At 41.0% G+C, this 288,358-nt stretch overlaps 1 protein-coding gene across 6 annotated transcripts; it reads right to left on the bottom strand.

Annotated features, from left to right (window-relative positions):
* Positions 1-125,430: 125,430 nt before the first annotated feature.
* On the bottom strand, positions 125,431-254,226 carry Elavl4 (ELAV like RNA binding protein 4). Of its 6 annotated transcripts, none has more exons than XM_040756968.1 (7): positions 254,154-254,226; positions 172,063-172,303; positions 147,760-147,863; positions 134,642-134,795; positions 132,878-133,103; positions 131,245-131,283; positions 125,431-128,384 (listed from the first exon to the last, which is right to left on the bottom strand). In XM_040756968.1, the coding sequence occupies exons 1-7, from the start codon at positions 254,169-254,171 to the stop codon at positions 128,015-128,017; spliced, it is 1,152 nt and encodes a 383-aa protein (XP_040612902.1). In that variant the 5' UTR covers positions 254,172-254,226; the 3' UTR covers positions 125,431-128,014. The 6 variants fall into 6 exon arrangements, with proteins under 6 accessions (XP_040612902.1, XP_021084043.1, XP_021084045.1 ...); XM_021228384.2 differs by lacking the exon at positions 254,154-254,226 and adding an exon at positions 208,641-208,913; XM_021228386.2 differs by lacking the exon at positions 254,154-254,226 and adding an exon at positions 208,641-208,912 and having other exon boundaries at positions 125,431-128,342.
* Between the last annotated feature and the right edge of the window lie 34,132 nt (positions 254,227-288,358).

Here is a 288,358-nt window from a genome sequence, read left to right as displayed (position 1 = left end):
TCAGAAAATCTTCATAAATTCTAATTATGTCTGGTCTCCTGTGTTCATCTTCAGTCTGTTTCCTGAAAAAAAGCTACTTCCATTTACTCCTTTCTGAGGCATTCTAACACTGGCCCCAATTGTAAGACCTAGTGAGAAGTACAGAATAAGTGTGAGAGAATTCTCTCTTCTTAATAAAAAGCTATGTTCATTTATTTATTCTCCCCCCTTGCCTGTGTGTGTGTGCACTCAAGTGTGCCATAGTGCATATGTGGAGGTCAGAGGACTGGAGCTAACTGTGTATCTCTTTCCACCATGTGGGTCCTGGAGATTGAACTCAGGTCACTGGACTTGGCCACAATCACCTTTGCCTGCTGAGCCATCTCTGATGCCTCTTTTCTTCCTTTTAACTTTCTAGGGTTACAGCTGAGGGAAAGGTAGACACAATGTCTACATTTCAAATAAGATGACCAGGACTCAGGGTGGCCACCTTCCTAAAGAGTGACCGAGGGACTCATGGTTTTAAGGACCTATTCCACTCTGACCTCTTCCTCTTAGAACAAGAGGATGGAGGGGAAAAGCTGTTTCCTCACATCTGCTCTCTTGGAAGATGGGGATCTCCAAGGTCAGGAAGACAGGTAGTTTTTCTTCATTTGCTGCTTGACTTGGTTCTGGTGTGTCAGGGGATGAGCATGGGGGAGAGATGGGGCATCTTTACTGACCTCTCATGGGGTCCTGATAGGATACACCCTCAGCTGCTGCCACTAAGAGCACCACCTGTGCCTATTCACTATGTTCCCTTTTAAAAGGGCCCTGCCCACCTTCCTCCTCCTGTCTCTGACTCTCCCTCTGTCTGTCTCTCTGTCTGTCTCTCTGTCTGTCTCTCTGTCTGTCTCTCTCTCTGTCTCTCTCTCTGTCTCTCTCTCTCTGTCTCTCTCTCCTGCTGCTCCTGTCTCTGGAGGCTGGTCTCACTCCTCCCCTTTCCCCATTTTATGGTCCCCTTCCCTAAAAAATAAAGCCCATCTGCTTGAATCCTGTTACATGGTGTCTTTCTCTCTTGCACTGTTTTTCTTAAATTACAACAGCAGGGACATCACTCTAAACCCTAGTCAGACTGGAATGTGATGTGATGGGAATCAGGAGGTCAGGTTTATGAGACTGTGTAAGGCATGCTGTCTGGGGATAGTTGCTGGGGAGAGACCTTATTGGCAGAACTCTGCACCTGTGAGAAGGGCATAGGCAACAGACCATGTCATCAGCTAGGGCACAGTTATGAGGGGATTATCTGGCAGTAGAGGCTGTCACTTTAGGCATCTTCCAATATCTCACTATGCCAATTCCAGAGCAGCAAAGGAAAAAGAGGAGGGGAGGGGAGGCAACTCTGCTTCCTTGAACTAGATTGAGAATGGTAGGGGCAGGGATCAGGGAATAACAGGTGGCATAGAAATAGCTTTGAATAAGAATAAAAAGTGCAAGTAAATCACATTGAATCCCAAAGACCCCAGATGAGGGTTTTCTAATAACTGACAGTGACTGGGAAGTTGTGGTCTCAGACTGAGTTTGTCTAGGCAGCCTGGTACCCAGCAGGAAAAGGCGGGTTCAACAGAGCACAGTTGGTAGCAGTTATTGGAAAAATAAAACTATTCCAGGTTTATAACCCAGTGAGCTGAAACTCCGTATTAAATCAGCTTTACACTCATCCATTTAGCTACTGTTTGCTGAGCTTCTAGTCTTTGCCAGACAATGCTCTTGGCACAGGCAATTCCAAGGAGTTTACCCTGGTGGGAGACAGACAAGTTAAAAAAAGTAACTACTGAGTGTGACAACTGCTATGAGCTAGGATGCCCAATGGGGCATAGAGGCAAGAGGGACCTAGTTATGTTGTGCCTGCCAGGGGAAAGCTTCTAAAGACTTCTGGGTCTTGAAGGAGTAGGGGTTGCTAGGCAGCTGCATTAGGGAGAGCTGTCCATGTATAAAGGCGCTAAGCATGAGAGATGGAGTGCACTAGAGAAGTGAGCAGTTTCAGCAGTGAATAAGGAGTTCTTATTTTCACATTGCCACCTTTGCCCAGATGGACTGTAAATTCCTCCAAAGAAAGGCAACGTGCTTTGCAGCATCTCAGTATGGCTAGTGTTAGGTGTGCAAATGGTTTTCACAGATGCTTATCTGGCTGAAGTAGCATGATTCTTGGTGCTTGGAAAATCCTGCAGAGGGTGTTAGGTAGATGGGTCTGTAAGGGGCTTGGTCAAATCAGTCTTTGGCCTTCAACTTTAGCTTCCTCCACATATGTAAGAAAGGTGACCAGATGACCTGTAGAATTACCCTGAAAACAATTTGAATTTACAGTTTGTGAAGCAAAAGCAATAGCTTCAGATTCGGGAGACTGGGTCCCTGGTATTAGCTCTGCCATCTATTAAGTATGTGACACACCCTCTCACTCCAGGCCTCAGTTTCCCTATCTGTAACATGCAGGAGCAACACACTTATCTCCAGTGTCTTGTGGCTCCAGCCGCCTAGCTCTCCACAGTGAGTTCATGACACTAGGCCTTGTCACAGCCGAGTCTCTTTGCGTGGTGAAGCTTTACCTTCCTCAATACTCTTCAGACACATTTCTCAACTCTATGGGGTGGGGGAGGGAGATTAGGGCCAAGAGAGGGCTTTTGAGAGAGGCCATGAATATTTATAACAGACGCTCCCACCAGAGGACACATTAAGTCTTGCAGCATAACAAAACTGAATTACCATGAAATAAACTTTCTTAATTAAACCAATTAAATTTCTTCCCAGTATGTAATTTAGAAACTCTGATAAACCCTGGTTGAAAAGGTTTGTTTTAGCCTTAAGCTGGCTGAGAAAGCAAGAACATCTGGTTGTTGGAGGAAAGGCCTGTTCAGGCTCCAGGCCAGGGGGGAACCTTACTATGGAGCTATCCATGGTCCTGAAATCGCCTTTGCCTTCCGGCCTCAATAAAGGCCTGCCACCATGCTTAGAAGATGTGCTATTTGAGGACAGAGTATTTGACTCTAGGCACTGCGCACTTTTCTACTTCCTCCAGCTAACTTCAGCCACTCAGAAATTAACACTATATTTTCCCCACCCTCAAAAATTCGCTTGTTCAATTCTATTAACCTATGATTGTCAGGATTTTGTATGTAGACACTGGGGTCACAGGGCAAGCAAGGCAGTTTCTTTCCTCAAAGGGTTTCTGAACTTCTGGAAGATGAGACATGGAAGTGAATGGGTACACTGAAGTGTCATGGTGATACTGATGGAGCCTATGCAGGGCCCAGAGCACTTGACAAGGAGAAGGTGTCATCTACAGAGCAGAGTGTCTTAAATTCAAAAGAGTTCCTTGACTGACTGTTGCAGGGCATTCCCTTTAATTCCAGCACCCAGAAGTCAGAGGCAGGTAAATCTCTTTAAGACTGAGGCCAGCCTGGTCTACAGTGCAAGTTCCAGGCCACCCAGGGCTACACAATGAGAACCTGTCTGAAAAAAATTCTTTTACATTAATTTACATTAATCTGTATATGGATGGACAACTTCAAGAGTATACTTGCTCCTTATACTCTGTGGGTCCTGGGGGTCAACCTTAGGTCATCAGGCTTAGTGCAAAGTGACTTTACCCACTGAGCCATTTCACCCACTTGGAATTTTTTTACCCAGGGTGTTTAATCTGGAACACTGGAAAAAAGCAGAAACAAAATCTGGATCTTGGGTTGAGTTCTGTCCTAGTTTTCTTTGTTTTCCTTTGATAAAACACCTTGACCAAAAACAGCTAGGGAAGGAAAGGATTTATTTGTCTGGCTCTTCTCAATTGTAGTCCAACACTGAGGGAAGGCAGGGCAGGAATTTAGGCAGGAGCAGAGGCAGGAGCCATGAGGGAGTGCTGCTTGATGGCTTGCTCCCCATGATTTGCATGATTTGCTTTCTTATACACACCAGAACCTCTTGCCCAGAAGTGGAACCACTCACAGTGGGCCGGGTACTCCAGTATCAATTATTAATCAAGAAAATGCCTTTGTAAGCTTGTCCACAGGATGAGTTGATGGAGCCAATTTCTCAATTCATGTTCTCCCTTCTCAGGTCTCTAGTTTTGTGTTTGTTGACAAACTTAGCAAAATATAGCCATTACAGGTTCTACTTCCATTTTGCCTTCTGTGGCTGGGTGGCATTGGGCTTGTTGTTCCCACTTCTAGCATTGCCAGTTACCTTCTTTAAAATGGAGAAGTATTTTGGAGATGATCAGAGAAAACATTGATGAGAAAATGTCTTGTAAGCTAAAATGAGGCTGTGTATATTAAGTGTCATTATTCCTTCTATGTAGAGTTACTTTCCTGAGACAGTCTCTCTCTCTCTCTCTCTCTCTCTCTCTCTCTCTCTCTCTCTCTCTCTCTGATACTAAGGTTGAATTTAGAGGTCTTGCATGTTAGACAAGTGTTCTACCACTGAGCTATACCCAACTGTCCTTTTACTTTCAGCTTTGGGACAGGATCTAGTTAAATTTCCCAGGCTGCCCTTGAACTCATTATCTATCCCAGGCAGGTCTTAGACTTACCATCATGTCTCAGCTTCCTGAGCAACTGGAATTACTGGCCTATGTATCCAACCCTGGCTCCTTGCTATCTTTTCTTGGAATTGAGCAATACTTTTATACATCATACAGAAACTGTATGAAATAAAGGAATAACTATACTAGTAACATGGTAGATAGAAACAAAAACTGCAGTTGTATTCTTGGATAGGGATCAGTGAGTGGAAGTCAAGATTGGCATTATTATCATAAACTTAAGTTTGTATCTTGAATCAATTTGCAAAGTGTAGTCTCAACAGCTATCCCATACAAGTCTCTCAATATCTCTGTAAGATGGTGCTGTGTCTATCCATAGATGGCTAACCTCATATCAACGTTGAAGAAACAGACCCAAAGGAAGGCTTATTTCAGAAACTGAATCTCAACCACTGGGTTTCCCCTCTTTCCAGATAACCCTCAGTTGCCTAGTGTAGGGAACTCTGGCTTCCTGAAGGCTGGTTTAGAAGACTGACTGAAGTCAGATCCTCTTGGTCTTTGCCCTTGATTGAGGGGTATTTCTGGCCTTCTACCCCACTCAGTATTTATCCCTGGTAGCACTTGATAAAGTCTCTCCTGGAGATGGTGTGCTGATCTCCTTGCCTGGGATGCCCCTAAACATCCACAGCTAATCTACATGCACCATTTTCTTTGCTCAAAGGGTTTTAGACAGGCAGCTGGCAGTTTTCATGCTCCATCTATTCAGTTTGTCTCAGCCCAGCCATGATTTCACCTGAGGAGCATCAACCCCATAAATCCAGGAATAGACTGGCCATTATTGTCCTCTTCTCTGCTGATGTCCCTCCTTTGCCAAAATCTTCTTGGAGTTGGGAGCCAGTCCTCCCTGTGTTCCCCACAAAGACTCCAAAGAAGAGAGGGAAGGGTTTGGGACATGATTATATTGTCTTTTTAAATTTATTTGACTTTATTTGTGTGTTGGTGTATCAGATCCCCTGGAACTGGAGTTACGGACAGTTATGAGCTGCCATGTGGGTGCTGGGAATTGAACTCAGGTCCTCTAGAAGAACAGCCAGTTCTCTTAACTGCTGAGCCATCGCTCCAGCTCCTAGATTGTCTTTTTAAGAATGTTTAGTACACAGAACTTTCTCCATGTGGCAGGTGTAGAAGTTTGGAGAGTGACAACATGGGGCTTATAGAAAGCACAGAATCTAAATACAATGAGTCCAGGAAGTGAGTCTTCCTTCAATGAGGGTCAGAGTGTGATGTACACAGGTCAAATTAAGAGAGGGAAGGCATCTTCAGGATTAGAGTTGTCCAGGCACAGTAAATGTGCATGGCTTCTTTGCCTGGAGCAGTCACTGGCAGATGGCTTTCCTTCAAGAGAAGTGCAAGCCACCCTTTTAAAGGATGTTCCCTGATCCCTGTGCTAGGCTGTGCATAATCTTCTCTGTCCCACCTGTGATCACACTGTGTGGTTATTGTCTGTGTAAGTGACTATATTCTCTGTTAGATGTGAGATTCCCAAATGCCGGCTCTGGTTCATCTTTTTATCTAGCTCTCAGCACTGACCTTGGCATACAGAACGTTTAGCATTGTGGTTAGAGGTATGGGTTCTGGAGCCAGACTGCCTGTGCTTGAATCTCAACCCTACCACCCACTAGTCTGAAGACAAGCTAGCCACTTAACCTCTCTGGGCTTTAATTTCTTCATTTATAAAGCAATAATAGTAAATATCTCAAAGATTTGTTACATGGGTTAAATGTAAGGTGTTTTGAGCAGGGCTTGGTACAGAGTATGTGTCATGTAAAGGTTTTATGTTTTTTTGTCTTCCTTTAAATTGACACATAGTAATTATACTGGATATATGGATATAACATGGGATGATCAAATTAGGTTAATTAGCATATCCTCACACCAAACATTCATTATTTCTTTGTGGTGGAAACATTAAAAATTCTCTCTTCTAGTTATTTCAAAACATGGTAAATTATTGTTAACTATAGTCACCCTACTGTGCTCAGGGGTGCATGTTATTATTAGAGTCATAATTCAATATATGGGTCTTCGTTTTATTTAAAGCAGGTCCACCTGCACATGAAGCAATGATTCCATACCCCATTACCCATAGCCTAGCAAAGGGAATGAGTTACAAGGGGCTGGAGGAGGGCAGCACAGACTAAGGAAGACTGCATAAGGGCAGTAGCTGTTCTGTGAAATTGGTCCCTTAGTGACATCTCTGAGTTCTGTAACATGAGATGGCATTAAGATGACTCCTTTTTCTCTAGTCTTCATCTGCTCTTTTGACACCCATCACCCGGACTTAGTACATGCCAGGAGACACTGCTGTTCTATGTATGGCAGCAGAAGAACCTGTAGAAGCCTGATTACAACTGGCCTTGGCTAGTGTGTGCTGATGCTTGTATGAGGAGGGAGGTTGCAGGGCATCTAGTTGAGAAGGGTGAGCGGAAAGTTCCAGAATGTTTTCTATAGGGAAGGGTATGGGTAGGATTATACTAGTACATCTGTCTATGGAGCACATGTTGGTGATTGGAGGTGCTTTAGAATAAAATTCACTCTCCATCAGGTGAAGGAGTGAAGGGTCTTTGAGTAGGGCAGTTTGGACTCTGCCACTTATGGGATGTGTGACCTTTTAGAAACCCATTCATCATTTTAAGCCTCAATTTTCCCTTGTGGAAAATGAAGAGGTTAAAATCAATATTCTTAAATAACAGCAAAAAAACCAAAACCAAAACCAAAACCAAAACACAGGAAACCTGAACTGACCCAACTGTAACCATAAAAACCAACACTCTAAGACTAAAGCAGATTGTTATGCTGTACTGCAGAGATTTTCATTAATTGTTCCCCCAAAAGGGGCCCAGAAACCTATGCTTTTAACACATGGGAAGGCAACTAGGCTGCGTGTTCTGTATTCACATGAAGACCACTTCTTCCCATCTATAATGTATTGTGAGCCTATCATTTTCTAAAGGTTAAGATACAAGTCTGACCAAATTGTGTCCCACTGAAACGCTTCAAGTGACCTCCTAGTTGTGAAGGAAATTTCCTGCTTTGTTAGCTTAGCTTTGACGCTGGCTCCCAGTTCTGTCTTTGGGCTCATTTCTTGTGTCTGTGTCCTCTCCCACTCCAACCACATAGGAACCCTTTGTAGCATGCACCTGTCCCTCCTCCACACTTCTGCTCAAGCTGTTCTCCATTTCTGTGCTCTCCCCCACTCTTTTTTTAAAGGCCTTGCTCAGCTCAGCTGCAAGAATTCTGTTCCCCGAGCTGCAGAAGCACTGATGCCCTGGTCACTCCATGATCAACAACAGACCTCCTTGAGTGGTTTTGTTTCTTAGCTTTATTCTGTTCTCTCACTAGACTTAAAGACTTCCATGCTCTCAGTCAGTAGGACATCATGGGATTCAATAAGTACCTGAAGATAACTCTATCTCAATGGTACTGTTTCTGTTAGGTGATGAGTTGGGTAGTCCATCTGGGAGTGAATCTGTTTATTATGTGTTTTCTAGCTGGAATAGCCAATCACAGAATAAAAGAATGTCATGGACAAGCAACATTATTTTCACCTATAAACTCATCTTCTGATATTATTATCTATTATGAGAGAAAGAATACAATATTTTTCACTTTTTAAGATGGAAACGATTCATAACAATTATTTCACTTTAGGGAAAGCATATTTGTGTTTAGTAGACAGCACAGTAGAGAGCTATCTATGGGAGATGAGTCTGTTAAGTGCTTCTGGGCTCTGAAAGCCCCATTGAGAAATCTTTACCCCTCCTCTTCTGCCTCTCTCAACCTAGACCACATGGCTGTCATTAATTCTGCATGCTAACAGCATTGTCATCTAAATAAATAATTATGATTTTCAATTAAGGAACCTAGGGCCTCTGGGACCCAAGCTGACCCAGACACTTAGAGGTTCTATGCTTCCAAGAGGACACAGAGGCAGCTGCAACTTTGCCTATAGCTAAGCCAGCCAGACTCCTTACAGATTAGAGATTTTCCTGAACCTAAAGTTGTGAGTCCTAATTGCCCACAAGCCTCACTGGCAATCACTGGAAGAACAGCTCTGGCCTGGGGGACATGGTCAGGTGGCTTAGTCTGTGATTCACCCATTGATTGCTAAATCAGGGATTCTCAAACTTGAATGTGACTAGAAAGTGCCCAGAGATCTTGCCAAGTGCAGATCTGGTCCCCTAACTGTGGGGGCTAGATTCTGTATGCTAGTGACAATACTCTAAGGATCAAAGAATGACCATAAACTTTCTCCTCTGAGCTCAGCTCTATAATCTTCAAGATGAAGATGCTAGACCTTGTTAGTGATCATTGCAGACCTGCTCAGTTCTGATTTTCTGTGAGTCCATAAGAAGTGACAAACATAGAACCTGTATCAATTTGTTTTACAGCAGTATGGGTCATAAACAGTAAAAATATAGAAACAGCCTGAATGCTCAATGAAATTATGAAAAGATACACACTGAGGAAGTCTTCTACAGTGGAAAAATACTCCTCAGTGAAAAGGAGTGAGACACTCATAGATTCGACAGCATGGCTAAGTGTCAAATGTGGCTTGCCAAGGGAAGAAGATTCAGAGGACTCCAGAATGTGTCAGCCTATGTATATGAAATTCCAGAAGGGGGAAGACATGAGGACAGATAGCAGGACAGTGATCCCTAGGTGTGGAGTTCCTTGAAAGTGATGAGAAGAAAGCTTTTAGAGCAATGGAAATGTTCTTTCTCACTGTTGTAGTGGTTGTTATGTGAATATATTCACTTGTAAAACTCACTGAGTTACACAGTTAGAATATGTGAATTTTATGGCATTCACATTGTCTTAACCAACATGAAGATGTAGCTGCTGCTTGTTGACAGCCAGCCATTTTATAGAGGTTACTAAAGTTCTTTGTCTAGCCCTGTGAAGGAGGACCATGAAGACTAGAGGACAACTGATAACTTTTAAAGAAGACTTGGGATACAAGAGAATGTCTGATGGGTACAAGATCTGGGCCACCTCAGGATGGCCACACTGGCTTCATTTCCTTAACTCTTGCAGACTAGTGACCTCTAGAAGGTGTCTCAGAGTCACACATGTCTCTTGGCTTCTTTGCTGGGGAACTTTTGTCTTAAGAGGTGCTGTCATTTCTCTGTGGAGCATGGAATCTACCATGGTTAGAAGCATTAGACTGTCCCTAATGCCAGCCTGGTATCCCCTTCAGTAGGCTGGGGCAGCGAGACAGTAAATTATTCATTTGCTCATTTTTCCATAGCATTTTTAGTGTAAAAAGATGAGTTTTTTTTCTGTGAGCACACAGATTGGTGGGGAGTAGTGGTCCCCATGGGGCAAGTGGACTTCATATTGGGAAATTAAGGCACCAGAGCTTGCTGGTCCTCTACAATGTTCCCAGGGAGACCAGGGTTAACATCTCCTCCAGTTTGCAGGTGGAGGACCTGAGGTTCGTAGGGTTAAGGCAACTTCTCTGAGGTCACATGCTTATGAGTGTTGAAGGCCAGGCTTGAGGTTCACAGACCCATCTCCCTTTTCCCATAAGCCAAGAGCCTTGCCCTTGAACAGTTTATGAGGACATGCCAGCTGCTCACAGGCACAAACAAACACCTAAACTCACATTTGTGTGCTGTCCATGGGGTAGCCCAGAGAACAGAGGCAGGGGCAGAAGCAGTCACAGACATCTTCCTGGGCAAGACACATGTGTATTGTTAGTCATAGTGGTTGGGTACTGCTGAGGTAGACAGAGGTTGGGTAATTATTTTCATTTCTTCACCTGTCTTTTACCCTGACTCCTTAGTGAGAGTGAAGAGTTGGGAGGGGCCAGGCTGGGATGTGGCTAGGATGGCCAGGAAAACCCTCTTTCCTACTGGTTGTGTCCTGTTTGAGCAAGAGCCTTAGAAGTAAGTCTGTAGGACAGGCGTCCCTGGGGCCTTTGAAATGACTTGTTCCTCATCATAGCCAAGAGTGGCATGTCTCCCTCCACAGCCATGGCAGGTATATTTTTGCTGTCCTCTGGTTCCAGATGTAGTCTTAGAGCTGCTCGGTCTCACTTAGTGGCCCTTTCAACCCTGACATCATTCTCAACCTGAACCGACTGCCCCTCTGGGCACCCAGGAGGCTCGCTGGCTCTGGCATCTGGTGCAGGATTAATAATTGAGGCATTCTCCTGAGCCTTGGACCCACTGGGGGACCAGTGCTCCTGAAGCCTACTATTATTACTGCACTCTGATCAATTAGTGGGGAGAGAAATGAGGTCAGAGAGAGCAGGCGTGGGCTTGGCTTTGTTTCCTGGAAATGGCTGCACTGGGTTGGGGTTGGGCTGGGGGGTGGGTGAAGAGGAGGAAGAGTCATTCTCAGGGCTTCTGGCCATGGGCAGCAGACAGGAGAGTGGCACACCGTGTCTCAGGGCTTGCCACTGGGAGGGCTTGGCCTCACAGTTGCCAAGAGATAAAAACAGCATTTGGAAAACGTTTGTGCTCCAGGCTGCAAAGGGCACTGAGATAGGACCATTAGCCACTTAATGTCCTGGATAATGACCCTCGGCTTCCTAGAATGTCAGCTGGAAACTCAGACTCTACCAATGGTGTGGAAACAGGCCAGCATCCTTGGCCGCACGCTCAAAGCCCTCCCCATCTAGCCAGCCGACCTTGCCCGCTTCATCTCTGGCCTTCATTGCACGTTGCTCCATGCTTCAGCTTCCTGAATGCATCCAGAACTCTCTTGTTTTTCTTCCTCTGCTCAAGATGTTGCCCACACCTGTCTTGCTCTGCCCCATCTTTGCGGGAGCATGTGTACCACTCTTTGCGCACCATATCCTGTGTCAGCTTTCTTGTGACACTCTCTCTTACAGCCCTTGTCAGAAGTCATCTGTTGCCTCTGGGTCAGGGTGCCAATGACAGTGTGCCTTCTATGTTCCTTCCCTGACCAGGACTACCAGAATGACAGAACAGCTTGGTTTTCCCTCTGGATGCCTGGCCTTGAATAAACTTGGCTTGTTCAGCAGAGCACAGCTTGCTCTTAGGCGCTCAGAGGAGGGTCCAGGGGCTGTTTTTAAATCTAGTACCTGCCTGCATATGCTTGTGACTCTGTACACCTCTCAAGTATGCCAACCTCCATCTACACCTTTGCAGCTACTGTTCTCCCTTTGCCTAGATGCCCTTCTCTGATTTTGTTTGGCAAGATCTGGTTTCAAGACAGGCATGTATAGTCTTTCTATATTTTTTTCACATTTTTCTTTGGTGGCACAAGTCACACTGCTGTGAAGAAGGTAGTCTTTTTGCCTTCAAGGACTTACAACCTGGCAGGCAAATGGTTGAATCTCAGACTCTAGCATTAGAGATATTTAAATGGTAGGTAAAGTAAGCGAGCAATTAAAGGTTTGCTTTTTCCAAAACCTGGGCCGCTGCTGTGTGGTGCATCTACAGGGGACAGTGCCGCCGTTGTGCCCTTGGTGTGAGGCTCCGTGCAGGCTTGCATAGTGCACAAGCTTTGTAATCATGGGTGGCATCTTCGACCCTGTGATTCAATGGAAGTTCTGTTTATAAGAGGTGATTGTGCCACTTCAGATGTTCAGTCACATAAGGCATGCGTGCTCATGGAAGTATTTCATACAAATGACATTTTACCATGCACAAGTTCTTGCATCCTGTTTCTCCCTCCATCCCTTCTATCCTTCCTCCATTCTTCTTGCCTTCCTTCCTTCTTCCCTTTCTCCCTCTCTATTTGCCTTCTTTCTATGCTCTCCCTTTTTCTACTTCATTTCTTTCTATCCACGCCCTTCACATTTTGTCATGCTAGGAATCAGAGCCAGGCTTTTGTGAATATGTATGTTTTCTTAAACATCTTGGAAAACAGGGGTGTGAAGATGGTTCAGTTGCTAAAATTCCTGCCATGCACACATGATAACCTGAGTTAAGATTCTTAGTATACATGTAAGAAGTCATGTGTGATAGTGCATGTTTATAATCCCTGCATCAGGGGCAGTGGATGGTGACAGAGGAGGAGACAGGCAGATCCCAGAGCTTATTTGTTGGACAATTTATCTGGATAAAGAACTAGGAACAGTGGTTCCCTAGGACCTAATAGGGTGATGATGGTAGGAGCTGGTGGTGTAGTCTTGGAATCCTTGTGGTCTGAATCATAAGGTTTTTGTCCTGATGACAAGAAAGAATGCAATTGTTCAGAGAAAGGGTTGAAAATGCTCATTCAAGAGGCCAGAGGTAACAACTGACTTCTAGAACAGAACAGTCATCTAACAAGCCTTTTCCTGTCCCAAATAATGGCACGAAGTATTCTTATAATTATGAAAGTTGGGCCTATAGTTTAGGCTTGTTTCTAACAAGCTCTTACAGCTTAAATTAACCCATTTCTATTAATCTACATCCTGTCACATGTCTCATGGCTGTTACCTCTCCTCCTGCATATCCTGCTTACTCTGCATCTCCTGGCATGTCCTGTGCACCTACATTCTCTGCCTCTTCCTTTCTCTCCCAGGAAATCCCGCCTATAACTCCTGCCTGGCTATTGGCATTCAGCTTTTTATTACACCAAACACAGCAAATACATCTTCATATAGTGCACAGATATCCCACAACGGGACAGTCTGCATAATTTCTCAGAGTGACAAGACCTATGGGAAAGCAGGGAAGAGAGAAAAAAGGGGAAGGGAGGTGAGAAGGGAGAAAGAGAATGAGAAGAAACCGACCAGGAATGGAGGAGAAAGAGAGGATGTTCACAGAGTCCTGTGCCTGTGCCAGGAACACAGCTGCCACCCGTTTAAGACTGAGGAATCCAGGAGCGTGTGTAGTTCTGTCCTAACTTTACACAGGAAGAAACTGAGACTCAGGAAGGGGGGCAGTATGTGGGAGTAGGAGACTCCCATGATCGGGAGGAGAGGAGGGTGGGACAGCAGACTTCCACAGTTCTCCTCGAGGGTCTGCCTCCAGTGAGCTGAAATCCATCACTAGGCCCCACCTGTTAAAGTGCTCACTCTCTTCCCAGAGCAGAGACGGTGATGGAACTTCTAACACATGGCCTCTGGGTGACCTTCCACATCCAAACAGTAGAAGAGGCTAAATGAGGGCTAATTGACTCCCAAGCCTCGCTTTCTTCCACACTTACGGGACTGTGTGTAGGTAATGAGAGGGCTAAGTATAGGAAGAGGGCTTCAGAGAGGCATCAGGGCTGGAGCAGGCTCAGAAAATCCATAGTGCCTGCCAAGCTCAGCCACTCACGCCTGAGCAGCCGGCTGATTTTTCATAAAATAAAAGAAGTCCCTGAATTGAGAAATATGTGTGTCTCCTAGATTGGATTGTGCAGTGAACAGTAGCCAGAGCAAGCGGCAATCCATCACGGCCTGGGTTGGCGGGTGCTGCCAGCCAGAGCCCTGGTAGAATTGTCGTGAAGGTGACCTTGGAAGGGAAACTAGGGTCCAATCTCCAGTTGCCTCCTGGGAGTCCGTGAGGGGTGAGGGGTGAGGGGGGTACTCCCTTCTCCCATCTTGGGGATCCCCCTCCTCAGTGTTTTACATTCTGCAACACTATGGCAGCAGCTGGCCAAGTCTCAAGATTGGAGATGGAACTTGGCCTGGAAAGATGAGGTAGAACAGAGACTCCCCTAAATCTTCCAGTAAGGCTCAAAACACTACCCCTCCTGTGATCCCTGAGTCACCCATCATCTTTTGCTGCCTGAGGGTTCAGAGATGGCACAGATGGGAGGACATGGGTTTGGGGATGAGTCCCCTGCCCACAGAGCCATTGGCTTCAAGAGTTTGACTCTGTAGTTAAACTTGATTTCAGATCTCATTATATAAGCACACTATGAACCCCCATCTTACAGACAAAAATCTGTAAAAGGCAGAGTAAGTGAGGTCCACAGGTTAAGTAATGTGCAGCAGGTGGTGTGCTTATAAAGGGCTGTCGTGGGGGAGTCATCTGTGAGAGGCAGCAGCTAGTGAGTGTGGACGATAGGCCTGAACGTTTCCTAAAGTTTTAACTGATTAAATCTTCCCATAGATCCTAGAAGGATTTTATTCACAGATAACAAAACCTAGACAAAGAGAGGCTAACTAACTGGACAAGGTCACCCAGCTGTGGAGCTATCAGCGGAGTCCCTCAGCCTGGCTGTGGAGTCTGTGTTGACCAGCATGAGGGTCAGGCTCAGAGCCCAATACTCCACGAGGAAGAGCTGCATACATGGCTGCCACTGTCCTCAGGCCAAGGCCCAGGCAGCCAAAGCAGCCTATGCAAGGTCATCCCTCAGCGACTAGAGTGGCCATCTGAATAACATCCAACTGTCTGACTCCAAGGACAGTTAAGAGATGGGCTCGAACCATTCTTCCATTTTCCCCTGGGAAATAAAAAAGACATTTTTAAGGGATGAAAGGGCAGATGGTCAGCATGTCATTTTGGGGTGGTTTGTGTACATTCAGAGATGGCAAGCGCTGAGGTAGTGGCCAGGCCTTCTAGTTTGCTGAATGTGACAAGGAATCCTGGAGGCTCTGTGAGTCTCCTCCACATTTACAGACCCAGGAACCTACCTGGAAACTTGAGCTTGTGACCAAGTACACAACTAATACTTTACACTCAGAATGGTTTTTCAACAGGCCTGACCATCTTCAGGTCTCATTTTCTTAAAATGGTGACAGTTGCCTTCTGTCGTGTGTGTGTGTGTGTGTGTGTGTGTGTGTGTGTGTGTGTGTATGTGTGTGTGTGTACTTGAGCCTGGCACACACACTACACAATGCTCTTGTTACTGTGGCAGCTGAGGGCTCTATTAGCTGATTGGTTACCACAGAGCTGAAGACAGGCAGGGAGCAGAGGTGCCCCCTCAGATGGAGTACAGGATCTTCTTTCTCTGAAAGATGAGGAAACAGGCTCAAGGGCAGACCTTACCTTCCTAGGATCACACAGCCAACATGGTGACAGAACTCCGGGGCTTTGAGTCTTCCTGTTGGGCTTCTGACACCATGCTTTGCAACTCTCCTATGATGGGAAACAGTCTTCAACAGGCCTGATTTCTGAATGATGGTTCTGGGTCCTCCAGAGCCTCTTGAAAAATGGAAATGTAGTTGACCCTTTCTTAGGGAGCTGGAGTTGTTTTCCTGGCCTCATTCAAGGTCTGGGCTTACAATGGAGGAATCAGAGATAGGTCTGGGGTGAGGCTCTGTTGTGAGTGCCTGGTCAGCAGTCTTCCTCTGTTTGTAGCTCCCAGGCCTGGTTGAATGCATGAAGATCAAACTCCACATCTGTCAAGGTCTTCTTGGCTCTCGGGTGCCTCTGCAGCTCTCCCCATCTAGAAAGGAACTGTTCCTGTCAGCCAGACCTGGCCTAACATGCTTCTGTTCTTCCAGGAGACACTGGCCACTCACAAGCCCAGCTTTCCTAGTCTGTCTCACTCTCCATCCTGGCCATCCTTTTTCTCACTAACTGAGGCCATGCATCAGTCTTTGCTTCCCATCCCTGCCTCACATCTGGTCCTCACTAACCGTCTTTCCTGTGTTCTTGACAAATCCTACCACAGTGCTTGTTCACTGAAAAAACCCACCCCCCTCTGCTAATTGAATAAAACTGTAGTCTCCTTGGCTGGGCATGCGATTCTCAGCCTTCCTGGCCCAAGACCTGCCTGCCCTTTCTCTATCAATCATGTCTCAGGTTCCTGTACCATTCTGATGTACCAGGCTTTTGCTCTTGAAACTCCAAGCCCTAAGCAAAGTACCTTCGTGGTCCCAGACCCACCCATGCTGATCCTTCTTTACTGGACTTCGGAATACTCTACATGGAGCTATTTTATAGAACTTGCCTCATTGGATGACCACTGCCCCCTCTCCTCTCTGCTTTGACCCTCAGCTCCTCACTGAGCAGTGGAACCCTGGAGGAGAAGGACTTGGCCTTCCTGCACTCACATTTCCCGGTCTAACAACTGAACTCTGTTGGTTTTCAAAATCTTGAAACGTTTTTACACCATTTGGCAAACAACTGTCTTCTTCTCTCCCCTAGATCAGCATCTTCCTGTGGGCCAACTGAGGTGGCACTAACGGTGAGAACACTGGGGCCACCTCAGGGTTAGTGGTTTGGTCAAGGTAATCTTCTAAGTTTTTTCCCCCACAGGAAGTGGTTTCTGCTTCTCTCATATACCTGATAAATGCCTCAGGTCCCTCCCCGGTCTTTACACCAAGCTCACGAACTGTCTCAATGGCTTTAGAGGCCTGAGCAGAAACCGAAACCTTCCCCAAACATTCCCAAATCTGAGAGTGAGCTAAGTGGCAATCTGTGCCAAGGGTCTCACTCAGGAACAGGTACCAAGGCTTTATATTTCATGCCATAGATGGGGAAGGCTCTGCCTAGATGGAGAAACAAACATGTGACAGCTCAAGGTGATAGAGATGGGCATTTTGGTACAACTAAAGAGGCCCAGAGCAAGGCTCCACTTTGGATAGTGGGACTGAATCCTGAAATGCTGTACAGATGAGGTCCACCTGGTCCCAGGGTCACCCTCGCAGACCACTCCATCCTGGAAGGTGATGTGGAGTTATTGCTGTGTCTCATGGCTTGTCCTTTTAAACTGCAGTGTGAGTAACAACACTAATAATAAAAACTCTGACCATATTTAACATGCTAAAGCATGCTACATACATACAGGTGACACCATCAGGCCTAATGATGATCCTATGAGGTAGACACAGTCAACATACCTATTTTATAGAGGGAAAAATAGTTTGGGTTATTTCTATAACTTGCTCAAAGTCAGAGATAGTTGGTAAAAATATAAGGTCACCATGAGTGTAACTACATTAATACAACGCCTCATACTGGCTCCAAATATTACAGTTGGAGTATTGACTTCTAGGATTAGTAGAGGCAGTGGGGCCTCTGAAGTCCAGAGCATGTGGGCACCAGAGCATGTGTACCATGTCGTTGGTTGTTCCACAGTTTCAGGGATAACACACCTCCTGACAAGCTCTTGAGGGCCCAGGCATTACATAAATCTGTTAGGTCCACAGCAAACATTGCAGACATGAGAAACTTTATGCTATGTCCTCAAACACTGGTAAGGTCCCTCCTACAGTGGCTCCTAGGAGCTTAGCTCTGACCAAGTGTCCCTGAGGCCGCAAGGTCCATTGTTCCCTAAGCCCTCATTGTCTTTTCCTGTGTCTATGTCCTCATAGTACCTTCCTCTTCTCTCTGAGGAGGCTGCATGGAGGGGTTCATGCTTATGTTGGATTGTCAGGGAGTGTAGAGAAGCCTTCCGTGTAGAGACACTCATTTTATATAGAGGGCATGGCCAGCACAGGCAGACAGGTGTGGAGCAGCACTGTGCATCTGAGTATATGAAGTGCTAAGTGCAGTGATGAGGTTGGGAAGGTAGGTTAGGGTCTGTGCCCATAGCCCTTAATCATCAACAAAGAGGAAATACACACACACACACTACCACCACCACCACCACCACCACCACCACCACCACCACCACCACCACCACCACCACCACCACCATCACCACCAGCAGAGGCAACAACACACAGGCATCGCACAGACATTTCACTGGTATTCTAGAGATACAAAGGAGGACAGAGGGAAGCTGTAATCACCTTCCTATGATAATGACCTCAGCTAAGGTGGTAACAGAATAAGACAGGCAAGACAGTTTTTATAGCATGGTTCTCAACCTTCCTAATGCTGTTCTGGTGACCCCCCAACCATAATTTTTTTTGCTATTTCATAACTATAATTTTGCTACTATTATGAATCATAATGTGAATATCTGATATGCAGGATATCTGATATGTAAGCACTATGAAAGGGTTGTTTGACTCTCAATGGGGTTGAGACCCACAGGTTGAGAGCTGCTGCTTTAGAAGACTTGGGCCTATTGATTTTGGAGTGAGAAAAAGGTGTAGCACAAATTATAAAAACCAGACACAGATATTGGGGTTCAAGCTGAATATCAGGGAAGCAAAGCAGTCAACCACTAGAGAGAGAGAGATCTTACCTCTACCGAGGCAGGGAGCCAAAAGGGGGATCTTGTCCTTGGCATCACTGTGGAATGAACACATTGCACTCCTGTCTCTACCCGTCTTATATTCCTCTCTAGCACTGGGATTAAAAGTGTGCACCATCACCGCCAGCTTCTGTGGCTAAGTAGTGTGGCTGCTGGCATGAAAGGTGTGTGCCACCGCTGCCTGGCCTCTATGATTGACAGGTATTGCACTCTGATCTTCAGGAAAAGTTTGTTAAATCATAAACAAACTATCACCACAGAAAGGAGTAGTTGAGGCTAACCCCCTCAGGTTCCTGGATTGGATGACTAGTAAATGAGACCTCAAGAGAAGGGATACATTTGAATTCGGACTCAGGTGGAACCTGGATGAAAATATTCTCTTTTTGTGTCCTATACAAATGAACTGAGAGTGGGCTCAGTTCTAGAGATAAAGATCTCAGCATCTTCGGAAGAAGAAAAACACCTGAAGCCAGGCAGAGGATGAAATCCTCCAGGGAGATTGTCTTAGTGATACGGGGAAGACCAGTGGCAGGACTCAGTGGTTTGGAATAGTGCTGCAGAGATGGTATTAAATCGTGGTGCGTAATTCACTCATTCAACAAGCTGAGTCCTTTCTGTGTGTCACGCACTGCTCTGAATGCTGGGAATGGAGCAGAGAATGAGGCAGAAAGAGCCTTGGTCCATGGAGGTGCGGTGAGAGTGGAGGGCCCAGTAAGAAACATCCCACATGTAGTGTGGGAGATGGTGATGGGGTGTAGGGAGGCTGGCTCATCGAGCAAAGTGGGAGGGAGCGCCAGGTGGAGTTGTGGCACGAATGATAGCGGTCTTATTGGAAAGATGATACCTGGGCAAAGATTTGAAGGAGGCCAGTGAGGTGGGTGTCTGGGGGAGAATTTCTAGGAATGTGACGTGGAGCACAAAGGTCCTGAACGGGAGTGCCTGGCATTTGGGAGGAGTTTCTAGGAAGCCATGTAGCAATTATAAAAACACATGTATTGAAGTGACAGGACGGTTACATAGTATTTAGTATCTATCCTGTGCTGTACTGCAATGAGTTTTATAGGGTGACTTTCGTAAGCCCCTTACATTCTAACGCCTCAGTGTCTTTCTCAATAAAGTGGCAACAGAGGAAGACTTTACTTTGGCTCACAGCTTGAGGGTGCAATCCACCATGGCAGGAAGACACAGTGATGGAAATGTCAGGCAGCTGGGAGCAGAGAGGCGAGTGGTACCATTCATGTGTTCATGTGTTCATGTGTTCATGTGTTCCCCGCTTGCCCTTTGCATTCCGTCAGAGCCCATCCCCTACGGTGGTGGCACTGCCTGCCTCCCAGACCGGTCTTCCATCCTCAGGTAAAATCTCTCTGGAAATGTCCTCACAGACATAACCACGGGTGTGTCTTACTCCTTGATTTTCTAAATCCCATCAAGCTGGCAATGAAGACTGACCATAGAACCGTCATCATCGCCATTATTCTTATCCCTGTTATTTTATCACCATCATCTCAAGGCTGCATGGCCATCCTGGGAGTTCTGAGGACAATCACTGTGCGGGGTTCTTCCCTGCAGCTTGGGGATAGCCCAAGGCAAGAGTGTGGGCTCAATAATGGGAGGATTTGCAGAGAGGAAATGTAAAACTACACGCAGCATGCAGAGAGCACCAGGCCTTCACTTGCCAACCTTCCCCCAGACCCCCAGAGCCGGCCCCAGCTGTGAGCACGCATGGAGCCTCTGGGCCTGACAATCTATTAGTTATTAGGGTAATAAATAAACAAGTTGCTTGTCAGCACAGGGACTGGCATGAATGCCGTGGAAGATAAATGCTGCCTCTGAAATAGACAAATATTTACCATCCTCCAGACGAAGTTGTCAGCCCTGCTAAAGGCCTCCAGGGCTTAGAATTAAAGTGAACGTTAAGATAAAAACTAAAAAAAAATTCCAACACAACTTTAATGGAAATACATCAGTGTTATTCTTCATAACAAAGAATGCGAAGTTCCCTGCCCTTGAGCACCCACTGTGGGCTAAGACTTTCCTGAAACTTTATTACAGCCCTTTGGGATAGGGGTTATGAATGCCAGTCTGCATATCAGGAGACTAAGACCTGAAGAAGGTCACTTGTAGATATGGGGTTTGACTGAATTCCTTGCCTAGGCTGTCCTGGCTTGGAGCTTCCTGTAGCTAGGATGTCTGGAACTTCAGCTTAGTGGTAGAAACAGAAGGAAGAAAGACGGCCTTTCTTCTTGGCAGGACCCTGAAGACATGTTTGTTTTGGGGAATAAACAAATGGGGGCACTGGTGTGGCACTGAGTGAGGTGCCTCTAGGAGACTGAAATGTCAGTAGCTTAGGCAAGGTCAGAGAGTATCTTTTTTTGTTTGTTTGTTTTTGAGACACGGTTTCTCTGTATTGTTTTGGAGGCTGTCCTGGAACTCGCTTTGTAGACCAGGCTGGCCTCAAACTCACAGAGATCCACCTGCCTCTGCCTCCCGAGTGCTGGGATTAAAGGCATGCGCCACCAATGCACTTCAGAGAGTATCTTGTCTAGATGGAGACCAAGGTCTGACCAGACTCTGATAGTTCAGCTTGCTCTTTGTATGTGTGAGTTAGGAAGTTAAGCCTCAGAAGAAAGGTAGAATACTTCCATGTTGTTCAGGTGAAGTGCATGATATACCTCCAAGGCAGATGGTTCTATCTTGGTGCTGTCAGTGGTTGCTTACGTGACCATGGGCAAGCCACTTAGTTCTTTGTGCTTCTGTCTATGAAAACTGAGTATCAAGGAAACAAAATACAGTAATTATTATTGTCACTATTCAGTTATTTGTGTATCTGTCATTCATTCATTCAGCAAAGGGTCCAAGTGTCTAAAGTGGACACTTTCAGGGCCCATTTACATTCATCTGCCTTTACCACACCATAGCTCAAGAAGTAGACCAGAAGGACCAGAGTGTTAACACTACTCCATCCTGCCCACCCCTTCCCAGACTGACTCTCAGTGTGGCCCTAGGCCCTAGTGGAGAGAAGTCCCAGGTTCTTCTTCTATTAAGTGGGATACCTGCAGTAGGAGTTCCATACTGACCTTCAACATTAGGTTTTAGTTACTGATGGTGGCAACTTGATCTAAAATGCTAGTTTATTGGTGCCTTCCTCTCCCCATGTCTTCCTTGTCTTCTAGTATTAACTAGGTTCATTTTTCATATTGTTACCCATACTTGAAGCTTTGTTTTGGAATCTGATTCTGGAGAAGACAAAATTCCACTCATGTGATCAGTTCCTATGTGTATCAGATCCCACGTGTGGACTGACTGGTCAGATGAGCTGGGAATGAGGAGCTGAGAGAGGATTTCTGGCCAGGGAAACAGTATCTGTCAATCACAAAGATGTGAACAAACTGTGTATGGCCAAGAGTAGGAGATCAAGAAGGGTAGGGCTGGGGTCTACTGCCCCTTAATTCAGATCTAAGCTTGGCTACAATGGACAGGCTTAGGAAATCTTCCTCTGGTAACCATGAGGAAGGCTCTACCTTGAGAACTACCCAAACTTAAATCTCAAAAAAAGCTGAGATGTCTATCTGAATATTTTCACCCCCCCAATATTTACCAACTGGAGGATGTTTTAATTGAACTTAATCAGAAAATACTAGTTGTTGCTGATGAGTCCCTATGTAGTTCCTGAGATTGGAAAAGTTCCTGAACATTCTTTGGAACCAGTACAGGTAAGAGGCTCAGCTCTGAGCAAGAAATGACCTCTGCTTCCTGCCAAGGACCAGAGGGGGCCAATCTGACCATTTCCTTTCCTAATCAAAACTTTCTTACGTGTCATCTTCTTTCTGTGAAGTGTCCCTTATATACCCACACCACACATATCACATATACATATACACATGAATACATGCATGCACATGTGGTCACAGCATAGACATGCCATATATTCATGCACACACAAATGCATGCATACATACATGTTTACACAACACACTGCATTTACATGCACACATGAATGCATGTACACATATGTTTTCTGTTTACACACACAGAGACACCTTTATTTTGTTGTGGTTCTACAGCTCTTTTGGATACTCAGACTCTTTAATTAATTAGTTCAGCAGATGAACATTTACCACCACATCCCCTTGTACTAAACAGGATTCTATGAAAGACTCTGAGGATTCAAAACTGCTTCAACCATATAGGCTGGTGCCCTGGAGAATCTCTCATTCTGGACAAGGAGGAAAAGCAACCACAGTTATGAGGTAGGGAAGATGTTACAACAGAGTCTTCAGGAGAAATCAACTGAATCTAGGGGTTAGGCTCTGGAAGGCATCTCAGAGGCAGTGACTCTAGATAGGGTTGTGAAGGAAGCAGAAGTGTTAGATACTGTTCTTCCTTGAGTAGGTGTGTGCCTTCTTAAGAGTTTCTGCCCAACTTGTAGCTGTACTCCCTAGCCCAGACCCCTCCACAGTTAGAGTCAGACTTCATTCCCTCCCTCAATCACAATTTGATCTTCATCACATGCAAGGGAGAAACAGGAGCTGAGAGGGAGAAGCTGAGAGTGTTGGTTTGGGATCCACACCACCAATTCCCCCTTGTGCTTTTGAATTCCCATGTTGGACTTCTCCCAGACTTGAGAACCCTGGGCTTCTTTAGTTTCTCCAACACGATCTTTGTATTTTGACTCTACCTTAGATTGAGCTCCTGTCTCAGGCCACTATCCTGGGTGGAAACAGGCTTAACTCTTTCTAGCTTGAAACTTTTGTAGAAGCCTTGGTCTCAGGTTCCCTTTACTATTTCTCCAAAGATTCTTTGAATACCACTGTAGAAAGCCCCACTATAGGAAGAGTCTTGCTACTCCAGATTGCCAAGATAGACATATATGTTTGACACCCAACAGGCTTTAAGACTAGAACTGGAATGTATAGAGTTTCTATCAGTGAGGTGGTGCTTAGAATCTGCACCTACTATTCTGCCCTCTGCCCTCAGGTAAGCCACTAATCTCCCTGAGATTCAGTCTACTTTTGTGTAAGAAGGAGACAAATAACCCATCTCACAACCATGTAAACAACCACATAGAAGTCTAAGCTTGGTGCTTCTCAGTAAGACAGGAGAAGAAGGCTTCACTCAAATAGCTCTCTACTTCTGGCCTGGGACCCTTCATACAGCTATAGAATGTTGCCTTGTTCTGTTTTGTTACCTTTTCCCTATATAGCAGTAGGTTGATAAACCCCAAAGTCATTAACTGATTTATTTTATACTCAGAATGTGAGTTGTCTCAGAGAGGTGGAGAGCTGGTGTCATACAGGCAGGCATATTTGGAAGTGGGTCCTTGGACCCAGATTAAGCTGGAGTTCTAGGCTTGGATTGCTGGAGTCTTGAGGATGCTGGGACATCCTGATGGAATGTTGGAAAGCTGCTGAATATCTCAATTAACCAGCCTGGCTCCTGTCTCAGCTTCTCTACATTAGCATTCACAATTAGCCGTAATTTATGAACTAGATTTTACTTACTTTTGCATTTTCCATGTAAAGTCTTAGTAAGGGTAATTACTTATGAAGGGAAAATATTTCCATGGGGAAATGTTTAATTGATATTGAAAGTATTAACATGATATGCCCATGGCATAGGTTAGAATCAGTTCCCAGAAGTGAGTTATTTTAATGCTAACTTTGATGGGTTACATGTATAGAGGTGGGACAAAACTATTACCTAGCTGTTACCCTACAACTCAGTATTTATTTATCATCTAAAGTGTTTGGTCCCTCCTCCATAGCCACACTAGTTCTAGTCCTCCTTCTCACATGCTTTCATAGTGAGGCAGATTCTTGTCCCTACCCTTGCTGTGCCATTATTTATGTTGAAGATGAGGGCAAAGAAGTAAGGAGAAAGCATCTGAGAGTTCCTTTGTAGATCCTCCACCAAGTCTCTGGATTCTTGGACAAGTGACTGAACAGTGGCATTCAAATCTATCTTTCCTTTAGCCCCACTCACAGAGCCTCATATCTCATTTATCGCATACATTGCCTAGGGTTCTGTCAAATGAGGTTGCTTCCCATACCAGCAACGGGCTCCACACCCTCCTCTTCCTTCCATCAGGAATGTTCTGCCTTTCATCACCATGAAAATCATGTGCAGGCTTGTGAGATCGCTCAGCAGGTAAGGGTTCTTGTCACCAAGTCTGATGGCCTGAGCCTAATCTCTGGGACCCACATGGTAGAAGAAAAGATCCAATTCCCATAAATTGTCTTTTGACCTTCATGTGAAGACTATGGCATGTGCATGTATACACATACACACGTAAATAAATAAATGTAATTAAAAATTTAAAAAGTGATGATGATGTGATTAGAGAAATGGCTCAGCAATTAGGAACACTTGCTGCTCTGACAGAGAATTGGAGTTTGGTGCCAAGCATCCACATTGAGTGGTTCATGGATGCCTATCTCACAGTTGCAGGGGATATGACACCCTTTTCTGGCCTCTGTCAGCACCTGAACTTATGTGCACGTACCCACACATACACATAGACACATACTGATGTAATTAAAAATTCATCATTCAAGACCTGGATGACAAAACTTTTCTCTATAAAGCTTTCTTCCTAGTTGTCAGGGAACCTCCTAGTGTCTTTTTTATGGAGTGGGGTGGCTTTTAACCACATGCTGCTTGGCATTGGAATTCTATCAGATGTGCCTTGTTTTTATTGCTAGATTATATGAAATTTGGTGGCAGAGCCTTTATAACCACACAAACCCACACTCTAGAAGCAGACCTGGTATTCTTACTTGGAAGTCCTAAGTGCAATGGCTGTGTGCAAACCTGGATGGATTCTGGACACTCATATAGCTGGTAAAATAGTACTTCTGAATGTATATGTGAGGTTATTTAGCATTTGGATGGACAGACTGAATAAAGAAGACATTCCCTCAATGATGTGGGTGAGCATCATGGCGTCTATTAAAGTCACAGGAAAACAAAAATGGAGAGCAAGGGAAAACCTTTGAGTAGGAAATTCCTCTCTGGCCCAATGACACCAGACCTCCATCCAGAGACATTCAGGCTCTGAATTACAATCATCGACTTTCCTGGATCTCATTTCCAGACTGCATACCACGGGACTTCTTGGTTTCCATAAGCACATGAGCTTGTGAGGAGGGGAGCCTTCCACTACAGTAGTGCATGGCCTGCATCCTCCACACCTTTCTCCTTCTCTCTCTGTATCCTTCTGATTCAGCTTTGAAGAGTCCCAACTATTATGTCCCTTTGGATGAAAGAACTTCTGCTACTCTGGATTTCAAGTGCAGATAATGCCCCACACTTTGTGTCATGCAGGAAGCTGAATAAATTATGAAGATCTCTCATTTTGGAAGTAGATTTGGTCTTCTTGGTGAACAATCTGGGGATTTAATGGAATTCAGCAGCAGATCTTCCTTAAGGGTTTAGCCATGGAGTCCAACGATGAATCAAGGCATGAAACTGACTTCTCATTCCTGGGATTTGGAGCTAGGTGGGGCTCTGAGATAATTCCCAGTTAGCCTTGTCATCCTTTGACACCGATTCTCCCAATCTTTTTTCATTATCCTGAATCTAGTCATTTTAGTCAGTATCTAGGTATCAGATATTAGCCCTGTCTTCCAGGGAAAGACAGGCATGGAGACAAGCAGTGACAAATGATGGCAATCTGTGGTAGAGGGTAATTCAGGGGTTCTGAGCACTCATTTCCTGATTCTTGCTCTCTCTAGACCAGTGGTTCTCATCCTCTGGGTCATGACCCCTTTGGTAGTTGAAAAATCCTTTCACAGGGTCACAGATCAGATATTCTGCATATCTGATATTTACATTACGATTTATAACAGTAGCAAAATTACAGTTATGAAGTAGCAATGAAAATAATTTTATGGTTGGGGACTCACCACAACATGAAGAGCTGTATTAAAGGGTCATAGCATTAGAAAGGTTGAGAATTGCTGCTCTAGACCATGCCTAACATTAACTTGCTGCAACATCTTAGGTTACATTTCTTCTCTGGCTTTAGATTTTTCTCTTTAACAAGATAGCTGGGATCAATGGTCCCCTAGGTCTCATCCCATAATACTTAATTTTGATAATTCTGTGCTCATGCTGCTGGGCATGGTACTATACCATACCAAACATCATATTCTCCATGTTTCCCAAGAGGGTGGAGACTTTCACCACAGGACACAATACCTGATTCTGAGATGCCCATTAGGCCTTCTCTTAGTGATTCAGAAAGTGTTGGATATGGCCAGACTTGCTATGGGCACAACACCTGCCTTCCTTCCTAATGACAGTGGAGGCTGCTTCCTGTGGGCACTGTGCTGGGACATGGAATTGCAATGATAAGCAAGACCAGACACAGTTCCTAGCCTCATGGATTTGGATGGCAGGTATTAATAAAACAGTCACATAAAGAAGCATGTAATTACATCCTGAGATAAGTGTTTGAGAGTAAGAAACATGGTCCTGGGAGAGTAGGTATAATGAGGGTTGAAAAATGGGTTAAGCTGCATGAGATCATCACAGAGAGTTATTGTATCAGATTGAGGAGTACAGAAGCTATTTGGGAGTGGGCTGAGGAGCAAGGTGGAAGTAAAGATGTAGAGGTGGTGCTAAAAAGACTGGGAGGAACCTCTAAGGCCTTTTATAATAGGTACTTTGAGAAAGGTTACAAATGGCTCCATGGACATTTGTAATCCTCAGAACAATTTGTGTCATAGGACAGTCAGGAGACAAATGGCGAGCCAGAGAGATGCTGTGTCTTGAATTAGCAGAACCAGAATGGACACTGAAGCTTCCAGATTCCCCGCCACACTCCAGCCCTCAAAGGCTAACTTTTTACGATGAGAAGGCCTGTGTGAGAGAGGATTGCTTTTAGCATGTTCAAGATCTCCTTAGCCATTCTTTCTGCGTTTTAAGATTCAGGACCATGGTCAGCACCCACACAGCCTTCCCTGAATGCTTATGGAAACCAGAGCCTTGGGTGATGACATCAGCAAGGCTCTTACAAGTTAGTTTTTATAAATATCAAACAACAGAACATCTACTACGGAATATCAAAGGCCCGGGGAAAAAGAACTGGAAGCTGTCACTCAGGACCCTACCCCCCCACAGTCTTGGAAAAGACATGGGTACAGAATATGAGATGTGGGCATAGGGGCATAGGGGTAGAATGAGGCTGAGCAATGTTTTCTGAGACCAAACCTGGGATGAATTTGGGAAGAGCATATGGTAGCGAGGAACCACTGAAAGTTTTAAGCAGGGATGTGTCAAGGTCATGTGAGCATGTTAGAAGGAGTCCCCATGTGAGAATGGGGAGAGGGTGTGAAAGAGGAGACAGGGAGTGACTCAGGAGATGGAGTAAAGCAGCGTCCCTCCCGAGCACATCTGAAATAAGAGCCTGGCTTTCATCTTGTTTGCAGGAGTAGATGGACGTATTCTGGGTTTATGTTTCCTTTCTATACAGGCACCATTCATATGCTGTCCAGCTGAAGAAGGCATCATGAGGGAATGACACTGCTGGAGAATGGGAGGGAAAGGAAATGCAGAAAGGAAGGAGGAGGAGAATTTGATTTGTTGACAGTCACTAGGCATCGCACCACTCTAAGTGCTTTCCATGGTGTCTCATTTAATTCTCCCAGCAACATGGGAAGTGATCACGTCTCTAGCTTTCATAAAGAAACGGAGAATCAGAGAGGCTAATTAAGCCTAGTCTGCTGAGATGTAAATGCTCTCTCCCCATTTTTCTATCCTGTGTGTGTTGTTCTTGTGGAGAACACAATTTTGAGACCCCGCAGGTGGATGGGCTGAACGATGGTTTCAGGGTACCTATCTCTTTAGCCTCTTGTTCACATAGGAGGGGATAATTACATAAGCATTATTTTCTTAGCTGACATGGAATCTATTAGTGGCTGGTCCCTGTTGGCATGGGTGGGTTTTACTTATTCCTTACTTACTACTTCCTGGTTTCCCTGCCTGCATTCCTGTGTTTGAGGATAAGAAGATAATCGATTTCATAATGGTGCCAGTCACCTGCTTGACATCCCAAGGTGTCCCTTGGCCTCCAACTTTTGGAGACTGTACCATTCTTTCTTGACCCCCCCCTTGGTGGCGGCTGTGGCAGTGTCTGCCGCAGAGCCTGAGGAAGCTTTATGGAGATGGTCACACTCCAGTACCCAGCCTACTTGTTGGAACTTTCCAGAAATATTGCACTGCAGACATTTTCCACGCCGTTATGCTAATGGAATCAGGAAAAATCAATTGTCCTTAAGGAACAGGGGAATGAGACGTGCTGTAAATGCCACGGGATGAGTGATTGGTTGATTGCTTGCCAGCGATCGGAGCGCGCTTCATCCCTACATTATACTGATGAATTTTTATGGCATGTCTCCTTTCTTGCTGGCTCCCTCCCCCCACAGCCACCCCCCTAAGCTGGGGGAGAAGGTTTATGGCTTGCAGCTTCTCAGTTGATTGAATGCAGCTGGCATTGTTGCAGCAGAGGACAAATAGGTACATTTGCTTCACAGGCTGAGAAAAGTGGGCTTGGAGAAATTGCACCACCATGTCCCTCTGCAACAAAGGCGCCCTTAAAAATGCAGATTTTTATTTATTTTTGTGAAACGACTTTACTCTCCTGCTTGGCTATCTCTAATCTTCCTCTCAGAGGAAAGGGCAAAGGATAAAAAAGGTTGAGAGAAAGAAATGTATGACTTGCGATTCTGTGGAGATCTGATTTTTCATTCTTACCACAAAGGAAGCTAACGAAGACATTTCATTAGTATTCATCTTAGGCCGGTGCGATTTTCTTCTCTTTGCTAACACAAAACAAATAAACAGTCAAGCTATGTCTGGGAAACTGCCGACAAGACGGCTTGGAGCAGAGGTCAACTCTGCTTTGGAAATGGCGGTATACTGTATTCAGTAAGGCATCTAGAAAATGAATCCAGTACAAATCAGGGCCGTGTGGGGCAAGGAGGAGGTTAGGCTTGGGTGGAGACGGGTCCCTCCAGTTGGTGTCCATCTTGGTCGTGAAAGTTTATCGACTGGAGAAGACTGCCAGGCTGTGACTGATGTCTCAGAGGGGATGATATTGGTGTCCCATTGCTCGTGCAGCGTTGGAAACATTTCAGGGCATCAGGGAGTTCCTTCTATTGTTTGTTGTTTCATGTTTCTTCTTCAAGGGCAGCTAAACCTTTCTGAAGGTTGGGAAATCCTATTGGCTGAACACATGGTAGTGGGGCTGAAGAGAGATTTGGGGACATAGATGTTATCTCCATTCATTAAAGGAACACTTTGAACAGAGGAGCAGGCTTAGTGTATTGGGTTCTAGAGAGCTAATGCAGGATTGGTGGGTGAAAGTGAGAATGAGGCAGAAAATCCCCCAGATTTGAGATAAAATTTCAGGGTAAGCATGTGCTTAACATGTTGTCAATAGATGTCTGAGCCTTGGCATCTGTGTAGAAAGGGAAGTGCATTAAAATAAAATGCAACCCAGTATTCCCCTAATGCAGTAATGTAACACAGCTTGCAGTTCTGCGGGTGGATATCAGCTTGCCCTTTGCAGACAAGGAGGGTCAGAGAGGTAATAACTCACAGAACTCTGAGAAACTGGACTCTGATCTCTTCCTCCCCCGCTCCCCTCTCCTTTGCTTTCCCCTCTACCCCCTCCTCTGCCTCCTCCTCTTCTCCTCTCCTCTGCTTCCACCTCCCCTCTCCTCTGCCTCCACCTCCCCTGCCTCCACCTCTCCCCCTCTCCTCCTTTGTGTAGGGCCTCCTTTTTTGGTGACTTTTCAGGACTTCAGAAAGAAGATGTCAGATAAATGAAGAGAAAATTCTTCATTACAGGATAAATTTATCTAGCTCTCCTCAAACACTAAGTTATTTGATATGGTTTCAGATTTCTTCCAGTCGCACACTCCTGGAGTACAGTGTCCCCTCTATGCTCCACGTGCTTCATTCTCAAGTATCAGCAATTCCCGACCTGGGTATCTATGTGTCCTTCGATGCTTCCCCATCCTGTCAGGTGTTATTGTTCTTGCAAGGAACATTGCCTACCTTTTTTTATTCAGCAAACTTTCTCCAGGATGCTACTATCTCTAGGAGAACTCCAGAGACCACACACAGATTCTGTATTCTTTCTGCCTTCATCTTACGTCACTATGCATTTATTTCTAGGTACAATTAATACAAAGAGCAGTGGGTATCACAGCATCAGGCTGACCTGAGTTCAAATCTTGGCACTGGTGTAAACTACCTAAACTCTCTGATCCTCACTTTCTTCTTTGATCAGTAGTGATAGTAACAACACCAAGTCAAGTAGTATGGTTGTAGAGGGAGGAGGATCAGGAGTTCAAGGTCAGTTTAACTATACAGTGAGTTCAAACTACACAGTGAGTTCAAGGCCAACTGGAGCCTGTGCCAGGAAACAAGCCAAACCATGGCAGCCCCCACTCCTGTCACTCATAAAACAAATAGCACCACAAAAGGCTGTTTGGAGGATTCAGTGAGACATGTTTGCCAAGTGCTTCACTTATACCAGGTATTTGGGTGACCTTAAGTAACTAAAATGAATGAACAAGGCCACTTTTTGGTTGCTTAGAGGTCTCAAGGATGACTGAGGATGTCTATTTCACAGTTCTCTGGCTCCTCACTAGGTCTCCCTTTCATGCCCCAAGTATGATAATTAATACCCAACTATGTCTGGTAGAGGCAGACCTAGGATAGAACCAAGGTGGCTGAGGCCTTAGTCCAGGGATTTTTTTTGTCACTGTCCTCCCAGTCATGACTGAGAGTCTTCTCTAGGAGAATGTTCCCTGTGTACCCACATGGGTCAGGGTCTTCTGAGGAGGGGTCTGTGAAGTGCTACAACTGCTACAACTAGAGGGTTGTAGGCTCACTGGCTGGAGATCTGTTGACCATTTCCACCCTCATCTGCTTGTGTGACCTCAAGATATCTCATCCATCAAGCGGTGCTAATGCCTGATGTATTTCTGTATTGGGCTTTGGTCAGGGAGAGAGGAAAAGGGGGTTGCTTTGTCAACTTCCTGCATGGAAGGAACTGAAGAGATTGCCACCCATTAATAATAATGGTGTTATTGCCTCTCACAACGAAGAGTCTCCACGGCAGGGTCCTGGGACCAGGCTGCTAAAGGACATGGCTCTGCCCTTGAAAGCCACTCTCCGGGTCTGGCATTTCCTGTGGGTAATTTGAAACTAGGGCTCAGAGAACTGAACTCCAGTTAATGGTTTTCAATAAAGAATTAAGTGCTGCTCATCAGGCTGGCGCTGGGACAGGCTTCCGGGAAGGGAAGAGAGTTCTGGGGGTGGGGGAAGTGGCATGCATTTAGGGATATGCTTGCATTTTCCAGTCAGTTAGACAGCCTGATGGAAGAGGAATAAGATCAGGGCGCATCAGCCAGAGGGCGGAGGGTGGGGTACAAGAGAGATCGGGCCCCTTCTCTCTGCAAAGGTTGCTGGGAGGGACTAATGGCCATTAGAGCTACATCAGCTCTTTCTCCAAAACCCGTGGGGTATCTGGCTAGCACCCTTCACACTACAGCAGCCCCGGGAAGGAGTGAGGAGCCTGCTTCTGATAGTGTTGTCTCCTGCATCAGACATCACATCAGAACAATACAGCTCATGTTGCCAGATTCTGCAGAAAGTAACTGCTCAGTGTTTTATCCACAAATCCAAAGGGTTCTAATTGCTTTTGTCACCTGTTTTTCATAAGAGGAAATGGGGGAACAGTGAAGTTTAGAAACTTTCCCAAGGGCACACAGCAGATCTGGGTTTGAAATCCAGGCAGTGTGACATCAAGGGTGTGCTGAAAAAGCTCCTCGAGTTGCCTCCTGTCGGATGTCTCCTGAAATCAGCTGTGTAGCGTCCTACTCCCTCCACCTCACAAGAGAGCGGGAGTCTGGGGCACAGGTGGAAGAGGGGCCTTACACTGAGGTCAAGGGGATGGTGAGAGGGGAGAGAGAGAGGAGAGGGAGAGAGAGCAAGAGGAGAGAGAAGAGAGGAGAGAGAACAAGAGGAGAGAGGATATATATATACATATACATATACATATACATATACGTACATACACACACACATATATGGAGAGAGAGAGAGAAAGAAAGAGAGGGAGGGAGGGATGAGGGATGGAGAGAGAAGCAGCCTTGGGGAGTGAAGGAGAAAGAAGGAGAAAGTTTGAATGTTTCTTGGCAGTAGGTTAAAAGATTTGGAAATATCTATGCTGTGTGCCCTCATCGCTCCATATCTGGAGGGTTAGAGACGTCTATACCATGTGATCTCATGGATCCATACCTGGAGGTTTAGAGATGTCTATATCATGTGCCCTCATGGTTCCATATCTGGGATCCTTCTCTGTGTCTGCAAAAGAACACAATTCTAAGTAAAAGACCAGCTATCCTCTCAAATGATCAGAAGCAATTTAAACACCTAACCATAGGTAAAGGTAAGTCCAGTGGTGACGCTTGACAGCATGCAACCATGAAAAATGTCCCCACAGGTGACACAGTAGCCTGGAAAATCAAATTGTGTGAGTAATACAGTCTCAAAGAACTCTAAACTTTAGGAAATGCACAAAAATCACAGTTGCTGTGTTAGGATGATGAAGTTGTAGATATTTTTCCTTTACTTTTCTAATAGGCAGCAATGTATTGTTTCAATTATAAATGGATGAACTTGATCCTGGATATTATGGGATGGCCTAAGGGAGTTCCACTATCTCCATGAGGCTTGGTTTCCTGATCACAACATACAGATGAGCCTCCTTTATCAGGGCGGCAATGTTGATGGATACTACATATAAAGAACTTAGCACGAGGCCTGTGCATAGAAGGTGACTGAGTGATGGCCGTGACTCCCTTCGTGTTTATTCCACTTGAATTTTGACCTACTGGGTTTTTGCAGTAAGAGTGAGGTAGCTGGGTGCAAATCTGTAATATTGAGTTCAGGGATTTCAGAGTCAAGGGTAGACATTGCCTTTCCATCATGACACCATCTGAAAGAATGAAGGCCAGACCCTCCAGTGAGTATCAACTAGCTGTCTAGCCTCAAGACAAGCCCTGAGATATGCTTCCCCCACTTGGTGTCTTTAGGAAACACCCCACCAAGCTGACTTACTGGACATTTTCTTCCCAGAACTTTGGTGGGACGTTGATGCCACCAGGGGGGTCCACAGATCATCCATTCCCTCATCTGTTTATTCTTTTGCTTGCTCACTGAGCCCTAATGACAGGTGCCTGCAGTAGATTCTTACTGGTGTTGACTGCTTACTAGGTGTGGTGAGGTCTGTATAATGGGCTCTCTTGTCCCTGGTTCTCTTCAAATCTGCTCTGAAGATGGTGCTCGTTGAAGAGAATACAGTCACTGTCAAAAAGCAAAACGCAGACAAGTGACCCCTCCAATATCCAGTTGTTCCCCTGGCCCTGACAGCCCTGTGTCTTTGGCCTCTCTGTGCAACCTTCTGCTTCAGTGCCACTTTCTTGGCCAGAGCTGTCTCTGTAAGACAGAGCTAACCTCAAGACAGCCTCCCTGACTCCTAGCCCAGCAATGCCCATCTCTTGTGGTGGGATTGCCCACTGTGCACCCAAGCACACATTTGGTTCTTGCTCCTCTGGTTGTGTGCTCCTCCTGCATCCTAGGATGCTCTCTTTACCCAGCCAACTCTGACCTCTCTTCCAAAACCTATCTCACATTTCTGCTCATTTTCAGCTTCCTGGCCTCTGCTTTCATCTGCTACAGACCTGCAGTATTTCCCCAGTCTGTTTGACTCCCTCTGAGGTCCAAGCGTCCCTCAAGGGCACAGACAGCTTCCTTCCGTTTTTGTTGCTTGGCTCAGGCAGTTCAGTGACTGTTTGTTGAATGAATTATGTATGACAGTGTGATCTCACGGCCTCCATCAGGAAGGGACAACAGGGCCCTTTGACCTCTTGGGAGTGGGAAGTGTTCTCAGCTAAAATTCTCCGGGCAGACACTTTTCAGCATTAAGACAGCTGCTCGTTCTCTAACGGCTCCAACTCTGCTTACCTCCCCCACTGGTATAAGAACATTTGGCCATAAACCTGGCTGGCTGTTGGATTGCAGCCACCACCTCAAAGGGAGCTCACCCTGACAAAGCCTTGACCTAGACACTTGGCCCACAGGGAGCCTGGTGGCCTGGCCCCGCTGTCTCGCAGATGCATGCCACTTCCCAGCTATTGCTTTCCTGTATGACTCCTTCCTCCTGACAGCCTCCACTTGCTAGCAGTCCTTCGTCTAAGGGTTTTGCACCGATTCTTCTACGTGCATAGGGTCACCTTTCTTCTGGCCCAGAGGCCTTCCTCAGATGCCACCCAACACTCTGGCACCTCTACCTCTGGGCTTCCACAGTGTACTGTCATTCATTTTCCTAGCTGGCTGATACAGGAACTCAGATGAGTCTCGTTGCCATCTTTACCAGCTGCATCACAATACACACCCACAGGGTAAGTTGTGTGGAAGTTCTTCCCCAGAGTTCCACAGGCCTAGTGTGGATAGAGCCTGAGGTGATGATCACAGCACAGGAGAAGACATGTCTGACTCTTTTCCTTACAAAGTAAACCGAACACACTCTAAGAACCCTTTTCACTGACACGGCTGTTGGTGAGAGAAAGGGGCTTAAGGACCGACTTTGCTGTAGACAAACCCTGACTGCTCTCCTCACCTGTCTGCACTTGTTGCCTCACTTCTAAAACAGTGATTACAAGCCTTCTTAGCCTACTTATCAGAGGACGTAGTAGCTCTGAAATGTTTTGTAAGCTTCAGTCTCTCCAAGGGCGAAAACTTTGCAGTGCCCACTAGGGGGAGCGGCAGAGCAGGCTAGGACCTCCTTGTCAAAGGCGGTGTAAAGGAAGCAGCAGCTCTGGATCAGATCCTAGGCTTGCCCAGAAAGAGGGATACAGGGTAAAGGATGTAGGTAATGAGGTCTCAGGCTCACCTCACCTCGGTGATGGTTTTCAGAGTGAAATGACATTTGGGGCTATCTCTGAGAAGTAAACAATCAGAAAAAAACCAGCTTGTTGGCCCAGTGGCAGCACTGTCTTTCTTTGTTTATCTGCTTGGAGTGGGATATGTGGAGAGAGTGGAAGTGTAGATCTTCGGACTCTTTCCTTTGTGCACTGCTTTCCGTTTCGCTTAGGAGCCTGGATTCCAGCACTCCAAGGCCATTGACTAGTGTCGGGCTTGTAGGATGCCATATTGATGGGACAAGCCTGTCTGTGCATATATATCTCCCTCCATGGATGCTTGTAACCTGCGGAATTGGCCTCACAGTTGATTAGCGTCCTCTTTGCTGGGGTGGGCAGGACCAGACAGGGAGGCCAGCTGGAGGAGCACTCTGTAACCCAATTTGCTGTGCCGAGAAGCCAGTCTGTCTGGCAGAAGCTAATTGGAAGCTGCTTCCTCTAAGCCTGGACCCAGGAGGGCTCTAGGCCTGGCTGGGCGGGGCCCCTTTCACTAGTCCAACATCACTTAGTGCTTTGTGGGAGCCTCTCCCAGCGGGAAAGCACTTAGCTCTGGTAATTGGCCAGGCAGGCTCATCATTAATTCATGACAAATTGTATTTCAGAGAGAGAGAGAGAGAGAGAGAGAGAGAGAGAGAGAGAGAGAGAGAGAGAGAGAGAGAGAGAGAGGAATAAATGGGTTTTTGAAGGCAGGGATCAGTTGTTTCTGGTGTTGGTTGAAGAAGCTTGACATAGGATGGAGGAGATCAGAGATTCACTTCATCTTTTGTTGACTGGAGTAGGATGCCTAGGAGGTCTTAGATTCCTAGTTCATGACAGGAGATAATAACTAACGGCCTATCTACCTCAGAGGATGGCTTTGCAGGTCAAATCCAGATATGAGGCACAAATGTTCATTTTACCAGGCTCAAGGGGACAGGGAGCCATGTACATTTAATATAATTTTTGATATGGGTATATTTCAGTCTATCATCACTTGGACCAACAGTGGTTTTGTTTTTCAGATTGAAACTTGCACTTTGCGATGCTGGGCAAGTGCTCAGACACTGATCCTGTGTGAGCTCTGGGCATTTGTAGCTCTCTCCCTGCCCCTGTGCACTCAGTGCTGGACAGAAAGCCTCCACAAGTCACCAGAATGTTCACAGCAATGGTTCTTTTTCCCAGTCCTTTGTTTTGTGAAATCTGCTGAACTCTCAGTTGTGATTTCTGCATGCAGGGAATTCCCAGTCCAGGTTCTCTCCCCTATGCTGGGAACTAACACCTTTAAGGTGCATATTAGGGCAATTCCAGGGTCCACTGTGCTTGCCCACTGTGTCTTCGACATTGCTGCTCTTTTGTTGTCCAGGCTCACTGTCTTTAAAACCATATTTTTAGGAAAGGCAATGCCTATTCTTGTTACCATCTTGATATAAGTGGAAATTCTGAGGGAGACAGTTAATGGGGGCTGTTTATGGTTTCTTTATATCCCAAACAATTGGTGTGGGATTTCTTAGGGCAGATCATAGAAGAGTTTGATAAGTAGAGTGGAGGACAGCAATCAAGAAGCCAAGTCCTTGAACGGGTGGCACACACCTTTAATCCCAGCACTTGGGGGGCAGAGGCAGGCGGATCTCTGTGAGTTCGAGGCCAGCTGGGTCTATAGAGCAAGTTCCAGGACAGCCTCCAAAACAATACATAGAAGCTCTGTCTCAAAACAACAACAACAACAAACAAACAAAAAAGAAGCCAAGTCCTTGATCTGTTACTCATCATCATCTTTAGGACAGATCCCCAAATCCCCATCACATTATTCAAGAGCCTTCCTAGTTCTTGCACCCCAGAAGGGATCCTCGGAGAAGAGGATGCTTAGCATGAAAGGGGTGAACATGGAAAGAAACCACAGCATTGCCTAGAATCTGGTTAATCTGAGGGGAATAGGGCTTTGAGTTTATTATTTAATTTAAAAATTAGCTTAGTTGCAACCACTCACTGAATCATGATACAAGCCTGAACCCTGTTCCCAGAACACATTCCAATGCCGAGCCCTTACTGTGGCTGTGATGCTGGGGTGCACAGGTTCTCATGAAAAGGATGGTGCTCAGTATAGGAAATGTTTTAAGAAGATTTATAACCAGCAAGCTCTCCTTTAAAAACTGGGATATCCACAGCTAAGCACTGAGCCAAATTCCTGGAACCCAGTTGCAGAGAGGGAGGAGTGATGAGCAAAGGGGTCAAGACCAGGCTGGGGAAACCCACAGAAACAGCTGACCTGAACAAGGGGGAGCTCATGGATCCCAAACTGACAGCTCAGAAACCAGCATAGGACAGAACCAGGCCCCCTGAACGTAGGTGTCAGTTAGGAGACCAGGGCAGTCTATGGGGCCTCTGGTAGTGGAACAGTATTTATCTCTAGTGTACGAATGAACATTGTGAGCACATTCCCCATAGAGGAATACTCTCTCAGTCTAGACCCATGGGGTAGGGCCTAGGCCCTGCCCCAAATGATGTGACAGACTTTGATGATCCCCCATGGAAGGTCTCACCCATGAGGGTTGGTGGGGGAATGGGAGGATGGAAGGGAGAGGGAACTGTAATTGATATATAAAATAAGATTGTTTCTAATTTAAGTGAATAAACAAATAAAAATAAGTAAAACAATAAAAAACAAAACTGGAGTATCAATGATTCTTATGAGATTGAATAGTATAGGTGAATACATCACTTTCATGAATGCTTATAATATTTTATGAACTCAGTCTACCTTGGCTCTGACATTTCCAGATTCCTAAGAATTTATAGTGAATTAGAATATGGAAGGAATAAGAACTATTCATGAGAAATTATTCTTGTCCAGTATCCTAAAGTATAATGTAATCATAATGTGCTTATTCCATATGGCTGTTTATATATAGTAATTTGGCAATTTATCTAAGCCTTCAAAAACCATTTATTATCTTCCTGTCATATACAGACTGTGGATAGATCAGTGGATGGAAACAATCCTTGCCATGTGGACCCAACAAATTCTAGTGTTTGAGGAGACAATGCGTAATAAATATAACAAATATTTACAAAATGCATTGGTACACATTTCACAGTGCCACCTATGAATATTTACGAAATGCGTTGGTACACATTTCACAGTGCCACCTATGAAAGTCATTGCTACAGAGTCCAACACATAGTGATTATCTAAGAACTCAGAAAGTCAACAAAGTCACGTTGAGGAACCCTTGGATGATGATAAATTCTTCCAGATAACTGAGATGGTATTTTGCATAGGAAGGCCAGGTTGGAAGTTGGAACTGAGGGGAATTCTAGGGAAATGGCTACCTTTCTTTCCAGACAGGCTACCCAGCCAGCATCTGCGGTGTGTTTTGTGTTTAAGAAGTTGTATCAGCACCACGGACAGCTCCATCTGAAGCGCCCTCTCTGGAGCAAAGGAGGGCCCCAGCTGCTGACTGGCTGATTTGCTTGGCCAATCTAATCCCGGACCAGATGACTAAACCTCTAAATCCCGTATGGTTGCTACCTGAGTCTGACTCTCAGGACTTCAAGTCCATACACCCCATCTTACATGGTTTGCTATTGGAGTGGTTGTCAGAGTCTTGTAACAATGACACCTTGGGGATTCTTTTCTGAAGACCCGGGTTTAAAAACCTACTTCTACAATTAACTAGCTGTGTGGCTTTATACAGGTTGATTTGTTTCTCATCTGTCAAGCAAAGAAAATGACTCTTATTATTTCATAGTGGTGTTGTGAGGACTAAGGGGGATGGAGCTTAGACAGAGTGGGAAATTGTGCAGTGCTTGGAACCTGGAAGGTGCCTTGCAACACTGTTAAGGGGTTGGTGAGATATTGAGCAATTTTCATGGCTGTTCTAGAGAAGTCTTCAGCACAGATAAGGGGGTGAGGTGTTCCTCGCTGGGTGGACAGCAGAAGCAAAGGCAGGGAGGATGAAAGTGGACAGCATGCGAGGAAACGGAGAGGAGTTTAATGAGACTGAAGCTGTTCCGCTGCCTTTTGATCTCAGGTCTTCTGAACCTCTATTTTCAGCACAGAGCACTCCGTTGAACCTCTAGATTTCATTCCCCGGCAGTCTATTGTGATTCTCAGTTGAAAGTTCTACCTGCACTTCTAACCTGACTTTCCAAAACAGCATTTGTCACTTTGCACCAATGTACTCTCTTCACAGAGCATGTCAAGAAGGCAGAAGTCTGTCCAATGACTTAAATTGGTGAAAGTTTTCCCAAAGAACATGGTGACCTTATTCTTCTTTCCAACTAAGAGCAGGAAATAAGAATGGCTAAACCTGAAGCATGAGATAATTGGGTTGGAGAAGGGAAGACTTCACATATCCTAAGTGGCAAGGAGCTTAGAAGGCTCAAAGGAGGTCAGTCAGTGCTGGAATATATTCATCACTATTTTCCACTATTATAATAATTGAACTGTTAGTGTTTTTTTCACAACAGTTTATGCTTGTATAGAACTTCACAGCTTGTGAAAGGTCTAATTTCATCCTCATCATCACCCAAAGAAGTTATCAAGAAAAGGATGATTAATTCATCCCCTCACACCCTCATTTTATACATTGAGAGACGGAAGCAGCCAGCCACAGAAGTGATGTCATTGGCAAAAAATCAAATAGTGTATCCAGGAACAAAGCTATGACCCTCAGCCCTCTCCAAGACACAAGACCCTACCTTTTTTTCTAGTACAGCACTCTAGTGATGAATGGAGACAATGGTGGCAGCTGTGGCATCAGTTGAATCTAAGACTAAGGATCTGTAGAACCCTTCTTCATGATTTTAGTTGTCTCAAGAAGAAAGAAAATGAAGACCTGCCTTGAAACAGTACAGGAGTTTTGGTGGAATGTTCCAGTGCTTTAGGAGGGCAGAAGGGGCCTGATGCCATCTCAGCTCCAATCAAGACAACTCAGATACTGTTTCTCACATGGCCTAGAACTTGGCAATTTACAAAGCAAATTTGTTCCTCATCTCTTTTGATAGATTACCGCTGTCTTGGGAAGGGAAGGATGGCCACTGTTATCATGCATTTTCCAGCTGAGGAGAGGTAACATGGGGAAGAGGAGGCTTTGAGAGCTCCAGGGTTGGTCTGGGGCTACTGGTCTGTTTCTGAACTGGCTGCTCCACCTAAACTCTCTCTTGCTTTTTCTGCCGCATCGCAGCTGCCTGTGCGTCTGGCCAGACCCGAAAAACAAATCTTGTAATTGAGTTGGAATGTGGGTGCTGGACCCAGGAGACAATGTTTCCTGCTTTTCAATCTGTTCTTAATTTATTAAAGTGATGAAATAAGGAAGAGGCCCAGAAGGGGTGGATGTTTTCCATCAGTGAGTCAGGGGAACGCGCAGAGGCGGAAGGTCAGGAGAAAGCTGCTGTTGCTTGGCAGCTTCACCTGCCTTGGCAGAGCCCACACAGACGTGGGGGATGGTGCATCTTTTTAGTGTTACTCCTATGGGAAAAATAAGCTGAGCAGGAACAGGCCGTCCGGGGACTCTCCGCCACCCTGTAACATTGCCTCAGATAGCCTAACTACCTTCCTTTTGTCTGACAAATGCCCAGGACCCTGGAGTGAGACTCAATGAGTTAGAGGGACCTGCCTCAGCTTGAGGGCATCAAAGAATGGTTCTTCAGGGAGGTGGGTATGAGAATTGGAATGTGAAGAGAAATTACCCGAAGAAGGGGAGGTGAGGAGGATAAAGTGCTTTTCAGGTGGAGGAAAAAGCAGGTGAAAGATCTAGAAAGAGAGATCTGGCTGGCACTAGGCAGGTGGAGACATGGGGTTGGTAGTAGCTTGAATGGCCTTCTAGGATAGGTGAGGAAGTGAGGATTCTTCTGAAGAAGGTGTTGTGTTATTAGCTCAATTTCTTTACTATGTAGAAGGTGGACTGCATGGGAAATAGCAGCCAAGACAAGGAACCTTGGAAACACTGGACTGTTGTGAGGACTGAGAGGGTGTAAGGGATTGAGGTAGAGGGACAGGGAGGTAGAGAGGTGGGACAGCTCCCTGACAGGTGTTGGGCTCCCTGGTATGTGATATTTGGATGTGAGTGTCAGGGAACAGGTGACTTGGTCCAGTGGCAACTGCTGAAGTTTTTCTGAGTGCAGGGGATTTAAGACTACATTCTGTAATTGCCATTTTTACCCAGACTGCATCATGTTTCTATTAATCAGAGCTTTCTGAAGAAGCAGCACAAAATAGGAAATATTTCTGTTTATATTCTGTACACACACACACACTAACATACATATATGCACACACACATACATATACACACATGCATACACATACATATACATACACACAAATACACACACACATACACACATACACACAAATACATACACATACACATACACACACACACAATTGGCTTAGGCAATTATAGACTTTCCTTTGCCAGCTGGAACCCCAAGAAAGTCAGGGTCACATTCCAATTTATTTCCAAAGACCTGAGAACCATGGGTCCCTTCATGGCTATCTGCAACTGCTTGTGACCCATGGGCCACAGATTGGACACACCCACCTGCTTACATTCTAGAGAATACTTTTCATGGTCTGTTTGATTTGAGGACACCGTAGTTTGCACCATGTGTATAGATTCTTATATTAATTTCTTGAATATTTCCTATGAATGATTCTGAGCTTTGGGCCTCCTGCTTCATCAGCACTGCGTCCCTATCAGTCCTCAGTGTCCCTCTGTCCCAGAAATATATTTCAGGGTAATCATGGCTCAGAGATATGATTAACACACTTGCCAACACTCTGGGATTTTGAGCCTGGTCTCCTGGTGCACATCTAGTGCCTACATTTGCCAGCTGAGCTCTTCAGCTCTGTGATGCTGACAATGAGAACAGGCCCAGATCTGTTCTGAAGGTGAATGGGCAGTAAATGGGAAAACTGCACTTAACTCCCTGCACTGTTCCTAGACCTGAAAATACTGAACTAGTTCACAGGTTCTATGAATGGCTGGTTTTGGAGAGAGGCATGGAAAGGTGGGATCAGAAATGATTGTCTTCAAACAATGGTCTGGGTGCGTAAGAAAGTCTCTGTCCCATACCTCAAGCTGATCATGGTGTTTTAATGACTCGAAATCATGAATATTAAACCAAGGGAAAGTTGACAGTATTTAAATGAGCATCATTAAGAGACACATAAATTAACAGGGTTTTTAGTTCTTGTGGAACTGCCGTTTCAATGTTAATTAAACAACCGTAGTGCTCGGGCGCTTTTGCAGCAAACTGTCCCCAAAGTGTGCTGCAGAATATCATTATGGGTGGCTGCCTTGCTGTTTAATTATTTCCAAGTTGATTTTTTCCCATTGCTGCAGTAGTTTTATGCTTGTCTTGCATTTAGGAAAGATGATGGGGTTGAACTTCTGAGGCAGCTGCCAGGGTGATCTCTTGTAGCCTTATCATGAAGACCTGAGCTGAACAATGTTGTGCCTACGTGCCAACCCTCTGTGACAGAAACCTCAGATGACCCCCTGGGTCTCCTGATGGACTACCCCTTGCAGAGATACTAGGAGGTACCTGGTTACTTGCAGATAATCCCATTATTAGGAAATTGGGGGCTCTGAGTTTGGATGGAATCTGCAATGTGAAGGGAAAGTCAAAGAATGATAGAGGAGGGGGAGGAGGAAGGAAGGATACCACAACTAAAGAGTCTCAGTGACCCCCTTCAAAGGATACCATGACTACATCAGGTAGTATGTGTAGAGAAGCTAGGAGCCCTAAAATCTGCCCTAGGTTTCATTTGTGTTAGCTAGAGATCTTGAGACATTCTCATCTCTCCCTGGTGTCAGTGCCTTCAATTATAAAGAATGAATTAAAACTTTTGACAATGCAACATGACCTGATCATACTTGGGAACCATGCAATCTAATTACACACACACACACACACACACACACACACACACACACACACACACACACACTTATTCAAGAAACTATACAGTTTTGTGTTGGACTGCATTAATAGCTATCTTTGACAGTATGCAGTCTGTAGGATTATACTATATGGTCTCTCTCCCTCCCTCACCTCCCTCCCTCACTCTGTCTCCCTCTTTGAGTCAGGATTTCTCTGTGTAACAGCCCTGGCTGTCCTGGAACCCAACTTGTAGACCAGATTGGCCTCCAACTCACAGAGATTAATCTGCCTCTGCCTCTGCCTCTCAGCACTGGGATTAAAGGCATGTACTATCACATAATTCTATGGAGGAGGCCAAGAAGAATGTTCAGGGTGGTAGTAACTAAGAGGAGACTTCAAGAGGAGAAGGAATTTATCTATCAGATCATTGTAGCACAGGAAAAAGTTTATGCAGATACATCACAGAGGTGCAAAACACATCATGTAAGAACCACAGAACTCACAACTAAAGAGTCTCAGTGACCCCCTTCAAAACCATCAGTAATAAATAAAGATAAAACTAATACCTAGAGTGGTAAGTAGAGTTAAGTGAGTCCTTGTTCTCTGTGAGTTTTGCTAAACTCTTCATGCTAATTATTTTAATTCTCACAACAACCTTGAGAATACTGTTCCTAACCCTAAGCAATCACCCGAGGCTACACAGCTTTTAAGTGCTAGTGGTTGGTCGAAGAAGCTACATATTTGATCTTTGCAGCCCACTATGGACCTAATGCTACATCCTTCTCTAGCAGACTGTTCTATTAGTTTTGAAATCCATTTAACTCAGCCAAACCAAGTTCTCACAGGATTAATGGGGACAATCTATATCCCAAGGATGTGGCCATTCAGCTACTACACAGTACATTTTCTTTTCTTCACAAATTAAGCTTGATCAAGGGTTTTCTCAATCATTTCGTTTTTGCTTTTCATTATTGCCTGCCTATTTTTCTATCAATTCTCCTATTCTTATGAAAATTTAATACCACAAATATGCTATGTATCTGCTTATATACTGCATGAAATGTGCACCTACATACATAAAATGTGTATCTGTGTATATATATGAACTCTCTGTGTAGACCAGGCTGGCCTCAAACTCACAGAGATTTGTCTGCCTCTGTCTCCCAAGTGCTGGGATTAAAGACATGTACCACTATTGCCCAGATATATAGGTGTTTTATACATTTAAGTACAATGTTCACACACAAACCAATCTTTACCCTTTAGGAGAAATATTGCCACCTTTGAGAATGGTTACAGAGTCCTCATGACTTATTATTACATGCTATTCTTTCATATGACATGTATAGAGATTTATATTATAGTTTGACTATATAGTCCAAATGGACTTATAAAGTTGACAGATGCCTTTTCCTGATCAAACATAAGACAAAAATCATCTTTAACTAACTTGTGCACATTGCACATTCCATACTTGAGTCAGTGCAGATATATATGCTACTTTTGAAAGTTTATATGTTTTCAGAGCAAGTGGATCAGACACCAAAGAAAACAGGTAACCCAGGTGATCCAGTCTCTCAGAGTACTTCTACTGCAGTTTCTTCAGAGTTCTGTATCCAGAATAGCTTCAAGGCTGTTGGCTGAAATGGTCTAGTCTCACAAACTACTCCAGCCAGGACTTCAGAAAAATGTTGCACTTTCCCATTGCAAAGACTGGACAACAAATAATACATCGAACTCTCCCAGGACTTGACCATTATCCCAACATTCCCAGGGTCTCCCAAAGATGCCAGTGCCCCCAGACAATAGGAAGCAGTTTAGAGAACATGATTCCCTTTCATCAGGTTTCTACATGACTCTGAAATGCCCTCTCCTTCCAGTCATTTCTTTCAGTATTTTCCCCCTCCACCCTCCAAACCTAATCCCTCAAGTTCCCATCTCCATCCACTCCTAGTTTACTCATATCTCTTCTATACATAGTAGAGCAGGTATCCTTGTGATGGGGCATCATTTGGGTATATGCCCAGGAGTGGTATTGTTAGGTCTTGAGGTATATCATTACTGATTATTTGAGAAATGACCATATTTATTTCCAAAGTGGCTGTGCAAGTTTTCACTCCCATCAGCAGTAGGGGGTGTTCCCCTTACTCCACATCCTCTCCAGTTTAAGATGTCATTTGCATTTTTGATCTTAGCCACTCTGAAAGGTGTAAGATGGAGTCTCAGAGTCATTTTGATTTGCATTTCCCTGATGGTTAAGGATGTTGAACATTTCTTTAAGTGTTTTTCTGCCATTTGAGATTCTTCTGTTGAGAATTTTCTGTTTAGATCTGTACCTCATTTTAAAAAAATGGGTTATTTGGGTTTTTTGATATCTAGTTTCTTGAGTTTTTATATGTATTTTTGAGTTCAGCCCTCTGTCAGATGTGGGGTTGGTGATGATTTTTTCCCTTTCTGTAGGCTACCATTTTGTCCTATTGACAGTGTGCTTTGCCTTATAGAAGCTTTTCAGTTTCACGAGGTACCATTTATTAATTGTCAATCTTAGAGTCTGTGTCACTGGTGTTCTATTAATAAGTAGTTTCCTGTACCAGTGCATTCAAGGCTATTCCCCAATTTCTCTTCTATCAAGTTCAGTGTAACTCAGTTACTTCTGAGTCTTTGATTTGATTCCATTGGTTCACATGTCTGTTTTTATGCCAATACCAGGCTATTTTTGTTATCATAGCTCTGTAGTAGAGCTTGAGATCAGGGATGGTGGTACCTCCAGCAGGTTTTTTTTTAATTGTACAGGATTGCTTTAGCTATCTTGTTTTTGTTTTTGGTTTCATATGAAATTGAGTATTGTTCTTTCGAGGTCTGTAAAGAATTATGTTGCAATTTTGATGGAGATTGCATTGAATCTGTAGATTGTTTTTGGTAAAATGGCCATTTTTACTATGTTGGTCCTTCCCATGAGCATGGGAAGATCTTTCCAGCTTCTACTATCTTCTCCAATTTTTTTCTTCAAAGACTTGAAGTTTTAATCATCCAAGTCTTTGACTTTCTTGGTTAGAGTTTATATTGTTTGTGACTACTATGAAGGGTGTTGTTTACCTGATTTCTTTCTCAGCCCTTTTGTTTCATTTGTGTATGGGGGTTGCTGATTTTTTTTTTTTTAGTTAATCTGTATCTATCCACTTCAATGACGTATTTATCAGCTGTAGGAGTTCCCTGGCATAATTTTTGGGGTCACTTATGTATACTATCTTGTCATTTGCAAATAGTTGACTTACTTATTTTCCAATTTGTATCCCCTTGATCTCCTTTTGTTGTCTTATTGCTCTAGCTAAAACTTCAAGTACTATATTGTATAGGTATGAAGAGAGTGAACAGCTTTGTCTTGTTTTTGCTTTCAGTGGAATTACTTTGTTTTTCTCCACTTAATTTGATGTTGACTGTCAGCTTGCAGTATATTGCTTGTATTATATTTAGATATGTTCCTTGTATCCTTGATCTCTCCAAGACTTTTATCATGAAGGGGTGTGAGATTTTTTAAAGGCTTTTACAGAATCTACTGAGATGATCATGTGATTATTTCTTTCAGTTTGTGCTATGTGGTGGATTACATTGACAGAATTTTGTATGTTGAACCATCTCTGCATCTCTGGAATGAAGACCACTTGATCATGATGGATGATCTTTCTAGTGTGTTCTTGGATTCAATTTGCCAGTATTTTATTGAGCATTTTTGCATAAATGTTCATGAGGGAAATTGGTTTGTAATTCTCTTTCATTGTTGAGTCTTTGTGTGTCTGGGGTATCAGGGTAACTGTGGCCTAATAAAACAAATTTGGCAATGTTCCTTCTGTTTCTATCTTGTGGAATAATATGAAGAGTACTGGTATTAGCTCTTCTTTGAAGTATTCTGTACTGAAACCTTCTTGCCTGGCGCTTTTTTTTTTTTTTTTTGGTTGGAAGACTTAATGACTGCTTCTATTTCCTTAGGATTTATATGTCTGTTTAAATTGTTTATCTGCTCTTGATTTAATTTTGGTATGTGGTATCTATCAAGAAATTTGTCAACTGAGTGTTGGTGGTTCATGCCTTTAATTCCAGCACTTGGGTGACAGAGGCAGGCAGATCTCTATAAATTCAAGGCCAGCCTGGTCCACAGAGTGAGTTCCAGGACAACCTCCAAAGCAATACAGAGAAACCCTGTCTTGAAAAAAAAAGAAATTTGTCCATTTCTTTTAGATTTTCCAATTTTGTTGAGTATGGTTTTTTGAAGTATGACCTAATGATTGTCTTGATTTCCTCAGTGCCTGTTATTATGTCCCTCTTTTTGTTTCTGATTTTGTTAATTTGGATATTCTCTCTCTGTCTTTTAGTTAGTGTTGTCTTATTTTGTCGATTTTCTCAAAGAACTAACTCTTTGTTTCATTGATTCTTTGCATTGTTCTTTGTTTCTATTTTATTGATTTCAGCCATCAGTTTGATTATCTCCTGCTTTATACTCCTCTTAGGTATGTTTGCTTTTTTCCCCCAGAGCTTTCAGGTGTGTAGGATATTTCTCCAGATTCATATATATATATATATATATATATATATAAAATTTAAATTAGAAACAATCTTATTTTACATATCTCTCCCTCCCATCTTCCCATACTCACCAATGACCCCCCCCCGTCCCAACACCCATTCACTTCCCAGGGAGGGTGAGGCCTTCCATGAGGGATCATTAAAATCTGTCAAGTCATTTGGGGCAGGAACTAGGTACTCCCCTGTGTATCTAGGCTAAGAGAGTATCCCTCCTTGGGAAATGGGCTCCTGAAGTCCGTTCATGCACTAGGGATACATCCTGGTTCCACTGCCGCAAGCCCCATAGACTGCCCAGTGTTCCTAACTGACACCCACATTCAGGGGGCCTGGTTTGGTCCTATGCTGGTTCCCCAGCTGTCATACTGGGGTTCATGAGTTCCCACTTGCTCAGGCCAGGTGTTTCTGTGGGTTTTCCAAGAGTGGTCTTGACCCCTTTGTTCGTTACTCCTCCCTCTCTGAAACTGGATTCCAGGAGTTTGGGTCAGTGCTTGACTGTGGATCTCTGCTTCTGCTTCCATCAGCTACTTAATGAAAGTTCTAGGATGACATTTAAGGTAGTCATCATTCTCATTATAGGGGATCATTGCCAAACTCTCTTTACGAGGTTACCATTACCTTGCTACCCAAACCACACAAAAACACAACTAAGATAGAGAACTACAGACCAATCTCCCTCATGAACATTGTTGCAAAAATACTCAATAAAATATGTCAGGGACCTCCAGCCATCAACCAGGTATGGCTGCCTCACGTACTCATAAGAACAGACCCTCATAGAAAATATGTGACTCAGGACCACCCTGCTACCTGCCAAATTCCAGAAACAGACCTGTGGCTTATCTAGGGCGTAGGCTTAAACAATAGAAGGTGGATTGTGAAAGATAAAGTTAGAGTCTGCAGTTAGGTTACCAGAGGACGCAGGATGATCTTCTGCTCTGCCAGGTTCAGCACATCCCCCATTCCTTCCCCTCCTTCCTTCCTCTATATAAATCCCTTTGGGATGAATAAAGTTGTCGCCTTGATCAGACTCTTGTCTTGGCATCCGTCCTTGTATCCCCTGCCCCCCATCTTTTTCCTAGGTATCCACCAGACCCACGATGAGTGTCCTTCAGATTGGGACAAAAATACTGGCAAATCAAATCCAAGAACACATCAGAAAAATCATCTACCTTGATCAAGTAGGCTTCATCTCAGAGATGCAGGGATGGTTCAACATATGAAAATCCATCAATGTAATCCACCATATAAACAATCTGAAAAAGAAAATCACATGATCATCTCACTAGATGCTGAAAAATTATTTGAAAAAATTCAACACCCCTTCATGATAAAGGTCTTGGAGAGATCAGGGATAACAGGAACATACCTAAGCATAATAAAGGCAATATAAAGCAAACCAACAGTCAACATCAATATAAATGGAGAGAAACTCAATGTGATTCCTCTAAAATCAGGAACAAGACAAGGTTGTCCACTCTTTCCATATATCTTCATTATACTTGAAGTTCTTACTAGAGCAATAAGACAATAAAAGGAGATCAAGGGATACAAATTGGAAAGGAAGACGTCAAACTTTCACTATTTGCAGATGATATGATAGCTTGCATAAGTGACTTGAAAAACTCTACCAGGGAACACCTACAGCTGATAAACACCTTCAGCAAAGTGACAGGATACAAGATTAACTAAAAAAATTAGTAACCCTATTATATATAGACAATAAAGGGACTGAGAAAGATATTAGAGAAACATCACCCTTTACAAACAGCCACAAACAACATAAAATATCTTAGGGTAACTCTAACCAAACAGATGAAAGACCTGTATGACAAGAACTTTGAGTCATTAAAGAAAGAAATTAAAGAAGATACCAGAAAATGGAAAGATCTCCCAAGCTCTTGGATAGGTAGGATCAACATAGTAAAAATGGCAATCTTACCAAAAGCAATCTTCAGATTCAATGCAATTTGCATCAAAATCCCAGCACAATTCTTCACAGACCTTGAAAGGATAATTCTCAACTTTATAAGGAAAAACAAAAGACTCAGGATAGCCAAAACAACCCTGTTCAACAAAGAAACTTCATGAGGCATCACCATCCCTGACTTCAAGCTCTACTATAGAGCTATAGTAAGGAAAACAGCCTGCTATTGGTAGAAAAATCGACAGGTAGACCAATGGAATCAAATTGAAGACCCTTATATTAACCCACAGACTATGAACACCTGATCTTTGACAAAGAAGCTAAAAGTATACAATTGAAAAAAGAAAGCATCTTCAACAAATGGTGCTGGCATAACTGGATGCAGACATGTAGAAGACTGCAGATATATCCACACCCATCACCATGCACAAAACTTAAGTCCAGATTCTTTATGTAGGCACTTAGTGCTATAAATTAACTCTTCACACTGCTTCCATTGTTTCACATAATTTTGGGTATGTTGTGCATTCATTTTCATTGAATTTTCAGAAGTCTTCGATTTCGTTTTTTATTTTTTGACTCATGGTAATTGAGCTGAGATTTGTTCAGTTTCTAGGACTTTGTAGGCTTTCTGTAGTTGTGTTGTTCAATTCCAACTTTAATCCATGGTGATCTGATAAGATACAGGAGGGTATCCATTTTTTTTCTGTATTTGTTAAGACTTGATTTGTGATGGAGTATGTGGTCAATTTTAGAGCAGGTTCCATGAGAATCCGAGAAGAAGGTACATCCTTTGGTGTTTAGGTGAAACATTCTATAGATATTTTAGGTCCATTTGGGTCATAAAAACTGCTAGTTCCTTTATTTTTATGTTTAGGTTCTGTCTGGATGACCTGTTCTTTGGTGAAAGTGGGGTGCTGAAGTTTTCCACTATTAATGCGTGGGATTCTACATGCAATTTAAGTGTTAGTAAGGTTTCTTTCACAAATGTGGGTGCCCTTTTTATAATTCTTTACTCTAAGGTAATACCTGTCTTTGATGTTAAAATTTATTTCTTGCATGCAGCAGAAGAATAGATCCTGTTTTATATCCATTCTATTAGCCATGTCTTTTTACTGGTGAATTGAGTCCATTGATATTGGGAGATATTAATGACCAATTCTTGTTAATTCCTAGTGTTTTTCTTGGGGGGCAGTGGTAGTGGTGTGTGTATGTATGTGTTTCTCTTTGGGTTTTGCTGGTGTGGGATTATCTATTGCACGTGTGTAGCTACCGTGTAGCTACATTTCTTGGGTTGGAGTTTTCCTTCTAGTACCTTCTTTAGGGCTGGGTTTATGGATAGATATCAATTAATTTTTTTGGCATGAGATATCTTGTTTTCTCCATCTATGGTGATTGAAAGTTTTGCTGAGTATAGTAGTCTGGGTTGGAATCCCTGGTTTCTTAGAGTCTTCAAGATATCTGTCCAGGCTCTTCTGGCTTTTGGAGTTTTCATTAAGAAGTTGGTTGTAATTCTGATAGGTCTGCTTTTATGTTACTTGGCCCTTCTCCTTGGCAGTGTTTAATATTCTTTCTTTATTCTATATGTTTAGAAAAAAGGGAACTTTTTTTTCTGGCCCAATCTATTCGGTGTTCTATATGACTCTTGTACCTTTATAGGTATGTCCTTCTTTAGGTAGGGAAAATTTTCTTCTATGATTTTGTTGAATTTATTTTCTGGGCCTTTGAGCAGGGATTCTTATCCTTCTTCTATCTCTATTATTCCTAGGTTTGGCCTTTGAATAATGCCCCTGATTTCCTGGATGTTTTGTGTTAGGGATTTTTTAGATTTAACATTTTCTTTGACCAATTAATCTATTTCCTCTAATGTATCTTCAATGTCTGAGATTCTGTCCTTTATCTCTTGCATTCTGTTGGTGATGTTTGCATCTGTAGTTCCTAATCACTCAGATTTTCCATTTCCTGAATTCCCTCAGTTTATGTCTTCTTTATTGCTTCTATTTTAATTTTTGAAAACTTTTATTTTTTTTCTGTCAAATGTTTGTTTTTCTTGGTTTTATTGACATACTTTATGAGATTTATAGGACAGGAGGGCCACTCACTGGTTGTGGGTGGTGTGGTCTGGATGTCAGCGGTAGAAGTCCGTTGGGGCTAGGGGCAGGCTCCAGCAGCAGCAGCAGGGCCAGGGATCAACTAGGGTGGTGTTGGCCTGGAGAAGGTTCTTCAAGGACAGAGTCTAGGGAGGGATGCAGTGCCAATGGCGGGTAGGTTACTCACCCACTCTGACTTCATATGTGATATTCCTAAGTCTAAATCGAGAGACTCTGAAAGCTTCCTTCCTTGTTCTGGTACCACAGAGATTACAGCCCAGGATAGCCTGTTAGATGATAAAAGATGTATGACTCAGCTGATCCCTGTTACCCCTTGTTGAGAGCCAGCCTACACGCGAAAGGTAAGCTTCCTAAATGACCCACAGAAAACACACAGATGAATGAATGAGCCTAGCCAAGACCAGCTGGAGGGCCACCCACCTGAGAACAGCTCAGATTATCTACCTACAGAATCCTGAGGTACATAAACGGTTGTGTGAAGCCCCTGAGTTTTGGATGAGTTGTTGCACACAGAAATAGAAGGCTAGTAGAGATGTTCAAGGGGGATATTCAGAACTAATTAGAAGGTATTTCATGATATAGCTTGCCAATAGAACACAATTAAAATAACCAAACAAAGCTCACCAGGAACTGTTGGGTAATGTAGGGGCAACATTCTTCAAGAACCTCACTGAGTAGGCGTTTCCATAGTGGGTAGCTAGCCAAGGGACAGATTGCTTAGGCTTCATGCAGCTTAATGACAGTGGCTGTGCCATGGGAGTAACAGTTGTGAAAGTTCAGAAGTTTCCCCAACTTTTAAGGTAGTGTCCCCCATAGCTCTCCCTATAGGCTTTGCTCAATGAATCCTCTCATCTCAATGCCAAAGAGGGCTCCCACTAATTTCAGAAAAATGAAACAACCCTCTCTCTCCATAATATGGTTTCAGTAGAGTTTCCTATTTGCCTTTGTGTAAAACCATTTCATACATGCTTTACCACGGAGACCAACCCTGGTGGGCCAAACACACTGCTTGTTGATGCTCTGTGTTTTCATGTGTCCTCTGTCCACATGGACCCATTTAATGTCTGCCAAGATCCTTTAGCTTCTTGGGAAACATCCTCCATTAGATGATAACACTGGAGCCTTCTCTAAGCTCTTGGACCTCAACCATGGTATTTGCCACACTGTTGCAACCACCCATCCCCAAGCTTGCCTCCTCTCCAATGCCCATTTGTAGGTCAATTCCAACATGCATTTTACAATAAAGCAGTGTCTCAAAAGGCAGAAAGAATTTCAAGCAGGCAATGTGCCATCCTTTAAGGGGAAGGTGGAGATCTTGAAAGAATGTGCAGGGATACTCAGTGCTCAGTGACTCAGAGAAAGACATAGGAGACTTGCAGTGAACAGTGTTGGTGCTCCACGTGAGCCTACCCCAAATATCTATGTAGGGTTAGGAGCACTATGGCTTTCCCTCTGTGGACTGCCCATAGGGTAATGAATACTAGAACTAGTTCACTACTATAGACAGCCAAAGTGTCTAGCTACTTTCCACTGGAAACCAGTGGTAGAAGGCAGAGTGAAATCCCCACTCCTAGCCTAGAAGTCGTCAAGTAGGAAGAGTTCCTCTTTAGGGCCAGGTTTAGACTCACTTTCTGTGAGGCTTTCGCTGAGGTTGCATCCTGTTGAGTGTCTTTCACTTCCTATCCTATTTTCCCTACTTCCTCACTGGTTTCCTTTAAATTTTCCCTAAAAACCTCCTTACATCTGTGTTTCTGTCTTAAGGTCTTTTCTGAAGAAGCCAACCTTAGACACATACATAGAAAAGTACAATTATACAGAAATGGGGTGCAAGTTGCTCTCTTGCCCTAAAACAGTGATTAAAAAACACATACTCTCCCTTTCCCATGTTCTCAAGGTGTCAAACAGATGTCCATTCTATCTTGTAGGATTGCTGTGAGGATAGATTAATATGAAGAAGAGTGGCTGACCTTATTATTCCTCTTTCATCCATGAGAACTTTGTTACCACCCCCCCCATTGCTTTAAAATCTCCATAATACAGAAAAGGCAGCAGTCTGTCCCATTTAATCTGAAAAAATGAAAGTTGTTTGCCTGAGGTCACATAGTACCTTTGATTTCCTTGTCCTCATTATCTGATTTTTTTTTTTTGCTTTGCTGCTTCTTTGTGGCCTAAACATTTGTGTCATAAGATATAGATGAGTAGTGTAAGGAAGGACTCCTGCCTTGTAACACAGTGCCTGATCAAGAGCCAAGATGTCTGCGAGTTAGTGTTGGCCAGGCAATTATTGGATAGTTGCTTAGTTAGGGTTTCTTTTGCTGTGAAGAGACACCATGACCATGGCAACTCTTATAAAGGAAAGCATTTAACTGAGGTGGTGGCTTACAGTTTAGCCCATTATCATCATGGCGGGGGAGTATGGTGGCTGGGAGTGTGGTGGCATGCAAGCAGACATGCTGCTGGAGAATTTTACATGAAGTCAACTGTCTCATTGTGTGTGGCTTAAGCATATATGAGACCTCAAAGCCCACCTTCACAGTGACACGCTTCCTTCAACAAGACCACACCTACTCCAACCCTTTGGGGGCCATTTTCTTTCAAACCAGCGTATTACACTCCCTGTCCCTCCAAACTTGTAACAGTATCATAATGAAAAACACATTTAGTCCAACTTCTAATGTCCCCATTGTCTATCACAGTGTCAACAATGTTTAAAGTTCAAAATCCAAAGTATTTTCTGAGTTTCATGCAGCCTCTTAACTGTAATCCCCTATAAAATTAAAATCAACAAGCAGATCACATACTTCCAACATACAATGGCACAGGATATACATTACTATGTCAAAACGTAGGGAAAGGAGCATAGTGAGGAAACACTGGACCAAAGCAAAACTGAAAACCAGATGGGCAAACTCCAAACTGCATCTCCATGTCTGACGTTAAACTGCTCTTCAGATCTTCAACTCCTTTCAGGTTTGTATACTGCAACACACTTCTTTCTCTTGGGCCGATTCCACTCCCTGTTAGCACCTTTCCTTGGCAAGTATTCCACAATTTTGGCATCTAACATCTTGGAGTCTTCAAGGCAATCCAGGCTTCAACTTCATAGCTTTACACAATGACCTCTCTGGGCCTCCATTCAGGGATACCCCTGACACATGCCTGGCCTCAGAGGCTTTCCTTAGTCATGGATGCAAATTTCATAGCCCCTTTCATCCTTCTTTCTTCTAGAACCATGTGGCCAAAGTTGCCAAGTTCTGCTGCTTACTGGGGATGGAACATTGCTGCCTCCTTCAATTACATCTTCACCAACTTTGTGTTTTCAATGGCTTCCTTCACTGCCTAAATTTGACTATCTTGAAACTAGGTTTGTAGACCAGGCTGGCCTTGAACTCAGAGATCTTTCCATTACATTTTTACCAGCTTTCTGTTTTTGATCATTTCCTTCACTGTCTAAGCTTGGTTGTTCTAGAACTACTCTGTAGACCAGGCTGGCCTCAAACTCAGAGATCCACTAGCCTCTGCCTTCTGAGTGCTGGGATTAAAGGTGTGCACCACCACACCCAACTCTTTTCTTTAATTCCTTTTTACAAATTGGAAACTTAACTGGGCAGGATCTTGCTCTGAGGTCACCACTTCCTTTATTCCATTTCTTAGTCTGTTTATCTCCTTGAACACATACTTTAGCTCCATTCCACTTCCTGGTACTCTTTTCTCCTCAATATTTTTCCTTGTTCAACTTTCTCCTTTTTATAATATATCTTCATTAGCATTAATGCTATTAACCATATAACAGAGTCTATATTAGGCTCTTTTGAGATTTTTCCCCTGCCAAAGTAATTAACCCAGAACTCTTCAATTTAGCCTAGGGCAAACTTTCCAGACAATGGCAAAAAGCAACCACATTCTTTACCAGAATATCATAAAAAAGATTTCTAGGCAACATACTAAAATTCTTCTCTGAAACTTCTTGAGTTAGCCTCCCACAGTTCAAATCAATTTTAGCACCACTGTCTTCTGGGCTCCTACTAGTATGGACCATTAAACATAGCTTAAAGCATTCTGCTGCTTTCCTAACCCAAACTCCCAAAGCCCATATTATTCTGAACAAAAACATGGCCCAGCCTATCACAGTAATACACCAGTCCCTGGTATGAACTTGTCTTAGGGTTTCTGTTGCTGCCACAAAACACCATGATCACAAAGCAAGTTGGGGAGGAGAGAGTTTATTCAGTTTCACTTCCACATTGCTGTTCACTGCTGAAGGGATTCAGGACAGGAGCTCAAACAGAGCAGGATCCTGGAGGCAGGAGCTGATGCAGAAGCCATGAAGGGGTGCTTATTATTGGCTTGCTTCCCATGGCTTTCTCAGCCTGATATCTTATATAGCCCAGAACCACCATCCCAGGGATGGCATGATCCACCATTGTCTGAGACCTCCCCACATTGATCACTAAATGAGAAAGTGCCTTACAGCTGGATCTCATTGAGGCATTTCCTCAACTGAGGCTCCTTCCCCTTTGATGACTCTAGTTTGTGTTAAGTTGATAGACAAAAGCAGCCAGAACAACAGTGGATATGAAATAAGGGTACATACTGAGGTTGAAATAATGTCTGTTTTTCAGGTCCTTGATGTCCAGAGGAACAGGAAGGGTGTTCCTCAAAACAAATATTTTATCTGTTACAGTGTTGGGGGATACTTAGAGAACCCTGAAAGGGTTTGAACTCATATGCTCAAAATGATACTAAAAAGGGCATTGAAACGAAGCTTCCCATGTCCTTCTGAACACAGTTCTAGCGTGATCATCTCTGGACAGTGTTCCCTAACTCCACCTACTAAGACCAGACTCTTCTGTGTTCTGTTCCCTCCATTACAACTTTCAGTGATTAGTAGGCTATTTCAGTCTACCCTTTTCTTGACTATGGGATCCTTGAACAGAGACTAAGTCTAAGTCATTTCTGGATTCTGATGCCACAATAATAATCTGAGTGAGGATCCTGACCATAGTTTAGCTCTCCAATTGTCACAGGCTACCTCTGGGCTACAGGTCTCACCTGAGTCTCAATCTTTGCCAGAGGCTGAAAAACAGTCAAGCTAGTCTGAACCTTGATTTTGGTGACAATTAAAATTTTGAATTTGTTCCCAGGTTGAACTCTCATCCCAATCATGATAAAGCCATGAACCTTGACCTACAGTAAGTCCTAACTACAGCTATAGACTAGACCAGGATTAATCCAATATGCCTATGAATTCACAGGAGCCTCAGTTCAGAAAACCATCTTGCTATTTAAATACCCCTGTGCACATATTTTAAATTCTCATTGGTTCACCTTTTACTGCTTTCATGTCTTCATTGGAAAGTGAGCATTCCCAGGGTATAATGATCTGTCACTGGGTGGAGTCTCTACAGATTACCAAGCAGAGTTTGTCTGCTAAGTGACCATGCTCTGATGAAGAGTTTATCGTGTTTGTCCTGGGTAGGCATTGAAGTTGACTGATCTGATCATAGCTGAATTCAACTTTCTCTACCATGACCATACCAGGACCATTTGAGAAAAGATTAGAGACTTTTTACACACCACAGAATTCTGGGCATGGTAATTGACTCTTCCTTAACCAGAAGTAGGAGAAGAGTCAGGAACTTGAGGATAAAGAAAATGGGAAGGAGGACTTTGCTTTCCCAGGCAGAAAATTAATTTAATTATAAAATCAGATTCTGTTACCAGAATTGTTTATATCTGTGTTTTAAGGAACTTGCCATCTTCTGAATCTAATAGATGGAGCAGTCAGAGCCTGACTGCTACAACAGTTTTTAATTTATTTGGAAATTAGTCCAAATGATGAAGAAATGCTTTTCAATGAGACATGGAGGTAATACATCTGGCACATCTTCTTTTGAACAATGACAACACAGTTCTTAACATTGAATAAAGAAACACATCTGTCAGAAACAAGTTGTGGACGTCTGGTTTGCAAGGGTGCTTTTAAAGGAAGTTTTTGATGTCTAACAAAACCACATACTTTAACACTCAGGCATCTGCCATTCATATCTTCAAGACAAACCTGGATGTCAGGCAGGCAGCCTCACCTTATACTTCAGAGAGAGGAGAATCAGGCTCAGGAGTCTTTCCCAGGGTACAAGGCTGAGCTAGCATCTTCTGGCCCCAATGCTGCCTCTCTGAGTTTGATAAATGAAAGGGCTTCTGTATTGTGGGATAATCTTTTGTACATTGTGAAGATGTTCTCTGCTAAAGTTCCTTCTGACTGCTTTAATAAAGAGCTGAATGGTTAATAGCTAGGCAGAGAGGATAAGTGGGACTCTTCTGGGCAGAGATAGGAACTCTGGGAAGGAATCAAAAAGGTGGAGATTTTCCAGCAAGTTGCAGAACAAGTTGGATGTACAGTATGGAGGAAAGGTTAATGAGTCACATGGCAGAATGTAGATTAATATAAATGGGTTAATTTAAATTATAAGAGCTAGTTGGGAATAAGCCTAAGTGAGGGCCAAGCTTTCATACTTAATAAGAACTCTCCATGTCATCATTTGGGAGCTGGTAGTTCAAAGAAAGACCAGCTACAGCTTCTGCCCTTGTAAGAAATGGGTAACAGCCTGGCATCCTGTGGGTTTTTGGTCAATCAGTATGAAGTATTAACAATGACTTGTGTCTTAGTTACTTACCTGTTACAGTGATAAAATACCTGACAAAAAGCAAGTTGAGGGAGAAAGGGTTTATTTTAGCTTATTATTTGAAGGCACAGGCATTGTAAGCATGGAAGCAGAAGCATGAGGTGGCCAGTCACATTGCAAACACAACCAAGAAGCAGAAAGAGATGAATGGCAATGTACCACTTACCTTTTCCTTGTCACCCCATTTGAATGGGTCTTCCCACCTCAGTTAAACTCTTCTGTAAATGTTCTCACAGACATGCCCAGAGATGACTTCCTCAGTTGGCTCTAAATCTAGTCAGGTTGAAGACTGGCCATAACAACTGGCGATATAGACCAAATCCATGTATAATAGGCTCATGGCTCCCTGTCTGCCCCTTTTACTACCATTATTAACACACTGGGTGACTTTGTGCATTCTGCTTTTCCTCTCTCCAAGTCTTAGCTTCTTCTTCAGTAAGTGGGATTGGTATCTATGTGATTGGTATGAAAACTAAAGTTATTGTTAGTACAGTAATGAGTAGTCATTAGTGGTTGTGAAGTGTGGAACATTGGTCAAAGTCAAGGGACTGTCATGGCACCTTTGATGGTACTTGGTGTACCATAAATACCTTAGCTGTGCCCTCTGTGTCTATCTTCAGGGTGAGACATGGAACTGGGGATGCAGGAAACACGGTGTAACATCCTTTACTGGGTTGTCATATTATGAGAGATAGCTTTGTAAAGTTGAAAAGTCTTTGGCTCCCCATTAAAGATGGGGGATTCACTTCTCATGTCCCTTGCTTCTTCTTTCATTGAAAACTCTACTGTCTTGGGGATTGTTTAATGTTAAAAACCAGACTTATTGAAACTGATTTTTTAAAGAGAGACAATGACTTGTTCTAGTCTCCTGAGCTTAATCAACACCCCTGCCCCTCAGCCTCTGGAGGAGTTGGGAAAATGGGCTGAAGTATATCTTTAAATGTTTTCCCACAGTTGTGAATGAATTCCAGACTTCAGAAAACAAACTGCTAAGGGCTTCAGGGAGTAGTAGTTTGAAAAAAAAAGATACAGAGGTATTGGGAATGAGGGAGAGAAGGCAGGGACAGGCTAGGATAGACTAAGGAAATCAGTTTGTTCTGAAGAGTTGTGAACCACTCAAGAGTCTGAAGAAGACTGGCACCTACTGAGTTTAAAAATATTTTTATTGAAAATAGAATTTTTTTTCACATAATGTATCCTGATTATGGGTTCCTCTCCTTCTGTTACTTCCAGTTTCTCTCTACCTCCTATCCCATCCATATCCACTCCTTTTATGTCTCTCATTAGAAAACAAGCAGGCTTCTAGGTATAATAAAATAAAATGGGATAAAACAAAAACCCACACATCAGAACTGGACAAAATAAACAGAGGAAAAGAGCCCAATATAAGACACAAGAAATGGAGACCTACTCGTTCACACATTCAGGAATCCCATAAGACTGGAAACCATAATAATATACACAAAGAACCTGGTGCAGACCCTTGCTGTTCCTACGTGTGTTACCTCAGTCTCTGAATTCACAGGAGCTTTGATGATGTTTATTTAGAGGGCCTTGTTTTCTTGGTCCTCTGTCTCCTCTAGTTCTTACACAAGTCTGGCTCCTCTTCCATACGGTTTCCTGATACCTGAGGGGAAGGATTTGATGGAGACATCCCATAGGGTTCAGCATTCCAAGGTCTCTCTCTGCATAATGTCTGGCTATGGGTCACTGTTTTTTTTCCCATGTGCTGAAGGAGGAAGCTTCTCTCATGATGCTTGAACAAGTCACTGATCTATGAGTATAGCAGAATGTTGTTAGGAGTCATTTTATTGCTACTTGCTTTTCTTTTAAAGACCAGTAGTATTTGATTTTTCTCCTAGGTCCCTGTAGTCTCAGGTTTTTGTTACCAAAGCAGTTTCGGGTATGTGTTCCATCTCACGGAGTGGGCCATTAAGTCAAATCAGGTATTGGTTGGTTACTCCCACAAGCTTTGCACCACTATTGCACTAACTTACCTTACAGATAGGACACCATTGTAGATCAAAGTGCTTGTGGCTAGGTTGGTGTTTATGTTTCTTCATTGGTAACACACATTGTAACTTCCTGCTACACCCCTATGCCAGAACATAGGGGTGAAGGCTCTATGTAGTCATCAACTCTTTATCTCCATGTTCAGTTGCCTTATGTAGCTGTTACCTTCAGCAACAGGGCCTTGCTATCAGTTTGTAGAAAGCAACCTATTCTTGGAAACAGCCTGGGATGTGTTGGTGATTTCCATGGGACCCCTTCGGCTGACAACTCAATTAGATATAAGCAAATCCTAGTACTGGAAGCTTCATTTGACAAGAGATGTTCATTTGGGTCTCTGTCTCATCTATTATTTCCTTATTTCATTTATATTACCTTCATATGTATATGTATTTATCAAGTTTCTACTGTACTAGGTTTCCATATTACCCCTCTGGTGACCCTTAATTTCAGCTATCTCTCTCCATATTCCCTATCTTGTCCCCCTCTCCTCACCCATCCTCACTTGATCCTACCTTTCCAGCCACCACTCCATGTGCTCTATTTCCTTTTCCTAACAAGATTCATTTGTTCCCCCTAGTCCCTTATTCTTTACCTACCCACCCTCTGTGGTTCTATAGATTGTAGTTTGGTTATCATGGAATTCACAGCTAACATACACATATAAGAAAATACATACCAATTTGTCTTTCTGGGTTCGGGCTACATCACTCAGGATGATATTTTTCTAGTCCCATCCATTTGCCTGCAATTTTCATTTTAAAAATGGCTGAGTAAATATTGTGTAATTAAAGACTTTCTAGAATTGATTTCAGCCCTGAATTTGATATTTCTGGCTGTCTACTCCTTTTGGGTATCATTTCTTCTTTTTGTTTTAGAACTTTCAGGTGTGCTGTTAAATTACTAGTATGAGATTTCTCCAATTTTTTTAATGTAGGTATTTAGTGTTTTGAACTTGCTTCTTAGAACTAACTTCATGTGTCTCATAAGTTTGGGTGTGTTGTGTATTCATTTTCATTCAATTCTAGAAAGTTTGTAATTGCTTCCTTAATTTCTGTCTTGATCCATTTTTTCATCCAGTAGTGAGTTGTATAGTTCCCATTAATTTATAAGATTTCTGTTGTTGATATCCAACTTTAATTCATGGTGGTCAGATACGATGCAGGGTGTTATTTCAATTGTTTTGTATCTGTTGAAACTTTCTTTGTGCCTGAGAATGTGGTCAATTTTGGAGAAAATTCCATGATGAACTGAGAAGAAGATATATTCTTTTGTGTTTGGGTGAAATGTTCTATGCCTTCTGTAGGGCTGGATTTGTAAATAAATATTGCTTAAATATGGTTTTATTATGGAATGTCTTATTTTCCCCATCTATTGTAATTTAAATTTTTTCTTGGTATGCCAGTCTGGGTTGCAGAACATTTGTCTATGCAAGTCTGGCTTTTAGTCTCCATTGAGAAGTCAGGTATTATTATATAGGTCTAACTTTATATGATAACTTGATCTTTTCCTCTTGAAACTCTTAGTATTCTCTCTTCTGTATGTTGAGTGTTTTGTTTATTATGTGCTGAGGGGACTTTCTTTTCTGGTCCATTTCATTTGGTGTTCTGTGTGCTTCTTGTACCTTAATAGGCCTATCTTTCTTTAAGTTAGGGAAATTTTCTTCTGTGATGTTGTTGAAAGCGTTCTTTGTGCCTTTGGACTGGGTTTCTTCTCCTTCTATTCCTATTATTCTTAGGTGTGGTCTTTTCATAGTGTCCCAGATTTCCCGGATATCTTGTGTAAGGATTTTCTTTAATTTAGCATTTTCTTTGGTGGATGTATTCATCTCTTCTATCATGTCTTCAATGTCTGAGATTCTCTCTTCTATCTCTTGTACTTTATTGGTGAGTCTTGCCTCTAAGGATTCTGCTTGAGTTCTTAAATTTTTCATTTCTAGATTTCCCTGAGTTTGGGTTTTCTTTATTCATTTTATTTCCACTTTCAGGTTTTGAAGTGTTTTATTCATTTCCTTCCACTATTTGTTTGTATTTTCGTAGATTTCCTTGCAGAATTTATTCATTTCCTCTTTAAGAACCTCTACCATATTTATAAAGGCCACTTTAAAGTACTTTTCTTATGCATCTGCTATGTTGCAATACTCGGGCTTACTGTGGTAGGATAATTGGGCTCTAGTGGAGACACAGTGTTCTAGGTGTTATTGATTTTGTTTTCATGCTGGTCTCTAGGCATCTGGGTTTGGGAAGATTGTAATTGTAGTGGCTGATATCTGGTCTTGTCTTTGTTGGGTGGATGCTTTTTTCCCTTTTGTTTCTGTTGCCTGATGTGGTTCTTAGGAGAGTGTGTTAGCTCTATGTTGCCTGGTAGTAAATTCTTCTGAGATCCTGATACGTATGGACACTGGGGGTTCCAAATAAAATGTATCTCTAGATATTGGGAGCTGAGACTTAGGAATGAAGATGGGTTCTTGGGGAATGAGGGGGTCCACAGGAGGGAGGACTGCAGGGTGTTCTATCAGGATCTCCCCTCGGAATGGGGGCAGAGGATGAGAGGCCACAGCAGGCATTCTGCTACAGAGCAGGGAGTGAGACTAGAAGGGGGTTGGACTTGGAGGAATGGAGGGAGAGGCGAAGATTTGCACTTAATGTCCCTGCTTTGCTGGATGAAGTGGGCTACAGGCTGTCAGCAAATGCTTGCTGGAGTTGGGGGCCTGGGGTAAAGCAATGGGCGAGTGGGGGAAGTTTGAAAGGAGAGTTTGTGTGATCCACTGGGGAAGGGAGGCGCAGCAGGTAGTCTGCTGCAGAGCTGGGAGTAAGATTTGCTTTGCAGGAGCTGAGGAAGAGGTAAAGCTCTGCAGTCAGCTTATCTTCTTCCCTGGCTGAAGTGGCCTATGGGCTCCCAGGGAGTCCTTACTGATTTACTAGGAGGAGGCCTGTTACTTCTGTCAGCCATTCAGTTCCATGAGGCAGACATCATCCATGCCCATTTTACAGATTGAAAGACTGAAATTCAAAAAGGCAGAAGTAACTTCTTGTCATCACACCACTGGCGCTGGTGAGAACCAGGACCCGAGGCCACTCAGTTCCAACCCCTTTTGTTTTTGAAGTACAACTTGCTGCCTTCCAGAGCAAACTGGTGTTTGCTCACGTGGGCAACGGTGAGATCAAGTTGCTCTCTGTGTAGAAAGGGAAAGCAGGACGGACACCCCCCTTCCCAATTCCCTCTGCTCAGCCTGGCAGAAGACTTGAGGGCTTTAACCCTAAATGTGCACAGCAGAGCCTGCCTTTGCTCATCTCTTCACTGCTACTCCTCCTGGCCTCCCTTCTCCTAGCCCAGGACTCAGACTTTATACTCCTCCAAGTCATCCAAGGACAGCCCTCTTCAGTGACTGGGACGGTCCTGAGTGATTTGCATGCACAGCTCACCGTTGATCAACAGAGGAACTGGGCTGAGGGACCCTAGAGCTTTTGGCAATCTTGTTCTCAGGCTTTGTGCCAGGTTTAGCACACAGTAAGTGCTCAGTGCACAGTAGTAGTTCTTTTCTTTTCCTGTAAAAGGCAATGTACCCCCTGGGAGGTGGGGGTGGGAGGGATGGGGATGGTGGGTCTGAATTTTAAAGCCTGAAGATGCGTCTACCCTCTGCTCACTGTGCAGGCTGCTCTGTCCCTGTCCAGATTTTGACCTTTTCTGGAGCAAAAGAGCTTGGGTGCTACTTGGGCTGATGAGGCTGTGGTCCAAGGATCTGGCCCTACAGAATGAAGGTGACCCTGCTTCAGCACTGACAGCCTCTCTTTGAAGATACGGCCTGGCTGCTTTGCATGCGGGATGAGGGCTCCTTTGGTCAATTGCTTTCACTAATGTCAAGCCCCCGCGGCGCCGACGTTGGTTGCGTAGCAACTGGCCGAGCAGCACTGCAGAGGTGGCCATGCATAAAAGATGACACATGATGGAGGGGCTCCGGGTGAGGATTTGCAAATTTAGATACAGTCGCAGCAGGAATATGAACTGGGCACTCGACAAGCGTGGGGGTGGGTGGCTTTCTTTCGTCTCCTCCCATCTCATTCAGAAAGGCAGCTTCTCACTATATTGATAGAAGTCTAGGGAAATTAGCAGAGAGGGGGGAAGGGAGATGTGAGAGAGCAGCCCTTCCCCCAACCCAGAGGCTGAATGGGGCAAAGGAAAGAAACAAGTTTGAAGAGCAATGCAAACATATGCAACGAGGCCTCAAGGTACCCCAAAATGCCTCTGAGGCAGCCTGGCTCGCCCATGGATTCCTGTACCTCAGTGGAAGGCTGATGAAAGCAGCTGGTCTGAACACCTCCATTCTCATAGCAGGTCCTTCTGTGTTATTTCTGACAGTTCAGGGAGTTGAGATGCACTGGATCTGGGGCTCCCAGTCATGCACTCAAGTCCTAGAACTTACTACTTGGTGACTTCAAATCACATTCAGTTCAAGCCTTCCAGTTTTAACTGAGCGGCTACTATGAGCAGGGTGTGGACCTAGGGGGCTAGGGGACACGCTAAAATACAAAGTCCTTGAGGGTTGTTGATGTGGTGGACTAATCAGGTGTCAACATAGTGAGGCTCTCCTCATATGCAGAGCCCAGAGGTAGCTGACTAGAGGGCTGCGACTACTGTTTGATTTGAAAGGTATTGTTGGGACAGGCGAGGAAACCAAGGGATGGAGAGGCAGATCCCAGAGCAAAGAAACTGCACAGGCAGAGGCACTAGGGTGAGAACTTACCTGAGCTGTCAGCGGGAGGTTAAGAAGCTGAAAGGCATTTGCCAGGTTCAAGGAGGTGCCTGGCAATCTCCAGAGGTCCTCATGGGCATATGACTTATCTTCCTACTCGCACCCCTCCTCACCTTACCAAGAGGCCACAGAGTAGTGAACCATCATGGTACCACTCCTCGCCGAAGTGCCTGGAGGTCTCTCTCCATCCCCAAGTTCTATTCTCGAGGAGAGAGGCAGCCCTAGAGAAAGCAGGGACTATCAGAGGACCCCATTGACCTGGGTAGGGAGAGCGAAGAGGGAATGGCGGTGACCAGAGCAGCGAGGGTTCTGAGGTCCTGATGTGACCGCAGCATGGTGATCTCAGGGGCAGGCCCCTTCAGGAAGAGCTGATCAGGGAAAAACTCCAGGTCCAGTGTCGCCTCCAACAGTAAACTCCAGAGAGACACCGAGTTTTCATCTGTTTGAAAACAACAGGCATGGTGTATATGGATAGATCCCTGCCCATTGTCAGCCGAGTGAATTATTTCTCACTTGCTCACACTCTTGACACCCATTATTTTATTTGCTGCTCCCCAAGACTCGAATGTGGCGAGGAAAGCTCAGAATGGAGCTGCTTGTCCAAGTCACCCCGTGTCAGATCTTGGGCTGCATTCTGACTAGGGCTCTTGCTCTCTGCCCAGTCTACTCTTGAGAAGTAAATTGAGGGTCACTAGGATAGTGGCAACAGGCAGAGTAACTAATGCCAGAGTTTTCCCAGAAAGGAGGCTTTGGAGTGCAGTGTAAGTGCGCCAGGGGGAAAGGGTGTAATAAAAACTTTGCCATTCTTCATGGAATAGGATCAAATCCTAAGAACTCTGAAGCAGGCAAGGCAACTTGTCAGGGACAAGGGCTCGACACACCCAGTCATCAGTCTCAGTGTGGGGACACCAGACCTTGAGCAGAGACCTACTTCCCCTTCAGCCTGGGAGTAGGCAGCTGTAAGACAATGTTTACTAAAAACATGTTTACTAAAAACAATACAATGCCCGGGGCAATAAGTTCCTGGAAACCACCCTGACCTCGACCTTGTCCAAAGACACGCCCAGATCAGTTTTTGGTGTCAGAGCAGAACCAGCCAGGGTAGAGGAGAGAGCAGAAGCTTCTCTGGAGGGAGCCTTTCTTAGGAAGTTTTCTTGAACCTTTTTGGGGCCTGCTTAAAGTTTTCTTTACATCGTTGAACGAGTCTCTGTGTTGTCAATCCCCGACACCCTCTGCACGTTCTCGGACACAGGCCGCGCAGCTGACGCGACATCTCAGGAACTGTGTAGGCGTTCCCATCTGAGCTCTGCCATCCGTTTGTTAGATGAATCTTGGGTGAATCATTTTGTCTTCACTTCTCCGTCTTTTTTCTGTAAAATAAAGACACCAATAGTGTCAGCCTTACGGAGTTTTGGGTAGGGTACAATAAATTAATTGTTGTGGAGCTGCTGGATAGTTAGATACTCATACAAGTTTAACTCTTACTAAAAATACAACAGTAATTATTACAGGGGTAGGAGAGGTGGACACAGTTCAGGAGTGGGGGCATGAAAGGAGGAGGGACTTCCCAAAGTCTGATAATGTGAGCTGAACCTCGAAAGATGCAGGCATTAACTAGGCCTGTTCTAGATGGCAGGAGTAGCAGGCACCACCCCCAGGAGGGTATGACACTTTATGAGTGAGGAAACTGAAGTTCAGGAAGGATAACTTCTCTGTCAACAACTGTGCTGTTAGCACTCTCCCCAAGCAAGGCTGAACTCCCAAAACAAAGTCTGAGGGGAGAGAAGAGCTCTGTGAGTCTCGGGGTGCAGGACTGCAGATGAACATGGTCTCATGTCCTCCTGGGTAGGGCAAAGCAGGAGAAAGGTGGGCCTAATAGGTGGGCCACCAAGAGAGGAAGTGGGGTACCACTTGAGACTTGAGTGCCCACCCAGAGATAATGGGAGTGGTTGTTGTGCCCAAATTCTGAACCCCCAAATCACCAAGAGGCCCATTTCAATGCAAAATCAAAGAGTCTCGGGTCCTTTATCCATTTACCACAGCAGATGGCTGGAGAAAGACCCTGAGAAACCTCGAGGAAGGGATCTTAAAGGTCAGCGTAAGGGGTGTGTCTAGGGGTATGAAACAGTCTCAGGATTGGTGTGCTTCCAGGTTTGGATGACCCACCCTGTGTTGATTGGCCCTCCCAGGGTGGTGGAGCACTTGTCTGTAAAGCACACCCAGAGCCGTAAAGCACAGCCTCGCCAGCTAACTTCTGATTGATTCCTTGCCACGAGGAGGGCATCTGACCTCCTAGTGACCAGGACATGAGCAGCAAGGTCATGCAAGCACATGTTAGCCTGTCATGGATACTAAAATGGGGGGGTGGGGTGGAGGCTGGTGTTCTCTCTCACCTTCTGGCAGCCGAGGGGCGGGCTCACTGAGCTGCTGAGCAGATGAGTCGAACTCTGGCCTCGGAAGAGGATGTGCCCACTGCACTATTTCTAGAAGCACACCTGGCCTGTTTTAGGTCTGAGTCGATGCTCTACAGAGGCAGATGCCTTCACACACCCCAGGGTGGGGACTGTGCATCTCCAGTCACCTGGATGAAGGGCTGTCCCAGTGAGGCCTTGATTGACATATGAGCCCAACAGTGTTGGTGCTGGAATCTGAACATAGACTTTCTCCTAAGGTGGATTGGTACTGCTTTGGTAGGCATGGATCAGAGACTAAAGGGCCTCTGGTAGCTTCTTGGGACCAATTGTTATGGTCTAAGGAAATAACAAAGGCCCGAGGGGGAGGGGTCTAACTCTGTTCTGCCTCCTCCTGGATGTCTGAGCTTGACTGACATAAACTTCCCTTGCTTTCCTTATTGGTAAAATAGGGATACTAATGGCCCAACCTCAGGATTGCTCAGGAGATTAAATGAGGTTGTGTGTGAAATACTCAGCAAATGAATGGCCTTATGCAAGAAAATGCTCAGCCAACCTAACTACAGAGTGGGGTCTCAAATTCAATTCCCCCTCCCACTCAGAGTCCCAGGAAGACTGTTTCCTGCTGTTTACCTGACCTGTCCTCTGTGCCTCCCCTCTCCTTCTTCCTTTTAGTCAGAGGTGAAACACAGCTTCTAGTTCTGCCTGGGACAAAATGCTGTCTATTTTTAAAAAGCCCAAGTGTGTTCCTTCATCTTCGTCTTGGAATTCCCTCTGGAAAATTCTCTCTGTATTAGTCAGGTGGGGCAAGAATCATTCACTAGGAAGAGACTTCATCTTCCAATTTCCAATTCCTGCCTCCACTAATCCTTACCATAATGTCCACACAGTGTTCCCCTTCAAGCCTCGGTTAGGGTTGCAGCTCACTATGCCCACAGGCCAGCCAGGCACAGGCTATGGAGGGGAAAACTGCTGGAGAGGGCCCTTTGCAATGTCACCTGCTTGTATTTGCAGAGGCAGCTGGTTCCAGAAGCCCCCTGGCCTGATGCACACACACTGCACAGCAGAGAACTGGCTCCCCCACCTCCTAGCCACCTGAGCCCAATGGCAGGAACCTGACTTGTGCCTGGAATAGTTAACAGAGAAAGCAGCAGTCCCAGGGGCTAGTGTTGCATTTCTCTATTAAAAAAAGAAAAGCAAGACCCAAGAAAACCATTTCCTTCTCTCCTGGAGACTCTTCCTGGCATCATTATTCACATGCCTTCTGCACTCTTCCCATAGACTCAGTTTAGATCAGATGCAGCACCGGGATCCCTATAGGAGTGGCTTGAAGGGCTCAACCATAAAGGGCCACCACTGGCCCTGTTCAGGCCCAGAGGAACTAGCCTGCAGCTACTCAGGGCTCTGTATAGGTGCTGCTCTGGCCAAGTGCCTACAGTTTTGGACCACTCTGACTTACCTAAGGACAGAATAACCAGCACGTGGTTTTAGGTAAGATGGTCTGAGGTCTCCTGTGGCAAGTTACTAAAATAAAATAAAATAAAATGAAATCTCCATGCTTGAGTCTCCTCTCCCTTAAACAAGAATAACAATAGACAACAAGAAGCTATGTGAGTTAAATGAGATGATTTTTTAAGGTTCCCAGAACAGTTTCTGATGCATCGCACATGCAATGTAAATGTTGGTTAAATAAATAAAATGCAAAGGTCATAGCATTAAACAGAACTGACTCACAGAGTGGGAAAGTGGTTCCCTTTGGATTTCTCTTATCCAGTTATATCAAAAGGGGCCTTCACTTTAGTGCTGCACTGACTGGTATATCTTGACTTCCTTCTGACTCTTGCTTTTTTCTAAAATGGGGCCAAGCTCAGATACTGAGCCATTGGGGGGGTGAATCACTCTAGAATCGAATACTTCTGTCTCTTTTGCTTTATTGGGGATGGGATGGGAATTGAACCCACATCCTGAAATATTCTAGGTGAGCACTTTCCCACTGGGGTAACACTCGACTCTTTGTTTTGTTTACTGTGTAATTAAACAAAAACAAAAACAGGGCCATACTATATAGCCCACCACGCTAGCCTTAAACAGATTGATTCTCCTGTCTCAGCCTTTAGAGTAATAAGATCATAGGCCTGACGCCTGCATCTAGCTTTCATTGTAATTAAATCGCATGTATTTTCTCTTCCTTATATGATAGTATGCATGATTCCAAGTATGATAGTAATGTATCAGTCTTCCAAGATATGAAACGAATAAATTTAAAAATAAATACGATAAATAATGGTACAGATGATTTACAGACATGACAAAAAGCATGATACTAGTAAGTGGATACACAAAGTCAGACGTAGAAGTGGAAATCTGTGTGTGTGTGTGTGTGTGTGTGTGTGTGCGCGCGCGCACGCGTGCGCGCATGTTTAGTGTATGTAAATGACCCCTATAGAGAAGACCTCTTCTGAAGGCCTGGAACTTTGGTTTTCATATCTGTTTTGGCAAGAGTCTATCCTTGTCTGTGTTTTACACAGGTCCAGCCTGGCTGAAGTCACCTTCACAGTACCAGTACATGTGGCCCAGCTCTCTAGACACACCCCTGGCTGGTGCCTCTTAAGACTGTCATTGCTGAGGTCTCTCTCTCCTTACACACTCTCTCCCTCTTTTAATCTTCCTGCCTGGCAGAGTGGCTGTAAATTACCACATTAATTTCTAAATCAAGCCAACTTCCATAGTAACGGAGCCGCTTCCATCTAGACCTGAAAAGATTCATTACAAAGTTGATTTGCTAAGTGCCCTCAACTTATTCCTTCAAAAGAACAGCTGCATTTACCCAATTCTGATAGCTCTCCAGGGGCAGGCACTGCAGGGAGCTGAGTTCTTGATGTTGGAGCTGCCAGAGTGAGTCCTCGAGCAGGTAGTGTGGGCAAGTAGAGGGGTTCAGAAGCAGAGGAATGTAGGTTTCAAGTGGACATCAGAAATCTGTGAGCATCCATGAGAGGGGTGCCTGCCTGCTTGAGGACTCTTGGGTACCGATCGGCTTTGCTCTCTTTCTGGAGGGACTTGCTAACTCTTGTTAGAGCTGTAACTGGGGAATACTTTCAGAATAACTTTCAGGATCCCAGATGCTAAGTTATAATTCTGGAGGCAAAAAGTAAGGGATACAGGATTCCCCAATTTCTTAATTTCAAGGGAAAGAGTAATAATTCAGGGAGCATATTTCATGGCTCAAAGCAGAAAAAAAAAGAATTTATTTTTGAGCCAAGTAATTTCCAATGTAAATGGTCACTAACAGGGTACTGTGTAGAATCCTCCATATTTTCATGTATAAAATGGGGGAAGTAGAATTTCTCGGGAAGTGACTGGAAGGCCTGGATGGGATAATATGTAGAGGGAACGTACTTGGCATGGAGTAAATTCTTTGAGTCAGTTTTGGTTATGGTATGGAAGGTGAGGGTGGTGGTGCTGATGATGGTGAAGGTGAAGACTCCGTGTTGACATTTCTGGTCTAAGTGCTAGTTTGCCATTCATCCTTCCTTCTCCTTTAGCACAATTCAGCAAAATGCAAAAGATTCCCTGCCCAAGTGACTATGGATTCTACCACCTCCTCTGGTCCTGGAAATACTATTGTAACCTTTAATTTGGGAGCTCAGATTATGTCCCTGTCTTACTCAAAGTAGTAAAAACAGCTGATGCAATTTCTTGTCCTTCCCTTCTCCACCCCCTCCGAGAGATGGTGGTTAAGGTTGAAGTGCTCAGGAGTTAAGAGTTCTGGAGGAGGCTGACTCATTGTTTACTAGTGATACAACATTGGGCAAAAGAATGGAGTTCTCCTAGCCTATATTATTCATCTGTTGTTTTTCTGTTTTGTTTTGTTTTTTAAATCAGCTGTGCTATGTTTCTTCTCACCCTATGAAGCACCATGGAGGTTAAAAATGTGATTGCGTTTACAAACTGGTTAGGCCAGGACCCTCCTTACCCAGATGTTAGCCTAGGTAATTTCCTGAGTCTTGCGTGTGATTCAGACTTTGTCCTGCAGGCACTCACTCATAGGTGAGAGAGAAGGCATTTGAAGGAGAAATACCACTCAAGGTACCAACACGCTTGGTGAGGGTACTCCGCCTGTGAAGGCTTGGCAGCTTTGGATTCATGACATTGCAGGATGGCCAGGAGCAAAGATACTTATATGTCTTCCAAACACACTCTGATGCTGAGACTCCGAGACCAAGGTTCCCACAGAAATCGAGTAGTTAGAAATCAATGGCCGTGCCAGCACTGCTGTGAATAAGGTTGTAACAACGTCCTTTTGCCTCTTTATAAACAGCATTTGAGAAGATGCTGTGTTCACTGTTTCACATAGCTTATATGACTTAGCTTAACTATGAGAAAGGCAATCCTAAAATGGTGGATAGTTTCTGAAGCTTTACTATGTGCCAGGCTTGAAATATTTTTTTTACGCATTATCTTTTTGAGCCCCCTAAATAATAGCATGGAGTTTATTTGACTTACATTTTTTCCATGTGACTCTTGAGACTCAGAGGGGTCACACAGACCAGGATCACTGAAGCTGATCCTAAATCTATAGTCTCAACCTGTTACCAGCCTACTAACTCTACTGGCACTGGAAGACTCAGTCTGTAGAAGGGAGATACAGGGTTTAGTGATGTGATGATCTCATAAGCAAGGGTCATGGGCAGTGCTATAGAACTGAACTGATTGTTTCTAACCCGGTTTGGGGTCAGCAATTTCCTATGTATCCTGAAACAGCTTTAGGCTAGCATGCAGCCTCCCCAAAAATCCCCTCCCCTCAAAAACAAAGGGCTCCCAATAGCATTTATATTTGCATCTCAAAATCCTGCAGCCTGCGGGTGGGGCATGCTCATTTTAATTTGGCAGAAATTAGTAAGTCTGAGTGGAGAGACATCACATGTTGGGTTGAACGTGGCATTGCCACCCACTCTAATTTGTTAGACAATACAACTCTTCTGTAGCTCCCAGTGTCGATGAGGAAAAATAAACATATGTATATTAATGACTTTAAAAGATTTCTGTTTATTCAAGCATGTCTCTTTCTTTTTATTTAGCATATCATTGGATCAATAATTAATCCCCATACATTCTAATAACAAGTTTTCACTTGCAATTGTTTTTCATAATTTTGCATTTATGTTTGACAAGTTCAGGAGCTTGTTCAGTTTGAAAAGGGAGAAAGAAAGTCAGGCATGATTTTTCTTCATGCTGTAGCATGTCAAGTCTACAAGATCAGGGTTAATATGAGCTAAGAGGAGCTCATTGGCATTTGGGAGGTCTCTTTGCCAGCTTGGACTCCAGGGGTTTCTAACCTCAGGGATGCTTGTGTTGGTGTGGAAACATGGGGTGACTGGGTTCTTTGTGATGTATTGCTTTTAAAATTTTGAGATTAGGGAGCCTCCTGAGGCCTGGAGACTGCTCACTGGGGAACCCATCTCAGTGGTCCAGCCTACCCAGTGACTGCCAGCATCCTGGTCCTGCCTCCACCCACAGGAGGAGGTAAGTTTGGGCCTGGTTCTGGTCTGCCTTCATGTGCTCTGCTTGGAGCCTCCTGAGGCCTGGGGACTGTACAAGGGGGAACCCGTCCCATTGGAACAACCCATCCAGGGTCTGCCAACATTCCTTTACTCTCTGAGGAGAGCCTTAGAGTACTGGACCTGCTTGCCCCCATTGGAAGTGAATCTTGGACCTGTAAATACCAGCAGAGAAAGAAACTCCAGTTGCACCCATTGGAAGAAGGGATGGGAAGAAGACAACATAAAAACACATTCAACAACAGAAAAACCAATATGACACCACCAGAATCCAGGGACTCTACACCAGCAAGACCTGAACATCCCAATGCAGATAAAGCAGAAGAAAATGACCTTAAAGACAGCTTCATTAAAATGATAGAGGCCCTCAAAAAGGATATTAGAAAATCCCTTAAAGAAATGGAAGAAAAACCAAACCAAAAAATTCAAGAAATCAACAAATCTCTTTAAAACAGCCAAGAAAAAATAATCAAGCACATGAAGGAAACAGTTCAAGACCTGAAAACTGAAATAGAGACAATAAGGAAAACACAAACTGAGGGAATTCTGGAAATAGAAAAGCTGGGGAAATGATCAGGAACTACAGATGCAAGCATAACCAAAAGAATACAAGAGATGGAAGAGAGAATCTCAGGGGTTGAAAATACACTAGGAGAAATAGATTCATCAACCAAAGAAAGTCTTAAGTTCAACAAATCCCTAACACAATATACAGGAAATATGGGACACCGTGAAAAGACCAAACCTAAGAATAATAAGTATAGAAGAAGGTGAAGAAACCCACCTTAAAGGTGCAGAAAACCTATTCAACAAAACCATAGAAGAAAACCTTACCCAACCTAAAGAAAGACATGCCAGTGAAAGTACAAGAAGCCTACAGAACACCAAATAGACTGGACCACAAAAAAAAAAAATCAAAACCCCAATCATACAGAATAAAGAAAGAATATTAAGAACAGCAAAGGAAAAAGGCCAAGTAACATATAAAGGCCAACTTATCAGAATTACACCTGACTTCTCCATGGAAACTCTGAAAGCTAGAAGGTCCTGGATAGCTATTCTACCAACACTAAGAGACCATGGATGCCAGCCCAGACTGCTAAACCCAACAAAGCTTTCAATCACTATAGATGGGGAAAACAAGATATTCCCTGACAAAACCAGATTTAAACAATACATATGTACTAATCCAGCCCTACAGAAAGTTCTGGAAAAAAAGCTTCACTCCAAGGAAGTTAACTATACCCACAAAAACATAGGCAATATATAATCCCACTTTACCAACAGTCAAAAGGAAAAAGGGGTGGAAATCCACACACAATACCACCGCTACCAACAAATTCAAAACAAACAAGAATGAACAATCAATGTCATTAATATCCCTCAATATTAATGATCTTAACTCATCTATAAAAAGACACAGGCTAACAGAATGGGTGAGAAGACAGAATCCATCCTTCTGCTGCATACAAGAAACACATCTCAACCTCAAAGACAGACGGTAACTCAGAGTTGAGGGTTGGGAAAAGGTTTTCCAATCAAATGGATCCAAGAAACAAGTGGGCGAAGCAATCCTAATATCTAACACATTAGACTTTAAACTAAAAACAATCATAAGAGATTAAGGAGGTCATTTCATATTCATCAGAGGAGAAATCCATCAAGATGAAGTCTCAATTCTGAACATCTGTGCCCCAAGTAAAAGGCATCCACATTCATAAAAGAAACATTACTAAAACTCAAATCACACATAAAACCTCACACACTTATAGTGGGAGACTTCAACACCCCACTCTCACCACTAGGCAGGACCACCAGACAGAATCTTAACAAAGAGACAAAGGAACTAATAGAAGTTATGACCTAACTGGGTTTAACAGACATCTATAGAACATTCCATCCAAACACAAAGAATATACCTTCTTCTTAGTGCCACATGAAACATTCTTTAAAATCGAAAACATATAGACTTCCTAGAATTCAATGAGAATGAAGAAGACACAATATACCCAAACTTATGGGTCACTTTGAAAGCAGTGCTAAGAGGAAAGTTCATAGTACTGAGTGCCCACATGAAACTGGAGAATAGTCACACTAGAGAATTAACAGCACAACTGAAAGCTCTAGAACAAATAGAAGCAAACTCACCTTGGAGTAGTAGATGCCAGGAAATAATCAAAATGAGGACTGAAATCAATAAAGTAAAAACTAGGAAAACAATACAAAGAATCAATGTAACAAAGGGTTGGTTCTTTGAGAAAATCAACAAGATAGACAAACGTTTATCCAAACTTACCAAAAGGCAGAAAGTGAACATGCAAATTAACAAAATCAGAAATGAAAAGGGGGACATAACAATGGACACTAAGGAAATCCAGAGAATCTTCAGATCATACTTTGAAAATGTGTACTCCACAAAATATGAAAATCAAAAGTAAATGGACCATTTCCCGGATAGATATCACTTACCAACATTAAATCAAGAGCAGATAAGCAATTTACATAGACCTATAACTCCTATGGAAATAGAAGCAGTCATCAAAAGTCTCCCAACCAAAATAAGCCTACAGCCAGATGGTTTCAGTGCAGAATTCTACCAGAAACTCAAAGAACAGCTAATACCAATTCTCCTCAAAGTATTCCACACAATAGAAGCAGATGGTCAATGTCAAACTCTTTCTATAAGGCTTCAATAACCTTGGTACCCAAGCCACACAAAGGCACGACTAAAAAAGGGAACTACAGACAAATATTCCTCATGAACATTGATGCAAAAATACTCAATACAATACTGGCAAATCAAATCCAAGAATGCATCAGAAAAATCATCCACAATGATCACATAGCCTTCATCCCAGTGATGCAGGGATGGTTCAACATACAAAATTCCATCAATATAATCCACCATATAAACAAACTGAAAAAGAAAAGTCACACGATCATCTCACTAGATGCTGAAAAAAGCCTTTGACAAAATAAATCTAAACCCACTTCATGATAAAGGTCTTGGAGAGATCAGGGATAACAGGAACATACATAAACACAATAAAAGCTATATATAGCAAACAAACAGCCAACATCAAAATAAATGGAGAGAAACTCTACACAATTCCTCTAAAATCAGAAAGAAGACATGACTGTCCACTCCATCCATACCTCTTCAATACTGTACTTGAAGTTCTAGCTAGAGCAATAAGACATCAAAAGGAGATTAGGGGGATATAAATTAGAAAGGAAGAAGTCAAACTTTCAGTATTTGCAGATGATACGATAGTTTACATAGGTGACCCAAAAAATTCTATCAGGGAACTCCTACAGATGATAAACACCTTCAGCAAAGTGACAGGATACAAAATTCACCAAAAAAAATCAGTAGCCCTACTATATATGAATGAATGAATATATGAATGATAAAGAAATCAGAGAAATAACACCCTTTACAATCACCGCAAACAACATAAAATACTTTGGGGTAACGATAACCAAGCAAGTGAAAGACCTGTATCGCAAGAACTTTGAGTCCTTAAAGAAAGAAATTAAAAAACATACCAGAAAATGGAAAGATCTCCTATGCTCTTGAATAGGTAGGATCAACATAGTAAAAATGCCAAAAACAATCTACAGATTCAATGTAATTTGTATCAAAATCCCAGCACAATTCTTCACAGACCTTGAAAGGATAATTCTCAACTTTATAAGGAAAAACAAAAGACCCAGGATAGCTAAAACAACTCTGTTCAACAAAGCAATGTCCGGAGGCATCACCATTCCTGACTTCAAGCTCTGTTATAGAGCTATAGTACTGAAAACAGCTTGGTATTGGCACAAAAATAGACAGGTAGACCAATGGAATCCAATTGAAAACCCTGATATGGACCCACACACCTACAAATGCATGATTTTTGACAAAGAAGCTAAAACTATACAATGGAAAAAAGAAAGCATCTTCAACAAATGGTGCTGGCATAACTGGATGCTGGCATGTAGAAGATTACAGATAGATTCATATATATCACCATGCACAAAACTTATGTCCAAATAGATCATAGCACTCAATATAAATCCAACCACACTGAACCTCTTAGAAGAGAAAGTAGGTAGTACCCTTGAACGAATTGTTATAGTAGACCACTTCCTGAACATAATACTAGTAGCACAGAACATAACACACACTGAGATAGACAATTAATAAATGGAACCTCCTGAAACTGAGAAGCTTCTGTAAGGCAACGGACGCAGTCAACAAGACAAAAAGGCAGCCCACAGAATGGGGAAAGATATTTACCAAGCCCACATCTGACAGAGGGCTGATCTCTAAAATATACAAAGAACTCAAGAAGGAAGTCTCCAAAACACCAAAGGATGCAATTAAAAAGTGGGGTACAAAACTAAATAGAGAATTCTCAATAGAGGAATCTAAAATGGTTGAAAGACACTTAAGAAAGTGCTCAACATCCTTAGCCATCAAGGAAATGGAAATCAAAACAACTCTGAGACACCATCTTGCTCCTGTAAGAATGACTAAAATCAAAAACACTAATGACAGTCTAGACATCTTAAACTAACATTCCACAACAGCCTTGTATAGTAGGTGGCATGCTACATTATAGAAGAGCACCAGTGTATCACCTGCTCACACAACTGAGAGACTGACTGATGGGTTATTTGGCTCAGATGTCTGGGCTCCTTTCTTTATGGCTTTGCACCACGGCCCTCTCCTGGCATCTCTTTCTACATTTTTGTTTTGACCCAGTACATGCATACTTTCCTACAGGAAACCCTCTCTTCTTGGCCCTCAAGTTTCTCTCTGGCCTTTGCAACACTGGTCCTTCCATGGTGTTACCCTTGTTATGGGTGTTTGTCAGTGTTCTGTATGTGCTAGATAGTGTCATCATCAGCGCATACTGTGTCAGTCCCACAAGCCTCAGAGATAAGAATGCTATGTTTTTTTGTGTTTTCAAACCTTGAAAAAAAATATTCGTGAGAGAAAGAAAGGGAGGGAAGAAAAAAGATGCAGGGAACGAAAAGATTAAACTAACACAAACTGAGTGAATTTTAAAGTTTTAGTCTTTCTTAACTGCATATATAGGTTGTATAGAAAAGACTAATTTCTTATTTCCCATCTTATTTCTTATGTATGTATGGGTTTATTTATTATTAAAGGCATATTATAAGTTTTAAAAATGAAAGACACTGTGAGCAAGGGAGAAGAGGCTTTCTTTTTTATTTTTTAGGCCTTATAAGAGTTTGAGAGACACACATACTGTATATGTTAACTAACTGAGGGAGCTTGTGAATCAGAAGGGGGACAAAGTGGAAGCCTTGGCTACTAGACACCTGCAGCGGGCTAGGAGCTGAGTTAGGGCCTTTCATGTATTGCCTCTAATGCTCACGCTCATAGTGGGTCCAGTAGCCCCCACTTCATAAATAAAGAGAAGACTAATGAAAGGAGGTGAGATGTGGGCTTATGTCTGTCAAATTACTAAAGAGTGTTCTTAGTCAAAATCTCAAGTGAGCAATGGTCATGAAGCATGTGGATCCTTAGGGGTCACGGAGACAGACAGCGCCTGCTGGTCTTATATCTTCTAAACCACACGGAGACAGATAGAAGTGCTGCTGCTCTTATATCTTGTAAATCTCTTAGCTGCCAGCTCCAGGGCTCTCTTGCTTTACCAGGTCACCAAGTCATCTTGTAGCTGGCATGATGGTTTTTGACTCAGCCTCAGTAACAATCAGGCTCTGAAATTAGTCTCAAAGTGGAACCCAACACATCATATGCCTACTGCTAGTCCTCTGACCTATGTCCTTTTTCTTGGTTTTGGTCTAGTACATAGCTGTTTCACTTTTCTTGATGTCTCACCAATGTCCTCCAAAGGCCTGAGCATTGACCTCAGCTTGCTTGGCTGACACCTTGGTCATATGACTAGTCACTTGCTTCTCAGTTAGAGAGTAGAAAGAACAATTGTGTCTGGGAAAGTGAAGGGGTTGAGTGGTGGCTGAACCCCGACAGACATTCCTGGATTCAATGTCAATATAGCTTCTGGGATCTTAGAACCATGCTCCTACAGATGACAGAAGTTAAAAATGGATTTGCCTGACACCCTATGGCTCATGCATACTTTTTGACTGCAGAACCAAACTAGAACTCAGCCGTTGTAAAAGGAAGCTTTCCTTGCTAGCCGCTTTGGTATATCACCCGCCAGTCGCCTGGGCTCTGCCACATTGTAGTCCCCAAATAACCACACAAGACGCTGTATTAATTATGAAGCTGTTGGCCTTGCTTGTCTCTTACTGGCTAGCTCTGCTTTAAGTAATTACCCCATAATTGTTAATCTAAGTATGTCTCTTACCGGAGAATAGTTCCGGGTTTCCTACCCCATGGCGGTTACATGTCGACTCTCTATGTTTCTCCTTCCCAGAATCCTCCTGGACTCCTAGTCCCACCTACCTAGATTCCTATTGGCCAGCAGTAATTTATTGACATATACACAGGACTTCCCCAACAAGCCATCATGGCAGTCTGTGTACTTCTGAGTTCCCCAGCTCTGATGGTACAAGAAGGAACAACCAACCACCTTTGTTTTAGTGTGGAAAGAGCAGAGACCCAAGATTCTGATAGTTTGAGCTTCAGTCTTGGCTTTGCCTTAATGCTCTTTGGGCGAAGTTCTTAATTCACTCTGAGTTTTCTCATATGAATCCTACCTTCTTCACTTGAGTGTTGTGGGGCTCACTTGAGATTATTCATAGAGAGTGCTTGGCCCAGCCCTATCCATGGGATGCTAGCTATGGGCACTGGTGTGTTTTAGTTCACATTCTTTTCTTATACAAACAATCCTGTGTTCACTGAGCTGTTCAGCTCTCTCTACAAACCATTGAAGATGAGTGCCTAGGGTTTTCACCTGTGAGAACATTGAGAATGACCCAGATCTCTGGAATGTATTAGACATTTGTAGGACACCTTTCCACTTTTTCTCACTCTTCAACTCAGTTTCCTGGCAATTCCAGGAACATTAACAGTGGAACATGTTCACCATGTGCCCACATCTGTGATCTCCTTGGTAACCATTAAGGTCAGGATTATCCATTCCTTTTCTTAGAAGAGGAGACAAAGACTTAGAGATACTGCAGATTCTGGTAGCCTACCTCCTGCTCTCCACCTCCTGATGTCTAGTGCCCTGTGGAAAGTGTAAGTAGGATTGCTTTGGTGGTGGGGAGTTCAGCTCCTTGTGGCAGCTTCCTGGGTGCCCGTGAGTGGTGGGCACGTAGCCAGGATGCCACTGCCAAGCCCATTCAATCTGCAGCCGACTCAGGAGACTCACATGCAGCAGGAAGAGGGTGGTGTGAGAAAAGAACATCTCATGCTCCTTTTACCCATACATGAACCATTCCTGGAGAAATTAGATCTAGCATCTTTATTCTGCTTTCTATCTCTTAAAAATGCAATTCTGAGGCCGGGAGTTGGTGGCACATGCCTTTAATCCAAGCACTTGGGAGGCAGAGGCAGGCGTATCTTCGTGAGTTCGAGGCCAGCCTGGTCTACACAGTGAGTTCCAGGACACAGGACAGCCTCCAAAACAATATAGAGAAACCCTGTCTCGAAAAACCAAAAAAAAAAAAAAAAAAAAAAAAAAGATGCAATTCTGAGCTTGTTCTAATGCAATCCAGTTTCATTTGAGTCTTTCAAGTGCCCACACAGATAGCTCAGGCCCAGGAGCTGGCCTAGAGTCAATCTCAGTCTGAAGAAGCAGACTTGGAAATACAAAGACATCACAGTTGGATCAGTACTATGCCAAGGAGCCATGGGTATTGTAGGAACCCAGAAAGGTTGCTCCTGATTCAGTCTGGAGATCTGGGAAGGCATTTTAGAAGTAACTACTGAGGTGAGACTTGAAGGAAGCAGAGAAACTTGTCTGATGAAAGAGTTGGGAGTGGTGATTCAGACAGGGGGATCAGAATATACAAAAGCCCCTTGGAGGAAGGGAAAAAAGGCTCCTGTAGCTTTCTTTCTTTTTCTTTTTTTAAAGAATAAATATTTATTTGTTTATTATGTAAACAACATTCTGGCTCCATGTATACCATCATGCCAGAAGAGGGTACCAGATCTCACTACAGATGGTTGTGAGCCACCATGTGGTTGCTGGGATTTGAACTCAGGACTTATGGAAGAGCATCCAGTGCTCTTAACCTCTGAGCCATCTCTCCAGCCCTCATGTAGCTTTCACATGAGAGAAAAAGCAATGTTGTCAAGTGCTGAGGTTGTGGCCAAGTGGAGGAGATTGAATCACACAGAGTGTAGTGAACTATGTCTCTGAGTCTAGTCCTGGTGATAATGGATTTAATTCAGGAGGTGACATGTTCAGAAGGAGCATTCTGTGACTTCATTAGAAAAAGAGAGGACATTACATAAGATAGTGAGGACAGAAGGGAGGCGCTTGTATCTAGGGAGGGATGGTGTAGCTTGGACTTGGATAGTGGTACAAAGAATGGAGAAAGGGACAAACCCATTCATGAGATATTGAGGAAGCAGAAGCAAAGGTAGTAATTGTGCAGAAGGCACAAAGAGTTCTTGCCATTTACAAAGCACCATTCAAACTGACTGGGATGTGATTCATTTAGTTCTCACAGCAGCCCAAGAAACAGACTCAGGGCGGTACAAAGACGTTTCAAGTTACCTACATAGCAAGTGCCTAGTCAGAATTTGAACTCGGAGAGTCTCAAGAGGGATAATCTCACACCCCACCCCCATCCATTGCTTCCATAGGTCACAGTGTTTTGTAAATGTTTAAGCGTGGAGGGATGGGAGTCAGGGAGGGTTCCAGCAGGACTCCAAGCTTTCCAGATGCTCATATTATGCTGTCCCTGCAGCAGTGCCAGGGAAAAGCTGGCGGAAGATGAGGGGGCCAGAGCAGCACGTCTCTGTAGTGAATGGTTACTGAGCCTCAGGTCCCATTCTCTTTGACTCAACTTTTTTAACAATCATTTTTAAAAATTTTAAAACAATCTTTTCTCATTTTACATACCAATCCCTGTTCCCACTCCTTCCCTTCCTCCTGCTTTCCCCACCTCCCCACACTCCACTCTCCATCCAATCAGAGAGCATTAGGCTTCCCATGCTGAGTCAACAAAGTATGGTACATCACTTTGAGGCAGGACCAAGGCCTTCCCCACTAGATGTAGGCTGAGCAAGGTATCCCTCCAAAGAGAATGGGCTCCAAAAGCAGTTCAGGCACTAGGGATAAACCCAGGTCCTTCTGCCAGTGGCCCCACAGACTTCCTAAGTCACACAACTGTCACCCACATTCAGAGGACCTACATTGTTCCTGTGGATGTTTCCCTACTGTCAGTTCAGAGTGAGTGTGCTCCCACTAGCTTAGGTCAGCTGTTTCTGTGGGAATTTCTTTAGTGTCTCTCAATCAAGATCTCTCTTTCCTTGCTCTCCCTCTTTGTCCTTCCCCCATCTTGATCATCCTGTTCCCTCATGTCCTTCCCCCTTCTTCTTCCCTGCTTTTGCCTTCCCTTCTCACCGCCACCCCCCCCACACTTCCAAGTGTCTCAGGAGATCTTGTCTATTTCCCCTTCCCAGGGCAATCCATGCATGTTTTCTTAGGGTTCTCCTTGTTACCTAGTTTATCTGGAATAGTGTACTGTGTAGGTTGGTTATCCTTTGATTTACATCTAATATTCTCTTATGAGTGAGTAACACACCATGTTTGTCTTTTTGGGTCTGGGTTACCTCACTCAGGATGTTTTTTTTCTAGTTCCATCCATTTGCCTGCAAATTTCATGATGCTATTTTGTTTTTTGGATCATCCTTGCCTCTCTGGGATGAAGCCTACTTGATCATGGTGGATGATTTTTTTTGACATGTTGTTGGATTCTGTTTGCTAGTAATTTATTGAGTATTTTTCATTAATGAACATGAGGGATATTTGTCTGTAATTCTCTTTCTTAGTTGAGTCTTTATGTGGTTTGGGTACCAGGGTAACTGTAGCTTCATAAAGAGTTTGATAATGTTCCTTCTGTTTCTATTCTGTAGAACAATTTGAGGAGTATATGTATTAACTCTTCTTTGAAGTTCTGGTAGAATTCTGTGCTGAAACCATCTGGCCCTGGGCTTTTGTTTTGGTTGGGAGACTTTTGATGACTGTAGCAGAAGGATAGATCCTGTTTTCATATCCACTCTGTTAGCCCATGTCTTTTTATAGGTGAGTTGAGTTCACTGATATTAAGAGATATTAATGACCAGTGATTGGTAATTCCTATTATTTTTCAGTGGTCATGTTTGTGTATTTCCTTTATTTGGGGTTTGCTGGTGTGAAGTTATCTGTTGCCTGTGTTTTTGTGAGTATAGTTAACTTTCATGGATTGGAGTTTCCTTCTAGTGCTTTCTGTAATGCTGTATTTGTGGATAGGTAGTGGTTAAATCTGGTTTTGTCATGGGATATCTTGTTTTCTTCGTCTGTGGTGATTGAAATCTTTGCTAGGTATAGCAGTCTGGGGTGGCATCCATGGCGTCTTAGTGTCTGCAACACATCTTTCCAGGATCTTCTGGCTTTCAGAGTCTCCATTGAGAAGTCAGGTGTAATTCTGATAGGTCTGTCTTTATATATTACTTGTCCTTTTCTCTTGACAGATCTTAATATTCTTTTTTTATTCTATATGTTTAGTGTTTTGAGTATTATATGGCAAGGAGATTTTTTTTTTGTTCAATTTGGTGTTCTGTAAGCTTCTTGTATCTTCATGGGCATATCCTTCTTTAGGTTTGGGAAGTTTTCTATGAGTTTGTTGAATATATTTTCTGTGCCTTTGAGCTGGACTCCTTTCCTTCTTCTATCCCTGTTATTCTTAGATTTGGTCTTTTCATAGTGTCCTAGGCTTCCTGGATGTTTTGTGTTAAGAATTTGTTGGATTTAACATTTCCTTTGACCAATGACTCTATTTCCTCTACTGTATTTTTGACTCCTGAGAGTCTTTCTCCCATTTCTTGTATTCTGTTGGTTATGTTTGCATCTGTAGTTCCTGTTCATTTACCCAGATCTTCCATTTCCAGAATTTCCTCAATTTGTGTTTTATTTATTGCCTCTATTTCAATTTTCAAATCTTAAACTGTTTGCTTTACCTGTTTGATCCCTTTTTCTTGGTTTTCTTGACTTCCTTTATGAGATTTATTGATTTCTTCGAAGTTTTTGTCTTTTCCTCTATTTCTTTAAGGGAAATTTTTATTTCCTCTTTAAGGGTCTCTGTCATGTTCATAAAGTCATATTTAAGATCTTCTCCTTCTCCTCCTCCTCCTCCCCTCCTCCTCCTCCTCCTCCTCCTCCTCCTCCTCCTCCTCCTATCTATTCTTGCATCAGTGCCTACCCATCTCTTCCTCCAATTGGTGCAGGCTCTTGGTCCAATTCTCCCAGTCAGTGTCTGTGTCTCAGGGACTCTCTCTTGGACTGATCTTTGCAATTGCTGTCTGTGTGTTAGGGAGCAGTTCTTGCTCTTCTCTGTACAGTTGCTGTCTGTTTCTCAGGCAGCCACTGAGGTATCTGGGATGGGTGGATTTGGGGGCAGAGTGGGACTTGTAGATTACAGGTTCCAATGGAGTTATGCTGAAGCAGGCTGCCTGCAGGTGACTTGCCCACTGACCTGCTAGTCTGGCTGAAGTGATTGGGAGAGGGTCTTGTAGATTACATGGTTCAATGGGGTGGTGCTGGGTCAGCCTGCTTCTGATTCAACATTTTACCCTCGTCTTTCCCACAGAATCTTTGGCTTTCTTCAGGACTATTAGCTCTGCTGAAATCCGGGAGTTCCTCTATTTCTCTTACCTCCAATCATAGCCCATTAACTAACACTCTCTGCCAGGTATGTTTTTTTTTGTTTGTTTGTTTGTTTTTTTGAGACAGGGTTTCTCTGTGTAACAGCTTTGGATGTCCTGGAACTTGTTTTGTAGACCAGGAACTGGCATTGAATTCACAGAGATCCACTTGCCTCTGCCTTCTGAATGCTGGGATTAAAGTTGTATGCCACCACCCCCCCCACTTAGATATGTCTGTGTTTTGACAATGAAATACTACATTATCATCTACAGAATTCATACTTGAGAACCATACCATCAACCCTACCACTGTCACGAAAAGCTCATAATATTTTAGGAAGGTTTATATTTTGGTGTTGGGCATATTCATAGCTATCCTAGGGTGCATGAGGTTTGTGGGCCTCAGGTTGGACATGCCTGCTGGGAACGATCTATAGGGAAGGATATTTTATTTTTCCATTTCTAATATACCATGGACCAATTTTTTTGTGGAATACAGTTAAATGTCTTAGCAAAGCCCACCTGCTATAAAGCTCTCTACATCTTTGTTTTTTCCTCTCCCTTCTTATGCCTGTCTTGCCATAAACTGGTAAGAGTTCACCGATTAGTCCTAGTTCACAGACCACTCTGGTGTGCATTACACAGCTACCTCCAGTTTACTTGCCGCCTGGATTAGGCCTGCAGTGTCACTTGTTTGAACTTATACAGTCTTTCTCTAACTGGCACATCATCATTCACTCTGGTCCTCTCCAAGCCATCATGACTTTGAGAGCTAAAGGCATCATCTAACCTATAAACCTACTCATACTGAGTCTCATTTAGAGTCTCCCTTTAGAGAATTCCTGTTGCCTTCAGAATGGCTCAGCAGAGGCCCACCCCTACTTCTTACTTTCTATCTCAACTCTCATTTTCCTTTCCATTCACATACATACCAGACTTTGTTGGGGAAGTCCATGTAACGCCATGGGGTAGGAGCCCGGAACTATTCTCTGGTAAGAGACATACTTAGATTAACAATTATGGGGTAATTACTTAAGTCAGAGCTAGCCAGTAAGAGACAAGCAAGGCCAACAGCTTCATAATTAATATAGCCTCCTGTTTGTTTATTTGGGACTGATGCGGATCTGGAACCAGGCAGGTGGGAAGGCATTTTCTCAAAGAAAAAGCTTCTCTTAACAGAATGGTGATCAGGAGTGGGATCATGAATTTCCACGCAAAACAACAAAAGCTTTAAAGGAATTTAGAAACAGAAGAACAGAGAGAAGCACAGACTTTGGTAGCAGCATTTTTCTCAGGTGTTTTGCTAGCGACAAGCCGAGATTCACGTGGCTCGCTTACCGGAGTCTTCCTGACTTGGCATAAAAAGAAAAAGGAAAAAAGAAAAAAGAAAACAAGGTTGTTTTAAGAGACTCTGCTAATGATTAAAAGTTGTATGTACAGCTGGAAGTGGCAGCTTTTGCTGGATGTCAGCATGGACTGAGGCGGTAAGCTGAAGTCACGCTTACGCCCGCCATCTTGAAACGGCAGTTTAAAACAGCCGAGGTTTTACAGTTAAGACATGTGGCCAGAAAAACATAAAGATTTACAGTAAAGTCAGACTTGGATGAAGAAAATCTCTAAAGGTTTACAGTGTGTTTAAAAATATACGTGAGATTGAGAGAGAAAATGAAACGGCAAAGTGGTATATAAATACAAAAGCCGGCATTGTGGTGGCGCACGCTGGTAGGATTTACTCCAGAGGCAGAGGCAGGCAGATTTCCAAAGAGAAACCCTGTCTCAGAGAAAAATAAATAAAAGTGAAAAAAATAGAGTAATAATAATAATAGATAAATAAATAAGCCACGTAAAGATGGAAAATACACAGAGAGTCTGGATACTGTACACTATTATGCTTTTCAGTTTTTTCATTGCTAACGAAGGAACAAATGATAAAGTACACTTGCTTATAAATGCTGCTAAATTAATTCAATTTATATCTTTTGAAAATACCTTGACTTCAAAATTTAAGTATAAGGATGTGTTACTTGGAAAAGGAGATTTTGCTTATGTTTCTACAGAAAATGAAAAGCTGAGGATTCCTTCCAGGCTTCTGTGGTTTGACGAACCAAGACCCCCGGAAGCAGTGGACCAGGTGTTCCAACAACTGAAACAGCTAAGATGATGTAGCTTTACAGACCACGAAAATAAGGACTTATACAGGTTTCTGAGTTTTGTCATGATATCCATGGTATGAACAGCGCCCCCTTCCAGCAGGAAGCAGTTTGGAATGAGCGACGTCCCAATTCCCATCTTGTTTATAAATCTTTGTTTTCATTTAAATGGGATTGTTTATAATTGGTTAATGATCACAGCCAATCTCCTTTTAATGGTAAAAAGGGGAATTATGGTATGGGTATTGTTTTTCATTTGTTGATACAAATTCAAGGTCAATTTTGTGATGTGTATATTTCTCCTCTTGATTAAGTATTGTGCTTATACTGATCTTTTAAAATGTAATGCATAATTGAATGCAGACTATAGATAGTTACTTATAATAGAATTTATAGTTAGGTAAGTTAGGTTTTCTAGATATACAGAAATATATTTGAGATAGATAGTCTTCAAACCTTTCAAAGACCTTCAGAAAATGGCATTTAAAATGGTTTAGGTTTTTTCTTGACAATGAGAAATGTCTGCTCCTGTCAGCACCAATTACGTCTGAGATGGGCATCAAAGAAACTCATTATGGAGTTTGTTTTCAACATGGCAAGATTAGCCATTTGGGCAAGAAACTGCTCTTGCCTATACTGCTTGACTGTTGTTGTATAATCTGGACATGCAGGACCCACAGGAAAGTGACTGCTGAACTCAGTCTTATAGGGTTCCTGCTTCATGAAAGAGTCTAAGACACTTTCTACAGGACAAAGAAAAATGACTGACAGACTGCCAGCGCAGATGGACAATATGAAATTTCCTGCTTTGCTGAGAAGTGTTCCAGACATTTGTGGCCTATGGGCTGAAGATGGATGCCCCAACGTTACAGAGGAACTTCGGGTGACTGTCCAGGCAGTAATTGTCTCTGTCAATCCTAGTGTTTATATATTATCCTTCTGTGGTCTTTGATGGAGTTGAAGACAGATAGCTATAATTATAGTTTTCCTTAGTTATGATAAGAGATAAGCTACATATAGAACTTTGGACTCACAAGAATGAGATAGATGATATTTTCTTTAGATCTTGCTAAATGTTAATAGACAAAATGTTGTAACTGTGTCCTTAGTTGATAACTATTCTGTCATATACAATTTGACTATGTTAAAGTTAAGACCTTTCTTTTTGTTTAAACAGAAAAGAGGAGATGTTGGTGAAGTCCTGTGTATATGCCAATAAATTACTGCTGGCCAATAGGAATCTATATAGGTGGGGCTAGGAGTCCAGGAGGATTCTGAGAAGGAGAAACATAGAGAGTCGACATGTAACCGCCATGGGGTAGGAGCCCGGAACTATTCTCCGGTAAGAGACATACTTAGATTAACAATTATGGGGTAATTACTTAAAGCAGAGCTAGCCAGTAAGAGACAAGCAAGGCCAACAGCTTCATAATTAATATAGCCTCCTGTGTATTTATTTGGGACTGATGCGGATCTGGAACCAGGCGGGCGGGAAGGCCCCTATCAAAAGAAAAAGCTTCTTTTAACAAGACTTTCTTTTTTTAAAATTTTAAATAGCTTGTTTTACATGTCAATCCCAGTTCCCTCTCCCTCCCCTCCTCCTGCACCCCCCCATCCCCCCCATCCTCCCACCCTATTGCAAATTCCTTCGGCATAGGGGATATCTAGAGTCTATCATTTCATTCAGGGTAGGGTCCAGGCACTTCCCTAAGAGTCCAGGCAGAGAGAGCAACCCTCTTTGTGTTATGGGCACAGGATGTCTGTTAGTATTCGAGGGATAAACACTGATCCACTGCTCAGGACCCCATAGGTAGCCCAGGCCTCCACATTGACTCTCACATTCAGGGGGTCTGGATCGGTCCCATGCTGGCCTCCCAGCTGTCGGTCTGGGGTCCAAGAGCTCTCCCCTGTTTGGATCAGCTGTCTCTGCTGGTTTTGCCAGCCCATTCTTTGCCATTTTGCTCTTTGCTCTTCTCTCTCTGTTGCTGGGTTCCTTGGGTTCTGTTCAGTATTTAACTGTGGGTGTTTGCCTCTGCTTCCATCAGTCACTGGATGAAGGCTCAAGGATGGTTATAGACATCAAGTTCACTATCAGGAATAGGCATTCGAGGTGGTCTCTACACTATTGCTTAGCTTGCCAATTGGTGTCATCCCTTTAGATCACTAGAGGTCACTATGGTGCCTGATCTGTCTTCTAACCTATGATTCCCTCTTCCCCCTATCCTACCCCCCCAGTCGACCTTCCTGTTCCTCCATGTCCTACTCTCTCTTCCACTTCTCCCCCTCTCTATTTCCCAGGTCCCCCTCCCCCCACCCCTCGCCGTGTTCCCCATCTGTTCAGAGGATCTTGCCTCATTTCTCTTCTCTTGGGTACCATGTATATCTTTTAGGTTCTTTCCTGTTTCCCAGACTCTCTGTCAGTGCAAGTGCAGACTGGCACTCTCCTGATCCATGTTTAAAATCCATATATGAGTGAGTACATACCTTGTTTGTCTTTTTGTAACTGGGTTACCTCACTCAGGGTGGTTTCCTCCAGTGCTATCCAATTACCTGCGAATTTCAAGATTCCATTGTTTTTTTCTGCTGAGTAATACTCCATTGTGTAAATGTACCACATTTTCTCTATCCACTCTTCAGTTGAGGGTCATCTAGGTTGCTTCCAGGTTCTGGCTATTACAAATAATGCTGCTATGAACATAGTGGAGCAGATGCCATTGTTGTATGAATTTGCCTCCTTTGGATATATGCCTAAGAGTGGAATTGCTGGGTCTTGTGGTAGATTGATTCCCATTTTCCTGAGGAATCTCCATACTGCTTTCCAAAGAGGCTGTACGAGTTGGCACTCCCACCAGCAGTGGAGGAGTGTTCCCCTCTCTTCACATCCTCTCCAGCAAAAATTGTCTTCAGTGTTTTTGATTTTAGCCATTCTGACAGGAGTAAGATGGTATCTCAGAGTTGTTTTGATTTGCATTTCCCTGATGGCTAAGGATGTTGAGCACTTTCTTAAGTGTCTCTTGGCCAGTTTAGCCTCCTCTATTGAGAATTCTCTGTTTAGTTCTATACCCCACCTTTTGATTGGATCCTTTGGTGTTTTGGAGACTTGCTCCTTGAGTTCTTTGTAAATTTTGGAGATTAGCCCTCTGTCAGATGTGGGGTCAGTGAATATCTTTTCCCATTCTGAGGACTGCCTTTCTGCCTTGTTGACTGTGTCCTTTGCCTTATAGAAGCTTTTTAGTTTCATGAGGTCCCATTTGTTAATTGTCGATCTCAGTGTCTGTGCCACTGGTGTTATGTTCAGGAAGTAGTCTCCTGTACCAACTCGTTGAAGAGTATCTCCCACTTTCTCTTCTAAAAGTTTCAGTGTGGCTGGATTTATGTTAAGATCTTTGATTCATTTGGACTTAAGTTTTGTAGAAGGCAATAAACATGGATCTATCTGCAGTCTTCTGCATACCAGTACCCAGTTATGCCAGCACCATTTGTTGAAGATGCTTTCTTTATTCCATTGTATAGTTTTAGCTACTTTGTCAAAAATCAAGTGTTCATAGGTGTGTGGGTTAAAATCAGGGTTTTCAATTCGGTTCCATTCGTCTACCTGCCTATTTTTGTGCCAATACCAAGCTGTTTTCAGGACTATAGCTCTATAATAGAGCTTGAAATCAGGTATGGTGATGCCTCCTGAAGTTCCTTTATTGTATAGGATTGTTTTGGCTATCCTGGGCCTTTTGTTTTTCCATATAAAGTTGATTAATGTTCTTTCCAAGTCTGTGAAGAATTGTGCCGGAATTTTGATAGGGATTGCATTGAATCTGTAGACTGCTTTTGACAAGATTGACATTTTTATTATGTTGATCCTACCAATCCAAGAGCATGGGAAATCTTTCCATTTTCTTGTATCCTCTTTTATTTCTTTCTTTAAAGACTCAAAGTTCTTGATATACAGGTCTTTCACTTCCTTGGTTAACATTATCCCCAGATATTTGATACTGTTTATGGCTATTGTAAAGGGCGAGGTTTCTCTGATTTCTTTCTCAGTCACTTCATCATCTGTAGATAATAGGGCCACTGATTTTTTTTGCATTTACCTTGTATCCTGCCACTTTGCTGAAGGTGTTTATCAGCTCTAGGAGTTCCCTTGCAGAGTTTTTCGGGTCACTTATGTAAACTATCATATCATCTGCAAATAGTGAAAGCTTGACTTCTTCTTTTCCTATTCGTACCCCCTTTATCTCCTTTTGTTGTCTTATTGCTGTAGCTAGGACTTCAAGTACAATATTTGAAGAGATATGGGGAGAGTGGACAGCCTTGACTTGTTCCTGATTTTAGAAGAATTGCTTTGAGTTTCTCTCCATTTAGTTTTATGTTAGCTGTTGGTTTACTGTATATTGCTTTTATTATATTCAGGTATGTTTCTGTTATCCCTGATCTCTCTAGGACCTTTATCATGAAGGGGGGCTGGATTTTGTCAAAGGCTTTTTGAGCATCTAGTGAGATGATCATGTGGTTTTTCTTTCGCAGTTTGTTTATATGGTGGATTACATTGATAGACTTTCTAATGTTGAACCATCCCTGCATTCCTGGGATGAAGCCTACTTGATTATGGTGGATGATTTTTCTGATGTGTTCTTGAATCCGGTTTGCTAGTATTTTATTGAGTATTTTTGCATCAATGTTCATGAGGGAAATTGGTCTATAGTTTTCTTTCTTAGTTGTGTCTTTGTGTGGTTTGGGTATCAAGGTAATTTAACTTTGTAAAAAGAGTTTGGCAGTAAGCCTCCTGCTTCTATTGTGTGGAATACTTTGAGGAGTATTGGAGTTAACTCTTCTTTGAATTTCTGGTAGAATTCTGCACTGAATCCATCTGGGCCTGGGCTTTTTTTGTTTGGGAGACTTTTGATGACTACTTCTATTTCATTAAGGGTTATAGGTCTGTTTAGATTATTTATTTGCTCTTGATTTAGTTTTGGCAAGTGATATCTATCCAGGAAATTGTCCATTTCCTTTAAATTTTCAAATTTTGTGGAGTACAGATTTTCAAAGTATGCCCTGATGATTCTCTGGATTTCCTCAGAGTCCATTGTTATGTCCACTTTTTCATTTCTGATTTTGTTAATTAGCATGCTCTCTCTCTCTGTCTTTTGGTTAGTTTGGACAGAGGTTTGTCTATTTTGTTGATTTTCTCAAAGAACCAACTCTTTGTTTCATTGATTCTTCTCAATGTTCTCCTGGTTTCTACTTGATTGATTTTAGCCCCCAATTTGATTATTTCCTGGCATCTGCTCCTCCTGGGTGAGTTTGCTTCTTTTTGTTCTAGAACATTCAGCTGTGCTATTAATTCTCTAGTATGACTGTTCTCCAGTTTCTTCATGTGGGCGCTTAGTGCTATGAACTTTCCTCTTAGCACTGCTTTCAAAGTGTCCCATAGGTTTGCGTATGTTGTGTCTTCATTCTCATTGAATTCAAGGAAGTCTTTAATTTCTTTTTTTATTTCTTCCTTTACCCAGGGATGGTGCAATTGAGCATTGTCCAATTTCCATGAGTTTGTGGGGTTTCTGCGAATTGTGTTATTGTTGAATTCTAGTATTAATGCATGGTAGTCTGAGAGGATACAGGGGGTTATTCCAATTTTTTTGTATCTGTGGAGATTTGCTATGTTTCCTATTATGTGGTCAATTTTAGAGAAGGTTCCATGTGGTGCCGAGAAGAAGGTATATACCTTTGTGTTTGGGTGGAATGTTCTATAGATGTCTGTTAAACTCAGTTGGGACATAACTTCTATTTGTTCCTTTGTTTCTTTGTTAAGTTTCTATCTGGAGGTCCTGTCTAGCGGTGAGAGCACAGTGTTGAAGTCTCCCACTATTAGTGTGTGCAATTTTATGTGCAATTTGAGCTTTAGTAATGTTTCTTTCACAAATGTAGGTGCCTTTGTATTTGGGGCATAGATGTTTAAAATTGAGACTTCATCTTGATGGACTTTTTCTTTGATGAACATGAAATGTCCTTCTTCATCTCTTTTGATTGATTTTAATTTGAAGTCTAGTTTGTTAGATATTAGGATTGCTACACCTGCTTGTTTCTTGGGTCCGTTTGATTGGAAAATCTTTTCCCAACCCTTTACCCTGAGATACCATCTGTCTTTGATGTTGAGATGTATTTCTTGTATGCAGCAGAAGCATGGGTTCTGTCTTCCTATCCATTCTGCTAGTCTGTGTCTTTTTATATGCTAGTTCAGGCTGTTGATATTGAGGGATATCAATGACCATTGATTGATGATTCTTGTTTGTGCTTGATTTATTGGTAGTGAAGTTATTTTGTGTAGTTTCTCCTCCCTTTTTATTTTGGTGTTATATAAAGGTGGATTATATATTGCCTGTGTCTTTGTGAATGTAGTTATCTTCCTTGGATCTAAGTTTTCCTTCTAGCACTTTCTGGATTCATGGACACGTATTGTTTAAATCTGCCTTTGTCATGGAATATTTTGTTTTCTCCATCTATGGTAATTGAAATCTTTGCTGGATATAGTAGTCTGGGCTGACATCCTTGTTCCCTTAGCGTTTGTAGGACATATGTCCAGGATCTTCTGGCTTTCATCGTTTCCATTGAGAAGTCAGGTGTAATTCGGATAGATCTACCTTTATATGTTACTTGGCCTTTGGTGCTCTGTAAGATTCTTGTATTTTCATAGGCATATCCTTCTTTAGGTTAGGGAAGTTTTCTTCTATGATTTTGTTGAATATGTTTTCTGTACCTTTGAGCTGTATTTTTCACCTTCTTCTATACCTATTATTCTCAGGTTTGACTTCTTCACGGTGTCCCATATTTCCTGGATATTTTGTGTTAGGGATTTATTGGTTTTGAGGTTTTCTTTGGTTGATGACTGTATATCCTCTAATGAGTCTTCAACACCTGAGATTCTCTCTTCTATCTCTTGTATTCTATTGGTGATACTTGCATCTGTAGTTCCTGATCATTTACCTAGCTTTTCCATTTCCAGCATCCCCTCGTTCTGTGTTTTCCTTATTGTTTTTATTTCAGCTTTCAATCCTTCAACTGTTTGAGTTGTTTCCTTCATTTGTTTTTTTTTTTTTTTTGGTGCTCTTTAGATTCTTTGAGAGATTTGTTTATTTCTTGAATTTTTCCCCCATTTCATGGATTTTTTGTTTGTTTTTTCCTCTATTTCTTTAAGGGATTTCCTCGTTTCTTTTTTGAGGGTCTCTACCATCTTCATGAAATAATTTTTAAGGTCTGTCTCCTCTGCTTCATCTATGTAGTGCTTTTCGGGTCTTGCTGGTGTTGTTTCCCTAGATTCTGGTGGAGTCATGTTGTTCTTTTGACTGCTGAGTGAACTCTTATTCTGTCTTCTTCCCATTTCTTCTTCCAGTGGGTGCTGGTGGGGTCTTTCTGTCTCCACTGGTCTCCTTCCTTCCTGAAGCTGACTGGGATCGCCGGAGTTTGGGGCCTGGAAGGGCTGACATCTTTCCTAGCTGGCTGGGATCACCCGAGTTTGGGGCCTGGAAGGGCTGATATCTTTCCTGTGTGGGCGGGTCTTCTAGCTGGGATAGCCAGAGATTGGGGCCTGGAGGGGCTGATGTCTTTCCTGTGTGGGCGGGTCTTCTGGATGCCAGGAGCATCCTGGAAGATCGAGTGGATGGGGGTCAGGCGGAGGATGGGGAGAGTTCCCCGGAGACCCAAGCTCACCTAGCTGGGATCGCCGGAGTTTGGGGCCTTATATATTGTCCTGGAAGTTATCCTTGGTGACAGTGTTGCATGATTGCCATATACTCCTTGAGAGACCTGCACACTTCATTCATGAGCCTTAAGTTTTCATGAAGCTCTGGATAGAATCAGCCACTGCTGAACATGTCTGCCAAAGGTTACTGACTCCATACCAGACTTTCAATCAAACCACACTGCTATAGTGTTTGCTTTATTTGTTATATCTAATGAAGAACACATTCTTCCATGCCTTGGTGCCCTTGCACCATCTGCCCTCTATATGAAATACTTTTGAGTTCATTCACTCATTCATTTAAATAAATAACTCTCATGAGACCCTTATTATGAACAAAACACCAGACTAACCTTGAGATTTGGCAGGTGAAGAAGACTCAGTCACTTGCCTTTAGGAAATCATGATCTAATAAAGAGAGAGACAAGTAAATTGACAATGACTACATAGTGAGACAGGGACATTGCTAAAGAAAGCACAGCTCAGGGGGATAATTGGGGTGGAAGGGTTCTGGAACCCATTCTCGGTTCTGGAAAAGCTGCCTGGAGTAGAGAATACCAAGACAGATAACAGGGGAACTATCCAGAGTTAACTTGGCTACAACAGATGTAGGAATGAATAATAGTGATTAAGAGCAATGAACAGCCTCTGTAAAGGCTCAGAAGTGTCTGGAGGGAAAGAGAAAGCAAGGCAGGAGATTTCTTCATTGCCTGGCTGTGCTTTGTCAGGTTGTAGAGTAGACCCTAGAGATACAGCAGTGGTGCAAGATATCTCATATACTAACACACAGAGACCTAACATACACAGATGTTCAAACATATTTATGGAACACCTACTGTGTGTCAGGCAATAGACCAAATTCTGGCCTCCATTGATGAATGACCAAATAGATTTTATTTACTATTCTTATGGCTTATAGACACAAACACATACAGGCACACTCCAGGTGGAAATACACAAACACATACCCAAACTAGAATGCAGCCAAAGACCACCAGCCAACTAGGTACTAGTGAAAGAAATGAGCAACAACACACAGACAGACAAGCATAGCCTCTCATGCTCTCTAGCCCACATGCTTTCCTCATGGAATCGATGGGAGTGCCATTAAAAGTCAGATTAAAACTAGCTTGGGATTTCAGTTCCTTCTCAGGAGAGGGGAATAAACAGGCCTCAGTAGAAAGGCCTGAAGCACTGAGGAAAAAAATCTCTAAGTCTCACTTAAGTGATTTTTTGGCAGAAATCAAATTAACGGCAAGACTATGGACTGCTGGCAAGGTATTCCATCATGCTCAGCTGTGTGAATGTGTTTCTTCTACACGTTGTTTTCATTAGCACTTCATTTGATAATGATAAATGGCATTTTCATTTGAAAGGAAAATATTAAAAAGTTCTGATTTGCAAGAGCAAGTTAGAATAAATGATATTATTATGTCCTGTCACTTGTTCAGCTCAGAGAAAAATAATAATAATGATAATAAAACCCCAACAGCCTTCCCTGCTGAAGAAACACACACATTTGATTTCTCTAGTGGGTCATTTTCTTGCTATCAAATTTGTCCTTGGCAAGAGACTGCTCAAAGGCATTGGTCTTGGAGGGTAGGTAAGGAACTGTGACATCAAAAGCCATCAGGAGATAAGGGCCTAAAGAACTTTATGTCCCCTTGCAAGCTAGCAGTGGGGAGGGACTGGTCAAGGGATAGACTGGAATGTGCATTCTTGCCTTTGGGTCAGATACCGTATTTTTCTGGTAAGGCATAGAAGCTTGGCCCTTTAAGATATGACTTTAAGGGCTCCAGACAATTGTCTTGGCTAACAATGGCTTACTTAAAACATTTCGAAAGGTTTCCTGTCACTGACAGAAAAAACAACTTAACTTTTCATTCTGACTTTTAATACCCATGGTTACCTTGCTCCTACCACCAGACTCAACTATACTGCTTTTACCTTACACACTGGTTATTCCCAACTTTGTTATATTCTTTATTTATGTCTTTTCTTTTTACCCAAATGCCACACAATGGCTCTTGATTGCTCCTTTGGTGGATTGTTTCCTTGTATCTGGCTTAAGCATCTATCTCCCAATCTTGTTTGAGCTTTTTTTTTTTTTTCTGAAAGGATCATCTCTTTTTGGTTTCCAGGCTTTGTTTCTGCATGCCTCATCATAGGCTGAATGCAAGAAATAGTTAGTTGCAGATGAAAGGCTACAACTCATTGGCATGGCTGGTACCGATGGCAAGAGCATGTGCTGCAAAGAAGAACATGGGAGCTGTGACTGGGCCCCAGAAACTACTCTGTCCTAGGACCAATCACACCTAATTGTCTGGGTCCAAGTTTCTGCCCCTTTCTTGACCTTTGGGTTGGAGAGTCTGTAGTATAAAATCTGATCCATGTCCTTGTCTTAGTTAGGGTTTCTATTGCCATGAAGAGGCACCATGACCATGGAAATTCTCATGAAAGAAAATATTTAAGTTTTGGTGGCTCACTTACAGTTCAGAGGTTTAGTCCATTGTTGTCTTGGTGGGAAGCCAGGCAGCATGCAGGCAGACATAGTGCTGGAGAAGGATCTGAGAGTTCTTACATTTTGACCTGTTGCTAATAGGAAGTGGTCTGAACACTGGGCATGGCTTGAGCATATGCCAGACCTCAAAGCCCACCTCCACCGTAGAGACACACACTTCCTCCAACAAAGCCACACCTACTCCAACAAGGCTACATCTCTCTCTCTCTCTCTCTCTCTCTCTCTCTCTCTCTCTCTCTCTCTCTCTCTCTCTCTCTCTTTTTGGTTTTACGAGACAGGGTTTCTCTGTATTGTTTTGGAGGCTGTCAGTCCGCCCGGCCTCCAACTCACAGAGATCCCCCTGCCTCTGCCTCCCGAGTGCTGGGATTAAAGGCGTGTGCCATCACTGCCAGGCTCGGCCACATCTCTTAATAGCGCCACTCCTTATGAGTTTATACAGGTCCAATTACTTCCAAACTACCACAGTCCTGTTAGTGCTCTTAGGCATCCATACAGGTGAGCATTTACCAATATTAATGAAGGGAGTCAATGATAGTTCTGTGATCTCTCTGAGGAAAGTGGTCATCTAAACTCTTTCATAAGTTGTAAATGCTCAGACATGGGAAGAGTACTTGTTTGAACGACTTTGTTTCCTAGTATTTCTTCATATCAGTAATATGACCTTTCTTTTTTCTATAGGTGACTCAGAGTCAAACAAATAAGCTTGTTTGAAAGCCAGCACATTTCAGCAAGGGGTGATGGCAATAGTGTGCACTGAGAAATTTTCAATGTCTGGCCTTAACCCAGAAAATTGACAAACCTTCCTCCTGTCTTCTCTATGCAGAAGGAGCCTGGTATGATGGGAAAGGGAGGCATGTCTGATGCCTTTGGAATGAGTGAGAGGTGCTTAAGGGGTCCGTGACCATGGAAATAATGCAGAACTTTGAGACCCTTCTTCCTAACCACTGGATATGTATTGTCTCACTTGATGCACCCCAAATGTCCCATGAGAAGGCAACTCAACTAATATGAGATGAGCTCCTAGAGAGTGCCAAACTCTATGGGGTACTACTGGTAACTACTGGTACAAGGACTGTGACTCCATTTTACAGATTCAAAGAGGGTCCAAGGTTGCAATGCCAGCTGGTACTGTAGGATTTGGCATATCCCAGACTGGCCATGAGTGTAGTGTGTACGTGCAGAGGATGTTGAACTTCTGAGTCCTCAGTGGCACTTCCCAAGTGCTGAAAGTATAGGCACGTGCCACCGCATCTGGCTCATGTGGTGCTTCAGGTAGAACCCAGGGCCTTGTGCTGTAGACAAGCCTTCTACCACCTGGGATACATCTTCAGCCTCTCAGTATATCTTGCTTTGACCTAGGCCAATGGTCTTCCTTCCCAGAGCAAGACATCCTTGATCATGGTTATAGTAATCAGCCCTGTGCTGCAAGATGGAAAGAACTGAATGAGCTGTGAAAATTGGGGTGGAGAGTTGTGTAGGTATCCTGTCTAGCGCTGAAGCCTGCTTATTCTTTATTCAGCTTCCTTCCACATATTGACCTGTACTCCAGACTTGATGTTGATGTTCTCTATCAGGCCCTGCCATACCTAGAAAATGTATCTTCCTCTGCCTGATGGGTTCTTTTATCTTCCTTTACCTGTAAAGGTCTCCAATTAAGGCTTTTGTGTAGAGATTTAACACAAAGTCCTTACCACACTTAAGCTCATTTTAAATCCTTGAAACCAGTCTTTGAAATGCATATCATTGATGTCATTCCCATTTTATGGATGGGGTAGTTGAGACTCAGATAAAGTGACTTTTAGTCCTAAGATCTGGACTTCTGATCCAATGACTTTGTCCAAAGTCTCCCTTAGTAGACCCTCTGCCTTGGTGGGCTAACTTAGATCCTTGTTCTACTTGCTTGTGGAATATGAGGATGTGTGGCCTTAGTTTAATTTCCTAACCTCTAAAGCTTGAAAGTTCTGGTTTTAAAGATACTAATGTCTACCTGTCTGTGTCCTTCTAGGATTAAATGAGCCATTACATGTGGTATTGCCTGGCAGGGAGCCTGGGATATTGAAGGGGCTGCATAGGGTTAGTGTTTTTCCCTGTCTCTGCTGACACTGAAATTCTCCCAGGAACTCAGGGAAAAGTCTACCTCTGCATTATTAGAGAAGTCTTCTCAGTGGCAACTAAGCCTGCTTCCTGCTTTGTGTCATCCTTGACCTCCAAAGGTCTTCATAGTATTGGTGTATTGAGCAAAACTGCTTAAGAATGTGAAAACAGGGCTGGTTCCCCGGAAGACCTGACTTCAATCCCAGGAATCCATATGGTAGAAGAGAACACACTCCTGTCGGATGTCCTCTGACTTCCACACATGCATTGTTGAATATGAGTGGCCATGTAAACAACTTTCCTTGTCTTTAAAAACTCTGTGGTCCTCAATGCCATTTTTCAGGGCGAGTGGAGAATAGGTAAGTAGGCCAGGGAGACTGTTCCATGCAAATTGTGTGAGACTTTGACAGGTGTCTTTGATTTTAGAAACATTTATGGAGACAGAAATACTTTTCCATTCATCTACTCTTTCAAATTTTTTCATGAATATCTGCCCAAAATGACTGTCTATCTTACTTAGAGCAAAATTGCATGTGTTAGAGGGACCTGTGAAGACTTTATCATCCATAGTCCAGCTGTGAAATAATTCATACTATGTATTATGATTCGAATCTGAACTGTCCTCCACAGGCTGCATCTTCAACACTTGGTCTCCAGTTGCTGTATTCAGGAGGTTACAGGCTTTGAGAGGTGGGGTCTAGCTGGAGGAAAGAGGTTATTGGGGGGTAGGTCCATGGGAATTTGCCAACCCTGTTCACTTCCTGTCTTACTCTCTGCTTCCTGGTTTGCTGTGATGTGAACAGACTAACACACATTCCTTCATTCTTGATCTGAGCCATACTGTTAAGTCTCTCTTGCCATGGCAGATTGAAACTCTGCAATCAAGAGGGAACCACTGTCCCTTTCTGCACTTGTTTCTCTCAGGTATTTGGTCACTTTGATAAGAAAAGTAATTAATTTACCAAGTAATTAAGTATAGGTAAGTTAGTACAGGAAACTAGTTATGGAGTTGAAGAAGAGGAAAGAGCAGCCAAAGGAAGGTGAGGCAAAACCATAGTTATCAAACGCAGGGGCCACTACTTCCCAAAGGTATGTAGGATGAGGGGAGAAGGCCAAATTACTAGAGGCCACATCAGAGCTTGCCCCATTAGAGCCTGGGCCTGTTTGGTGGAAGCTGGTGCACCAGGAGCCATGGCCCCTGCAAGGGCTACCATTCCAAACAAGGAGAGTAGAGGCTATACCTTCCCTTTCTCCAATCTCCAGTCAGTGCATCCCATTGCTCAAACCTAGTCAAAAGCCAGGTGGCAAGGGAACAGCAGAAAGGGAGAATTGGTATGAGATGATACAACTCATTGGTGGTAGAGGAATTTCAGAATATGACCTGCTCTTCTCTGCCCACTGTTACTTCTCTGGACTGATGTGTAGTATCTCATACTCACATGGTCCCAGCCCCACAGTCTTCCTGAATGTTCTTTGACCTATGACGTCTTGTTAGTCCTTCTGCCTGATGTTCTTCTAACCAGATAGCAACATGGCACTTTTCTGTTGCTTGATGGCTTTCTTTTGAAAACTCTATGGTCATCCCACTCAAAGTGGTGCATGTTTTTCATCACAGGTCTCTTTCCTGCTTTATTCTTCTCTCTAACATTTTAACAATTCAACAATCTATGTACTAGTCCTCCTCATTACTCTCTTTAGAATGTGAGTTCCAAGAGCACAGGACTTTTCATCTACTTTGTTTGCTGATGTGTCCTCAGGGATTGGAAGAGTGCCTGGAAAGCAGTGGACTCCCAATAAGTGTTTGTTGCATAGATGGATGAATCAAGACCCAAATACCCCTTCTCTTTGGAGCATTTGTTCATTCAATGCCGTATAGTGTAGGGGGTGGATGGGAGGCAGGAGTGTGAGGAGGCAGGCTGAAAAACTAGCAAGCATATCTTCTTACTATGAGCCTCTGTTTCCCCACATACAAGCAAAGGGACTGTATTAGTTAGGACTTCTATTGCTGTAATCAAACACCATGACCAAAAAGCAAGTTAGGAAGCAAAGGGTTTATTAGGTTTACACTTCAGCATTGCTGTTCATCACTGAAGGAAGTCAGGACAGGAACTAAACAGGGCAGGATCCTGGAGGCAGGAGCTGATGCAGAAGCCACGGAGGAGTGTTGCTTACTGGCTTTCTTCCCATGCCTCGTTCAGCCTGCTTTCTTATAGAACCCAGAACCACCAGCCTAGGGATAGCATCACCTACAATGGATTCTCACCCATTGATTACTAATTGAGAAAATGCCTTACAGGTGGATCTCATGGTGGCAATTCCTCAACCGAGGCTCCTTCCCTCCCTGATGACTTTAGCTTGTGTCAAGTTGACACAAAACCAGCCAGTACAGGGACTAAGCAGAAGGTTTGAATGTACCCTCCCAATCTTACCATCCTTTAAAGTACAGAGAATTTTCCTAGCAGAGCTACTTGGTAGATAAAATTAATCCTTTTCTTAATCAGTGATTCCTGTCTCTGCACGTGACTTGTCAGAGGAACCTTTCTCTGGTGCTCACTCGACTCGGGAACTTGTCACATCTTCCATCTCCTGTAACGTCCTCACCTGAAATCGAAAGGTAAATATTTCAGTTGTGAGTCTCTCTGTCATGACTCAAATAATTTTAAAATTGCTTAGATGTCTTTGTCTAACAATGTTCAGATTGTTCTAATGCAGGGGAAAACGGTAGTTTTAGACACAGTAATATTGATAGCAGCTAGTAATTTCCATGTACTTCAAATAGTTACTGGTGCTGTGAGGATTACCAAGCAGAAATTTTTACTGTCTAAAAGATATTCTGTAAAGAGGGCCTGGCATGGTTCCTGCCAATAGAAGATCCTTGCTGGAAAATGACTTTTGTAATAATTACTGTCACAGAGTTTGGCTAGGAAATAGCCACATTTGTCTTTCTCTCTAGGATGTTGTAGTGTCATTGTGGATCTTAACTCTAAGGGATATATTCTCTAAGGTAATGTCCTCATTATGCTTCTCTGGACACAGTGACAGGCCACTGCAGGAGTAGAAATACCTGAAGTACCAAGGACTGTTTCCAGCTAGGAAATAGTAGTTGGGACAGTTCGGAGTTGGCCCCACCCTCCTCTGGTTCATTCCCTGGATCATCTCTGGTACCTTCTTGAGACTCAAACCGCACCTCTGCCCTCAGAGTTGGAGGATATGCACCATAAATGTCAGATAAATGTGGCTCTATGCAATGGTAAAGAAACTCTTTAGAAGGTCAAAGAAAGATGCTTTTAGAAATCATATATCTGGGGCTGGGGAGATAGACTGGTGAGCAAAATGCATGCTACATAACTTTGAAGACCTTCATATGAACTGCCAGACCCATATAAATCCAGGCATAGTAGTGTATGTCTGTAACTCTAGAGCTCTTGTGGTGAGATGAGAGATGGAGACAGGAGAATCTCTAGAAGCTTGTAGTTCAGCTAGCCTGGCATCCCCAGTGGTGGAAGGTGTGGATTGAAGCCCAAGCTTGTCCTCTGGAACGTAAGCACACAGTGTTAAGAGAAGCTTTTCCTTTTGAGGGCAGCCTTCCTGCCAGCCTGGTTCCAGAGCCGCATCAGCCCCAAATAAACACACAGGAGGCTATATTAATTATGAAGCTGTTGGCCTTGCTTGTTTCTTACTGGCTAGCTCTGAATTAAGTAATTACCCCATAATTGTTAATCTAAGTATGTCTCTTACCGGAGAATAGTTCCGGGCTCCTACCCCATGGCGTTACATCTCGAACTCTCTTGTTTCTCTTTCCCAGAGTTCTCCTGGACTCCTAGTCCCTCCCATCTAGATTCCCTATAGGCCAGACAGTGCTTTATTGACATAAGACTTCCCCAACAACACAGTGACACATCCGTGCCTCTATACTGCCCCCACCATATATACTCACAGAAACCAAACCACAACCAAGCAATTATCAGAATCTTAAAGACCTATTAATGTCGTCATTTTTGTTGCCTGTTCCCTACTTTGGTCAGGGTTTAATTTTGTTCTGTTAATTGCTTTATCCTTTTCACCTTTTCATCTACAATAGTACATAGTAAGTCTTTCTCTACACACACACACACACACACACACACACACACACACACATTTTTGTTGGTTAAGGGACTAGACAAACCCAATTTAGGACACTCAATAGAAGAAATAAAATTGGACCCCTGCCAAGAGAGAATCTAGAAGAGCCACAAGGTCCATAAGGTCAATACCGTAGTGGTGAGTGGAGTGGCAACTGGTAGGAGGTGGGTCACAAGGCTGCAGGGATTGGAGAGGTGGTCAGATTTTAGAAGCCTTGAATGTCAGGTCAGGCTTCTTGCCCTGTGTCCTAAGGCCCTGGGGAAACCCTGAGAGTTTTAATCTGGGATGAAGCCTGCTATATACCTTCCTTCCCACAGAGCTCTCTCTCTCTCTCTCTCTCTCTCTCTCTCTCTCTCTCTCTCTCTCTCTCTCTCTCTCTCTGTGTGTGTGTGTGTCTGTCTCTCTGTCTGTCTGCCTGCCTGTCTGCCTTTCTTGCTCTTCTTGCAAGCCCAGTTTTTCATAGCATTTCTCTGTCTGGAAAAAGTCATTCAGTAAGGAAAATGTACTGTTATCTGTTCTTCCATTATCTAAATCCAACCCAACTCATACCCACATCCCTTGTAATTAAGCCCAAACCCAAGCTAAATTCGGCAAATATTTAAACATAATAACTCAGGAAGAATGCTTTAGGAACTGTGTGATAAAGATGTCAGAGCAGCCTAAAGCCCAGCTAGAAAGAAAATCACTTGAGATATTTGAAAAATGTGTCCAATCATTGATATGTATAAATATGATGGCAGTTAGATGCCAGGCTCAGAGGCAATGGGCCCAGCTTCAGTTTGGTGTGTCTGTGATACTTGCCCATGTCAGGGTCTATATACCTGCACGTATATTAACAAAATGCTTTATATTCATTAGCAAATATTGATTAAGCACATACTAGGTTCCAAATATTGCCCTAGGTGCAGAGTTTAAGGAATCAGTGTTCAAAATCCAGGTCCTTATCCTCAAGGATTTTTCAGTTAGCAGGGGAAATTGACACGTGGCTGTAAGTTCACCTCAAGAACAGATGTTTTATCTGCTAGATGATATCTGTGCTTTCTCGTTGAATTCTCACAGCACACTATTGAGTTTGAGGTGTTGTTTCCATTTTATAAGACAAGGAAAGCTGCTGTTTTGTGGCCAGTAAATGGTACAGTCAGGATTTGGGCACAGGTCTGACCCTACACCTATGATCTTTCCACAGCACGTGAATCTTGCTTTAGGGAAATGTAGAAAGGCAGGCAAATCACTAACTATCACTAGTCCACAGACTTTATTTTTAGTATTTATTTTTAAAAAATGTTTATTATATTTTTATTTGTTAGAGTGTTTTGGCTGCATCTATATAGATACATAGTGTGTCTGTGTGCCTGGTACCCATGGAGGCCAGCAGTGAGCCCCAAATTCCCTGCAAATGGAGCTAAGGAAGGTTTTTAGCTGCTATGTGGGTGCTAGGAACTTAACCCAGGTCCCCTGCAAGAGCAGCAAGTGCTCTTAATTGCTGATCCATTTCTATGGCCCTTAGAGCTTTTATTGCCATGGAATCTGTATCCATTGCTCTCAAGATTCTGTGAAGAGAACAAAGCTTGGTGTTGAGGGGAAGGGGCCTTACCCTGTTTAACCCTTTACTGACATCTGACTTAAAGAAAAGCTGTGGAGAACTAGGCCAGAGATCAGTAAAGGGTTAGACAGGAGAGGGAAAGAATATCAACAAGGGGTTCAGATGCCCCTGAGGCCTTTACTGGCTTCCGCAGGGTTCCTCAGATCATTCTACTGCAACCAACACTAATGGGGTATCTCACCTGTATCTCTCCACATATAGAGCCAACTCATCTGTGGTAATTATAAGGTTACATACAGATTTCACTTACCTTCTCCTTTCCAGTACTTTCCTGCTTCTTTCGCTATATGAGTATGACTCTATGACTTCCTTTTGTTTGTTATGTGAGTGTAAATAACACACAGATGGAAGCTGTGAGAGCCAGTGCATGATTCAATGCTCTTTCTTCTGTTGTAATGAAAGGCAGCATTGAAATATGGCCACCATACTCCTGGGTTCTCGGTGACAATGAATAAGGCCTTTCTGGTGATTCACAATGGATACCTAATAAAAAATAAATGTTCATCATTTCAAGTCATGGATCCTTTGGAGTTGTTACTGTAGCAAAACTGACCTAATAATAACTGATGTCAATTACAAGTTATGGACAAACTCACATCATACCCAGTCTCTCTGGTTCATTTAGTTACTTATCTATCAACCTGTCTACTTACTGGGTCTCTACTGTCCATCCAAGGAAGGAAAAAAATGTCAGTGAACATGATCAATGTCATATCTTAACAGAACTTACTTTCCAGTTCAGCAAGCTGGAGTTCTTTCTGTGTCTCATGACATCAGATATCTAAATCTTTATCTATATGTTTTATATCTCTATCTATAACCTATCTAGACCTATGACAATGGTATGCAGTAGTAGAGAAGGTGAGAAGTCACCAGATCAGGATTGATTTTGAAGGTGATTTGCTGATTGATGGCTAGGTATGGGAGATACAGACATTCACTCTGGAGCTACATCAGTCACTCTTTTGTGCATAGCCAGACTATTTGCATGACACCCCAGCCACAAGAAGCTGAGCGTCTGCCACCCTTCCTCTTGCACAACTTAAGAATGTTTATACCATCAGTCATTTTTCTCTGACCACCTTGATTTAGCAGTTTCTTGGTGGCTCATGTCTGCCTTTGTCTCTTTCTTGGTTTTTATAGACTTCTTCCACCATTGCACCTGGGTTTCTGAGCAGAGATCATTCTGATGACAGTGGAGAGGGACTGTGGGGATGCTGTCATCAGCTACTGCCCTAGAGAGAGTTTCTAAGGAGGCTCCCAACAAGATTCACATGCTGATGACTATTGGACTGTCCTGCTCCATAGGATCCCAAAAACTTCTGGTTGACTTATCTTTTATAGAATTCAAAATCATCATGTAGGATTCTCTCACAGAGAGAATTTAGAAAGAAATAGCTATTCCAGGCTAGTTTTAGAATTCTTTTTCAGAGAGAGTCTTACTCAGTTTCCCAGGTGACCTTGAACTCCTGGGATGACAGGTGAACATCAACACAATTTTATCAATTTTATTTAAGGGCATGGAATGGGATCCAGGTGTGGTGGCACACATCTGTGATCCTGGCATACATCTGTGATCCCAGCACTCAGGAAGTAGAGGCAGGAGGATCAATGAGTTCCATGCTAGCCTAGGCTACACTAGCTCTTGTCTCTGAAAAACACTAAACAAGGAAATAGATAAAAGATAAGAGGATGAAGTTGGGCAGAGCCTAATGATTTGTCTTTTTTTTTATTTGTCTGTAATGAAACATGGCAGCCTATGGGAAGTAGTCTTTTGCTTGTGAAATGGAAGAGGCCAGGGTACATTACAATAGGAAGGACTAAGAGGAAAGCCTGAGAGTTGCATTCATTCATGTATCCAGTTACTCATCCCCCTCTAACTGGCATTACATTTATTACTTCTTTTAATTTAATTAAAGAGACATTTTTGAGCACCCCCTGAGTATCCTGTGATAGTCTCAAGACTCTACTCTAAAGGTAGAAGGTAGGAATGGGGTTCACCATGCTCTGAGTTTTGTATCAGAACCCTGGGTTAACCGAAGGTGAAGAGCTGCTCCTGAGGCTGTTCTGACATCCTAGTTTGCAGCAGTGACTCTTGTTAGGTCTGGACATTGAAGGGTCCTGGTACAACCTGACCACAGGCAATAGATGCCTTCTGGGGCACCAATAGAGACAGTCATACATGAGACAAAAGATAAAGTAGTTATTAGATAACATACTCTAGATTAATTGATTTGTTTATTTTGTCTAATCCAGAGTAAAGACCAAGAGAGTGGACCACTTTGGTTCTTGGCTTCCTATTGGCAAGATAGCCTTGGAATTTAGAGACTTTTCTCAAACTCCAAAATATGAACCTCGCTCTGGCCATTCTTGTCTAGTTTGCCCAACTTTTTTTTTTTGAGACAGGGTTTCTCTGTATTGTTTTGGAGGCTCTCCTGGAACTTGCTCTTGTAGACCAGGCTGGCCTCGAACTCACAGAGATCCACCTGCCTCTGCCTCCCAAGTGCTGAGATTAAAGGCGTGCACCACCAACGCCTGGCTGCCCAACTTCTTATAGAAAGTGAACACCTACTTGAATTAGGCCCCTCATGGAAACTCCAAGGTCACCTGACTTCAAAGTTTTATGGCAAAACTATCACAAGGCAGTAATGAATAGTTTGTTCACTTGGTGTTGATCAGCAGCTGGGCCCACTGACCACTTGCTCGGCTTCCCTTTCTGACCTTTAGGGTGCATGTCCCCACATGCTGTTGCTCTCTGCTATCTGGGCACCTCACTCAGCTCCTCTTCTGGATCCCTGAAGATCTGGAGCTTCTCAGCCCTGCTGCCCTCATGCAGGACCTCTCTTATGGCTTAGCTTTGTCTTAAAAAGGAAGATGGTGGCCCATGAGAGGGAATTAAACAAAAGGTTGGGGGCATTTCCAATAGCTTCAGTACAAAGTAGAAGCCTGTATTATAACTTTCTTTTTTTATTGTTCTCTCATAAAGTAAATTCCAACCATAGTTTCCCATCCCTCCATTCCTCCCAGTCTCTTGCCCATATCCCCTCCATCAAATCTACTCCTCATCTGTTTTCCTTCAGAAAAGAGCAGGCCTTCCAGGGATATTGACCAAACACAACATAAAAAGTTACAATAAAACTAGGAAAATCCCTCATATTAGGGCTGAGTGAGGCAACCCGGTAGAAGGAAAAGGCTCCTAAGGGCAGGCAAAAGAGTCAGAGAGCCTTCCTCCACTGTTTGGAGCCTCACAAAACAACCAAGCTACACATCCATAGCATATATACAGAGGATCTAGCACAGACCCATGCAGGCTCCATGAGTCCTGCTTAGTTGATTATGTAGACTGATTTCTCCTGGTGTCCTTGACCACTCTGGCTCCTAAAATTCTTCCTCCTCCTCTTCCTCAGTATTCCCTGTGTTCCTAAGGGAGGGACTGGGTGGAAATCTCCAGTCTCTCTCTCTCTCTCTCTCTCTCTCTCTCTCTCTCTCTCTCTCTCTCTCTCTCTCGGCTGTGGGTCTCCATCTGCTCTCATCAGCTGCCAGAGAAAGCCTCTCTAATGATGATTGGGCTATGCACTAATCTATTAGTATAGAAGAATAGCATTAGGAATCATTTTATTGATTTTTAAAATATCCTATGTCTTTAGGCTATCTAGCCTCCTATATATTAGATCTTGCTTATTCAAGTGATTTAAAAAACACACTTTGAGGGTGGGGGATTGCTCAGTGAGTAGAGTGTTTGCTATATGAGAAAGAGAACCTGAGTTCAGATTCCTTAGCAACCATGCAATAATCAGGTACAGTTTTGTGTATTTATAATTTAAATGATAAGTGGGAGGAGCCAGGCAGATCTTGGAGTCTTGTTGGCTCAAATGGTAAGCTCCAAGATCAGTGATAGATGCTCTAAAAGAATAGAGTGGAGAGTAATGGAGGAGGATATTTGAAGCCCACCTCTGCCCTCCATGTGTGTGCACATGTAAACACACTCTTATTTCTTATTGCCAGTGCTGGCGACAGGTTCAGTCAGTAGTTACAGCTCACCAATTTTACTTCTTTTTGATCTATTTGCCAAGTACATAGAATTTTGCTTGGGCTCTAGTGACAAAGAAGGCATTGCTCTTGCCCTCATGTAGTTTAGAGCTCAGAGAGAACAGAACCTTAACAAGTACCCATGTGTGGTAGGCATCCTGGCTTATTTGCTGGGATCCACATTATCTAGATGAGCACTAGGCTTCACTTGTTAAGAGGAGAGGCTTGAAATAAGGCCCAGCTCTGGGAACCAGGCTTCGGGATGCTGTTTCATTTGCCCCAGCCTGTTGGTGACCCTCTTGTTACACTAGTTGCCTCCCAGTGTTGGGTCCTGCCTTGTTCTTGGGTAACTCCTTCCAGATAGCCACTCTGATCATCAGCCTAAGTCCAGGAATTCTGTTTCCATTTGTGAGGACTCTCACATGGCCAAGTTCTACTGATGATTTCCTGACCCTTTCCACTACTTATCGCCCACACCCCTAACTTACTAATGTTCTTTACCCTTGGGAATTCTCCATTGATCACTAATGTCACCTTAGCACACATCTCCCAAATACCTAACTCTGGGCAGATCCACGTTCTAGCTGCTTCCTTAACTTGTAAATGGAAACACTTTCCTCCTCCAGTGTTCCTGTGAGTATCTGCTGTAGTCCGTTGCTGAAATCATCTGGCTCTTGCTAGCTCAGAGTTTTCTTCTCATTCTGCTCCTCAACTGGAGGAACGCTGCTTACTGGCTTGCTTCAACGCTCCTTACTGGCTTGCTTCAACGCTGCTTACTGGCTTGCTTCAATGCTGCTTACTGGCTTGCTTAAACGCTGCTTACTGGCTTGCTTCAACGCTGCTTACTGGCTTGCTTCAACGCTGCTTACTGGCTTGCTTCAACGCTGCTTACTGGCTTGCTTAAACGCTGCTTACTGGCTTGCTTCTCATGGCTTGCTCAGCCTGCTTCATTATAGCATAGCAACCAGGACCACCAGCCTAGGGATGGAATCATCCACAATAAATATCAGTCAAGAAGATGCACCATAGGCTTGCAGACGGGAAAATCTTAAAGAAGTAATTTTTCAAATGTAAGTCCTTCTTCCCAAATGACTCTAGCTTCTGTCAAGTTGACATTAAAACTAGCCAGGCCAGTTGTCTAGCTTTAAACCAGGAAGAAGAGGGATCCAAATCTCCAGGTCTTGTTACCACTCCACACTCTTGTTCAGAAAGGTGATATGACAAATGAAGCCAGTGACCCTTTAATAAAACACACAAAAACTCATAATGAAGTTCCACAACAGCCTACAGGATCTGGCTTTTGCTCACTCACCAATGCCCACTACTCCTTTCCCTCCCTCTTTGTTTGTCCATGTGTCTACCTGTTGCCTCCTAGAAGTTGTTAAACTCCTGGTTACTCTGGATCGTCATGTAAATGCTCTCTTCCTATTATTTGTCATGATGGCTCCTTTTGATCCTTCAGGTCTGATTTCAAAGTCATATTTTTGAAGGAAAACTTTTCTACCCTGTGTAAGTGGGAGCTCTTCTGTTGTTTTCTGCAATAGTACCTTACTTCTTATCACTTATCAAAATGTATAATTGTTTTACTTGTTGAATTACCTGATACCCTAGCCACTCAGTTAATTTAATTAAAAATTTCCTTTATGTAGAAAACACTTACTAAAGATCCACTAAGGGACAGTAGTGATCAGGAACTGAAGTTACAGTAGTGAGCAGAGTGCACACAAATATCTCCGCAAATGTGTTTTTAAGGTGATTTTTGTCTGAGATTTTTAAGTGTCACTCTAAGGGTTTTGGCTTGAGTAACTGGAAGAATTATTCTACCTTTAGCTGAAACGAAGATGAGAACATGTTTGGAGGCCAAAAATGGATTTCTTTATTCTTTTTGGCAAGTTAAAAGTGAGATACCCTTTCAGCAGTTAAGTGGAGATGTCAGCTAAGCAACTGCATTTGTGTCTCCAGAGTTCAGGAGAGTGGTTGGGAATAATCCAAACATTTTCTGTGACATTAGATATGTGACCTTGGAGAATGATGTACTTAGATGAGAGATATGTAACCTCTTTCTCCATCATGCAGAGAGAAAGAAACAAAGACAGCCAGGAAGGTATGAGGAAGTCCTGGAAGGCAATGGAAGAAGGCGTTTTAAAGAGAGAGTGGTTCAATGAAATCCTGCCACAATTTTGAGCATAGTGAGGAGTGAAACTTGCCCTGTGGGACTTTCTAGAAACCACATTGGAATGAATGGCTTATTACAGGAAACAAAGGAAACAAGGATATTTTATCACCCTACCAACTACTTCTCCAGTCCCTGAATCTGCTTGATCAACACTCCAGCAAGTCTCCTCTACCACTGGATCCATGAACTTTCTCGACAGTCAGACCAGAGTTGATGGCAACCGACAGAGGCCATGCCACTGCTGTAGCTGCTCAGTACCCCAGGCAAGTAGGCTGTTGTAGATCCCTACAAAAGCTTCACAAACAGGCAGGGCTACCTTTAGCAGAGCGTGGGAGCTGAACAAAGTCCCGAAACATTGCTTTGGGCACCACACAGTTACCAGCTGCTCTCAACCTTGTGGGAACACAACTGCTACTGGGTAGAGTTTACCTACCCAGTTCAGAGAAAAGAGTCAAGAAAAACCACACACTTAAGAGAAGAAAGTGACCCCTAAAAATCAATATGGACTACAGCCCAGGCAAGGACTGAGGACCAGGGAGACTAAAACAATATTCAGGCTGGATTTTCCACTCAGCTTTCCTTCCCCACTACAGCTACTGCTCATATGCCAGGGATTCCGTTATCACACACCTCCATGGAGTTTCCCTGCCTTCCCTACAGCTATTTCTTATTTATATAGAAGTGGATTATCATAGCAGGTCAACATTATTTCCCTACTGTTCTCACCTTTGACTGTTTCTTTTGCTCCCCTACGCTTCTTAACTTTCTGTTTTATTTCACATAACCTCTTCCTCTGTACCATTTCCTTCTTTTCTTACTCTCCCAGTGCCCAGAGGCTGACCTGGTATAGACATGTAGGAATATGCCTATAGACTTTTTACTCCTTCTCTTTAGTCTACTGTTAACCACACCCCTTCACATATCCATCCATTTTTCCATTGTCTCAGTTATTCCTGCTTCTATGAATGTTCATTTCCTCTTTTCCCACCTAACAACTTAACACTTATCGCTAGCATCACTGTGACTATTTACCTGTTTGTCTTTTCCTTCCCACCTATACTAACACATTATTAAACAGTATTACTAGGGTCCCCTTTCTCCCTAAATCAACTGATACTTCATAAGGGTAGTTTATAGTCTGGTACTCTGTTGTCAGAGTAGGTTAACTTCAGGATAGTGATTATTGCTGCAGATAGTAATCAATATGCCAGGGCAGACAGGAGACAGAGTCTGGTTCCTAGAATATCAGTGCTACAGACAGAAATATCACCATAACTGTACTACCACCCATTCTCTTCTGATCATTGCAAGCAAGCCCACTGAAATAAGACAGACCATAGGAATTAAAACCCAAATAAAAAGAACAGCATCAGCAACAACAACAACAATAACAATAAATCTTAACCAATGACTTAACACCAGATGGGCAAATCCCAGCACAAAAACAAAATGTGAAAAACCAAGACAACTTTCTTCCTCCCAAAATTGCCAATATCACAGAAACAACTACGGATCAAAATGACTTAGACAAAGCTGGGAGCAGTAGTTTAGAGTTCACATCCTTCACAGCAAGTAGGAGGCAGAGAGTGCCAAATGACAAGGGCTTTTGAAACCTCAAGGCCTGCCCCCAGTGACACACCTCTTCCAACAAGGCCACACCTCCTAATCCTTCTCAGACAGTTCCACCAACTGGGGACCATGTATTTTAATGTCTGAGCCCATGGGAGCCATTCTCTTTCATACTACCACATGCACCCTGTATAGATATATCTCTAGACTGGTGTAGTAGACCTGGTCACTAAGAACTTGGATTGCTCATATTTGAGATTTGAACACACACACACACACACACACACACACACACACACACACACACACCACACAAAGTTCCAAGGGTTATAGGGTAGGAGATATAAAAATTAGATTACAAAGTGGAAGAGGGGGTTCATGAGAGAAAATATTACCATAAATGAGAAAAGATTATACTGATTAAATGGGTTTGAATTTAAAGAAAATTAGTTCTTATTTTAAAAAGAGAGAGAGAGAGAAAGACCATTAGTTTTTGTTATAGTGTAAAGCTTTTCTTGACCTGATCTACTCTGGTTCTGATGATAAATCCCAAACACAAACCATTTCATTATGCATGACCATAATTTTCATGTGTCTCTGTATAGTGTACATGCATATATGTTTACATATTTTCATGACTGTGAGTATATGTGTGTGTTTGGGTACACATGCACAGATGTAAAAATCTGAGGCTGACTTTTTTTTGGTTGCTCTTTTACCTCATTCTTTGAATCAGGGATTTTTCAATCAGTCCAGAGCTCTCCAATATATACTTATATAATGCATAATGAAGCAGTTTGGGATTTATCATCTTGCATTGGGAATCCCCTGTCTTCTCCTTCAGAGGTTGGGATTGCAGCAGTCTTCAGCACCCACTTGATATTTGCATGGACTTGGGAAATCTGAATGTTTATGCTTCTGTGGCAAGCACTTTAACCACTGAGCCATTTCCCCTTCCAGTGGTTAACTAACTATCAACTTGAATGAGTTAAAAAAATACCTAGGGTACTAGGGATAAATACTGATCTACTACCCACTCCACACAGAGGGATAATTTCTCAGCCTAGATACATAAGGGAGGGTCTAGGCTCTGCTCCAAATGATATTGACAGACTTTGAAGATTCTCCCATGGAAGGCCTCACCCTCCCTGGGGAACAGAAAGGGCATAGGATAGGGGATCTGTGGGGTGCAGGGGAGGAGAGGAGGGGGAGGGAACTGGGATTGACATGTAAAAGAAGCTTGTTTCTAAGTTAAATAAAAACCTAGGTTATTGGTAATGTTTATGAGTATATGTCCATAAACACATTTCCAGAGAAGATCAGAACATGACCTAATCAATAGTTTCATCTATTAACAGATACAAAATTTGAGGTGTGAAAGGTGGAGCCTGGTTGGAGGATGTAGATGCTAGGGTATGTCTTTGAAGGGTGTTTCTTGCCCTGAGCCTTTTTGACTTTACTATGCTTCCTGTGAAGTGAACATCTTCTTCCTCCAAATGCTCCTACCTTATGAAGTTTGATTCTACTATGGCCTAAAGCCACTGGAGGAAAGGACTGTGATTGAAATCTCCAAAACTACAAACTAAAGTGAGTCTTTACTTCAGTAAATTGTTTCTGCCAAGTTAGAGTGATGATGAAAGTAATACCATATTCCTTAAAGAGCCAACAGCTATGTGGTTAGACTCTTCCTGCCATGCCAAAGTTAGGCAAAATGCTAATCTGTATCTACCATGAAAGCCCCCTCCCTGAGGACAAGCTTTCACAGTACTAGAAGGTACCATGCAAACTTCTAAAAGAATTATATTCAGGTATATTACCTATAAACTATAACAATTTGAATGGCTCAATAACCCTAAGGATGCAATAGTGGCATACATTCCTTGGTGGTAACCAACAACTCCCTAATTGAAGACCTGGTCAACAAGAGAAAAATCATGCCTGGTATTGGAATATACCCATGATCAGTAAAGTTATGAATCTTGGTAAGAACTTTCAACCACCACTTTAATAAACCAACATAATTCCTAACTACATTCTAAATTTTTTATTTTTATACTCACAGATAAGTATTGTCTTCACCCCTCATCAAAGAAACTTCTCTTTGCAAAAAATGAAGACCATTCAGACAAACATAACAAATCAATATTCAGAGTTGTAGACCCCAAGACCAGTTGATACACCTATGCCTTAACTACTGCACCTAAGTCTCAGGGATCACTTCAAATGTTGAGGTAGAGAGATTGTAAGAGTCAGAAGAAATTTTCTGTGAGATTGCAGCTCTTAAAAATGTCAGAAGCTATATCTATGGAATTTCACCAACATGGCTACCCCAACATAACCTGAACAAGGATGACACCAATAGACTTGCTGAAGTGGAAGGGGAAAAACTTTTGAGACTCACTCTGGATAAAGATCTACAGGAAGCTAAGGAATGCTGAGAGCTGGAGAAATAGTCTCCAGGTAAGAGCACATCAATTGGTTATCCAATACTAAGTGGTCAGTCCTGGAAACATCACACACACACACACACACACACACACACACACACACACACACAGAGTTATATGAATTGAGCAGAAAAGGAAGAGATAATTATAATATCAAAAACTAAATATTATTTTTAAGAACTTGGGCAAAAGAAAAAGAAGGCATATCCTGAGAGAGAGTGACAGAGAGAGAGAGAGAGAGAGAGAGAGAGAGAGAGAGAGAGAGAGAGAGAGAACACAAGAGCACATTCAAGAGAGGAGGGAGTTCTATAGACTTGAACAAAGATGCTGAGGAAGTGTTGAGTCACTGAAGAACACTGGGGGCCTGAGAAGTCAGGGTCACTGAATGAGGGCTTATGAGGAGCCTCAGATATATGGCAGATTGATGGAGGCAACAGCAATGCAATGATAGCCTGGAGATAGGTGGTGATGGACCTTCTAGTGGTGGGGATGTTTGGAGATCGCTGGGAAGCAGAAGGAATAGGGAATGACCAAACATGACAAAGCAATCACCAAAGATCAATACAATGAGACAGAGTTGTGTAAGTTTTCCCATATAGCAGCAAACACAGAGACATTCATATTGCCCAGCAGAGTTGAGGGACTGGCTATTGGGGTTAGAGATGAATAGCTTGGGAACTGTTCAAGGCCAGAGTCCTTCTTCACCCTGGTGAAGTTTAAATACAAAGTGAACATGTCAATAAATATGTGTTTATTGTTTGGGGATCTGTGCAACAGAGAGTGTATTTTCTCATGTCCAGATGAGACCATATAGGGCTGCTATAGTGGCTTGGGGATGGCATTAAAGGTGCTAGCTACTCATCGCTCTTTAATCTGCAGACCATGGTTTGGCTGTTGTCCTCATGTTTCCAATGTGGCATTAGCCTGTGATGTTTGAAGGCTTCCATGAGACCTCTTTGGTCAATGACTCAACAAGACGTAACATTTCTGGCACTGGAGGCTTTACTTGGTGGCATAAGACCTGCAGCTTTGTCACATTTATGTTCCAGGTGAGAAGGAAGGGTGGGCAACAGGGTAATGTCAAAAGGAAACTGTGTGCAATAAGTGTCATTCATTAAAGGAGCTGTCCCAGAAGACTTTCCAGGGACTTCTTACATCTCATTGGTTGGAGCTGTGTGAGGTGATTGTTACTAGAAAAACTGGAAGATGTTTGTAGCTATGCAGTATGAGATGGACTTGAGAGATTTTTGGCGAGTAAGTTTGACAAGACTTGGTAACTGCTGAGATATTTGGAGGTGGGATCCAGGCAGTTTAGAAATACTTCTGGGCTTTCCACTGCTAATTGACATGTGAAACACAAAGGTATGTGCAGGTGTATAGTTTAGAATGTGTTTAAGCCACATAGGAATTTGACTGATTTTAGTCCAGGAATTGGGGACTTAAACCATGTCCCCTGGGCTACCGTTCCTTCCATTACCCCGTAAATATGAAGTTCATTTTGCTTCTGGAACATTCCAAGTGATGAGGATGTATGAGAGAGTGGGAGGGAGTCATTGATACTGCAACATAAGTTTATTGCCTTACTATTCTAGTGTCAGTAACTCTAAGGTCATGGTATTAGGGAATATATTCCTTCTGGAGTTTTTAGGTACCCATCTCCTAAGATATTTAGGTTTATAGAGGCTGCCTATATTCCTTGGCTCATGAACATTCCTTCTTATTCTTCTAACCCTTCTCTTTCATTACATCTTTTACTATGGACTGTGATGTTCTTGCCTCCCTCTTGTTGGGATCCTTATTATTACTTTAGACCCACCTGGATACCCTACGGTCCTGTCTCCATGTCCATTCTTAACTGGGTCACACTTGCAAATTCCTTTAACCATTTAAGGTAATGCCAGGGTCTGAATGATTGTGCTTCTCTGCCACCCAGATACCTAAATGCAAACCAACCCCTAATGTGGTGACATTAAAAAGTGGGCATTTGGAATGACAACTAGGTATAGCTGGAGATTCTCTTGTCCTGCTGCCACTTCAGCCCCAAATAAGCACACAAAGACTTATATATTAAACTATTGGCTGATGACCAGGGTTTCTTATTGCCTAGTACTATCTTAATTATTAACCCATTTCCATTAATCTATATATTTCCATGTGATCTTATCTTACTGGAGAACGCCTGGTGCATCCTTTCTTCCCAGTCCTTACATAGCAATTGTTTCACAGTCTTCCTCTGCCTACATTTCCAAGAATTCTCCTTGTCTCCTAGTCCCGCCTATCTTCCTGCCTCATTGGCTAAACAGTGTTTTATTCATCAACCAATAAGAGAAACATATATACAGAAGGACATCTCCCATCAGCTAGGCCATGAAGGACTCATCTGTAAGAGTGGGATCAGTGTGCTTATAGGAGAGGTCTAAGAGAGCTTGTTCACCTTTTCAGCATGTGAAGATACAAGAAGGTTCCAGCTACAAGGTAGGGGAAAAACCTTCAACAGACCCAAATCTATGGAAATACTGACCTTAGATTTTTTTTATTATTCTCCCTTCTACGATTAATATATTTCTGATGTTTATAAATTATACAATCTAAAATACTTTACAGTAGCTTAAAGGGGCCAAGACTGGTAACACACTTATAAGACTAGGTTGTGAAAATTCGGGGCTGGAGCCCTATTCTGCCTGTCAGAGCTAAGCAAGGTCACTGGCATGTGCTTGGACTTCTGCTGACAGACAGGAAATAGTCCTTGCTCTAAGAGAGCTTACAGCTTAGGAGGGAAGGCATAGAAATACATAGTAAATTCCATGGCATGAGAGGGAAACCTAAAAGAATCATATATATCCTGACCCTGAGTGGCCAGAATATGAACTCTAAAGAGAGTTGTTAGATTTTGAGAGAGAGATATATATATATCAAAATAAACATTTATATATTTATTGCTACCTATCAGGTAGTACTTTAAGCACTAACATATATTAATGTCTTTGATCCTCTCAATCCCAAATAGTGGGTACTATACTCATCTGTATTTTGTAGAATAAATTGTCCCAGCTTTCAAACTTTACCTTTCTTTTGCCTTTTTTTTTGTTTTATGTGGGTCATCAACCAGTTGGACTATGCCTACCCACACTGGGTGAAGTAATCTTCCTTACGAATTACTTATTGATTCTTATGAATTCAAATGCCAGTTTCTTCCAATCACAGACATACCAAGAAACAACTGTGATTAAGTGACTCCATTGTTTTCAGACCAGTGGCATGGAAGCCAATCATAGTGGAAGTACACGGTAGAGAAACAACTGCTTACCTGATGTCCAGGAAGCAAAAGGAGAGAGAAGGGGGCTGTGATCCTATCACCTTCTTCAAGGGCTCCCTCCAGTGATCTGAGGATCTCTCCCCAGGCCCCATGTCTTTCAGGATCTGAAGCCTCCTAGTAGCACCTCACCCCAGGGAAAAGCTTCTGAAATATGGCCTTTTAGAGACAGTCAAGGTGTAAAATATAACAGTCAGTCATTTCGATAATCTTTAGATAAAATTATCTGCTCTAATGAAGAAGCTAAGGTTGAGAAGACCCTCTGCCTGGAACACAAGCCTTTCTACGTTATACCTTTTTGTCTTGTGTATGTGTGCCAGATATGTGCGAATGTATACGTTTGTGTGTGCATGTGTGTGTGTGTGTGTGTGTGTGTGCATGTGTGTTTGTGCATGTGGAGGGCCAACCTTGCATGTCATTCCCTCACGGTCCATTCACCATTTTGAGGCAATGTCTCTTATTGCTCTGGAACTTACCAAGGAGGCTTGGCTGGTTGGACACAATCCCAGGAAGATGGACAATCTGTCCATCTCTGCCCTTCCACTGTGAAGATCACAGGTTTACTACCATACCTGGCTTAAAAAAATGGTTCAGGGTACTTAAACTAAAGTCATAGTGCTTGCAAGGCCAGTACTTTACAGACAGAACTATCCACCAGCACTACTTGTGTGTGTGTGTGTGTGTGTGTGTGTGTGTGTGTGTTTTGAAACAGACTTGAAATGTAGCCAAGGTAGGTCTTCAGTTCACTATGTAGCTTAGGTGACTTTGAATTTACTATTCTCTTTCTTCAGCCTTCCCAGAGTTGAGATTACATACATGTGCCGCTACGCTTGGCTCTCATGACTTTGAATTACCTTTCTGCAGCTCGACGAAGTCTTTTCTGCAGCTCGACGATTTAGAGTCTGCCACCACTTTCACCCCAGCATCGTGCCCTGCTGTGTCACTCAGCTTCTTTCAGCATTTCACCTGCTCACTTTCCAGTAAACCCTAACCTTTTGCAACAGGCCATATGCCCCAGTCTCCAGAAACTAGCAGTGTGATGTAGTAAGTTCCTGGCAGAGCCACAGTTTCTAACTCTTGTCCTGGATCACTTCCATGATTCCCGATGTGTTGGTTTTCATCTCACCCAATGCCTGTTTTAGCCTAATTCATCTTTCAATGTATGGCTACTTCCTCTGGCATGCCTTTTCTCATCACACATTGACTTTGCCCTGCCCCACCATAGCTGGAACTGACTGTGACTTCCTTTGTGCACCCCAAACTCTCCGTGTGCTTGATATGGACCCTTTGTACCCTGCTTATCCTTGAGCTCTTCTAAGGTAGCCATGAACTGATTCCTCTGTCCCCAGGGAGGCATGCATTTGATAGTCCAAATACTATACACAAAGAGTGTTGTGATACACAGAATTATCAAGGAGTCCCTAACCCAATCAATCTAGGGTCAAGGAAGGTCTCTCAGAATGTGTATTGTGTTTACTTTGAGTGGAATGGAGTTTGAGTCTGGAGGAATAGCCTCTTAAGGAGAGGGACCCTGATGGCTGTGGAATGAGATAATAGCTATGGGGAGGAGTTGGGGCAATGTAAAATCCCTTTCTTCCAAGGACTCACGTGCAGAGGTTGAACTGATTTCCTAGGGCTTTCCCTGACTCACCGGGACATCTGTGTGACTTACACCGCCTTTCCTTGCTAGATTCCAGAGTAGTTTCTCTTCCTTACAGATCTTCAAAATGTCCTGCAGTTCTCCCTCCGTCACCAACAGCATGTACATCATTGTCCTACACATCTTTTTTTTTAAATCAAAATCCAAATTTGCCTTCTGTATTGTTTTCCCTTTCATAATCTGCTGAAGTGTTACTCACAAAATAGGCATAAGAGAAAGCTGCCTGGCCTTGTCTGTCCACCATGCCCCTGCTGCAGTGCCTGACACATGGTGTTTAGGGTAAGGGTTCTAGCATGGACTTGGCTAGGGTGTCAGCAGATTTCTCCTCAATACCCTGCCCAGGTGAATCTCACTCCTAAGTGGGTGGTCTAGAAACAGGAGTGGTGCTGTATTAAACATCACTTATATATTCTAGTGGAGAGATAGTGGATTGAAACTGGAGTTTTCTAAGCTTGTTTTTTTTGGTCAGATATTAAATGAAGACTCTGCTATGTGTCTCATAGTAATGCTCTAAGAATTCAGGGGCAATAGAGTTAATGAAAGGAGAGCTCACCAGATGCTGTTGGCTAACACAATGCCTCTTGTCGAGACAAGTGGGGCCATTCTCAAGGGCTCCTAGAAGGATAGTGTTCTTTTTATAAAGTGGGTTGTTATATTTATTGTCTCTGTTTACCTTCATTTCACCACTCCTATGGTCTGAATGAACCCAAAAGTCAAGTATTGAAACTTAGTTGCTAGAGTGATGCTGTTGACACATAGTATCTGTAAGAATGACTAAGTCATGAGGAAGGTTACTTAGGAGTGGGAATCAAGCTCTAACAGAAAGGCACAAAGGAGGGGTTCCTTTTCTTCTGTGTGTCACATGAGTCACAGCAATAGTCTTACATTCCACTGTCCATCCTCAACTGTTTTTTATCTGAATAACTTTGGTAATTAACACAGACCTGCCAATAATCCAATTTTATTTTAAAATCACCATTGAACAACAGTGTTTTAAAAGTATCACTGTCAGGCTTTCATTATCAATTTGTCTGCAAAACCTGTTATGGGATCCATTTTTCTAATAAAGATCTGAGGAGGGTTTTAACCCTAGGCACAGTGCATTAATGGGATTTCCCTTGTTCTTGATATAACTGGACTCATCTCTACTTTCTACTGAAGGGAGGGCCATTTGGTAATTTTTTTGATTCCTGTGAAGAAGAAATTGGCCCAGAGCCAGGTTGGTATAATGGGGTATCAAGGACTAGACAGGTTTGAACTCTTGCTTTACCACCTACTTGCACAAGATACCTAATCTCTCTGAGTCATTTTGTTCAATGTAAAAGGGACGATGATGGCCTTCACTAGAATACACATGTTAGTAGCTGGAACAGCAAAGGCTTTCAACATACTGGTCCTGTCCCTAGAAATAATTGCTTATACCTCAAGGACTTTGTTGGAGAGTGTCTGAATTACTTATAAGGCATACTGGTGAGTCATGTGAATCCACTTTGAATTTGAACCACCAGTAGATTAAGCTGAACTTGCATAGAAAGCCTTTTGGTAATTTACTTGGGTTTGGGTGATTTTAAGCCAGTTTTCATTCTGTGGCAGAAACAAAAAAGATGAGTCTGGAGCAATGCTGTTCCTTTAATTGAATGAACACTTTCGTGTTCTCAGATCTATTTTAATCTTAAGTGCCGATTATGCATCATTCTCTCCCGTTAACAGACACTTCTGTAAGTGATCTACACACAAAGAAATACGATTCTTACATAAATACTGCACCACGAGAAATTATCTTATTACCTAATATGCCAAAAAGCTAATAAGATAAAGTAATGGTACCAGTCATTTTTGGACAATATTAAACTTGCTTTTAGCTCATGGAAATAAAATGTAATTTCCTTTTATTATTCCTCTCATCAGGTAGAACAAAGGCAGTGGAGAGTGGAAGGTATTTATTATACAGCAGTGTTCCTCAGTCTCTTTGAGGCTGGGCGAGAAATTCAGGCAGGACAGCCTCAAATTAAGATTTTAATGACTTCCATTTAGAAAACACATTTCTTCTGTCTGCCAGGCATGGTTTTTGAATTCACATTTGAAAGTGAAAAATGAAGCTTCTTAGTTGCACAAACGCTTGCCTCTATCTGCTGCATGTGTGTGTGCATTAAGAAACAAATGTACATTGCCTCAACCTACTTACATGTGTGTCCATTAAGAAATGAATGCATATTGTCTCCACCTGTTTGCATGTGTACATGCATCAAGAAACAAGTGAATTGCCCCTACCTGCTTGAATGGATGCATCTACTGAGAAATGAATGCACAGTGCCTAGAGAAGTGGAGGATTCTTGAAGTATTTATTGCAAAAGCAACTCTGAGCCAAATTAGGATATTTAAGTTACCTAAGAAGTATGAGGAGGCCTCAGATAGTAGATCAGTATTTATCCCAGGCATACAAATGGACTTTGGGAGCCCATTCCACATGTTGGGATGTTATCTCAGCATGGACACATGGGGAGGGCCTAGGCCCTGCCCAGGATGATATGACAGACTCTGAAGATCCCCCATGGAAGGCCTCACTCTCCCTCGGGAGCAGAGGGGAGATGGAGTTGGGGACTTGCAGGGGGTTTGTGGGGGTCGGGGGAAGAGGGTAGGGAGCTGAGATTGACATGTGAAGCAAGGTTGTTTCTAATTTAAATAAAATAAAAACAAATAAATAAATAAAAAGAAGTATCAGCCCCACAAGACTTTGGATGTTGTTCCTTGGGGGTGTTGAACATTATATTTGTAAATGAACAATCAGTTGATTGTGCAAGAAATTTAAACAGGACTCAAATGGATTAAAAATTTCTGACTGAAATCATCATCTGGTCAGTGTGTAGTTTTGGGTCAAAGAGGTAAGTACTATTTTGATTTGAGCAGTGATCACATGGTGTGGTTATAGACACAGAACACACACATGCATTCTCTCTCTCTCTCTCTCTCTCTCTCTCTCTCTCTCTCTCTCTCTCTGTGATAGAAATAACCCTAAGTAAATGCTGTCGGCCTTCTGTGACATGCAATTTTTCATCCTAGCAAAATATAATGTACCCTGGACCTCAAAGAAATTTAATAATCTCTCCGAATTCTTGATTTGCTAGAGCTCCCTACAAACACCCACGGAAACTATATTTGCCTGGGGATTTAAGGTAATGGACAGACAGCTGCAACAAGATGAATTTTCTTATTCCACATTAAGCAGACACATTGTGCCTATGTTGGGAAGAGTGTGTGCAGGGAATGTCCTTCTAAGGACGTGTTCAGAATCCATTTAAAGATCTACATCTATTTGTGAAACTTTCTGCATAGACCTATTATTGGGGGTCAGGAATGAACTACATGAATGAGAAGCATAACAACTTTTCATATTCCAACACCAGCATGACCCCCAATGAGTGGTAACTATCACAGGGTTAATTACAGAGCTTTTAGACCCTACAAGCATGTTTGTGAGTCTGTTATTTCTGGGGGAAGCTATTTGTTTGCATGCTCATTTTCCTCTACAAATGAGACATGGTGGTTTGTATTTAGAGAAAACTAAAGGGACCTTTTGAGTTCAACTGTTGAGTTGCAGGCTGACTTAGAGGTTTAATATTTAGCTTGGTTAATTAAATTCTATTCTATGCCCTGAATTTAATTATCCCAACTGATGTGGTAATTTAATATAATAATAAAAAGGGGTTAATGAGAAATGGAAGAGAATTGGACTATTCATTCATCTGGATCGGTGGGGGCATTTTTTTCTTGAAGTGCCAGTTTATGGATGGTGATATTTTATTGAGTATTATGAATTTTCAATTAGTGAGAAAATGGAAATGAAAGATAGACAGTAGATCATCAAGGAGTGATCACATTTGGAAATAGGTACAAAGCTCATTCTCTAAAGTTTGGGGCAGATTTTAATGTGACTTCATGATAAGGTAGGCACTTATCATCTTCATAGGTTGTGGCTAAATCATGTTCTTTTTACACTGTGCAAGCAAGTCTTTGTGTGGAGTTCCTTATCAAATAGAAAGTCAAATCATTGCTACTTCTGAACAAAAGAAGGTTCAATAATAAAAAGATGATCTTCCTTGTTTGGTTGTTACTTTTCTGAACAAATGGTCTGCTTCCTTAATACAGCACTTAAACTGATGCCAGTGGAGGACAAGGTAAGAAAAGCAGACCCCAGTGATATTCAAACCTACTGGAAACTTGCTTTTTTTTTCAGGTTATGTGCTTCCATTACCCATGAGACAAGGACCATGTCATCTACTCTTCACACACTACTGAAAGGATCAAGTGAGAGAATGCAGCAGCCTCTACACAGCGTGCCTGATGGATGCTTCGCAAAAGGGACCTTTTTCCTCTGAATGAGCCACAAGTATTCTTATAATTAACAGATAGCAATGTGTCATAATGTTAGATAAAATGCCAAATATGGCTCAACAACTAGTACAGTGTGCCTCAAACTATAAAGGACCTGGTTCACCCTGGTATTTGGTTCTATGTAAATTTGCCTTCAGACAGAGATCTTGCATTACTAACAGGCTCTCAGATGGTAAGGATAATGTTGGTTGGGGGCCACACTTTCAGTAGCATTGAACGAGGGCATTGATTTCTAAAGACTGAGTAAACCTTGAGAGACTGGGCTAGGTTGCAAAACAGAACTTTACACTTTTTTATTATTTAATGAGAATATCAGGGAACTCTGCATATACTACAGAAAAAAGTTTAAATGAACACATTTAAAAATTTGGGAAGCTCAAATTCATTCTACACACTTTCATTTATTGTCTGGACAGATAAAGTACAAATAATTCAAACACAACAAGATTATGAAAAAAACATTTACAATACTTTCCCTCAGAAATCATCTAAACTAGCAAGATTAACATGAAGTCATTCATTTATAACTAAAGTATACAACTGCCTGGTCCTAAGATTTTTTTTCCTTTTTTTCCCCCAGATTGAACACATCATAGAGAAGAGATTTTGGCGTGCCTTTTCCATGAATGCTTAGCAAATGCATCAGAACTTTGCCAGCAAACTGCATTCATTCATAGCAGGTGACGTAAAAAGGTTTCCCTGAATGTTGAACGAGTGTTCTCTGAACTGAAATCTGGTGTTATTTATTTATTTTCTCCAAAAACTGAAAAGAGGAAAAAAATAGAAAAAAAATTTAAAGGAGTAGTCTATGATGCAGCCTTGGTTTTTGTTATCTGTCTACCACTACGACGACTACTACAAAGTTTGCCTCTTTAGTGTGCAAACAACAGTCCTGTCTACATGCGCTTAGTGGGTTCAGCATGGGAAAAAATGCACAAAATAAGCACAAGTTATAAATAACCATAACATTTTATTACCATTAAGACTAAACTTGTATTGAAAAGATTTTATGTAACAAGACAAGAAAAGCAATAGCAAATTTTACTATCAACTAGATTATGCATAGCGAGTAACTGTTTCTATTACCCAGGGAAGAGCATGAACTCTTGGATTTTTTTTGTTTCATTTTTGTTTTAAATATATAACCGTACAAAGCACAAACGTACTAAAATGATCAGTGCACTGGACGTGGGAGTTTGCTCCCACAGTCGTTTTGTTCCCTTAGCTCTGTTTAGTTTTCCCCAATCTGAATTACATTAAAATAAAGACCCAGTTGTTTTTTTTTAATTTTTCTACTGTGCAGTAAGAAAAAATATTCACAACAAACATGACAATATATCAAACAATAGTTCTACACAAGTTACCTTGATACCTCTTTAACTGTCACTTAAATATCATAAGAAAACATTTTAAGACATATACAAACAAAACTAGCCAACTGTTACAACTTATAATAAATTAACCAAAGAAAAAATAACTTTATATATATATATTTATATTATATATACACATACACACACAACAGAATGACACAATAATATGCTTCTTCCCAAAGTTTAAGTAAACAAATAAGTAGTCTAGCCAATCTAGCTATATTTGATCTTGGCCATAGGCATCATCACATCTGCAATTAAATAAATAAGTGTTTCAAGCAACATAAACAGTGTTTCAAATGTACCCACACAGCCCAATTTTATCAGCATGGGCTACAAAGTGAATTCGAAAATTGCTTAATGAATGTAAAACAAATGTATCTTTTTTTTCCTCTCCTAAACACGTTTACATTTAACTATGATACTAAGATATGTAAATAATTTTGTAGCACCTACTGCTCAAACTAAGGAAGTTTTATATTAAAAGGAAAATTAATCTTTTTAAGTTTTGTTCTGCTGACATCCCATACTGATGACTTAAAGAAAAACTGTCTTTCAACTCATCTCCTTGCTTTTGGGTTTTGACTGTGGGGAACTGTGGTACCCTGGGTAGAATGAACACTCCTTTCCCCTAGCAATTAATATTTTTTATTATTATTACATGCTATGAAAAGATATGAAGATCATCTGTTTATAGCCCATCCTTCAAAAAACAGTCTACGAATCCAGTTTAAAACACACATCTTGATCTCTAAAAAGTTACCAGTGCAGTATGAACGTGACAAAGTTGTCAATTTCCCCTAAATTAGCCAGTCAAAATATTTTTTTCTCAAATCCAGATTCTCTTGTAAAAATTCTTTATATTTTATAAAAATAGATTTTTCTTGAAACCCATTTTCAGCAAAGAGACCACCTCTTTGGCAACAATGTTAATGTTATTAAATTGTTAATGTCATCAGGTACCCCCTTTCCCCATCCCCTAACAGAAGACTGTTTTAGTTCACATGATATAAAAGAAAAAAGGAAAAATAAAAAAATTTGCAAAAGTGTTTTTCATTTTTGCAATTTTTATTATTCCTCTTTAATTTGTGTGGGGGGTTTTAACCAATCTGATTAGATCAACATTTTGACAAAAAAGAAAAATCTTTTTTTCTTCCTTTGAATCCCATTACTTTGTAAAAATTGTTTATTATTTTTTTGTGTTTTTTGTTTTTCTTCTTCAAATGAGCGAATGGTCATCTTAAAAAGACCCACCTTCAAGGAAGGTAGTAAAGTTAGCTGGCTGGGTAAAAATCCCTGCACATCGCTATCTATGTATATTATATTCAACAACGACAGCTATGAAAGAACATTCAATGCATCAAAGGTATTTTTTTTGTTTTTTTTTCTTTTTTTCTAAGCATTATAAAATCCTTTCCTGGTACACCTCAGGATAATCCATGTTTTAATACTTAGGCAACACGGGCTTATAAAGTCCATGGTTGAATATAAGCCTTGGAAAGTTTGTCTCTCTCTTTTGTGTATGTGTGTGCGCGCGCGTGTTTTGTTCGTATATATTTATATATATATTTTAATAAGTAAGGGTGAGAAATTCAGGACTTGTGGGCTTTGTTGGTTTTAAAGGAAACTTGCAACACTCTGTCTCCCAGACGATAACCATTGAGGCTGGCAATGGCCATGGCTGCCTCATCGTAGTTGGTCATGGTGACAAAGCCGAATCCCTTGCACTTGTTGGTGTTGAAGTCACGGATGACCTTGACGTTGTTCACTGCGCCAAAGGGACCAAAGAGCTGCCAGAGGACACTCTCATCAGAATCAGGGGACAGGTTATAGACGAAGATGCACCAGCCTGTTCCTGTGTGACCAGGGATGTTCATTCCCACAAGACTTGTCATCCCGTCAATAGTGATTGGGGAGAACCTGGGGGGACAAGCAGAAGGGGGGACTGGTCCAGACATCAGTCTGACCATGGATGACACACAGATGCACAGACACAGACACGGGGCAAAGGGCTAGTGAGTGTTTGCAGGAGTCTTCAGGGTTCAAAGCCAAAATGCAAACGCTAACATCATTGATATTTCTTCTGATGGCGTGACTTGACAGCTAAGGCATGTACATGCCAAAAGAATGGCCAAGTCATATCCTAAAAGTCCCGAGAGACCCCAAGATCAAGACTTCAAACAGTTCAAACACAGTATATGTTCATGCATTGACCCACCCCAAACCTACCCCATCATACACTGTGAGTTCTCAGGGAAGGGACTCTGTTCCATCCATTCTACTGTTGGGTTTGTTCATTAAGTGGAGTGCATGTGGGCTCTCATAGACATGAGACCCATAGGAAAAATACATGTTATTTGGTTGAGGGAGTGACAATCTGTCTGAGGTCAATGTTTGGAATTTTTTGCTCTGTTATTTTTTAGGCAGATTAAGGGATGGCTCTAGAAGAGCCCAACTGCACCATCATCACAGCCCCTCCACTTACGTCTGTTAAAGACCTCTTGGTGTTACTGAGGTTGTAGATACGTGAGGATGTATCTTGCTATTAACCAGATGAGTGGCTCATGTTTCATTAAGCATTTATTCATAAGGGTTCTCCCACAGAACTGGAGCAGTAATAATAGATGTGCTACTCCTTGATACTATATCATCTCAAATCCACCTCTGAGCATCACTAGAAGAGTCCTTAAGTGGTTTGTGTAGTCATAAAGTTTGAATTGCTATATATTAGAAATACCTTGGTACAACAACTGTTATATTAGGTTAGAAATTTCAATTCTTTGTGTAGTCTTGAAGAGAAAAAAAATCCCTTCAGATTTTATTCACTGTCTGATAAAATAAACCTATGTGGCATTTGTGATGGAAGAAACAGGATACCAGAGTCTATGTCAGAACAGTATTGTCAACAAATAACTGAACTTATACAGGGAGTTTTGATCTATTCATTGATGACCAGTATGCTTTACTTTTGGATGATTTTTTTAGGGATGAGGGTAGGAAATTGGAGAAGAGGAAGTCCAAAATAGACAGGAGGATGGAACAAAGTGGAAGTTATGACTGTTTTAAAGAGAAAGCAGACACTATTGGAGATTTAGAAGTCTTAATAAAATTTCATATTTAACTAGAATTTAGATAATCATATGGCTGCCAAAGATATGCTGAGCATAACAACTCAGTAGACATAATTTTTGCTATTATTCACCAAAGCAAGTTTCTTTTTAGCTTAAAAATAACAATAAAACAAAAGCAAAACCATTAGTGGTACAGATCCTTAAAGGGGTGAAATGGTTTTGTTATTACTTGTATTATTTCTAAAGAATGTCAGAGCTAGGAAAGTGGTTTTATGTAGGATTGCCACTCTAGGTAGGATGGAGGCTACATCCAGATCTAGGTTCAATAAAAAGGAGAATCCTGTTATCAAATAGTGCTGGCTGTGCTGTATTGGGTTGCACTGGGCTGGATTGGACACTGGATGATGTAGCAATACATGGTGCACAGACCAGTCTTTCCTAGTCTCATGTGTATTACAAGCATCACCTTTTCTCCATAGCATTTGATGCTAACTCACTAACAATGGAGAGCAGCAAAGGTATGGGACAGACTTAAAAAAGGATGCAGACTGCCTGGGGGAAGTAGGCAAGCAGTATGTTTGACATGTGGAGATAAGTCACAGTCCAGTCAGCCTTACTGGTGCTGGGATTGAGATTCAAGAGGCCGGTACTATGTTAATGAAGTCTGCAGTCAATTAACTCCCTCTACTATGTGTTCATTTCCAGAGTCAGGGTACTTACCATGTACAACCAAGAGGCAAAAGACCTTCATCAAGAGAGTGTGCTTTGGGCTATTAAAGACCACATCTCTTTCCCTCAGTTTATGAAGGGGCATTAAGCTGTGCATCTCTACTGAGAAAGAAGATGGAGATGCTACATCCTTGGCAGTGCAGTAGAGTCTATCAAGTAACATTTAGGGACCTCATGGATACAGTGACATAACACACCTAACTTCAAAGACTCTGGTTTTAGGTTGGGTCTGGAAAACCTTGTGATTACATTTAGAAAGTCTCAAACCCTTGATCCTGTTTCAGTCCCCAGCCATATAAAGAGGTTTTAAATGGAAGAAACCTCAAATTTACCCCCTCCCCACATATAACTGAGAGAAGACTTATAATAATGGCTATAACCTGTAAAAGGAAACTCTTGGTTGAGGTGCACACAGATACACGTCATTCTCAAGATGTGCCCTAAAATGCACACTAAGGGTGGATGGGAGTCAAAAAGCCATCCATATTTTAACCCATGATTTGGCCAGGGTTTACAGTTTAAAAACAAATCTATTTTTTCCCACTGAAAAATCACAAGACTGTCAGCTATGATTAGCAAAATGTTCTAATTTTGATTTGCTGGGATCTGCCCTCTTAAACTGAATGCTGGCACCAGAAATGCAAAACAGATGCTCAGCAAGTTTGCAAAATCAGCCAGAGAAGTCAGGGCTCTCTCCTCAAGGGAGGCCACCGAGGGCTAGATCACATGACACAGGGCTTCGTAGCTGTAGCTGTGGCACCTGAACCATAGGGAAAGCCCACTCGCAAAAAAAAAAAAAAAAAAAAAAAAAAGGAAAGGTGAAACACACAAATACATTTTTGTGTGCCCTAAAACCCTAAAAGAAACAAAATTAACTGAGGTCCAAAATTAAAATTAAGAATTCGACATGCTGGTGGAAGAAAAAGGAAGAATTAAAAAAAATAAAGTTAGTGAATTAAAAAAAATTCTAGCCCCAGTCTGTGCCAATACGGACATCTGGCAATCTGTGGAGTTTTAATTACCTCTTTACGCCATAGGCCATATTAAGCAAATTGTCCAGCCTGCAAAGAGAAGGAGGGTCTCTGGGTTAATGCCTCACAGATGGCAAGATCACTCAATGGAACTATTAATAAGAATGCTCCATTTTCAAAGAAGAAAAGCTCAACAACTTTCCCCACTGCCCAGGACACTATCTACTGGTAGTTCTCTCTTCCTGTTGCCAATTGCAAGTAATTCATGCCCAGATCAATTCCAGAGTCTAAAGCAAGTGTCTAACGAATCTCATTTTCTCTCAAGGTCTAAATTAATTCAGCTTTCCCCTCTCATCTCTCAGAGCATTTGTGTGGTTTTAACTTTTATGTTGTCTGCGACATTGTTAAAACTGGGGTGTGGGGGGACTGCTCTTAAATTCTTTACCTTTTATTACAACTAAACTTATGGTTAACAACACATGATCACAGACTACACATATGAACAGATCTTTTTTGTTCATCTAGCTGCTTTCACTATATCTGGCCACACCCACAATTTGAAAGGCAGGGAGTTTTTGTGAACTAAGCTTACAAAACAAAACAAAACAAAAAAAGTGTACTACTTACAGTCCCAAAGCACCTCCCAGCAAAACGTCATTATGTTATAATCTCCCTCCATGAGCCACCTTACTTGGGGACAAGCTATTCATACCATGGGGCAGCAGTAACCACAGTTTCCACCATTAGAAGCCTACTGGAAAGGCTTTTTACATAAATGCTACATGTGCTTTCCCACAAAATAGAAATTAGATGGCTCGAACCCTTCATGAAACCATTAACCATTTCAGAGTCATGGGGCATAGGAGGACACATGAAGAGGCTGACTTCTTTCCCTTGCTGTGGCCAGGTGGACTATTAACTATCATAGAGATGAGGACCCCTTATTTTCTCATGTGAGGTTTGACAAAGAGGAAAACCCCTTCATTACAGAGAAGTTAGTATATGGGCAGAATATAGTATTCACTTAGAATTTACTAATGGTAGGTCAAGACCATGCTTCTCCCTTGTACAACAGAGGCTGGTTAAATCTTAACTGCTTGCCTGGGAAAAAACCCACTTCTCATCTCAGAAAATGTCCCACAGGGAACTGTCCATGACTTCCTGGAGGTTGGGTACCCAAAGAAAATACTAGTAAGGTATGGATGAATCTTCCTTTTCATCTTCCCAGAGTATGTGACTTAACAGAGTTAGGTTAACATTAAAGAGAGTCTCTCCTCCCCTGGATTCCAGCACAGTCACCTAGGGAAAGAGGTGAGGACAAGCCACTCCTGGCAAGGGTCTTCCCTGCCTTAACTCTAAGCAGCTGCATATAGCCACATCTCAGTGGTTAGCTCCATCGAAACTGATTCTTCCTGTCTGGCTAAATACAGAGATTTTATTTCTACCAGTGAATCTCAAGTTTAACCAATAGTCACAGTGACAAGCTGGGAGAGGGCTGGGAAGTGTAGTTCTCTTGTATGATTTTATGGGAGTGGCAAATGATGCTCTGGGGGAAGTATCCCATAGTGATGGCTTGGGTGGGGCATAGGCTGTTTGCCTTGTTCTGTTCTTCAGAGATGTAGGTTCTCTGGCTCGTGTACTACTCCATACTATTGCTGGTGTAGTGGGTAGCAGGCACGCCTACCTGAACCTTTGAGCCTGGTGGTGGAGAGGGCCAGGGTAGCGCCTGTTGGGGGACTGGTACAGCTGGGACAGCAGGGCCTGGCTGGACTTCTGGCTGGGGTTGTTGGCAAACTTCACAGTAATCGGTTCTGTAGCACCGCTGGGCTTCTGACCATTCAGCCCTTTGATGGCTTCTTCTGCCTCGATCCTCTTATCAAAGCGGATGAATCCCACCCCTCTAGAGACTCCTGGGGAAGGAAAAAGAACATTTGTAAAGAGTGAACAAACAGTTGGTATGTGTCACTGGGAAGCGCCCGTAGATACTTTGTGGTGACTCAATTCACCTGTTAGGCCAGCAGCTCCTTCAATCTCTGTTCCTCACTAAAAGGCATCTACATGCCTTTCTACCATCATGGATCTGGGCAGATGTCTCCGGTACACAGAACACAGTCGTGTTTCCCTCCATGCCTCTACAATTGCCCTGCCCAGTCCCCTCCTACCTTTAGTTGTTTTAATTGATCACCCAAACACTATCTAGTCCTGCAGAGTGCCTTTCATATCTCATAACTGGAACTGTCATTTATTTGAAAAGCAATCTCGGATCACACACTGCACCCTTTAGGAACATATTCCGTTTTTCTTTTGATCCCTTTGAATGATGTACTTTATGCTGGCCACTTATTCTTTGTCATCTTAAACAGAAACAAATAAAACCTACAAATTACCTTCCCCCAGATCTTTGATATATGCAGATAAAATCCAGACTTTTCAGGATAGTGATTATTGTCTTTGGCAATCTGGTCTCAATTTTCCTACAGAACTTTACACCGGCCACCCTGACCTGCATTGAACAGGCTGTATTCTTTCTTAACACCAAACTCTGGGATATACCATCCTCTGCATCTAGACTGTTCTATTCCTTCCTCCTTTTTATTGCCAGGAAACTGAATCATTCTCCAAAACTCTATTACAAAATTGCCTCTGCCATGGAGCCTTTCCAACAACTACCACAAGGCACAGGACACCTTCTTCTGAGCTCTCATGGGTCACTGGGCAATCCCTAGCAAGTATTTGTCACACTGGAGTCATGTGAGGGCAGGTTCTATATCTCCTTTATCCTTGATCCTGAGTGTCTCTCTGTACAGTGTTTGAGGTGGAGTCAACACCACTGGGAGACGGCTACATGAATCAAATACACATTTACCTCTACTCTCAGGGGAAACATTTCAAATTTGGATCAAATCAGGAATAGGCAAAAGACACTGTGATTGACAGTGCTGTCCAAGCTACCTTATATCTATCTCTTCCTGAGAGGTGCTGGTTGTTGTTGTTGTTGTTTTTCTCTTGTGGATAAAGACCCTAGTACCATAGCCTGGGATCATACCTATGCACTGTTGACCAGTGGGAAATCTGACCTCCCACTTTAGATGACTCCCAATGAGTATAATAAAGCAGCCTGAAGTTCCTTCTACCTGGACCTCACTGTACTATAGTTTGTTTTCACACTGGCTGAAGGCTGAAGGGACAGACTTTGAACACCATAGAACCCCATTCTTAACTAGATGCTCAAATCTTCTTTAATGACCCTACCAGGTAGTTTAGCTGTATTTCCATGGTAGAAACTCTGGCATCTCAAGATGGCCTATTTTAAATTTAGGTACTCCACATACAAGGGTCAGGATTCTGACTGTTCGGGGTCTCCACCCTCACCTTTAACATCTATGAACCTACTTCTGTGGGTAACACGGCACAGATATAAAGGGGAAGCAATTACAAAGAAACAAACCTGTGACTTGATCAACCAGGATGCGAGAGGTGATGATGCGACCGTATTGCGAGAAAAGCTGCTCCAGCTCCTTCTGGGTCATGGTCTTGGGAAGGCCACTAACGTACAGGTTAGCATCCCTGATTGAGGCAGAGCTTGGACGGGCATACGACACCTAAGAGAAGGTGAGAGTGTTATATGTGTGACGGGCACTCATCCTTAGAGTGGAGACTGAAGTAACAACCAAGATGACAGTCCCTTGTCTGTCCTTAGGACCCATGATTCTTGTATAGGAATAATAACAGGAGAACAACAAGAGATGAACAAAAGGAAACTTGTCAACAGGACTTAAAACAAACGCACAGATAAGGGTCTGTAAGTGTGGGACAAATAGCTACTGTATGGCAGCTGTTAAATGCAGAACTACCCACGCGGGAAGTTCTGAAGATTTACCTCCTGGATGTGGGAGTATAGATGATTTACTGTATCCAACACATAATGATCTTTGAATAAACCAAAAAGGAAAAAAAAAAGCTCATGAAATTCTGCTCTGCACATTTCTCTCCATGTCATCCTCCCTACCCCCACCCCTTATCCACAGCATAAAGGCAATCAGGTTCTCTGTAAGATTATTTTTTATGTCCCATCCTTTGTGTCTTTCCAATCTGTTCCCACGAGGTCTGCTCTCGCTGAATGACAAAGTGCTGGTGAAATGGGGTTGAATGAACATCTGCTTGCTAAAGTCCATATGTGACCTTGTAACATCTGCAAGGACCAGTTAGTTGCCTCTAACTTTGAGGCAGGGCAGATAAAACCACAACAAACCAAAGCAGGGCACAGTGGACAAGAGTGAGGGGGAGGACAGTGGGAGAGAAAAGAGCCTCACCGGTGGTTAGAATAAGTTTGGCTTTGCAAATTTGTTCTGCCAGATCTCTCAACTGCTTTTTTTTCCCTCCCCAAAAAGCTAACACAGAAGTGTAAACAGATCTGAAATTCCATCTGCAAGAAGCCAAATCTTTAGCAGTACACATAAGCAAAGCAAACCCCAGCAGTCATTAATTTTAGACTTTCATTTACTTATTTATTTTTTAAGAAAACAACATCAGACATTTGAAATATAATTTACAGCTAGTCTAACAAAAGCACTTTCCTGCTAAAGCTATTTCTGGGGCGGTTGGGGCTCAGAATAGATGATGAAAACAGTCATTTCAGAGTACATCTGACAATGGTGGACAGGAAGGGTCCTATGTGCCTTAGCATTTTTCGGCTGGTAGTTTTATTTAATCTATATAACAGATTCAGGAGACCTGCTAAATCCATTAGAGTGCGTGTGTGTGCTCATGCCTGTGCGATTGTGTATATGTGTGTGATTGTGTGTACACATAAAGCATGGATCCACAGCAAATGTCATCCTAAACCAGAACTTTAACATTAAGAGCTAAATCTTGAATGACAAAGTGGGCCTTATGAGATCTTCATGCAAATAAAATGAGGGCAGAGAGAGGATGAAGGATGAGCAGACCCCTTACTCATGGCACATTCCCCCTTCTTATGACAAGGACACTAGATCCCTTTGTAAGTTCTATGCCTAAAAATAGATGTTGACTCAACAGAAAATGATGTGAATGACTAATCTGCCTTGCTAGCCTCCTCTCACTGATGGAGCCAGGCAGCTGCCTTCAGTATCTCCATCTTCTGGAAACCCATGGATGGTCTAGGATGCTTCTGTACTTGCTACATCTTTCCAGAACATGGCAGAGAAGCAGAGTGGCTTTTACATGATAGATATCTGTGTGCATTTGGGGCTGGAGAGCTGAAGGATCAAGAACTCATGTAACTGTCTGTTATATGGAGTAATTCTACTCCACAGAAAGGGCTCCTATCCCAGTCAACTAAGGGGCAAGAACAGGTTACAACAGAGAAGAACTATTTTTCACCCAGGAGGAAGCAATGGCAGGAAGGCAGGAATCTGTCCACAGTAATAAGGCTCGCCTTGTCTCAGCCTGCCAATTACTGATATTATTTGAATACCTTTGTGTTCTCTCAAAGTTCAATCTCCTCCCTGCATGCCTTCACCCAAGGAGAAAGAGGCCAAATCTGACTCTTGCAAGGGCTTAGCTCACATGCCCCCTTCCTTTGGCAGCTTTCTTTGTGTGACATTGCCTCACCCTGAGATCCTCTTTAGGGGTCCACTCATTCTGATTTGGCGACTTAACTTGCCATGTAGACTCATGGTTTTCTTAAGGTGTGTGCATATGTGTCTCATTTATGTCTGTGGCTCCACCTCTCAGCACAGAGCCTCAAAAAACAAACAAACAAACAAAACGAATGAACACCCACAGCTCATGATGGGTGATGCTGGTGTTTGGCGTTCCTCAGAGCTTGGTTCCTCCACTAAGATGATCACTGAGCCTAGCACCAAGAGTCATAGCTGTGTGCCCTCTCTAAGCAAAGAACTAAGACAGGCTTCTTATTCTCTAGTGCCTGAGATTGGAAAGACAAAGAGAAGTTTGTTTCAGAACAAGACACCACCTGACTTAGCAAATACTTCTGGAGAACCTATTCTGTGTGTTGTCAACACAGCACAAACCAGACATCTTGTCTACCTTCAACAGAGACAACAGGTATCTCATAGAATTTACTAAATAAATATGGGGTGAATGGGAGGATGGATGAGTAAACATAGTGATCCATTGTGTCAACATCACAAGATGTGTGTCATGCCAAGGCTATATCTTAGTGTGACGCAAACACAGGGGAGGAGTAAGTTGCGGGTTAGAATGACCAGGAGAATATAAAGCTGTAGTGAGATGGGTGGAGAGACGGATGAGGAAAGGGTGACCTGTTGGTAGCCCTCTGCTTTGAGGATGGTCAAAGGTTTAGGAAAACATCTGGACATGTACGTTTTCTATCACTCAATGGCTGTACAACACATCAAAAAGACCTCGATGTCTACTGGTTTGGGGCAGCTAGGGCTGGGGTCCAGAAAGGAGCATGTTGAGGGCAGACTGTGCTGGGCAAACTGAGTTGACCCTGGAAAATCAAAGACACAATCACAACTACTTCCCCCAAAGATGATCCTGAGGCAGAATCTCGGCTGAGTTGAGGAGAATTACAGCTGTAGATCCCCAGAGACTGATGTAGGCAGGCACAGGACATCGATGGATCTAAAGGTAAGCAGTATTTAGGTTGTTCTACTCCCAGCCTAAGCCCTGTTCAGCTTTTCTCCTCTGTTTAGAGCCACATATTGTCCTTTTAGACTTCTGTGCAGTACCTCTGAGGAGAGGACCAAGCAAAAGGGATAGGGAAATGATTTGCTCAGTCTGGCATCTAAATGCCCATCCCCAGACCCCAAAAGTTCAGATTTCCTCAAACATTTGTTAAACTCCAGCAAAAGGACTGCAAATGTCAGGCCCTTGGCTAAACTGAAACCTGTCCCAAAATGGTGACCTTAAGCCCCTGCAGAGGGGACTGTATTGTTGGCATATTGAGCTGGTGGCCTAGAGCTCAGGGCTTCCAATGCTGTAGGTAGTGCCCTAGAGAATCTCTCTTGCCTTGAACCACCAGGGTCTTGCTCACCTCATTCATCCAGAATCTTTCATAAGATGATTGGCATTTCTAGGCCAGCATAGCTCTTGTTCTAGACAAAGCTGTGAGTGAAGAAGCCACTCCTCTTTGGGTAAGGGTGACCCAAAGGCATGTGACTGAATGGCTGACTTCACAGATAATCCTGTCAGAGATTTTTCAGTATTTCTACATGCCCTTGATCTCTCTTCTTGTGAGTTAAAAATCTCCCTACCCACTACAAAATGGACACAATAATAACAACAAACTTGAGAGCCCTCATCCTGGAAGTATCTTTTAAAATTTGGGCGGAGCCCAAAAAGGGTTCAGTATCTACTACAGACATTTCTGAAAACATGAGGATCACAACTACATGAGGATCCTATACTATCCCTGGCCATCACTGGCTGATGCAAAGCTCATCTTTTTAGACCTCAGGGACATCCCATTTTTATTAGCCTTCATCCTTCACAGATGCTGGTTAATGTGTTGGGCAGCCACACTTTGAAATAAGTTACTCCAAAGCACATACTTACATTATTTTAACTAAAATTGAGATCCCAATGTAGAATGGAAAAATAAAGAGATTAAGAACAGCTTTGGTGTTGAGCTTTAGCTATGAATCCTGTTTATTTTCCAGATGTGTGACTTTGTGCCTTTCTGGGTGGCATCACTTGAGTAACATAGCTCAGAAACTCTCTAGGAGATCCACTTGCATGTAAGATTCCTAGGCATAAAGACTGGTCCCAAAGTAAGTACTCAATAAACTGTGACTTTGACAGGGTTGCTAAGTAAACAATCCTTTTCTAGACACGGGGGAGCTGAAATGTGTACAACAGTTCCTGACATGCAGGACTGCTAGTCTAGCCAAGGAGACGCATACAGCTTCATTATTTGAAGATCAGGCTACAGATTTTCTGCAGTCTGTTTTAACACCCCATTCTCTGAGTGAATACAAACTCCCCAGAGCAGGCAGGTCCCCAGGGAATATTCATTCTAAAGAAACCAGGAGAATGGCATCAGAGAGCAGACTCGAGAGGGGCCAGGGCTTCTATGAGCAAGCCCTCCTAGAGACCTGTAATCCCACCTGTGGGAACCAGGAAAGCAGAGAGCAGCCAGCTGGCTCCTGGAAACAACAACTTTGATTGTGAGGATTGGTTTACCTCTGTGCCTGTGGATGAAGAAGCCCTCCTCGTAAACAGGACAGGTGTCTGCTTTTGCGGCTCCAACTTTTATGTTCCTCTCTGCACCTGCCACCTGATAATGCTGTTCTAAAAGGATATTGGGGGGTGGAGCCTCATGGTAACACTTCAGAAGCAGTTTGCTCCCATCACATTTTCCCTCTTCGGAACTCCCCAATGTGTCTTAGATACCTTGTGATGAAAGTCGGACTCCTTTACGTAGGTACTCAGCGCATCTGGCCCTGGCATCTGGCCCAGCCTCTCATCTCCCATTGACCTCTACATGCACACTATGCTTCATTTCAGACAAAAACGTAAGTCACAGGTTTGTGGATGTGTATTGAAACTTTCTACCTCCACGCCTTTGTTCTTGCTGCGTGCTTATCCTCACAGCAAAATGAATTCTTGATTACCCTCCTAGGCCTTGTCATGTCCTCCTTGAGGCCCAAGCACACTTGGCTACTCTTTCCTTGAATGCTATGGGAAGTGTCTGTATCAGTGGCTACAGCTATCAGACCCTATGACCCATGACCCATCACAGTCTTCTGCCTGACACCTGACCTCCGCCATCAGGCTGCCTGTCATGGCAAACTCAGCACACTCACTTTCACTTTTAGTTTCAAACCTTTACTAAGGCAGGAGCTCAGAACTGAAACTAAGTATTAGTTTCAATTAAACTTTAGCGAATGGATTTAATATATTTTCCCAGGAGCTGACTCTAAGGGGAAAGAGGCATGGAGTTAGGAGTATCTAAAGGTACCGTAAGCATATCTAATACACAGTAGGGCAGATGTCTTTTTAGGAAAGTTGCGATGATAGGTTTATGCACCTTGAGACTTCTTTTTAAAAATCTACCAGGCTGGACTGGAGAGACGGCTCAGCAGTAAAAGACTCAGCTCACAACCAGGAGAATCTCCCGGACTGTCAAAGGCACATGCTTAGCTCAAGGCTCTCTCTGTCTGACTGGGATCTCTAAGTGGGTGAGATGTGGGAGAGGTTTCTCATCGTGATTAGGGGAAGAGCATATTCCAGACATGGAGCTGCAGATTCCTGTCCACTGAATTGCAACTCCCGTCTCTTGCTTCATGGAAGACAGGTAGGAGTGTTGTAGCTGTTTGGAAACTCCATACTACTTCCTACCATCAGGGCTCCTGACTCTGTTGTCTGTGCCTCAGTAAGTGTCAGATTCTCTCTTTTAATGCACCCCAAAACAGTTGAATAGAATAAGGGTTCTACCCACTCCCTCTCAGTGACTGTCATTCACCCTAGGGGTAACCCTACTCATCTTTATCCCTGGGAGCATTTGTTGAGCGTTCACTGAAAGCCATGATTGGCTACACATGAAAAATCAGTATTTCCATTTTCCAGATGATAGACTCTGGTGCAGTGAGATCAAGTACTTTGCCAAGGTCATCTGAACTAAGACAGACTCAGATATGACTCAATGTTCTGGGATCTTTCCACTGGGCCATACCAACCTGGACAGTGAAATAAAAGCCATGTTCTTGGCACAAACTGTTACTCTTCTTGGGAAGGTACTAAGTTGGAGTGCTCATGCTGTAATATTTTATTAGACTATTAGATCTGGGAAGAAGCATCCCCAAAGAGGGCATATGTTTGAGGAAGGGAAGTGAACTGCCGAAGATCATCCTTATAGTTTTATAACAGAGCTATGGCTTCACTATCCTGACTCAGAGTTCTCTGGAATGGGCAACAAGGGGAAGGAAAGGAGGGCTGGGCACTTTAACTGATGAGTCTCCTTGCCCCCGAGCCTCATGATTACTATGCAGAACTGACTCTACTCCTCAGGGTCACAGTTGTCCTAGGCCAGCATCATCCCACAGAACTTTCTGGAATTAGAAAAACATTTGATACCCATAAGGTTTGATGGTAACTACTAGCTACACATAGTTTCTGAGCACTTCAAACAGTCTGTATGTGACTAAGAAACTAAATTTTATTTAATTAACTCAAATTGCCATATGAAGCTAGTGGCGACTACATTGATCCGAGCAGCTTCAGGCACAGAAACAATGCAAAGTTGTAGCATCTCAGAGCTAGGAGGGCATACAGGCACATCTAATCAGAATTCATGCTGGAACATTATCCAGACAGGTTCCATTTGAATGGCTCTGACGATGAAGGACTCTTTCCTATTCAAGACCTATACCATACTTTTAGCTATATAGGTTTTCTTCCCAGCTATTTTAAATGTAAGGTTGAAGCAATGTCTTAGCCTCACTGCAAACTTTTCTTTCCAGGAGAATGGAACAGTAGCTTTCATGGGGTAGATATATGGGTGCACACCTCTCTTTTCATCTTTGTCATTCACCTTTGGACAGCATTTGAACTTCAGGGCTCTTTAAAACTGGGAGATGAAAAAGGACACAAGACATCTGGTGGACTTGGGCAAGAGAGGCCCACTGTTTCCTCTAATGTGGAGATATAACCCCAACAGCTCTCTCTCTCTCTCTCTCTCTCTCTCTCTCTCTCTCTCTCTCTCTGTGTGTGTGTGTGTGTGTGGTGCTCGCACATGTGTGCTCGTATTTTTGAGGAGCTCATAGAAAACCATTGACTTCTTTTACATTCGTAAATGTGCTCAAACTCCACCCAAGCACTTCTAAAACTTGAGTGTGCCCCCAACTTGTACCTGTTCAATTTTGTTTTGTAATCCAGGCCCAAGACACTGAGAATAACCTTCAGGATGCTAGGATCCTATCATGTTCAGTGGGCTGAGAAGGCAGAACTGTTTCTATTTCCAACCCTGTATATCTGTATGCACTTGAAATAATTCAGTCAAAGAAAGTTAACAGGGCACTTGAATCAGAGCAGCAAATGCATTTTTCCCACGAAAGAGGGGGTGGCAGCCAGTACAGCTGGTGCAACTGGGTATCTCCAGTTTCATTGGCCTATCCCCGGTCCTTTCCTTGGGGGATCCAGTGACACCAGTGTCCTTGCTGACCTTTGCAGCAAAGGGTTCCGGTACCCTCTGAGATACAGCCATCATGTGGGGGTGGTGCCTTTTTATTATTAACAAGATAGAGGCAGGCAGGCTATTATTTCTGGGTGGGGTGATTTCCGTCAGCAAAAAATGATCTGCTAACTCTCTGGGAAACATTAAGAGCCTCGATAGGAGAAATAATTGCTTATGCTGAGTGCAAAGAAAAGATGCCTCAGCAGAATGGAAGCCTTTAGCAAGGCAGGTGGATAGCTGAGGAAGTGGGGAGGGAGGAGGCTCTGCTGCCCATGGCCCCTGGCAAGGGAAAGAAGTGGTGGAGTGAATGGGAGCCTGCAAAGCTCAAGCGTGGAGAGATCCCTAGAGGCGCTGCTAGTGCGATTAGAAGAAGAAAGAGAAAACGTTGAAATCCTTAAGCGGCATCCTTACAGGAGAGGCAGAATTACCAGCCCACTTCCTCCCGAGAGAAGAAGAGCCTCTTTCCTAGCTGGGGTCTCTGAAGACCTGGGCTGCTGCCTAGTGATAAGGTACTTTCTTATTTCCCACCTCCGTCCAACAGTGCCAGCTCTTAGGGATTCACCCAGAATGGCAGAGGCATCCCTCTGAAACCGAGACTTGGTGCTGAGATTGCTCACACCCTCGTTTGCACACCAGCTGTGCTCTGGAAATGTTTTATTATACCAAGTTGTAATTTTACCATGCAATTATTAGAAAAAGTCATAAAGCCATTTTAACACATAATTCAATGAAGAAAAACCCCAAATACAGATATACACTTATACCACACACATACACACATTCCATATTATGCAAAGACATGCCCCTCCCCTGAAAAAAAAAACAACCAAAATCCGACCACAGCATTCTACAAAATGCTGGTTTGTGGCCAAACACTCCACATGCACACTATCAACAGATGGATCATAATGGAACTTATTTGGATCAGACTGACTCCCACTTACACCCTTCACAACTCCCTATCTCCCTTCCAACATCCAAGGGGAAGCCCTGTAACCTGAAACCACTCTCACAGCAACTTGCATAGCTAAGTGCCCCCTCCCCACAGGCACATGTGCACACTTGCCAGGAGTGAAGCTGCAGAGTTAGAGCAAGCAGTGAACACATCTCTACTCCTGCTTCTCCCGCTTAGGTTAAAGCCTGAAGAGGAGTTCCATCACTGAAAGGTTTAGCAGAAGTGATTCCAAGCCTTCAAATCCCAGTTAGACTATGTTTTACCAGAGCTTCTCAGGGCAACTTGAATATCAATCCAGCACAAACCTGCTTGGATCACTCCTGTTTTGAGGGCCCTTCCTTTCTTCCTTTTCCCCTCTCTCCCTCTTCTCCTTGTGCCCCCTCCATTTTGCTGTCATGCCCAGGCTGACCTTGAAGTCATAATAATTTCTCTGTCTTAGCCTTCTGGGTGTTGGAATTACCATTACATCCAGCCCCAGTTTTGTTTGTTCTTAATTATTGTTACAAGGAGCTGAAGCAAAGGTAAGTTGATTCAGCTGAGCATTTCTTAGTAAGAGGCTGAAGTGACAGTGTAAATTCGGAAGCTGCTCTTTCAGAGTCGGCTAGGATAGGCATCAGTTGTCAAGGGGTATCAGGGAATCATTTCCAAGAACTCAAAACCTGTTCTCCCAGTGTTCTCAGAGTCTTGTTGGAGACAAGTAGGAAAAAAAACCACATTATTAGTTATATCTATTCATAGTTCATCATATCAGTAAAAATTTAAAGCCACAAAAGCCTGGATAATATCAACCACTGGCTAGGAAACAGTGATACGTTAGTCTAAAATTGTAAATCAAAAATAAAGAAATATATACCAACCCCATCCCCCAAAACCAAAAACCTAGAAAAACTAACAAATAGCACCCCAAACCCTAAGTGAGGTAAATTATCTTCCCTGTGGCAAACCCATGGTCCACACTACTCTGTGGCCCCATAAGACACCTGAATTGGAGAATTTGTAGGCCGTTGCTATCTGTGGTACACTTAAATGAAATCAAGGGCTTGAGAAGATATTCAAAGTCCAGTGTGTCTCCGAGTTAATGGCAAATGTTCTGAACCATAAGTTCATCTATGAAGAATCTGGAGGAACCACACAGTTCATTTATTTGCTTTTTATATTTTCTTACCATGCCAGGGAATTAACCCTTGTATTGGCAGAGCCAAAATACCCACCCGCATCCCCTCACAAGGTTCACAGGCTGCTAGGCAAACATGCAGTTTGACATTCCAACACTAAGGACCCACTGCCAGAGAATTATTTTTAAAGCTTTAAAAAAATCCTCCAACTGTCATTTACCCACTGTGTGATCCTAGGTAGAGTCTTCTCCCTTGAAAGAAGTCTAATCTAAAGAACAATTTCTCCAGATTCCCACTCACAGCTACTCATTGCAGGTATATTTCACACATCATGACCTCTCTCTGCCAAAGGTCTGGCCTTACTGTTCACATGCCCTCAGTGTTCACATGGTCCCCTTACAGCCTCCTATTAATAAAAGGAAAATGGATTTTTGTTGACAGGAAAGCATCTTTTGTGGACACCTCCCACTAGTAGCCTTGTAATGGGATATTCACTGATATCTGGTAAAAGCCATATTTAAATCTCATATTTGCAAAAATCAACTGCTATATTCTGTTTGGTTTTCCTTCATAATTCTTTCTTTGTTTTTGTTTGTGGCTTCTAAAATTTGGAAGATCTGACATAGAATAAATCCAGATTTCAGTTTCTATTGAACAACCGAAGATCTGAATGAAATACCTTCAGAATCACCATTGTCGTCATCATCATCATCATCATCATCATCATCATCATCATCATCATGATGGAACAGCTGCCCTCTCACTCCCGAACTCACTCCCATCTCTAAAACTATCCCTGATTTGGCAGTTACTCATTAACTTGGGGTTAGTTCTTCGTTTTCTGGCACTAATACTTTTGTGTATCACACTTAAAGTGGTGTGTTCTCTGTGCTATCAGAAATGTGACAAAGAGCACATACTACCAAGTCTGTCAACTTGTACTAGATGGTCCTCTCTGTGCTGCATGCTTCCATAGATGATGTGCGTGGGTTTTTTTTTTGTTGTTGTTGTTTGTTTTTTTTCAAATTGACAAGTTATCTATTCCTTCATGGGAGTCAAGAGTAAAGAGATAATTCTCATGTCACTTATCAAAGCAAACTGAAGCAGGAGAAGTAAACAGTGGTCTGAAAGGCATAAAAAGCAATTTTAAGAAATTAATAAATGATGAGACTATGAACAGCACACAAAAGGGTTTGCTTCTTTTCTTCCCTTTAATATGATTTTTACCTTAAACACTGTGTCCCTTTAGGAAAGGGAAGAAAAGTTAATAAAGGAACCTATCACTCAAACTTAATTTTTAGTATGGCAAATAAACTGCTTTAATGAAAGGGCTGAAATCCCTAGGTTTGCACATTAAATTTTCATTCGTAGTAGAGAATGGAAATTATTGATTCTGCAGTGGCATCATGCATTTTGAATCCTATAGTGTCTCAGAAGCCCACATTTCCGTTGGGTGCAAATGTGTTAGCAGCATTTTGATGTAGGGGGAGCCTGAGCTAGGTGGGAGGACAGAGAAGTGGACAGAGATAAGGAAGTAGACCAGCTCTTCACAGAAAGAAAATAATCAATGTTCCTTGTCTCCAAGATCCATTTAGATAAAGCATCTGATGGTACGATGGATTGTCCACGAGATCATCTGAGACTAGAAACTCTGGTCCAATCAGTCTTTGGGGGAAACCACAGGGATCTCATGAAAGACTTTGAAAAAATAGAAGGCAGACTGATGGTTGGTGATTTGATCACAAGCTGTGGGAAAAGGGTTTGGGTTTTTAAGAAAACCATAGAGGAAAGGAAAGGACCTTTCTCAGTTCAAGGTCAGCATGTCCGCCAACAGAAAAACAAACATCTGACATGCTAATGCTGAACTGGATAACATAAAAAATTCAATCAAGCCCACAAACAGCTCTCAACGGAGACAAGGCCGTATTAGAATCAAGTGACAGGAACACTGTTCTCGACTTAAAGTATGAAAATATGTGTGTTTTTTCTTTGAAAGAAATTAATCTTCTGACTCTCTGAGGAATATGCCATAATTAAACAACTTTTATTTCCCCCTTAGAGAATTCCTAGGGCCTGATTCAGCTTTGTCAGAAGTAGCCTAAATTAGCCTTATTTAGGGGTCTTTGTATACTTACAGACTGTAGGAGATCAGGGAAAGCAATAATTTTTTTTTAGAAATAATCTAAACACAATTGCAAAAATAAAGCTTCTTAAAAAGAAAACTAATCACCGAAAGTGTCCCCGAAAGAGAAAGGTTCTGTTGTTGTTTTATTTCCTTCCAGCCAAGATTATCTTACAGTGCTAGTCTCTTTTGTTAGCCTCATGTCAGAAAAGTAGTTTCGCTGAACTAAAAAGTTCTGGTTTTGTGTTTTCAGATGCGGAGAACTGGTGCCATCTATAGATTTCCATTCTGGGAGAGGTTTCTCTTTTGTCCTACTTTGCATCAGACCTGCTGTCGTGAGGATAAGAGCGCCCAGGAGACACTTCCCTGCGGTTTAATAGGCTATGAAGGATGGGACTCATTAATGGGCTGGCAGCTGCCCCTAAACAGGATTCTGCCTGAAGGTGGGGGGGGGGGGGGGGAAGAAGGGGAAGGGAGGCTGAGGAGCAGGCAGCTCCATCCGGGAGACCACCACCGGATGCCCAAGGCAGGCAGTGTCTAGAGTGAGAGAGTTGCGGTTCAGCCCCAGAAACCTACCTACCTGGAGAAGTAACCTCTGGCCACTGATTTTTTTATTTAAAGCAAAGGTTTCTAGGATATTATCTACTTACCTAATTATTTTTAGATTGTTGGATTACTATTTTTGCTGTTCCTTAACTATATTTTCATCAATTTAATTGTAGCTGCCCTTATGATGGTATTGTGTTTATTTACAATTGACTTTATGTTTCCCATTCTCCAAGGGAAGGTTCCTAATCACCTATAAGTAAAAGTCCAGCTGTTCAGTCAGCATATACGATCTCTTGACTTGGTTTTGCCTACTTTCCATCCTCCTCCTCCCCACCATCTCAACTTAGGACACTCTATTCATACCTGGGGCAGCTTTCCTGCCTCAGTTTCTTCAGCTTGCTTCTGATCAATTGTGGAATCTGGTTGGCAGGTCTTCTTTGTGGGGCCATGAATCCCAGACCCCCCCATCTGCCTTCTGGATTAGAGATGTCACAGCTCCTAGTCCTTTTCCTCCACTATTCACCCTGGCTCATGTCCCTTATTGGCAGAGTGGGCAGTAATTGTTCTTTGATTAAATAAAAAACATCACTTCTGGCCCCGTATAGCCTGGACTCGCTAGATCCACAGATTAAATTTCACCAGGACCTCCTAAATCAGAAGCTAATGCATTGCCTCTTACCTTTATGGTTTTGGTCTGGAGTCTGAGTCCATTTAAAGTGTTGATGGCTTTCTCTGCATCCTTTGGATCAATATAGTTAACAAATCCATACCCTAAACTCTGTCCTGTGGAAATATTAAAAAAAGAGAGGGAGACAGAGAGAAACAGAGAGAGAGAGAAGGAAGAAGGGAGGGGGAGGGAAGAAGGGAGAGGGTAGGAAGGAAGAAGGGAAGGAGAGAGAGAGAGAGAGAGAGAGAGAGAGAGAGAGAGAGAGAGAGAGAGAGAGAGAGAGAGAGAGAGAGCTCAGTATCTTTACAAAGCAGCACTTCCCACTGCAGTGTAAAACCCTCCTTTGGTCTGGGATTCCTTTTCTTTGGGGTTCAGTCTAGGATGAAAGGTTTCCAATCCCACCAATTCTCTTTTTGGGTATGGGCTTTGAACTCACCATCCACACTAAAAACAATAAATGCCTTTGAATATTCATACCTGATATACACAAGTGGCAATATAATCAAGAAAAGACAGTGCCAGGGAATAGAAAGATGGCATGCACAGTTTGTTAAGAGATCTGCTTAGAGTCTTGGGGCTTTCCCTTACCAACTGGAGCATGTGGGAGAGAAATCATTTACCACCATTTTCTCCAGATCTCTTCTCTGGAGATGACAGCACTTACCTCTGGCAGATTTCGAGAGAGTTTAGTGAAATAACATACATAAAATGCCTACTAAGTACATTGCCTAGACCATATTAGGTGTTCAACAAAGGACGTCTACACTCTGCTTAGTCCTTTAAAACTGGGACAAGCGCTGGACTCAGGAGCTGTGTCTATTGCCTTGGTCATGCCAGCCACACCCACACTCAGAGGTGTAGAAGGATCTGAGCAGTGAGAACTGGAGACATTTTTAGCGAAGCATGCAGGCATGGCCAGAATTTAGAGCAGTTGCTACAAATCATTCTTTTCCCTCATCATCCTCAGAGCCAAAGAACAATGAAAAAAAGAAGGGCAAAGGTTTCTATCAGAAAGAACAGAGGTGCTCCTACACAAAGGGGAAAGCACAAATGCATTCCGCAAAGAGATTTAGCTACTTTAGGTAGAGATGATATCAACTTGTCTACAAAGAGGTAGCAAGTGACAGGGCTCCCCCCTAAGTGAAATAAAAATAATGTACTTGTGATGGTGCCACTGATTATAAATAGTCCATCAGCTCTGCCATGTGTCATCAGCCAGAAATATCATTAGGAAACTTTACATTTTCTGACATACCCTTTAAGAAACACAGAGCTTGTGGTGGCTACAGAACCAGCTTGAACTTCTCAGGCAATGGTATTGATTGTGGGCGGCGGCGGTGGCAGAGCCGAAGGGGAGAAAAATGACAGGACATCACACGTCAGGGAAGACTGATTACATAAAGCTCTCTTTAGCTTACTGGGGCCAGGGCTGGGAGATAATACAGCAAAAAGTCTGCCACATCCCAGTGACAGGAGCCCATTTTAGCAGCCAAAAAAATTGTTCCAACAGCTTCTGTTTTGCTGGTAAATGTCTGTGTTTGTGTTGGTTGTAGGAGGAAACCTGGGAAAACAAGTTGGGTTCTGGATCAGAAAATGGGTATCTTCTTTATTGTTACAGGACAGAAGCAAAGGGAGCAGAGAGGAATCTCGTGACATTTGCTCATCAAATGGAATCCCCAAAGGCAACATCTTGCATTAGGACATTCCTTTGTTTCTGAAGAATAGGAAAGATAGAGACAAACTTTGCTAGGCAGGTTTGTCATCAGAGTTAGTGACCTAGGAGGGAGGAGAAAGTGTGCGGCATGGGGCACACTCCTGCTACTTCTCATTTCATTTTATCCTGTGAGTTTGGAGTGTGTGTGTGCATGCTTGAGTGTGTGTGTGTGTGTGTGTGTGTGTGTGTGTGTGTGTAAGAGAAAGAGAGGAGAGAGAAGAGAAGAGGAGAGAGAGAGAGAGAGAGAGAGAGAGTTGTGGGTATTACAAGACCCTGCCATATGTTCCCAGAAACTATTTTGAAAATACAAAAATACAAGAGACTAATTTCATTGGTTTAAAATATAATTTATCCTAAATTTGTCTCTACCTCATCAAGCCTAATGAAATTCACCTAATTAAATCCATTTTCATCATGCAAATTTCTCTGTCATATTTATCTTGCATATATAATATTCCTATAATCATCTTAAAAAACTAGTCATGCACCAAGCTGTACTGCTTCTAAAGGACATTTTAAAGCAATTATGTCTATGACAAACCTGCTATAGGAGTTCTAGGAAACCGGTTGAATGGGTCATTTTCCAGTCTAATATAATTTATATATGATTAAAATAGAATATAAAAATACAAATAAAACATTCACTGCTTAACTGCTAACAGAAGACCTGAAGAGTTTCTGTATTTTTCATGGTGTCAAGATAGGCAATAATGAGTATAGTTTTTGTATTTTTCATGGTGTCAAGATAGGCAATAATGAGTATAGTTTTTGCACTCTAAATTTATCTGTTTTTAGATCTTTATTTCTGGAGGAAGGAAAACTCAGGCTTAGGTTCCAGGAGGTTCTGAAGGTCAAGTGAGTGAAAAGATTCTAGTCCAGCAAGATGTGGGACATCAACCCATCAGCCTGTATCATTTCCCAATCAACAATCACCCTAGCTCCTGACTATAATTAGCACTACTGTGCTATCATCACCCATCCTAGGTTTAGAGACTTCATTTAGCAGCAAGAATAACAATTCTTCAGGGAAAATCAAAACCCAGAACAATGTTATTTCACAAAGGAAGATTCTCCTTTATACAAAATAAGCTGCAAACTGTAAAACACTGCATTGAAGACCAGAGATGGAGGAACTCAGCTGTGAATGGGAAGATAGGAGGTAACTGGGCAGGACAATGAAGCTACCTGCGGTTAGCCTAGTTCACAGACAGGCTTTCTTCACATATGCCTCCCAGCATCGCAGGAGTCCAGCTATGTCTAATAAAAATGCTTCATGGATCTAAGTGTTCTCTTTTTAAAATGCCCTGGAGAAGATTAAGTTCCAGAGCAGAAAATACATATCCCAAGCTACATTTTTTTTAAAGGAAGGCAAAATGAACAAGTTTGGTGACCATTGATGGTGGGTTTTGTTTCAGCAGTTTTGTATTTAAACATACATGGGCAAATATAGATGGAATCCATTAAAAAAAAGAGTGACAATGCTTTTTCCATGGGGGCCAAGAGAGTTGCCATGCTGAAAGGGCTCCGGAGATACAGTCTGGAACCTGGAGCATATGTGTTTATCTGCAACATAACAGTCATTTTTCTTTTTTCTTCCTGTTCAAATAGTGACACCTTTTCTCTTTACCAATGGTAACAAGATTTGGGTATGTAGATATAGAAATACTGCTTTAAGAACAGAATATTAAACTTGATTTTTGTTCATACTTACTAAATTATCTTTATTTAAGAAATAACATAGCTTTGAAAGGAAGTCTGTCTCTAAAATTTTAGGCTACCGTATTTTGATGCCCACATCTGATCTGCTTCAAGCACTGCTGTCCAGCTGGCAAGGTGAAGCGTCTCTACTTCCAGCATGGGTAGGAAGAATTCTAGGGAGTTTGGGGTAGCAACTTAGAATTCAAAATGTAGTTTCCGAGAGAAAACTGTATGCATAATAGCCAAAGCTTAAGGCACTTCCATGTATTTTGGCTTAAACAGGTTCTTGTTTTGAAAAAGCTGTTTTCTTGAATCTGAACCTGAATATTTCTGTTTTGATAAAGCATGGGCATTTGCACACATACAGAGAGATTATTTCCTCTTGCTATGTGTCCTTTACTATAATAGGAAGCATTTCTATTGGAGGTTCCATAGGTTTTATATCAAACCTCTCCATTTTAACAAGAAAGAGTATGCAAGATTATATCCCTGAACACAGTAGGTCCTTGGCAAGTGTTTGCACAGTACAAGACTCACTGTGTGCACCTGTACTAATCCTACTGTTTGAATAATTGGAGGAAGAGACAAAGAGGAAGTAACTGGGGGATTAAGTTTGCATTCGTGAGGAAGGAGTGACTGACAACACCCACGCCAGGCACTGGGGACCTATAAACTCACTGGGTGGAGAGGGTTCTTCTGTAACACAGATCAAGTGAATGGCAGAAGTTGCCCCAGCCCAAATCCATAGTACAAAGTGCTCTCTGAGTGTACAAAGTGCTCTCCTGACCATCCTCTATTACATTTGATTTTCACATCAACTCTATGTGAAGAGAGAAAAGTATCATTTTACAGAGACGAGGGAACTGAAGGTCAGAGAAAATTGTAATTTTCCCCAACATCACAAAACTGAATTGCAATTTAGATCTGAGTAGGCTTTTGCTTGTTTGTTTTAATGTGTAAGGTAAGATACTGAATGATTTGGGCTTGGTGGTCACAGTCCTTGTCACAACAACCATGCCACTGCATGTCAGTCAGGGACACTATCTGAACAGAGAGTGGCTGTGGTCCAATATAACTTTATCCAGAAAAACAGTGGCCAAACTTGGTTCTTGTACTATAGGTTGGCTCTGAATCCTATTTGCCATTGCCATAAAGTAAGGTGTTACTAACAACTGAGGTTTTTTTTTCTTATTTCAGGAAAAGTAAAGTGTTTTTATGTAGTTTGTGTTGAACATTTTTACTGCATTCAAGCTCTAGGAACTGTCCAATCACTAGCTCGTTTCCCCAGACTTTCCTTGCTCTGCAGGGTCCTAGCATTATTCTGACCTCATGACTGACAACAGCAGCAGAGAAGCTGCCCAACAGAGCCTCAGCATTTCTGCACTGCCAACTTGCACACTTTGCTCTTTCCTTGTGAGAACCAGGCTTCTCTGGAAACTTCACACCGACTCATCTCATCTGCAGAGCCCCTGAGGGGTCAGCCAGATGGGCAGTTGCTGTTGACGAAATCTTCTGAGTTGAGTAAGGGATTTTTGTGACTATCAGAACCCCTAGCTCAAGCTGAAATCCTGGTTTCATAGCACATGATAAAGTCCCCAGTTGCCTCAAGATCACCTGCTTGGCGATAATTCACACCAGGTTAGCAGCTTTCAGTTCTGAATCTCAGGATGCCCCCTCACTGCCAGTTCTGAGATGTCTTTCCAAGAGTCTGTCTGAACATACCCAACAGAGAGACAGAGAGAGGGTGCCTGCGACTGCGTGTACAAACCCGTGTGTGGCTCATAACCATACTTGCTGTGTATCCTTGGCTAAGTCATTTAAGCTTCCTTAGCCTGTCCCCTTGTCTGGAATCTTCAAATCCTCATAATCAAAGGATCACTGTGAGGATTATATGAACATGGGGTCTAATAGCTGTCATAATTTATTCAGTGACACTTTGTGCCAGGCCCGGTGCTAAGTGGTTTACTTATGCTACCTCATGGGCAACATTGGGCCCATGGTACACTATGGAAAAATGAGGCTTAAGAAGTGGTGAAATCACTTGTCCAAAGTCAAGGAGTTGGTAGGTTCTAGGGCTAGTCCTGCATGAGTCCTTTTAATGACACTCCAGATCATGCTTTCTCTCCACAGCAGCTGGCCTCAGTTCAAGTGCCTCGAAGGGTCTGGCATCTGGTAAGTCTTGAGGGTGCACATTTGTTCTCACTAGGGCTTTAACTCTGACAGGGGTACCATGAAGTCCTGAAACTGTGGCTGTCTTCCCTCCATCCATCCTCAGGGGATTTATTGGTGTTGGTCAGCCTGAAGCTCAGCTTTTCTATTGGAAACCCAGTGGTTTTTCCAACAAGTCGGGAGATTTCTTTTTTTTTTTTTTGACTGAGTTGCCTTAGACTGAACATTGTTGCTACTTCAAGCACAGCCCCCATAGCAGTGTCACTGGCATCATTTAGGATCTGTGTGGAATGCAGACCCTCAGGTCCCACCTAGACCTCTTGAATCAACATTTGCTTCTCCACATAATCCTTAGATCCTTCAGTGGGCTCAAATGCTCATTGAAGAATGAGACTCAACGGCAAGTTGGATTAGATGTGATTCTCAATCTCAGTTTCAAATACTGTTATGTGACCCTGGCTATGTGTAATTAACCTCTCCAAGCCTTGGTCTCTGGGAAAACCATACATCTAATAAATGGGAACAAGGAAGTCAAGCTCCTATGAGAGAATTCTCAAGTTTTCTTAATATGTGCTATTTCTTTTTATCCCAAACTTTAATTCTTATCTTGACTCTGTTTTGGTATTCTGATTTTGAAGATAGCACTAATATTCCTTTCTTTAAGGGGCTAGTAAGAGCTTTATATATGATGATAATTCATGGAAAGTGTCTGCCCTTTAGCAGACACTTAGTAGGTATTGTGTCTTTCTTCTTGTGAACCATTAGGTGTTACTTTTCACTGGTGTCTAGGAGACATTATCTTCTCCATGAGGCCCTAACCTCCCCAAAGGTGGAAAATGATGCTGATGCTTGTCTTTTGCACTGGAGCAAACAATATGTAATAATCACACAAATTCACATGGAACAGGTACTTTGCTACAAGTTGGATACTCTGGGTGGACCCTGAGATGTTCCTAGCTTTAGGATGCTCCTTATATGAAGAGAAATGCAAGTGTCAGAACCAATGATATCCCAGAATAAACAAAGCTATTCACCAGACATTAATTCTGACTAAGCAGAGTAGGGGAGGATTCCTGAAGGAAGAGGCACCCAGAGGGCACCCAAAGTGATGGCATCCCAACTTGAGGACTGAATCCCAAACCCAAGCTTATCCCGATTGCATTTTCTGGGCACTCACTTTGTGTCAGGTACAGTTATGTTCACTGGAAACATAGAAGAGAACAACACCAAACCTCTGTTTCTGCCGTTATTGAATTTGTATTCTGGCTGAGAGCAGGGAAGACAGTGAAGACATACAGACAGACTATCAAGTTTGTTAGACAACAGTGAATCCTAGGGAGAAAACAAGGCAGAGGAAAGGAACAGCATGGCTGGGTGGGATATGCCTGCAAATTTTTATTGGGGAGGTCAGGGAAGACCTCACTACTCAGGGGATATAAAGACAGAGACTTCAGAGAAAAGACACAGACAGTTACCCAGGTCTATCTGAGGGAGGGCATTCTAAGCAGAGGGAAACTCATGTTCAAAGACTCAGAAGCAGGAGTACACGCTGTGTTGGAGATACCACAGGAGTGAAGGCAGTCCATATCCCACTTGTCAAATGACTGGCAACAGAAGTAGGCACCACAGCTTCTGCTGCTGACAGAGACAGCCTAAAACCAAACTGGCCCTACCCTCTGACTGACACTCCCTTTCAAAACCACCTCTCAAAAACAAAACAAACAAACAGTATCAAAACCCACCTCTCCTGTGTGTGCATGTTTGTCTGTGTGTGGGTTCATATGTTTGTGAGCATGTTCGTGAAATCCTTCATGTTGTTCCTCAGGTGCCATCTATTATTTATCTGTATTTTAGACAGGTTCTCTTACTGGCTTGAAACTCTTAGTAGGCTGGGTTGTTTCATTAGTAAGCCCCAGGGATCTACCTGTCCCCATCTCCCCAGCACTGGGGTTACAAGTGCATGCTATCATTCCTGGCTATGTCTTTTGTTTTCTTTTGTTTTTAATATTGATTGTGGTGATTAAATTTGGGACCTTGTGCTTGTAAGGCAAGCACTTTGTTTCTTTAGCTATCTTCTGAGTCCTCCAAACTACCACTTAATGAGTATCTCTGTCCTCTATTAGACTGGGAGCAGCTTGTGACCAAGCAGATGTCTCCTTCATCTCTGTCTCTTGGACCTCAAAGAGTTCAGGCATTGTTGGGTTAGCCAGGAGACCTCTGTTGAGTGAATGTATATGAGTGTTTTCTATTGTCATGAGTGTTTACTTCCTCTTAACCAAGGACAAAGGGGCAATGAAGAGTAGTAGAGCCTCCTCCAGGCCTGGAGGAAGTTGGTGAGATGTCAGGAACCAGACCCAATAAGACACCCCAGAAAACCTGGGGATGTTTAGCTCACAGCAGAGATACTCTAGTACCTCACAAATGAAAGGCTGTCACGGAAGGCCATGGGTTCACTTGCTGTGGTCCCAGAGAGGAGCACAAAGATCAGGAGGAAGAAGCAAGTTAGGGGGCTGTTGGCTTTAGGCTGATAATAAAGAACTTTCAAAGAGTGATTTTATAATGATGTAGGGTGTCCTGTGAAGAGTTGATAACGAGAACTTCACAGAGAGGCGGGCATATCTATCCCTTACTAAGTGTAGCTAGAGCAGTCAGCAAGACTAGCCCACATGATACCTTCTATTAGGAGGATTCAACGGTTCTAAGTTATATTTATCTTAGCTCCAATGCTCACAACAGTTTCAGTTTGCCCTGATTTGTAAAAGAGAAAATTGGGGATATGCATTGAACATCTACTATGGGGCCAACTGTTTAACTTTACTTTAACTTAACTTTATTATTCAAATCTTTGCAATTTTCTGAAGCAGGCATTTCCAAGCCAGGCTATGTGTCTAGAGAAAAGCAGCCAGTGTAGTCTCTGCTGGTGTAGGTTCTTGAACATGTGCTGATTTGTACACTGATCATCTGTCCTGACTTACCTCCATGTGCCCAAGAAACCTGGGTTTTATAGCTCTATCTCCAAGTTTTCAGTCCTTCTATTAGTTCCAGTCCCCCATGTTGGTTATGCACACCAAACAGGATCAAACTTGATTACAGATCACCATTTTGGAAAAAGACTGTCATACCCATAATCCTACAATCTACAGACTCAGGAAATGAGAACCGAAGAAGAAGCCAGGACTTGGGCTTTATCAGAAATGTCAGGCCAGTGCTTGGCACTATAATATTGGGAAAGGGAGAGTAATTTTTTTGAGGATGTGATACTTGAGGTGAGACTGATTTGAAAAGATTGATTAAAAGCATCCAAGTTACAGGCAAGGAAGGGCACTGGAAAGAGGAGACAGTATAAGCACCTATCTGTCAAGGAGAAAGACCTATCACTAAGTTTGTAGCCAGCACAAACCCCAAGGTTGCTGGTTGTTATTGCCTTGTGCTGTCACCACTGTTTCTAAGTTGAATTCATCCTCAGAGGCAGATATGAGATCTCCCTAGACCTGTGCAGAAAGTCAAGAGTCATTCAGGAATATGAACTCTTGAGTGTGTCTTTTTTCTGTAAACACAGTTGAAAATGTAAGACCCAACCATTCTTATTCTGAATTCCCAAAGTATTTAGCATCACCCCAAGCCAGCCTGTGGTTATTTCCAGAGGGTACATTCTGGATACATAAGTAGGTGTCATTTCTATAAATGCAGCATCAGGACAATAAGCAAAGTGCTTTGTCCACAGTAAGCATTTAATAAATGCTTGTTGAACTGAATATATTTCTCAATGGACTGGAAAGCTCCTTAAGTCAGGACATGGGGCTGGTTAATGTTGGTAAGACCAATGCCTGATACATAGTAGACTGTTAGTAAGTTTCTGTTTAATAGATTAAACAAATGGATCAATTAGTGAACAAAAAATTATCATTTGAGCGCCACTTACTGCACCAACTGTTTTTTTTTTAACCTCACATACTCCTTAAAATAGCCCTATAATGCAAGCATTATCACTACCACTTAAAATCAAGGGCACCAATACCCATGTCCAGTTCCTCAAATGGGTATATCTAATGCCACTCCCGCAAAGGCTTTTACTAGAGCTTCCAGCTTGCAGAGATTGTATCATGCAGATGTGAAATGGGATGCCCCCATTGTTCGTGTAAGGCATATGGGGCCCCAAAGAACACAGACATCCATTTCTAGCAGCTCCCCAGACAGAAATGCACATTATACAATAAGAAAAGCCAAGCAATTCATTTCTCAAAAGAGATCTTTTTTCATTCCCTTTGGTTTGTCCTATAAAATAACTTGCTCCAAGTGACAGCTCTTCAAATATAAATTTCAATAATAAACTTCAACAAATGAAAAACTGAACCAATCTGAGTTCTATTTTTCTTCTGTTGTGCAAGAAAGAATAGAAATCCGTAAGATAAAAAGCTAGTATCAAGTGCTTGGTTAAAAAAGGGCTGAAAGGGAAAAAACATTCTGGGTAATGTACTGAGGACAATAGAAGCCTCAGTGACAACTATCTTACCTTCAGCATTTATTGTACTAAAAAGAAGGAGTGTTCAGACTGATGACCCTGGGGCAATGCAAGATTCTTAATCAAAACCACGTTAAATTAAATTATGCCCAGAATATTCTTACATGACAGAGAAGAATAGTCATACATTTAAAAATATTTTTAACAGGTTTGAAACAAAAAGAGGAGGATTTTGGCAAACTCCCAGCTAGCCATAAAAATGATCCAGAAATTCTTGGCTGGTTTAGTCTCACATGAAACAAAGGTCTGGATGTCAAATAGACAGGACTTTCCACCCAGAGTGGATGCAAAACAACAGGTGATTCCAGAAGTGCTGCAGATGTTGAAGACAATGGTTTAGCAACTCTTATTCTCTTATAAGAGGCAGAAAAATCTATCAGATTAATACTAATTGTGTGCTCTGTAATTAGCCTTTGGGCAAAATGAAACTTTGTGGGTGAAATGTCTATGAGTGAAAAGAACTGCTGAATTCAACACTAAGACAATGACTTTCAAAACTCCCCTACCAGACAGCATCCCCAAACAGGGCCTGTGGAAGCTACCAATGTCATGTTGAAATGTAGATTCAGTGAGATAGGTTATGTGAAAGGGCTTGGAACAAAGCAATGCTTCATAATATTAGCTGAATACAAATCTATTGGAACAGGCAAAACAAAGTGTTTTGTTTTCACTGAAGTAGGTGAGAGATAAAGTCTCTATAGAGATAAATCAGGATGTCAAATATTAGCTGGGGCAGGATCTTGGAAGCCTCAATCACTGAGCCCTTTCTGCAATAAGGGGTTGGGCTTCTCTGGTCTCAGATCTACCAGTAATAGCCTTGTGAATGTGAAGACAAGTTCTATTCTCACCATGGAAGAGTTCATTGTCAGGAAGGAACCAGCCATGATGCCCACCTTTATGGTCTGACAGCTTAGTTAGACTCCAACAAATCTTTTAAAAGACAGAAATTCCTCAAATTGTTAAAAGAAGCAAAAGTATCTTTGTCTTAAAACAAAACACCACAACAACGCTTAGCTTGCACGGGTAATGGACTGAGGTTAAGAGAACACCCAAGAACAGAAGCACTCACCCAGAAATAGGTCTGTAGGGTACAGATGAGAGAGGAGAGCCACCTTTGGCTTTGTGAAATGAATGTCAGAGAATGGCAATTCAAGTAAACAATGAGCAACCCCATGACACTGAGTCAAATATCTGGCAGGCATGAAAATGAAGAGGTGCCTAGGAAGAGGCAAGAATGGCAAGCTGTGAACATCTCCTTATGGCTCAGATCTTTAGGCAATGGAAAATGAAATGACATTTGGATAATCTGGGCTGAATCACGTCCAGGGCACGTTCAACAGTGCTCAACAACTTTCCAAAGTGTATAGTGTGTGAAGGGACTGTGCTGTTCCCATCGAGAAGGATCCCCATGGTACCATTTTCTGTTCCTCCTAGGAGCAGGTGAGATGACACCAGCACACCAAGGGCAATCCCACACGTTCCATCCATTCCAAGTTCCATAATGCAATGTTAGCACAGATGTAGAGAAGAGGGGTTAAAAGATGCCTTTTTATTGGTTCACTTAAGTTTCCCAAGCTCATTTTTTTTGTAACAGAACCCCCTTTGTAACAGAAGTGATCAGTGTCTCAGGATGTAATTACCTCAAGCTGGTCCAGTGCTGAGATACTGCTTCCGAGACAACAAGGACGCCTACATACTTCCAAGGTTTCTTTTCCCCTGCCACTGTCTGTGAGCCTATTTCTCAGAAGACATTATACAACCTTGCTACTAAGACAAGCTAGACATAGCACAGAGCCGCAGAGGGGAGGGGATCAAACATCCAGAAATACATGTTCATGTTGATATAATTTGGTTCTAATGAAACGAGCTACAGTGGGGAGACATGGGGGGGAGGTGGAAATCTATACTGACTTCTGACCCTGGGAGCTGATTAGTGTAGAAGACAAAAATAGAGGCTTTGGAGTCAAACATGCATGGCTTAACTTTGCCATGCTACTTTGAAGACACATGGCCTTGATAAAGTAACCTAACCTCTTTTTGACCATGTAAAGTAGGGATAGATAATAAAACGATACCTCATAGAATTGGTCTAAGAATAATATTACTATATACCAGGTGATTTTCTGTGTATTAATCCCATGAATGTTCCTATTTTAGGAATGAGGAAACAGAGTAACAGAGAGTGAGAATACCTGTTGCACAGTTAGCGAGTAGGAAGACTGGGGTGTATTGTAGGAAGTCTAGCTCTTAATCACTAGGTTTCTGCCTAGCACAGTACTAGATTCCAGGAAGTCTGTGATACTCCTCTGGAAGGCACAGACACACATGCCCAAATACAGACACCCTACACCTCCCCTTCCTCCTGGCTTTAAGAATCTGCTGGTTTTGTTATTAGCTTATTACATGGTGCAGTTCAAGTGGGCAGCATGTGCCAGCTTGACAAACAAAAGATCCTGTGTGGCTGCTCAAGGAAGAGAAGAACAAATTCAACGCTAAGAAATGTTAGTTCCTTTTGAATGATGACTCACTGCCGCTATTTTCACAAACAGCTTGCTAATTAAACTTTCTTATGAACTCGGCTAACCAATTTTTCCAATGCATGGAGGAAAAATCATTCATTATAGACCGGAATCCAAAATCTAATATTAACAGCACAAGTAGGATCTGTGGCAATGTAATTTGATCAGTTCAAGCATTAATAACAGTTAGACACTGATGTCTGAGAGAGTTAATCAGCTTTTGCTGAGATGTTCGTAGATAACTGAACAAAACATCTGGAAGGCAGACTAGAAAGCAAAGCTGGCTTATCATAGGGTGTTGACGCCCTTCTCTTATAAATCCCCTGCTTACAGCATCCTATCTCATGAGTGACCACAGTAATATCCTGAAATGGTATCACTTCAACAGCTCGACAACGTATTGGCAGCTCATCCAGTCTCACAACACTCAGTAAGGTGGGAAGCACTCTTAGCTCCCTGCATGGAAGCACCTAAGGTACAGAACGTCCCGATACACAGAAAACCCTGCAGCCGATGCTAGAGTAGGAGATCCTTCTATTTTATCACACTGACCTTATTATTTTAAAAGAAAAAATGGTGTGTGTGTTTACATGTGTGTATATATTCATGTGTGTGGATATGTGAATGCTGTGCATGTGTGTGTGGAGGTATGAGGATAACCTTGGTGTCATTTTTCATGAACAATCTTTTTTTTTTTGACAGATTCTTTCACTGGCCTGAAATGTTGCCCAGCAGGCTGGGCTGGTGACTAGTGAGTGCCAGGGATCTGCCCATCTCTGCCTCCTCAGCACTACACTTATAAAAATGTGCTACCATGCCTTAAAGACAAAAAACATAAAACATGGTTCTGTGGGTCTAACTCAGGTCTTTAACTGACTGAGCTGTTTTCTCTGGCCCTTAAAGCAGTCTAATTCTCAAACTAATCTTAAAATTTACCCTGATGTTTTCAAATATTGAAATAAAGGCTTTCACTCACAGTCTTCTGAAACCACAGAACCTGTCATTCATTATTGCTGCAAAATGCCTTCATATGTGTCATTGAGTTTGAACCCACGAGTACTACTAAAATAAAGCAGGGGATAGTTTTCCTCTTGACTGAATATTGAGGAAGTGGTAGTCTGAGGGGGTGGTAAAATAACCTGTGCAATATTACTGCTTATTTAGTGTGTGTGTGTGTGTGTGTGTGTGTGTGTGTGTGTGTGTGTGTGTGTGAAGGCAGGGTCAACCTGAGCAATGCCACTGCTCATTTATTAAATGTGTGTGTATGGCAGGGAAGGCACTAAATTTGACTTCAGCTTGAGGTGGTTTGATGTGCTGTTTGTTTTCTGAGCTGAAAGTCTTTGGCCTATGTGGATATGTTTGGGGAATGTGGAGTTCTCGGGTAGGGCTCTTCCTCTTTGTACTCATGGTGGTTGTCTCATTGGAAAGGCTGCACGGATTGGAAGGAGCACTGGAAGGGGCAAAGGTAGATAAGATAGCTCTTGTGTCGCGTCAGTGCCAAAACATGAGAATGACATTGTTGGTTGTCCAGACTGGGGTTGTGGCCAGAACTGTGGAAACCCTCACCAAAAAGATGAAAGCCATGAACTAAATGAAGTCTTGTGTGCTCAACCTTGAGAACTACAGTGAGAGAGAAGACTGCGGACACTCACTGAAGGGCAGCAGGCAAGGACGGCTTGCTTTGGAGCTGTTCTCTTGGCACACTGTTGATAGCTCATGCTGTACAAACAGGGTCTCCATTCAGGCAGCCTCTCCACGTTACTGTCAGACTTTGTTATTTAAAAAAAAATAATTCAAATTGGGAAAGAGATAAGTACAAAGGAAAACTCCATGTGTATGATTTCAGGATTCACAGCCCATCTTGCCTTATAGCTGGCAGCTGTCACCACAGACATTTGGAAATCCAGAGAAAGGGCTATGGAGAAGCTGGTAGGAAGCCCAGGATAGAGCTGGGATCCTGGTTGACACTTGAAAAAATGGACGAAGGTTGTCACATATGTTTTACCTTCTTATAAAAGAGAACTCCAGTTAGTTTGTCTGTTGGTTCTCAGACACACCACATTTAATTTACTAATTTTCCTCTGGTGTCTTTTTGGCCTTTATCCATTTCCCTCTGCCTATGATCCATTTCAATATTAACTCTTTATCTTAAAAGTCAGCTCAAGTCCTTTCAGATCAAAGTGGTATATGTGTAAATAAGTCAGACAGAGAAAGTTGGACAGGACATTTAAAGACCCCCCACACACAGAGAGACAGAGACAGAGACAGAGACAGAGGAAAAAGAGGAAGAGGAAATAGCAAGAAAAACAAGCCATATGATAGGTTGATTCAAGTCTTCTTTAGGTTTCTCTGGCCTCATCAGTTTAGACAATTGCACACGGTGGATGCTTCAACAGGTTAAAGGAGGCACTAAAGAGAAAAGCCTCTGAGAACTAACATGAGAAAATGCCTGGGATCACTAAGTTGGTACTTCTGGCTTACACACACATGAGGACTCCTTACTGATTCTAGATGAATGTGATGGGGCATTCCTGAGGAGCTACAGTACCTAGCTGTTACCCTAACCTGAGCATCCACTGTGTGTCGATTGGCTCTAACATCTCGGCAGACTTTCAAGTAAGAACAAGAGCTGATTAGAAAAATTAGACTTAAAAATTACCAAGAAATGGGTGTGGAAAAAGTTAGTAGCAAATATGTACCTGACCTCAGGAAGATAACAGACATCATTCTATCTTGGGTAAGCTTATTTGTTAGCAAGTAGAAGGTGTCAGTAGGCTTGGGTTGAAATCTCAGCTTTATTTATTGGCTCTGACCTTGAATGAATTACTTCCTCTTCCCGAGCTATACTTTCTTCACTGACAATGACGAAAACTTCCCTTGTGAAATATCCTAACTGCTCTGTTCAGTATTGCTTGATAATGTTCTCATTACTCAGCGTGGGCTGCTTATAACAACACATTCCGATTCATACAGATTTCAAAATTAATTTTATCCCAGTTCTGGAGGTTGGAAGCCCAAGATCAGGGTACAGGCATGATCAGGCTCTGGCTAGGGCCCTCTTTCTGGCATACTGAGGTCTGCCTTATTTGATGTGTAGACACAGAGGGAGAGAGGGAGCCCTGGTTTTTCTTTCCCTTCTCATTAGGATACTAATATTATTGGATTCTATCCACACGACCTCATTTAACCTTAATTACTTGGGCAAAGGTCCTATTTCCAGTTATTTGAAGACTAGGATTTCAATATATGAATCTGGTGAGCGAGGAGGCATAAATATTTACTCCTTAGCAATACCTCTGAAGCATGGATCAATTGCTTCCTTACCATATATTGATTTCCTACAATCCTTTTTTAAAAATAAGGTTTAAGGGCCATTCTTCTTTGATACTTGCTCTGAGCACCTTAGTCCATTGTTACCCTTTACGCCTTTGGATAGTAATAACTGATATCTTTGCCTTCACTCAGCAGAGACAGAATGATAAGATAATAGTGAGATTATAGGTTTAACAGCCAGACAGACCCAACCAATCCCCCTGACCAGATAATTCTAGTCGTGGCTTCATCTGCAAAATGGGGTAATAATCAGTGATCTTGGGAATATAAAGCTTCAATGAAATTACAGATACTCTATGCTGCCACATAGCTGGCCTCTTGTCAGGTCTTCTCCTTGCATCATTATGAATCAACTCTCTTGTGTTGTCTTTCCAAATACTTTCGTATGTATATATGTAGTATATATGTTTATGTGTCTCCGTGTGTATGTGCACACATATGCATGGAGGCCAGATGGCAATATCAGGTGTCTTCCTCAATTGCTATCCACTTTACTGTTGGGACAAGGTCTGTCATTGAACCCGGAAGTCACTGATTTGGCTAGTCTGGGTGGCCAGCAAACTGTTGGGATCTTCCTGCCTCTGTTGCTGCAGCATTGTGAGTACAGATATATATCACCACTCCAGGCTTTTTACATGTGTGCTGGGATCCAAACTCAGATCTTCATGCTTGTGCAGCAAACATTTTACTCACTCATCCATCTAATTGCTCTCTTAAAATTATTTTAATAGTCAGGGATACAAAAGGCAGGATTGGACTTTGATAAAACCAAACCAAACCACCCTAGAAAATAGAACGGGTGGCCATGCTTTAGAAGACAGTCACCTCTTTCTTCTGTATCTGCAGGCTGATGGAGGACCTTCTAATGTCCCGCCTTGCCTCGCTTACTGTTTCTGTAGTAGCATAACATTTATTTGGTCTGAGAGAGCAGACACTAAATACATACTGTTGGCTGATTGAAAATGTTTTACAAATGTAAAAAGTCTTACACAGACATATGATCTCCGTCTGAATTTTATCTTTTCTCCAAACTAGAAACGTTTTCCCTTATCAAAGCTCAATTTCAGCACTGTAGAAAAAAATGAAAGGCAACTTAAAAGGTTTTTAGTTCTCATGAGGCATAAAGACAGGCACAGAGTTCATCAGGTAAGAGCATAAAGGAGCCGCAGAATGGGGGCAGGGCAGACTGAAAAAAGAAATCACCATTACCACACCTCTCAGAGATGAGGAAAAGGAATCTCCCTTACACATTTTGGAAGGCACTTTCCTCCTGCATGAATCTGATGAATTATATTTTTAGATAATGTGTGGAAACTTCATTTTGACATTATCTTTCTGCTTAGTTTATAGCTGCAATCAATCAGGCCATTCTGTGGAGAAGGGTGAGTGTGTATGTGTGTGTGTGTGTTGCACATGTAAATGTGTGTGTGTGTTAGTGGGGTGTGTATGTGAGTGTGTGTATGTGTGTGGGTGTGACTGGGGGGCACATTTGTATGTATGTGCATATGAAGTGTGCATGTGTGTGTGCTTGTGAATGTGTGTGTGTGTGTGTGTGTGTGTGTGTGTGTTAGGAGAAAGAGAAGAGGCTGGGTGAACAGGGAATTGTCTTATGAACCAAACAGTCAGCTAAAGCACAGAAATAGAATGCCTTAAAATACCTAGGCCTGATTCACATCCTAGGTAAAAGCCATTGAGACATCACTCCTGGGATGAGAGGACATTTCCCTATCTAAGTTTGGAATCAGGGCAGACCTGTCAGATTTGGAGGGGGAGTTGAAGGGTATGATAACCAAGAGGCAAAGTAAACCATAGCTGGCTGGTCTGTAATCCTGACAACTGCCATTTTGGAAGGGAAAATAAGCATTGAAAGATGCCTGAGGTACCAGCACAAACCCTAAACCCCACAGCTCCACTCAACTGCCAAATTCCAATTAGAATCAATGGAAGGCATCTGGTTGCCCTTGGTGGGTGTGTAAGAGGCACAAAGATTACATGGCTTGCTGTCTACACTTAATGTTCTGTCAGTCTTGTTCTTCACATGGTAGACTTCTTTCCTGGTTTGCAATCACTGTAGACTTCCAAAATTTCTCCACACCTAAAATTGTCCCATTAACTTCCTTCAGAAGTAGTCAACCCTTTTTTACAAGTCAACATGTCAAACTCTTTTATTTTTCTTTGTGGCACACGTGTAAGGTGACTGCAGGGAGGTGACACATACAGCAGTTGATGCAAATAACCTGATTTCCACTGGAGTGCAGGAGACCTAGCACCTCGTATCTTTCTAAACCCGAGAACAACATGCTGCCAAGTGCTATTTCCTATACCGTTTTCCTCACTGATAACTACCCTTCTCATGTGCATATAAGAAAATTTCACTTAATAATCAATATCTTGGGATTTTCTTGAATATACCTAATTGTGGCTATGTTTAATTATATCGAAATCTAAGGCAGCTTCCATTGGAATGTAGTGTTTAGAAAACAAAAGGTGAATATAATGAAAGGCATTTCAAGAAGCAAGAAAATCAGAAGTTCAAATATGTAACAACTTAATTGAAAAAGTGGCCATGAATTTGAATGGTGGGGAGGGGGAGCAGATGGTAGCATGGAGGGAGGAAAGGGGGAAATGATGTGATTGTATTATAATCTCAAAAAAAACTTGTCTGAGTTCAGGTGAGCAGTGACTTGTTGAATTCAGAATTTTTCTCTTTAAATGTATGTATTTTAACGAATACATTTATGTGCTATTTTCCAAAACAAAAAATTCCCAGCTCTAGTCATATTTCCCTTGTATTGAAAGCTTTTGTTGCCTATAAAACAGCCCGGATTGGTTTGGAAGTCAGTTGAGTGTTTTGGAAGAAGCTGGTAGGTAGGTGTAAAATGTACATTGGACAGCTCATAATTAGTGAGACAGGCTGGATCCAAGTCTTGGCTCCTGCACTTGGAGGGTGACTCAACTTATACAAGTTGCTCATTTACCCCCAACCTCAACTTTCATCTGTGAAGGAGGCTGAGGATTACAAGAGGCTCTGTCTCCTGAGTGCATTGAAGGTGCATATTGGATGATTGCAGCCCTGTGGCTCTCTAGGAGATGTCAATGGACTATTAAACGAGCTGCTACACAGCACCCCTAGACGACACATAAAGATGCATACGGCACACAAAGAAAGCAGCAGTCGTTCTTCTTTGTCTTTGCTAGATTCTATAACAGATTATTCTAACTCATCTTATGGCCGACTTCATTTTCTAGGAGTCTTCTGAAACTTTTTCAGAATGTAGCTTGTTTTTTCCCTGATCGATTTATTGTTTATATGCTCTTCTTGGAGATTCGACCAAATTCTCATAGTGTTCCCACAAATGCAGTTCCCTAAAAGCAGAGGTGAAACAGAACATGCCTGGAGCCTCACTCTCCTCTGCCTTCTCTCTACTAGACCATACTGTATGTAGGCTCTGACCTGGAAGTTCTGATATAGAAAGGCTCACCAGTGCTGTTTCCTATCCCAGTCTCATCTGCTGAGGTACATGCAGGCTGCTTTAGGCCTTCACAGACCGGAAGAACTCTCATATCATTGTATGGAAACCGAGTCAGTTCCCTTTTTAAATTAGATTTGCAAACTGAGGTACAGGGTTCACCCAGTACCCAGAGCATTTCAGTGCTTTTGCCACTGAGGGATGATATTAATTCAAAGACGTATTGTGAAGGAAAAACAGGAAGTGATGGCTTAAATCTGATGTTGAGGAAAGTCACACTTACTTTTGACATACTTAAGTTCATCTGGCAATGCTGCTTCACATTGGACCACTGCTTCCAAAGAGTCATCTCCACCTTCAAGCTGTACTTCCTTTGGCCAAAGCAAAGGGGAAGAAAATCTGCTTTTGCTCTTCACCCGAAGGTCAGCTCTGTTTCTTTGCCTTTCTTTCCTCTGTCTGGATCAGAACATCATCTTTCTAACCTTCTGCAATAGCTTCAGCTAACACACCTCCTTTACTCAAGCACTAGAGAGTTTAGTGTCTGTCCATACACCAGTCTAGACAGATCCAGTTTTGTAGTCAGCAGTGTTTAGTTTGAACTGCTCTATTCTCAAAAACTCCGGTAGAGCTCTGACTTGCCTGAAATGGACAGAAAACTCCTCTTCTTTTATTTTTTCCTTTGTGGGGTGGGGTGGGATGGCGGTGTCCCGAGACAGGGTTTCTCTGTGGTTTTGGAGTCTGTCCTGGAACTAGCTCTTGTAGACCAAGTTGGTCTTGAACTCACAGAGATCCGCCTGCCTCTGCCTCCCGAGTGCTGGGATTAAAGGCATGCTGACCAACACCACCCGGCCAAAAAACTCTTCTTAAAAGCTATTCCTGCACAGGTGTGTGTGTGTGTGTGTGTGTGTGTGTGTGTGTGTGTGTGTGTGTGTAGAGACTAGGCAGCTCACAGGTGTCTACTGCCTTCTACTAATTTCTTCCTTTCTAGGTTTTGTTGTTGTTTTGGAGCCAGGGCCTTACATATGCTAAATCAGCATACTATCACTGAGTGATATCCCAGCTTCCTCTAGGGACTTTCCTTTGTTACTTTTCCCTCTTCTTTATTTCTTTTGGGGTGAGGCAGTAACAAGATAGACATTTATAATGACAAAATTCATCATCACAGCTGGGCTGGCTTTAGACATACCTGAGTCACTTAAGTCTATCCTAGCCGAGCTATATGTTTCTTACCCTACAAATGCCAATCACACAGAAATCTGGATTCACTAAAGAACAAAAGCCAAAGGTAACAAAACAAACAAACAAAAGCTAGGAACCTAAATGAATTCTCAGAAGTCCATGAAAAATACATCATTTTTACCCAGGCTTCTTGTTCTTTGCCTGAACCCTGAGAGTCATGTGACATTTTCCTTTCTCTCCAGCAGCAGGTGGATGTGGAAAAAAGCTAAGACTTGGCTTTCTCTGACATCATGTGCCCAAGGCTAGACCCAGGAATAACTCAGGTTATCTGTTTTCTCTCCTGGGTACCCAGATTGGATGTGTTTTCCCAATGTAAAACGAAAAATTGAGTGTCTCTGAGAAGACATTACGTAGCAAGCTAACAAAGATGACCAGAAACACTGCAAGGGAATCTTAAATCTGGTACTTTCGGTAAATTTGCCTGAACCTCGAAGAAAGACGCAGGTTGAATTACGTCCCTAGTGGATGACAAATACTGTTATCTCTGCTTCCCTTTATACATAGGAGTCTTGTTTAAGGGCATGGTGCATTAGGCAGGCTCTCCAGGGGGCATCCAGCAGCCCTTCCTTAGAAGAATACAGTGTTGCTTTGGGTTATAGTCTTCATTTTGCACACGCTCCAGAATTCCAGAATAAAGTCAAGCTTTAGGTGACTCCTGAGCTTGTGGATGATAACTGTGCTGTCTGCCTGGAGAAGCCACTTAGAAAATGTGCTCTGTGGTACAGTGCTTAGCCAGGACTAAATGGTGTCCCCATGTCACTTAAATCTATGGCCAAGTTTCTTCAGTGCCTTCCCACCTGGAGCCGTCAATAAGGACCCACTGCTGAAATTCTTCTAGCTGATTGTTAATGCAGTCAACAGTCATTTCCCCTCAAGGGATCTGAACTTCTCAGACCCCATCTGTCATTCTTTCCCAGGGAGTGGCTTGGGGCTGGGGAATCTTAATCTTAAATTCTTATCTTTTTGTCACCTCCCACCCCCTAATCCTCCCACTGGATATTTAGAACTTCTTGTAAACTTCACAGGATCGAGATGCATTCAGATCTGTAGGAGGTGTTGGAGGAAAAGGGGGGACTGGGATGTTAAAAATCAGGGCAACAAAAATACCTATGATGTCATTTACCCTGACTTCTGGGCTAGGGGCAGCCTTTGCACTTGTCTGGTGTGACACTTCACTCCTGCTGACCTGTGTTATGACTGAATCCCAACGCAAGCCTCTGAAGTTCTTCTACTCAGAGGGATTCTCACCCTTCCCTACCTCCTACAGCTCCATCTCTCCCTCCTGCTCTGACTTTTAGCGTAGCCAATTAAACCTGAACAACGGGTGGATGGAGGAAATATGCTGCATCTATGGAATGGTACAGCAGGGACCAGTTTCACTGTTAATTTAAAATGCTAGAATTAATTAGGTAGTGTAAATGAAGAATTTAATAAGCACTCTTTACAACCATAAGTTCTACTTTTATTAAACACTGCTACCAAATGAGGGCAAATATCTCTGGTCTCTCTATATTTCCCTGCCTCATTCCTATAAGTTATCTACAAATAAATTTTTGTTTTGCCTGAAATAAAAATTACATAATTATAAATTTATGCCCGAATTGTATTTCTGCCTTCAACCCATAAGTTTCATCTTTAAGCTCAGATGCTCCTGAATGTCTCTGCTTGTGCTGGAGAGGGTGCTAAACAAACCAGAGTTGACAATTTTGGTTTTGTATACCAAATTAAAGGCTGTCTTCGAAGCTGTCACTCCTATTCAAATCCATTCGGTGAACTACCAAATTAGCATTCTCTCAGTAAAGGAATCTGCTTGTTTAAACACGTGTCTTCAGAAAACAAGGAACAACACCATGAATCAGTACTTTAAAAAAATCTCACTACTGTTCTGAGGGAAGTCTCCTGAAAAGGTGATTAATAATACCCACTCACTAATATAGCCGGTGGAAGCCCTATTTAGAATGTAAGGCAAAACCCAAAATACATTTTCTATATAGGAGTGGGAGGAAGAATCATATGGTTAACTGGTTTTAATTTGGTTTGAATTATCATCCCATTATGTAAAGATTATTCAAGGAATCTAAACACCGGCTTTATGAGAGTACAGGCATTTAAAGACTAGAAGATCCAGTACACTTAGCTAAGATCTGTGAAGTCTGGCCCTATTAGGAGGGCTGGATATGAGATTTCTATCTGGACCATGGTCTTTTAAGGATACTAGCTACATTTTCAGAAACAGCACCCTTCACTAACTGAAGACTCCTATCCAAGAATCATCTTGCTAGGTGTGTTAAGTCAGTCTTTCATTTCATCCTTACAACACACTCTTAAGTATCATTTTCCAACTTCATAACTAAATAAATTGTGTTGGGGGATTGTGTGACTTACACTATAACAAATAGCATTATTCTTAACTTTCTACTTAATTTATAAAGGGGCATATTAACATGTGAATCCAAAGAATAAAAGGATGCATTTGTTTGTATGAACATATATGTATTGTAGCATCTGATTTAAAATGGGGCTGATGTCTTATCCTGATTAAATCACAGGTCTTCATTTTCACTTATGCGAGCCAGTTGCTTGTCAGTTAAACCGAAATAGCAGTCGACACTCCGGACTGACAGGTACTCAGGGTTAATGTGAATGACTGCACGAGTGATGCATTCTGGGAGCAGCTTCACTGGCAGCCCTCATTATGCAGCTCATTAATTTTTTAAGGAAAATATTCTCACTTCCAATAAGATTATAGGGAATTTTCTACCCAAACAGGCATAGTATAATTGTCTGACAAACATTAAAATCCTGATTACCGGGGTTGTATGGGAGTAGGGGTATTGCTTTGTTTTTAAGGACAAGGTCAAGAAGAAAGCAATTAATTAAAGACCTTCTTCAAAATGAACAAACATATGAGATATACTATTTCCCATATGTATCTTCACTAAGCATCTTCCTTCCTCTGTAGAGTATTTACATTCTAGAATTATCTGCTATCTTTGGGATTTGTTCTTCTCAGAGACAAAGAGCAATAATGTCATCCTTCTCTTTGGCCCCCTTTAAAACACCTGCCATGACATATGGAAGAAAACTGGGCACATACAAACCAAATGTTTGAGAACAGTAGAAAGGAATAACAGCAGTATAGAGTACAGGGGAGGAGAGACAAAAGGCAGGGCTCTGGACCAAAGTGCAAAGGAACAGTTAGGGACATAGTTCAGTTGGTGGGCACTTGCCCAACATGCATGAAGCCCCTACTTCTAGCACCCATAAAACCAGCCATGGTAGTACATTCCTGTAATGCCTGCCGTCAGAATGCAGAGGCATCCTCAGCTATCCGGGCAGTTCTATGCCAGCCTGAGAAACATGAGACTGTGTCTTTAAAAAAAGGGTGTGGGGGGGAGAGTAGTGGCGACTGATCAAGAGTAAATGAGTATAAAGCCAAAGGATCATTTCATATAAACAGGAAAAAAAAAACCTTCTTCATCTGCTTCCTAGGCTAATTGGTCTGCAAGGTGGATTTTTGGGGTGTACATGGTGTGAATTTGTGGCATGTATACATGTAATCCTTGTATATATGATGTAGGCATTCAGATGCACTGTTATACACACACACTGTGTGCTGTGAATCCCTAACCTGAATGCTGAAGAGCATACCTGTAATTTTGTCTCTCACGAGCTTGCAGGATTCTATTTCGCCAATGCTCCCAAAGAGACTCCTGAATTCCTCTTGAGTCATATTCTGGGGTAAATAGTTGACGATGAGGTTGGTTTTGCTGTCATCTGTGGCTGCTCCTGTCTGCATGGGAGAAGGACAGTTTCTGTTGTTGCTGGAGGGTCCATTGCTTGTATTGGATGTCGGTCCATTTGACACCTGAGGCTCCATGGTGCTAATTATCTAAATAAAAAAAAATGAAATCTCAGAAGACGCAAAGTCTGTTTCTAGATTTGATTTTATTTGCTGAAAAAAAAAAGGGAACAAGATAGGCAAAATGGAGCAAAGAGACTGGGTTGTGAAAACAGCTGATTTAGAAGCATGTTTTTAACCAGGATGTTAAGCTCCCTTTGCTATTTTTAGGCCAGCCCTTAGATTTTGAACACAGACTAGAATGCAGTGGGAACTCTCCCATTATTTTGTTAATGAAAAGCTAATTCCTGTTTTCATTACACAATCACTCTCAGAAATGTATACTTAAGCCACACCAAATTATAATTAAAATGTAAAGTAATAATCATGATTAAAATTATAGTTCCATTAAAGCTGAAAAAGCTAAATATAGAGGACTAAACTCACAAGATCAAATACAGTACCTGTTTATTAACTATCTCATAAAATAAAATGACATTAAATTAAGTGGGGCTGTTTCATATGGGAAGGTCTTAGATTTGCACTGGTGCTTAAACATTGATCAAACATTTGATTCATGGGTACATTCTGGGAAGATGCAAAGTCATCTAATTAAAAAAATCCAGCCATTCTATTACTGTTTTTTTTTACTAGGGTCTCTAATAAAACAAACAAAAACACAAATGAGATTGTTTTTTAGGCCTTTACCTTTGGATCTAGCACAGCCTATTGCTCTTACATATTACTCAAAGAGAACTTTCTCTTAATATAAATATTTGTTTAAATAGTTAATTAAAGATATTTGAAGTGTCCCAGGAAGCATGCAAGAAAATTAAAAAAAAGATTAAGTCCTTATCCTTAGGAACTTACAGTAGGCAGCAGGTATTTAATTAGTCCTGCATATTGGAAAGGGGAATGCAGGGAAAGTACAAAGAAGATGATGTAACAGTGATCTCTGATAAAACTGGAAAGTCATCAGATCACAGAGACAGGGGGTAACTAACATTCCAGGGAGTAAATCAAGACATCCAGTGACTGTCTGTAGGAAAGTAGGGCAGCATTTGGGTCTGTACCCAGGTTTTCTGGCCCCAGACAGAGACCACCAGTATCAACCTTATAGTTTACTATATAGTATTGTTCCCCAGTTGACTGTGTTGGTTGTGATTTTGTCAACTTGACACAAACCAGGATCACCTGGAAGAGGGAATGTCAGTTGAGGAAATGTCCCTGTTAGATTGCTTGTAGACAATCTGCTTCAGTCCCTGCCTCCAGATTCTTGCCTTAAGTTCCTATCTGGGCTTCTCTCACTGGGCTTTGACCCAGGATGTGCAAGTCAAATACACCCTTTCTTACCCCAGTTGCCTTTGGTCATGGTTTTATCACAGCAACTGAAACCTAACTGAACCATTGTTCATCATGATGTGGCTTCTATTACCTTTGAAATTTTCATCAACTACTGGGGACCATGCTCTGCCACTCACTAGCTCTGTGATATCTGACAAAGGGGGCACAATGCCACCAGGCTTGCAAAATGATGTGAAGGGTGGTGACATTTATACAGCAACTGAACATTGGTAAAAACAAGTCCCTGATACTTACTAATGTCATTCTGCCTGTCACCTGATGGGACTTCTCTTACTGACTTCTCACAAGAGGGCAAGAGTACATATTCTAATATGGTCTATATCTCAGTACTTAGGAAAACCAGGGACAAACAACACCTAGTAACCAGCTACTTAATGATACTATTGTGTGAGTGCCTATAGAGATTTTTTTTTGGAAAAATTTCATTGAATATAACAAATATGTCATAAAATATATAAATCTTAAGGCTACAACTCAAGAGTGTTTACTAAATGAACAGACCTGGATAACCTCCTTTAGGTCATAACATGGAACATGACTAGAATGACAGTCTTATCCTGCCCCTTGTCATTTAAATAAAAATAACTACTATTATAATTTCCAATCCATAGATTCTATATATACATTTTCAAACCTGCAACACATAATAGTACCATATGTACTCTTTCATGGCTTGTCATCTGGTGTTTTTTATGTTGTTATACATAGCTATAGATGCTCTTCTTCACTGCTATAGAGAATTCCACTGTATGTAACTAACACATTTTATTTATCTGTAGATGAACTTCTAGGCTGCTTCTACTTCTGATCTAGCATAACTACTGCTATGAGCATTAGACACATGTCTTTTGGTATATCTGCACACATTTCTAGGATTCCAATTTTAGGGTCATAAGGAATATGTATGAAAAGCCTTAATGGATATTGCCATTGGGTTTTCAAAGTGCTTACACAAACTTAACATTCTCACCAGCAGAGAATGGACATTTTGGCTGTTCCACATTCTTCTCAATATTTGGTGACTTTTTACCAAATTTTATTTTTATTCATTTTGTCAGCTGAAGCACGATGTAAAAAGGAATATTTTTTAATGTTTTGAGACAGTATTTCTATGCGCATTGCTGTTAAGAGAAGTTTGTATTTTTTGTTTGTTTGTTTGTTTCTACACACATATACATAGCCCAGGCTTGCTTTCAACTCAGGATCCTTCCACTTCAGCCTCCCAAATGCAGAGATTAAAGACATGAGTCATGTGATGCCTGACTAGAATGTTTTAAAAATATTTTATTTATCATGTGTATGTATTAATGCATGTGTGTGCATACCATAACACACATGTGGAGGCCACAGGAAACTTGTAGGAGCTGGTTCTCTCCTTCCACTGTGTGGGTTCCTGGGATTAAATTCAGGTTTTCAAGCTGGGTGGCAAGTGCTTTTGCCTGGTAGTCAGTCATCTTACTCACATAGGATGTGTTTTTGAGTTAAGCTGCCTTGAAATTCTAGTGCTAGCACCTATTAGCCATGTGACCTCCGGTGGGTCACTGCAATGCTTTGAGCCTCATATCGTTTTCTGCTAAGCTAGAATGGAGGCCAGCACGCACTGCTGCCTGAAGAATGAGAGGGTGTCTGGAACAGAAAGTTCCAGAGTCATCACAACTATTACTCCTCTCCATCTCCAACACAGGTGAGTGTTACGTCATTTCCTCTTCTGATGGTTACAAATGGGAAGCGAAATTAAAAGAAAAGCATGGCGTCTTGAGAAGAGCCAAAGGAAAGCAGGTTGAGGAAGACCATGTAAGTAACTTATGTGGCTCCACTTCTCACATCACCAGAACTTCCTTCTTGGCCTCAGGTCAATGGTAGGGTCCCAGAAAAAACAAAAACTAAAACAAAACAACAACAACAAAAAACGTTCCAGACTGCAAAGAGAAAGCAAAGGGCTTCTGAGAAGAATCTGCACTGAAGTTGTCCTCAAGACCGATGAAAACTACACCTAGAAAGCTCATTTGGCAGCTTGAGACTTGAGGCTAGGGTCCAGGAGAAGAATCAGGAGATGAGGTTACCGGAGATCAACAAGACTCCTGGCTGGGAGGAGGTCTCTCCTGAGTGAAATCTTTGGACTATGTGGGCCTGTGCAGTGGCTCCCTTGGCTGTATTGTCCCACTCCTCCTTATGTCAGGTGTCCCAGTTAACCAACACAGGAAACACTGTCAATTCAGCAACAAACTTGGAAATCAGAATTTCTCCATTTTAGGAGGCCTCTTTGACAGAACCTCAAAGCTAAACAGCTTCTGAATTTTGTTTTAATGACACTCCACGTTTCAACTGCTCTCCCAAAATCTGCTACACAATCTGTAGCACCCCTTTCTTGCTAATGACCTTTCTCACATTATCTTTCCTATAGCTCCAGCAAAGACATCAAGAAGACAGCCTGGGCCACAGCAGCTTTTCTGGTGCTAAGGATGGAATATATAGAATGCGTGTCACACTAAAGTGTGCTAAGAGACATCTAGCAGGCTCACCTTTCATTTGCTGAATGCTCATCTCACAGACAGACATGTGGTGAAAGCACTTGTCCACGTGAGCCTCTTCCAGGTAAAACTGTTCCAGAGAGGCCCAGGAAGTGTCAAGTCTACCAGAGTAATTCAGCCCCTCCTTCATCTTCGAGATCTCCTCATATCCTGTGTGGCCTCTCTAATTTAGGTCAGTTCCCAGAGTTAAGCCCTATCTATGTATTAGACAACCCCAACTGAACCCTAACTTTTGAAACAGTGTCATGAAATGCAGTGTTCACCACTGAGCTACTTCCACAGACTGTAGCTATAAATTAGGTCATGTTATTCTTGTGTGGTAGAGATGGCTCTCTCTTTTCTCTGCAGATGCACACCAAACAGTTATTCTTTGTATATCCAGAACAACTGATGAAAATGTACACACACACACACACACACACACACACACACACACACACACACAGTGTTTTCAGTAAGAATATAGTCTGAAAGCTGAGAAACCTTGGGAAATGTGTTGTGTAGATCATGTTAAGAGACCCCCTCACTGGTGTTAACAATTCATCCCAGGATGCATCGGAGGATTAAAAAAAACTCCATAAGAAATTTAAAATGTCAGCCTTAAATCTGGCTTCTGGATGAATGAAGATGTTTAAAACCTTACCTAGAAATAAGAGAAGGTGCAAAGAGATAAAGATGTTGAAAGCATGACTATGAAGCGGTGGCATTTTAAGATTACTAAAGGGAGGACACCTGTGTTCTCTACGTTGGGAAATGGACCTGAGATAAAGAAAACACACTGGGTGGGAAGCCCATCCTCAAGCAATCCCAGAAGCTGGCTAGGCAAAATCAGAACACCTGCTTCCTCAGGCAACCACCTCTGACATTCTAGCAGTGCTTTTTGTTTTTATTGCAAATAAATATGTCATTTACTCAATACACACATGTGTGTTAATGAAACATTCTGCATGGGTCTCACAGCCAACTTCGCAGCTGACCAGACTCCAAACCCCTAACTTGCCCTCCTTCCTTCTTCTGAATGGCAATTAAATTAAGAACAGAATTTACTGTTGGCATCTGGGACAGAGCTTTGAGGAGGCTCAGTTGACTTCAAACTCTAATGGTTATACAAAGCACTGCATTAAATCTTTTATGTTCCCGTGATATATTTTAAGAAACATTATACAGGCAGAAATTTTCAGGCATAAACTATTAGAGCAGTGCACAATAACAGAGGCACTCAAATCCTGCCATTGAAAATGTCAATGGTTTGAATGACTAATTACTTACACTTAACACCTTCACTTCACCCCTCCCATCACTCTTCTGCAAAAATATATAACAAAAGCAAGAGGGAAGGTTCCAGACATGCAGCTGCCAGATCATAGCCAGCTTGCTTATTTCTGCAGGGAAGGTAAGGGGAGAGACTGCACAATCCCCTTTCTCCAGGTACTCCCAGACTTTGTGCTGGTGATGAAGGTGAATATCTTCTCTGCCCTTCATGGTATCCTCATTGCTGCCTCGCAGAGACTGTTATCTACCTATAGCTCTACTTCTCAGACATAACAGATCACATGCACATTAAAAAAGTTTATTTCTATTATGGTTAGATCTGGATAGGTTGGATGGACAGAGATGGAGGCCTGTTTTACTTGGCTCTGAGGCAGGACCTGGGAATATACACATAAAGACAACACAGAACTGAGAACATTAGTGAGCACAAGTCCAGAGGAGGGAAACGACGGGCTCAAGGTTACTACTTAAAGTGAGAGGTAGGATTGGATTACCAGGTCACCACAGTCATTCACTCTTTGATAACGCAGGAATAACCATTTGAAGGAAGACTTGCTTCTTCTTCCCTATAGTGCTGACAAGCGCATATTCCAGCAGTGCACGTGAACAGAGAACAGAAACATACATAACTTCAGGCTTCTCTGGGTGTAGCAATCTACTGCTCCCAAGGAAGAGTGACTCTACAGTCCACAGAATAGAGATCGCATCCCTTGCTTATTAGAGTATCTACATTCTACAGGCAGAACAAGGCTTGATAGTAGGTGACTTGTTAGTAAAAGACTCGAATGAATAAGTGAAAGTTCTCATGTATCCAATAGCTTCCTGGATCCCTCACACAACCCTGTAGAATACAGCCTCCTGGGCTAAATATGATCTCCATTTTATCCATATACAGAGGACAGAACAGGCTGTCACTTAGTAAGCATCTATTATATGCCAGCTATACCTTTGGTTATTATTTCAAATGCAGATTTAAAAAATTCTCTTGTAGTTATATTAAGTGTATAACTGTTTTGTATCAAGTAGATTCATGTTTGCTATCACCACACTCCACCTTCAGAGTCCTTCTCCTTGCAAATCTGAAACTGTGCCCACTATAAAGTAACTCCACATTCCCTATTGCCTAAGCCCTGGAAACCACGATTCTTAGAAACTACAATTCTACATTTTTAAAATTTCTATCTCAAATTCATTCAGGCAGAGAACTGAGTCTTTGGCTGGCATGGATACAACAGAGACCTGTTGAATGCCATGGCCTTCCCTCCCCAGAAAGCCAATTTATTGTTGCTAGACGGAAAGCTCCCAAATTGAGCCTTCCTATTTAACCCTCTGACAATCTCCCAGGCCCTTTGTGTAGCAAAACATGTTTTGCTGTCTCTCAAAATGTTTATTACATTTAGTGTGTGTGTGGCGGGGTGGGGGGTTGGGGGTGGGTTTGGTAACAAGGTGGTTTTACTTGCTGATCCCTCTTGCCAGCCCAAGGCTTCTCTCTTAACTTCCTGATAGGTAGGCTTAGAAGTCAGTTCTACTTCCTCCCCTTATTGCTCCACTCCTCACACCAAGGCAGGTGAGAACAGTTAGCTAAGAGAACTGGGATCACAGAGTGTCCATGGCCCTCCATGGGGCTCCTCCACACTATGCTCCAGACCCATTTACTGAGGGAGAAAGTAGAGCCTGGTAGTCTCTGATGTCCTTTACCTTATTGGCATGAAAATGGTACCTGTTCTCAAGGAACTGTCATACTGTTCCTGCCTTGGTAATCCCTGTACAGTTATTATTAATGGCAGACGTCAACAGTACTAGAGTGGATAAGAAGAAGGACTAAAACCAATACCCAGGAAACACTGGCAGTTAGAGCAGAAAAGCTTAGAGTAGCAATGCAATCCCAGGGCAGAATGTCTTCTTGCCTCCCAGATCACACTTTTCATATATTTTCTTGCTTTTAGAATTAATTCACCTATTGACTAAACAAAATGTTGTGACTGAAGGGCTCAAACATCAGAGGGAAAGCATATTCTTCTTATCCATGGAAGACCCCAGGTATATTAAGCAAGGCCACTCTAAAATTCTAAAAGTGTACTTAAGAGCTATATGTATGTCTGGTCCCTTTAGTATTTTCTCCACAAGCTCATGAATTCTTTCCACACTGCCAATCCTCCCTAAGACTTCAAACTGCTGCAAGTCAGGCTGCAGTTACAAGACTGATCTTCCTACTCCCTGTTAGGGACAGACACTGTCTAAAGCCCCCGAGCAAGCTCACAGGTAATGCACAGTCCCCTCCACCATCAATCCTGCCAGCTATCCCATATTGTGTCCTTGCTCCAATATTATCCATAAAATGGCTGCCTGACCATAAATTACTGTTGTATTTCTGTATTTTAATCCAGTTTACACTTTCAAGATTTACTTCATGTGGCAAATAAAAGGTGACATTATAGGAGTTCCCTGACATAGGATGCTGCCATCATTCACCTTTCCCTGGCTCAGTGCAAGCCGGTGTACACCCGTCAATGTGTGCTTGCAGTCCCTGGCTTCTGGTCTGCTGGTGGAGGTGTGGTCTCCCTGCTCAATGTATGCAAAAGAATCAAGAGGAAAGAACCTAAGAAGGTCACAAGAATATAATGTTCCTTTCACGCCTCTTTAAATGTCAGCCGTCCCAGGGACCACAGAGACACTTCTTAAGAAATATACTGAGTGCAGCCATGTCTCAGGTGTACACATTCAAGGCATATTCATGGATCTTGTTAAACATTATCACAAATATTTAAAGGTGCTCTTGAAAAATTATACATAAAAGCTAACCCTTATGTAATAGAGCAAGCATTCCCAAGAGCATGAAGAATAATGTTTACCAAGGGCGGTCACTGAATTGAACCACTAAAGAAGTAGATTTAAATTATTCATGAGAACAAAAATAAAAGTCCTAATTCTTTTTGTAGGCCTTCCCTGCTTAACCCTTCTAAAACTCTGACATACAGTGTGTTAGACTCTCATGGGACAGCTTCACCTATTGCATCTCACCTGCTTTCAAATGTCTGAAAAACAAGTTTGCGAAGTTAGAAAGTTTCACATCATGTGCTGTGCTCCTGAAGACAGACATAATTTTAGGAACAAATCCTAACTTCTCTTCTTATTCCTTTAAAGTTACTAAAAATGCCATACAACACCCCCAACTTCTTGTTTCTCCTCTGCTTTGCCCAACTGGCTTTAATGTGCTCCAGTCCCTTCAGGTTAATCCTTTTCTTTTCTTTTTTCTTTTTTTTTTTAAGCAACACCATCTCCATGATGATTCAGTGGTGAAGGGAGCAGATCCTATTAATGGAGCTCAAGAGGAAGGGCTAAGATGCTCAAATCCCTTCAGCTAAAGCATACCTGGGAATAATGTTCTCCAACTAAATCCCAGCTGACACAAAGACCACGCTGGTCCAGGGAGTCCTGGTTGAAGACTGCACTCTGGTCCCTTCACACTCTTTTTTTTTTTTTTTTTTTTCGAGACAGGGTTTCTCTGTGGCTTTGGAGGCTGTCCTGGAACTCGCTCTGTAGACCAGGCTGGGCTCGAACTCACAGAGATCCGCCTGCCTCTGCCTCCCAAGTGCTGGGATTAAAGGCGTACGCCACCAACGCCCAGCCTCCTTCACACTCTTCATACCGAGTGTGTGTAGAGTCTGCTGGAAGGTAACTAGACAGCTCTAGGAAAAAATTTAATTCCAACCAGGGAAAACACTCTGACAGCTTAATAATACCTTTGAGCAGATGCACAAATAACCCGAAAGACCTATTTACTCTAGGAAGTTGGGGGGGCAATAAATTCTCAGCATCTCTTTGGAACAAGTGTATTCAGTGCAGCACACGTTTCCTGAACAGTACCACAGGTCAAGGCTTGTTCTAGGAGCTGGAGAAACAAACAAACAAAAAACTAATCTGGTCTCTGCCTATCCAGAGTTCAAGCAGGAAAGACAGGAGGTAGGCAAGTAATTACTTAGAATGGGCTGTACACAACCCTTTAATAATCCATCCCAGAGATTCTCTGCAGACTCCTCTCCTGACCCAAAGCATTGGCATCCACTACACTCAGTCAGTACTGTGGTGTTCTGAGACATAGTCGCTGGCCCTGGTCCTGGTGGAAATGCCTTGTCCTAAGCAAAACGCTGTCTGTAATGGGGAGGGAGGCTCAAGACACCCCTCCTTTGGAAGGGTGCTTCTGTGCTGGAGATGAGCAGCACACAATGCAAATGTGCCCTCAGCAGAGGTAAGCAGGACTTAAAAAAACAAGCCCTAAACCCTCCATTGCTGGGGAGAACAAGAAGCATTAACCCTTAAAGCAGAAGGTCCACATGGGTAGGAATGACTATCAAACTTTACTTTCTCTCAAGTATTATTTTTAAATTCACCAAAATCCAGTATTTATTTAATCTTCTTCCCCAGATATGCCGCATGTTTTTTTCCCTCTCTCCTAAATAAACTCCAATTTCCTATACCCCGTACAGATTTCTCTAGAGGTTTACTCTGGGTCTAAAATGATTTCTTGGTTTGACCATCTTGGTGCTGGTCAACTTGTGGGTATTCGACTCTTAAGGCTTTGGTGGTAAGCTCTTCAGAGATGAGGGATAGCGTAATTGTCAAATTCACCAGAAAGATAAAGCAGCATCTTTGACTCCTCCCTCCACAAGCTAGTCTTTCTTTCCAAAATGGCCAGCAAACAAAGTCAATCTCAAACTGGGAAACAAGGAAGAATGATTTCCTTAAACCTCTAATAGGCTTCCTTTTTTAAAAGCATATTTTATAAGTCCAATATTTTCATTTTAATATAAATGTAATTTGGTGGACAAGCTCAAGCTTCCTGTAAAAAATTTTAAAACATGTACACAATATATCAATACATATACATATATATCATACACACACATATATACATACATACATATACATACATATATATATATAAAACTAGTGATCTCTTCAGCTTCCCCAGTGCTAAGATTACACACATGGTACCATGTTCACTCACCTCTTTTCCTTCCCTTTCCTCCCCTCCTCTCCCTTCTTCTTTGGGAAGAACATTAGAGTTTTTTTGGCTTGATAGAACTGCATACACACACAAACACAAACACACACACTCCACTGGAAACAAATTCCCTTCTTTCCCTTTTCATCCCACTCACTAAACCTTTCAGAACCCTGGTATTTAGTGTGGATGAAATAATCCAAATGCATAATGATAAGCTATGGGTACCTGTTGGGATGAGGAGCAGTTGTGACAGTAAATATGTTATTTTCATCTTTCACACAAAGGGTAGTTAATGAATCATTTGAAAAACTGCCCACAGACTGATTAAGTCAGATTTATCTTCTGATTAAATTCATAAGCAATAGCCAATGGCAAAATTCATGTAAACATAGTATTGTATATTTATAAAACACCTAGCTAGTGGCGTAGAGTGTAAGCAGAATCACTGAGGTTTAGCTGTAAAAATCAAGGTTATTTCTGAATTTGAAATTTATGTTTACAGTTAGAGTAAACAATCTCAGAAATCAATGTAGAAATTCATTTTATTTTGAAAGTGTACACTATTATATTAACATAGACTGTGGGTTCGAGAATGAGCAGGAATGAAGGGCACTGGAAGGAGTGGGTCTCTAGAAAAATCTTAGTGAAGAGGCTTCTCTTTCTCAAGGGGAACTGTGTAACACCAAAAGCTCTTCCAGTAGTGCTGTCCCAGTGATGGGTTTCTTACTGTGGAGCTAGAGCTACTCAGCCAAAGGAAGGGTTCTCAGCATCTCCGCGTATGTGTCCACGGCCACAGAAAACTACACCCACAGTCATGTCACACAGGCTGTCTGCTGCATGCTCATAGCTGAAGAGGAAATTTATTCGCTACCTGCCCGAATCTCATAAAGTAGCCCAGGCTGGTCTCAAATTCGTGATCTCTTCACTGAGATTATACATGTGGTACCATGTGGTACGTGCTGTCATGCTCCCTTGCCTCTCCCCTCCTCCCCTCCCCTCTCCTCTTCTCCTTTCTTTTTGGGGAAAAACATTACTGTTTTTGGCTTGACAGAACTGGGTTGGACACCATCCCCCTGCACATTCTCTGGGAAGACTGAGCAGGAGGAGTGACAGCAGATCCCATCAAATTGGCACAGGTGGGCTTGCAGGCCTGGGCTGGAGGAAGTGTGACTTTGAATTAATTATTTGTGTGTAAAGAGAAGCTCTACGATTGCCACAGTGAAGCCTGGAGTGCAATGACATGGTCTTCCGGACCATCACCAGCGAAATCAAAGTCGCCACACCTTTTTGTATTCAAGTTTTTCCTATTTTTGAAGGTCTAAAGTATACATCATGAGGGGCACAAAACAAAATAACAAACCAGAGCCTGACAAGGGAGGTGGCTACTGGTTAAATAACTTACTGGATTGTTTCAGAAACAGCATTCTGCAATTGCTAAGATTGTGTCTATGGTGGGTTTTTTTGTAGCATGAGAAAGTATGTATGATCTGTGTAGAAAAGGAAAAGAAAAATAAAGACATTATCTCAATTATATAAACGTGCATAGAACAGGAGAGAAATAAAAAAAATGGCAGTAAAGCACTAGGTTTACAGGCCATGGTTGTACTCATCTGTATCTTAGTTTCTCAATGTTTGCCTTGCATTTATAAGAATATAGCACTTTTGTATCCAAAAGGAAGTTAATTTTTAGCAAAAAAATTACAAGTGTGCAAATCAGTTTGGAGCCACAGCAGCTCTTCCTCCTACCCAGAGCCATCAGGAAGGATATCTCACCGGCCACACCCTGTTTCTACATCAGAGCCCATGGCATTTCTTGACACAACCTCTGGTCCATCCAGTCTCTCCTTTACCTAAATCAGCGTGAGTTAACAAGGTTACAGCCTCACATCTGCCTCATCACCTGGCAGCAACCTTTGTGAGGATAGCAAGGAGAGAAGATGATTTATAAGAAAATGGCTCCCCGGACCAGGGAGTGGAAAGCACTGATCCATTCTAACAGCTCCGGCTGACAAACTCTGATATTATGAACAATCTGCACTTGGACAAAAGCTCCCACTTTTCTTAATTACATGGTTTGAGCAGGAGCCTGCTTTCAGGATCTGCCCAATCATACAACAGCCATTTATTTTCCCAACTGCAGCTGCCAAAATTTCCCTGATCTCTGTTCTGTGATCCATCTTCAAGGACATCTTGTGAATGTATGACTCTGTCAAGCTGCATTCTGCACCAGGCTTTTGAAGCCCCACTCCTCCATATGGACATCCTCGCAATACATTGTTCATTTTCAAAATTCACAGACAAGAACCAAAGTGGGGAGGGAAAAAGTCATTAGGTATCAAAATATTTCTGTTTACTTGGAGGTAACTTTGCCATTCCTACGAGCTTGCTTTGGTTTGAAGATACCAAACAGTCATTTTGGGGATCTTAAAAAAATATATTATTAGGAAATCAAGTGCTAAATCTGCAGTTCTTTGAGTGTAAAGAACACAGGGCCTCACTTAGAACTTTTATACACACCTGTAATTTCCACACCCAGGAAGGTAAGGTAGGATTGCTATGAACTTGAGGCTACACAGTGAGAACATGTCTCAAAATCCAAGTAAATACATACATAAATAAAACATGAGCCTTACTTTGGAATTTACTTTTGGAATTTTTGTCCTCTTTGCCTAATTTCCTGGTTGTTCTATTTTAAAATATCTACCAATGCATTTTATGATTTTGCCTCCTAAAGAGGAACTTTAAAGAGTAGAGAATAAACTTAATATTTTCTCCTTATAGCCACATTCTATTTTCAAAACCTTTGAAACAGCACTAATTGTAATCTAAAAAATTCACAAATAGTAAGACTTTTAGGAACACAAAAATCTGAAAGCATTATCATTCATAAGAGCTTTTTAGGACTAATTTACTATGCCTCCAGAAAAAGCTGGAGATGATACACATTCATGAAACAGACACTGAAAAAACCGAGTTCTTTGACTATAGTAACTTATCCAAAATCAGAGCTACAAAGGAAATTTGCTTGATAAACTCTCCCAACTCTGGCCATAGTCTTTTGACCCCAGAATAAAATCAAAACAAATCAATAGCAACAACAAAAACAATGGCTAACAAAAACATGTGGAACTTCCTGTCAAATTTTACAGGTGCATTTGAAAGCAAGTTATATGCCACAACTGAATGCTTATGATATACCACTTTGTTCAAATATCCCTCTCCCACAATTGAAGTTGGCTCCTAAAAGCAGAACAAACAAAAACAGTGCAAGGAACAGAAGCCAAGCTAAGTGCTGTCACACATACTAGTTCGTTCCATAGGTCAGATTTAATTCTATTAAAAGCCAGACATATGAAGGGGTAGAAAAAGAGTTCTTACAAGGAAGTAAATAAATAAGTAAATGAATGATTAGTATACAAAGTCATAGAAGATGTAGTGAAGAAATCTGTATAAAGCCTCACAAAGTCTTTGATCAGATTAAGAATAATTCTTACTAAATGGAGACCCTGTTGTAATGCTGATTCAAAAGTTCTTTTGGGTTATCCAGGAAAATGTTTGGCAAAGCAATTACCATGGACTCCTTCCAATGTGTAATAAGTGGTGAATGGGTGTCTTCATACACATGGCTTCACTGCAATCTCGCACAAAGTTGCAAGGTGGCTACTGCCATTTTTTTTGCATTTACAGATATAAAAATATGGTTACATTCCACATGATGGAAAAAATGAAATCCCAGTTAATGTCCACCGTCACTGCAGTTCACTGCAGTGTCCACTATCACTGTGGCTTGAACTCAACTTGAACTCAACTCTGAAAAATTCTTCTCTTTTTCCTATACCTCTGAGGAACATTTCCAATGGCATAAAATATAACTCAATAATGATACAAAAGTTAAATGATTATGACAATGTAGCCGTTGTGTCTGCTGTCTAGTCTATTAGTTGGGAAATACTGCCAAATAAATAGATCTTCCAGAAAAGATATTAATCAGAGTTCTTCATGGTATAATATAAAAGACACAGGGGTTGGAGTTGATCTGTCCTGGGTTTGAAAACCAATGCCAGCCTTGACCTTGCTTTAGCCTCTCTGAAGTGTAATTTACTCATCTGAAAGATGTGATGCAAACAAGTCAGTCTGCCCCATGAAGATTAAAAATAACAATTTAAATATATCTGGTCCAGAGTTTGGCACACAGATAGCATTCAATTCTCAGTTGTTCCCCTTGTCCAAATCATAACATACCAAAATGCGCCCTTACAAAACACTCTGCAGGTGACAAAGGTCACTAATCTGAATGCTGGTAAGATTTGTCTATGGTATTGGAAACAGAAAAGAACACTTTAGACCTTCCTGCCTATCACTTGAGCTGGTAGCTATTTCCTTCATCTTCACATTGCTTTCCAAACATTCACTAAGTTCTCATGATAACACTAAGCAGAGAGATACATAGCAAAGATGGGGGATTGGAAGAATCCCACAAAATGAATAATGAAAGTACGTTTTGATATTTACCAACATAATTTTTGGCATTTTTTTGCCCTTTTAAAAACCCTCTGCAGTGAATAAACTTAGGTATTTTAAATACAAATAAACCCAGTCATTACTGTTTCCGATTTCCCTCAGGACAGGCTCAGATATTCATGGGAAGTTTCAGTACACTACCAAATGGAAACAGAAGGTCTCTACAGTTTCTGCTAGGTGTCATTCTTGTCCTACCCTCCACACACTTCTCTTTCCCCTGTAAACCCCGAGGGAGCAGCCACTCTCACAGAACGTATGGAAAGTGCATCTTCCAGGGAAAGTTGGAAAAGTGTGGTGGCGAGAACAGAGAACATAGCAAGTGCTAGTCCCCCAGAAGAAATGGGTTTGACTCCCATAGAACCCCCACTTACAAAAGAACTCATCAAATTACACTGATGCTCATTACTCCACTGAATTTGCATGCAGAACTCTAGAACTGGGTGTAGTTCTCCTTGTTGAGGGTAAGAAGTGCAGAGCTATGGTCTGATGTCCATCCACTGACTTCATCTTCCTCTTTTATGTACTACATGTCACATACACCCTGGAAAACACATTTCAGGTGACAGCCTTTGGTAGCTGCCTATGAGAAACTGGAGTTCACTGTACTGTGTTGATTCCATGCTTCTCTGTTCAAGCACTCCTTTTGGTCTGGGAAGATCTACTCTCTCTGCCATCATGCTTGACATATCATCCCCCATGTTCTCTTCACAGCTCACTCCTTTATCCCTTATATACACTCTGTTCTGAACATTTACCATGTTCCTGTCTTCCTTTACAACTGGACTGTGAGCTCCTTGATAGTAGCTGATAGTCTCTTGCAACCTCAGAGACTAGTGAACACCTGGTGTAGATTCTAGGCTCTGTGGGCAGCATGCCTGGATGGATGGACGACTTGTTAGGTCCTGAACTGTTTCCCACAGTCAAAGCTGCTGTCCTTGCTGTTCTCCACCACTCTACTCTGCTATAAACCTCTCTCATCTGTCCTCTTTAGAATCAATTTAAAAATAGGAGCACTTAAACCTTTTAAATCTATACCACTCTTATCAATATTGGGCTGCTAACTGCTTTCAAATGGACCCAAAAGATTGCATGGCTCTTCTACTCTCTGGGTAAGGACACATAAAGGCTTTGTTTCTTCATCTCTACATTCCTTCCACCTTGGATCTCCTCTGTCTCAGTCCTAAACTCAAGGTTTAAGGAATTCATTTTCCTTATGGGTCTGAATCTGGCTTCAGTCTTTAGTATCTTCTGGAAGTAAAGAGCCCATGGAACATTTTCACTCACAAGAGGTATTGTTTTTGTCAAGGTATTGGTAGTCTAGGTTGACTTGGAACTCTTCATCCTTCTGTCCTAGTTTCCTAAAAGGCTGAGTTTGCAGTCATGTTTCAACATACTTGCCTTGGAAGTTTCTGTAAGTCATTCAAGTCAAAGACAAAATGGGCACTTCCCATTTCCCTGCACATCCATTAGATCTGAGCATGCCTACATGTTATTTATTTTAAGTAAGTGAATAAATAAATAATTGTACAATCCTACATCTGTTCAGTTAAAATCTATTCACATATTTATGAATTATTTATTGCACAGTATAGTGGTTAACTTGGGCATTTTAGAGCTGTACTATTTAGGGTCAAATTCTTGACTGCTGTGTGTACTTGGACAAGTCAATTAACCACTCTACAGTGTAATATAAATTCAAGGAGAATCACAATACTAATATGCCAGTAGCCACAAGAGGGAGAGAATATTTAGGACTTCATCTAGGCCTCCACATGAAAAGCATACTGGCAAATGCTCAGACAATTATTCTTTTCTTACTTTTGTTTGATGGGCAGATTTGTTCTTAAAGTAATTTTAAGTCTACATATTGCTAAATGAAGACACAGAGTTGTGGGATGAGAATAAACTGTACTGTCCTCCCTCTCAAACAAACAAACAAAAACTTAATGCAATTTTATGGAATACCATACACAGTGGCAAGGAGATTTAAAATCCAGCAATGTTTATGTCTATATTTTACAATGGAAGTTCTCTAGTTGTTCACACTAGAGTACCAAATAGATTTATCTATAATCTAGTAATAAGACACCCTCCATAAATACTTCTGACCTACAAGAGCAAATCAAGCAGTCCCTTCTACCCAGAATCCCCTCCCATTCAAAAGAAAATACTCAATTTACTATAAGAAAGAACTGAACTCCCAACACTTACAACATTTCAGAGTCCAATGCCCTTTTATCATACACTTTTCTTCACAAAGCTTCAGGCTTCTATGGGCTTGTTACCTCGGGGAAGACAGAGACAACACAGCTTTGTAGTAGAGACTGGTGATTTCAGTCTCTATCACACTGACTTGAAGCAAATCCAATCTTATTTTCGTTTGGCATCCACAATCCTTTCTGAGGTGATACAGTTCTGGTTTTGAGATTATCTACTCTGTTCTTTGAAAGCTGTGGGCTGGGGGTGTAGCTATCATATTTCAGTTTAAATCTCTCCCTGTGTGTCCTGAAGTAATGACCAATACCTAAAATGCACACCCGAGGGAGACTGAACTAGTTTTGAAAATCCTCCTTTAGTAACTGCTTACTATACACCAGCCTCTGAATCAGGGTTTATACAAATGCTAATTTAAACTGTCATCTAAACAAACCTCTGCTGTAAGTATCATGTCTCGTTTTACAGACATAAGGAAATCAAGGCTCAGACAAGTTAGTGACTTTGACAAGATCACAGCACACCAAGTAGCTGAGGAATAAGAGCCTTGTTTCTAGGACTCCAAAGGGTATGACTTCCTCAGTGGACCACTCTTGAGCAATGTCAGGCACTTCCATACCCTCTAGGCTCAGTCCATCACAGAAAACCATGTGGAGACATTACAAACTTCCCTGACAAGTTAGCCTGGCTGAGTCTGTCCTTAGCTAGATGACTGGTTAAAACCCTGTGACTTTCTTTGGATATATATCCACTCCACTGTCAAATACAGAATAATAAAAAAAAAACCATTCCTCATTGTCTGAGACTCCTGGCCTATTTATGAGTCCTCTATGTCATGTTTCCCTAAGACCCTGACATCTTAACCTAGCTGTTTGACTTTCTTTTCAGTCTAGAGATGGCATCTTGCCCCAATACAGCTACCCCACCCCCAATCAGAAACTAGGCATATGAAGCTCCAGTTTTCAGAACAGGGTATTGCTAACTCTAGCTTGCCAGGTAGGATCTAGCTTGCCATTGGCTGGACTATAGCAGACTCACTGTGTGTCAACAACATATTCTGTATGCCATTATCTCCTATTATAAAAATAGCATATCATTATGTTAAATTATAAAATATTAAATGATATATAATAACAGTAATATAGATCCTGTTACCTTCTTCTGTGCTTGCCTTTCCCTCTAAAACAAAAGTTCCCCAAGGACAGATACTAATCTTCTTCACTGCTGTTGCTTCTAGCACCAAGAACAGTGGCTGGTATTTAGCAGGCCCCTAAGTAAATGTTTGAAGAGGAGGATACAAATTAACCTGTATGGTAATAATGATGACAATGACCATTGCCACTTTGTATGCCAAGCACTGTCTCAAGTTCTTAATCCTCTTAACAAGTCTCATTTACAGATAAATGATTCAGTTGTGGATGTGAAAGTAACCTGTATAAGGCTTCAATTGATAAAGTCAGGGCTTGAACTCATACGTTCTAGATCAAAAGTCCCTACCAATAACCACAAGGCTAAATTCCTGTATTATCTCCTACCTTTGAAAGACTGAGTAATACAAAATGGGAAAGAGCAGTGGGTTTTGGAATTAGACACAGAAGAGGCTTTGAATTCTAGGTCTGACATTTCCTAGCCTTGTGACCTTATACAACTTACTTAAGTTACATGGTGCTCTCTCTTCTAAGTGGAACTAAAAATACCTGCTTCCCAGAGCTGTTACGAGATTGAAGTGGTAACTTAAGTAGAGTTCTTTTTTCAAATCCCGACACACACACTACAAAGGATTGCTATTATTGTGATTTATCACTGTTAGCTGCGTGGTGCAGATAACAGGTGACATGAAGTAGTCTAGAAGAAAGAAGAATTACTGAGGAATTATAGGTGAGTCACAGCAATCAGGAAAAGTTTCTCGTAAATAGGCACTCTCAAAAGTTACAGAACTGTGGTTGGTGAGCAATAGCAGTGTCACAACTAAACTTCAGGATACGGTGTTTTGAGTACAAATAGGTAAGTCAATAATTGACTCTGCAGTATAGAAGGACAAGGATGGAAGGTCACTGACAGTATTAGAAGAGATACCACCTACTCATAGTGACTGAAGGAAGCCTTACCAGGTGATGTGGAAACCTTTAAAACAAGGTAAGAGAGAAGGATGCTGGAGACCTCAAGATCTGTCTGCATAGCTATGGAACAGTGGGGTGCACTTTCCCAGTGGACTATAAGCAGAAGGCAGAGAGAGAGAGAGAGAGAGCAGACAGACAGACAGACAGACAGACAGAGACAGGCAGACAGACAGAGACAGAGAGAGCTGCATGATGGGAAATGAATAGGAGGATGGGAACTGAACAGGAGAGCACTGTTGCCAGGTCACAGAGAGTCCCCCAGGCCTTGAGAAGGCAGAAGGACTTGCTCCTGAGCCACACAACATGGAGGAACTATCACACAGAATGTCCCAATTGTGTGTCTATAGCAAATAAATGGTTTCTTCATGATATATAAACAAAACAGCATTCAGAGAGAAGAATCCATTGTTATTATTGTTGCTATTATTATTATTATTATCATCATCATCATCATCATCATCATCATTTTGTTTTAGGCTCACAGCAGAGTCTTCTTTGGGGTTCTATTTTTTGTCCCAAATACATCAGAGACATTTTCCCCACTGGTATATCACTTCCTCACTATGCTGGTCCCCCTTTGTGCTTCAAAGCCATTTTAAATTCAGTTCTGCTCAGCAAATGTTACTCTCCCTTTCCCAGCACAGTACCCTGAACGACTTGGTAAATATTTGCTGAATTGGGCTGGATTTATCCAGTAACTATGGTATAAGAAGCAATGTGCCAACAGACAAGGCTAAGACCCAAAGCAAAGAGGACAAAAGAGATGGATATTGCAACACTGTTGCTCAATAAGCCTGGAATGCAAATAAGATGCAAATGAGTCATGTACATGAAGGTAATACACATACCCCAGGAAAACCACAGGGTGCCACATTCTCTTAGCCTTTGCAGGTGATGAGAGTTTGAATCCCACCTTTTTAGTGCCATTACCAGACACACAGCTCCTTGCAGACAGAGGACCATGTACCCTTTACTACTAATTCTTGAAAGAGCATAAACATTTATCAAATGGCTTCATTTTTGCCTCCACAGTCTGAGAGATACAAATGAATTTGCAGATATGTAAACTGAGGCTCAGAAAGTAATACGACTTGTGACTGTAAGGTTCGTGAGGGACACAGTAAAATAGCAACATAGCCATGATTTTACTTTATTATTTTAAATTCTAAGAAAGCCCATCTAAATGCCTCCATCAAAGGATTCCCCCCCACCAAATTATGAGGAAAACGTCCTCTTTGGCTGAATAGAATTTGAATCTTACAGTTTGCATAATCAAGATCTTATTGACTATTTTCTACTGTCTGTTTTAGGAACTCAAAAATTCTGGCTTTAGGACAGATGAATATGCCCCCATTGCAGATAAGGGCATCTATGCAGTAAGGCACAGTTACAAAATTTGTAGTGATTCTTTGACTTAAAAGTTCTGTAATACTTGATTCTCAATTCCTAGGCCAGAATTAATCCAACTACAATTAAATCCAATAAATTTTTATTGAATGTCTAGTATGTTTCAAGTACTTTGTTCTCAGTACTTTCAAAATAGAACACATGGTATAAAACGCTCCATACCCATACTATTTCCTGCTGTGATTAAATCAGAAGCTGGATGACAGCTAATAAATCCTCAAGAGTAGAGGCATACTGAGCTATCTTTGTAGTGTTCATACACATTAGGCATTTCAGTACATTTTCATGGAATTGAACAACAGCTTACTGGTTTGCCAATATTGGTTTCCTGTCTATAGAGTGCATAAAAATTATAGCTCAGTGGATCTTATTCCGACTTAAAGTTGCATTAATTCTACTTTATATACTAAAAAACTTAAACTCAGAAAAGTTAGGTGATTTGGGATAAACAAAATCCTGTAATTTAACAACAGATCCAAGATTCACAAGTCTTCTAACTATAGTTTAAAAAAATAAAAACACATCAAATTACATCATGACAACTTAAATCAATTATATGAACCCCTATCAAGAACCTACTACATACCAGACATTGAAATAAGAGAACATTTGTCATAATCTTTGGTTTCCAAGCTGAAAAGATAACCAACAGAGACCTGAGTCAGGAAGTGAATTAACTTGGTATAAAACTTGAAAGAGTTTAGTGGCTATTTTCTTAAGTATCAAGGAATAAGTTTGCTTCCCACCCAGTACAATTCTCTCTGGCCATTTCTACCATGAAATGACCATTACCTCTTGGTGCAAATAGCAGCATACACCCCTTTAAATGGCTCAAATTTTACAGTATAAAATAGATTTACTATTCTTACTCCTGTTGCTTCCTGGCCCCGTATCCCAAGGGCCAGAAAACACCTTTAGGGAGTCTTGACCTCTGAAATATGGTAGCTAAGTAATGACATCTTGGCCCTGCAAAAATGATCAGGAAACAGAAGATTCTAACATAAGCCATCAGTATTAAGTTAAAAGCACATCACAATGCTCAAATCTTTCTATCTGATAGCTTCTGCCTCTTAGCATTTTTCTCTATCTTTTGTTTCATTCTTACTCAAGCAAGTGCTGTAAGTTCCTCCCTCCATGCTTTTATACATATTGTTCTGTTCATAGGGAATCTCTCTCCTCCAATTTGTCTTTCTGGGTTTCCTGGAATGCAGTCCAATAAGTTCCACCTCCTTTCCTCCCAAAGAACTCATGTTTCCTTCTCTTGTGCAATGGAACTTTTCTGTACAGACATTGTCTACACTCAGCTGCTCACCATTTATTCGCTGTATTAGGATGTATATTAGGTGATAAAACATTCTACAAGGATCTACAATGTGGTCTTACATGCAGTAGATATGCAATATATGCTTGCTGATTCTACAATTAAAATTTCAGTCTAGAAAAGGAATTACCTTTCTTCGTCTCTTCCAGGAAATGTAATTTTGGGGAAGTAGACACTTAAGAGTGATGACCTCTGGTGTTGTTTATTTTATAAACTGAGAAAGTAAGATTTATATCCTGTAAAAAGGGATAACAGTATCGGCCTTTATTACATTTAAAGAGACAAAACTGACAGCACAGGACAAAAATACTACAATTTCAAGTGAATATGAGTGATGATCTCCAATGGACATAGGCATGTCCTAAGCAGAAGTGCATAGAAAGTGCACAGCTGATGATCTAGAATTCAAACTTCCTTCTTGGTCCTAAGAATGATGGTGCAACTTGCTAGCTGCGAAGCCTTGACATTATACCAACTACAAGCTGGTGTCTCCAAAATTCATTAATAGGAGTCCTATTTAAAAGTTCCTTCTGCAGAAATTTGTTGTCTACTCCTGCAATCTCAGCTTTGGGGGAGCCTGAGGCAGGAGGATTGTAGGCTTGGGGTCAGTCTGGGTTAGTTACATAGAGAGTCCCTACCCTGTCTCAAAACAAAACAAAACAAAACAACAACAACAACAACAACAGACAAAAGTCTTTACTATTGCACTTTGAAGTTCAATGTTTTTCTTCTTATAGGACTTCTTAAATCAGAAATAAGAATTAATTTCTTATATATACTGATGAATTTTCAATTTTTATACATCACAGATATCTATCTAGCATTGACCTGAACTATCTACCTACTCCCTACTCTACCCATTTGCTTACTGAAATCGTCAATCCAGTCTTCTGTTTCTGTTCCTTCATTAAGAGGTGACATTTTTCTGGGTTAAAATACAGAGAAATATCTTCTATATCACCCTTTTCTAAAATCAAGTTCCCCACACTCTTAAGTGCTGGAGTTTTAACTTCACACAAGCAAGGAAAGGCCTCCATCACTGAATTACAACCCCAGACTCCACTTTTATAGTTGTATTTATGCCCATACAACCACACCGATAAAAATTCCCAAATTTGCTCAGAGTGCCTGCATACCACACACAAGGCATATAGACACACACCTGCAAAACTCGTAGGAAATTCTTGGCAAGGACTTGAAAGTCATATCTCTTTAAAAAGAAAAGCATAGGGCTTACAAGACTTGGGAGGGGGTCAGTTTAGATTTCTAAGCCCTTGTCTTGTTTAAAGATCAAACAAAAAAACCCACTTTCTGCTGTTCATTCTGAAGTGGAATTAAAAAATCTGTGACTTAAAACATGTTGTAAGGATTGTGCTTTTAGTTAAGTCTGGAACTACTTCAGCAACTACTTATATTTTTCTTCCATCCTCACTGTCAAAAGCCACAGGCACCAATTTAGGAAAACATATGGATTTATTTATTGTTCCTATTTAGTTACCTCTTTAGAGGCATGGAATAAAGGTCCAGCATCTACCTGTCCTGACATTCTTCCCTACCCTTAGAATGGGCATTCAATGACCACCACATCAAGGTTTGTGATGGTTCTGCTCAGCCCGTGCTTCTCCCTCTTTCTCTTTTTGTCTCCTCAAATAGGAGGCTAATAAATAGTGGGCCAGCATTCTTTTCACATTTCACACACCTCTTCAGTCAATCAGATCACTTCTAGAGCTGTTTGCACTGCCAAAGCGATCCATCATCCTGCCTCACTAAACAGAAGGAGGAAAACCGAAGGCAAAGCTAGAAAAATCACAGCAACTCATTTTGCTTTGGCTTCTCTTTTGAGAAGCAGAATTGGAAAATCCAGCCTTTTGGGAACACAAGGTGGATGAAGAAAAAAGGCAGATGTGGAGGCAGTGATAAAATAGCTCCAAAGTAAGTTTTGTTTCTGGGCAAAAGTGGAAATGAAGCAATCATTAAGCTGAATCCGTTTTTATTGTCTTTCTAGTTGTCTCCTAAAGATTTCAATAGACTCTTGCATGAAATTAAAAACAACACAGCACTGGCTAAAATTAATTATATCGTCAGATTTTATTCTCTTTTGATGACCAAATCTCATGCTAATTCTAATTCCAAAGGATGTGCCCTTCAAAATTTGGAGGACACAGAAAATGTAGTAAAGCCACATGATTCCAGGAAGGACTGAAGGTCTGTCTGCATGATAAATCTGACATATTAACTCCCTTGAGTGCTGTGAGCAGACAGCAGCTGTGAGGGTGCCATGTAGTGTGGTTTCCCAGGACACTGCACATGGGTTGATGAACATCTGTTCCCTGGAGCAGGGTTTTGCCAAGAGACAGAAGGACAGACAGACTAATGGAACTCATCTTTTAAGTCCCTTCACTGTTCAGGACCTGTAGATGGCAGGTTCTGCTCAATATTGTCCCTCATTTATCCCCACAGAAGCTCTGTGAATCAGACATTATCTTCCCATTTTAAAGATGAGAAAATTAAACTCAATAAGTTGAAATATCTTCTCCAACATTGCCCAGTTGGAAAAGTCAGGACTCTAATTCACATATACCCCACTCTGAAAACTTAAGAAAAATATTTTTATGTGTGTGGTGTGTTTTGCCTACATGTATTTATCATGTATGCACAGTGCCTTCAGAGGCCAGAAGAGCTGGGTCCTCTGGAACTGGATGTAGGATGGTTATGAGCTACATATGGATGATGGGAACTGAACCCAGGTCCTCTACAAGAGCAGCAGGTGCTCTTAATCACTGAATCATCTTTTTAGCTCCCTGAAAACTTTTGCATTTCTTTCAAAAATACGACAGTGGCTGGAGTGATAGGGCCATGGGGAAAGCACTTGGGGAGCAAGCATGAGGACCAGAGGGAGATCCCAAGAACCCATACGAAAAACCATGTAGGCATGGCAGCCATCTGTAATCCCAGCGCTCAGCAGGTAGAGACAGGGGTTCCCTAGGTCACGCCCAGGCAGCTAAACTATCTAAAACTGTCAAGCTCCAAGTTTAGCAAGAGATACTACCTTCAAAAACATAGTGGAAATAGATCATGGAAAAATACCTAATAACAACTAACAACTGATATCAATTTCCAACCTTCACACAGATGTGGACATATATGTATGTACCCAACACACACACACACACATACACACACTCACACACACACACACACACACACACACACACACACAAAACGGTGGACAGGAAGAAATTAAGGGAAGAGAAGAAGGAAGAATATTTCTGGAGGTTTGTCAATACATGCATACTATGAAGGGATCCCCTCATCTGGAGGCACTTATGACTTCACAACCTCTGAGGTGACTTTACCAACAAAAGCATGCTTACTGGTATCTGTAAGAATAAAACTAATTTTTCTCTATGTGGACAGGCCTATATTTATGTTTTTAGTCTCAACTGCACACTGGCCCTCAGGGTCCTAATCACAATAACCAGGTTGATTTCAAGAGTGGAACCTCTTCCATTATAGAGGCAATTAAAATATAATCAAACTAGAAAGTTATCCTCCCCCAAAGCCAGCTAAAACAGAGCAACTCCAAAATAAAAGCAATTTACATATTTTAGTCCAAATTAAAAAGTAAAAGCTAAGGATTGCCTTTTAATATCCTGAATAATAAATGTACATTTATGTAAAGCCTCCTTTGGGGAACAGTTACTATGAGGACAATTCTCCCAATATTATTCATAAGTATCACTTTTGTTTTGGTGTTACAGTAAGAATCTGGACTTGGGGGAATTGGACTGTCTGTACCCAGTGCATCAACAGAGATAATTAATGCTGAAGACATGTACCATATCCAAATTTTAAATGTGTGGTTGGCTACATTACAAAAGAAACATAAGAAAGGGTGAGTCAAACCCAGTCCAAATCACAAATTTGCAGGCATGTAGTCAGTTTACTCCATTTTAAGTGAACAGTTTCCTAACGAAAGTTTCATCAGCAAAGATGGCAGGTTCTTAGCCATTCACTTTTATCCTTAGAGCTGTATTTACTATTGTGGCGTCCTCAAAGGGGGCACTGGAAATAACAAACAAACAAATAACTGAACTTCTCTTATTTTTCCCATACAAATTAGAAATCAAAACTTTTAAAGGGCTTGGGAAAACACAAACTGCTTCAGAAGTCATTATTGGCACAAGCCATGACATACTAGGGGTCACAGATGTTTGTGACACACACACACACACACACACACACACACACACACACACACAGCCAAATAGAGAGAGACAGAAAGAGAGACACAGAGTTCACACTGCCAAGGTATGTATTAAAAGATAATGCCATGCCTTCTACTCCATTAGCAAAGTTCTAGTCTGTGCAAAAGTATGCCAAGAGGGTCACAGTCTGCCCAGATGCAGTTATAAAGGAAAGAGTATTAAAGGAGACATTTTTGCCAGGTATAGTGATGCACAACTGTAGTCCCAGGTACTCTGAAGGCTGAGGTGGGAGGATCACTAGAGTCTAGTTAAGACTAGCCTGGACAACACACAGTGAGGGCTTGCCTCAAGAAAGAATAAAAAAGAAGTTTCTGTTAAAATGACGATATTTGAATTTCTGTAAAATTAATAGGTTCCAGGCAAGTTTCACAGGCATCTGGATGAGAGACAAGTTCCTTCCAACTGTCCAAACTGCTTCTTCCTGAGCGTGAACATCTGGATACATGAAACCTTACAGAAAAAAAAATGTCTAGAAGATTTTTAATTTCTGTCTTTTGGAGTCACTTAGAGACTTGCAAAAGGAAACTACTGATGTTCAACTTGAATGTTCTAATGGGATTCTGTTTACCAGTGTCATTGTTGGGTAAAAAGGAGCCTATGACCTCTCACCTCAACTTTACCTCCAGGCATCAAAACTTAGCCCATAATTATGGTTTTGATCATCATTGAAATAAGTGGCAACATTGAATTCCAAGGAAAAATATGTAGCAAGTCTTCAACAAACATATCTTCATGGAACAAGAAATAGCCATCAGCTCTGCTATAACCCCGATGGCAAATCAAATCCAACGGCCGGCCACACAAGAGGGTGAGCAAACATAGAGGATTCACAGATGCGCAGATGCAAAACAGGATCCCATGCCCCAGAGTGCAGGCAGAGACCTCCAAGATGTGGTGATTTCTGAATTGGTCATCTTGGCTGAAATTTATTCTCTACCTCCTTCTATCCTGAGGAGAAACTACATGTCATATAGAAAAAACGCTAATTTTTGTAGTATAAAATGAATATTTGAACATTTAAACTCAAATGTTATTTTTTAAACCAAGAGTCCATCAGAAGTCATTTTAAGTGACTACCTAAGCTGTGTAATTTTTTTTTTGGTTTTCATTAACAAACCCCCTAGGTTTGTATTTAACTTTTGGAATTCAAAACAAGGGTTTGATTTTTTTTCTTTTTCGACAACCACATCAACAATAAAGATGGGCACACAAGTGCATTGACCAGTATTTCTTCGATAGTTTTACTGAGTTCCTAACTGAAATTTATTTAAGGATTCTTTGATCCCTCAGGTTGAGTCTTGGGGAGACGATCTTTACTGGGGGCAGGTTTTGTAATGTAGTGATGTGAGCTACAAGGATCTGGGCAAGACTAGTCCAAAGCAAAAATGGTGGAGGCAGAATCTCAGGGATGGAGTGGGCAAGGAGGAGTCTGGGAGGGGTGGGAGAGCCAGCCACCAGCCTGATAGGAGCACCCAAGGCATACTTTATTTTTTAATGAATGTGCAACCAACATAAATATTACCGTCAAGCACAGTGGATTTCCAGGTCTAGCTGGCTGGCTGATTGCTTTCTTATTTTCCTCTGTTTTGTAACAGTTTCCTTTTCAATGTGATTGGTTCCTAACACTGATGCTCCAAAGTTATTGTGGACATGCTGCCTGAATTCTTAATGAAGTAAATAACAAACAAAATGCTTATCCCTGTACCCCCAGCTAGCACCCCAAAGTGGATATAATTAAAGGTGTGAACAAACAAACAAGGAAGTAAGAACCCTGCAAAGTCAGGGTTCTGAGAAATTATGGGGCATCCTGCACTGTAACGCTCATTATCTTCTAAACCAGAACCATGTGGATTCACATGTTGATGTCCCACTCCACCCCATCTCCACACTCTCCCATTCTTGACCTTCAGTCTTTTTCCTTTTCATTGCTAGATAACTAATTCAAGACAATCACTGTATATGAAACCTCCAGCTACCCACTTATCCTTAGGCCATCTTGTCATTTAACCCTTGGAAGCCACTGATCTACAAAAGTACTCTAGCCTTAAAATATACCAAGACTTTAAAATTGAAGGATGACCCTAAAACATCCTACACCCACAGAACCTGAATAAACAAAGCATAGGATGTCAACATGAGCATTTACCTCCTCCTCATTATTATTATTAATAATATTACCAGTGCTAATATTATATCAAAATGTTCCCAAAGAACAAAGGACCTCATTTAAATTCAGACTCCATCCCTTAGTCTCTTGATTGAGAGGGAACTTTTGGCTCACAAACATAGTTCAGGATCTGCACATTTACAGCTCCTCAAGTGGCTGGTAAAGAAAGTGTCTGACTTCTAGAGGGAGCCTGCAGAACCTCAATGTCTTTTTGGATAAATACTTGAAAATTTGTATTTTTTTCTATTAAGAGGACTCTTGAAATTAATAAAGAAAATGAAGTACTTAGGAAAAGTAGCCTACTTCAGTTTCCTTTCCATTTACAGATGCACATATACTTACAGGTATATGTTTACACACATTTGGTTAACGTCAAATAAGGAAAAGCTAAGACAAATGTAAGAATTCACAAAAATACACTGATACCACCCTCCTGCTATCAAACGCATGAAGGAATGGATAGTCAGAAATGAAACATTGACTTTGCTTCCTTCCAAAGGAGAACTGACCAATTCTGCACACAGCCCATCAACTGAAAGACAGCAAGAAAGAAGCTTGAGACTATTCATGTCTCTCCATACCCCGAAACTCCTAATGACATTGGGAAAAATACTGCATTGCAGCGTTTGCCAGCACATACTTGTATGATTAGCATTTGTTGGCTATCTTGCTGAAAAAAAGTATATATTAAATGCCCATGTATGTAAACTAAGTGTCTGGTAGACACAGGTCACTGGAACTGATGAAGAAATTTGTCAAGGCCAAAGTATTTCTGTCCATATATATTGACCTCTGTTAAGACAGCCTACCATTCCTTACTTGTGGTACGTACAGATAATTTGTTTCTTCTGTTTTTTGTTTTTAATTAAAATAAGGCATTAAAGTACCAAGGGCTAAATGAAGCAGAATGTCTCTTTATAGATAGGATAGTGTTTTACCTAGGAAGAGAATTCAACGACAAAAAGGAGTTAAACGCAGAGAGAAGAGACCAAAGCAAACCAAAGGATTTGCTCTTAGGAAATCCTTTCATTGTTCATAGTAACTCTAACTTGAGAAAAAGACCTCAGTTCAGCCACAAATCCTTTTAGAGACAATGAACACACACACACACACACACACACACACACACACACACACTCACGCACACAGAGTACCATTCATGCAATGAGTTTAAGATTTGAAATTTCAAACCCATTATTCCCATAGACACTCCAAATTTAAAATATCTGAAGTCTATCATCTCAAAAATTCTTAGCAAGACTGAATTTGAAACTAAAATACATTCACTATCATTTTAGTTTTCTTTCTTTAAAAATAATTCTGCTAGTATTACTTCAAAACAACCTGGTCTTTCGTTTTTAACAAAATCCTCATATTAAAAGAAAGGTCTATAGGAGAATAAAAAAGTTTTAAGGTTTTGTGCAAACCATCAAACATAGGTAAGCCCATAATCTTTGCAAGAAGATGACTTGAAAAAATGGTGGGTAGGAATGTAAGACCTAATTAAATGCTTAAGTTTTTAAAATGAGATATTAAAATTAGAGTATCAATGATTCTCAAAGTAATCATTTACTACTCTCCCACCTCTGCTCATTTGACAGTCCAAAATATTAAATATCAACTGATTTAATCAATATATTACTATGAAATGCAGAGACAATCTGATCAGTAAAACTGTGATATAGTTAATGTTTTTACAGCAATATTTCCATCCATATTTTCACTTCTGAATTAACGCACACCCAATCTTGTGCTTCTATCAAGGCATACCTCCAGATGTAGGTAGCAGGTATTAATATTTTTTAAGACAAAGAAGCAAGAAAGGTCAGCAGCAGAGCTAGGGCTATGTGTCTTTTTTTTTCATAACCCAAGCCAAGGTGACAGTTTTTATAGAAACAAATTCCCTAACTAAAACCTGCCAGAAAATAAAAAGAAAAATTTATTAGTGATAATAAAAAACTATCCTATTTTATAGATGATATATGTTTATGCACTTAAGGCAGGAAAGCAAGGTTCAAGCATGGGATGAAAATGTTTATTTTTTACCTTAAGAGTAAAAGCAAAATAATGCCTCCCCCCCAATCAGAAAACAAAGCAAAAAGGAACATTCTCACAGAAAAAAAATGGTGGGGGCTGATGGTAGAGATTTGCAGCAGAGAGAAAATACATTAAGAGGATTTTCAATAAAAGCAATTATATCTTCTACTTTCCAAAAACATCTCATTTTTTTAACCCTTCATTTTGGGACTTCAAATTAGCTACTGGATTATATATGTCTATTGTCACCAGGAAGAAACCACAGTTGATGACTATTTCAGTTTTTTTTTAATGCTACTACTATTCACTCAAACACTATCTCTGTTAGTCCTTTTTGGTACCCACCATCACTGGGAAAAGACACTACTTAGAAAAGAACTCACAGAGAGACAAGTGTGAGATGTCTGTCATTTAGTATGCTTAAGTCCCACCAGACATTTAGAAACACTTAGAAAAAGATCACCTTTTTACTCAGTTTATACCAAGACCAGACCAAAGACCAAATGCATTTGCAGGTGGAAGGCATGGTTAGATAGGAGTAGGCAGTGAAGCGAGGCAAAGGGCTCTTCCGTGACTGTGTTCCAAAGACATTTCTACAATGAACTCCTTGAAACTACAGTATCAGCATGTAAGGTAGTAAAAATTCCAGTATCACCCAACACAAAAATCATTGCTTAGTATAAATCTAATATACTTATAATTTTCTATGAATATTTGCTGGAAATTTCAGAGAAATCATTTGCAGAACCTATCAACTGTGGGAATTCACTATTATGCTTCTGTCAACTTCATTCAGTATAATTTACATTTTTTTCATATGGTCTCACAAGATTCCTTGCAATTTCTCCACGTACAATTTTACAACAGGGAAAGGGTGAAGGAGAAAGAGAGAGAGGGAGAGAGAGGGAGAGAGACCCTATTATCCCTTCCCCCTCATCTTTTTTTTAAACAAACAAACAAAAAGAAAGAGGAGAAAGGGAACAGATGCTGAAAGATAGATTTCAAAAAATCACTGTAAACCAGAGTTAGAAATGTAATTAACACCTATTTATGAAGAATAATTAAAGTTGGGCTGGTCACAAAGAACAGCAAAGATAATCGAGGTCCTGTCCCCCCTCCTCCTTTTTTACACTGTTTGCAGTGTGTTCTCATGATAGCCACCTGCTCCCTGCTCGGCTTCTCCTCTGTTCGTTTCCCCGGCAACCTTTCATTGGGTTTTCCTCCCAGCTATCGCTTTCAGTTGGGCTGCTCGGTCTAATCTTATTTGTTTTACACCCATCAAAACAAGCAGCCAGACAAAGGCAATCCTCTAAGAATGGGAAAAAGACCACAGCTTTGTTATAACATCTATGCAGAGTGAAAAGTCCTCCTCAGGCTTTTCTAGTTAGAAAAAATGAATTTTTAGCTTTCCCCACTACCCAGCCCCAAATCCCCTGAAAGCTATTGCTGGTGAAAATTCAAAGTCCAAATGGGCACTCGTGGCATCTATTTGTGCCATTTTGTGCCATATATTTAGGGTCAACACCAGGAGACAGGAGCAGCACTCAAGGAGTTTCCCTGTTTCTTTTTCCAGAAAAAGATGATGCTAAAAATAGATTTACTACTTCGGCAGAAAGGTTTTCCACTTCCCCATCCACATCTCAAAGTCCTGTTTCACAATTGCATCTGCTGGTACTGGATCTCACCTCCTCCACCCCTCACTCCCAGCCTTCCCCATCACTCCTAGTATGAGACTGAAAAGAAATGTGCCTTTAACTTTAACAGTCGGGTAATTCGGCTGAAGGCTCACAGAGGCGGTGGACACGCCAGCCAACAGTGACGGTGACATTGTGATTGTCCAAAAAAAAAAGACACCAACCTTGCTTGCCTAAAATGTGTTTGATGGAAGAGGCATATGTAGTATGTGCCTTCTGTGCATGCAATGCCATTATACTTGGAGGCAGATTGAGGATTTCAGAAAAATAAATACTAACACACACACACATACACACGATCAGAACAGTGATTTACGATGCAGTCCACCATCCTTACACACACACACACACACACACACACACACACACACACACACACACACACACACGGCTGGAATCTCCAAAGCTGCCTTCCTCTTTTCACTTACCATCTTCAAGCCATTCCACTCCATCTGTGATCAGAAGAAGACGGACCCTCACACAGTGTGTCAAAAGCGGAAAGGAGCGTTATGTAAAAGCTGACATTCCCTTCTTACAGAGCTGCTGCCCAGAGAAGGAAGCAACAACTCAACACGCCAGGCACCGCTACACATACAAGCCGCCTCCTCTTTTTATGAGGTCATGACAGGAAACTCTTTGAAATACAAGATGCAGCATTTACTGAAGCCCCAATAAATCACTCTCTTTGCCGTTTTGACTGCGCAGTCCCCCGAAACACAACTGCCCATCTCAACGTTCAGCATCCAGGAGCTGCCTCTCGAGGTTTACATTTCCAGCACAGAAATGGAGAGATCCCTAACCCTGCTGCATACACCCTAAACCCCACAAAACCCAGGCATGTAGACAAACCTCTTCTTTCTTATAAAAAGAAACCCCCTTCCACCCCCTCATGATGGTCTCAAGTAATAGAATCTCTTTCAACAAACCAGCAATTATTTCAGCCCATCCACACCCTCCGCTTTCATGTGGAAGGGAAAACTGATAACGACCTGTTAAAAATGACAATCTCTCTCCCCACTGCTTTTCAATAAAAGGACCTACCCGCACGCTACACAAAAGATATAGTAAATGTAGGAACCAGACAGCAGCAGAGAACTAAACTCTCGTGCAAGCATAAGGCTGGCCAAGGTGTAGACGCTTGTCTTCCCTCTAGCAACACGAACAACAGATTATATATCTAGTCATACCTACCATAACCATTCTTATTGGCAAATATTGGGTCTCGCAGGGCTTCGACTCTTCTCTTAAAATTTGCAAAGGTTTCAGAATATATTTAAAAATGACTACTATTGATATATATATATATATATATATATATATATATATATATATGGTCCACAAATACAATGTGGATGATTGTAAAGTAAATCAATTATTGGGAGGGGGTGGGGTGGGAAAGAAAGGAAAAAAAAGGAAGAAAAGGCGCAGTGAGCTGAAACCCCTGATTCTAGGATGTAGATAAGAACAACTGAACAGAGCCTTGCTGAAATTGGCTCGAAGCTTCCCCTTTTTACATCCATTTATGGGACCATCTGTCAGCTGAAGCCAGAATCTGATTGGCTGGGGAAACGAAGGGAGGCGTTGCAACATCAGGTGCTATTTAAATTAGCTACTGCCAGATTGACGATGTTAATGATTTGGTGACCTCTACAACAACAGAGACCAGATTTCTGAACTGCTTCTTGTGTCTGGTAATTAAAGCCCGGCTGAAGCAACAACAGCCATCCTTGTATTTTTTACCTTTTACCTCCTTCCAGCTCAAAAAGTACTGTCACAACTGCAGGTCATTGGAGGACTGCAAACCTTCTCAGTGGGAGTGTCCTTCCAAGTCCTGGCGGGGGAATACAGGAGTCCATCCCTCTGATCGAGGGCTTTTTCAGTGGAGAATATTTTCAACCACCTTATCTTTCTTGACAGTTGCTTTCTAGCGAAATGCATATTTAATGATCTGCCTCTAGGCTTAAAGATACAACAAAAGCACTTTAATGTGCTAATACTTCTACATTTTAACTTTATTATTTCCCAGTATTGCTGTATGGAGTTCGTCTTTTTACAGCTAACATGACCAGCATTTCAAAAGCATGCAAGTTTGGGGTTAAGCTTTCTCAGCGAATTAGGTTCACGTAAGTTTGTCTCAGAATACTATTTCCTAATTAAAAAAGAAAAAGAAAAAAAAGCTGGAGGGAGGAGGCAGCTGCCAGGCTTTACCTTTCTGCCTTCTGTCTGAGTTTTCCAAAACAGAGAGTGATGAATGATTTATTTAAATGAATTTATTTTTCAACTCAGATAGGGGCATGCTCTGAATTTTTAAAAGTCGACTAAACATACTCCCTTTTGCTTTCTCTACTGCAGTGAGGGCAAAACATGGTTCTGGAATAAAATGGCCTCATTTTATTACCTGAGCAGACCACTCATCTCGCTCAACTGAACAGAACACTTTGTCTCTTTCCTCGCTTCTCACCGCCCCCCAGCCTCTTAAAAGATGTACAAAGAGACATTTAACAAATGTATGGTGATGAATATAATCTGCCTGCTTATGTGACATATTTCATAGTCTCCGTATCACCACACTTGCGAGAGTACATGCAGGCATTGTTTGGGCCTGGGTTCTTAAGCAGCTTACCTGAGACCTTTATGTCTCACACCCATGAAGAAGGGTAACACCCCTATATATTTAATTCACACTTTAATCACCGTATTTATCAATAAATGTACAAAGGTTGCAAATAGTCAACACAGGTTTTAATCTTTGCCTGAAGTTGACAGTGAGCTGGATAGTGGAACTACAGGTCAAAATATGGTATTTCCGGGCTTCGGAGTCCAAGAGTAAATGAGTTTGTGAAACATTACTAGAAAAGAAAAAACTGGTACATTTTTAAAGGTCAAAACAATTCTCTTCAAAACATTGCTTCATGAACACATTCAACAAACATACATATGAACACTCTATGAAAATACAGATACAGATACGCCTGGAAACAATGTGTTGAATACATTATATAAATCCTTTTGCTTAAATATAAATAAATCCAGCTATTGGAAATGAAAGTACATGATGAAGAGGAGTAGAAATGTGAAGCTCTGCTGGGCCCTTCAGGTAGAACAGAATGAAGTAAACTTTAAAATGATTTTCTTAGCATCTGCATGAGGGTTCCTATGAGTCACACTGGTGTGTGGTACTTGCTGCACTCTTCTCTATGGATGAATTACCAGGTTCAGTGCTGCAAACAACTAGACAGATATACATAGGAATATGTCTACGCATCCTAAATTGGCAGCCAGAAAACTCTTGAGTGTAACCTCACCAATATCAACATATTGGGAAGAGTATATTGACATAATACTACAATCACACAAATAAAAACAGCTCTCTTGGAACAAGACATTTACTTGCTATTTCTACGCAGGTTATAAAAGGTAAAATTTTTAGAACCTTTTTTTCTCATCCACACTAACTTCAGTACACTCATCGAGCCATAAATTAGCATTAGGCATCTCCAAAAGCATTCTGGCTACCTTTCAAAAACAGTTAACTGTATATTATACCATAAACAATTACCTGGTCTTGTTAGGCTAAAAAAATTCCATGCGCTTTGTATATTGATCAATTCTGCAAAAACCTCCACTGTAAAAGTCTTTCAAAGGAATCCTCAAACAAATGCACAAATGTCCTCAGAGGCCTTTTCTCTAAAGACAAAGGCAGAATCCTATTGTTGGGAAAAGTCAACCTTATTATCACATTTCCAATAGTACCATTCATCTTTTAGCGTGAGGGGCTGACCGATACATAGTGTGTGGTGTGGCATTTATAAAGCAACAGATTCTCAATATATTATCTTAAGAGTCAGGCAGGCGAGTTTCCCAGTCATGCATAATTTTTTTTCTTCTTTTTCTGCTACAATCCACCACCACAGAAAGAAACTTGTTTTACTCAAGCAGCTAAGGCAACCTAAAAACGGTATCCCAGCGCTGTGGGGCTGGCTGCGCCGCTGTGTCCCTCTTACCATAAATGAGCAGTTTCTTGACTCATTAATAACAATTTCCCTTAAAAGAAGTAATCTCATATCAGTCAGCCCTTCGCCACCATGCACACATCCCAAAGGCTGCAGATATCTCAGCATCAGTCACCGGCAGCCAGCTTTCCCACACAAGAGTCCAGATGGACTGTACCAGAAGCCAATTCAGCGTTAATAACTACCTACTCCGCGCAGTGGAGAAGCCTTACGTGGCACAATGGGCTAGGAAACAGAAAAAAAAAAGATAGACAACCAAATTCTCTAAAAGCACGGGAAGCAAGGAACAGAAAAAGAAGCACGAATTATATTTCCTAGACTTCTACGAAAGGGGGCGGGGGAGAAAATAAAGAAAGGAAAAAGAAAAGAACCCTTCATAAACATAGGGGAAAAACGAAGGGGGAGGGGATAAAAACAGATGCTGCCCAGAAAAAAGTGACAAAATATTACCTCATTATTTAACAAAGCAGCATTAAGCGTCCTGCTGATTTCAAACATCTTGCCACAGATTTTGTTTTAAGAGAAACAGATAGAATCCTTTGCAAAGCACTCCGGCTGCAAAGGGTTCTTCAATTTTCTTGCGCACCACGGAACAGTCAATATATTATTTCCCCAGAGTTCGCACATTAAAACCTCTAGTCAGTGAGCTGAATTTTCCCCTTATCTCTCACACTGTAGCCTCCTGTTATATGTACTGCTCTCTTTGCAAGAGCAGCCTGCCCCAAACATGGCTGGTGTTTAAACTACTCTTTAAAGTAACAGTTCACTATATAACCACCAGGTGGGTAGTGTGCACAGATAAAGCATCTTAAAAGGTGTGTGTGTGTGTGTGTGTGTGTGTGTGTGTGTGTGTGTGTGGTGTGGTGTGGTGTGGTGTGCTTTCTCCTTGGAATTGTTTTTAGGTATTGGATGTGACATGAGAAATACCAGCATCCTAACAGGGAAGATTGTCTCTACTGTATTATGTCTAAGTAAATAAAAATTTTCCTCTTGGCTTGAAGCAAGGGAACAAAACACTACCAACAAATTCGAATAAGAACTGTAAAGAATGAAACACAAACAAGACTTGTTTCATTTTGCAAATGATAAAGGAGGAAACCACATTTAATCCCAAGAAAGGGAGATCTTAAAAATATATGAAAATATTTTATTTTTACAATGAGAGAAACATTCACACAGGACAAACACTGGACTCATGCATGCATACTATGCAGATAAAACACACGAAAGTTGGAAACAAGAGCGAAAGGTGTAACTTTCCTTCTGAGTTTATTTGATGTAGTCTCTACTGATATGAATGACCAAAAGCTTAAAAGTAAAGACACTGAAAACACAAAAGGCAAACACAAAACTTAAGCATGTCTTTTACAAAAATGCTATCATATGACCAGCTATAAACAATCACAGGCTCAAACCAGACATGTGTCTCTACCCAGAGCTGTTCTTTCCCCCTAAGATCTTCCTTAAAGAGGAACATTTTTACTGGACATTATTTTGGAGGTGTACCTAACTTGGCATTTACTTTGTGCCACTCTATTCCAATTAATCAGATCTTCTGCCAAGAATAAAGAGAACGCCCCAAGTTGAAATCTTCAAGAGGGAGGTGGAGGTTGAATAGGGCTACAGAGTTACATCATTGCATGGCCACACTTAAGAAGAATTTTACTAGTAACAAAGAATGCATATGTCACTTTACTTTCCCATGTATCTGAAGCAGAAACCAACACACACACACACACACACACACACAGACACACACACATGCACGCGCACGCACGCACACGTGCACATGCACACATACCTGACATTTTTGTTTTTCTTGGCTGGACGATATTAAAGCTCTGAACTTCCACATCTCTGAAGACACAGATGCCAATTCTACTATTTTTCTGGTCTGTCCAGACAGCATTTAGCTACACAAGATAGAGACTGTCTCCTTTATCTTTAAGTCAAGACTGCATCATTTAATAGCATTTAACCTCCTTGCATATATTAAGATTCAAGTGACAATTTTTAACTGGGGAGTGAGAAGGAGGAGTTGCTCTCATCAAATTCTGGTTGTATGAAATAAGCTAATTTGTACACTCACCATATGTCTTAAACACTAATTAAAAAATGTCACTTTCTTCAAACATTAAAATGTAATCAGCCTAGTAAATAAAATATTCTTGAGTTTTCTTGCTGTGGTGATAATTTAAAGAGTGTTTATCTCAAGGTAACCTTTCTAACTTGATTACCAAGGAAGACTTTGGATTTGAAAAAGGAAAAAAGGAAAGCTAGAGGTCAGGGCTTTGGGGCAAGGGAAAGAGAAAACCTCTACTGTATGTAGCTGCACAAAGGAAAATAAGATGAAGCGGGTTTTTAAGGACCCATAGTCTTGTTACCCTAAGGCAAATCCAGCCAATCAATACCACCCATTGACGGTCTACCATCTGCCATGCTACCGAGAGATGTGGCTAAACAGACCTGTTCCATATGACTGTTGCTGGCTCATTTTCAGTCGATTAGGGCAGTCCAGAGCATTCACGTGCAACACACAAAACTCCAAGTCAGTCTGTGCCTTTCTCCACACCAGTCCCCTGAGCACAGCTGTGGACCTTTGCCTCCTGATCTGGCTGTCCAGATTATCTCTTCTTGCTCCTCAATTGAATTAGCAAAATGGAGTGGGAATGTAAAACACACTCGTACACACACACACACACACACACACACACACACACAGATAATTGCTGGTTCTTCTTCACTGTCATGCATCCTGAATTCCATGTGCTCTGCCCTAATATGATTATGGCTCACCATTTAAATAGCATCATCAGTGACTGCAACCTGAAGTTTTCCTGTGGCTCAGTTTCTTTTCATCTTTTTCCCCTTTCCAAAAATTTACCTAAACAGTTGATGTTTTTTTTTCTTTACAGACAATATAATCAGTCTGCCCAGACAATGGGACACTATGTTTAAAAGCTTTCATAAAATCTGAAGCTTAATTTTCCTTTGTTGAAACATGAAGTTGATTTTTGTCTTCTTTTTTTTCTCCCTGTAGATACACTAAATCAGTTTTACTGGAAAGTGTACACGTATTATCGAAGCAAGAAAGATACACCAGGCTGACACAGAGTCTGCGAGAGGATTAGAAATTCACTGTGGAATGTTCTATCAGACATATATTACCTGACTGTTTGATGCCTTCTCCTTCCTAAGTAGCATGTCTACATCTGTGGGAGAGCACTACTGTGTGTGTGTGGGGGGAGGATACATGAAAAACATACATCTGGTCTACCTGAGCTGTTGAGATTGTTTATCTGTGCAGGTAAACTGACCAGAGTAGATTCATACACCATCTCCCACTTTCCCAAGCCCATGCTTGAGTGGCTTCTGAACATAGGTTTCTTTCCAGAGTTTATGTATGTTTCCCTTTTAAGATTTGCCTTGGAATACAGTCTTCAAGAAATAGTTAGCCTTTCTGGAAGAGGAATGTAAAGGATAAGAGGATTGCTATATTTAGAAAGGTTTCTAAAAAGACATAACTTAGGTGTAGCAATAGTGTGGACTTTCTTCTGATACATTCTTCCTCACAACACATGGAAACTCTGAAGGGTCATTGTGAAAACACATGGAGATTATGGGTGATTACTGTATTAAGGGATTTGAGACCTTTTTATACAAGTTCAAAAGATCTCTACTAAAAAGAAAATAAAAACAAAGCAACAAAACCCTTGTCTAAATTTAAATTAAAAATTAAGTACACCAAGCAATAAAATCTGGAATAGCTATTAGGTCCTTGAAGGATATAATGTTTAATTCACTTAATTCAGTTCTGAAAATAATTCAATGTATTATAAAATTTCTAGGCTCATTTATAATTCTGCAATTTCCAATAATGGAATGGATGTATTATAAAAGGCAAGGAAGTTTCCAGTTTAGAAAAAAGAGGAAAGTGAGGAAGGGGATGAAAGGAGAGGTAGGAAGGGGGAAACAGGTAATAGGGTTCATAAAATGAAAATGAAATACTTAATCTTGTACTAGAAGTTTACCATACATGAAACAATGTACTAGACACCTGGCATGCATGTCACAGAATATCATAGCACACAGAAATGTGTCTTCTGTAGTTAAAAGTAAGATCTTTCCTCCAGTACATCACAGAATAATATGCTTGGTTAAAAAAAGTTAAATGAATGAGAAAGATGGGCTCAGCAAGAAAAGGAAGGAAAGGAAAAGTTGAAGGCATGCTTAATTTTTTTCAACTGAAAGACCAACCGATTTGTTTGTAATGTGGTTTTCGTTAGGTATGGCCTACAGATGTCTCAATTTACTATCATTTCACCCTACCTTGAATAGAGCTGTAAGTAGAGATACAAAGGACTAAAATTAAAAGGCAAAGATTCCTAAAGGTAAAATAACTGTGTTCTCAAGCCTACCTCTTTTTCCTCTTCTATGTCTAGAAGGGCTCAGTGATCATTGGTTAAATTAACTTCTATGTTCTCATTTGTGGATACCACAGGTGTATAAAGAATGAGTGAAGATCGATAGTTATATACTTACTATCCCCAAAACTATTTCATTCAATTTAAATATGGCTTACTGAGCAGTTCTTTGGGGCGTGTGTGAAAAGATACCCTAAGCTTCATAAGTCTTAGCTTTCTTATCTGTAAAATGGGCACAATATTTAAAGCTTGTTGTCAGGGTCAAAACAAGAATAGGCTTGATGGAGACAGTATCCTACACCACCGTCTTTTATTACTAATGTAAAAAATGTGAGGAATAAAGAAATTAGTAATAGCTTGAAGAGAACTTAATCTTGTTGAAGACTAGATGATTAAAAAGATCTCCAAATAATTGGGGAATAGTAACACAATAATCAAAACAGGATTTGAATGTTTTCTCCCAATTCTAACGAGAAATACTTGCTGTAGATAAACATATACTTATCCCTGTGGGTGAAGTTTGGTGCTAAATTCTTAATGTGAGATCCAAAAATATTACAAATTTCAATCCCCACCTTAAGGAACTTGCAGTCCAGCTGGTGAAAAACTACCATCTGCATATGTGAATCCTTTCAGTATAAGGGAGAATGTCAAAAGATACTATACAGGGGGGAAGTTACATTTTGGGCTAAGGCTTTTAAGAATGATAGAATTTGGCCAGTAAAGATAGAGTTGGAAAATGATATTAACAGTCAGATCATTTTAGTTATACCACCACCCAAGGAATTCTGAATGTGTTCTAACATCTCCTATTTTTAAGTTATAAACAGAGGAATACGAGCCGGGTAGTGGTGGTGCACGCCTTTAATCCCAGCACTCAGGAGGCAGAAGCAGGCAGATCTCTGTGAGTTCGAGACCATCCTGGTCTACAAGGGCTAGTTCCAGGACAGCCTCCAAAGCCACAGAGAAACTCTGTCTCAAAAACACCCCCAAAACAAAACAAAACAGAGGAATGTTATGAGATGATGAATGAGAGAACCTTTATTTAGTAAGCACTGTTGTAAAAGGAACAATAATTAAAAATCATGGGTGTCTACAATGTGTCAAACATTGCTAAAAGTGCTTTGCCTATAAATGTCAATCTCACGGCTCTGAGATTTCAAATGAAAAAAAATGATCAGGACATTTAAGTGGCTTTCTTAGGCTAATATGTCCATTAAGAGTCAAATTAGGTTTCATATTTAATATGTGCCTCCAACTCAATCCACATGATTTTACTATGACATAGACATAGTATTTTACATTTAAAAGTGTAAGTCTAAATAAATTTAAGTATTATTCTCAGTATTTTGCACTTAAAAACTCACATTAGCGTAATATTTTTGACATCTCTTGACTTGTATGGTACTAAAAACCGACACAACCAAAAAATACCCATGCCTAAACTTCTCCTGCAATTTCAATATTCTGCCACCAGGTGATGGTAGATCCTGACCTATGAAAAATTAAGAGAGTCACAGTTGCTCACTGTATGTATGTTTTCTGATCACTGGAAGTAGATCAGAAAGTGCCTGATCTTTGGATGCTTGCTAAAACCCAAAGGCATTTATCATTCAAAATATTTTATAAATCTATTTATAAAAAATTCAACTGTGAACATAATCTCAAGCCTCTATAATATTTCAACAATTCTATTACAGACTGTATTCAATGAATTACAGTCCATTGTTATTTTTATGTTATACTGTGAGGTTTCATGGTAGAAATTGTATGTTATTTCCTTATAACCCCAGCACATAGAAAATCAGTACTTGGGATCTAGTGGGCACTCAATAAAAGAACATAAATTATTGATTCCAAATATTTTTAGACAAACTTTTAAACACAATGCTTAGGCCACAATTACTTGGTACTTTATGCACTAATGCATAGTTCTCTTTATTGACTAATTCTTACTGTTGGGTTATTAAAAAAACAAAATAAAACAAAATCAAGAAACCTTTGCTGAGGCTGGTCCCCAGCAGATACATTAGATATGCAGGCCATGGGTACTTTCCTTTCAAGAGGCATGCACTTCCCTGTGCCTTAGGGAAGGACAGCCTAGTGCCACAGAACCATGCCCAGCTAAGTGGCCCACTTTATCTGGACAACTTTCATACATTCACAGAGGTGGTTCCTATTTCCATGAGAGGGAAGGAAAAGTGAGAGACAAGAGACACACTAGACAACTCTCAGAGAGAGGCAGTTCTCCACTTGATTCTTCATACTTTCACTCCCTCTCTGACGTTGAAGCTGGGGGATGATTTTACTATTTCTAAGCAGAAGAGTAAAGTTGCACATTAGTGCTGAGTAGCTCATTTGCCTTAGCAACCCCTTAGCAACTGCAGTCTCAAGTTCAAAATACCTCCTTGAAAACGATCACATCTTTAATGAAGATGAGCATTTTTATGTAAGTCTTTTAGGTAGACGTATTAACATTACAACCCCTCCCCACAAGCATTGTTTGCTACAGATTTTTACATGTAAGCCTTCCTTAATGAGATATTATAGGTAATCAAAATAATGTTGGCCTCTTACAAACATCCAGTCCCCGGGAAAGCCCTGGTCCTATTTTGAAATTACTCTTAACTACATGGTTTAAAAAATCAAATCACCATTAACCTTGGGTTCCTACAGAAATTGTGATTATATATAGTTTTTTAAAAATATCATTGATACAAACATTACTATTTACCTATATACCATTACGTCTTTTCTGAGAAGAGCAAGTACCTAAATCCACCATGTTTAAAACCTACATTAGGACTTTACAATGTTAGATGGAATCTAAGGTTCTGTGCACAATAAAGATAAAGCATAATAACATATCAACTTAGTTCCAAATTAGGACTTACTGATTTCATTATTCGATACTTACTTTGCCCGTTTCATTATACATAAAATGGAATGTAGGGTGATCAAATACCCATGACATTTGACTATTTGAACATTTCCAGTGAAGTGAGAACACTTTCAAAAAGTATTCTTAGGCCTCAAAAATCTTATGAATCTAATGCCACATGTTATGCATAGCATTAAAGCTTCTAACCTGATCAAGACTTTAAAAACTCTTTTTTTTTTTTTTTGGTTTTTCGAGACAGGGTTTCTCTGTATTGTTTTGGAGGCTATCGGTCCAGCCCAGCCTCTAACTCACAGAGATCCGCTGGGATTAAAGGCGTGGGCCACCACCGCCCGGCGACTTTCAAAACTCTTAAGGTCTCGTTATTTAAATAAAGCTCAAACTCCAGTTTGAAATTCGTTTGCTAGTACATGGGTATTTTGAGGCAGAAATAAAACATAGGGAAGCTTAGCACACAGATTCAGCAGGCGACTTGCTTTCAAAAGTATATTACTAAATGGGACCATGCAACCTCTGTGTGCTAATTCCAAGACACAGGAAGCTAAGAGACAGCTTGTTCTCCTGTATCTCTCATGAAGTATTAGTAGACAGCCCAGCTGAGCTGTCTATCCAACACAAACTTCATGCATTTCCATATGTAGAAGAACATGCCTAGAATAATGGTCTTTATGTACAGTAGCTCTTCAAAGTAAGATCCATTTTAATTTACACTAGGGAGTATATAGGGAGGGGTCAGGAAACCTCAAGAACAGGCCTACGTTGCCATTAGTGATTCTGTGAACTTAGGAAAATTACTTCTCACAGAATCAAAATCTTCTAGAACAGAAAACAAAATGAAACTAGTTGGCTCTTAGAGTCTTAGTCAGAGCTAAGATGTAGCATCTGTAATTGAGTAGTTTTTAATTAAACAAAACTTTTGTTGAAGTTAACCCCCCCATTTTGTGTGTGTGTGTTGGTGAGTATACTGTGTGTGTGTGTGTGGTGTGTTCGAGTGTGCTAGCTCATGCGTGTGTGTATGCATGCTCCGTTGTGTACCATGCTCATTGGTAACAGTGGAAAAGATGTTGGGCCTTGCCTCTCTGCCTTGTTTAAGATAGAGTTTCTTTCTTTGTTGCCTTTTTCTGCTGTATACTATGAGCTCCCAGGGATTCTCCTGTCTCCACCTCCCATTTTACCATAGATTCTCTATGGTTTTCAGGCATGTACTACCACACCCAGATTTATGTGGGGCCTGAGGATTTGAACTTAGGTCTTCACATTTTCACAGCAAGCATTTTTGCCCACTGAGCCATCTTCCAAGCCTTTGACTCAGATCTTCAACTTACTTTGCAAAGGGGGGAAAGGCTTTTGATGGAGATTTAAAATCTTCCTCAGATGAAGAGCCAGGTTCCTATCGTATCATCCTGATAACTATTCTGGTGAGGGAATATTTTAATAAAATGTAGAACTGGAATTTCTTGGTTAAAATCACTGAAACCCTCCATTCTTAGAAGCCCAGACCAAGACCTTGACCAAATCTGTAGATAGTGCAACTTCAGGGACATCTTATTTAAAATTGGAACAAGAATAATTGTAGGGAGACTGTAAAAAGCTCACTCATGTAAGGTATATATTAGAGGGTATGATACACTGATAAGTACCCAACATGTGAAGTAATTTTAAAAGCTTTCTTTTCTTTTGTTTAATGTATGCGTGTATGTACACTTGTGTGTGGACACCTGCAGAGGCCTGAAGAGGCTGTCAGGTTCAGTGTGGCTGCTTACAGGGGATTATGAGCTGCAATGACATGGGTGCTGATAACCAAACTTGGGTCCTCTGAAAGAGCAGCAAGTGATCTTAACTGCTGAACCATTTCTCTAGCCCACTAATCAGGTTGAAACACATGAAATTATTTTTTATAGATCAAATATTGTTAATTTTGCAGTTTGCTAGGTTCTGCTTACTCTCCTGTCTCCAAAATTCCCTTAAGAGTTTCCCTTCTCAGATCCAGTCTGACATTCAAGGCTGTTTCCATTGTGGCTCTCATTTAAGTCTTATGGCTCTACTGGGACATTGCTTTCCATACACACAGTTCTAGACTCCCCCCACAACACTTGGCTTTTCTATTCCCCGACTTTGTTTCTGTTGATTCTTCTATTTGGAATGCCTTCTCTTCCCAGAAAATCCTATTTCTTCTTCAAAGCCTTCACTTCACTAAGTGAAATGAACTTTTCCATGATCCCAGCTTTGATAGAGCATGTTCTTCCCACCTTCACAGACATCATGTCAGAACATTAGCATAGTTATTTGCAGGTCTGTTTCTCTCACCTGTTTTCACAGTGTTCAAGGGCAAGGACTAGTTAAGCACAGGGGCTGTCATAGTTAGTGCTTGGTAAATATTTGCTAAAGTACCATGGATATATTCACACAGCAGGCTAACATACAACCTCTCTTGGAAATACTTGAAAGTACACACATTCTAAAAAAAAACAACAAAACAGGAGCTCACCCTTCCAAAGTAATTCATTTCCTGTGCTATAAAATGCAATTTAGATAAAATTAGGGAGGAGTCTTTTCCTCCCTAGAAATACTTAAGGAACTGAAACAAGAAACTCCAATGCAGAAGCTTCTCTCAGAGGCAAAAACATTGAGCTGGAGCCATGGGATTTTAACAGAGACAACATTTCATTGATAATGATAGACGTGGTCTGTATACAACTTTATCTAATACAGATAACATGGTGGATCTGTACACAGGGGTTTCCATAGCTGGAGAGGCGTTTAACCACAGACAATTCCAGTAGTCTTGAATGGTACAGAAAGACAAACAAACAAACAAAAGCTGTTGACATTGTAGCGAGAGAATTTACTGTTGATCCATATTCCCTATGCAACCTAAACAGCCTAAACAGGACTTTGTAAAAACTCTAGGTAATTCAAGTACTTAAGACAATTAATGGTGTCTTCTAAATATTCAAAATGGAACAATTACATAGTTGTACATATGTACATACACAAACACATATTTATGTATAACTAATTTCAGCAGAAAGGAGAATGCATAGTTCCATTGCAGGAGTATTAACTCATTTATAAATCTAGCAAGTTTCTTTTCTTTTTTGTTGTTGTTGTTTATTTTTCTTTTTAAGACAGGGTTTTTCAGTGTAGCCCTGGCAGTCCTAGAACTTATTTTGTAGACCCGGTTGGCCTTGAACTCACAGAGATCCACCTGCCTCTGTCTCCCATGTGCTGGGATTAAAGGTGTGTGCCACCACTGCCTGGCCAGTTTATTTTCAATTTAATTTTACAACAGTGTTTCTACCATCCCCAAAGAAAAATTTATGGAAATTCCCAATATGAAAATAAATAAACAAACAAAATACTGTTGTTCTGTCAGGGAAAGAGTAAAGTTCAGTTACTTAATGTTGTTTAGCAGCCTCACAGTTCCTGGGGTACCCTAATTAACTAAACCACTCTGGCTCATATTAACTGAAAACAAGGAAATAGTGAGTTATACTGGGGTTTTAGAAAGTTCACTGTGGCTAGGAGATGAGGGTCCATTAAAACTGGGGGTAGGAATACGCAGGTGATAACAATCCAGGACAGGGTCAAGATAATTAATTTCTTTTCTAAGTTTTCTTTGGGCACTCATGACTCATGAAGCCTCAATTATTAATCTGAGTGTCTCCACTGTTCATTGTAACTGTGTTTCTTCAAGTGAAGAATGATTGGGAGGTAGATTAATTGTCAAAGTTTAAGATAGTTTTACATGATAGACAGACAGACAGACAGACAGATATTGATATAAAGAATAAGCACCATGACCCTGTGTGCTTGTCCAAGGTTACATAGTCAGTGGGAGAAAGGGTTACAGAACCTAAGTGTTCTTGACATTTTTATGAGTAGTGTGCAAAAATGTTCCCAGCAGATCTCTAGTCAACCATGCAAATTTATAGGACATTACTTGATGACATAAACATGTGTAAACTCATGGTCTTATTTTGCATATTTGTCTCCCCTATTAAGCTTGAGTTCTTGGAGGATGAGGTTCATATCTAATTCATAATAAGCAATGATTAAATAAATTAACAATTAGAAATTTCCCTGGACAAAGCTTCTCAACAGCTGCTTTAGTTATGTTTATTATGTAGAAAGCTATAGGTAACCATACTCCATTTGTGAAGAGCCTTAACATTCTGTTACCTATTGAATGTTTGCTTTGACAGGTGTTATTCTTAGCTTTTTATATTCATTCATTCAATATCAAAAAATTTTGTAACACTAGTACTGTTATTGTCACCAATTTACTCACACAAAATTCAAGGAAGAATGTGGGTGAGAAACATCTATTTTTGACTAATTATAATCATGAAACATTTAGTATCACTGTATTATTCTTGCAAACAGCTATGAGAGAGATAGGATATGTAAGGTCATTGTTTTGAAATATAGACCAAGGAGAGGTCTTGCTCATCCTTAGAATCCTTGGAGCATTTAGACTAGAATTCACATTCAGTAAATACCTATTAAATGAGTGTTGAGTTAGTGCTCCTAATATCTAGTAGCACAATTTTCAGCATCAACCATTTCCCTTCACTGATGCTTGAGAAAAGGGATCCCTTGGTGTAATCTAGAAACATCTGAACATTCAAGGTTGATTTTTAACATTGATGTCTTCCATGTTTGACATGGTGCTGGCTTATCTAATTAAATGGAAGTCCATAATCTTTCCCTCTTATCAAGCCATACTCTCTTAACATTCCCTTGAGCGCACAGCTTGATTTACAAATATTTTAAAATTCCTTGGTACTCATAATGTCCTGTTATCAGCCTGGGGTTAGGAAATACAGCAAGGATACAACATGGTTCAGGACTCTTGAGTAAGTCATGACGCAAAGGCAGAACAAGATAGGAGAATACATAGTTAAGGACTAGCTGGTCAATGATTCATGAGGATGGATAATGGCCTAAACCTCTGAAACGGTAAGCAAGCCCCAATTACATCTTTTCATATGTATGTATGTATGTATGCATGTATGTATATATGAACTAGATGGTGTAGATCAGGTCTAAACAATTCCACAATTCCATAAATTCAGAGAATTGTACTGGGTCACTATGGGCCTAAGAATAAGGGAACAGGCAAATCTTACAGAACTATCTTGACCATGTAAGGAAGAAATGACCATGTCTCCATTGTGTATCAAATTTTGTTACTTCTCTACTTATGTAGTCATTGTATCCTACCCATATACTTATTTGTATTCATTATTTGTTTTCATATACCCTATAAGGCTACAAACTTGTGGAAGGCAAATTCTGATTCATCTCTGTATCTGTGGTTGGTGCAAAATTTGTGGATAGATATAAATTAATGGATCAAGAGATGAATAAAGTTCATTAAAGTGAGCCAGAAAGCCTCTCTCCCCCAAGCTGATACAGCATTATGGGCAGCATAACATTAGTACAGACGTTTGGGTGCTAATTTTGCATTTGTGTCAGTTATTCTCTGTAGACTCAAGCAGCCCTGTCTGTTAAACAGGGACATAGTCTGAAATACCCATCTCATATGACAATAGCTGTAAACTATTGATAGAAGTGAGGTCTTAAAGAAAATGTTTTACTATAACATGATCTCAAGGGAGAAAAGAAAGCATAGGCCATTGTAAACTTTATCTAGAAACATCTTTAATGGAAGCCAATACTTTTTCCCATTCCAAACTGAGTCAGGGTTGTGATTTTTCTAGGTCTGTGATAGAACAGTAGGTGACACACTACTGTGTTGGGAGTCTCTGAGATGAGTTTCTTTTTCTCTTTCTAGATGGGAGAAAGAGGATTTGTCTTCTTTATGGAACTTAGGTTTCAGCTCTCAAGGTCTAAACATTTTTGATGGCCTTGAACTAATTTCGGCCACCATCGACAGAATGGGAGTGGAAAAATCCCCATCACATCTGCCTTGTCAGGGGGTGGAAGAAAGAACTTTCTAAATAGCCTCATTATTGGTCCCAGCTGAATTCTGCTCCTGTTCTATGATGCCAGCAAAAGCATTTTAGTAAGATGCTGCCAGCATCAAAAGCAGATCCACTTACGGTTTCCTGTAAGCATATCTGCAATGGCAGAAGGTGGCGGGCAGCCAGGTGTGAGCGTGCGTGCTAAAAATCTTCAATACGTCAAGCTGGGAAGAACAATTTAAAAAATGAAATTCAACATTCTATTTCTACTCCAGGAACTCAGTTTAAGGCACCGGAAATTCGGCTCTGAGACTCTGCTTCTTCATTGAAACAGAGAATCTCAGAGACCAAAAAAGCCAGTGCATTCTTCTACCCTGAGTTCCTCCTCCTCCTCCTACCTCTTCTAAAAAAGACTTTCAAACAAGGGGCCATGTTATTCTTCTCACATCCCTTTGATTGTTAGTGAGTGCAATCACCTTTTTCCAATAATTTGCCCAAATTGGGGCTAGCTCTTCCCATGGAGTAGGTACTGCCAGCATCCACTAAATCCAGTTTGGTTTTCTGCTTGGCAACCCAGCTCTACTACAGTGGAGCTGAATGACTGAGTGCTCAGCAGTGGAATGGAGGTGGACATGAGATACATCATTCTTGCGCTTAACCTTCTGTATGGTGTGCCACCTTTTCTTTCTCTCAACCTCCTGAGTAGATACAGGCTATATGAGGAAGAACACCAAGGAATTTACCAGTTTGGAAAGACCCTGGGCCCTGAAAGACTGTGCAGAGACTGTTCTCCTGAAGACCCATGTTGAGAGATGACCTTGACTGTGTTACACCTCTGAGATTTGTTATTACAATTAGCCCATTTTGACAGCATCGATTGCTGATTCAATTAAATAACAGCACCATTGGACTAAACGTTTCAGGAGTTTCTGTGTCTTTCTGTCTGAAGAAGCCACAGTGGCATTTGTCATTCTGTACTCATTTGGTATCATTCCTTCTAACTGCCTCCTATGGGCAGTTTTCACAATTCTCACTTGTCTCTCCAATGCCCAAACATCAACTAAGGATTGTTGTACTTCACATGGTAGACTCCAAATGCCAGAGTTTGCATAACCCTTAAATGTATAAATCCCCTGGATACTGAATTTCCCCATCGGGCTAGTTTTCTGCAGGTGGTTTCAGCAATTAGCTGCATTCTACTTGCACCTGGCACCCTTCTTGTCACTCCTATAGCATACTTTGAGAAAACACCCTTTTCTAGTCATTCTAACAAATGAAAAGATGAGAAAGTTAAAAAAAAGCAAACATTCGAGAGGATGCTGAAATTAAAACAAAGTTTAAAAAGTATACCAAAAGATTGATAGGGTAAGGATGATCTTAAAGGAGGGAGGATAGTAGAAATCAGGTGATATGAAAGGAAATGGGGAATTGCGGGGAGACTGGGAGAGTGTTAAGTGAGGAGATGGATGGTAGGTAGGAAGAAGTAAATAACACTAAGGATGTTTATGTTACCTAAATCTTTTTTAAATATAAACAGTCTAATTATTGTTACCCTGCCTTATTTGGAGAATAGAGCTCCTTCCAGAAGACATAGGTTGCCAAATAATAAGCCTAAAGTCAGGGGTGCAGGAATGCTTCTCAAGTCATTGGTCAGAGGTATCCTGTAGATCACCCCCTACCACACATCTCCCCCAAAATAAGACTGTTGCCATTGCTCTTTGTTGTCAACCAGAAATTGATAGTAAGGCCTTATTGCTGAAGACACCACATGCTTTGACCATAGGACATATAGAAATCCAGTTGGTACTGACCAGGAAGCTTCCTCTTTGTTGGTTAACTTTTACAATGGAAGAAGTCTAAATAAGGCTTCTGGGAGAAAAATCATCAATGGTCTTACCAAGTTGTGAGCCATGTAAAGTACAATAATGAACAGCATGGCAAGATATACTCATGGTGCAATACTGGTATGAATGTTATGGGGTATAACAATCCATTTTCTGATGTAATGTAATGCCCACTCTACAGAAGGAACACATGCTTGGTACTATAAATCTGGCAAGAACTCATGGTTGGGGAGCTCATAGGTCCCAGGAGTGAACAAAACTGCCTCCTAAGTTTATATCTCTATATCCATAGTGCATCTTGCAGACCTTTTCAGAAAAATTTCTTTGTGCCATGAATGACAGTTAATGCCATAGCTCACGACTAGTTAAAGTACAGAGAATAAGTGACTGTGGAGTGCTTAACTACAGATAGGACATTGATATTAATCTTCTCTTTCCACCACTAGGGACCATTGAAGAAGAGGGAGCAGAAAGACTGTAAGAGACAGAGATTGGGAGGTCAATAGAGAAACTGTGTCTTCTAGACATAACAGGACCATGGCACTCCTCATAAACTCATGGTTGCCTGCTAAAGACTTGCACAGGATCAAGCCAGTAATCCTAGTTCAATGGACAGTTGATGGATTTTTTGGGAGGGTGAGCCAGTTTTCTTTAAGGGTGTGATCCCTGGTAGTTTTACCATGTTCCAGTGGATGAGACCGTAACCAAGGACAGCACAAACTGGACTTGGTGGATGGGTTATTTAAGAAAAAAAACACAAAAAAGGACACAGAGTTAGAAGTTGGTGGATCTGGGAGGAGTTAGGAGGAATTATAGGAAGGTGACTGTGATCAAAATATAAACTGTATATATGCATGAAATTCTCAAAGGATTAATAAAAATATTATATAAAAATCACTGAAACTATGGAGATTATCTTGGAATCATAAACAGAATTTTTTAAGTTAATGCTTTATCTCTTCCACCAACTTCAGTTTTTAAGACTCTAACTTAGGTACCCTTCTTCCATACTCTCTTCCATTTCTTTTCCACCCTAATAGAAATTTTCACATTGTCATGAATAGTTTATATGCTTTTACTGTCTGCAATGCTGAGAATTCTACAAGGCTGGAGACCATGCCTAGTTCTTTTTACTCAGGTCTATGGAAGATCCTACTTGAGGAATTTGTTTATTTTCAGGGTGCCTCATTCTCATGAGGATGCTCAATTCCTTTGTCACAGAGATTCCAATACTTGCTTAGAGTCAGCATCATTGGCTGTGAAATGGAGCTATGGCTGCATTCTGCCTGCTTCACAGAATAACTTCTAAATACAAGTAGAAATAGTTACAAGAGTAATCCGAAGCATGTGGCCACTTGCCAAGGTTTAATGGATTGTTCTGCTGTCTAGCTTGTGGAGAGCAGGGTCTGTGGGAAGATGTGAGGGGTGCTGGCTGGCTATATAGGTGGCTCTTTCTTCTTCCCTGACGCCAGTCTGTCCTTGAAGGTGGAGGGCATTTGGTGGTTAATGTTGTGGAAGCAGCATAACTACTCTACTAACACCCACAGGTCAGAAGTTGTTTTTTTCTTTTAAAAAGAACGTTATGAGGCTTGAGGCTGCACATTTTTAGATCTTTTACTTGGTTCAAGGTTGCATTGTTAAATATGTTTCCAATTTTGACATCAGCTGAATCCATTAGTGAAAGGACACCAACCTTGCAGGGGGGAAGATGAGAGGCTTAGAGGTTTTTGTAGGTTTGCTGGGGAAGAGTTGGTTTACAGATAGAAAGCAGGAGTTAGAAGACTTCTTAAGGGGTGACTCAGATGCTTTGTACACATGTCATGAGTGTGCGTGTATAATTAAGTGATTTTTGGAATTCAGGAATGGGTTCAGAAAAGGCTCTGGCCACAGTGACAACATGATGCTGATATAGTCTTCATTCCTGGTTCAAAAGGTGACAGATCAGCTTCCATCCACTAGTCTTGTTTATGAGTCAAGGTTCTAGACACAGGCTATTTCTTACAATTAAAGCAAGTGTTCTCAAGCATTCACAACAAGTGAATGAAACAGAAAGGGAATAATTGAAGCAATTCTTCTTCTTCTTCTTCCTCTTCCTCCTCCTCCTCCTCCTTCTCCTCCTCCTCCTCCTCCTCCTCCTCCTCCTCCTCCTCCTCCTCTTCTTCTTCTTCTTCTTTTTGGTTTGGTATTTTGAGACAAGATCTGGCCATGTAGATGAGGCTGTTCCTGAATTCCTGATTCTTCTGACTTCACCTCTCAAATATACAATTGCAGACAAACACACACCACCACACCTGGCCAGAACGATTTTTCTAATAGGCAGATGGGGCTTACAGGTCTAGGTACCCGTTTTTTCCTTGTTGATTTGAGACATGCCTGGGGATGGTGGGGTAGCTCAAGCTCACAATCCTTAAGCCTCTGCCTCCCATGCTGAGATTATTTGAGTAAACTACTGTGCCTATCTAGGATCAAAACTTCAATAAGACAATAAAACTTTTATGTTAGTTAACTTGGATTGCCATGATAAAATGCCATAGATCAGGTGACTTAAACAAGAGAAATATATTTTCTTGCAATTGTGCAAGCAGGAAATATGAGACTAGAGTTGAGAATGGCCAGATGTCTGTAAGGAGCCTTTTAAAGATAGTCGTCCACTTTCTGTATCTTCACATGATAGAAAGACCCCACTCTACTTATATAGCCATAAATCCTATTAGATAGGACCCATCCTTAAGATCTCATTTAAATTTAATTACCTTCTGAATCTCTATCTTACAAATACAGTTGTATTAGAACTTAGAGGTCCAATTGTGAGTTTTGAGTACATAATTCCATCCATATCAACTTTCCATATAGAAAGTTCAGTATCTATTTCATGTGGTTACATTTTAAATCATATCAGTAAGGTGGAATTCTAAAGATAAAAATCTATTTATGATCAATTGGTTATTCTAGCCAAGATTTAAAAGCTATGATGGGGGTGTGCTCTATTGTTTATAGTAGGTGTAAACTCTATGGTGCTGGAGACTGTGGGAAGAGGGGGTAGAAGGCACCAGAGTACAGAGCATGAGTGGGAAGTGCCTTTGATTTATCATTAACTAGTTCATTACCCGGCTGAGTCCCCACTTCTGTATCTCTGTTTCTCCATTATCCTAAGCTAGTTTAAATGAGAAAACACATTCATTTAAAACAAACCATGTTTTAGAATTCCACTTCTGGTAGGCTATTTGGGAGATCCAAATCAGTACAGTCATTAGGAAAAGAATTCCCTGCTCTAAAATGGTCTTCCTAGAGAAAATGATATCCAATAAAACAAATATCCTTAAACTCTAGGGTTCTTTTCTTTAATTTTTGTCCTATAAGATAAATGATTGACCCTCTAAGCCCATCTTCTTTCTTGGTGCTGGCATTCCCTCTTGGAAAAACAAAGGGGAACAATGGGGTATCTCTCTTTTGCTGAGAAACAGCAGAGGCCAAAGAGCAACTTGAAAGCCCAGAATAAAGGACTGGCCTTGGATTCTCAGAACACTTGAAACAATGCACTTACACTATAGTAGCCCCCTGCCTTTTCAGAATATTACACACAACCCTGCTTCTCTGAAAAGCAAACAGCAAAGGAACACTGGCTACAATCCAATTATCTGGGGTAGGGATACAGCACTCCCAGGATGGTAGGAAGCAGGGGTCAGAGAAAATACATTTTATATAGAATTCATGCTTCTGACTTTAAAACATTAATTCCATTGCAAAATCACCAAACAATTTCCCAAGAATTCCCGAGATCTTTTAAGCCATGGAAAGCATCCTTATTATATTAGTATACTAAAGGGGTCCTTTGCATATTCATCAGGAGAGAGCAGGGAGAGTGTTCATGGGGAAAAAAACAAGAAAAAAGAAAGAGGAAATAAAGATGAATGATTCTAGGAAACTAAAGAAAGAAATACCTGTACATTTTGTTTTGAAACTTGTTTTTCAAAGCCAAATTGGAAAAATCTTCATGCCAATTTTGGATATGATGCTAGAGAGTTATATATTTACAATTCATGACTTTGATGTTCCTTTATGCAATCAGCAAGCTCCTTTCCAAATAAACCCTACTTATCAAACCATAAAATAATTTTGCAAGGATGTAAGCAACCATTTATTCAATCTTGGACTTTTAGAAGCTTAAATGCAAATTAAAAGGGAGAAATATTGATAGAATGGACCACATGTAAATTGCAGTCTTCAGTTAGCCCAAAACAGTAAAACATAAAGGGAAACAAGCTGGAAGGTGCTTTTTACCATAGGTATATTACAAAAGACATCAAACCTCTGGACTAAGATAAAATGCATAAATAGTAAAGGTTTAATCACAGTATGCATTAAATGCTTTCTACTTTAGGGTGGCATTTAATTTGATATGTAAACAAACAGTATTTGATTTAAAAAAAGATTTATGTTATTTTCTGTGTATAGGTGTTTTGCTCACATGTATGTCTGTGCACCATTTGCCTGTCTGGTGCCTATGGAGGTTAAAAGAGGGTATTGAAACTAATTATTGGATGGTTATGAGCCACCATGTGGGTCTGGGAATTGAACCTGGGTCCTCTGCAAGAATAACAAGTGCTCTTAACTGTTGAGTCATCCCCCCAGACCCAGGAGATGATATTGAAATGGCATTTGGAATGCATGCAGCAGTTATGACAAAGTAACCCTCTTATTTTGTTCTGAATGGTCTTTCCCTGTACTTCAAGACTGAAACAGAGGGAAGGGGCGAGGGACAATCCCATGTTTTTCATTCTTGTTACTTGTGAGTCTCAGCAAAATGAATTCTTCACAAGGTCTAGTTCAGATTATAACTGCTAGAGATGGAGTCAGTCTGTGACACTATCTGCCATTGTTCTTTGCTTAGGTTCTATATGATCTTAAAGGATCTTCGAAGGCTAGAAAAAGACATGAGTGTTATTGGAACTCTGTTCAGATGTCAACTTTGTATCATCATTCTTTTATCAAATGAAACCTAGTTTCTACAATGTATAAGCATGTGCATCATGGATTACCTATAGTGGTCAAGCATCATTTGAGCCATTTATTGAAATAGCAAAGATCTTTTACATCTGATTGTGCTGGCAAGGAGGGAATACGTTTGGCACCCTTATACTTACTTGATGCCATATATTCCTCAGGAGGCTGGGATAAAATTTGGAATATTCACAGATGTGTATGAACAAGAAAGTTCCAAATTCCAGGGCAGTCTACAGGACACAAAGAAAGCCAGTTCATAAATAGAGGTGGGGGATGGTAGATAGATAGGCAGACAATCAGGTAAGAACAACACAAGGTGAGGATGGACAGAAAGAGAAAGGAAAGCCTGTTCTATAATTATGGTTCTAATAGTTCTAATCAGCAGTTACAATGGATGAAAATGAAGACCGTATCTTCCAGGCCAAAAACAAGGGATTGAGGTCTCAAAAGAGCATCTCACAGGGACGAAGAACTCGAATACTGAAATCATGATTTAAATTAAAAAGTCACTGTCTAAGTTAACATCACTAAGACAACTTTTAGGAGAAAGCATTTAATTGGGGGCTTCCTTACATTTTTGGAGGGTGAGTCCATGACCATCATGGTGGGGAGCATGGCAGCAGGCAGGTAGGCATGGTGCTGGAGCAGCAGCTGCGATTACCTCCTGACCCCTAGGCAGAGTGAGAGCCCACTCTTAGTGACACACTGCTTCTGAAAGGCCACACCACCATCTTAAACAGTTCTCCCAACCACAGACCAAACATTCAAATATATGAACCTGTGGGGGCCTTCCACTTTTGAAACACCGCAGTCACGTTGTTTGTGGAAAAGCGTATAAAGGGGTCTATAAAACTCATCCCACCACAAGAGGTATGCAGACCATCCATTAGAATCACCCTGATACAATTTCTCTATTACAGTCTCATGGGATTTTTAACACAGCTCAGCAGGTGATTTGGGGGCATGGCAAGAGACAATGGCTTAGGGGAATTAGAAGTTACAGTATTCTTGCTTGATGGCATGTTCTTCAGAGTGTATTTGCTAGGAAAAGCTGGTGTGCATGTGGCACTTACCCACTAGAGACTACACACACACACACACACACACACACACACACACACACACACACACACTTTTTTCATGTGCTCACTGTTCATAGCCTTCACTCTGGGTGTTCTGCATCCTTAAAGAGCCATCTGATTTACCATGTACAAATTCATTTGGGCAATGTCTTGCTTTCTATGTCAGCTTGACTAACCAGGTAAGGTGTAGTCTAGAACACCTCTCTCAGGCTTTGGGAAAGTTTGTTTACACATTTGCAATCTTTGTTCTCTTTCAGCACGTCCACAAGAGGGCAGTCAGGGGAAATTTTCCTTTTGTCAGAAAGCCTACCTACCTATGGAGCTTCTAATCCTAGCATCAAACAATGACTCTTAGTTCTTAAAATCAGAGAGACACTCCTCCGCTGCTGGTGGGAGTGCCAACTCGTACAGCCACTTTGGAAATCAGTATGGAGATTCCTCAGAAAAAATGGGAATAAGCCTACCACAAGACCCAGCAATTCCACTCTTAGGCATATATCCAAAAGATGCACATTCATTCAAGGACATCTGTTCCACTATGTTCATAGCAGCATTATTTGTGATAGCCAGAACTTGAAGCAACCTAGATGCCTCTCAACTGAAGAGTGGATAGAGAAAATGTGGCACATTTACAGAATGGGGTACTATTCAGCAGAAAGAAAAACAAAAAACAAAAAACAATGAATCCTGAAATTTGCAGGCAAATGGATGGCACTAGAAGAAACCATCCTGAGTGAGGTAACCCAGTCACAAAAAGACAAACATGGTATGTACTCCCTCATATATGGATTTTAGACATAGATCTGGGGAGTGCCAGCCTACAATCCCATGGCCAGAGAGTTTTGGGAACAGAACCTTCATTCAATGGCCGATGGAAGCAGAGGCAGACTCCCATAGCTAAACACTGAGCTGAACTCAAGGAACCCAGTGACAGAGAGGGAGGACTGATTAGCAAAGGGACTAAGACTGGGCTGGTTGCCCGGCGGTGGTGGCGCATGCCTTTAATCCCAGCACTCGGGAGGCAGAGGCAGGTGGATCTCTGTGAGTTGGAGACCAAGCCTGGTCTACCGAGTGAGTTCCAGGACAGGCTCCAAAACAATACAGAGAAACCCTGTCTCGAAAAACAAACAAACAAACAAAAAAGACTGGGCTGGTTTAACTCCCAGAAACAGCTGACCTGACAAGGATTAGCTCTTGAATCCCAGACTGATGGCTGGGAATCCAGCATGGGACTGATCTAGTTCCCCTGAATGTGGGTGTCAGTGGGGAGGCCTAGGCAATCTATTGGGCCTTGGGTAGTAGATCAGTATTTATCCCTAGCATACAAATGGACTTTGGGTGCCCATCCAACAATGAGAGATGCACTCTCACCCTGGACTCTTGGGGGAGGGTCTAGGCCCTGCCCTGGATGAAATGACAGACTATGGACACCCCCATGGAGGGCCTTACCCTCCCTGGGGAAATGAGGGAGTATGGGGGGGGGAGTTGGTGGGAGGCCGTGGGAAGAGGGGAGGGAAAGGGAGAGGGACCTGGGATTGACATGTGAAGCAACCTTGTTTCTAATTTAAATTTAAAAATAAAAATTAAAAAAGGAAAAAATGCAAAAATTCAGAAGGACAATCTCTCTCTCTCACTCTCTCTCTCTCTCTCACACTACACACACATAAATGGTCTCTGTAACACTAAGTCTTAACAATGAAGGTTTTATATATAACTTTCCCCCTTTTCTCTATAACTTGAACTTCTCCATAAGGTAAACAAATGTATTTTCCTCTACCTGTGGTTCACTGTCTGGGTGGAAAGCAGGTAGGTCAGAGCAGCAATGTGGGTAAGCCAGGGAAGGCTGTCTGGAGCAGGTAGTATTTGAACTGAAACTTGAAGGATGCATCAGCAATAGGAAGGCTTTCTGGAGAACAGAAATGACATGCACAAAGACAGGAACAGCTGGGGACATGGTTCAGGGGCAGAGTGTTTGTCTAGCATGCATAAGCCCTGGGTTTGATCTTCAATACTGAAAAAGAAATAGACAGGAACATACAATTCTTGGCATATTTATGGATGTAGAAAGGCTTCACTAAGCCTTTTGGCTCTACAGAGAAGTGACACAAAAAGATTTATGAGTTAGCAATATGTATGCACATATACATACATTTGAGATAAATCATATGACTTCAGAATTAGTAAAACAGCTTAGCTCCTTCCCGTGTGTGTGTGTGTGTGTGTGTATGTGTGTTTGTGTGTGTAAGTGTAAAATCAACAACATATTACACCTTTGAACTCCCACACATAGCTCTTTCTATAAGCAGCTGGTTACTGGAATTGACTCTGACTTGCTCAATATTCTTGATCTCTTGAACATTTATCTTTTCCCATTGACAGCTTTTGCCAAGGCATTCTGATGTCTGTGCTCTACAAGCCCACAGAACTGACCCCAGGGTCATTACAATGTTGGGAATACTAGGGCCAGCACTCATTTACATTTAATTAACCCCATGGACAGGAACTGTTAATGTTAGCAGTGTTTAAAGACTGCCTTTAGACTGAGAATTTCTCTAAGCTTCTACAGAATACAAAGTGTGAAGATAGATAGATACTCAGGAAAGTGCTTTCAGCTGCTCTAACCATCCTGGATTAAGGTCAGAGTTCAGAATAGTCATTTCAGTGGAAAGGAAATCAAATCAAACCAACCCTAGAGGTTTTAAAATAGGATGGCATAAGCACTTTTAAGACGAGATTAATAACAAAAGAGAGAGGGAAAGGGTGTCTGCAGGGAAGTGAGCAGAATAAAAACAAGGGTATACTATAAACTGATGTCATAATTCTCACTAAGGGGTTGCTCTAAGAAAACAGATCGGACTCAGTTGAAGACATTCTTACTGAGCCCATGGTACTGCTATTAGTATGAATAATAACAAATATGTTCTAGAATCTTAGACTTGTTTAGCTGTGTGTACCTGCTTCTCATAATATTCTGAAGTCATTTCAGTGGAAGCTGTTGCAGTGTCCCCAGACCATAACCCAGAGCTGAAGGACGTGGCCCTTTATAGTTACTGTCTTTGGAATTGCCTTGATTGACAGTTGTCTCTTCCACGGTCATGGGCCTCTGTGAGGTACTCACATCTAGTGACTGGTCAATAGAGTGTTGGAGTCAGGACCATTTTGTATGGGTATGGCAGCCTCAGTACTGCTCACAGGGTATGTTAAACATTCACTGAAGCCCATTTCTGCCTCTGTTTCATTCCCTATTTTATTCCCCTCCTTTCTCCCAGTGATCCACACCAAAGAATCTGCTCATCAAGAAATGCAATCTGTGACATTATTACCTCACTTGTATTTTTATGCCAATGATTGAACCCAGAGCCTTGCACCCTGTGCTCCATCTCCTGCCCTTTATCCCATTTAAAAGGTGGGATACTGACCATCTTAACTGCCCAGAATTCATTATTTGATGTTAGATGAACAATGATGAGAATGCTGGGAGGCATCACTCAGTGGAAGCCAGTTTTTTAGGGTAGCAGGCAATGAAAAAAGGAACAAGGCCTAGCTTGTCTGACCTCACAATGGAGTGAGCAATGCAGACAGAAACACAGCCATAATTGGAACGGCTACCTTCAGGAGTACAGGCTAAAAGTATGAAGGTGGAGGAAGGAGATAATGAAGTCAGTAGGATGTGTGATTTGTCTAAGGAGGCCCCTGAAGAAGATATTCCTGGAGATTTCAAGGAACACCAGAGCCTGTCCCTTTACAGAGGGCTTACCTCATATGTGAGCTTAGATTGTGGCATTCGTAAGATGGTCTGCTGGGTGAGAATGCTTGTTAAGAGAGGTACTTATAAAACATCCATTATATAGCTTTGCATATGACAGCCCAGGGGTAAAAAAAAAAGGCAGCATTCTGTGATACAAGCAGTGCTTTGTAAATTTAGCTTATAATGCCTTAACATTAACAGAATGCTTCACGGTTCTCCACTCTTTATTATTCACGGCTATTTTTGGAATGTAACTGCTGCTCAAGAACATGTGTGTGGTTTTTTTGTGAAATTACCATCATGACTACTACCACCACCATTACAACAGACATATATGCACACACATACAAATCATATATATATGGTAAATATAATGTGATGTTCTAAGTACTTTGAGGGGTCCAAGGAGTGCAATGTGGTGATTTCAATGAGAATGTTCCACATAGGCTCACATGTTTGAGTAATTGGTTCCCCAGTTGGTGGAACTGTTTGGGAAGAATTATAAGGTATAGCCTTGCTGGAAGGGGTGTGTCACTTGGGGCAGGCTTTGAGGTTTCAAAAATCTGTATGATTACAGTCTCCACTCTATGTGCCTCATGGTTGTGTCTCAAGATGTGCACTCTCAACTATTGCTCTAGCACCATGCCTGCCTGCCATCTTCCATGATAGTCATGGATTCTAACCCTCTGAAACTATAAGCTCCAAATAAACTCTTCTTTACGTTGCTTTAGTCAAGGTGTCATAGCAATAAAAAGTAGCTAAGACAATACAAACACACACACACACACACACACACACACACACACACACACACATATATATATAGTCAGGCAGTGTTCTAACTTTATAATTATAATCCCATTTTATAGAAGAGGAAATCGAGGTAATAGAAACTGAAGAAATTGACTCAGTAATTTGCTCTAAGTTGATGAAAGCTAGGGACAGTGCTAAGATTCAAATGGTGGTAGCCTGGAGGAAGGGACAAGATTACTGTGAGGGTTAGTAGGTTACAGTGACAAAGTAACACCTGAAAAACAAGGATGCTGTAAGTTGTCATTAAGGAATAGCCATTTCCTTCAAATTAATGGTGATTTGCCTTTCAATATGTACACCATTTTACAACTCATCTAGCTCTTCTGCAACAACATGGCAGGTATGATGGTTCTATTCACATGCCAATCTGCCTGGACCACTGAGTGTCTAGATATCTGGTCAAACAACTTTGGCCATGACCCAAAACCTTTGGTTTTGAACTTACCAGTAAAACCTCTCATGTTTACTGGACAGCTGACCATGAAATTAACTCACCCTGCCTCACTTACTAAGCTGGTGACCCAGCATTCCTTACAATCATGCCTAAACAAACACTCATTCTTGTTCAAATGGTTCACAAAAGGTGTTCAAACAGCTACTGGAGACATAGACAGACATCTTACCTATGAGTCCTGAGCTGGTAGTATTTACAGGTTCTTATGTGAGACCTCCACTTCTTTAAACTCCCTTGCCCCTTGACTTATTTAGGGCATCCTTATATCTAGATGAGATTCTTGGTGGCATCCCAAACTAATGGACAAGTATAGGTTAACATTCCATGTTAATGTTTCTATGTGTATGTTTTGTGTATATATGGCCACTGAAATATAAGGAGTTATTTTGTCCTTAACTCATTGTTTTCATAAATATTTTATGCATATTATTGACTTTGCACTGAAATGGTTCTGCAAAGCATTTTAGGTGGTCTCCCTATTAAGTATCTTGAAGATCACAACATCCAGTAATAATGATTTTTCACAAAAAGGGAACATAGTTTTTTTTGTTACTTTGTTTTAAGGAGATCAATAGAGCATTTGTGACTGTGCTAAAGAATATAATGGTTCTTGTCTCATACTCAATGTGTCTTTTTTAATAATAAAGGAGGCTATGCCAAATATAATTGCTTCTATCTGCATAACATAAATTTCTCAAAATTTTAAATATACATGGGAAGAAAAACAACCAAAAAATCAAGTTGAAGGCTTGAATTTATATTATACTTTGTCTATTTATGAAGGTCTAGAAGAATGTCCCTTCCTCTGGAGATATGTTCTAATGCCACTGTTAGGTACTGTGATATGCTGTGAGGCTCATGGTAGATTGTATGTCTGGACAAAGGCTATGTAGAGTACACAGGCAAAGGCATTTTTTTCTACCTCACAATTCAAACAACAGGTTAGAGCATCAACCAGCCATTTAGAATACATTTCAAAATGTCACCACTATTCTGACTGAGCAAGTATAGAGCCTAATGAAGGTGAATGAGAGATGCCTTTTTTTCCCCTAAAGAATTCATGGCTGGCAGAGAAAAATAGAAAATTTTACAGTGTTGGCCCAGGATAGGCTCTAGAGTTAAATGACTTCAGCTAATGTCCCAAATCCTTAACTCTCTAGCTGTGGTACTCTGGGGGAAGTTCTCTCTCAAATCTTCAGTTTCCATGTGTATAAAGGAGGGATAAGCAGAGTACCTGCCTCTACAAGAATTGTGGAAGGACTGAACATCATGTTTGGCAACCTCTGTAGCAATACTATTACTTACATAAATGTTAATAGGTGTAAAAGTCTTGGATGTGAAGGACCTTCAAGGTACATTAGTCTAACTGCCGAGACAAGGAACTGTCTCCTAACCACCCTCTGTATTAGCTAACTGGGTTGAGTGATGTGTGTAGAGCTTATTCTTTTCTAAGCCATTTGTAAATCACTAATAATAAGAATGGTGAGGGGCTTTGAGAAAAATGGGCATTTTTTTCTGCTGTTTTATAACATGGAGGGAAGACCCAGGGAGATTGTCTGGACCAAGTATGCCCACTTCTGCAAGGGAAGAAACACTAGGAGGCTCACATTCACACAGAGGGTACAAGAAGTATTCACCCATCCAAGCCACAGTTTATTTTCTCTCACCACTGTCATTTTGCCACACTGCTTCCTTCAGAGTGCTGACACGGTTTTTGATGGAAAAAGAAAACTGTAGTTACTAGGACTGAGATTAGGCTTTCTCCTTACTCCATTTGCTTATTCATTTATTCATTCACTTCAGAACATCAACTCATTTCTGTCTCACCCCAGAGTCTAGATTCTTAATCACTATACTCCAGGGCCTTCCCATACTTAAAAATGCAAAAAGGGAGCAGAAGACAAGGAAAATTAATCATTAAAATTACTGAGACATCCAAATCTTTACAAGTGTTTCAAATGATTTACAAGCGATTTAATAGTGTTAATATAAATAGTAAAAATAGATACCACTTGTTGACTATTTACTGGGTGCCAAACACTTCATGTGCATTTATATCAATTCATGTGAATGCCACTTGATACAAACTGTTATTGCATACATTCTCTCAACAGTTTTACAACAACCCTTATGTGGGAAGCAACTCCTTCTTCATCACCCTTCTCCACTTATGGACCTCACTCTATAGACAAGCAAACTCACGTGCAGAGGAGGAACTTGATCAGCTACATTAATAACAGGTCACTTGGTACTCTTTGTGTCTCTGGTTTGGTAATGGGTCCCATGAGGCCCCAAACAAAGCTCTGGTGACCTCTTGGTATACTCAGATTCAGCTCTCATTTTATTTTTCTACTTTTCTCAAGATCTCTACCCAGTGATAGCTTGCACCTAACAATTCCTACATAGAAATTCCTAGTCTGCTAGGAAGCTATATTCACAGTGGACCTAAATTTAACTCCAAGTTTCTGTAACCACATTATCCAATAAACCTTAATCAGCTAAATTAGTAAAAATAAGAGGTGTGTAACCCAGGAAGAAAATGTTGATGCAAAGCTAATATTAAGTACTCTGAGTACTCTGTCCATCTTTTTTTTTTTTTTTTTTTTTTGACGAGACAGGGTTTCTCTGTATTGTTTTGGAGGTTGTCGGTCCAGCCTGGCCTCGAACTCACAGAGATCTGCCTGCCTCTGCCTCCCAAGTGCTGGGATTAAAGGCATGTGCCACCACCTCCCAGCACCTGTCCATCTTTTTTAGAACATATTGTGCCATTTGCAGGCACCATTGCAGGGTTAGAGGTGCAAAGAAACTAGAGAGATGATGTCCCTTTCTTCATGGACTTCAATTTCAAGTGAGAACAAGCAAACACTAAAGAATGAATACTTGTAGCTAATAGTAAATAGTTTAAGAAAACTGCAGCAGGATGGGGTATATACAGAATAAGGGAATGAGAGGAGATGTCTAGGAGTGAAGAGAGTTATAAGCAGGGGTTCTCCAGGCCAATGCCTGAACCCAGTGAAGGAGGAACCTTCAGGATGGCCTGGAGTGCAGGTTGAGTAGATGATGTCAAGGATTCTGCTGGGGATCTAAGAAGAAGAGAAAGAGGGCCAGCTAGGCTGGAGGTGATGAGCAAGAGTTGATTGTGATCCCAGGTAAGGTGTGAGAGTCAGGCTGACCCAGTAGTGCTAGATGTTGTAAGCCATGTTACAAATTTAGGCCTTAGTTATTCCACTGACGTTCCTATGGAGTTTTCAGTATTTATAGAGAAAGGCATTGGGGCCTAAAAGGTTATGTAACTTCCTCTGTCCTCTGAAACCTCACAATTTAACAGTGGGGTTTTCATGCTCCACAGTCTTACTACCAAATGAAAGCACAGGCTAATTAAAAGGAAAATTAAAATGATGGGTAAGGGAGTCCCATAGAGGAGTTCATGGGCCTCTTAACCATATTCCAGAATTGACTTTCAGATAGTAGTAAATGAGTAGAAGCCAAAGGAGAATTCAGGGAAGTAAATGCAGTCTTTAGGCCTCTTTGGCCTTTGTAATTTCATTCCTCCTTTTGAAACCCAGAGACACTGCTCAAGAGCTGCTGTCTCCTCCATTGCAGTAATGATGATCTAGAACTCACATATTCTGTATCCAACACCATTAGGCATTCTAAGAAAGCTCAGAAAAACGGACTCCTATTGCCTGACAAATACAATGAAAGTAAATATATCGATTCTAGCAGAGTCTAGTTATTCTAAGAAAGAATTCTATACTTAGCAAATCTACCTAGGAGGAAAAAGAAATTACAGAATTTCATAGATGATATTAGTAACTGACCCCAAACAGAAAGAACTGGGAAATATTTAAAATGCCAAGACAATCCACACAAACCATCTTTACCAAAAAGCTGGTAAGGGATGAACCCTGTAAGTTTATTGAATGTAGGGGAGTTACAAAAGCAAGCCTAGGAGCTAGGGGAGGAAGGTGTGCTATGGAGTTAGATGCCTGTGTTCAGATTCTGTGAATTCACAGAAGCCCTTAGCATAATTTTCTACCATAAAATGAAGCTATTACTATCATCAGTGCCATTATTATAGAAGCATGCTCCAGATCTTACCTCATGGGTGGGGAGGTAAGCAACTATTTGGAGAAATATTACTAAGCAGAGACGTCAAGAGAAAATTCAAAGTGTAGGAGAATCAAAAGCATGTATCTAAAAGAATCTTAACTGAGCAACAACTTTGGATTAGAAGCTGGTATCTATGAATGCAAGCAAGGTTTATGACGTAGTTGGTCACAGTTCTGAAGGAATTCACTGCAACTTTCCTCTCAGTCATGTCTAGTGTTGGATAAAATACTCATAAAACTTCTGGTTTTATACAGCCTTTGGATTAGAATAATATACAACCTATTTGGGGGATAAGACTGCTCCAGAAGCAATAAGGGAATTACAAGAAGTGTACAAATGCTGTAAGTAATCAGAGACAGGAGCAGTGAGGGGGCACTGGCCAAAGAGATCCAGAAGGGCTACAGTACTGGGAGATTGCTAGTAAGATATCTCAATAATGACAGCAGCTCCGTCTCCATCCATTCAGAACAGGCAGTCCCCTTATCTAGTAAAAATGATGCTGCTGTTCAAGAAACTGAAATATGACAGAGAGATATGTAAACAAAGCTTGCATGAAATGAAATCTGTTTCAAATAAGACAGGGCAATGTAGTGGAAACAGGATGGATTTAGGTACACAAGGCCCTGTGATTGCTATCTGTGAAATCATGGATAAATGACTTACTCTAAAACAAAGAAATTGTTGTGATTAAGTGAAAGAAATATAAATTAGAGGGCTATATCCTGTTTAAATTAGTTATAGTCTTTCACCAACAAAACCAATTTGGTCTTAGTAAAAGAAAATGCCTACAAAATAAGAGTTGCCATTATTAATCCATTTCATCCAAGGATGGCAAAACAGAATAAACAGATCATCCTTTGAGGGAAACTATTTGTAGATTCGCACTTAAATCCATAGCCATCTCAGCTGTGTAGTTGCAAGAAGATCCAAGGATTTCACACAACCAGACGCGTGTGACATTCAGAAATGGAACTCAAAACTTAACTCACAATCACTGACTACAGTGTGATAGGCAGCAGGGACGACAACTATTATTTCACAGGTAGCTAACCATGCTTGTTAAACAGTGTCATAAGTCCTTCTACACTATGCTATCAAATAGTACAGACTTTTGGCTTTTGCCCTGAAACCTCTAGCGATTTATTCCAGGCTGCTCCAGCTTTCTCCCTCACAGCTTTAATAGGAAAAGAACACAGATGTTTACAGTCTATCCAGAGTCATATTATCCCACCACCTATCTCTAAAGCAGTTATTGATTTTCACCAAACACCCTGCTTGCTCTCATATGTGTAGTCATATCTAGTGTTTATTTCCACGAAGGCCTTTGTTTCTCACCCACCTTTCATATATCCAGGATTACCCACCTAGAATAATCCCCTCTAGTCTATTCCCACCCGTTACCCACCTAGGATAATCCCCTCCAGTCTATCCCTACCTGTTACCCACCTAGAATAATCCCCTCTAGTCTATCCCCACCTGTTACCCACCTAGAATAATCCCCTCTAGTCTATCCCCACCTGTTACCCACCTAGAATAATCCCCTCTAGTCTATCCCCACCTGTGCTACTGTACTTCCACTACAGCACTTACTGATGACTGAAAACTGCACCATGTCACATAATGACCGATTAGATGGCTATTTCTGATCTCTCCAGGAATGGAAGCCTCATCTCCAGGATGACAGCACACAAACGTCTTACCACTTTATAACCCTTTGACCATATTTTCCCTTTACAAGTGGTAACATTTATACAGATAAGTGTGCCGCCTCAACATGGTTGCAAAGTCTTTGAGGACTTACCTACAGTTCACCTTCATATCCTCGGAATATCTAAGGGAAAGCATTTCTTGGTTAATATCTATTGAATGAATAAATGATGTGATCTCTTGGTTGAAAGTTGTTTAATAAATGATAACAAAATTTGTTCTTACTATTTCTTCAGCCTTCTTAAGCTTGACTTTATCCACACTCTGTCTCAATCCTCAAGAACACAAAACATATTTGACCAGTAACATGGAAAAGGAAAATCCCATTTTAAACACATTAATGTTGTTTTTAAAAAAAGAACTAGTTATTTGGTCACCAAGCTTAAATGTTCTTTTTCTTCCAAGCCATCAATCTTTTACTTGGTAAAGTTTTTTTTTTCTCAAAACAACAGCAACAACAAAAAACCCTATCAGTTTCTTCATGGAAACAGAGGGTGAATACTACCTTCAAACAAGCAAAAAATGGCACCCTCTTCCAGAGTGCATCCATCTCTGCTTGCTGTGGGTACCAGCTATTTTTATCAGGTGATACTGTGATATTCCTTCTCAACACATGATATTCACTCTTTCAAGCTGTTCGGCACTGTTCTATTTGGTTTCATGTTACATCAATGAGACAGTTTGAAGGAAAAGGAAAAATGGGACAGGCTATATTTAGTAGCATCACTAAAACCCTAAATAAAAACTCTGAAATCTCCTAAGCTCCCTGGCTGCCCAATTTATATTCAGGACCCTACTTACCAGTCTACAATTAAGGCAAATGGGAAAAGCCTTTATTCTGAGAGTATTTTTGTGAGACTCTTAATAAATGCAAGGCATTTTCAGTGTTTCTAAAATTTTTAGGGACTAAAAGACACACACCAGTCAAATGACTACTCCATGTATTTTGCATTTTTAAAGTATTTCAGGATGTTAATTATTAGCTTACTTTATGATTTCTATAAATTCAAAAAATATATTTTAAATGAATAATTACACATCTGGCTAAACATCTGAACATACCAAGGTCAAAGTAGCTAAGTGGTGACTATGAGGCCAAGAATCTGTTAGATGTAGAAGACCAAAGCTTCAGTGAGTTTAAGATTACAATATCAATGTTCCTGCATATTGTAGAGCAGGAAAGTAAATAGCATGCGCCTTGAAGAATCTAAAGAACAGCAGACTTAGAAGGAAACTTAATTACTCAAATGTTTTCAATCAATGTAAGCTTAGAGATATGCCTAGTATAGCATCTAGCACATTATAAAGACCCTAATAATTCAAAACATCTAGTAGGACTTGGTAATTACAAGTCAAACAACTCTGTCATCTGAAAGCCAAGATACAGATAACAGTTTCTATTATTTCTTGAGGGAATGTAAGAGTGTTGTAGTGGATCAGCTATAAAACTGGCCATGATCTTCACATTGCTTTGTGTTCATGCCCTTCTGCAAATGTGACTGCATTTTCTTTCTACCAAAAGATGTGATCTTACTTCATTCCTACTTCAGGACTGATCTTGTAGTGTTGCCTGAGCAATGGATGGTGTGGAAATCTCACTGAGTCTGTTCTTTCTATTTTCACTGTCTTTTGAAGCCCTGTCCAGGAGGTTTCATGTAAACACATAGTGGAATTGGAAGGAAGGAAGGAAACGAGAAAGGAAGGCGGGGAGAAAGGGGGGAGGAGACAGAAAAGAAGGAAGGATGGAAGGAAGGGAAGAAAGAAGGCAGGCAACACTCATACATGTGACAACCCATTAAAGATTGGCAAAGTTGTCTCTATACCCAGAGCTTACTGAAAATGAGTGAACAGTTCAGTTCAACTGTTGTGTATACTCATGAGAAATAAGAAACATGCTGTTTTAAATCACATTTTAGAGGGGTTAGTTACACAGCACCCAGCTATCTTGCACTTACCCATGAATCTGGAACTGTGCTAATAAGCCCTTTACAGGAATTACTGCATTCTCTTCTAACAATAATATTGATGCAGTAAATATTATTATCTTCATCTTATGCCCATTCTGAAGTGCACAAAGATTAGAGTACCCCATTCCAGTGTTAGCTAACAAACAATGGGCCAAAGTTGAAATCAGGCATTTCAACTTCCTAAGGGCAGTTGGTTTAAGAAAGAAGGCACTTTCTTAACCCAATAAATAAGGATCATTTCCTGTCTTCTCTGGGACAGAGACTTTCTTTTAACCTTGCCTATAGGACCATTTCTGTAAATAGTAGTAAGAGCAACCGTGACTTCATTTGTACACACATTTTATCATTTGATACTTAAAATAGTCTCAAGTGTTACAACACAACCTGTCTCTGACAGAAGAAAAAAGAAAAAGAGAGTGACTCTCAGGGAGACTATGTCCCTAGCCTGGGAGTAAGAAGCCTCTCTATGCTTGGTGTCACATCTGATAACTCTAAAGACTACACCCTGAGTTGACCAGTTTATATTCTGTACAGGAATATTAAAGCAACTATTTTCATCCACTCCCAAGTTGAAATTCCTCACGCCGTCTTCCAGCTTAATTGTCAATTAAATGCCCTACTAAACAAATGTAAAAAAATACCCTTTGATCTCTAAGTTTGGAGCCAGTCCTTGAGGTTTCAAAGGAGTTAAACTCAAATTCTCTGACATTAAATAGCTTAAGCTATTGATGATATAAGACTAAAGTACACAAAAAATGTAAAGACATATAGGCTTGTACCATACAGTGATATTTTTGCACTAGAGATGAAAATTGTCTATCGCTTAGTGACAGTGTATCACACACACACACACACACACACACACACACACACACACACACACACACACACACACATACACACACACACACCACACACATACACACACACACACACACACACACACATATATATGTATATATATATATGTGGTAATTTGAATTATTTGGCCCCAATAAACTCATAGGGAGTGACACTATTAGGAGGTATGGCCTTGTTGGAGGAGGCTGGATGACACATGTCTTTAATCCAGACTTTGAGGCTGGAGGGAAGACCTTTAATCTGGGCCACACTTTCAGCTGGAAATGTGTCACTGTGGGGGCAGACTTTGAGGTCTTTTTCTCAAGCTTCACACAGTGTGACAGCCAGTAGACTTCTTGTTGCCTCTGAGTCAAGATGTAGGACTCTCAGCTCCAGTACCACATCTGCCCGTATGCTACCACACTGCCTGTCACTGATCATAAATGGACTGAACCGCTGAAAGTGTAAGCTAGCCACCCTCAATTAAATGTTTTCTTTGTAGAGTTTCAGTGGTCATGGTGTCTCTTCACAGAAATAAAAACCTAACTAAGACAATATTGAACTGCAGGACTCAAGTGTGTGTAGTGTAAATAAACCTAGCATGTTGCTAGTCATACAAAATACTTGATAGTGATGAAATGGCTTCTTCTACTGATAGTATCCCTTTTCTTGTTATTTTAGAGGTTCTCTTAGAAGAAAATGCTTACTGCCAAACATTATGCCACGTTACACTAGAGGCAGGTTGATGCTTACTGCATTCCTTGGTTGTATCTGGGTGCCACACTGAGTGATTGACACATACCAACTAGGTTTGTTGTGTACGCACACTTGATGTTGACAGTGATGAAGCTACCTAACAACACAATCCTCTAAGTATATCTCTATCATTAATCATCACATATCTGAAAAAAGAAATGAAATCTAGGAGGTTATTACTAATTGTCAAATGAATGGAATGAGCAGTTACATTCCTGTATTTAAAGGAGAAGTTAGAGAAACATGGGTTTGGATCTGCCTGGCAAGGCTTTATATGGGAAGGAACATGAGGGATGCACAGGGTAGGAGATTTCTTATGGGGACAGTCTTCTGTTGTTATAGGTATATGATTTTGTAATAGGTTGTCATGGTGATTGTATCTTAAAGACATCCAGGCAGTAACTATTTAAATCTAGCATATTTGGACAAGGCCAATTTCTTATATATAGGCAAAAAGGATTCATCTGAAAGTTCTAACATATCTAAAAACCGACAAGAGTTGATAATTACACCCTAAAAATTTGAAGTATCCACCAGGTCATGCGAATTAACAAATCCAGAAAACAGACAGTCTCATACCATTTCCATTGAGTCAGCACAAGAAAAAGGATGGAGAAATGGAAGAAAGGCAAGCTACGCAAAATGTCAGCAAAATATTGGAGACTGGTATTGTACACTTTGGAGGCCAAGGGGAAATCAGTGTGATTGCACTTGTGAAAATTCAATCAGCTTCATTTATGCTTTATTTTCTATTTTCAATATTCAGGAAGGATCTCACTGATATGACAAAACCTAACCTCCCAAGGGTACCATAGGCATCTAAGTCTGCACCTCAACATGCACCAAGTACAGCATGCAGGGTCTGCCTTTCCTAGGTGCATCATTTTCATACATCCATGCTCCTGTTGAACCCTGCAACTCTGCATAGGACGTTCTTTCTCCTGGACCTCTTATCTTCTCTCAGCAGTATGCTCAAACCTGCCACTTCCCACTCAATCAGCTAATTCCTGCTTTTCCTGCACAAATTTTAGTGTAAAGGTCATTTCAAGTTGAAAAGAGGAAAAACAGGAATCCTGGAAGGTGAATATATATCACCGTAACTGAGGAAAATGGTTGATGGCCTGAGTTAAAAGGAATCAGTTATTCTAGCTACAATACAGGGTTCCAACTGAAACACACACTGAGAAGTCTGAGAAAAGAAAGGATATGTGATAAAGAATAAAATAGTTCCTTCACCAAGACTCCAAGTCACAATGCTATTGGATTCTCATGGAAGCAGATGCATAAGGACAGCCTAACCAATGACTTCAAAGAAGAAAGCACCTGACATCAGGAGGTAGGAAAGATGGTAGCAGATCCCAAGTAGTAGGAAGGAAAAAGAATCGATGCTTTTGGTAATAGGATGATTATCCAGAGAGACGAGTGTGTCAGTTTGGATGCTGTTATCCACACGCCCATCTGGAGACAGTGGGCAGAGGACATTAATAAAGCAGCAGTCACATCATGTAGGTGTTCCCAGCACTGACAGTCTCACAATGGAAAGGTATGTATAGCTTTAAAGAAGCAAACAGAACAACAGCAGATGAGAGTTGGGATATTATGATAAAGAAAAAGGCAAAGATGTAAGCAAAAGGACACACATTATATTAATAATCATACTCACCATGTACAAAAGGTTTATTGAAGTACTAAGCATATGCTAATGATATGTTTTGTTTCAAGAACAAAAAAGGCCTTCGAGATACCCAGGGAACTCTAGGAAAGGAGCAGAGCTTAACAGCATGCCTTTTGGTAAAGAGAAGGACATATACAGTGGAGTTAATGACAACCATTTAAAGGCCCGGACCTAGGATGAAAGAACTAGAGGGGTCTTGAGGACATTCAGGATGATTTTGTTTAATACCCAATAATCCTGCCAGAATGAAAGCTCCATATTAAACATACTGAACTTTTCATGTATCACTATGTGACTGCTACTCAGCACTGTGCATGATACACGGAAGGCACTCCATAAATATGTTAGTAGACTTAATAAACAGATGTGTGTATGTATGGATAAAGATATCAGTTCAACACACACAGGCACACACACACACACACACACACTGAAAATAAGGTGAAAATATTTGAACAAAGCTTTTAAAGGAGCAGGAAACATCCCTGAACCCAAGTCTGACAATGACAGTGAGAAATAAGGTCAGATGTTCCTAAGAAAAAAGTAAAGTCATCTGCCCTCATCATCCCCCTTCTATGCATTAACTTCTAAATCTCTTTTCTGTTTATACTTCTGAGACTTCTAAGTTAGTAAGTACATAAACAGGCTAATTAAATAGTTTCCCTTCACAGATTCAAAAATACTTCCTAGACTCCTTTAGTTTAAAAAACACTTCCTAGACTCATTTAGTTAACCATCATGAAAAAGGCACCCGGCTCACAGATAACCAAGGGATAGTTGGACAGATATCCGCTTAGGAGGTGTGGTATGATATGTCCAGAGATCTCTATGAAAATATAGAGCAGTCATTCCCAGCTACCTTTTCAAGAGGCCAGAGGCTAACAGGAAGCCCAGATGTGTATGATGAAATCACTGGGGTGGGGTGGGGCAGTAGTCCATGCCAGGAAAGGAGGAAATAAATTATTAGCCACCCCCTTTAGACTTTCAGGGCATCCTCCTCAATGATGCTTACAGCACCAATTGGAACTATCTCTAGTAACTCCTTGGCTTCTCCAGACTTGGATCTTTGAGATCAGAAGCTATATATTATTATATGGACTCAATATAATAGTTCCTGGAATAGAAAGGATACCTGTAGGAGTGAACCCCACAAAGCTATCTGCCCATGAGGGCGGGGACATGTAAACTGACACAGTTAGATATAAAAGGAAGTGAAAGGAAAAGGAACCTCCCTTTTCTCCTGGAAGCCAGCCACGCTTCTAACTCCTGGTTTGTGCGACTCTCTCTCGCTCTCTCTGGTAAATAAATATATTGTTTTCCTATAGCATTGACTATCATCCATAGATACCTAATTAGATGAAAAGAATTTTAGGATGGGGAGGTAACATACCATTATAGTTAAGAGTGTGATAAAGAATATGGGATCTGATTTGGTTAATTTGTCCCTAACTACTGTTCTACACCGTGATTTCCATATTTACAAAATGAGACACAATGGTCTTTACCTTTGGCAGTTGAATCTTCCCAGAAGCAGACCCTGGGACAACCAGTAGTCAAAGAGATTTATTATTTGATTGAGAAAGAGGAACAGAAATTGAGAGGAGTAGTCTCATACAACAACACAGGTCATATAAAAGCATGGCCAACCCTGTGGAGTGTTCTGGAACAAAGATTTCTTATGAGAAGTTGAGTTTTGCAAGTAGTGCTGCTGTGAACATATTGTACCTGCACTCAGATAACTATTGTGGATTCTTTTGACTATGTACCTAGAAGCAGTATAATGAAGATCATACGATAACATTGTATTTATGCTGTGAGGAACTGGAAAACTTACTACAATGACTGCATGATTATACACTCCAGTTATCACATGAGGAGCTCTACTTCTTCACTATTACTTGTTATTATTTGCTTTGTTTTTAAAATCATTACAGCCATGCAAACGGATATGAAGTTATATCTCACTGTAGTTTTGATTCGTATTTCTCTATGATTAGTGGCATTGAATATTTTTCCAATGTACTTTTGGTCTATTTTTAAAAAAAGACATTTTAAATAACAAGCAGAGTTCCAAATTTAAGATAAGATTCACTTGCATGATAGGCTTTCAAATACATATAACTAACATGGCAGCCGGACCAATACTTTCCATGAACTTCACTATGTTCATACACATAAGGCAGCTAATCCTAAGTTTTACTTCAGTTTTTTCCTTATCTAAGAATCAGAGAAATATGGTGCATAAGAAAATATAAGTTCCATAAGGGCAAGACCAATAACTACAGGAATAGGTTTCACTATATGGACCCAGAAAATAGAACTGCAGGAAGGAAGGCAGAATATTGGATCTAGGATAATTCTTAGAGATTCTTCTGCCTAGGGCTTGGTGAATGGTGATGAGATTAGCTAGGATATTGAACTCAGGAACAAGAACACAGTAATAAAGGAATTGACTCAGAATCATTATTAATTCAGAGTTCCATTTTTACTTTTTTTTTACTCTTTCACTTTTATGCTTTTTTGAAACACCCTTCCTGTGGGAAATTGTAAGAGAAAAGACGAAAAGGTGATACACAAACAAAAGGTAATAAAGTTGCTACTTACAAGCATTTCTTAAGTCTCAGTGCTTTGGCTCTTCTTCTCTTATGTCCTGTCTTGCCCTTTTCTCTGATGAACCTTAGTCCAGTACCATCTAGTTTTCTGTCCTTACAATGACAGTGTTTACATACTGCTTATCTCAATTGGTTGTCAAATTTATTAAGCTCATACTTTGGTTTATGAATTAGAAAATGCTGTCTACTGAGCAGAATTAGCTATGAATGCAGACTGTGGTGCACAGTGACCCCTATTTAACACACCTTTGTGATTAGGGGACAAATCACTGACTTGTACCATTAGCGAAGAAAATTAAGCTTACTTCAACTTGGTAAAAATGTGTTGATACTACTCATCTCTTTAAATTAATTATAAAAATACTATACCTTTGAATAATTTATATCTCTAAAAATAAATAACAATTCTGAAGGTGAAAGAACTATTTCAATGTATGAGGTAGTTTCACAAATTCACAGGTTTCTTAACCTCTGTTCTTCTGCCATATACCCTTAAACAAATAGATAGTAATCCTACCGAAAACTCCTGGGCATGTGGTCCTGTGATAACAAGATAGTAAACTGAGTGAGTTAAGCGGAGCAAGACAGTAAGCAGCATTCCTTTTTGGCTTTAAGTTCAGCTCCAGCCTCCAGGTTTTTGCCTTGAGTTCCAACCTTGGTTTCCATCAATGGACTGGACACAGAGTATGTACACCCAATAAACCCTTTCCTCTCCAAGTTGGTTTTGGTCATGGTACTCTGCGGTGATCTATTGCTTGTACAAATAAAGCCTGTCTGGGTGTCAGAGAATGGAGCTTGCCACTAGCTAACCACAGAGGTCTGTAGGTCTGTACATACCTCACAAACAAGAAGTGAGGGGGCTGGGCGGAAACAGGATATATGCAGGGAGAAACAGGAAATCGCTCTCTTGTCTGTTGAGACACTAAGGAGGTAAAGTGAGCTGTGGCTTGCTCTTCCTCTCTGATCTCTCAGCATTTCCCTCTATATCTGACTCCGACTTTTTATTAAGTTAATTAAGAAATCCATTTACAGTATTCTATCACAGCAATAGAAAGCCTAACTAAGGCAGGCATTATTGTGGTTGTTACTCATGTTCCTCTTAAAGGTGATCATCTGATTAGATAGAGAAACTTGCTAACAAACTTGGAGTATGAGTTTTGTTAGTATAGTCATGAACCAGGGACGTCCAAGGTGTTAACTACAATGATCTGATTAAGACCATCAAAAGAACTTTCTGGGTGATCTTTGTTTAAACACTCATGCTGTGAAACCTGAAAGAACATTATCCTCAGGTACACGGGGAAGGGGTGTTCACCTTTAGAAAGAAATAAAAACCCCTTCTACCAATGTGAGGTGCACTCTCACCCTGAACTCTTGGGGAAGGGTCCAGGCCCTGCCCTATATGAAATGACAGACTATGGACACCCCCATGGAGGGCCTCACCCTCCCTGGGGGAATGAGGGGATAACGGGGGGGGGGTGCGGGTAGGGGGAGGGCACGGGAGGAGGGGAGGGAAAGGGGGAGGGACCTGGAACTGACTTGTGAAGCGACCTTGTTTCTTATCTAAATTTAAACTGAAAAATAAATTTTAAAAAATGGGAAAAAATGTCATTGTCTCAATAAGGTCTACTCTGTTCAGGATTGCAGTCTCCTATTTGACTCCTTGACTCCCTTGTTCTAGTGTTCCTTTTCCCTCCATAGCATTTGTGATGTTCTAACATGCTATGCACCATACTTCACTATAGTAGTTATTTTTAATGTCTGTCTCCCTTTGCTCTCTTGCTTAGAGGGATAGTTGAGTTTGGAGTAAGCCCTTACAATCAGGCCTGGCCCACACTAGGCACTCAATAAATACTCATTGGTTCAATCAATTCTTCACCTAGTCAGATACATGAAATGGTTTCAGAAGGCTCAAGAACTTTAGCAAGTTTGTGTCAATGTGAATTTAAAAATCCCAAAAGGCATGTTATTTTGATGTTATATTTTAAACCTCATCATAAACTTTTACTTATAGGTGAATCTTCATGTGATAACTAATCCTCATTATAATTACATGTAAAAGCACTATCATTCTATTAAAGGAAACATGAAATTAAGCACAAATCAGTACTGTAGACTATAAGAGTTTGCAATTGGGACTGGAGAGATGGCTCAGCAATGAAGAACATTTTCTGTTTTTCCAGAGGACCAGAGTTGAGTCCCTGTACTCACCTGGCAGCCCATAACTCTTTGTACCTCTGATTTCAGAGAGCAGACACCCTCTTCTGGCCTTCAAAGGCACCAGGAATTCAAGTGTTGCACAGATATACACATGCAGGCAAAACTTCTGTACATAAAATAATAGCTTAAAAATAATAATAAGGGTTTGCAACTATCATACTGTGAATAACTGTAGACCCTATGTAAGAATTCCTCAAGCAACTGGGTACTTTGTGGCAGCTACACTGTCAACACTAGCCACTTTGCCAGTCGCTCAGAGGCTGTGCCAGTGAGTCCAACTGGTCATAACACACATAAATGCATTTGGGGGCTTTTTTTTGCAGAAGCAACAGAAGTTCAGAGTTCTTCTACATAATTTTCTTAGACAAAATATTATATTCTGATGCATAAATACATTGAGTAAAGATGGATTTTAAACTGTAGGTAGTTTAGGTGCCTCTGCGTTAAAACCACTGTGAGGCTGCTTTGAGTGAACAAAAGTTGCTTGTGTACCAAAATGGTTCATAAACTGGTGGTTTGGATTGTAGAAAAAAGCACCAAAGGACTGATATAACTAATTTTTGCAGAGATAAATGGAAAGTCAAATTAGGAGCTCACATGATAATTTGATCTGAAAGTATCAGACAGCAAATGGTTTCTTTCTAGAAAGTCAAACCTCTGCCTATCATTATGTGGCCAGAAAGATTATGAAGTCACCCCATGACTGTCTTTTTCTATCAATGAAGGACATGATTATTAATGGACTTTATCACAGATTGAACTCAGTTTGGACAATGGCCCTACCTCTGCTTCAGTTGTAATTAGTGTCATACATAAAAGTGTGTGTGTGTGTGTGTGTGTGTGTGTATGTGTGTGTGTATTGCAGCAAAAGCTACAACTTTTAAATTAAAATTGAACTACTCACAAACTAGAATCAATATGTGACCTATTTTATATATTATGTGCTGAACTAGTTCCAAAGAGCCAAATTAACTTTTTAGTAAATACTTGTATCATGTGTAATAGGCAACTGTGTTCCTCAGAAATTCACATGTAGAATGAATAATATAACCTCCAATCACTCAAAACATGACTGGATTTTGAAATAATAGCCTTTAAAGAAATCAAAAGATAAAATGAGGAATATATGTGGGCCCTAATCAAATAAGATGTATTTCTTTTAAAATGCGGACATTAGATACAGGTAGAAGAGACTTAGGGAGAGATAAAGAACATGACCATCAATAGTCCTAGGAAAACTCTGCTAACACCATAGTCTTAAACTTCTGGCAACCAGAACTATGTAGGGATGAATTATTTTTTAAAGCCAACTATTGCATGGTATTTGTTATAGCACCCAGAGACCTTAATCCATACCTAAAATGATGAACACTGTCTTAAAACTTTAGTTCCTGCCGGGCGTTGGTGGTGCACGTCTTTAATCCCAGCACTGGGGGGGGGGCAGAGGCAGGTGGATCTCTGTGAGTTCGAGGCCAGCCTGGTCTAGAGAGCGAGTTCCAGAACAGCCTCCAAAACAATACAGAGAAATCCTGTCTCGAAAAATCAAAAAAAATTTAGTTCCTAATCCTAAATCACAAGTATCAATGACAGTGGCTGCCTCAGTTCTGAAATACCATGAGTGAATAGATAATTCTACAGTGAGTAAAATTTCCAGACACAGAGGCTTGCTTTTTAACCAATCAGTATTCATATTTTAATCCTATAAGGTAGACTTTTTCTGAAACACACTGCTATTTGAAATTTTCCCCTTTAGACAGTTTCTATCACAATTTAACCATTTTTAAAGAAGAGAGTAGAAATTTCCAACAAAATTGGCAGTAACTTCTTAGTGCTTTTATTTATTGCTTCTACCTAAGATTTAATGTATAGTATTCCAATTAATTCCCAGATCAACTTTGTAAGATCTGTATTATACCCAACCTTAAACCCCAGTTTATGAATAGACTATGAGGGAAAAGGAAAAAAAAAAGAGGACCAAGGCATTAATTATGCAAAGTCCTATAACTGCTAAGTGATGTATTATATCAGACTTGCCCCAAGAATATGAGTCAGAATCCCTTATTCAAATGTATACCCTCTACATAAATGCTAGGGAGAAGCCTGGTACTTGTAACCTGGATATTACAAACTCACATTAGATTGCAGGTCATACTAAGTAAGGACACCTGTCTGAAAACCAGACAATCAAACAAACTATAAAGAGGGCTGGAGTTGAATATAGTAGCTGAGCAGTTAGGGGAGTGCTTGTCTAGCATTGAATGAGGTGGTAGTTTCAAATACAAGTACTTCAAACAAACACATAAAAACTCCTGTGGGGTTCTCTGTTAACCCTAACACACTAAGAAGAGGAATTATAGGCCAACTGATCTAACTCATAACCCCACCTTGACTAAAATCCACACCAGAGTACCTTATCTTAACAAGCAAGAAATCCAGGCTAATACAAAAGGTAACTAAAGAGGATTACTTAAGAGTTCCCTAAATGAAAGCCTGCATGTAAATCCCTGGTATATTTCTTGAGTAGTTAGGAGATGGGGGAAATCCTCTATAGAAGTAGGTGGGGTCACAACCTTATCAGTCTCAAGGGATTTTGTTAAGTGCTTTGAAAACTGAGTAGGAGTTCAACCATAGTGCCACTGGCCAACCTGCCAGAGAACTAACGGGTAAGGTGCTGTGAACTTTGTGCTGTCATTTTGTTAAGGAGGCAAAAAGGGAAACATCTGGATTGAACCTTTTGATTCCTCGTTACATTAATTTTATTCAGTGTTTTAAATTCAACCCACTCACATTTACAAAACACTTCACACAGACTACTTCCTCATGAATGGAGCTCCATTCAGATCTCACCTAAAACATCAAACTTATTCTGAAATGACTGAGGTTAAAGCTTGTTCAGTGTCAATTTGCAAGTATTATAAAATATGAAAAGCAGGCACACGAATGCAGGAGGGTAATGTGAGGGCATTGCTTTACAAAAATCAAGGCAGCTAGGGGAAGGAACTAAGATGGGCTTTCAGGAATCCATCATGCTCACGACAAACATCGTGGAGGCGGCATTTAAGCCCTCAGAGGGAAGATTTTATGAGAATCATTGCCCATGAGCAGTATCAGCTAACAGCTTGGGAATCAATATGACTCATTTCCCCCCAAACCTGGAGCTGCTTTCTAGAAGCCCCCCCCCACCCCCTCCCCTGTGGCCTTCCCAAGTCCCTTAACATATGTTGGGGGAGGGGGGAAGCTGTGTGGCTTTAGTAGGTTCTTGACTTCAGAAGGTACATATACTGAGTTTTAAATGTCTGACAATCTCCAGCCCAAAGAGAGACAATTACAGCACACTGATACCCTGCCCCACACCTGAGCCCCTTTCCCCCTTAAACGGAGCACTGCTTAGGGCAACAGAAGTATCCACACCGTCTTATCTGGAAACACAAGTCCCGGGGTTGTAGCGGCAGTAATCTAGAAGGGCACTCAGAGGGTGCACGCCTCCCCGTGTGACAATTAACGGGAGTCACAAAGGCTGTGGTTCCCCGGAGAATCCGCGCTCAAGCTCCCTGCACCTTGGGGCCGGACTTTTTGGCGCCACCAGCTTAGCAAAGCCACCCCGCGTCGGGGAGCGGCGCTAGTCGCTGCCGGGTCGCCTGTCTAGGGACCAGGTGACGGGACGCACTGGTCCTCTCTGGCGGAAGTCAAGGGGGACCAGTGGGGCGTGGCCCGAAGCCCTTGGAACGGAGTTGGTAGAGACTCCGGGCCGGGTAGTGGGGTCAGGGATGCGCGGTCCCCAGGCCGGCGGCGACCACGTGGCCGGTGGGCGCCGGCGGTGGTGTCGGCGGGTGGGCGGGGCGTGGGACGCGCTGAGGACGCTCGGGCTCTGCTACCTGGTTCTGGAGCCGCATCTTCGTGGGGGCGGGGTCCGGAGGGCCGCGGTGGAGGCCAGGTGGGCGCGGTGGGCCGAAGACCACGGCCCAGTCACTTCGTGCTGGGTCCCGCGCCGCTCACTCGTCTGCCCGCTACGTAATCCCTGTCGCCGCCTCTAGGGGGCGCTGGACGAGGAGGCGGAGGACCCACCCAGAGACTGGTTCCCCTCAAGGTTAAGGGGTTGGGCTTGGAGTGTGTGTATGCTTAGAAAGCTAAAGGAACAAGTTTTCAATACTGCGGCTTATACTGTGCTTGAATTTTAAGTGCGGCAGCTTCTTCACGGCTTAAGTGCATCAACACCATTTAGACAAACTTTGGCAAGACACTGTTACAGGCCTTGTGTATATGTGACTCAATTGAGATGCTTAGAAAAACAAAACAAAATCCTCTCAGTGAAAGGATTGTGGATACCTTAAGTGGATGCTTCAAACTATGTTAGTCTGTTTGCTGTGTCTGTCCAAGTAAGGTGAGAATGGAGACCACTGACATGAGAAACCAGTACTCCCCTCCCTCCCAATAAATGACCAAGACTTGTGTGCACTGCAGTTTCAGGTAAAGATGTTTGTTAACGACACTTCAGTTATTCTGTGACCTTCTATACCATACCAGAGGTTTGAATAATCCAGTATTACTAGCCCTGTGATAGGAAAGAGGATGTGACGTCAAATATGTGACGTTCCCCGATTATTTAAAACATCATTCTGAGATTCAGACACTCACACTTGGACTGTTGAGAATGCCCACTAGTGCATGAAGAAAAACACAGGAAAAAACCAACCAAACAAAACAAAACCCCAAAACCTCAATTCTTAGTCAGACACAAATACAGAGAATGTCAGGTAGGAGGTGGTATATCTGGACTAAGGTAAGCTTGGTGTGAAGTTAGAACAGGACACTGACATTTATAGATGAAGGCCTGGAGCTGAAATAGCTGTTATGAGTCACAAGGGATCTTGGGGAAAAAAGATTCCTAGTCTATTGCTTTGTTTTACAGTTCTCAGCATTCTCATACTTGCCCTATTTCAAGTTTAGCTTTAAAACGACCAGCCACCAAAAAACTAAAATCAGGTTACTATGTTGTAAAAGGACAAGGAGTAACAATGAAACAAATTTCAAGTTGGTTTCACTGTAATGACACATTATTAAAACGCATATTAACTGTATTTTCCATCATATTCAGTTCAAGTTTTATATGACTACGTCTAAGGGGAGCAACCACTGCTAGTTTCAAGACATTTTTGTAAGACTGTTGTTCTTTAAGCAAATGGGGAAATACCAACTCAGAAATCTGCTAACTAATATCATTTTGACTCACAATTTTCATTCTTATAAATTTGAAGAAATAGACATTAATGCACCCAGAGATTTGGCCTTGTGATTGCTTACTGTCATAGCCTTTGAAATATGGAAAGAAAACCATGAAAAAATGAATAGTCATCAAAGGAAATTGATTATCCACACAATGGAATATTCTAGAGACATTAAAGATACAGTCAATGAATATCTATCAACATGCTTGCAATTTATTTTATAGTAAGTACAGATGACAAAATTGTATACATAGAAGGATTCCTTATTTGAAAAAGTAATTGGCTATTTTGGAAGGGGATATTTTCTCCTTCTTATCTATATTAGCTTTAAAGAAACAATTGTAAATGTTATTTATTTTGAATTAAAACAAATTTGTCTTGTATCATCGACTGATTATTTTAAAAATGACTATAATGAACAAAGTCTCTTGGCAAGCTACAGGCAAAGTCTTGGTGTGGTTAATACAGTGAAGAACATGGTCTCAGGTGAACACTGGTTAGAGCATCAATCACAGGTCCAAATCTGAGCTATATCCTCTTTATATCATGAACAAGTTTTTTAAAGCCCAATATTAGTGGTAATATTAATAGCGAACATTAACTGAGAATTCATTTTGTGCCAGTGATGAGGCTAAACACTCTGTACCATCTCATTCCATCAACAGCTGATGAGAAAATGGTCTTAAGGAAGGAAGTTAAATAACTTGCCTAAGTTTTCACATCCAGATAAAATACATCTGTGTGACTGTGAGGATTAGACAAGGGGGCAATTTCAAGGGCTTTCAAACTGCCAGGTATATATAAGAAGCAGCTGCATATTTTTCATGATTTGGACACAAGCCTTGTAGTAAGTACTGTGGATAACCATTTTATTACTCAAATCATCTGCCCAGGGAATCCGATTTGGTTATTTGGTGTGGGATCTGAGAGTCTGGGTTCTAAAGTTGTCTGGGTTTGAGGTGAAACTCTGTCTCATATATGTCTGATTTTGATTAAGTTATATAAACTTTTCTTGTGTCCAAGTTTTCTTTATAAAATGATATCAAAATGGGTTCTGAATATTTAAGAGTTAATACTCAGAAAACAGGAAGAGCAGTTCTTTAGTATACTTAGAGTTTTAAGGTAATTTCAGGTTTAGAATTATAAACTTCTTGTCATTTTTCTAACACAAAGAGTTTCATGCACATTTTTATGTGGCTATTTAAACCAACAGGTTATGTAAATCATGACCTGTCAGAAGTTGTAACAGGAAGCAGCCTCCACTTAAAAGAAATCATGGCATTTACCTGTGCTCCTGTTACTAACCAGCAGTTAAACCAAGACATAATACATACAATGAGTGCTAATTAGGAAGTAACTGTGAATTTTATCTATTGCATTTAAATGAGCTAATTTAGTTTCTAATCTTACATTGCCTTTCAAGAAAAGTTGAAAAATCACACAGACATTAAAATTACATCTCCAATTTTATAATTTGTTTCTCAAAAGTAACTGAAAAAATGTCTAAGATTCAAATATAAGGAGAATCACTCATTGAAAATTTCATCAGAAAGAACAAATCATTATAGAATAAATAAATTTGCAATAGGAAAATATATTCATAAATTAAAAATGTCTTTTTGGCTAAACAATATATATGACTGTATACATTAATGCACATTTAAAACATTAAACAGCATAGTATCACTTAGATTAATATTAAGGTTTGGTATTACATAACAATTTCCAAAGTGTAATGTTAATTTATACTTTTTTCCAATAAGACCATAAGTAGCACCTGTTTTAATTTTAGGATTTACCATTACTCATGTTTCTCTGGCAGAGTCAATACAACAAAACAGTTAGCAAGAGCATAGAAACTTACTTTCTTCCTCTGAATGGCGACTCCCGTATTAAGGACAATGTTATTTTCCTTTACAAATCCAGAATCCTCAGACAAAGGCACCACAAGCTCATCGTGCACCTTAATTATAAGGGCACCTGTGCGTCTTTGTTTATGTGGTTGGTTGAACCAGAGGATTTGATTTGCCACACCCCCTTCTGTCCTGCCCCCTTTCTCTCTTAATGAGAACAACTTTACAATAGTATCCCCAGCTAAAATGATGAATGGTGAGGAACAGTTATCAGGGATCATACTGGGCACTTGTTACATGTGAGGAGTTAAACTGAAACTTCATAGGCACAGGGAGACTTGGAGAATAGATAGGTCTGAAAACAGGAAAGATTTCAGAGTATGGGAGCTCATTAGTGCCTTGCTCTCACCATTGTTTTTCAGAAGTTCCTTTGTGTCTTTGAGGCCCAATTTCTACAAAATAGAGGTGAGAATACTTAGGATTCATTGTGAAGATGGTGACTTTTAGTGTTCTTGGGGAAAGTTTGTAAAGTGACCACTAAGTTAAAATTGCTTCTCTTTTTTCTTTCACCTCTTCCTGGGCACATTTAAAACAGGCTTTAGATATGCAACAGAACAACAGGTGTGCATGAAGTGATGGATACCCAGAGCTTGGGGAATTCAATGGAAGACAGAACACCCATCAGTCTTTTTCATTACCAGCACCCCTTGCAAGTGTTCATTGAGCCCATATGCTGATAATGGTAGAGCTGTCTTCTGTTTTGGGGATAATCACAGCCTAGAGGAACTGTGGAAAAGTTAAGGATAATGACAATGACAATGATGTGCAGTCAATATAATCAAAGAAACAGGATTTTCTAAAGCTCAGGGCATATGTGTCCAAAGCAGCATAAAAATGCTGGAGAACAGAGTGATGTGGGGTCTAAGAGAGTTTGGGAGTGTGGGTATTGTCTCCTGATTTGGTTAGTGAATAGCTGGGGTTAGGAAGGCATTATCAAAACCTGGCAACAGTGCCTACTCTACATAGCTTGAAGCAAATGTTCTTTTTTTCCCTCCTACTGTCAGAGTAAAGCTTCACTATAATTTTGTGGACTATTGTTTCTATAAGAGAATGTGTGCATTCTAATGTTTTATCACATGAGATTTTAATGTGAACAATGAATAAGTGCTATTTGCAAGTAAGCCTGGTAGCATATGCTCAGAAACAGCCTTTACTCTAACAGTTTTAACTACTCTCAATTGCTCCTTAACAGTTGCAGTTTGCACTTAATAGATAATTAATTTCTTAGCAGTAAAGAAATAACTTGGCCAATCACAATGTACATGGAATTAGAGAAAAAGAGTACTCATATTTCATGTAGTGTTTTAGCACCAGAAATAACCTTGAAGGTTGTTGATATCATATTTGTTTATTTTTTAATCATATCATCTTAATCACAAGAAAGTCAGGTCCAGGGGAGGCCTGGTTTCAAATAGTTAATAAGAAGCTAACTCAAAGGTAGATCCCATTTGGCAATGGCTACCATTCAGTAGACATTTTCTACTACCTAAGAGATAACTAAAACTTCTAATGATATTTCATTTATTAGCATTCTAATGTAAGATTTATCCTTTGAATATTTTTTAGAATGGAACAGAAAATACTTTCTAAAAATTAAACATTTGTTGTGTGGCTAGCAGTGTTGATGCAAAACACAGCTCTCACCTCAAAGGGAGTAAGAGGTGGTTTATTACACATAAGTGATTCAGTTTATTTCCATGTTCCAGTATGATGACAGTTTCATGAATTGTTTATAGTTATAGGACAAAAGAGTCATAAATCAAGGCGGTTTTCAAATATATTGGCAGAAATAGCAAGTAGCTGGGTTACAACAAAGCAGGGTAAGCTCCTCTGCGCATTTCAGCTTATGTATGCTGTTAATTTTCCAGTTGGTGGAAGTTATTGGTCTGTTAAAACATCCCAAGAGGTTTTATGTGATTACCACTTTAGGCCAGAACAGAGTCGGTAACAAGTGGCTATTAAGAGGGCTAACTAAGGTGACCCAAGATAATTTTGCTCTGGATTTGCCCCATTCCAGTCCTCCCCAAATCACATTTTAAATCAATCAATCAGCCTCATGTAACCTTTAATATCAATGTACCCAGGCCCATATGCACTCTAGGATTCATTTTGTACCAATAAGTGAAGAAAGAGTATTCACAGGTAAGTTGTCTCATTTGCTGATTAGTGTATTCTTTGAAAGCTAACTTTAATATGCATCTTTCAGATCTTGCTTCTAAGATCCTCCACCGGGAACCAGATTTAATTCATATAGAGTCAACAAATATGTATTGAATTCTAGTGATAGTCAAGGTGAATCTTTTTTTCCCTGTTGCTTTATTAATGATAGGCTTCAAGAGTGTCTGCATCATGCTGAGAAAGAGTGCAAGCTGGAAGTGTCAAACAGCTGCAGGTTCAAATCTCAGCTCTGCAGCTGTCATAGGGGAGAGTAAGCAATTTCCTTGCTTCCCTTATTATAAAATAAGGTTGTAATTTGAACTTACCTTTGAGAGCTACTCTCTGGATGACACGGATCCTTTGGTTTTCAGATCACTCATGTTCTATTAAAGGTCACTTGTTGTTATGTGTATTTTCTTGTCTATCTAGAATGTTTTGTTTTGTGATAATTTCAAATGTATTGTGTTACAGCATCCCCACACCCTCATTCTTCCCTTCCAGATTCTCCCATGCTCCCTCCACTCCTTCAAATTGATGACCTCTTTTTTAGTTAGTTAGTTAGTTAGTTAGCTAGTTAGTTAGTTAGGGTGTGTGTGTGTGAGAGAGAGAGAGGGGGGAGGGAGAGAGAGAGAGAGAGAGAGAGAGAGAGAGAGAGAGAGAGAGAGAGAGAGAGAGAGAGAGAGAGAGAGAGAGAACCTATTGAGTCCACTTTGTGTTGCTTGTAAGTACATATGTTTAGGTGCTGACCACTTTGGATTGGATCCTCTATCAGGATTCATCTCTAGAGAAAACTGATTCTACCTGTCTCAGCAGCCATTGTGTCTTATGTACTTTCTAAATATGACCACAAAAGTATTTTCTGATGAAATTGCTCTCCTGAAATGTGACCTTGTTACTCCCTCACCAACAACAGAATGCAATCTCTCTATCTTGGTGACTGTGGGTCCTGCTATATATATTTACTGCCTATTCCAGCTGATGGAAATGCAGTGCCATGGTGGGATCTTTATGGGGAGCTGGGCAGAAATTTGCAGGAGAAAACAGCAGAGCCAGTTTGAAATTCTGATGGTTATGTATGCTGTTAGAACAATCATGGAGTACATAGTTAGGTTTTTGTTTTTATATGACAGAAGAAAATACATTGTTTATTTTTATGGCTTTTTGGACTTTTTGTCATAGCCACCCAACAAGTAGTGCAACCAATACACTTAGAAATTGTATAATAAGACAGCTGGTAGTGGCACATGCCTTTAATCTCAGCACTCTGGAGGCAGAGGCAGAAAGATCTCTGTGAATGTGAGGTCAGTCTGGTCTACAAAACATGTTCCAGAACAGCCAGGATGGTTACACAGAGAAACCCTTTCTTAGAAAAAAGAAAAGAAATAATAGAATGGATTAAAATAGCCTAACATAAGCAGATCCCCAACAGCAAATAGTGAGGGCTTTTTGAACACAGAGCTCTATACTTCCTCCTAAGACACACTTCTGTCTTTCTGGATGATAATATATCTGACTCACTGATTTCTATTCTATACATCCTTCCTTCCATATCTGCTTATTATGCCATGATGTAATTCCACTAATATTTGAACTCTTCACCTGCAATGAATCATTTCCTTATAGCTCAGCCATTCAGCTTCAGAGTTTACTTCTCACCTCATCTTGAGTCTAAGTGACTCTGTCCATAAGCTCTAGCATTCTGTGATCTTCCTCTCTGATTCCCACTGCCTTCCTGGTAACCATTCTTATTGCCGCACTGCTACCAACTTAGTTTTCATTCATACAGTGATTTCACACCCCTTGGTACTGCCCTGTCTGCCTACTGTGATGCTATGACTGAGCGTAGGTTATAGGGTTATCATTTCTTTGTCACTGGTGTTCTGACATCCTAGTCCTAGCTGGTCACAGTGAGTTGCCTTTGGATTCTTCACAATCCCTGTGCCGTCCTCCATTATGGCTGTTGTTGCTCTGATTTGGCTATTTTGGTTTATGTGCCTGTCTAGAGTGTGTTTTGAGCCTGTAGACTTATTCATCCAGCCAAGTGCAACTCCCATAAAGACCATGTCTCAATGTCTTTACTTACATGGTGTTGCACTGGGAAGCTTTTCCTCCTATTGCATTCTCTCCTGTTAAAACAAAACAAACATACAAAAAATCAGATAAATCCTATAAAGTTTACCTCTGGTACCGCCTCCAAGAAAGTGTTTCTTCTGTGACAGCTTCATCTTTTGAAGTTCCAAAGATATCATTGGTATTCTTATGCAGTTGATTTTGCAGTCAACTTAATTCTGAACATTTTATATTTATATTGTCTGTGTCACTGATCACCTATTGCTCATGAACATCTAAAAATCTGTATTTTGCATATAAGAAACCAAGGCTTTCAAAGATGAAATGATTTTGAAATCAGCCACACTGCTAGAATGTGGGAGGCTCATGAATCAGGCCTAGGTCTGAGTTCTCATGCTAGACTGAATTGCTTTATAAATGTTTTGGTGCCAAGCATGGCGGCACATGCCTATGATCCCAACATGTGGAAGGTCAAGGCAGACAACCAGGTGTGTGAGAGTAGTTGTGAAAACCTGTATCAAATAATGAATGAATGAATGAGTGAGTGAGGGAGTAAGTGAGTGAATGAATACATTTGGACTTTCTTTGTGTGAATGTCTTACTCCTGTTGGTAAGTGCTTGTAGGATAAGAACTATGATTCCAACCTTCATGTCTCCTCTCACATCTAGCTTAGACTCTTACATATAATGAATGTAACAAATAAACATAGCATAATATACTTGCTTTGGGACTCTCAGTAAACACTCACAAGGCAGCCCTTGGACTCTTCTCTCTACTCCTCCCTCTCTCCCCCTGAATCAAGGGACCCAGCTGCCAATGGGCTCACAACAGGTCCTGGAAGGAGCAGGTGCTAATTCAAATAGACTCATTAACAATCGGTGGGGCTCCTGCACTAATTACAATGGGACTTCAGCTACATCCAGTTCAGCAATTCAACAGTTTATCTTTTTAACCCATCATGGTGGGATCTAGGAGGAGGCACAGATGGTAATCTAGTGTTGTTCAATGCCACTCTCTCTAGTGGTCCTACGAAAATGAAACTAAGGAAGCAGGAAAACACATTAAGTTAGTGAAACTGAGTTGTGTTTTGCAATTTATTGGTTCCTTTCCTATGTGTACATGTTGTAGTTTTTAAAATCAAGGTAAACATAAAAATGAAAATATGTTAAGTATTATAGGCTTCTTTCCTGCAGTCCTGTGTTTCCCATGATATCTCAATAGTTCTACGTATCTTCCTTCCTTAATGCCCCTCTTCTCCTAGATAGTAGAAGGTCTATGAAGTTTAGTTTGGCTTTTTTTACTGCCAGTTTTTTTTTTTCATTTCAATTTGGACTTCCTGAAGCTGGAAATAGCATTTGTAGTGAACCCCACTATTTTGTGGTAAGTGCTTAATACAGATCAGGTAGAGTGAATGCTGAATGAATAATCTAGCTCACTCAGTATTATACAACCTTCAAAAACCCTTAGCCAAAATGAAAATACAATTGATATTTTCTTCCTTCTTTGTCTTTCGTTGTAATAGAAATTTTACAAAATGATGCTTAATTATCTCCAGTCCACTTTAAATTTTTCTATGTAAGCACACACTACTCTATTATTTCATTTATTTTAAATCTTTTCACCCAATAAAATATTTCTTTGTAAAAAATTATATTGTTATTGTGTGAGAGTGAATAATGTGTGTGCACAGCTATACATGCCACAGTGAATATATGAAGATCAGAGGACAACTCTATGGAGGTGGTTCTCCTTTTCCACTTATATTTGGGTTTGTGGGGCTGTACTTTACCTGCTGAGGCCTCTTGCTAAAGTGGTTCTTCACAATACAAAAACACTTAAAGTCTAATTTGAAGCATTACAACTATATTTTATGCATCTGCTAATTTGTTCACTATTATGTTTTTCTATTTTTAGCTCTTTTCATATGTAAGTGAGGACATAAATTAAAATTTAAGTATATTTGAAGACATACTTTGCATAGAACAGACACTAGGTATTTTCTTTGGGGTCACAGAATATTTGAAGTTTGTCTCTTTGCCTTGGACATACCATAAGAGCCTGAAGTTGTAATGAATCATATTTACCAATAAATGTTTCCCAAAATGCATTTGTTCATCATTCCTGAATCTTCAATAATAGTAACGAGTGGAAAATACTGACTGCTTATTAATTTGGGGCTGCTGTTCTTCTAACCACTTTATTTTTTAAATTATTTTATTAATTTTGAAGTTAGTACACAAAGTAATAGGTTTCGTTATGGAAATTCTATACATACATCCTAGAATAAATTATTTTATTTGTTTCTGTCCCCCTACTGACCTTTCCCATTAATCCTAACCCATATTTCTGATGTCCACTAAGCATTCACCTTTTTTTTTTGCTTTCACAACATATATATTTCATTACCATCTCTTTTCTGAAGATTCCATCCTCTCATTGTCCCCTCTCTACTTTGATCACACACACACACACACACACACACACACACACACACTGAGAGAGAGACAGAGACAGAGAGAGACAGAGACAGAGAGAGACAGAGACAGAGAGAGACAGAGAGAGAATAAACCTAATGAAGAAGATGAAAGACCTCTACAATGTAAATGTTAAGACATTGAAGAAAGAAATAGAAGACACTAGACTTTGGAAAGACTTCCCCAAGCTCATGAGTTCACAGAATTAACATTATACAAAGAACAATGCTATCCAAAGATAACTACATTTCCAATTCAATTGCCAAATTCCATTGACATTCTTCACAGGAGTGGATAAGACATTTTGAAATTTACATGGAAGCAAAAACGATACCAAATATCCAAAACAATTATTTATATGTATTCCCTAGAAAATTCACACAAAACCCACCTCTTTCAGATAAGAAATTTTGTCATCCCTATATTATAAGTAAGAAAACTGAGATACAGAAAGCTTCTACTCCAGTAGCAACAATGTCAGTGTTTGAGTGCAGGCATCCTAAGAAGGCAGGCATAGCTGAGCCAGAGAGCTATGTTCAAGTCTTTCCCCAGACTCTTAAGGACTGTAAACTCTTGAACAAATTTCCTAATGTCTCTGTGTTTATGTTTTATATAACATAAACTATATTAAGCTATAATGGGAAGCTGTGATAACAATAACAGTTACTACCTAAAAGATTTGCTGGGAAGATTAAGGCAGTTTGTATACAATGCTTAAAATAATGCCTGCACATAGCAAGCACTTATTAAGTGTTTAAGGTTATTATTATGGCTTCAGAATCTGCACTACAAAACACTGCATTCTCCTGCCTTTACAATTCATAGATGTGCTTTCTACACTGAAACATTTGAGCTGAATGGGAATGAGCTGAGGATTAGCTAGTTAAACCCAGCCATTGTACAGGTGACAATATCTGGTGTAGGGGAAAGACTTGTCTCATGTAGATAGCAGAGATAGGACTAGCACTTGGGCACTCAGCTTCCCATCTGTCTCCTTCCTAACAACCCACCTGTCTTCCTACATGTAGTTAATTTTTCAGTTGCTTGTGAATGCTTCCATCCTTAGCACTCATGTTTTCTATAGAACTTTGTTGATGGGAATAAAACTAAATGCTTGATAATGGGGAAATTGTCTCACAAGGTAGGTTATACCAAATCACTTACTCTATTTACTTATTTCAGTCTTTTCATATTTTATTGTAGCATGCGAGGGTCAAGATACACAAAATCTAGAGAGAAGACTGATACACCAATCCGATTCTAAAGGTCATAATCTCTGTGCCCACATTGACTCTTCTGGTGACTCCATCATCTTTTTAGCCAGTTGCCTTGGCCTCTTCTAACTTTCCAGTGCTTCTCTTGTCCCTAAGATATATTATTGTAATAATCTTTTAACTTCTTTTTTTTTTTTGCTATTCTTAGGCTGAAGATCAAAGCCGTTATGATCTTCATGTGTGGCTCTTGCCTCCTGTCCCCTCTCCTTGGCTTTGTCTGCATACCCCTTTCCAGTTCTCTGGAAACACTAGCTTCTCCCCCACCAAAGAAGCTCTGCATATTCTTTTTCTCTTGTCTTGAATTCTTTCTTCAGGGTTTGTTTTGGCTAATATCTAACTTTATTTTCAGTTTAATCAATCATTTTCTAAGGAACACCTATAGTCTTATAAATTCCTTTATACAATCTACTATTTTGATAATCTTATCTCACTTTGGTCATTTCTTGATTAATTTCTTCCGCTGGATTATAAATTATATGAAGACAGGAATGCCCCTGTTCTCTCCCTCCCTCCCTATATGCTTATGGAGATCTTTGTCATGCTTATAATTTGCCTTATCTCTGTCATGAAGACATACAAGTTATATGGTAGTGAGTCTATTTTTACATTCAATGGGACTTATATTTAGAGAGATTAAGTAATTCACAAAAAGTCTTATAGCTAGTACCTACTAAATTAATAATTTTAATCCAACTCTTACTTGTTCCTAAAGTAGTATTCTGTCCTTTACACTTCATTGCCTGTTACCAAGGAAACATTTAATCTTTTCTGTTATTGTAATGTTGAAAGATCAAGATGTCATAATAATTCATTAGCTAAATAAGAACTTTCTTCTGAATATCTGAATTATTTTTCCAACAATGGAGATCAAACTCAGGTCTTTGCACAAGCTAAACAGATTTTCTGCCACTGTGTTATATTCTCAACATAATGTGTGAATTTTTTCATAGAGAAGTTTATTGACATGAATATCTTTTAAAAATGTTGCCTACCAAAAAAAAAAAATGTTGCCTACCTACATATAGCTTTCTTTAAAACAAAATAGTATGAGCTCAGCTTAATCTGTTTAAATCCTTGTGTCAGATTTCACTGTATATATTTACTCTGTTTTGTTTTTGTCCCTGCAACCAGTTGCCTTTGGCTGGAAGTTGGCAGGAAAGGCTGAATTAAAAGTTTGATATAGAAAGATTTAAATATGTTCACTGCCCCACATTGCTGAGGATTAGGGAAATGCAATTGTAAACCAAATAACTTTTTCATAACTTCATGTTTTCTTTTTTCTCATTACAGCATCTTTATTATCAGTTTGAAACAGATTTTTCTGTTGTATCTTGTTAGTTTTATCTCCCCAGAATTTGTTGTAAGGAAGTAAATTGTAGATTTCTCTTTGATTCTTATATTTCCCTGAACTTCAAAGGTAATATTCCCTCAGAGAGAAGCTTTGGATTCTAATTTTTTATCTCAGAAAATTATACAGGCAACATATTTGAAACAGCATAGTAAAAATCCTGAAAGAAGAAACGAATGCACGAGTTATCCTTTGTAAAAGGTGCTGATAAGGAAGTAGAAGGAAGGAAGAAACATTGCTGTGGGAAACAGGCTCCTGCAAGCATTCAAGGGTAACATGAACAAAGCAAACTTTTCTTTAAGGTGAAATTATCTTGAAGGCAAAACAGGCAAACTAACTTTTAAGGCAAGACATAGAAAACTACTCTGACTGTAGTTTTTATTCTAAAAACGAGTTAGCTTCTATTAGTTCTTTAGAAATACCTTTTAGCATCAACATTCCATACTGCAAGTGGCCAAATTCTGGCCAATGGTATAAAACAAAGCTAAAGAGGGGAGCACAATTCTCCACTCCTTAGTATGAGCTTCAACTAGTGACTGGCTTAACGCATAATTTGGAAATGAGGCGGGGGGGGGCAGATGTAACTATGCAGTAGGGAAAATGGACAAACATACCTTAGACAGGTGATTGACATTATATTAACAACCATAGGTCATGATTTCAGGATCACACACACACACACACACACAGACAGAGACAGAGACAGAGACAGAGACAGAGACAGAGAGACAGAGAGAGAGACAGAGAGACAGAGATGGAGAGAGAGAGAGAGAGAGAGAGAGAGAGAGAGAGAGCTACTGTCAAGTGTAGTTTACCAAAACTTGTTACCTAAATGTGATATGGTCCTTGCACAGGATCTTGAGAAAGAACAGAGAGATTAAGAAAAGTAAGGCTTTCTGGACTTTAGTCAATAATTATTAGTATTCATTAACTGCCACAAATGCTAATATTATATATTGATAATAGGGAAGGCTGAATATGAAGTAAAGGGCATCTCTGTAGTACCTTCTCTGTTTTGTTGCAAATAATGTTAGTTTTATAGTTGGGCGGTGGTGGTGCACGGCTTTAATCCTATCACTCAGGAGGCCGAGGCAGGCAGATCTGTGAGTTTGAGACCAGCCTGGTCTACAAGAACTAGTTCAAGGACAGCCTCCAAAGCCACAGAGAAACCCTGTCTCAAAAAGCCCCAAAAGGTTAATTTTCTTTTTAACAGCAATAACAAATAATAATGTTTGTAGGATTATTTGAAGATCTAAAAGAATTTGGGGGAACACAAATTCAATCAATGCTGCTTAAGTTCTAAAGCTCATACACTGATTCCTGATTTAGGAAATGTCTTAATATATATCATCTCATTAAAATTTCTAAATAGTTAAGTGAAATAGATATAATTCTTCATTCCTATTTTATACTTTTAGAAAATGGAGCTTAGGAGAGTGAGGTGACCTGCTTGTGTGAAGCAGGCCACCACAAGCAGTCACACAAGATGACGCTTGTTCTAATGGTCTTTTTACAAGATTGCTTTTACACATATACCTGCTGTTTCTAAACATCAGCAATAAAATAAGCAATAGCAACATCAGATTTTAATGACTGGCTTCATAAACCATGTGAATAATTCCAGAATCCTCTCACTGATTTACCCAAGTAGAGATGGCTTTTATTGAAGGATTAGCTAGGAGCATCTTATCAGAAAAAGACAACGGATAATAATTACCTCCTACAAAGAGGATCTAGAGTATATTGTCATTGAGGGTGGATAGTTCTGGACATGGACAGAAGCATATTGCTCATAAGAAAGCATTGTTTTCTAGTCAGCATACTTTAGGAATATGACTTCGGAAGTTTACTCAATAACTAAGAATTTGCTGATAATTTATGATTTTCTATACTTTGAACTGGGAAAGTGTTCAAAGCCCAGTGGTGGTTTGGGATCATTTACAAAGTGTTCCAGCTGTGGTGGCCATATGCTTCTCCATCTGCTTCCATTGTGTGGGTATTGTTCTGCTATGTTCCTAAGCATGCCCACTCTTGTTTGGGGATTATAGACTCCTTAGAGTATGCATATAGCTTTTGTTGTTTAGCCCATTTTACCTGTTGCAGATTAGCACATACTTTCTTTTTCTTCCAAATACAGAGAATATATGACTTTTAAATTGGGAGCAATGTGAGCAATTGTGGATTTTGGTAATTATTTTACTGTCATTTAGTCTATTAGTGTGTAATTGTGGAGGCACTGATAATTTAAAACATTTGCTAATAAACATGCACTGACAATACCATTTTCGATATATAACTACCTAAAGTTACTGTGGCTTACTATACAGAACCCATGTCTCATTTCATTAGAGAAGTTGTCTTATATGATGTAGTTTGTGTTATATATCTTATATTACAAAGTTGGATCATAATATGTAGATATTTCTGGATATGCTAGCAGGCAGTTGTCTTGATCTTAAAGATCTTGTGTTGAGGATTGATGTGAGAGGAGATTTTGAAGATGAAGTCTTTCTCATTAATGTTTTAAGCTCCCTAACTCTTGGGGGTTCTAGATGGAAATACTAGGTGACTTTGATTATCTTTGGAGAATATTTTTGTCATTATTAGGACTTCAATTGTTTTTAAGACTGGTACTCAGGACAGGCTCCAAAACAATACAGAGAAACCCTGTCTTGGAAAACAAAGGACTGGTGCTCAATGACCCCACTTACAGACTTACAGAGAGTCATTTTCTCCCATCCACCTTACTGTTGCCATTCTAGAAGACCAGTTCTTTGAGAATTAAGCTATATTTTCTCTTACACTCTGATCATCACATCTCTTGCCATTTCTTTGGTTGAGTTACCTTCTCATCATCTCTTCTTACACGTCAAAACTTTGCTCACATCCTTCTAAGAAACCTCTTTTGATCGCATTCTATTTCAGCTGTAGGACTCTTTCTTTCTCTGTCCTCCTCGGGTATCTGCTCACAGAACTACATGATGTGCATTTGTTCATTTACCTCTTCGTTTAGTCATTTGGAAAATTTGTGAAATATCCCGTACGCACCAGAAGTTTTAATAGTTGTTGAAGATACAACAGAGCAGAAAATACATAAGATTACTACTCTCATCAAGCTTACACTTGAAAAGACAGACAATCAGCAGGTAAATAAATACACAGAACTTAGGACTTTAGCAAGTAAAGAGGAAAGAACAAAGTAATATGACTTTGAGACTGTAGGCTGATGGCATCTTGACTCAATGGTCAGAAAAGTTTTCTATAAGGAATGGCATTTGAAAAGAGGCCTGGATAAAACAAGACAGCAGGTTGTATGACAGTCACAGAACAGTTCAAGCAGAGGGAATGATAAAGGCTATAAAGGAAAAAATAGCATGAAGTGTTTATGTCTCAGGAAGGCAAGGAACCCTACACAGGTGAGATGAGTGAGGAGAAACATAGGAGGAGATAAGACCAGAAGAAACGGGCCCACACAGCTCATGTAGTCCTGTAAAGGCCAAGAAGAGGATTGCTTGGAATGATGGAGCCAGGACTTATACTTAGGCATATTTATCTTCAAAGCCAGTGCCTATACTATGTTATCTATATACACCATATTTTTAGTACTTTGATGGCAAATCAGCCTCCCTTTCTATTTAAAATATTTAACTAATATTTAATATGAATGTTTATAAAATAATTGCATTTATTTTGGTGAACTTAGCAAGCTTTAAAACTAGTGTTTGATCTGCATTTTTTGGTCAGAATACTGCTTTTTATCAGGGTTAACTATGTTTGACAACTGCTATGTATAAAACCAGAGAACATCTAGAGTTTAATTCCAGTTTTATAATATTGATTGTCATTGTAAGATTCCTTTTTGGATATATTATGACAAAAGTGAGTCTTATTCTTTCATTATGTAGCTATTAGTTTCCAGATAGTGATATTTATGCTTCATATATAAGATTAGAAGGATACTGTGACTATACCTGACAAGTTAACTTTCATATCAGTCATCTTGTAAAATTATCAGTAATTTAGCAATGAAAATTCATTGGCTTCTGTGCATCTCTTCTAAAGCTGATGTTGCACTCCTTCCATGTCACCCCACTGCTAAAGTTCTGTATTCCCCTGTGCACTGAAAATGAAGTCCTATGACTCTTTTTAATATGAGTGTTTTCGTTTTCTTGAAAAAGTCAGCAATAGCCATGTTTTATCAATTAGTTTTATGCTATTTTGTCACATGTGGAAGCCTAATCTCAATGATACTGGGGAGCATAACAAAATGGGGGTCTCAGAGCCCTCTAACTCATATGTTACTGATTCAGTGTTTATGTAATTAAGACATCTATTTCATCATAATAAACTGCATTTATCCCCCTGTAAGTATTCCCTAAAATCCCATGGATTCTTCTTAGCTCAAATTAATCTTTCAGCCTTTGCTAAATACTCCATAAAGTATAAGTCAAGGGCAAGAGAAGAAAATTAAAGATTTTTTATTCATTTACTCATTAAGCTACAGAGAACCCAGCAACCCAGCCCACACCATAAACTCTTTCTGAGAGGCTTAAAACTGGCAGTCTTGTCTCCTAGTGGGAATAATGTGTTGAAAACAATTTCCCCCATTTTCTGCAGGTGTCCCATCTGTGACTAGCACAATCACATTTTATGTGTTTAAATCAAACTTCTCAAATTACTTCTCGGCAGATGGCTAAGGTCTATCAGTTCACATGACCTGGCTAATTGGGTAAAACATTTTTTTTCTCTAAACATCACAGTCAGAATGTTGACAAGAGTATCATGTGACAGGTACTTGCACTCTGCTAGTGGGAGCAAAGAAGTGATGCTGTCTTTTGGAAAACAGTTTTCCATATGTTTCAAGAGTTTTGGGCAAAAGAAACCACCCTCCTGACCTGGAGAGCTTGTGTATAGAACTCCAAACTGAGGAAGTAAGGAGAAATGATGATGAAAGGTGTATATGTAAGGGTATTCATTTCAGTATTGTTTGAGAAAAGGATAGGAGACAGTCTACATATGTAAGAAGGGAAAGGCTCAGTTATGATGCATCTGTAAGATAGATATCAACTGGAATGATGTTTTCAAAGAACATCTTATAATCTGAGATAATTTCCATCAATTAACATTAGTTTATTAAGACAAAACAGTATACATTATATCACCTTTTTAAAGTAAGGTTATAAGGGCTGGCGGATGACTCAGTTGATAAATCATCTGCCATGTAAGCATGAAGACCTGTGTTCAGATCCCCTTGATTCAAGTAAAAAGCCAGGACAGTGGCTTGTGACTGTAACTGAGCACTGTTGGAGGGGGTGTGAAGACAGGTATCTCTGAAGCTCATTGACCAGACAGTCTAGCTAACTAGGAGCAATGAATTTACTGACAGATCTTAGGTAAAAAAATAAAGGTAGAAAGCCATCAAGGACAGACACCAAAGAACCTTTGACCTCTATTAATGGTGCATTTGAGTGTGTGTGCAAGTCTCCAGTCCTTGGAACCTCTTTCCTTCTTCAGTCTGCTTCTGTAGTATTGTCACCATATAAATTCCTGTCCCATGCATTCATTTTCAGGGTGTAAACTCCAGTCTGCATCTCTGAAGTTCATTCTTCGATCCTTGGTCTATATCTAGTTTGGGTCACCTTTGCCTCAGTGCTTTGTTTTCTTAACCATTGCCTATTCTCAAGGATGTCCCTTTTGATTTCCTCACTGCTTCTTCCAAGATATAATCACATCTCACCAAGGGTGTGAGGCAGGCATTCATATTCTTTGTAGATGATTAAGATAGATCATGGACACTTTTTCTGTTATAGCTTCATGAAATGATCCCCATTCCTTTCAGAACAGTAGCTCCTGGCATTACTATGCTAAGAAGTCACTGGTACCCTCCTGAGACAGGCTTGTATTTCACATGTTCCCATCTAATTGCCAATAGTGGTTCCTCTATCCTACCATGAAAAAGCAATGTCAGTGCCTATTAAATTTTCTTTCATGGCATGGGATACCATAAATGAAATATAGGATCAAGTAAGTGGACAAAATTTTCAGTTTAAATTCTGCAATATCTCCTCTTTTAGACAGGAGTCCTTAAGCCTGTGTCAAGTCAGACTCACACAGATATCACCCAAAATCACTGTCACCGATGCAGTACTCCACCTAACAGGGTAGGCTCATGTGTTATAGATGCTGTCTGAGAACTGGATGTGGGAAAGCAATGGAATGGATCAATAATGTAAACATTGGAATCAAGTCTGTTTCATAAGTTCTACAATTTACTTTTTAATGTTACTTCAGACAGTTTTGTTTCTTCTTATGCTCACAGTTTTCTGTTAGTAAATAGGGATAAAATGAATCCCATGAAACTCTTGTGAGCAAGAAATAAGAGAATATATGTAAGGTTCTTGACTTATACCTAGCATTATCAGTCAATACCATTTATTATTATAGTAAGTGATAAGCTATTTTAAGGCTGACATTAACATGATGAAATGATTAGAATGAGGTTATATTCATTTATGAACTAAAAGAAAACATTTCTTGGGAGATTTTTTGTAGAATAAAATTCATGCACAAAAGTATACCTTTATGGTGGTAAGCATTATTATAGTCCACCAGATCATTAAAAGTGTCCTAAAACCCCCAAAGCTTCTTTGTATTGCCATATCCTATTTCATAGCTCCACTCTGCTTTATTTTATAGTAATCTCTTCTATGGGTTTCTTTGTGGTTTTATTATCTAAAGATCCTCAAACAGAAGAATCTAGCTATACTTAATTTTAGTTTTATATATGCCCACTATTGGACAAAGAAAAATAATTTGTAACTCAATAAGTTCAAGGAAGCATGCATAAAAAGTAGAATGGTTATACACTCCAAGAACATAGAGCACAGGAATGGCAAGCTGGGTTCACACATATTAACTCGATCAATCAGCAACTTTTGGCGCTTACTCATGTTATCAAATGCTTTGTGCTCAGACTCTTCATATGTAAAGTGGCAATAGTGATTATGATGATGATGATGATGATAATAACATATCATAAGCACATTGAAGTAAATAAAAAACTTTTTCAAAAACACAATCACTGCAATTTTTAAGTGAAGGAACTGTAAGAGAGGAACAGATTAAATGCTAACAAAAATAGAGAGGGAAACACAAAAGTTATTAAATCATGGTTAGTCAGATTTCCTGCTACCCTTAACTGTTCTCCTCTTCATTAAGTGGAGGTTCCTGAATTTTAGAGAACTTGGCTAGTCAAAAGGCACACAATTCACAGGACCACAACTTGATGCCAGCTGTTGTTACCCTACAATTCCTAATAAGTTTTGAACTAGGAACTTGATATAGTTGGGATCTTGAATGTATCCAAGGACCTACATTTTGAAGGCTTTATCTCTAGCCCACATTATTGGAAGGTGGTAGGGTCTAATAGAAGAATTTAAGTGATTGGGGAAATGCTTATTGCGGACATTGGGATCTGACCCCTTTCTGTCACTGTCTCTGCTTCCTGGCTGCTTCGAGGCATCTCTTTCTACGGACTCCTCTCATGATGTACCGTGCTTCCCTACACCCAAAGACATCAGGACCAAACAACTGAGACACTGAGCTGAAGTAACTTCTTCTTTTAAGTTGATTCTTCAAGTAATTTAGCACAATCAGAATGCCAACTAGCACAGGAACTTACATATAAATTTTGCACTGGACCACACCAACTATGGAGCCAGTCTTTGTCTGAGCACACACCAATGTCTCAGATAGACTCAATACTCATCTCTTCCTTAACTACATCTTTTATGAACAAGCTTGGTAAGATGTAGGAAGAATTATATTTTCTGCCTATGTCCTGCCTTCTTAAAAGATAGCACCAGGACAAGCAATTGGAGTCCTATCAAAGAGAGGAAGGAGGGATTGTATGAGCAAGGGGGGTGGAGGTCAAGATCATGACGGAGAACCCACAGAGGTAGTTGACCCAAACTTGCTGGAGCTCATGGGCTCTAGACTGACAGTTGGGGATCATGCATGGCCATCTGCATGTGGGCAGCAGTTTTACAGCCTGGTCTGTTTGTGGGATCCCTGACTGTGGGACCAGAATTGAGCACTAGTGTATGAGCTGGCTTTTTGAAACTCATTCCATATGATGGGATGCCTTGCCCAGACTTGATTGGAGGGAGTTGAGGGGCTTGGGCCTGCATCAACTGAATGTGCCAGGCTTTGTTGACTCCCCATGGGAGGCTTTGCAGTTTCTGATGAGTGGATGGGAGTGGGTTGGGGGAGGGGGAGGGGAACTGTGGTTGGTATGTGAAATGGATTTTAAAAAATTAAATTTAAAAAAATCATAAAAATAGTTTGTGAAATGTAAAAAAAAATTTCTTCATGGGTTGGGTATATAGGCTAGTGGTAGAGTGCTTTTAATGCATGCATAAAGAGATATAATCTTGTTGGTTCTGGTTGAAATGAATTCATATTGGTAGCCATCTTGCACCACTAAATGATCATAAATTAGAAGTTATATAAGCTGGAGTAACAAGAGGCCTATAGCATGATCTCCTAGGTTTAGAGCCTTGAATTAACTAGAGACAAATTTTAGGAATGCTGCCATTCATGTTTAAGGTGAGTCTTCCCATTCAGTTAACCTAATGTAGACAATCTCATAGGTAGACCCAGAGGATAACACAATCTAGATATTCCTTTACACATGTATCTAGAAGCTTGTTTTTTAGGTGCAGCTAGATTCTGTGAAGTTGACAATCAAGATTAACCATCATAAATCACTGTTTTGTTCCATGTCTGAGTCTGTTTTTATGGTAGTGTCATGCTTTTTGGGTTACTATGGCTTTGTAGTACATCTTCAAAGCAGATATTATGATATCCACAACTCTTTTCTTCTTGCTCAAGACCATTTAATGTCTTTTTTTCTTTTATATGGATTTCATTTGAGGGGCCTCTCTATGAAGTCTGTGTTGGACTCAAATTTGTGATCTGCCTGGGATCACAGGCATGAGCCATCACACTTCGTTGAATTTTAGATGTTTCCTAGTTTTGTGAAGAATGTCATTGGCATTTTTCTAGGGGTATGTTGTTTTGAATGTGTATGGTATTAACATTTTAACAATACTAACTTAAAAAAATGTAATCAAATACTACAAGCCCTGACAAAAGCTGTAACAGAGGAAAGAAAAAATATGCTCTAAGACAGGAAGGGAAAAGACAATCAGTATAGTGCTGTTGAGTATTTTTATATTATAAAATAAGGTTTGTTAAATTGCCTTGCATCAGAGAGTCCCTCAAAATGCTGTGCTGGACAGGCAGAGAATCTGATAGTTTCTCAGTCCATGATGCTTCATGTCTCAGAAGTTCTAATCAGGGGCTTAAAAATGGATGCTTCCTGAGGAGTTTTTTATTTCAAATTTATATTGGAAGACTGAAGAAGCTAGAGCCTGATGTAAGCAAAGGATGGAAGCAGGGACATTAGTATTAGCGGCACTAAATATACTTACCAACAGCAAAGGCCAGCAGCCAGCCAGCCAGGCAGGCAGGCAGGCAGGTAGGCACACAGGCAACATAGCATTTTCTTCAGACTCCTAATATCTGAATCACCAGCTGGAAGGTGATACCAATGTTGAGAGGGTCTCCTTCCTTCTAGCAGTGCCCAACAAGAAGACAATAAAGATTAGTTATCACATCATCTTATGAAGCAAAATGAATTCAGTATAACTCCAGATGATCCATAGTCTTTAATAGTCCCATAACTATTCAAAGGCCTCAAACCTCTAAGACTCAATAACAATATTTTTTTTTATTTGAGAATTCCATACAAAGTGTTTTGATCAGTTTGCCCTCCCACCCCTGACTCTTCTCAGATTCATGCCCTCTCCTTCCCATCCAACTTTGTGTCCTTTTTATTTTGTTTTGTTTGTTTGTTTTCCATTTAGCGTCAATTGTACTACCAAATATTCTTGGATAAGTGGCCTAATGGAGTAGGTCAACTTTTCAGAGGCTACACTTTTAGAGAAAACTGACCTTCCTCTCCCAACAGCTAAGAATTGTCAATAGCTCCTTTTCTAGGGATGGATTTTGTACCTAATCCCTCCCTTTTCCATGCTGGAATTTGGTCCTATTTAGGTTTGCAATGGTCTTGTGCATGGTATCTGCCACCTGTATAACACATAGACAATTTATTGAATCAGCTTCCCCTCTATAGCTGCATCTCTTCTTGGTGTGTCTCAAAGAATTGGTCTCTCAACCTCCAGCAGTATACAGAACAACTTGGGCTTCACTTTTGCAGCTTGCTATATGGTCAGTCTGGGCCTGCAAAACCAGCACCAAGTAGACAGTATTGCCAAGTCTTGCTGCCATGCTTATTTACTAGTCTGCCCCCTTCTATCACAGCTTTAGGGGCCTCTGTTCACCTAAGTGGCTGGACTAGAGAAAACACTTACATAGGTGGTTGTTTTTGAGCGGCAACAGTTTCAGTGGAATGTTCAGTTCAAGCTCTTTATTTTCAAAGAATATGATTATAAGTTAAAAAATTTGAAACAGTTGATAAGCTGTTAGACAATGTGAGAGTTCATTAAATTTTCAAATGAAAATATTTTGTTATTATTTAAATTAGAAACATGCATGCTTCACATATCAATCCCAGCTCCCTCTCCCATCTCTCCTTCCTTGTCCCTCCACCAGCCCCCTCCCCTAGCCCCCAGCCCAATCCCCACATCATTCCCTAGGAAGGGTGAGGCTCTCCTTGGGGGGATCTCCAAAGTCTGTCATTTCATCCAGGTCAGGACCTAGGCCCTTCCCCATGTGTCCAGGCTGAGAGAGCATCCCTCTATGTGGAATGGGCTCCCAAAGTACATTTTTTATGCTATGGTGAACACTAATCTACTACCCAAGGTCCCAGAGATTTCTGAGGCCTCCTCATTGACACTACATTCATGGAGTCTGTATCAGTCCCCTGTTGGCCTCTCAGCCATCAGTCTGGGGTTTAAGAGCTCCCCCTTGTCCAGTCAGCTGTCTTTGTGGGTTTCACCAGCACTGTCTTGACCCTTTGCTTATCACTCCTCCATCTCTGTCACTGGGTTCCAGGGGGGTCAGTTCAGTGTTTATCTGTGAATATCTGTCTCTACTGCCATCAGTCACTAGATGAAGGTTCTAGGATGGCATATAAGGTAGTCACCAACCTTATCATCAAGGAGGGGCTATTAATGTAGTCTCTATGCTATTATTTTTCCAGTTGGTGCTATCCTTGTAGATCTCTGGAAATCTCATGAGTGTCAGCTCTCTCTTCAAAGCTATAATGACTTCATCTATTATAGTATCTTTCATCCTGGTCTCCTCTATTCTTACTCCAACTCAACCTTCCTGCTCCCCCATGTCTTCTTCTCCCATCCTCCTATCCCCCTCTTTTTTTCCTGACTCCCTCTCCCCTCCCCCATGTTCCCAATCTGCTCAGGAGATCTTGCCTCATTCCACTTCTCTGGGGTATCATGCATATCTCTTGTGAACCTCCCTGTTTACCAGACTCACTGGCCCTGGGACTGTAGGCTGACACTCCCCTGATCCATGTCTAAAATCCATATATGAGTGAGTACATACCATGTTTGTCATTTTGTGACTGGGTTACCTTACTCAGGATGTTTTTTTCTAGTTTCATCCATTTGCTAATATTTGATATTTAAAGGTTTTTAGTTTTAAGTATCCCAGGATGTGGTAGTAGGCTCTCGCTGTGATTGTCAACTTGTATTTCTTTGATGACTAGTGATGTTGAGTCTCTTTCTGCATATTTGTTTTGTATGCTCACATAGTATTGTGAATTATTTTGTTCATAATCAGGTTGTTTGCCTTAATGCTGAGTTATGGGAGTTTTGAATACTGCATGTTCTGAACATTAGTCTTTATGAAATAGATAAGACTATTATAAATGTTTTCATTTACTGTTTAGAAGGTATCTCTCTTTCCCTCCTTCTCTTCCTCTATCTCTCCCTCAGTCCCTCTCTCTTTTTACTCTTTTTGTTTTTTGAGGTGATTTCTCAGTCTATCTATGTAGAGCAGGCTGGTTTAGTACTCATATATAGCCAGGGTTCTCCTTGAACTTGAGGCAATCCTCCTGTTTCAGCACAGGAATTTCCAGCATGCTCTCCTGTGTCATGAAAATCATAAGACAAACTTTTGAATAGCAGAGATATTTAATTTTGATCATGTATGTTGTCTCAAATTTTATTTAATGGATTTTTTTGGTAAGCTAAAGCTCTGTATAATGTAGATCAACAAAGATATTTGCTTATTTATGCTTTCCTCCAGCCGTTTTTAGTTTTTCCTTTAGTTATAATTTTAGGATACCATACATCATGTTTGATATTTCTTTCATATCATAGAAAGATTTTCTGGTGCATTTCTTTAGCCCTTTGGTAAAATAATCCGCTTATCATATATGCTGTGGCTCTTGTTGGATACTATTCTTATCTATTGTTCCATGTGTGTATCTTTGGGTTAGTAAATTGCTGTTCTTATTACTGCAACACTTTAGAAAATCTTTTACATACTCTTTTAATGTAGATAATTTGTTTCCAGAAGTGTGTGTGCTTTAGATTCAGCTTATACTTTTTAATAAATCCTCACTGAATTACTGAGATTTTGATTGAAATTACCTGAATTGTTCAATTACTCTTTCTATAATGATAAAAATTTTCCTTATTTGCTTTTGCTCATTTGTAACCACTAGGCAGATGTGATTGTAGAAGAACTGCAAGTTGACTGGTGTAATCAAGGAGAGGAACTTTTAGTTGAACTTAATTAATTTAGATTTAAATTATAATATATGACTAATGGCTATTTATTTCATAAGTAGCTACATATGAGGATAATCGATTCCCCAATGATACCGAGTTTTCATAAACATATCTCCAAGTATATACTAATCAGCCTTCTGAAAATCTAGTAAATACCTGACATAATCAATGATACAGAGGAATGTTATATTTTGACTCACAGTTTTGAAGAATTTAGTCCACCATCAAGTGGAATCACTGCTTTTAGGTCCTAATAAACAGGGTAAATGAAGGAAAGCAATGATAAGGGCACACAGTAGAGCAAGCTGTTATTTTATAGCTGGTCTGGAATTTAGGGGAAGAAGCGGGGCAGGTAACTCATTATGCCATGTAAGGTACATTCTCAAGTCCTGTGTGGTAGTGTGTGCATATAATAGTAGCATTAGGAAGGCAGAGACAGGGAGGATCAGGAGCACGTGGATAACCTGGCTATAAAGGATAGATAGACAATGAAACACATTTTAGAAAAGCCTGGGTCAAGAGATGTAGATCAGTAGTAGAGCATTTACCCATCATGGACAAGACCCTTGGGGTAATACTCAGCATTAAAAAGTAGTTCTACATGATATGCCAGTGTGTTTAGGTTTTCCTTAGTTTCCCTCAAAAGTTTCTGGTTTTCCATGTCTAGTTCTGCTTTGTATTTCATTAACTTCTTTTCATTTCATTGTTTCAGTTCTAGACATTATTTTTCTTAACTTCAAGTTTGAATTAACTTTTATTAACATGTAAAACTTCAATTGTCTTGTGTGTTTTTTAACTTTGCATTATGTAATCTTTTAAAAACATTTATTAGTTTCATTTTATTATTTGTCTATAGCTTATCATATAATTTACTAATTCTCACACCACTCTAAAGGCACCTAAGAATTCACACATTCCTTGGGATTTTTCTAGGTAGACAATTATGCCTTATGTAAATAAATACATTTCTGTTGCCTCTTTTTCAGTCTGTTAAAGTTCTATTTCATGTTTCCTTACCTTATTCCATTGGTTTGTATGAATAGTTGGAAGGCATCCCTTTCTTCCTTATCTAAGAAGAAAAATGTTTTAATTGCCTTTTATTTTCCTTACTGGTCAAGTAGAAATTAATTCTCTAATGTCTGGAATAGGCTAATATATGATACTGAAATGACAGATGATATTCAAAGCTGTTTATCAGTTGTGTACACATATATAGGGGAAGATGTCACTGGACAACACATGAGGCTGCACCAAGGGGTAGAAATTTAGGAACCAGGGAAATAATCAAAAGTTGTAAGAAATAGACTCTGTGGTTTCAAAATAGTAATGTCCTCCCCTTATGCCTGCAGGAAGATTTCAACTACTTTCTGGAATAATTCTTGGGTGAGGAAGGAACTGGAGTCTGCTCTTCAACTGAAACAGGACTTACAAATAGTGAGTCTGATAAGGATGGATTTTGGCTAGGAGACCTCATTTGCTGGAGGAGAATGTAGAGAACAACTTAAAGTTAGCCTATTCCTTGCGTTCTTTAAAAATGAGGTGTGAAAATAGCATAGCATATTGATTGTATGCCTTTTATCACCCAATCAGTTATTCATTGTTAAGCATATTGATTGTATGCCTTTTATCACCCAATCAGTTATCCATTGTTAAGACTGAGCTAATGCTGCTTTACTACCACCAGCATCACCTTTGCCTTCTCCTTGCTCTTCTGAGGTTAGGAGTGATGTTTCAGCTTTCCCATGCTATTATAGTATAGGTGAAGAGTAACTATAAACAATTGAAATCCATTTGTCTTATATTTATGTATTCTCAGTGTTCCAAGAGCAAGGGGTCCAAGTTTGCCGAAGGCTGCATCAAACAAGAAGGTATGATACAGACAAAGGGAATTTTGTATTATTATAATTTTTTGTTATTTAAGATAATTTTTGTTGGGGGAAGTCCTGTGCATTTGTCAATAAAGTACTGTTGAGCCTATAGGGAACCAAGATAGGAGGGACTAGGAGTCCAGGAGAACTCTGGGAAGGAGAAACACAGGAGTTCGAGATGTAACCGCCATGGGGTAGGAAACCCGGAACTATTCTCTGGTAAGAGAAATACTTAGATTAACAATTATGGGGTAATTACTTAAGTCAGAACTAGTCAGTAAGAGACAAGCAAGGCCAACAGCTTCATAATTAATACAGCGTCTTGTGTGTTTATTTGGGGGCTACAATGCGGCAGAGCCCAGGCGGCTGGCGGGGGATAAACCAAAGCGGCTAGCAAAGATAAAGCTTCTCTTAACAAATTTTAAAATTTATTTTGAGAATATTCTTCCCCTACTCCAATTCCTTCTAGATTCCCCCCTCTGTCTCTCTATCTTCCTATCCATCCAACTTTAAATTCTTTCTCAAAAAAACAAACAAAACAAAACAAAACACAAAGCAACATCAAAACCTCCCCAAACCAAGAAAACAAAACAAAACCTCACCCAAAAAGAAAAAAAAAACCACCAAACTGTCACCAAATAAAAGCATACGAAAATTGTGAAGTCCATTATAAGTTGGTCAACTACTCCTGAGCATGAAACCTGTTCTGGAGTGGTTAATATACCTGGTGTCACTCTGTTCTAGGAAACTGATTTTTCCTCTACCAGCAGGTAGAAGTGACCATTCAGTTGTTAACCATTACCCTAGTGATTAGGCTAACTAATTAATATTAAAAAATACAAGATAAAATATAATAAGTCAAACCAAAAACTATCACATCGATGTTAGACAAGACAAATCAACATAAGGAAAAGCTAGAAAAGGCACAAAAATCAGAGGTCCACTAATTTGTGCACTCAAGAAGCCGTAGTACATATGCAGAGAACTTGGTCCAGACCCATGCAGGCCCTGTACATGCTGCTTCAGTCTCTGTGAGCTCACTTGAGCTTTGCTCATGTTGTTTCTGAGAGCCATGTTTTCTTGGTGTCCTCCAATCCCTCTAGTTCTTACACTTTCCACCTCCTCCTCTTCTGGGTTCCCTGAGTTCTGAGGGGAGGGATTTGTTGGAGACGTCTCATTTAGGGCTGAATGTTCCATGGTCTCTCACTTTCTGTGTAATGTCTCTATATTTGTTCTCATCTGCTGCAGGAAGAAGCTTCTCTGATGAAAGCTGAACAAGGCAGTAACCCATGACTATAGCAGATTTCAGTAGAAGTTGTTTTATCACTATATTCTTTTTTCACCTTTATTTATTTATTTTAAATTGTTAAAATTTAAATTAAAAACAATCTCATTTTACAAACCAATCCTAGTTCCCTCTCCCTCCCATCCTCCCACTCCCCTCACCACCTCTCCATACCATTCCCAATCCACTCCTCAGAGAAAGCGAGGCCTCCCATGGGAGATCATCAAAGTCTTTCATATAATTTGGGGCAGGAATGAGATCCTCTTTACTGTATCTAGACTGAGAAAGTATCTCTCCATAGGGAATGGGCCCCAAAAACCCCATTCATGTACTAGGGATAAATACTGACTCCACTGTCAGTTGCCCCAGAAACTGTCCAAGCCCCTCAACTGACACCCACATTCAGTCTTAATGCAAGTTCCCCAGCTGTTACTGTCCACTCCATATCTAGTCAATATTGTACTTGAATTTCTATCTAGAGCAATAAGACAACAAAAGGAGATCAAAGGTACAAATTGGAAAGAAAGAAGTGTAGGGAACTCCTACAGCTGATAAACACTATCAGTAAAGTGGCAGGATACAAGATTAACTTAAAAAAAGCCCTCCTATATATAGATAATAAATGGGCAGAGAAAGAAATCAGAGAAATATCACCCTTTACAATAGTCACAAACAACATAGAATATCTTGGGTGTAACTCTAACCAGACAAGTGAGAAATCTATATGACAAGAAATTTCTTCTTCTTTTAGACCAGTATTATTTGGCTTTACCCTAGATCCCTGGGATATCTAGACTCAAGTTCTTGGTAACCCAAGCAATATTGTGTATGGGTTCCATCTTGAGGAGTTGGCCTTACGTCAAATCAATTATTAGTTGGTTACTCCCAGAAGCTTTGTTCCACCATTCCCTATTATATCTTATAGGCAACAAACTACTGTAGATAAGTGGTTTGTGGCTGGCTTGGTGGTTATGTTTCATTTTTGAGAGTGTGTTGAATATGTTCTTGTACTAAAGATACTAGAATGTAAGGGTAAAGATTCTATATAGGAACCACCTTGATATATTCATCTTTATAAAATTGTGTAGGTGTTGCATTCAGCAATGGGGACTTGTCAGTTTATGGAGAATAGTCTACAGTCTTGGCAACATTCTGGGTCGGACAAAGGAAATTGGGCTGAATGTACACCTTTTAATTGTGAACCCACTACTGTGAGATCTTACTCGAACAATAATGGAATTAATACTTTCCTAGTCACCTCTTAAAGATCCTAATACTTTTTTTTTGTTTATTGAGACAGGGTTTCTTTGTGTAGCCCTGATTGTCCTGGAACTAGCTTTATAGACCAGGCTGGCCTCAAATTCACAGAGATCTGCCTGCCTCTGACTCTCAAGTACTGGGATTAAAGGCATGCACCACTACCACCCACCTCCTAATTTTTAAAGCTATTTAAATAACAGTAAAATTCTTCAAATAATAACAACTAACTAGTTTGAGTAATTCTGGTGGACATGACCTATAGGGGACATGTTCTAGTTGTTTGGTACATGGTAGGCTAGGTGGAATACTGGCCTGTTGCATTAGACTTAGATGAGGAGGTGTTTTGAATCATAAACTCAAGATTGATTGTAAAAGCCTTTGCGATCTTTAATAATTAGCTAAACCTGAGTTGGTGGATATCTCACAAGCTACTGTGCTTTTGAAGATGTCAAGCTACAGTAAAATCTGGTAAAAGGATTAATGTAAAATAAGATAGATCCTCTCTGACATTAGGGAATGTCAGAGTACTTTAATAAATGAATTTATTTCAGTGCATGAGTTCACAGATATGTTAATGAGATGGGATAGAAAGTTCAGCAGTCAACACAAATACTCCAATTTAGCAAATTATTAAGATGGCACCTCTAATCAATGGGGAATTGAGCTGGTATTTCAATAACTTTTGTTTGGACAGTAGCATAGCCATATGGAAAAAAGAATGGATACATGTTTCCCTACTTACATCCACATAAATTTCATTGGATCAAATGTAAAATATAAAACTCTCAGGCATTAAAAAGAATTCCTCAAGTAATTTTTTATATCCTTAGAATAATTTTCTTCTTTTAAATCTAAATTGGGAAACTAGGTTAGATCATTTCTATATGGACAAAACTATAAATGACAAATTGTATTTAAAAGTGCTTTTCTTTCTCTTATTCCTATTTTACTCTTCACCTCTCTGATCATACTTGTTATAGTTTGAATATGGAATTCTTCATAAGCTAAAGTGCTGAAAACTCAGTGCCCAGATGGTAGTATATTTTGAGAGATAGTAGAAAATTTAGGAAGTGAAGCCTTGTTGGAGAAAGTAGGTCACTGAGGTTGTACCTCTGAAGGTTTTACCTGCAACTGCATACAATGGAGAAAATATAGCTCCTTCAGCATATGATGTTGGAAAAGCTGGATATCCAATTATAGAAGAATAAACTAGATCTGTATCTCATACCTTGTACAGAAATCAACTGAAAATGGATAAAAAAATCAATGTAACACCCAAACTGTTGAAGAAAATACAGCTATAGTCAAAGACAATGACTTTCTGAAAAATGCTTCCATAGCTCAGCAAATAAAACCAAACATTGATAAATATATTTTGTGGGATTAAGAAGTTTTTGCACATCAATGGAAATAAATTGAGTAAGGAAACAGTCTACAGAATGGAAGAAAGGTCTTTGCTAGATATATATCTGGCAGAGTTTTAGTATCCAGAAAATATAAAGAACTTAAAAAACTGTGTTTCAGAAACTGAGTTAATCAAGTTGACAAATAGCCTAGTGAAATGATAAAACATTTCCCCAAAGATGAAGTAGACATGTTCAATAAACATAAGAAAAATGCCAACATTCTTAGCCACCAGATGAACTGATATTAAAAAAAATAAACAGATTATTTGCCACCCTGGTCATAATGGTAAACAAATAATAAATACTGGTAAGGATGTAGGAAAAGGAATCCCATATATACCATTGGTGAAATGTAAATTAGTTCAGCTACTGTGAACACAAGTATTGAGGACCCTTAATAATCTAGAAATAGAATTACCAGATATGAGCTGTTGTGGAATATTCCTTTTACTGTGATCGGTTTAATAAACAAGCTGACTGGCTAATAGCTGAACAGGATAAAGTTAGGCAGGAAAGCCAAAAAGAATAATGGGATGAGGAAGGGTAGAGTCAGAGGAGTCACCAGCCAGACACAGAGGGATCAGGAGTTGAACATGCTGCTCTAACAAAGGTAACATGTGGCAGAGCACAAATAAGGAATATGGGTTAACTTAAAATGTAAGAGCTAGTTAGTAATAAGCCATTGGCCAAACATTTACAATTAATATTAGTCTCTGTGTGGTAATTTGGAAGAGGCTGCCAGTATGAGAAAACTCCACCTACAATCAGCTATATCACTTGTATATAAAACTGAACTCCAGAGGCATACTTGAACATTCCTGTTCATGAAAGTCAAAAAGTGAAACTACCTGTAATTGTTAATAAATAGTAAGTGATTCAAGACAACATGTGTATCTATTTACACAACAGAATTTGGTTCGGTCATAAGAAGAATCAAATCGTGACATTTATACAAAGTGGATGTAACTGGAGACCATCTGTTTTCCCCCTCAATATATGTTTTTATTTAAATTAGAAACATGAATGCTTCACATGTCAATCCAAGCTCCCTCTCCCACCCCTCCTTACTTGTCACTCCACCAGCCTCTCCATCCCTCCACTCCATCTCCATATCATTTCTCAGGGAGGGTGAGGCCCTCCTTGGGGGGGGAATCTGTAACCGGAGACCATCTTATTAAGTGAAATAAGCTAGACTAAGCAAAACAAATATTAAGCAGTTATTTTTCTTTCATTATAGACTTTAGATTTTATAGATAAATAAAACTGTACACATGAACTATGCATTCAATATTTATTTCCATGTATCTACATAAATGCATCTGTGAAAACAGAGAAGATTGGGGTAAGAAGACTTGAAGAGAAGAAATTATCTTTATGAAATCTATTACTATGTCCAGTGAAGGTACATCAGTAAATAAGAATGCTATGTTTCTCTACTAGTCCTCTCTTTGTATTCGTCCCACATACTCTGAAGTGAGCTCGTTTACTCTATTACATGTTGTCTACCATGATGATCAGCCTGTCCTCAGGTGCACATCAGTGGAACCAGAAAACTATGAGTAAAGACCTTTGAAACTATGCACCAAAACAAAGCTTCCTTCCTTTAAAATGTTGTTGTTCTATTACTCTGGTCTCAGAAATGAACACCTCTTTTTACTTTGTTCAACAGGGTTTTGTTTTCCTTCAGAAAGGAAGAAATAAAGATGACGATGATGATGATGATGATGATGATAATTGGTGCTCTTACATTTTTCTGAGCATTGTGCAAGTCTGGTCTTACCACAGTGGAATAGTTTGTAAACTTTTCGAGGCATGTTTTATTTTTTTTTGGGGGGTGCAAACATTATATGACTTAATATTTCTTAGTATGGAACTGGTACTAAACTTGCCTGCCTGCTTACAACTTTCTGAATTTGCATAGGCTGCCTAAATTCTCTCCACCTTTAGCTCATATGAAATGATATTAATTCCAATTTCACAATGTTGTGTTGCTAATAAAGTGTATTTGCTTACATAAAAATGTGAGTATAACTTGAATATTTCTCATTCCATGCTGCATATAAGTCAATGACTAAGCACACAGTAGGTGTCATTTTAATAAGTGTTTACTGAGTGTGTGACTTCTGCATGGAATGTTTATTTGAAGGAAGTCACCCTGACTCTATATTGGGAGGGTGCTGTCTGTAGATCTTTCTGCAGTCCTTAGAAAGATAGACTACCAGGGACACTCTGAATGGTATCATAGGAAAACTGATTTCTGGGTACTTCGTGGGGTGCATTTCTAAAGTGCTTTCCATGACTTCCTAATTCATACAATAGATGTATGAAGTCTCTGAGAACTTCAATAAGAATGAAGTAGCCTACATTTCCTCCTGAAGTACTTCACAAGGAGTATCTGACATACAGGAGAACTGAATCTGGCTATTAGTTAATTTTCTAGGCATTTCATCACCCCTGACATTTTTCTCTCAATCTTTTCTGACCGACCATTCCATGGTGATGGAAATGTTCTGCACATATGTTGACTAATATGGTAGCCACTAACTACATGCAATGAGTAATGGGCATTTGAAATGTAGCCAATTCAACCAAACAACTGGCTTCTTATTTAAAGTAAAAACTGAGCAGTACAGTTATTTACTACTAGCATCTGCACAGCATTTGGCTCCTAAGAGGTATCAGGGAACGTTTAATTTATTATCCCAAACATACTAGGTTTTTAAAGATTTTACTCTTTTTTTTTGTTTGTTTGTTTTATGAGACAGGGTTTCTCTGTATTATTTTGGAGGCTGTCGGTCCAGCCCGGCCTCGAAGTCACAGAGATCCGACTGCCTCTGCCTCCAGAGTGCTGGGATTAAAGGCATGCGCCACCACCACCTGGCCGGATTCATATTAAGTAAGTGCAATTCCATCCATCACCCATTTGCGATGCAGAGCAACTCTAAGTGGTAGGTGGTTCCTTTGTCACAGTTTGTTGAAAAAGAAAAACTGAGGCTCTGTGAATTTAAGTTTTTTTT

This window comes from Mesocricetus auratus, unplaced genomic scaffold, assembly GCF_017639785.1.
Source record: "Mesocricetus auratus isolate SY011 unplaced genomic scaffold, BCM_Maur_2.0 Super-Scaffold_100014, whole genome shotgun sequence".
In the NCBI taxonomy this organism is placed as follows: Eukaryota; Metazoa; Chordata; class Mammalia; order Rodentia; family Cricetidae; genus Mesocricetus; species Mesocricetus auratus.
This window is presented reverse-complemented; position numbering and strand designations above follow the sequence as displayed.

Excerpts from the sequence above, each read along its gene's own strand:
- Elavl4 (XM_021228384.2), bottom strand. The coding sequence starts at position 208,688 with ATGTTTGAAATCAGCAGGACGCTTAATGCTGCTTTGTTAAATAATGAG. Across the intron at positions 134,796-147,759 it reads TCCAGACCAAAACCATAAAG|GTGTCGTATGCCCGTCCAAG; the intron begins GTAAGAGGCAAT and ends ACCTTCTCTTAG. Across the intron at positions 128,385-131,244 it reads ATGGCCTATGGCGTAAAGAG|ACTGATGTCTGGACCAGTCC; the intron begins GTAATTAAAACT and ends ATCCATGGTCAG.